The 279,013-nt window shown below is 38.1% G+C and overlaps 4 protein-coding genes and 1 long non-coding RNA gene across 10 annotated transcripts; 3 read left to right on the forward strand and 2 right to left on the reverse strand.

Moving 5' to 3' along the window:
• Positions 1-46,468: 46,468 nt before the first annotated feature.
• On the forward strand, positions 46,469-77,786 carry PLPPR4 (phospholipid phosphatase related 4). The gene is made up of 7 exons (XM_083867811.1): positions 46,469-46,574; positions 60,362-60,547; positions 64,814-64,943; positions 66,611-66,806; positions 70,072-70,129; positions 71,402-71,575; positions 73,546-77,786. The coding sequence occupies exons 1-7, from the start codon at positions 46,497-46,499 to the stop codon at positions 74,881-74,883; spliced, it is 2,160 nt and encodes a 719-aa protein (XP_083723937.1). The 5' UTR covers positions 46,469-46,496; the 3' UTR covers positions 74,884-77,786.
• LOC310912864 lies at positions 50,581-137,952 on the reverse strand. Its single transcript, XR_014590734.1, has 4 exons — positions 137,878-137,952; positions 70,455-70,633; positions 50,776-51,753; positions 50,581-50,691 (listed from the first exon to the last, which is right to left on the reverse strand). It is a non-coding gene; the product is annotated as an uncharacterized lncRNA (long non-coding RNA).
• On the forward strand, positions 128,029-176,755 carry PALMD (palmdelphin). Its single transcript, XM_083867817.1, has 9 exons — positions 128,029-128,310; positions 149,552-149,597; positions 154,664-154,744; positions 160,271-160,401; positions 165,566-165,680; positions 166,571-166,604; positions 166,700-166,810; positions 167,519-168,616; positions 172,753-176,755. Exons 1-9 carry the CDS (start codon positions 128,267-128,269, stop codon positions 172,794-172,796), a joined length of 1,704 nt encoding a protein of 567 aa, XP_083723943.1. The 5' UTR covers positions 128,029-128,266; the 3' UTR covers positions 172,797-176,755.
• Positions 176,756-177,920: 1,165 nt separating this feature from the next.
• Positions 177,921-200,961, reverse strand: FRRS1 (ferric chelate reductase 1). 5 transcript variants are annotated; one of them, XM_083867814.1, is made up of 19 exons: positions 200,862-200,960; positions 200,651-200,737; positions 199,787-199,941; positions 191,251-191,399; positions 188,506-188,695; positions 188,140-188,276; positions 187,437-187,531; positions 186,585-186,735; positions 185,587-185,766; positions 184,648-184,746; positions 183,965-184,112; positions 183,309-183,425; positions 182,410-182,525; positions 182,042-182,128; positions 181,027-181,124; positions 180,795-180,853; positions 179,895-180,038; positions 178,751-178,812; positions 177,921-178,645 (listed from the first exon to the last, which is right to left on the reverse strand). In XM_083867814.1, exons 5-19 carry the CDS (start codon positions 188,693-188,695, stop codon positions 178,553-178,555), a joined length of 1,776 nt encoding a protein of 591 aa, XP_083723940.1. In that variant the 5' UTR covers positions 191,251-191,399; positions 199,787-199,941; positions 200,651-200,737; positions 200,862-200,960; the 3' UTR covers positions 177,921-178,552. The 5 variants fall into 5 exon arrangements, with proteins under 5 accessions (XP_083723940.1, XP_083723938.1, XP_083723941.1 ...); XM_083867812.1 differs by lacking the exon at positions 191,251-191,399 and having other exon boundaries at positions 200,862-200,961; XM_083867815.1 differs by lacking the exon at positions 199,787-199,941.
• Positions 200,962-202,385: 1,424 nt separating this feature from the next.
• Positions 202,386-235,966, forward strand: AGL (amylo-alpha-1,6-glucosidase and 4-alpha-glucanotransferase). Of its 2 annotated transcripts, none has more exons than XM_083867420.1 (33): positions 202,386-202,487; positions 205,240-205,450; positions 206,325-206,491; positions 206,923-207,126; positions 210,483-210,664; positions 210,878-210,989; positions 211,293-211,413; positions 211,592-211,694; positions 211,799-211,896; positions 212,475-212,614; positions 214,331-214,518; positions 215,578-215,701; positions 216,765-216,928; positions 217,463-217,564; positions 217,799-217,951; positions 218,034-218,184; positions 218,591-218,715; positions 218,822-218,934; positions 219,048-219,182; positions 219,684-219,814; positions 220,386-220,522; positions 222,036-222,169; positions 223,312-223,487; positions 225,142-225,244; positions 226,468-226,693; positions 227,109-227,220; positions 227,599-227,734; positions 228,904-229,016; positions 229,779-229,990; positions 230,533-230,630; positions 231,196-231,283; positions 231,375-231,508; positions 232,899-235,966. In XM_083867420.1, exons 1-33 carry the CDS (start codon positions 202,406-202,408, stop codon positions 233,014-233,016), a joined length of 4,593 nt encoding a protein of 1,530 aa, XP_083723546.1. In that variant the 5' UTR covers positions 202,386-202,405; the 3' UTR covers positions 233,017-235,966. The 2 variants fall into 2 exon arrangements, with proteins under 2 accessions (XP_083723546.1, XP_083723545.1); XM_083867419.1 differs by lacking the exon at positions 215,578-215,701 and adding an exon at positions 216,062-216,185.
• Positions 235,967-279,013: the final 43,047 nt, after the last annotated feature.

Consider the following 279,013-nt stretch of genomic DNA (forward strand, 5'->3'; position numbering starts at 1 on the left):
GGACATTATCTGTTACTTCATAAAATTACAATGAAAACATAGAAAGAGCAAGTTCAGGATATATTTAGGCAGTGGTTCAATGGAGAAAAGGAAAAAACGCCCCAAGCCCACAGAATTACAAACAGTATCCATTGCTACAATGTAATTGTTGAAGAAAACTAGAAATAGAGCTGATTATTTTCTTAGATTACTTTGAAAAATTTAAATATTAAAAATACTTAAAGTCCAGTTCATGATATTCATCAGACCTGCTCTTTGGTACCCTCATGTATCCCTCTGCATTTGTGATCCATGGAGATACAAGAAATTTGTATCCCATATTTCATTTGACACCAAGCCATTCACAAGACATTCATGTTACATTCATGTTTGCACACATATGTCTCTGAAAAATGCCCTTTATTTTGTAGCTTGTTCGTAAGGATGCAGCAAAGACAGAAAACTCAAGAAAGTGAAAAACCCAAGTGATAAAAATCCAAATGACTGGATTCCTATAAAACTTTTCCTTGCTGCAGGAAACATTAATTTCCATCAATCATTATTCAGATAATTTCCTCCTATCAAGGAATTTCTGTCCTTGGAGATATATTCAAAACTTCATTTACAAGGCTCTGATGAACCTTAACAAAAAGTGAGGTCAGCCCTGCTCTGAACCTAAAATTTTCTCTGGTTCTGTGAATTACATATTTGATGTACTCCAACCCAGAGATTTGCTGCCTTTAATCTTAATGGCTACAATCTGTTCTAATGGTGGTTCACTGAAATTATTGTAATTCACTTGATTATTGTAATTCATATCTAAAAATAAAATCATATTTCCTCTTAATTGGTTAATTGATACAAATTAAAACTGCCCATCCACTTACCTAAAGTGGCAGCAAGAAAGATGTCTTCTAATTTTCCACTTTCTAAAGAGACAGGACTGTTTGTTTATATATCTATATATGTATGTATGTGCTCCAGTAAGGTGCTACATAAAACCTGATACAGGATATGTTCTTAAAAAAATAATCTAAGAGATTATGCCTTTGACTTAATCATAATTTCTCATCATAATTATCTTCTAGGCAAAAACTATACTGTCAAGCTGTCAAGCATTAGCAAAAAACTCATGAAGACAGGAAGGTAGTAACTAAAGCATGAAAAAGTCACTTCTGAGAGAAGGCAACAGCCTTCGCAGCTTTCAAAAGTGAAGCCTGAATTGAAAGTCACAATTCGAAAACTAAGGAGCCATAATATTAATAAAATAATAAATAAACCAGTTTTTGAAGATTCTTTGTGGTAACTTGGTACTGTGAATTATTAATAACCAAAGCTTTCAAGCTCTGCTGAATTAACTTACATAAGATTGCTCTCCTAATTTAAAAATATTCTGTTTAACAAATTGTTAGGCTAAAGGATAAGAAAATTATTAGATTGGAATATGTCTATCACTGATATAATAGGGAACACTGTCAAATTATTATGTAACAAAATATATGCTTGTTTGGTTAATACACAACTCTTTACTTTGATCACTGCTGCTGAAAATCCTTACTTAGTGCCTTGTTCATCCAGCTGGCCAGCTTAACTACAGACAACTGACTGTACTAAAAGAAAGAAGTGGCAAGTGATCATGTGGGAAAAATTATTAGAAAAGGAAAGGTGGGGAGCAAGGGATTTGTGCAAAGTTATATTTGCAAAGTTGGCAAGAATATCAGAAGTTGAAATGACAGGTTTCTTGCAGGAAAATGCAGTAAGTGGGGGATTCTGGAGGCTCCTGCCCGAGCAAAAGGATTAAAAGGTAGCAGCTCAACAACTCACACAGGCAGCTGGTGACCAAGGTGGCAGCAGGGCAACCTGAGGAGAGTTGAGTCTGCACAGGCTGCCTGGCTCTGCACAGGCCTGGCAGGTGGTAGAGGGGTAAGAAGGCTGAATCACTGGGACAGAACCAAGGAATATGAAATGTCTTCAGGATTCATTCTGGGAAAAGATTAATTAATATCTACCAGAACTAAAATTCATATATCATTTCTGTTATGACTGCCTGGTAGCTACTTTTATGCCCTTAAAGCGTCATGCAGTTTTTACACTCTTCATATAGCCAGAAACTATCATTTTTAGAAGCATATAAGGGTCATTTCCTTTGAAGTGACTGCTATGTGGTAAAGCTGTAAATGTGGTACAATTAGCTCTGAAATAGAAAGACATTAAAATATTATTAGTGTTTAGTCTTTCTCTCTCCTCCTATAGGAATTCTGCTGATTTAGAGAAATTAAAATCAGTAGGAGACCTGAGAACAAAACATAAGGGCTACAGAATTCTATTTTCCCTAAGCTGGCACAAAAATTAACCTTGGGAAATTGAGTGGACAGTTGCTAAGAAGATACAACTACCTTAGGAGACCTAATTTTTATAGCATTAAAATTTTCTTCATATAGCAATGCCAATATCTAACATGCTGAATACGGCTTCTACAGCCACTAGACAGCATCCAAATTGGATTTAAGCAAATTATTTAGCTTATTAGGTATCCTAATGTCCAGTATTTAATTCCATTAGGGGCAATTAAACTTTCAGCTAGCAAAACCAGAAAAAAGAACCTATAGAAATGAGAACAATATCAGATTTGTCCCAGCTGACCTTGACATTAATTACACAGCCAAAGTCAACGGTAAGCTTAGGGAAAGCCAGGTATGATGTATTATGTATGACTTTAAAAAGTGCATTTCATCCACACAGGTTTTAATCATGCACTCTCCAATTTATATTTCAATTTACAGTAACATTACAACTAGCAGCTCCACAAACAAGGATAATGTAAATGGGGATGCAGAGCAGATTTTGTCATATAATCTTTCCAAAGATAGAAAAAATCTTGGATGGAGAAATTTTCATTGCTGTTGATACACAACAATTTAATTCTGCACCAGTAACTGAATCTCACTGGCTTTATGCAATGACTAGATACTTCTTTTCATTTCAGTTTTCAAGAAAAGTATCACCAGTGTGGATGTTTTAAAGGACTAGAGAGTAATAAAGCTTATAAACTAATTGGGGTAGTTATGCTACACAAGTTCTTAGAAAAGACTTCCAGTGTCCAAAAATATCCCCAAGCATACTAAAATGAGGATATTTTAGTATGCTTGGGGAAAGAGAAAGGGAAGTTCAACTACATGTTTGCATCCTGTAGGTACACAACTCACCATGCCCTCCCTTTTAGGGGAGCCAGCGGGAAAGGTAAACCACAGTGCATTCACTGCCAGGAAAATCGCTACCAGGAATTTTCTTCTCCCTGCATTCCGTAGTCAGGGCTGGAAAAGTCATTGCATTACAGAGAAGAGAAAAAAGCCTGGGAACCTCTTCAGACTTAGAGACAATTCCAGAAAAAAATCATTCATTAATTAGTTTCCATCAGAGTATAGCTGATTTGGATCCTGATGTCCTTGAAACTTTCTCCTCTTGCCTTTTTGTGCTTTAATCTATTTCTCATAAGTAAAAGAGCCACTATGAAAAGCAGGGGAAATGGCATCTGCTTCTTGTTTTAGGTTACCACAATCAGTCAGTCCTAGCAGGGGAGGATGAGCAGAGGGGGAGGTGGCTCTTCCTGCATTGCCCGGGGTGACAAGCACAGCTCTTGCACACAGGACATTTCAGTGCAGCTGGTTTCCTATATTACAAGTCTTAAACAGCCTGCTAAGGTACAAATGCTTACTAGGGTGTTACTGCTACTTACAAGAGCTAAGCTCAGAAATTGATTGGGAAGACTACAAATAAATAACATTTATTGAAAAACTATGATTTATCCATTTCAAAGCAGCAGAAGCTTTCCAATGCCTGCCTTGTCAGTAGAAGACACTGAAAACTTTCATTAGCACAGTTAGTGGTTTTCATCAGCTTGTTCTCTCTCAGTTGCATTGCTCTCAGTGAATGATTAATGTTGAAATCCTCTTCTCTTTGAATGTTTATCATCCTGTTAGATATGGCTGGAAGTTTAATTTTTCAGGGCATTGTCAAATCAAATGTGTTGCAGTTCTTAAAAGTTAAATACTACACAGATAACCAGAGCCTCCCCTGTTTTTAACAGCAGGCTATTCCTTTCTAGAAGTGACAGAACAGATCTGTATTATGGCAGATGTATTTTTCATTGCAAGGCATTTCTAAAATGAATAATAGAAATTAGCAACTGAAAATACTAGTGAAAGAATTGTTTCCATGAAAGGTCATTTCAATCCAAAGGTTCTTTAAAGGAACAACATAGTAAATGTAGGCTAATCAATATATTGCCATCAGTTTCACAAAGATCAGAATCTGGGTTGGTAAACTTTGTTATGTTCACAAAGGGAAAGAAGAATCTACTGAATTGGGAAACTCTCACGCAGTTTCCCTCCATGCTCTTTGACAGACAATTAATTGATACATCAAATTCAGCAAGATTTTAAAAGGACCAGTGATTTTTTTGTTTGCTTGTTTTTTGTTGGAATGGGGTTAGAGGACAGTCAGTCACAAGAGCTGCCTTGTAAGATGATCTCATCATCATCTCTAGATGACAAAGACTGGCTAAGCAATTCACTTCCTAGTTCAAAACACATGTATTTTGCTAAGCAACTTCTTTGTGCCAGATGCCCTAAGAAATAAATAGGACAGTCCAAAGTGTATTTTCTCTGAGTCAAAATAAGCCAAAGGGCTACTTTCAATTAAAGGAGCAACTCTAAAACAAAGACAGTCAAAGTCTCTGAAAGCAATGGAGTAGGGGTATTTATTTATTTATTTTCTATTAAATCTCTGTATAACCTCAATTCCATCCAAGACTGTATATATTTGATCCTGTCCTGGTATTTTTTGTTTATCTATGATATTTTAAGCATTACATTGTTTTGAAATGGCTTTCTTTTTTTACAATTTATTTATTAAAACAGCTGAATATATTTTAAAATTATTGTTGACATTTTTATTACTATTATGGTAGAAGTGCTATTATAATTATATTTATTCTTTCTATAATTCCTTTCAGGACCTAAATTTTGCATTCAAATTGTTATGCAAAGCTTTAAAGGCTAAGTCATGGGACAAAATCAACAATATGTAATGGTATTATTAGAAATTATTAGAATTAAATCTGCATAACATTTCAAAATTGTACTGCCCTTTTCATGTGCTGTTTCATGTCACATTGAAGAAAAAGAAAAATCTTACTCCATGACTAAAGGGAATTACAAGCCTAGGAATGTAAATAAATACACAAATAAATGAACACCCAAAAAATACTTAGTAGAAGCAGAAACCATACTTTATTCATCTAAGAGCAGACTCCAGTACACTTATCCAGTGTTTCACTTCAGTGCAATACCTTTAAGATCCGTTTAAAAAAATGAACTTCCTACATTGAAAGAAGAAATATATTTTCAGAGTTATAATTTCAAATATAGATAAATTGAAAAATTGATATAGTGAAGGCTGGCTATTTTGATGGGTAATGTGAAACAGTGTTGGCTTTCCAGTATCACCACAAATTCACACAACTAGTTTCAGCATCTTATGCTACAGAGCCTACTGGCCAGTTTTTAAAGCTGTTGAAAAGCTACTTAGATATTGGAAACAGGGAAGGAAAAAAAAAAAGGAGGAGAAGAAAATGGCAGGATGAGAAAAGTTGCACAAGAGAGAGATTATAAATTATGTCCTTCTTAGGCAGAAAATACATCCTTAGAATCCAAAGGGTAAAGGAAAAACTAAGATTGACCTCCTGCTGTTGAATCAGTTCTAAATTGTCTGACTCATCTTGATTCTCGGCTATAAAAAAGCTCCCAGTTCAGTGGAGAGTAAATTGCATAAAGAACTCTGCAGAGGGTATATCCAAGGCAGAGAGAAATGTCACTCAGCATCTCCTGAGAAGCATGAAAATAAGATATTGCTGTATTGCTACAAAGCATATCCCTCCCCAAACACCCTAAAAAGGACATGCCTATCAGCATAGTTAAGCACAGTTCATAGCTCTCTGCTAAGAATTCAGAAGTCCCTTGCACATTAACAGAAAATTTTCACAAAATTAAGATATGTGGTTGATGACATATCTGAACTACACAAAGTCAATATTCTCATAGGTACATGTATTAAGGCATCTGCTCACTGCCAGAGTCGGCAATAGTCTAATTCCTTCATTCAGAAAAGGTAAGTTTAGAAATTTCTAAAAGTTAGTAACAGGTGAAAAAATTATACCTACTCTAGAGATTCCAGCAAGTATACTTATTGGTACAAGTGGAAAAAAAAATCAAAGCCAGGGGAAAAAAAACATAATATAGTTTAAGTTCATAAATTATAATGATCTATTTAATTATTCTAGTGTGAGAATTCCTAAGCCTAAAATTGCAGAAGTGTTAAAGATCAGCAAAAATTTGCAACTGGTGATACTAAGAAGGTCCAAGTTGAGACCATTAGGTTTTGAGCAGTTAAAGCTGAGTCCAGCAGGCAGTCAGACAGGAAACTGCCTTGTCCCAGCTATTTCTGTAAAAGACAGAGGGCTAAGCTTGCCTCACGGCTGCTACCTGGACATCTGTTTTCAGCATATATGTTAGAAAAAATACTTCACTTATCAACACATGAGTTAAAACATCTCAGAGAAAAGAGAAATAAATCATGCTTTGCAAAACAACATAAAAGGTAGAGAAAACTCAGGTTAAAGGAAAATTGAAAAATACCTGGACTTTGGAATCTAAATATATGGTCTGTCATAACAGCTGCATGAGTTGGTAGTGCTGTAGAACTAACTTGTGATATTGCATGCCTTTTAGGAGACAAATCTCAAAATCTAATGCTTACATTAACCTCCTTAATGTAAAAGGTACTAGCAAGAAAACAATAAATGAATGGAACAACATACCACTGGAATTCAATGATACATAGCACAAGTACAAAAGAAAGTACATGAAGGATGCCTTGAACCAGCACAAGCTCTTAACAGCAATAGAAGGTAACAGATGTTTGTATGGCTCAGGTTCTGTACAGCCCAAATGTGCAGATTCAGGTCTGAGCTTGCAAAGTCTTACAGAACTTACATTCTTTCCTCCAGTTTGTATAAGCAGATATAAACTTCTAGTTCTATCCACTATGATCAACAGATTAAATAAGGTTCATTTCTTTGAATTAGACTGATGAAAGAATCTGAAACAGAAGACAGAATACTCAAGTGCACCTTTTCTGTCATTTGTCAATGGAATAGGACAGATATTTTTAGGAAATGTTGTGAGTAGTAATTTACAAGGCTCTTTAGTGGAGAATAGCTGACATTCTGAGAGGTATAAAGGTTAGTATCACAAGAAGAATCAAACAGAGACCCTGGTTTTCTTGTCCCTGAAAGCTTCTGCACACCTGCTTAGATAATTTCTCTCACAAGGTTAGAAATTAATTAGGAAAAAAATTCACTTAATATTGTTAACAAAGGGCAGGGGCACAGAAAGTAGATTTACCTGTTATAATATCATTGCTTAGCAGATGAGCTATGCTTGTGAGAAGTGCAGAAAACCTAGTTCTGCCTTGCTGCAAGAGAGAAACTACTCTTAGTATTCCTCTAATGTAAATCACACCCATCTCCACATTTTCTTTTCCTCCCAACTTGCAGGCTACTCATGAAAAAGTAATATTTTTTGAGGAGAGTGAAGTAGAACTTGACTAACCTGTATGTAAGTATTCCCTACTTGTTCCAACAAGTACATTCACGTCTCCTTGCTGGGCTGAAGTGCTTACTGACCATCACACAGCTTCCACTGTGCTGCCCCACACTGTGCTGGCCCTGCTCAGCTCTAGCCACAAGTTCCAGGCCAAGCCCTGGCTGAGGGCTGAGCCCCTCTTTAGCCACTGCTGGAGAGCTGAGGAGAAAGTGCTGCCAGGACATCAGTGCCATGGAGGGCAACAGCATCTCAGACACACTTCCCTGAGTAGCAAGTTAGGACTTTTGTACAGTCCAGTGTCATACCCTTGCAGCTCATTTATACCTTCTCAAATACTCTGATAGTCAAGCCAACAAAGACTGGCAGACTTTCAGAAAAGCAGATTTATACTGGGTTCCATGCAAAACAGATACTTGAGTACAGGCTGGCAAAGCCACATGCTTAGGAGCCACTTAGTTACTACTGTGCCTGTGCTAAATAAACAGTTTCTCTGACAGATAGCCCAGTCCTGTAAACTGCAGACACATCGGGTCACTCCAAGCAATCATCACCAAATGAGCTCCCACTGCTACCTCTGGCACCTCATGGCTGCTATTCCCTTTTAATAGGGAGGACACATAATGAAGCTTCTAAAGGAAGGCTGAGAAAGCTTACAGGCCTTTTAACCACCCAAATACCTAAACACAGATGTGCAAATTCTGCACACTTGACTTACCCAGTTGCTTTAAAAAAAGAATTACAGGTGATACAATATTTGGATCACCTTTTGATCCTGGAGAACAATGATGATAACAAGTGTTTATAACATATAATCTGCTGCAACATATTTGTCATTTTCCACCTGTGTAACTTATCTAATGTGGGGATAAAATTCTTAATCTGATTTTCCAAATTATACCAGAAATGGAACAGGGCTAACTGATTCCCCCAACATTCAGGAAGAGAAATCACGTTTCCTAATCCCCATTTACTGGTCTATTTACTCTGTACCATCTCCCTACTTAATTTCATGACAAACTTATATAATAGCATCATGACATCATCAGGGTCTTGGATCCCCTAATACCATTAGATTTGATGGTATAGAGCCATGAGTCTTGCTGCTGTCTCAGTGTGACATAGCACAAGCAAGAAAAGCCAGTGGATCTGCAGTGATTTGTGTCACAACGGATCACAAACATCACTTGAAAACAGTGAACATAAATTGCCAAGTTACAAAACTTGCTGAAATTATGTGACAGAAATAATGCCAGACAATGAAGCAATTTTCTATCCACATGGAAATAACTTCCAGAATGTGCTGATAAAAAACCTTAACACCTTAATTCAAAAGGCAAAGAAGGCTCCATGACTCCATTGAGGACAAGAATTTCTTCAGGAAAGGTCACTTAAGTCATAATGTTTACACCATAAAAAACTTCTGCTTGACATGCTGCTATATTCTCCCTCAATTTATGACATCCCTCACTCTCCATTTATCAGATAACTCTAAGTGTATCACAGAAGGATCTGTGCATCCCACAGGAACCAAAAAACTGCTTTCTCAGTACCAGTATGAGGTAAGGAGATAGGTACCAAGATGCAGAATCTAGGAATTAGATTCACGGGGAAATCTTAAAACTTCTCAAGTTTTACTTCTGAAGTCCAATACTAATCACCACTGAACTGCCTAGAACAACTGATGCCCTGAAATCCAGTAATGCAGTAAGGCCCAGGTGGGTGTTCAGTACCATGTGTGAGTCTGTGCCTGAGCAGAAAACTGATTGCAAATGCCCCACTCTCACTTATCCTAAGAAATGTCTGTCTGAAGGAGTTCCACTTAGATCTGCAGTCCACAGAATCCAATGCTACCAGTGTGCACATGCAAGTCAGGGCAGACTGTGCTGAAAATACAACTTAATAATTTCCCTCAGGCTCCCTCATACTAATTCAGCTGAGAAGAACCATCAGGATTTTTCATTATAATTAGCATGCACTAAAAGATAAGAAAAATGTTGCTTGAATTTTTTGTGTGATCCAAATGTTTTGGACGTAGAAATGGCTTTAAAAAAGGGGGGAACAAAACCTCTGGCAATATAAATAAGCAGAACTATTCTGAACTAAGTTACCAGTGTAAAGCCTGCCCATAGAGAGTTACATTCTCCTTCAGAGCAATATTTTATTGAATTCCACAAGACATGCAACTCTCAAATGTAAAGTGATTCAAGAATGAAAAGAATTGTAGACTTGTAGAGCATTATTAAGATTTAATCGCCAAAATTACAGGTCCAGCTCAGAGGTACTTCACTTCCCTATATCCTGGCACTTCAGAACATCACAATCACTTAAAATTTAATTGCAGGCATAGGGACTCCATTCCCTCTTATGAAAGAATATTATAGGGACAGCAATTTTGTTCCCAGCTGCCACAAGTGATTGCTAGCAGAGAGCAGCCCACAGATAGTAACTGAGAGTATTTTATTAATAAATACACCCCAAAACTTAGCAATGTATCTACTATATTTTCCTACCTCAACTAATATGGAGCATGGCAACATCATGTGGCTTCTCTGAAACTGACGCCTGCTGCTCGAAATCATGTTCACCTGTGAGGAAAACACAGGATATTGTGTCCATCTGTCAGATGTTGGCCTTGTTTATAATAATGTGCTGACAGCAAACTACAAAAGGCCTGCTTAAAACACAGGTTTGTACCAAAGTAAGGAGTGGTGAGAATTGCATCAAAGAAGAGGACTGTTCATGTGTACTTGTTTATTCCAGTATGAAATACCTTCAAGTTAGTTTAGATTTTACTACTTTGTTACATAGATTACAGTCATTTTTGTTCTAAATAATGGTATCTATATGAAGATTTGTACTTAAAACTATACTAATTATATGCCTGCATACGTCAACAAAACAAATCCTTTATCTCTTTTTGGCAGAGCTTTTCTAATTCTATTGACTTCAAAGAAACTTAAGCATCTTCTTAAAGTATAAACAAGAGGACTTTGCTGAAGAGGCATTAATTGAAGGCTTAAAGTTTTTCAAAATTTAAATTTTAATCTATCAGGCTTCTACAGAAGCATAGGAACACAGGACTAAAAGGAAGTGCCAAGCTGTGAAGTTGTTTCTTGCAATCTCAGTACAGAGGATCTTTGGTTCCTATGGATCCACAGAATCCTTATTCTCAACACTGCACCTACAAAAACTTTCCTATTCCCTTGCAAAAAAATTAGGATCTGTCATTAAAATTAAAACAAAAAAAGCCAATAACTGCCTGAAAGAAAATCCTGCACTACTAATCTCTGCTATAGGAAAAAGTAGAGCAGAAAACAAAGTACTGTGGATGTAATGATACTAGGAAACAGCCCATGACTGATATAGTAAATTGACTAAAATCTCTAGAGAAGTTAGTATCTTCAAGAATTAGAAAACTTCTGAATGCTGGGTAGTCCCTCCAGATTGCTCTCTTCTTCCTTAAAAACACCCCATATAACCAGTATAACCACTATTTCTCTGATTACTTAATTTTTAAAACTCTACTTTAAAAGCTTCCCTCTAGGCTCTTCCTAAAAGATACTGAAATAGTCCATTAGCTGTCTTCTGCTTTTCCCAGCTGCTCCCTCACTGTTCTTCATTTATGTCTGACCATTCACCCATTTTTTTTATGCTCTCTCCTTCTGGTGTCCCTGTGTTCTTACTCCAGTTTCTCTTTAATTTTTCCACATACTCCCTTTCCCTCATTCCATTTCTCACATGTAGCACATTTTTCAGCTTCTTGCATCTCCTTCCATGGCCTCCCAAATTCATCTTTGATTCTCTTTCTTCCTCTGATGCTTTAGTAAACTGCATCTGACTCTTTCTCCCTCTCATGCCCTCGCCTGTGCATGTGCATATTTCACACAGGGCTTGGGGCTCAGCAGTCCAGGAGTCAGCACACTAAAGAGAAGAGAAAGCAGATGCTTCCAAGCAATATCAAAAACCCAAACTGTTCTGTGTGCACAGCCTGGCTCCCAGCAATGCACTGACCATCTCTGATGCTCTGCTCCCCTCGTGAAGGTGGCTGGAGGAGGCTGATATTGTGCCTCCCTCCCCTCATGAAGGAGTCAGTAGCAATGTGAAGCAGAATGACTGCTCAGTTCTGTGAGATTTAGGCATGCACCAGACAGGGCTCACTGGGAGCTGGGGGAATTTTAGCTGTGACCCTGTCACTCCAGGGATTTTTGGCCCTGTCTTTGGTGCTATAAAACATAGCAGCAATTATCTGCATTCAGCTTGTGTTTGTCCAAACCAATGAAAAAAAGTGCTTCATAAGCAAGCAAATACAGCATATGTTCTTGAAGTTTCTCAATTTCTCTTAGAGATTGAACTTATTTATCAAATAAATAGAAAATGGTGCTCTACTGTTGATCAATTCACTTTTATGAATCCAGGGCCAAACTCTGCTGTTCATATTCCTTTCAAATTCTCTCTCGGGCAAGAGTCCCAGAGACTCCTTGACACTCCATTACCCAGTTACATAATATAACCATTAATATTGCATATGGAGATGAGCATGCACAGCTACTGCATATTGGGACTACAGGCTCAGTTCATTAAAGAGACACCAACATAGCAGTTATTTATTATTTATTGAGTGCTAACAATACATTGAAGAAAAGGGAACAAGCTCTGAGAATTGAGGACCAATATGTGTCTGCTCTTCAGCCATTAGCTCAAAAATAAAAAGGGACTAAGATTCATCTTTTCCAGAATAGCACCAAAGGAGCAACATGTTCTTGTCAATGTTGTGTAAGTACTGTAAGTACTGTAAGATGTGTGTTGGCCAGTGTCAAAAGTTCTCTGTGCACTCAAATGGGGATGAGCTCTAGACCCTGAGATGGATCCATAGCATGGAGGTAGGCACTGGTCCTATTTACACAGGATAAATGCACACAATATGTGAAATTGCCTTTCCAGAGGTTGCTGCTATGAGTTTGGAGAAAGATGAGTGAGTCTGAATGAGACATCAAGAAGCCATCTGTGAGAGCATGGCTGAAATGTTACAAACATCCCTATAAATATCTCTCGATAAGGAACTAGTTCTGTTTTAGTGATATGAAGTCTTTTTATGTAAGTAGTTACTAGGCAGCCTATGAGACAGTCTCTGTGGCAGTACCCCACTGCATGCATTGGCAGCCTGTCTCCTCGAGCTGCTGTTCTGGGGGCATGCCTAACAACAACCTACAGGATCCCTCTCCAAGCAAGCCTACCCCTGCCACATATCACCGATCTGCCTGGCTGCCAGACTAGAGCGTCATCTTCACAGCTGTGCTGCTTTGGGAAGAGACAGCGAGCACACACCTCCAGGAGGAGCTCTGGACAAGAGCATTTGGCTGAGCAGCAGCAGCTCTGAACGACGGCAGCAGCATGGGAGCCAAGGGTGAATTTCACACTTGGCAGCTGTAGGCTGAACATCTTCCCTTTAGTACACTTGATGCAATCCTGCTCTTAGTGTTTCTGATCCCATTTGGATCAAAACTCACTCAATTTATACCTCTCCTTAACATGAGACAATTGCAGTCATGTTTCTAGGGCAGAATTTTCATAGAATCATAGAATTATTAAGTTTGGAAGAGATGTTAAAGACATCAAATCCAATCATCAACCTGGCACTATGACTGCAACCCCTAAAACACCAACTCTTAGCTCCTGGAAAGGAGGTGGGAATTGGGCAGCAAGACCAGGGCCACAACAGCAAAATGTACAAAAAGTAGTTACTGCTCTGCATAGGGCCTAGAAATCAATTCTGTGGGCAATTTCTAGGCATATCCACTGACTCAGGTACTTCAGATGCACAAGGAGATTATCCTCTTAGGATGTAACATCAGCAATGAACTCTGGGAAACTTTGAGCGACTTTCAGTGCAAAAAGATGCCTAGATTTTAATCACTTCCAATCTACTCAGAAACAGAAGAGGAAGTACTTGTGCTTGTGTATATTTATAGCTTGAATATGACTTCAAGGGATTTATTTAATACTCCATTTCACAGCCAGAAAAATTCACTCAAATATCCTTAGTTCTGAAATGGAGTCCCTTAATCTCACTATTTTGCTACTTCTAATATGCACGGTTGCCATTTGTATGTCCCTCTTCTGGAATTTTTAGTGCAAGACAGTGTGTCATACATGTTCCAAGCAAATCTAAGGCACTACCGTATCATTACTAGCTGTCTGTTTCACCACAGGTTTCCCTGTAACTTAGGATTTATCTAGAAATACAAATGGCATAGTCTATATCATTTGTCTCTTTCCATTTATGGGTGAAGTTCACCTATACCAATGAAATAGTGCTTACCAATAAATCAGGAGATGTAAGATATGCTCTAAACTTAAAAAAAATTGACTAAAATTCAAATAAAACACACTGGAACTATCAGTAGCACTTATGCTCCCCAGTGTGGTAAAAATGTAGTGGCTTGTGAGAAGATAAACAGAGAATAATATGTTTGGGGAACATTGAATTAGACAAGGAAAAAAGACATAAGGTTATTGTGCTGTGAAGAAAATCTTCATGGTAAGAGACCATTTTTATGTGCCCAATCTATGTTGTCTTCATAGCTATAATGGAGAATAGAGAAGATTATGTCATTTTAAAGAAGAGAAAGAAAAATAAAGAATGCTTATACTTTCATCTGAGTTACTGACATTTCTATCTCCCATTTGTATCATATATGTCTATTTATCACCAACATCTATTTGTCAGGAGGGTGAATGTGCTGCATGAATATAATGCAGGAGAGCTTAGAGTATGTAGGCTAAAGAGTATTTGGATACTCTCTCATCAATTTTTTAAGATGAACCAGCTGAGGAATTCCTGGAAGGTCCAGATTTCCAGCCCAGCTGAAAATCAACACATTGAAAGACATAAATTGTGCTGGGCATGGAAGGAACTGCCTGGGGAAGCCTTTGGGACAGTCCAAAATTCCTACCAAGATAGCTCCTGTACTAATTAGTCAAACACTTAGCTGTGAAGGTGGCTAAGAATTCAGTCCACCACTTTATCTCATGTTGGCCTGTTGTTTAGATTTCCCACAATTTTGGACAATTATATATATAATTTTTAAAGTATGTATGTGTGTATATGTATATATATATATATATATATGTGTGTGTGTGTGTGTGTGTGTGTATATATAAAAAATTATGTATATATCTACCACCCAGTGGTGGTAGATTGGCAAGCACAAAGGCACAGCCCTGACACCCAGCTACACAAGAATTAGAGTTGCTGTGCAAACCCGAGGAGTTTCTCACTTACTACTTACATTTCATGGCTCTTGTTCCTGCTGAATGTCATTGGGGTGAGAAAAAAAAAATTGAAGCTAATTTTTACAGTAATTGATATTCTACTTATGAAAACTGGAGTTAGTGAAGATCTTCCTTTTGATTTTTATCTCTGTTCCTGCTACCTCTCAGTTCCATGCATATGCACAGAGACAGAGGCTTTTTCAAACATTGCTTGGGATTTCACAGATAACAAAGTGTCCATTCTTGTACTAGAAAGAATTCTTACATGATCTAAAGCTGACAAAAAATTAGCCCTAGCTGATTTTTTGGCTTTGCTAAGGCTGAAAAAAATGATCAGAGAAAAATACTGTAATAATCTGAACCATATTCATGGTGGAAATACTGAAATGCATATTCAGAACAATCTTTGGAGGAACAGAGTTCATCAAGTTATTCCACATATTCACACTTTTATTCCTCTTTCTCCACGAGGATTTCTCTAACATTTTAAGCTTGGTGCTGCAGTAACTAAAATTCTCTTTTCTCTGTCATGCGTATTAGTTTTGATGCCAGGGTATAAGGACAGAGGACAGACAGAGCAGTGGGAAGCTAACTCTGTGAACGGCAAAGGCATTCTTTGAATAACTGACAGAACAGAGACGACTCTGGTATGTAATGTAACCTGAATATCAAACCAAACTACAGAATATCAAAGAACCCCTCTGCAGATAGGACTGATAAAACAGAGAATTTTGTACACTAATGTCTATACCTTTTCATGTAAAACGCTAGGGAGTTTGTTCACAGCCAAATATGTGACATTTCCAAATTGCTTTTCTCTTACAAAAAAACACTGTAAAATGAAAACTTAGGAATGATGATCCTTTCAGGCTTTAGATTTGCCAGAGAAATGCATGAGAGGCATTTCTCTCTAATAGGAGAGAGAGCTTATCTCTATATGCATAACAGGAAAAAGGAACAGAGGAAACACAGCACATACTGATGGTAGAGATGCTGGGGGAGAATTAATATTTAAGATAACTTGGATGCAGATCATACAGATAAAGTCAGAATTTAATGTATTTTCAAAAGTAAACTGTGAAACCAATGACATAAAATGTGCAAGAATAGGTTGCTATCAGCTGAGAGACACATGAGAGAGCAAAGTTGCAAATCACCCTGATTAGAGCAGGGAATGACACATTTGGCTGCTTTTGCTACCTGAAAATTCATGAGTGCCACTAGCTGGTGAACCTTAGTAATGAACTCAGATGCTCTTTCTCTCTGGAGCCCAGGGCATTTACTCTCTTTGCCCCTTCCTTGAAATAAGTTTCAAGCTCACAGGTGTATTATTCCACAGGCAACAAGGTCCCTGTAACATCTGCCAGGCTGTCAGTGATTGCCAACACACAGCAACATCTATGTCAAGAGTAAATGAAATATGGGGGGAAATGTCACAGCAAATTGAAAGCAATGCAATATATACCAACACTGTATTTTCCCCGGTGACTTCCACATATGTTGCACTATTGTTTTGTTTCTTCATTCTTTTCTGACCTTCTGATGGGTGTATCATTTGTGATGATATTGAGAGATAAACTGTGCTCTCCTGTCTTGAAATTAAATAAAATTAGTTTATAAAAAAATTAATATAAAACAGTTGGAACAGCATAGAGTGACAATCTTATTACCATGATAGATGAAAGCTAGGAACTAGAGAAACTATATGCCTCTCTTTCTTAGATTACTCATTATCTGAAGATTAACATTAGAAGGACCTGGAAGCCTGTCAAACACAAAATCAAAAGCTCCCAAGGAGTTCAGACAGTAAAAAGTGTTATCAGCAACAAGAGGATTCATGGGATTATGTTTGTAGCGACAGGATTAAGTTTTGCCCAACAAGCTGCAGTAGAAGAAATAACAAGGTCATTTTTCTGTTAAGAAGATGAAGGAAGAATGCACTTGTTTTGCAAGCAGGAAAATTAATGTGGGATTAACCAATAAAAGAGTTCCATAAAATTATTCCAGTTGTGAAATCAAGGCAAATCTTAATCCTATAGCTTTGTACATAAAAAAGTGCCCACTGGAGTGAAAGACCAAAATTCTGGTGCTGACATAAAATCCCATCCACCACGGATGTGACAGCAACTCTCTGTCATAATAACAGGAAGCCCTTGCCACTCAGAAGGCATCTACACAGACACCTTCCCACACAGGCAGCTGACTGTGGGAATCTCTGCAGAAATTCACTAGAATAGTTAGTGCAGTGTAACTGTCTGGAATAATATAGATCTCAGAATGGCTTTTTGTCTTCACTTTGCTCTCTGATTTAGAAACAAAATATTCAAATATGTGGAATGCTATGTCTTAGTCTGCAGCTTGCTCTCCAGTCAGGAGAGGATTTACAAGGCAAGGCCAAATCAGCTGCAGTTCACTGTGCATCACCAATGGCCAGGGAGGTATCAATGACACCAGCCATGCAATGGGATATTTATAGTGGGTTTTAAACCCAATAGAACCAAGTCTTCAATCCTAAAAGCCTCGAACAAATAATTCACAAATAAAATACACAATTTTAAAGAGATTTGTTTTAATTACGCACTGATGACACTAGAATTACTGCTGTCAAGAGCTCCTCACAGGCACCACTGGAGTGCTGTGGAGGCAGTGGGTGAGCCAAGCTTCATTGATATATCCTACATATGATAAGCATCTTTTGCCCACAATTCATTGCCCCAGTGAGTGCCCACCTGAGTGTTCAGAGCCACTGAGCCACTTCTGACCAGCCACACTTTCTCTGTTCTTCCCACTTTGGGCATTCCTTATCTCAATTTTGGAAGTGATCAGTCACAGCCACTGTCCACAGTGGATGTTGAGCTGGCCCACTGTGAGTAATGGACATTGACCAGCCTGTCATCATCTGGAATCAGATGACAGACAGCTGTTGATAAAACTTATCCAGTTGATTAATGCACTTTTTCTGTGTCTCATCAACAGTATTAATAGAACAAAACAATAGCAGAGTGAGGCCATACTGTGGTTTCCCTAAATTTATTCAATATTGACATTTCTGTCCCAATTTTTTAATTCTCTTAATTGCCAAATATTCAAATTTTGAGTAATGTTGATTAGTTATGAGTAGACATAAATATCACACATTATTGTTTTTGTTGCAAGGATCAATTCCACCTTATATTAATTAAAAGTTAGCTCACATGTCAGCCTGTAAAACTTACTATTTCCAAATATTTTTTGCAGAAAAAGTGCAAAGAAGCATAGAGTCACCACAATCACATGTGTATCAAAACTAATTTGTATTTAAGAATAGCTGCATCTCCAGTTGTCTTGAACTGCTGATGTGCAAAATTTCTGATGGTGGTTTTTGGGGAGCTGGGCTGAATATACTATAATTGTTTTCTTCCCAGCCTTTAGCTGCTATTTTTCTTTCAACTGTATCCTAAAATACATTAAGTACTTTCCTCATGTGACTATCTAAGCAAATTCTGTATTGCCAACAAGAAGTGATACAACTGCAGATGGGAGCAGCTATATTCTGCTTTTTCAAGATCGAGGTGGTGCACAATGTCAGCAGGATGAGAGTCTCTATGACACTGCTGTGTAATAATTTATCAATTATTTCCAATTTTAAAAAACTTGATGGAGGCTGGCATGTATAAATCTCTATATGCTTTTTCTTCAGATTCCACTTTTTTGTTCTATTTCCTTCAGGCCAAACAATACTCAGCTAATCTTAGACTAAAACTTGGCATTTTTTCTGCTGAAATAAATTCACTGACAGTTCTCAGCTTCTGCATAAAACCAAATTTGTGCATAACAATGTGTGCAAAAAGTCACAATTAAACTTCAAAGAACTTAACCATGATAATCATCTTTATACTTCATTAAAAAAGCAATAATTTATAATTTTACTGCATAATTGTTAACTTTCCAGTTAGCCTATGGTTTTTTCTTTATTTTCTCCTACTCTCTGTTCACTTAAAAAAAACCTCAAAAAACTCAAAAAAAAAAAAAAAAAAAAAAAACCCAAAACCAACCACAAAACCCCCACCAAATCACAGAAAATAAGTTACAGAAAAAATGGAAAGAATGCAGGTTTTTTTCCACCAGGGAGGTTTAAGTATACACCTGTAAGTGAAGGTATATGAGCTGATGACTATATTCTGGGCCTGCCTGAATACCAAAACACTGCCTACACTGGCCAACACATATGCTGAACCATTCAGACACCTCAAAAAATTTACAGATTTCAAAATAAAAGTGAAATAAGACCTCTATGTTGCCTTCACATTTTTTTGGTGATAAATTATGTACTTTTTATTTGAGCAACTTACATATAGCACTAAGGGTAGGTGTGAACAGCTGGATTTTCTATCTACTATCTAACAGCATGTTCACAGGAGTATATAGCCATACTATAACTTTAGGCCAAGTAAACAGAAAATATAACCTCAATATGTGTTTGTGCTTTGGATCTAACCATGAAAGATTCATTGTCTAAATATGTCATTGCAGCCAGTGATTCAGAAGTAGAACACTTCCATCTGGCAACAGATGGTCAAGATGGATCTTATTTGCAGGAGAGTCTTCTGCTAAAAGAACTAGTCTTCACAGTCTGGATAATCAGATAAGCAGGTTCTTTCTAGTATTATTACCATGAGAAACCACACCAGAACTTTATCTCACAAGTTCAATCAGCTCTGTATACACTTACAGCCCTGATTAATTAAGCATCCTTCTATGTTTCATAGCCATTTCTGCATTTCACTGCTAATTTTCTCATTGTTAGCGTGCACATTACATATGTAACAGCTGTACAGTTCTCCTAACACATTAAGTCAGTGCTCTCTATCATTCAGTGTGCTGTGATGAGCTTAGCAGCAGCTGTCCTTATTGACTGCTTCCTACTAGCATTTGCCAAGGATTTGCAAAGCCATCCCCTCAGACTGAACCTACTGCATTGTTTCACATGTTTTCAGTCACTCATTTACAGAAGAGTGTGTGTAGGAGTGACAGATGGCTGCTAACCAAGTTGGTCTATCCTATTTCCTCCCTTGCCATACCAGGTATGTGGTGCCCATCACATTCTTCTCCAAAGGTTTGTGGAAGAATATTTCAAAGCTCAGCACACCCTAAACAACCACTCAACATTTAGTCTTTGAAAAAATCCAACAGATTCTGTTTCATGGTAACTAGAAAAAAAAAGAAGAAAGGTTACTTTCACCAGATTACTTGTTCTTTGGGAGTCATTCACTCAGCTCCAAAGAAAAGGGCTTAGACATCAGTTCTACCGGAGAGTTATGAGTCATCAGATAAGAAAAATCAGCTCTCCCATTTTAATGTGATATGGTAAACAAGAAAAGCACTGCAGAATTCAGTGCTTGCTTTGGTCACAGAATCTGAAGTGGCTGTTGCCATGGGTACATAGAATCAAGTATTTAAAGGGGATTTAAGGACGTGAAGGAGGAGAAATGACAGCACATCATGGAAGATTCAAGAACTGTAGATGACTGAAGAAAATGATGACCTAAAACACAGAGACACAGAAAAGAAAAGTAGCCATTCATGCAATGAACACAAGATAAGAGAAAAGACAGCACACACTGTGCTATCAAGGTGGAAAAATAAAAAGCAGAAACTGGCAGGCATGCCAAGAGGCAAAGAAGAGCAGCTAGCTCCGTAAGAAGAGGAAGGGTCAATGAAAATAAGCAGGATTGGGAGGGCAATGAATTGTGCTATACAGAAAATCATAACAGGGACAAGAAGAGGACAAAAATAAGAGATAAGAAAACAGCATATAGAGGATAAGGGGAGAAGCAGATTTATAACACAAAAACCAGGTATGTATGAATGATCAAAGATTTTCATTGAAGAGTCTATGAGCAAGTCATCAAAGCTGACCTGGAGGAAAGCAAAATGGTGTGGCTGGAGCAAGAATACTTGTCCTGAGCTACACAAAGTTATCATGGAAGAAAAGAAGTATTCATTAATCCTACTTTATGCTGATAAATGTCACTGCAAAGTTTCATCAAGAATAGGATCAAAGCTAGCTGGGAAATACTGTCTTCTCTGGTCTTCAATGGAATTCTTCCAGACCCAGGAGAAGGAAAGAATAAACTGCAAGGTGACTCAATGTCTAATCTTAGAAGGCAGGATTTAGGTTGCTTGGCCTAGAGAACCTAGAGAACTTTTTTTCTGATGAGAGGCATTTTAAGGAAGGGAATGTAAGCACATGCAGAAGATAATATTAAGTAGTATCATCAAGTGAGTCAGTGACATAGCTGCTAAAATCTGACTTTTAAGATTAGGTAGTTTAAAAAACCCTGAACAGTAGGCGACACCTGAAAAGTATTTGCACAAAGGAAAAGAACCACTAGAGGGAAAGCTTGTTGAAACAGTTGTGATGAGGATACCAGCATCAAAAATAACTTGGTTACCAGAAAAGGGATATAAATGTAAATATAGTGAGATGACATTTCACAGTTAAAGATGTGACAGATTCTAAAGAAATAAGAAGGGCTCCTGTGGATGAAGCAGAATCTAGGTGGGCCAAATCAGTGTGTAAAAGCAGTTGTAGTGAGTAGTGTCAAAATCCTGTGATCACCACAGCTGCCTGTTGGACCTTTGTTGTGAGATCAGGAAATGTCCATGTAAGGGTTCTTACCTCAAGGTACTTACTAGAAAATACAAGCCTTGTAGGCAGCTAACAAAGACTACTGGGACAATGGCAGTACTTGAAAATGTGCACTGACATCTATTCATTTGAATGAGCCACTGAAGACTTTATCATATTCTGGGAGAACAACTGTGGCGGTAATGAGGGATGCAGCCTGAAACTACTTCTACACAATTAAGCATACACTCCTAATTTTATGCTGGATTGAAAATTGGCCTTCTTTATTTGATTATAGGTATAGCCACAATCCATCTTCAGTTTAGCTACAGCTATGAGTTATATTTCTACCTGGCTTCTAGCTTACTTCCCAGAATAAAATTAATAAATGCTAAATGCCACACAGTTTAGAGTGTAAATGCACCCCACTGCCACAGACAGTCACAATTTTTTTCTAGTTTTGTTTTAACTAGCATTAATATAGAGTCTGTTCCTGAGGTACAGATACTACTACAATAAAAACAGTACAAGAGATAGATGGAACAACAAATTAACATCTTGCCGCACATCTTTAAAAGGAGTGTATTATGAATAGACTTCTATCAAGGTAGACAGTAGTAGTAATAATAGAACAGGTGCTGACTACCTCACACTGAAATCTGACACTGACATTTGAAGGACAACTTGAATTGTGATACATGAAAGATTCTGGAAGAGAACTTAATGGCTAATAAGTGCCTCCTTTTTTTTTTTTTTTTTTTTTTTTTTTTTTTTTTTTTTTTTTCTGTTGAAATGAAATTTTTGGCCTTAACACACAGACAGATCTCAAGAGAGTACCATTTTCTGAACAAACTTGTGGCTTTACTTTGGGGATATCACTTTGCATACTTTTGTGCATAAGTTCAAATACTTGGTGATACAATTTCTTGAGATATAATTCATACATTTTAAAAATGGTCTTTGGAATTGTTTACATTGGTGTCCATCCAGACTTACTAGTTAGTGAAGTGCTAGCTTCAGGTGTCTTGAAAACCTGCTTGTTACTTACAGGGAATTTTAAAAGAGATTTCCAAGTTGTTCAAAATGAGATTTTAAGTGACAATGGATTGATCTCCTGGCACTTCAAATAGCTACATCAGAAACATTTTGCAGATTATACAGCAGTTATGAGTGGGCATGATGGATTAAAAGAGATGCTGACCCCACAGGTCCACCAGGTGAACCTGTCTCTGGCTGGTCTTACACTGGCTGGTTTCTCACAGCTTCCTCACCAGTCAATCTCTACCAAGATGCCTCTCCATTTCAGCTAGAGTAATTACTTTCTTCAAATTATCTGAAGATACACAAACATGTAATTAATGATTTCCAAGAATAATGAGTTTTTGTAAGTATTTCTAATGTACATAAAAGAAACCTCAGGGCAGATAGGTAGTAGAAAGCTGGCAGGAAGCTGAAGGTTATAATTCCTATGAGAAGACCCATTTGTGTTTGGATTTTATAAATGGTACATGACCAGTGACATGCATTAGGAAACATCTCTAGTAGAAAAAAAATGCATTGTCATTACTGGATAATAAAATATGTTTTCAAGGTTATTTCCTTTCCAACATGTTAGACTGAGGTATTGTAGAAGTATCCTGGAGGAGGTGCTGGGCAAGAGAGAGTTGAAAACAAATTCTGTAAAACTTTACAGCCATACTTACTCAATAGGCTTTATTACAAGGAATGACTCTTGTTTTAGAACCCCAGATTCCTGTATTTCACATATACTTATCATCCTTCAGCTTCATTATTGAAAGTCTTTTCCCAAGAAACCAAGGCTAAGGCATGTGGCTACAGAAAGACTTCACACAGAAGACCAAGTTCTTTCAGCTATAGCTACGTAAGTGTAAATTTGAAAAAGAAGCTAGAACTCATGTCCTTTGTACTTCCGTCTATTGCTGTTAGCTATACCTGCATCTCCTCATGTTCCAAATATCTTTTGTTTCCTTCTGTACCTGGACCATGACAAAGGTACAATTGTTTCTCAGAGGTCTCAGCTCTGGGCATACAAACTGATTTATTCTTCCATCAGAGGCCAATGACCACATGCTAATTTTCCATGAAGAACTCAGTCATCATTGGGACGATGTGCCACAGCCAATAGGCTGCCCAGAGACCCATGTCAGAACCAAGATGTTTCCCTAATTTGGACATATCCTATAAGAAAAACATGAGCATGATTATAGTGGATGAATCCAGTACAAAATCAATAAAGCTTGTTTGAGTAGGGCATGGGACAGGAATGGCACTGTATGCCTCTGCAAATTAGAGAAAAAGTGATATGTGATACAGCTATTTAGAGAAAGTCTAAAACCCATAAAACCACAATCTGGTTTCTAATGAAATTTTTAATAATAATTAGGAAAGTAGTTGTTTTAACATTCATCTGAGACATAAATAAAATTTTCACTTCACCTGCTGGAATCTGGAACACATTATATTCTAGAACTATGGAAATGATACATCTGGTTTGGTTATCCTACTCACCATATAAAAATAATATGCTGACCAGGAGTATGTCCATTTGGCCTATTTTTGGTCACTTTATTGACTTTTATTTTACTTAGGGAAAAAATATATTTCAGTAATCACTTTAAGCTCTTCCTTTTTAAACTCTTATTGGATCCCATTCTGGGTGTCTAGCTTGGAGTGAGGGACTGTGTTAGGCAGAAGGGCAATATAGCCATCTAGCACTGTATCAATATAAATCAGGGACTTCAGCAGAAATGCTTTGGCCACTGAGGCATTTATAGGATTTTGCTGTTTCCTTTTCTATTTTCAAGAGAAAAAGACTTTATGAAAGGGAATTTTTGGTGGCTGGAAAATGAAATACGCTTTACGATTTTTTACTGATAAATATTACTGAACACTTATTCAGTATTCTACATTTTTATGAAACTAATATTCTGAACCAAATCCTAATACTTCAGAGATTACCCAATTGCCTTCAGTGCAACATTTTGTGTAAAAGAAGCAACTATTTTTTGGATCACCATTTTCAACATTTCTTTCAATTTTAGCTGTCAACAGCAATCTAGAAATATTCGAAGCACTATATAAGAAAATACTAAAGACCTATCTATCTTTATATCTCTTCTGAACAACCTCTGTTGCTCCAGAAAACATTTAATTCCAATAATGTATTGTTTGGTAGAAGGATGATCTTCTTCCTATTCTGAGTAGCTGATCATTTTATGCCCCAAGGCTTAAACATTCTTGGTGCTACAGTGCATGCAAATGTATGTAAAGTTCAGTATGAAAAAGCATCATGTATAGAATTGAACAGCTCTACTGCAGAAAGTATCTTCTCTCAAAAGCCAAAAATCATTTGTGAGTTTGTAACTCTATATTAGTAGAAAAATCTACTTGAAAAAAATGCACAAATATAGATTTAAAAAAAAAAACCCTACCCCATATATTGCCTTCCAGTACGCTTTATTCCTTGCTCATGAAGCCCTTGAAATCAGCAAAAACATTCCTGTTTACATCCTGCAAGCTTTGCACAGTTCCATCCTGTTAGATAAACACCCTTAGAAATCAGACTCCATTTTTCCAGGGAAGTTGTATCCAGTTTTGCTACAGCTGTGATGCTTTGGCTCCCTATTTACATACCAATTGATCACTCACTGCACACAAAAAGCATTTTGTAATGCTTTTGTAATGTTTTTGTAAGCTGTACAAATACACACGTACCAGACTTCAAAAAAGGTGAAGTCTGTTGTATGTCCTGCACTCTAAAATTTCTGAAGACTCAGCAACGCTGCATATCAACCTCTGCTCTGCAGAGCAATCTTTGGCTATAATTAGTCTTCCTAAATACTAATCAGCATTTCATCTATGTGAGTTCTTATAATATATTCAATTCCCCAATGCATTGAAAAAACATTTCACTGCATATTTCAATCTCTGGTTCACTTCTTCTAGAGGATAGATAATTTTAGGTCATTAAAAATATTAAAAATTATTGCCATCCTTAGCAACATCAGTTACTTGTTATGCCTGTTATATCAACATCAACAGAACCAGGTACAAAGTAACAAGAGTCTTTAGGAAGTATCCATATGCATTAGGCATTTATGTAAACAAACTACCTCACATGCTTTTAATGAAATTAAATGCTTGTGTTGAAGGAAAATAAGGTGCCCAAAGTATTTTTAAAAGGCAGTGAGAAGAAGAGGCAGGGCATGGCAGAGCACTGGGCTGGGGAGAGTTGGGACGATGGGCAGCATGTCCATGGCAAGAGGCTGCCCTCAGTGGCTGTCTGCCTGCACACAGCTGCTGCCAGGAGTAAGGGGAATAATGAGACAAACATGAAAAGCTCTAATAGCATGTGACTGCTTCTACATTACATGAACTTACTGAGAAAATTAAAAATAATTTAAAAAAAGCCAAATATTTGAGGCTTTTTTTGACTGAGCAAGGTTGATGCACAGTCACTTCTGAATGCACTGTGTCAATGCAGTGGAAAATCCCAACAGGAATTGTTGGAGCCAGCTGAAACAGGATTATGCACACATGACTGACAGTCCCTCACAGCCAAGTAAGGAACAATGCAAATCACTGTTGATTGATTTTTATAAATCAATTATGCTTGAAAGACAGCAGACTTCTACCTCCCATAGCAGAATTCTGTTTGACTGCCAGGACTCCAGGGCTCGAGGTGGACGTGGGTTTTGGTGTCACTCTTGTTGTGCCCCAGGCAATGCCACCATCGCCCATCCTGGTCCCCACAGCCCAACCTGGGCCCTGTCTGGGCTCCCTTTGCTCGCCCTCAGTCCGCACTGCGCGCAGATCGCCCTGACCAACAGGGGACAGCTGGATAAAAACACTCCTGAGATGTTCTCTCACCATGAGAAGGCACTTGGAGGAAAGCAGCCAAGGCCACAGCCCGCACACGCTCCCGGGGGACACCGCTCGGGCGGGCCAGGCACAGCCCACACAAACCTGTCCGCACAGCAGGGTCCAGCTGTTTGTTTACTTGAAAGAATAAGTAAGCTACATGCTTTCTCTTAATACAATTGTATGGAGATCATCTTTTTCCTAGCAGAAAAAACGCTCTGTGGTGCTCCTGCACCGAGGAGCTGCAGAGACTGAAATAAAATGGCTCATGTCCTTTTTGTTTCTGTGCGAACTCCAGCACACAGATAAAAGCAGACAGCAGAGCAGGAGGGATGCTTGGGTTCATGTGCCCGTGCACTCTGTATTAGTGACATATCGTAACTGCTTCTGCTTGAGTGAACAGAATGAAATACTTGTTCTCTCTCTTATTAAAGATGCTCTTAAAATCATGCCTGGATGTCAGCTTCTGCTTCCATCTTTTCCTTTACTGAGTGCTTTCTAGGCTACAGAAAAAGAATGAAGGAGCCAAAAGCAGACAAAAATGAGCCTTAGCACTGAAGAGCCATACTATCTTTGCAGTTGTTGAAAATACCACCTCAAAACATTTGAAACAGCTACTTAATAGAGCCTAACATGAAATCCAGTAGCAATATGACTGGCCTGATTTTGAGTGTGTGCTGGGATTACTCCCTTCATTGCAGTATAGTTGCTTCTGAAGTGTGCTACTGCAAGTAGATCAGCTGAATTCTAAATTAAACCCTCTTCACAAGCATATTCAGCCTATACCCCACCCTTTATATTGTAGCTTGCAATATATATTCTCTAGAGGGTAATACAAACAACTATTATTTCCTTTTTATTACACTCATTGTTAGACATTAAAAAAAAAAAAAAAAAAAAAAAAAAAAAAAAGCACAGTTTCTTTGTGCTTAGTGCTGTCTGTTTATCCAGTTAGTGGTATAGTGGTACACCCATTGATTGTTTTTAGATCCTTAATTGTACAGTAGAGGCTAACTGTACAATAGAGGACAAATGTTCATCCTTTCCCTCACTTCCCCTTATACACTAACATTTTTATTCTCAGGGCTCCAACAAGCAGGCTAATTGCAAGTGCATGAATATGAATACGGACTGATACACAGGAAACTGGGCAAAGTTACAAGGGAGTGTGAGGTACATACGTGGGCAGTCTTCACATGCAGTGTGCACAACGGAGATGCAGCGGTTACAGAAGCTGACATCACTTTATCTGAACTGAAAGCTGTCTGTAGCTGTAACTGTAAAGAAGACCCCCAAGGATTCTGATGATATATTGATCCCCCATGAGAAAATGTCATTGAATTTAGTGTATACTAACACATTTTGTACAGTTTTGTAGTATTTACAATAGAACAGCAATGATATTCTTACTGAATTTCACATATTTTTGCATTTCTTTAAGATCTTAATGCTATTTCTCTATGAGATTGCCCACTTGAAAAATAAACATTTTCAGCTTTATCCAAATTTAGAGAATTTGCATATGGGATGGCTTATATTCAAAATACTTTTCTTCTTCAGTATTTATGGTAAAAAAGAAGCCTACAGCCTTCAATAGATGTTCCAACAAGACTGAAATCACACTGAGAAACTCTCAATTTATGACTCATACCATGAAGATAAAGGTTTTCTCTAGCAGAGATATTGTCCAAAATATGGAGATTTTACTCCTCACAGTGCTCAGCGATACATGTGGCAAATCATTTGTTCAGAAGGTAAAAAATCCAAAGAGAAAGAAAATTGCTCTAATGTCCCCTGTAATATGACAGACCACTAGTGCAGAGTGCTGTTGGTGCTGTGAAGAGCCAATCTGTAGGCAGAAGATGCCCCGATGTCACAACCGTAACTGCAGGCACACAGTTCTGAGCAGGCTACAAACAGCAAGCTTTCCCAAGGCAGCATTCATGGAATGTATCCATGCAATGCCTGGGACGGTGACCATCCCTTCTCTTTGGACCATGCACAGGAGAGATTTGTATATTTATTTTCCTGCTGAATTTGAAAGATTAGAAAGAAATAAATGCAGCGTTGGAGCAGAAGTGAATTTAAGGGAATGTTGGAAATTTTGCATATTTCTAACCCAGTATAAAAAGGGGTTCTTCGTTGTTTGGCCTGAAAGTTCAATTTATTTCAAGAAATCTATTTAAACTAAAGCAGGAAGATTTGAAACACACCATTCTTAAAATGTCTCCCTGTTCTTCTCTGACTGTTTTTTGTTAATAGAAATATCTGAAGTAGGCCATAAAAACAGTATATATATATATATATATTTATATATGCATACACAAATGCAAGTTTGAGTGAATATATCCATAGTAGCTTTTCACAAGGTAGTGCATTAGGTCTTAAAACTATCATATATTAAAATATCATAGCATTGTAAAAAGGAGGAGTATGTAATCTCAGTAAAAATGACTATTTTAATTACACCACCAGCAATTTGAAATCAAAAATTAGCATTTTAAAGCTAACGATGAAAGGTGCTAAAAACACACAGTGCCATATCATACAGATTTTCCTCTTTGGTTAGGTTTGTTTCTGTGGTAATGGGAGTCAAATTTTTCTTTGCCTTTTTAAATAGAAAACTATCAGAACCAAGCCAGTAATTTTTAAGGGGTTCATTATCCTATTACAGAGAAAGACATGTAACAGTTTATTAGATATTTCAGAGCAAATATAACTCTGCACTGGAACTGTATCATACAATGCAGTCTGTACCTCGGAGTTTATTGTTAGAGTGCAATTAAAATGACCAGCTCTTACCGAAAAAGGACAAGAAGCTTAACCCTCACAGATTTATCACATCTTTTACCCCTGAAAAATCTGTGCACAACAAAAGGGTCCATTTTGGAACAAGAAAGAAGAAGGTCTCTGCAGTGAGCTGAATGTGGCAGTTATCATGGTGGGGCAAAGAGCCATGAAGTTGGTGCTGCCTGGAGTGCTTCCACAATTGCAGGGCAGATAAACCTTTACACAAACACAAGCCGCTGTAACAAGGACTCTACTCAGTGAAATACGAGCCTGGAATTTCATATTTCCTGTGAAATGTCATACATGTGTGTTTCCACCACAAACATAATTTGATATGACATTAATTGAAGATACATTCTAAAGACTGCAACTCCCAGTGGATCTTAGTTCAGTGCTATATATGTGGGATGGTGTATTTTCAAATTCATTCTGACACTCTAAGAGACAGATTTTTCCTGGCATAACCTGGGGGATAAAATGCATACCAAGGCCTGGCTTTGTCCAAATTTAGTTATTTAACTGAAGTACCTCCACTGAGGGCTTCCAACTATAACTTGTTGACTTCAAAAGTCAACAGAACTCAGGAAACAACATTAGGTCCTCCCAAAACTTGAACTGATTTCTGGAGATGCCTCTGTCTCACAGAACACACCAACTCTTTCCACTGGCTATATGGAAAACTTAGGCACTTGTCGCTGCAGCCCTCTTGTTAGAGGGTAGAAATGAGTTGAGACACAGACTTCTTGTTTATCACAGCATTAAAAGGGTCCTGGTTTATTCCTCTTTACAGCTCACCCATCCTGACTTCAACTACTCACTGACTCCTCCTACAGTGAGCTCATGCTGTAGGTTTCCTTTGCAGCCCCTGACTGCTGGTTATTTCCTGCTAAACTCTGCAGGTATGAGTTTGCAGACTCTGAATGCAGGCTTTTACCCAGCTAGACTGTGACTGCAGACCCAGACTGACTTCACAGCAGTGATTCTCTCTCCCCAGGATTATTCTTCCTCTTCATAATCCTCCTCCATGATAACAACCTTCCCACCCCAGCTAACCCACTCCCTTTTGTCACACTTATCTTTATTGGATATAGCTCTGACTCATCAGGGGCAAGGCCATATTGGTTAATTAACATAGTTGTTGATAGTTGTTACTTATCAGCGAGGAGGTCACCTGTATTCCTTTCTCCTACAGGCACTGAGTATTTAACCTGGGCAGAATTAATCTGTGCCCAAATATCTGGTCCAGATATTTGTGGCCTTCCTGTGACATGGAAGAATACAGCACTAAGGGAAAGTAATGCTGGTCAAAGAATGGAGAACAGAACAGTGCTCATGAGACATCTAAGAACTTAGCAGTGCCCATCTCACTGGGGAAGTGGCAAAATTACCCCTCTCTTCTTCTGAGAAATATGTTTAGTACAGCTTTACCATGAGTCCTTTTTTCCTTACACAGCTACTTTCATTAAACACAGATCACTGCACTCCTGGACTGATAGCATTAAAAAAATATCAACTGACCACCAAACACTCCATAATGACCAGTTTTCTTTCCAGCATTATTCAGCTTTATGTAAGTAATAAAATGGATTATTCTCCAAGTGACCTGATGTAGTTTCATCACAGCACATATCCCTGAAAATTTTGCATTACAGGTGCTAAGGTGGTCTTGCCTTTTCAAGTAGGAGGGGGAAAACCCTGACAGAGGAAGATGAAGACAACTTTATATATTTCAAAGTAAATATTCCTTTTGATGCTGTCTCATCAGATCAACTGTCCCAGTTTTCCCAGATCTCATGTTTGGGGCAAGAACATTCAGAGAAATATGACCTTATAGGGTCCTTTGTCTATTTCAAATTTTAAAATTAATATGACCTAAAATATACAGTAAATAAATGTCTAAAACACACACTGTAAGGGAATGAGTATTTTGTTCTTATAAACTGTTACGAATGTTCTTCTGTATTATAACCATACTAAATCAGCTCCTTTACTCAGTGGAGCCCTACAAATTTGCTGAACTGGTAACCTTTTCTTTCTGTAATGTATAGTCTGAAGAGACATAAAAACAAAGCACTAGACTATGTTCCCAAATCCTACTGGAAATGAAAGGAGCTGCTCTGAAACACTGAAGGAATATTTCATTCTAGTGGATTTTGCTCACAAGGTAGCTCTGTTTTGTGTAGCTTGAAAGGTATTTTGAAAAATTCTATTTTCACTGGCTTAAAATAAAAATGAAGGCAGAACCAGGCTATTTTCTGGTTCAGAATGCAGCTGTTCTCCCCCTGATGACATAACTAATTCATTTAATAATAATCAAAGCATTCTAAACCAAGATAGTCTAGCAATTTCCAGTTGTCCATTATTTTGTTAGTTTCCCCTCATAATCAGAACTTGATTGCGAGAACATAGGAGGGAAAAAAATACATTTATGCATGTGTAGTTGATCTGTGATGACATTTCCCTTCATTCAAGAAGCGAGACAGAATCATTTTCTCCTGGCTATGCCTTCTTGAGTCTTTTCTTTCTTTCTTTTTTTCTTTCTTTCTTTCTTTTCTTTCTTTCTTTCTTTCTTTCTTTCTTTCTTTCTTTCTTTCTTTCTTTCTTTCTTTCTTTCTTTCTTTCTTTCTTTCTTTCTTTCTTTCTTTCTTTCTTTCTTTCTTTCTTTCTTTCCTTCCTTCCTTCCTTCCTTCCTTCCTTCCTTCCTTCCTTCCTTCCTTCCTTCCTTCCTTCCTTCCTTCCTTCCTCCCTCCCTCCCTCCCTCCCTCCCTCCCTCCCTCCCTTCCTCCCTTCCTCCCTTCCTCCCTTCCTCCCTTCCTCCCTTCCTCTCCTTTCTCTTTCTCTCCTTTCTCTCTTTCTTTCTCTCTTTCTTTCTCTCTTTCTCTCTTTCTTCTTAAAAAATATGTTTTATAGTAATGATCTAACATTATATGATACTGGAGCGATGTACCTCCAGCAGGGCAGGAAGTATCAATATCATTATAGCAAAGTTTAATGCTTTAAAAGCTGAATCCAAATTTCAGAAAGGAGCAGTCAAAAGATATCTTTAAAAAAATCTCAGGCAATTCTAGACAAAACTGCTCTATATGCATATCAAATAAATGTGAGCTTTATGGATGTATGATTTAACTTTTTTCCTCCCATTTACCCATTTTACAGCCTAGAAAGGGACCATGGATTCATTTCAGTAAGCTGTTTCTTTAGAAAGACAAAAGAGTGCAGTTCCTCATGCAATACTTTAAAATACAGTTTGACTGAAGACTTTACCTGCAATTGGGCCCAGATTTTTTCCTTTTAAGTGTAATACAGTACCAATCTAAAATGTGATCATGTTAAAATAGGCAGGTTTTACATGGTGGATTACCTGTATTGAAATAGTGGGTACTTTACATTAACCATAGTCACAAAATTATTTCCTTTATTTCTTTGCATCTCCTAAGAAAACCAAATGAAGGAACCAAACACACATTTTTGTTTATTTGTTCTTGCTCAGCACTATCCTTTAGTAAGCAACACATTTTGAAGGGATTGTAGCTGTTTTACTAAATGCCATTAGTGTCCCAGACACTAAATAGAGCATAATTGCCTGAAAATTTTGAGGGCAGAATTACTAACTGAAGATGTAAAGGTTTCCCTTGAGCATTCCAGTGAAACTTCAACCATCTGAACTGAGCAATAACCAACATTTCCACACACCCTGGCTGCACTTGTACAGAACATGTGGCTTAGACCCAATTCTCATCAACAGCTCTCACACACCAGCAGAAAGCAAACAGCACAACACAGGGGGCAGGTCAATATCCTTTGAAGGCATTGATGTTACCAAGTATAAGTGAGTAACTAATGCAATCTGCAGCATTTAATTGCAGGTGAGGGATTCATTGGAGCAAAGAACTCAGCAGGATTCTTCCATGCAAGGTGAAGCACTGTCCTGGGTTGCAGTGTAGGATGTACAGAAGTATTTATTCTATCATCATCTCCATGAACTGTTGGAACCAGGTGGGGCAGTGTTTTCCCAGGCCCCCTTCCTTTGGGCTGTCTTCTGTTAATGGCCCATCAATGCCTTGCCCATGGCTCACAGGTAACTCCCTCCAGGGGTTATCTCTGTTTAATGGGCCATCAAGGACCCACTTCACAACTCATCATCCCATTGTGAGATGCTCTGCCCAGGGGGAGGAGCCAAGCATTCTCACCTGGATATAATCTGGGATTTGGGACAGTACAAGCAGCCCTTACCTACTGGATTCCCAGAGGACCAGAGCTACCAGATCTTTCTATAGGATCATTGCTTCAGGAAGAGCACCTCACCTGGACTGCTTCCACCATCCTGCTCAGGTTGTATTCTGACTCTGTCAGTGATCCTTTGTGTTATTGCATTTATTTTATTTTATTTTTACCTTTTTACCTTTCTTCTTATTAAATTGTATTTCTGACTTGGAGCCTCTTATTCGTTTTTCTTTCAAACCATGACAAGCACTCGCGACTGGAAGTGAGGGCAAACAGCTGCTGGTGGTTTTCAGCAATTTTTACAGAGAAACTCTTGAGGGGAATGTTGTCGTCCTGACATACTGATTACTTTAAATCCATTCCAGATAAAAATAGCACTTAAAGTAGCAATTCACTCCCAGGACTGAGTAGGGTGAGGAGGTGGAAAAGGTCAAAGGTTAGAAACAGCTATGAAAACTTCCCTTTAATTTTTGCATTTAATGCCGTATTAATGCATGTCCCATTATATCAGGTGTAATCTGCACCTCTCTGCTCTGTATCTTATTGAAATTCTTCTTTCTTGAGGTGAACTAACTAGTAGCAAATAACTCAGAAAAATGCTCTCTCTTTTCTTTTTTATTATGAAGTAACCTATTCTCTACAGATCTTATGGTAGCAGGGGTGAGCTTTAAATCAATCCAACTTTCATCTACAGAGCAATGTGGGGATTGTCCTCCCTTCGATCCCTCGAGTCCACACAACTCCTGAAGTAAAAACCCACAGAGGAATACTGCATTTAACCTGGCAAATTTCTATTCTCACATGCCAGAGGTATGTTTTTAGGAATAGTTTTTATAAATCACAAGTGACTATAATATTTTTATACCACTATATCAGCTTCCATTTCTCCCATATTCAACAGTTTTCCAAAATAAAAAATATGATCTTACTCAGAACTGATATCCAAGACATTTGATCATTCCACTGCTAACATTGCTGGTTCACCATATTTTCGTAACAGGAAAAAATTGGAAAAATAGCTGATGCATATAAAAAAAAATCTCAGCATTGCTTTGCCAACCCTCATTTCTTGCCTTTCCCATTTCACATTTTAAGACTCCTTAGAGATTCAGAATATATTGAGGGAAAAAGTACTTCAGAATTTAAGTATAGTAAAAGATGATAAATTATTACATACATATAATAATCCTATGTGTTACATTTAAAGAGAAAATCTGTGAGATAATTCATAGAACAGTGCTAATAATAAAACCTCCTATTTCTTGTTTTGTGAAATTTTACATGAAAAATCATCCCATTGTGTCATTAAAAATGTGTCATTGCATTAAAAAAGACACCAGCCATGGAAAATACCCATTGGAAGTCACAACCTCAGGTTGACTGTTTCCTAAAAGAATTTTATATATTATTTGGACATTCTTCTGGAGACACAGAAAGAGCTAAGAATTGCTGTGTTGTCATTCAGTGACAGTGTGACTGGAAGAGATAAGACAGAGGAGGGGCTGAATCTCCTCTGTGTGACCACACCTGACCCTAAAATTTCTAGGGACAGCAGATGAGTCCCATTGCTCCTCTAGAAAACAGACTCAGTCAATGTTGTTAGAAATTGTACCCAACTGAGTATCTTCAAAGTTACAGTAAATCACAATAACAACAACAGACTTTCCTCTGATGGCCTCACAGTACTGAATTAATTATGGTTTACATAACACTCATACCATCTCCTAACACTGCAAAGGACATTATCTCCATTTTACAAAGGTGTAAACTTCAGCACAGAGAGCTTATAAGAGACAAAAAAAAAAAAAAAAAAAAAAAAAAAAAAAAAAAAAAGTGTGGATAAAAGTTAATCACAGAAACAACAACTTTCTTATATTCTGTGCCAATGCTACCCTTCTGCTTTTTAGAAGGTGAGTTTATAATCCTATTTTTCTAGGTTTTGGGAATATCAATCCTGGAAAAGAGTCACATAAACAAGTGGAAAGCGGAACCTCTTGAGGAACAAACTAAATATACACAAGGAATTCTCAAATGTACAAATTAAGCAAAGTGAAAAACAGACAAACTTTCCCTAATCCTCTGTGTAGAGATCTTACTTTGTCAAACGGATGATGAAAATATTCCAGGCAAGAATTGAGATTACCTAATTGAGAATGTCCCTGATAACAAATAATTGTTTTGAACAAGGAGAGGTGAAGGTTGATCCCCTGTACCTGTCAATATCTTTCACCACATCTTTGATACACCAGATATCCATTACATATATTCTAAATGAAAGGTTCAGTCAGCAGACTAGAAAAGTGTCCTTAGGTGACAGTTCACAATATTGATAGCAATGCACAGAAGCACATTTTAAATGCATTTTCCAGCACTTAAAAACGGTCAAATTGGATGGTATGAATTTGATGTAGAACAACATACCTGCATATTGGAGAAATCTAACTAGGCAAGGGATTAAGGAAGCAGGACACTGGTAATCTGGAATTCCATTTCCATGCATAAACTGCATGCTTCTTCTGCCAAACTTTGCAATGAGATACAGCTTTCCACTGTGTTCCTTATGTTACCCAGCTAAAGTGGTGTCTGAGCTGCCTGCACTGCAGCATCCTACTGACTCCAGCACCTTGAGATTGCTATCCTGATTCTATTAGCTGGTCACAGATAACAGATACCACCCCACAGACAGCAGTGCAGTTACTAGGATGAGAGAAAGAGAGTCTTCCTGGCTACAGCTTCAGTTACTTTTTTGGAAAGCTCCGTGCTAAAATGCTGAAGGACAAAGATATAGGAGGACAGGAAAAACCAGGATGGGACAAGACAGATGAGACTGCCAGCCATACCTTGGACAGCTCCTCAGCATCACTTCTGCTGGTGAACACGGGACTGTGCCACTGGACAGCAGGGACCTGGCTACAGGTAATATCTGGAGGGGTATGGTAAGCACAGGGCATGGGCCCAAGTAAAGAGAAGGGTGTCATATTGCTCTTCACTTCCAGGCTAACTCTCCTGGTTTCTGCTTTCTGTCTCAAATAACTACTGCCCTAAGTAGAGCTGGTTGTCTGGCAGTTCACAGGAGACAGCATGACAGGGAAAAACAAAGAATTGGAGCACTATGGAGAAAGGTGCAGGGAGTTTGGAAACAGATATGCCAAAGGTAAACGGGAGAGCAAAAACATTAACATGGAAGAGCTGGATGACAGAAAACTACAAGGAAGGGAGAATGTGGAGGAAGCAAGAAAAGTAAGAAACTGTAGAGGAGGGAACAAACAAGACATTGAGGTAGAAGAAAAGGAAAGGTTTATAGAAAATTGAGTGATAGAACTGGGATGGTGAAATGGCAAGGAAAATGGGGAATATATGTGGAAGAGATATGAACAAGAGATGCACAAGCATCTAGAGAGCATTAAAAAATGGGAACATACAAAAAATGTGTGGCCAGAACTTACTGAAATATGTAATCCATATTATGGGCAGTAATACCTCCTTCTAGAACTTCACATCAAATCTCCAAACCTCACATCTATATCCAAAGACAAATCAATACTTTTTATTCCAGCCACCAATCCACTAACAGATGGATGGATACACTTCAAGCGCTGGGAAAATGTCAATATTTTCCATCCTCTTAACAGTGATCACAATCAGAGAGATTTTAAATGCAGCATTTTAACCAGTTTAATGTAGATGTTAGGGGCATTTGTTTCTTTTAATTTTGCTTTTGTGCTATAAATAAACTAGGTGATGATATCCAGGAATCATAAACAATTTTCCTCTGGTACCAAAGATGGTGACAGGGTTCATCTGCATATTCATCAAGTTGCATGCACATAAACAAGAAAGTTTTGCTGATTACTTGCCCTATTTCTTCTATTATAGTGAAATTTATAACATGAGGATCTTTTACCAGCAGATCAGGTTCCCTGAACTAAATTCCAACATGAATGAAAAGAACCGTTCCCACACTCTTATTTAGTTATTATCAATTAAATGTAGAATTTTACATCAAAATGGTAAACTTTTATGTTACCGAAGCAGCAAAAATGTAGAAAAAAATAGTTGAAATAAATTATTGCCTTTAGAGAGACAGATGAGCCCATTCAAAGAACAGTAAAACCACGTATTAAGCAGTTATGAAAATAATACCACCTTCATTTATATTCCTTGGGTTTAGACATGTAATTTGTCATTGGTCACAGTTCCCTATTTATCACTAGGATTCGTATCCAGAAAGCATTCTACCAGAGCAGGAAGGCAAATAATAGTAATGAAAAACACATGAAAATTACATTCCATCAAATAAGTACTTACATTGATAATCTGTTATCAAAGACATTAAAACGCCAAACAGATAAATCCTCCAATCAACATAAATGAACTCCTGGGAAAGATGAATAAAACTACACTATTATGTGTTTGAATTAATTTGGAATTAATAATATTTTTGTAAGGTTTTGCTACCTTGAAAATTCAAGTTTTCTTTTTAATTTGAGTTAGATTAAAGCTATCAATAATTATATTTCAGTGCAATTCAGGAGTACCACTGAAAACTGGTGAGAGTGACATCCCTTTGTCCACAACAGGAAAACAGATTTTAATGAATTTCTGGTCTCTAATTAAGCTGCAATTTGAAATCCTAGTATGTAAAATGCTGTAGGCCTTTTAAAGTACTATCTCCAAGAAGGAATGCCTTATTTTTAATGAATTTGCAAGTATTTGGATGAAGTTACTGTTTTAGCTCAATACAATTTTTACCAAAGCAAATCACTAAGGGCTCCCTTAAACTACAAGGATCTGTTGCCTTGGGCAATGCACAGCTGCTTGCTCCTCAGTTAACTGACAGCTGTTTGTCATAAAAGCCATTTACTCCCACAGCATTCAAAAGGAGCTTCTCCCCTTTTGTAGATCTCACCATCTAATTCATAAAGTGTGTGTTCCCCCAGGGTGGAACTCCTTGGAAATGGCAGCTGAATTTTGCTGAATTTGGGCTACAGAGCTTCTCCCCTCTATACGTCCACAAAATCAACAATAAAAACTAATTCCTTATAAGTTACATGAACAAAGCTTTAATCCTTCATTTGGGGGTTTCTTACACTGATATTACAGAAGCCCTAAAGATGTCAGATCTCCCCTTGGAAGCATTTCACTATGCTGAGGGACACACTGCAAAATATAAGGCCAGCAGGAGAATTCTCCACCAGCTAGACTACAAGGCAGAGGCCGGAAAGAGTAATGCTTACCTTAATATTTGTTGTTCCTGAATGCTTCCACAGGCTGTTGTTCAGGCAACCAAGTCGAAGCACACTTGAGCTACTATGGTTTATCTTAGGTAACACTTTGAGCCCTAATTTCCCAAGATTTTAGACCATTTTTTTCTAGAGTATGTCAAATTCCTGAGCAACCACCCAGGGAAAGGCAGGTGCTGAATGGAAGAACTTGAGGCTAAAAGCACTCATTAAGCCATCAGATATGTCTAGTTCCCTGTTTTTCCCCATTCCTTTTTTATCCTACTGTTTGTGTTTACTGGGGCAGCTACAGAAAACAAGAACTTGCTGCCACACTATGCCATGACCGGCATGCAGCACAAGCATACACAGTCTCCACTTCTGCTTGCACTGTTGCAAAATCATCTTATATCTTCCACATAGCTTCATTTTTTTCTGCAAGATACACCTAAGAGTTACAAACCTTAAAACTCAGTGAGAACTCATCATGGCTTGAAGGTGTTTAAGATATTCCAGTCAGGAGAGATGAAGAACTGCACCAGGAGAATCACTCCCTTACTTGATAGATATCTTATTATTATTACAGTTGCCATTAGCACTCTGTTCAGGCTTTGCACTCTGAACTTCAGCAAGATACTTCTGTGTGAACACCTGTTGACTCTTCACATCTGCATTCTATTCTTAACAGACTGTTCCACATTTAATTCAGCAATGGTTGATTTTAACAGCTTTCTAAGCATGATCACAAAGGAGCTGAAAGCCACCTGACAGCTCTTCACTCTCACAGAACCAAAGTACAAGATTATTGTATAACCTCTTATATTTTTGCCCGAGTGCTAATTCTATAAAGAACTCTGTCTCTGGGAATATTCAACTATTTTTTATAATCCAGGTATTTCTATTCAACTTATTCATAGACCAGGTTTTTATTCACTTTTATTCTAACAAGATGATAGACTGATTCTAGCACCATGCTATTTCTGCATTTATTCAAAATTTACTGACAATGAGTTTTTCTGTTGCCTGATGATGTTGATATTTTTTCAAGGAAAATGCTATATAAATAATCGAATAAGTATTTCATGGTTTTCTCCTTTCTGTTAGCTGAGTCAGAGTTCTCTGGTGCTATACAGTATAAATATTAATACTGATATACATTGAGTGTTATTGTGGAATTGCAGTCATTTTTAGCTGATGTCACATTCAATTGTCACATTGTTTTAAGACCTCATAAATACAAACCCCCATATTTATGTGCATATGTACAAATACGGTAGGTTTTTATGCCTCAGTTTTACTAACAGTGAAAATTAATATTTAATAGTGTGGGACAGGAATTTTCTTCAGTTGTGAGTCTACCTCATTTGTGTCCTTGACAACAAGCAGCACTATGATTATACGCTTCCAAAATAATTGATGTGCTCATATGAAAGTTAATACTGGACTTCAATATTGTAAAAATAAAAGATTTTTGTCTCTTTTGAATTTGAAACATCTAAGAAAACTCTGAAAAATACAAGTTTTAGCACTTTAGATATTTTTCTGCTACCTCCTCTGAATGACTATCGTGTGTTGTTACAATTCACTTGCTAAATTTCCTTCTCAAAGTCATGCATGCAGTTTGCTTTTCCCAAGGAATTTGAAACATGCATTTTTCATAAAAATTCTCAGTTTTGAGAAGGTGTTTATTTGAGCTGAAAAAACATGACATCAGAGTCTTGGATATGGCAAAACTATGTTGAGAAGCAAATATGTGCAGAGGTTAGAAAGGGATGGACTAATAAATACCAACACGCTATCGTAGTCCAGAAAATGTCAGTTAAGTATACCAGTCCTTGTTGGACGTGGTATTTCATATAGACTGTAGGGTAAAGAGAATTTCTGCTGGGACTTCAGCATTTCCATTTAGACAAATGGGTTCTACTGTTAACTGCATGACTGTAGTTTATTACTCGACCTCTCTCTGCCTGAGCTCATGCACCAAATGGCTGATATCTAATTAGCTGGTGATAACACCCAGATTCAAGCAAAGCATTTGTGACAGGTCATTGCACAATAATCCAGATTTGTTTTTTATTGATATCTACACAAAGTTGCTTTAAAGAGGCACTGATATTCCAGAAACGGGCTGGGATTTTCACATTCTGACATTTTTATGCCTTCATGCCTGTAACTAAGATCTTAAATACAGATGTGTGCAGGTAACCAAGAATCTCCCATTATCAGCATAGAAACAAACACACACTGGGCACAGTCCATAGTGAACAGCCAACCACAAGGCAGCTTTTATAAAAAGACACATAACCACTCAGCCTGTTGCTAAATCTGACTTAAGGGGAAGCAGTTCATACAAACCACAGTCCAGTATTACGCTTCTGCAGCCACATGGCTTGTAACCCACAACTTGCCTAAGGCTGAAAAGCACAGTCATGTAAGTCTGTAAAATACTGTGTAGATGTGTTCATAAATAGTATTTAAAGCCACAGATTCAGAAAAATGATCCTAGCATGACTCATGCAAAATATGCAAAATTCATTTTTTAAACCAAACACTGCAGTGTAAATGGCAGCAGGAAAGCCAGGAATCATTCAGAGTCATCTGCTACTTTAAAGCTGTGACCTATATCCAGCAGCCAAGGAAAAGACATTAGAAGACAGAGCTTTATAACAACAGGAGATTATTAGGCATAGCAGAGAAACAATTGCTTGTTGCAATTACAACTTCAAAGCAGAATTTAACTCTCCCATTTGCACTGTGCATCTCTTTTGTATGTTTTGAACTTGTTCCACTATGAATCTCCCAGTGCTGTCACATGCTATCTATCCAAGAATGCTGCCAACATGGGATCTACAGATGGGTCAAAGAGGAAAATTTTGCCCTAACATGAAAAAGCAAGGAAAAAAAATCCTGCACTTGAAGAAAGCTAATGAAAATGTTGATAATTAAGGGGATGCCCTTGATACCATTCAGCTATCCCATTTTGCTATATCCTGTAAATTTTCCCTTTCATTTATCAGGTTCAAATGTAAGGTACCTTGTTTAGATGCTGGGAGAGATGCTGCCATGTTGTCTGACATGAGTTTTGTCCTGGGAGCCAGCAGGCTTTTTCCTCCAAATAACAGACTAAACTGAGGTAGTTGCACCAAATATTAGAAAGCCTGTTCATAAAATATTCATAAAAAATTATCTGTCTTATGACCAGAACAATCTTTTAAATGAATGACTGAAAGAAGCAACATCCCCTCACTTCTTCAGTGGAATAACATGTGAATTCAATATACACAGGAAATTCCCCCAAACAGATTTTCCTGAGGGACTGGGGGTGTGTGTGTGTGGGGGGGGGGGGGGGGGGGGGGGGAAGAGGAATATATATATATACAAATACACACTGCTGCATTTTTGAATTCTGATATGGCAAGCAAAGCAGAACAAAAAACATCTGTCAGTTCCATACAGCAAAGCCCAGCTCCCATATGCCACCATTTCTCAAGAGAGGATTACTGTTTTAATATGCTGAGTTCCCATCAACTATTCTGAATTCAATGGGCAAACCAAGCCAAAAAAAACCAAAACAACTATCTATACAATTTGATTTAACCCTGATCCATGCACACAGCCCCAGAAGTGGCCTTTCTGCAGGGAAATTGTGTGGTGACCAGAAGAAAGCAGGTTTCCTTAGGCTACTAAGCAATGGTAACTGCAACTGCAGCTGCTGCTGCAGCCTCTGGCCAAACTTCTGCTTGCCACAAACCCCCAGAGCCACTCTCTTAGCAGGTAATTTGCACAGCCATGGACTCATCAGCTCCTCCAAATCTTTGTTACATTATTTCATACTGCTTTTGCAAGTGGGTTTATTCAGTGATATAACACTGGTCCCTGCTTCTGCAGTATGCTTTCTGTTGCCATGGAAGCAGTGAAACCACAGCCATTGCCTGTGTCCAGCACTTATCAAAGCCTGAGAGCAAAGGCAGACTTTGCTGCAGAGGGAAGAGAGCACCTGGACAAAGACAATTGACCTGCAGTCACATTTAATGGAGTGCAACTTTGCCAACACACTAGATTGTACTGGAAAAGAATTTCAAGTCACGTTTCCAATAACGGTGGCATCTACTGCCTGCCTAACAAGCACATAGAAAGGTGCTTTCTTTACCTAAAGAAGTTTCACCAATAATGCTTCTTTAGGGGGCCAAGGTCTTGGGTGAAACTGAGCTCTAAAAAATCAGCTTGCAGTCACCAGGGGCACCCATTGATTGCTAAGTTTTCTTTTTGTTGACGGAATAATAAATCACTCCTAAAAACTCATTTTGGATGAGTCAGAAGAGGCCTATAGTCCACATCTATGAATTTAATCTTTTACTTGCCCAACTCCTTTAAATATTTTTTATGAACTTGATTGGTTTTGCTGAAGCAAAGCATAAACAAACAATTTTATGCTTTATGCTAAATGCTTGATGACACGTCTCTGAGTTTGCTTGAAGGCGGGTAGAAAAGCTGTCAGGAGCAGTGCAGATCCTGTACACATGACTATCCAACACACAGATGCATTTGTAAGTTACACATCACCACACTTTCTTGTAAGACTTTCATGATTGAAATGGACAGGAGGTGTTTCTGAATTAGTTACCACCAACATGTTTTCCTTTAGGAGACTGTATGGATGAGACACTCATTGTGGTGGATTGCCCCTAGACAAACACCAGGTGTCTACCAAAGCCTCTCTATCACTCCCCTCCTCAGCTTGAGAGGGGACAGAGAATATAACAAAAGGCTCACGGATCAAGACAAGAACAGGGAGCTATCACTAGTTACTGTCTTGTGCAAAACAGACTAGACTTGGGGAAATGAGTTTAATTTAGCATCAATTTATTGGTAAATTTATTGCCAACCCTATTTGCAGTTAGGAATCCATTGCTGGCAGCACACCAAGGCTGAAATGGTGAAGTGGCATTTATCTGTACCTTGGTTACTTATTCCTGAGAAAGTGGTTGTTCTAGCTGAGTCTGAAGTGAGGACCTAAGTGAAAGCCCAGGAGAAGGGTGGAAAATGCACCCTAGACATGTCCATACTTGCCCATCAATGTCACCTTTAGACTAGTGCCAGACAGACCTGTCCCATGCTGGGATGCAGCCATTGATGAGCTTTCTTCTCCTCTGTTTGACTGGAATCCCGTGTAGCCGCAAGAGCCACTGAGCCATGCCAGAGCATGCTGACAGTAGATGCAGCTGTCCAGGTCACACATTTCCAGGAGTGCCTGATGCCTCTTGCTGGGGCTGGGGATGATGAACGGTTCTTTTGCAGAAGGTGTGCTGAGGGTGAGGACCTGTGTCACCAGGTGAAGGAACTATAGGAAGAAGTGGACAGGCTACTCAGTATTCAAGTGAATGAGCAAGAGATAGACTGATTATTATCAGAGACACTACAGTCTCAAGATTTTGGGAGTCTTGAACCTCCAGTGTAGTGGAGAAGCAGGTGGACTCAGAACCCTACAGGGTAATTAGTCAAAGGACTAATCAAGGGGCTGTTAAAGATGAAGGGTGGAACTGGGTCACTGTGCATACCAGGAGGAAGGCTCATCTTCCTTCTCAGCATTTGGCTGGCCCATGGAAGTGATCACAGCCTGACAGAGTTCAAGAAGCATTTAGAAAATGCCGAGCACACGGTGTGACTCCTGGAGATGGTCCTTTGCAGGGTCAGGACTTGGTCTTGATGATACTTGTGGATCCCTTCCAACTCAACGTGTTCAGTGATTCTGTGGCACGATCTGTCACTGACAGAAAGTAACTAGTTCACTTCAGCTAACTCATATACAACCCCTCTCCTAGCTCTATCAGAAACAAACACAGAGAATTAGCACAACTCTTCCTGCCCTTACAGCAGTCACACAGCTTGTATGGTAACCTTCCCACCAGACACATCTTTATAGTGAGTTTATAGAATAGAGGCTGGCTACTACCTTTTGTTTCACTGTACCTATCATAAATACACTCTTAATGGGCCTTTAGGCAGTCCAATGATAAAATATAATTTATAGGAGAAATTTTTTCCAGTTTCTAAAGTTACATCACAATGTGAGGTTTTTGTTCATTTTACCAGAGAAGCACCTGATCCCTTTGATTCTCCCAAAACGAAGCAATTGTGTGTGAAACAGGCAGAAAAAGTATTCTTGAATAATTTTTATTAGAGTGCCCTAATTTTTTTCAAGCCAGATTCATGATTTCACAATAATCAAGGCTGATACAGTAAATGCAATTTAAGTGTTATCACTCATTACCCACTCTCTCCAATAATAGTTACATATTTGACAAGAACAAAATCTTACAACAGCTCCTCAATTCTTACTGTTTTACTTAAGATAACCCACCAGCAAAGTTAACAAAAAGAGACTTCTTTTATTTAAAGGCTAGACTTATGCTGATGAGTATGAACTACTGGATATCCCCACACCACTCAGAGTAATTTCCTAGAATTTATTGCTGATAGACAGGCACAAACCTCCTCTGCTCACAGCTCCTCTGTTCCAAGTGACCCTCCTGGCTACCTCCACTACCTGGCGCCCCCTGACGTGCCTTTTACAAGGCTGCCAACAATTGCCCTGATTCCTGAGCCAACAGAAACCCTGTAAATCTTTCCTAACAGGGTTAAGACAAGAATATGTGTTGGTATGGCAACGTGTGTTGCAGCTCTGAAAAGTCTTTTTCAATGATTTGGAGTGAGTGAGACTACAAATTTGCCTTCCACACCTGCCTGCAGGCATGAAGTACATTTTTGATTTTATCCTCTCATGAAGCTTGTACACTCAGTGCAGAACATGGAGTGGCATATCCACTCTGGATAAATGAAAAGAGAACAGCTAGAAAAGAAAAGGGGCTGACGAGAATCTTCACCTCCACTGCCATAGCAGCCAAAATACTAGCAACCATCTGAACAAGAACAGCAGGTAATTTCCCATTTTTCCCCAAAAGGAGAAAGACGGGAAATAAACAACTGCTTGAGTCACACTTCTCTCCTTCTTCATTAAAGCTGAACATCACAATGAGCTCGCAGGCACAAGACAACTTTTGCAGACCTTATTAATGTGCTACAAAGAATGAAAATGCTATCTTTCACAGAGAATTCCTGCAGGCCTTATCCAGGGTACCTCTCATTGACATCAACAGGAGCTTGACTGAGAAAAGGCTGCAAACTTTGATCCATAAATAGGATCTTAGCACATTTCACCATGGAAACAATTGCTCAGGTTAATTCTGTTCTCTTCAAGATTGTAGCAGGAATTGCACCAGATACTTCATAGATCAGAGAAATCACATTCCTCAGTATTGCACATGGGGTTGAAGAGCTCAGTTTGGCTCAGTCCCAGTCACACCACTCCCTCTGACTGGCACTAAGACTGAGGTGAGCTGTCATTAGCATCTTGATTTCAAAAAGAGTCCACCTGCAAGAAGAGAACATTGGTTGTATAGGAATGCTATTCCCTGGAACGTTCTACTACTCTATTTCAGAAAAAAAATACTTCCCAGAACCAAGATAAAGGCAGCAGACTCTTCAGGGAGCATCTCAAACACCCTGATGCCCGCGGGCACCCTGCCCTGTCCAGGTCTGTCAAACCTGTACCAACCTCGGGCCGCAGGCAGCGCATCCCGCGTGTGCGCGCAGCTCCCCCGCCCCCGGCCGTGCGTGTCCCGGCAGGAAGGGGTTAATGTGGCGGGACCCCCGCCCGCCGGGCCGCTCCTGACGTCAGCCCCGCGCTCGGCGCAGCGCTCGGCGGCGGCGGCGGCGGGCGGAGGGACCCGCGGCGGGCGGGCGGGCGGCCGGGACAGCGCTGGCCACGGGGCCGCCGCCCGCAGCCCCGCCAGCATGTCCGCCAAGGAGCGCCAAAAGGGCAAAGTGACCAAGGACAGCGTCACCCTCCTGCCCTGCTTCTACTTCGTGGAGGTGAGTGGGCGCCGCGCCGGGCGGGCCGGGGGCTGGAGCCGATCCCGGGGATCCGCGCAGGGCGAGCCCCCCTCGCTGCTCCTCCCGCAGCCTCTGATGCGGACCCCTACGTGATCCTTCGTCTCGCCGAAAGCAGCAGGGATGCTCCCGATAAGGAGCAAGCATAAATTAACCTCGTTTTCCGAGCCTTTTGAAATAGGAATTATTTCTAAGAATTGCTCAGAAGACGAAAGGGTCGCTCAGCTAAATCGGGCTGTGTGCACAGGAGCCTCTCTGGAGGAAGACATGTTTCGAGAAGGGCTGCTGGCTTCCAGGCAAACGCCGCTCGCATTGCTTTGATAGAATAAAAATCACGTTCTTAAGGGAATGCTTAGAAAAATAGAAATGTTTTCAAATAGGTAATCGCTGATATATTTTTGCTGACCCCTGAAGTATGTGTTTCCTCTATCAGAGCTAAAAATGTCTGTTTGGAAAAGAGAATGAGGTTCTCGGCACATCTTCTAGGGCAAAACCTGCTATGGCTGCTCAGCTGGTAGCAGGTGGAGTTGCAGAGACACTGGCTGTTGGTGTGTCACTTGGAGGCACTTAGCCTCTCTGGAAATGCAGTCACTTAGGTGCTTCTGGAAAATCATGAGTGGACACAGTTTAAGCTTAAAGAAACCGTTGTGATGTGGATTTGTTATTTGTTTAATGGCACAGCTGAAAGGGAAAGGTGAAATTGTTTTATGGGTTGGGTGAAGTGTTTCATGTGACACTAGTCACAGGGAAGAGAGCCTTGAGGCACTTTGGGGTACCTAACTTAGGTAGGAAACAGATTGTGAAAATAACGTAAAGAACTTAATGGTAAAATACAGTGTAAGTTAACTATAGCTGGCACTCAAAAGCATAATATATATGTAATACTTAATAGATAAAAATACAAAAGTATAAACATAGAGTGGAATCCAAAACAAAATATATTTTCTCTCAGATGCTCTTGAAGGGCTTTAGAGGTTCTCCAGAAGGTGGAAGGGGGTTGGGTTCAGAAGGAGTTTTAGGTAACAGTGGGGTGTTTCTATTCTGTAAGCACCTGGTATGGTCAGCAGCTAACACTAAGCTGCACCAACTGGAAAGCTTAACAGAGACTGGTTATATGGAAGCATCAAGCTCATCCTATCAATGTGATTAGGCCTGCTCAAGGAAAGCCCTTTGATGGAAGGCACTTGCTGTGCCATGTATCTTACACTAGCTTTGCATAGGAGGGAGAGGTCAAGCTTGGAGAAGCCCCTAAGAAAAGGTAAGGGGCTTCTTTACTCTCTGTGCCCTCTTTGCTGCTTTGGGAATGCAGACAGAAAGGGAGGATGCTGTACCTCAGCCTGAGCAGGACTCTAATGCTGGAAATGATGTAGAGGTCCTGCCAGACACAACAGCACTTGTGCTGTTAGGTGGGCTGTGCTTTGGCCTGCAGCAAGATGGGATGAAATGCAGAGCAACAGCACAAAGTGTGTGCCTGCTGCTCTTAAGAGCTGCCGAATATAAAACTGATTGCTTACTTACACTTTCCCTAGAAGCTCCCTGCAGCTGTTACAAGGAATAAGGTAAAGGATTCTGTGAGCAGTGAAGAACTTGCACTGAGCTCTGCTTACTGTTCCCACGTGAGACAGGCGATTTCTCTGCTCAGGTCTGGACTATTGGGTCCTCAGCAAGTCATTTCAAGCTTCATTTAAAAACAGGTGGAGATCTTTTCAACACCCAGTTCCTCTGAGGGAGTCAAAGTCCTCAAATAACAGAAAGGTCTTCTAATGAACTTTTAAGACTTCTATGTTATTCAGTCACAGGAGCAGTCAGGAGCCTGTGTGAGCCTCTCCCCACCAAGAATAATTTCTGATTATTGAACTGGAGACTTACAGTCCCTCTTGAACTGAAAAGTAAAAGCAACACCAAGAGAAAAAACTGACTGCAATGCACTTGAACCTAAACGTTGATTAGGAAACTTTTTGGTGAGTTATTAGCCCTATCCCATTAGATATCAGGAGGATTCGAAACCATTTCCCACTTTCCAGTTGACTTCTCGTATCACTTGGGTTAAAAGGGTAACAACAATTCATGTGATAGTTGAAAGGAGCATGTAGCTTGTGTTCCCTGAGAACGCCCACTCTGCGCTGGCACACATGCGCACGAATTCTAATCACACTAACGAGGATGCCTTTCTAAAGCTTTGGAGCACAGCAAATGCCAGCACTTCAGCAGCATCAGGGAAAGGACATGATGACTTAAAATCATCTGCTGTGATTGGCTCAAACAGAACCAGGTTAAGTTGTACTCCATAAAGAGGGATTTATTCAGAGATCATTTAATTGCAATGAGAAGTTTGCAAATGTAAACGATAGAGGGGTCACCCTCTATTGGGTGTGTGCTTGATGGGCATTACCACGTTAAAAGGATTTTCTTTGGAAGCAGGAGGTAAGGTCCTAATGTAATCCAACAACAGCCAACTACTTAAACCCAAAACTTACCTACTTTAAATAAGGCTTTCTGAATTTTAAAGCTTTTACTTTCATAAATGGATGGTAAGAAACAGGCTTTCAATCTCTTGCCTTTGAATGTTGTCAATTATTTTATCTTCTTTTTTTTTTTTTCTTTTGGCACTCATCCACTTTTATTTTCCCTCTCCTGTTCATAGCAGACAGTGCCTTCCCACTCTGAATTGCAACAAAAAAAACCCCATAGCCCATTAAGTTTCCACCTTCAAACAAGAAAAGTAGGGCTTGCTGACATCCACTTTCCAGCAAGACCTATTTAGGAGGTCTAGGCTCAAGGAAATGCACATTGTTTAGAAAATACATTTCTAAAAATGTGCTTGTTTTTTTCCTCTTGAATGCTAGACAAAAGCATAGACTTGGATAAAAAGATGTTGAGTTGAAAGTTAATTTTTTTTCAACATGGTAGAAAAGGTAGGAATTCATGTTATACAAATGAAATATATTTTAAAGAATGAAATGAATGAAACAGTACATGTAACAAACTATATAATGCAGACATGGAGAATCTTAGAAACAGCAACACACAAATACAGTTCTGACACTAAGGGGTTTCAACTGTTAAGTTGAAAGAATGTGTTATGAATGAGATTAACTCCAGTAAATAGATGTGTTTAGTGGCAGTGACTTCCAGGCTTAGCTAGAAGTATGATTACATTGAATGCAGGCAGGCCAACTGCCCTTGGGAAAAGGAGATTGAGGTTAGACCTCATAGCTGTCTACAGCTTCCTCACTAGGGAAAAGATGAGGGGCAGGTAGCAATCTCTCCTCTCTGGTGACAAGCGACAGGACTCAAGGGAATGGCAGGAAATGATGTCAGAGGAGGTTTAGGTTGGATGTTACACAGAGATTCTTCACCCAGAGAGCGGCTGAGCACTGGAACAGGCTCCCCAGGGAAGTGGTCACAGCACCAAGCCGGACGGAGTTCAAGAGGTGACTGGACAATGGTGTCAGGCACATGGTGTGACTCTTGGGGATGGTCCTGTGCAAGGCCAGGAGTTGGTCTTCAGTGGTCCTTGTGGGTCCCTTCCAACTCAGGACGTATTCTGTGAACTGATGGATAATTCAAACTGGCAGGTGTTTCCAACAAGAGTTAAAACATAAAACTAACATGTTCCTCTTAAGATCATTAGAGCTATTCTTAATTTACACAGGAAAAGCAAAAGGAGAATGAGGCTAGAGCTTTGAAAGACAGGGAGATGGAAAGAAAATAGACAGCTTCTGAAAAATGGGGATGGGTCATTCTCTAAAAGCATTAGAGGCAAATAAACATTATGAAGTAAATCTCAACACATTTTCAATTACATGTTTTCAAGTTTCATGATTCATAAAATAAAATAACTTGATGACTTCTCCTATGGCTCGTAAGAATGTTTTAGAGGTTATTTTGAAGGACTGGCAATAGTTCTGCTTAGCAGAACCTCTGATTAGCACATACTCCTGAGAGCTGAATAATTTTAGATTGCATTGTGCACACTTACCTGAAGGACATGGTAATCATCACCATCAGGCAGTTAGGCCTCTTTTATTCCTAATTATGCTTAAGGCATTTTAGGGTTCTGTAGACTCACTGGGTTATCTGAATTTCATTGGCATAGCTGAGAAAGACAAAGTTTTTAATGAAAATTCATAGTCCCTCTGGCCTAGTGGGAATTACTTTGCATGGTAAAAAGTCTACATACCTCTAGGAGATATTGAAAATGAGTATTCCTGGAATAAGTTTTGGGTTTTGTTAACTGACTTTGTTTTCAACATATTTAGAGTATATCATTATATTCACTTAGACAGGAAATATTGATGTCTTGAATTTTAATATCAATCTGGAAGACTTCCAGAGTTACGTAGTTTCCATTCCTGGCAGAGTTGTCACACTTTAGAGTCAGGACAGACAGATTTCTATCAGTGAAGGAAATAGACTGTCTTTACTCCTGCTCTCCCATTTCAAAAACTCCCGGTTTAAGTCCTATTCTCATGGAAGTTGCATAAATTTTGCCTTTGACTTCAGTGGTGTTACTGCTTCATCCAGTGCCTCATATGTGGGAATGCAAAAGGTCAAGGTGTTGTCAATCTGCATGAATTGATGCATTTATTTTCCAGCTAAATTGTGTTGCTGTAGCACAGCCTTCATCTGCTGGTTGTGTAACTTCCCGGGATTAAAACTGGAGATATTTTAGACACTGTCCCTTGTGCAGTTAAATTTTCTTCCTTATTATACCGTCTTCTAGACTCTGTGTTATGGATGCATATGGATACTGCTGCTTTTTCTACATTTTCCAGAGGTCAGCCAGGCCTTAATCAGTTGGGAAACACTTCTTCCAGTAGTAGAAGACCACTTATTTTCCTTGTTCCCCAAAGAAGTTGGAATTCTCACCAGCAGAAAGCACAAAGATCTGTTATCATTGTAGAACTCCAGGCTGCAGAACTCAAGAGGTCATGAGAGGCCACTGAAATAAGTTCATGCAGAGAATGGCCACTGTGTCTCAGTAACAGATGCTTTACTTCATTTTGTTTCTAACATACACTGAGAGAGCTGGGCTTGAAACATCATTTGATACTCAGTAGCACTTCTTAGTCACATCTGGAATGCTGTTCAGCTGTTCAGCCATGCATGACCCACAATATTTAAATTACAATGACCTGCAAGTCATGTATAGGTGTGCCTGCAAAAGACAAAAAAAAAAAAAAAAAAAAAAAAAAAAAAAAAAAAAAAAAAAAAATAATCAGAGGAGTGCAGTGATGAGAATAAGAGAGAGAATAGGTTGTAGGAATAAATTTTCTTCCTAAGAACAGGATGTTTGGATTTAATGTAAGAATTAAACTGTTATGCTGTGCCTTGGAGGCACAGTGTAGTCATATTCCTCTCTAGATTGACTTTCTGTTATACTTAAATTAACTGGGGGTTGCACCCAACAAAGATTCCCCAAAGGCAGAAGATGAAATTATCCCTTTGCTACTGTCAAAGTAGCATAATATTTTCCAAATATGTCTTTTTCTCTCAAAAGAGTCAACCAGGTGTGAGAGGAGGAAAAGGAGAAATACACTGAGCACTCTGCTCATTGAGCTGACCCAGTCTTGTGGCTGACTCTCAGATGATAGATGTCAGATGTGTTCATAAAGTTGCATTACAGACCAATATGCCCAAAATATTAGGGGGCTATCTGAGACCTGAGGAGGCTGCTATGCATTCAGAGCAGCTATGCAATTCATTGGCCAAGTCATCAATGTTGCATTCTCCCTGTCACTTCTGTGCTTATGGAAGAGCTGTACAGCCTAAACAATACCAGCTGTTAGCAGGAGATGACCGTAAAAGGGGAATGAAAAGGGAGGTGTCACACCTGTGCCAAGGCTGTCTTTGGAAAATAAATGCAAATGCCACAAGCTAAATGTCCCTTCTGGTTTTGGCGATGTGCTTGGCAAGTGAGGAGTTTGAGTAGTTCTCAGTGAATGAAGGCCCTGCTTCCTTTTCAGTCCAGCAACATCCTCTTGACCTAATAATTCCAGTAGTAAAAGAAGGCCTGAATATGTTAGAAATTAATGGAGATACATTTTTCCAAATTACTACCTCTTCCAAAAATTTATAATCCTACCATCTGTGATCTTCTTTTATAGTTGTTAAAAATATATTACTTTGGAGCTGAAGTTAATAAAAACCAGCATATTGTGGAACCTTAACATGCACAGGAGCTGAGCTATTACAAACATGGTATCTTGTCTGATGATCCTGTCACTTAAAAGTTCAGTTTGTAGGGAGTTCAGAAGTGGCTAAACAGCAGGGGAGAAAGACACTGGAGAAGGGTTGGCACCTACAGGATTAATTTTTTTTTGTATGTATGGAAATCAGCATGCTGTAGAGAGTACAACAAATTGTAGCATTGTGTAGGGACTGGCAGCTTTGTCCCTTAGAGATGGGGTTTTTGAAGAAACTATTAGCTGAAATTTGGTGACACTGACCTGAAAACAACTGCCTTTTGTTGAAGTGCTGCTGTTCTTGATTTACCATAACATTGCAGCAGAAGCATAAAATAAATTTTGAAATCAACAGTACATGTAATGTCATAAATCTCATTTTATGTAGTTATTAATTGATTATAACAATCAATCATTAATTGATTGTAATTATAATTGATGTAATCAAACAGTAATAATTAAGGAGTTGTCAATTATGTTTGAAGTCACACTGAAAAGAAATGCATTACTGGTTACTGATGTTTTTCTGTTTTAAATTTCTGCCTGAGAATTTACTTTAAACATATGTATTTAATATAATATATATAAAATATATATTATAGAAAATTTGTAAAGTATTTATAGATTACTCCCCCCCAAAAATATTTTTGTTAATTTTTTTTTTTTTTTGGTTGGTTTCTCCTTATGTAATTGCTGCTTCACAAATATTTATAGAAAAAGAATAAAGCACTTTCAGGGTTACTGTGCATTCAGCATGACTGAGATTTCTGAAAGAAATAGGAATTGTATCACTGATACATCAGCTCTGGTTTTGGTCTTACACATACTCAGACCTTTCTATTAAGATCTGGTAAAACATAAGGCATTTGAAGAGTTGAATAGATAGCTGTTTTATTTCCAAAGCTAGACTGTAATTGGCAGTCACAAAACAATTAAGTTAAATTCTAAAACCAGTCCTGGAAATATAGATAACTTAATTTTCCAAAATGGTAATTTTAATAGATTTCAAAGACATCTGGGATTTGAAATTTGGCTTTCAATTGAAAATAAATCAAATAGCATTAAGTCTAGGAGAAGACAGACTGTTATATTATGTATCTACATAATTTCCACAAAAGTTAGACAATGGTGAGGTGCAAGTACTTTAGAGAAAAGACTAACTCCTTATAGCTTCAGGCCAGTTGAAACCTGCCTCCAGAAAATCAAGTTCAGGCAGAAAAACAAAAAGCCTTTATAGAGATGGAAGCCTTAAATTTCTGAAAAAATTGAATGCCTTCTTTTATAAGCCTGAGACATTTAAGAATTAAGTATAGAACCTAAAAATAAATCCAAAAACCTCACTTTTCTGTCAAGCCAGTTCCCTGCTCTATAAGGCATCCCATGCTTAGTACTCTTTCTTCAGAGAGTCATGGGTTCTCAAAAATGAGAAAATGGCAGAATTTGGCTGATGCCATTTCTTAATACTGATGTGATCTGGAAGGTGTTCAATCACAGTAATGACCTCAGTATTCACCCCTGTCAGAATAAGAAAAACTTCTCCTCTTCCCATTCTCTCCTTCTGTCCATTGTGAATCTCACAGCAAAGAACAACAGGACAACAGCCAGGATGGTTGAAAGCTGTAGTTGCTGTTAGTAGTTGGCTAAGGAACACCTTGTCTCCTCCAACCCACTACAGCCCTCTTTCTTGTCTCATCCATCTGTTGTGCCTTGTCATTTAGACCATGAATTCCTTGGCACAAGGATCGACATTTATGATAAATTTAATAAAATCTTCCACAATGCCACAGCCTTGTCAAGGGAACTAAACAACATAGTTATTAATTAGACCATCCCTCTCTCAAGGACTTGGCTGGTATTTATTTTCATGCTGGGAAACCAATGGCATTCATTTGCTATATCTGTGAGGCAATCCTGTTTATTTACTTGATTGCTTTCAAAGATTCCCAGTTCCCAGAAAACAAGAGAAACATCAGGAGGCAGCTTCCATACTCAGGAACCCCTTGCTTGCTGTAGAGGTTGCCGAACAACCTAAGAATCTGAGAAGTTCCTGGCCATCCAAGTCTAAAAATTATTTACAAAATACAAAATATCCAAACCATGTATCAGGCATCCCATAACCCTTTCTTTCAGCACCTGGACTAGTCATACCATCTTTGGTCTGCATCTGGCAAATCATGTCTTGACTTTCTTTGAAAGCTACATCCATGCTGCTTCTCTCTTTTCTGCCCACCTTTTATACAGGCAGCATCACCATGGGATCTAGGTAGGAGTTCATGGTAAGAGAGAACACCCAGACAATGCAATGTCTGGGTGGCAATGACTTTAACAAAACAAAATTCACATAACTGCAACCTACAAAACAAGTTCAGACATCTGAGTATGTGACATTCCGTGGCTGAATTATCACAAAGCCCATTAATTTTAAGGTGTTATTTTCCTGAAGATAAATAGGGACTTTTTGCTTATTTAAGTGGTGATGAATATCAGAGTAAAATATAAAACTAGCAGTGTATGATTTTAGAGAATTTATAGAAGCCAGAGATTCCCAGGTTCTGTCCACTCTGAGAAGACTTCCCTGCTAAGCCTTGACCTTCCACTGACCCATTTGCAAGAGTGGTGCTGTCACACCAGACCTTCATTCCTGCATTACAGAGAATGCAGCGTGGTGGAGTTGTGGGTGTAGGGTAGGAGATGGGGCATGTACTGGTACTGGGGACTTCAAGGTTACAAACAACTGACCCAATGGTCGGATAAAGAAATGCAGAACTGCAGCTGGCAAAACTGAAGGGTAACAGATCAAACCCAAGAATCCAACATATGTGAACCATGCCACATATAGTATATTGGGATGTAATGTGAAAAGACAGACCAAGAGAGAGGAAGGTGTAAAGGTGCATTAGCAAACATAAAAATGAACCAAAGTAGTTTCTAAAAGTGAGGAAGAATCCCCTTCAACATTATACTGCTCCTGAGAAAGGATTTGGGATGTGCTACACTACAGCTCATTTTATACAAAATAACTATTTGTTATTGCTAGATATAAATACAGAAACCATGCAGAGATGTACCATAGAAAGTTATGAAAGTAAAACAAATTGGCCATAGCCTGATTTCTAACGTTTGAGGCTAAAGCCTGTTGAATGACCCTCAGTCCTGAGTCCTTTTAAACTCAGTACAAAACCTGTAGCTTGTTAATAGGGGTGATGATACTGTATTTAGTGGGCTACAGCTCTACAGGTTCCTTGTTTTCATACATTCAAAGTAATGGAAAACTAATCTTAGACAAGTTTTAACAGAAACATTTCCATGTACCTGGGGGTGCCCCAGCAATTTTGGGCCCAGAGGTTAAACAGTAACCAACTTTGAGTTTTGGGCAGGACCAGCATGGCTTCCATGCATAGGCTGTATCATATGCCCTGGAGCAAACTGTGCTTGCACTGTGCATCCTGGACAATCTTAATCCTCATAAGTAAACCACAAGCACCCCAAAATGATCCCCTGAGCATGTCCCACAGAACAGAGATGAAGAACCTGGAGAACTGTTATCCCCCACCTCTGAACTCCTCTCTCAGCCATCCCTTCTTTCAGTCCTGCGTGATCTATCAGTGTGGTAGCTGTCCTGTGGCTCTTGGCCAGAAGAAAGATTTTTTACATGCCCCATCAGTTTAGAGAAATGTTGTGCTGCTGAATGCTGTTTTGGTTTGTCCTATGCTGTGTAACACAGGAAGTTTTCTCCTCACAACATCTCCGGGTGTTTGCATCCTTGTTGAACTTTTGGGAACAAAGAACATCTTTTCTGATGCTTGGACTACTCTTCATTTAATACAGCAAAAGCTTTTAAAGTATTAATAATGTTAATTATTATTAAGAGCAAAGTTCTGTGGCTTAATTAAGGCTTTTAACAGTTTAAGAAAATAGCAAGGAGGGAAAACACAAAAAATCTCTTTTTAAAAAATAAATAGACTACAAATCAGACTTTTTCAGTATCTGTGCTGATTAACCTGACTTTAAGACTCTAAGCCAAATAGGGTTTGACCATTTGGATCAAACTTTAAATTTACAGGTCTAAATTAAAAGCTAAACAGGCATCTTTCTCTATTATCCATTCAAAGAATAAGAGTATAAAGACTTATTAGTCAGGATTAGTCAAGAATTGACGTTGGGGATTTTATTATTCTAATTAGGCACAGGAAAATTCCTATTCCATTTTGTAATTAAAACAATACACATTCTACCACCTAATTATATTTGACATTTTCAAGGTGTTGGGCACCGAAGTCTATAATTACAGAAATGCTGCTGCCTTAAGCAGAGCACTCCATAAATATTCATATATTAAATACCCAGTTATACTGTTTAGAAGACTTTAGAAACATTTGCCTTTTCCTTTTTAGAAATGTTAGACTTTTAGAAGACACATTTTATATTTGTATTTTTAAAAAGATGGGAAGAAAAATGTCCTTTGGGATCTGACATACTGTATATAGCAAATTGATTACAGACCTATTCATTAGTATTGTAAGCAGTTATGTCAGAGATTGATAATCCTTTAGAATTACATCTTTTCTTTAGCAGAATGGATAATTACAGTCAGAAATAACATTGGAGTCCTGTACTGAAGTCATAAGACAGTAAAATGCAACTCCTAAAATTCCTTGATTATTAATATATATTAACCATATATATATGGTTTATATATATCTATTAACCATTAATATATAATGTTAACCATTAATAATAGAATTACAGCTTACATACAGTAGTTTTTAAAAAAGTATTCACTGCCTTTTATTTTAGTGTTCCACAATAAAATACCACTTCAAATATTGCCTATTTTTTATAGTTGAATACTGCCATTTAAAACAGTTGCCTGCCTAAAAATTTTGTGATCCAAGTAGAGTTTGCCTTCTGGTTAATGCATAAGCTGTCGTTCAAGGAGAGACTTTCCCTTCCTGACATTGGAGAAATGGAAAAATCCTGAAGATGAAACTCTGAATGCAAGGTGTTCCATGGGTGGGCCTGCTCTATGTTTCCATTCCGAGAAATTAAGCTTTGGGGACATCTTGATAAAAGGGCATAATTTCTCAAAAGAAGGGAGAATAGGTATCTGCTTGTTTTGTCCATTTAGCCCACTGGAATAAGTTTGTGTCCTGTTGTAAGGTGCTTTGGCCGATGGGAAATGGACCCTGACTAAGTCATTAAGTATGACTTTCAAATAGTTCATAATAAAAGACATTGCAAATGTTTCAAGAGTTAAATGTAGTGCAGAAGGGAAGTTGAGAGCTCAAGTGCTGTGCAGAATTTCAGTGTCCTAGCAGGAGCAGCACAGAGTCAGTGCGAGCTCCCTGCACACCAGAACAGAGTACACTATGGCAGCCTTTGGGTCCAGAGGTGCCTTAACCCAATCAGCAGACCCCCTGTGCAGATAGGTGTTGACAGAATGGCACCCAGTTCCACAACAATCTGAATTATTCCCAGAGTATGAAGAGTTCAGGGAAGTCCTATTTCATCCTGCACATCTATGTAATGACTGGAAACTGTCTAGCCCATGTTGACTAATCATGCATGCTTGCATTATGGTCAATCAGGCTGCCTCCAGCATGAAGTGAAGATTATAGATATTATATTTTATATGTGTATATATATGTATTATGTATTATATTAATGTGTCATGCTAAAGAACTGGACTTCTTCCTGTGATGGACAAGAAGTAAGACTTCATTTAGTGATATTGTATATAATTATTCCACGCATATTTATGTCAAATTATGTAATAGTTATATATTATGTATTCACATAATACGTATTACATACGTGTATGTTGCATGCTGTACATAATATGTATGTATGGTATGGTATGTGAGTGCAAATATGGATGTGTTTGGGTTATACATATATATATACACATATCCACACTATTTACTGAAGCAAAGTTCCTAGATGCCTGGTCTTATTTCTGTAATGCTCCCAGCACTTAAGGATGCCAGTCCACATTTCCTCCCTTTATACACAATCACAGCCTCTATGCTATGTGACATTACAATGCAATCAGCTTGAACACAGATAGAACCAGACAAGCAACATTCTTCCATTCACCACCCTCTTCAGATTTTGCTTGGAACACTTTGAAGACAAAACTCACTGTTTTCAAATCAGCACATCAAAGATAAGATGTTATTTTTAAACAGTCATATTAAAAGATGTTTTGATTAAATTTAGCTAGAACCCTCCTTCTTTAATCATCCAGAATTACATTTTATGCACATAAAGCATGAATTTTATAGGCTCAATACTTACAAATCAGAAAAGTGCCTGTTAATGCAAGAAACCATTGTCCCTCTGCCATGCAGAGTAGATTTCATTCATTATTTTCCCAAATACATATGGATCCCATTTTACCTCTGCTTATATATTGCATTGTAGAATGAGATGAATGACATTGTTTTTAAGAAATCAGTTGTTTTTGTAAATGTGAACTGAGCATTGCAAGAATGATATAATGTAAGTATGCTCAAAATTCTTTTAGGACAGTCACTGTTTCTCATAATCTCAGGTTCTGTGAACCATAGGTACCCTCACTGCAGTACAGACAGCAGGAAGGACTCTGTGCCTCAGTGGCAGAGCAGGAAGTTGTTCTAATATTGCCTTGTTTGTGGAGGACTCTGGAAAACAACAAACAAAAAGTGTTTCTGAGTGTTTACTAGATGCAGAGAATAATCACATCCTGGTGGTCACCTCTGAATGCCCTAATGCCCATCTTGGGGGCAGGGCTGTTGCCTTTGTTCACTGCTAAACCAATAGCTTTAGAATGCCTTTTTGCTGTATCTTCTCTTGAATTACTCCCTTCCGCAGAGATTTAGTGGTTGATCCTGTGCTTTAAGGAGTTCCTGGTGAGCATTTGGGCTCCCAGAAAGGCCAGCTCTGCTTTTAATAAATTAGTGGAAGTAATTGCAAAGGGTTTGATAATTAAATAGCTAGAGGATAAAAGAATTGTGAACCATAGTCACCAAGGTTCTAAACAGATTGAGTCTTGCCAAAGTTAATTGCTTTTTTGATAGAATTGCAAAATGGATGTGCATTATCACATATTTAGATTCTAGGGAAGAACTGAATACTGGTTTTCATTAACAATTACTTTGAAACTTACTGCAAAATGGCTTTGATGTGAAGACTGTCATACATGACTGAGAGTTACTAAAGGACCAAAAAGGGTGATTGAAGAACAGCAAAGTGCTGAGGCCCCACATGGGAGACTGCAGTCCTGATACTTTCCTTAAAAAAAAAAAAAAAAAATCAAAGTTTTTCTATTAATGTTTCCTAGATGAAAAGGCTAAATTATATGTGCTAAAGATTGGGCTGGGTGTCTTGACTAGCTTGGTAGACAGCAGGGTTATTATATCAACTGAACAGTACCATATCTCTAGAGAATTCATTATTTAGAGATAGTAAAATAGGCATGACAAAGAGCAGTTAGATATAAACAGCAAACATCAAAGAGATTTATTAACAAACTATGTTGTCTTTGCAAAAGCATTGCTATTCCATTTCCAAACAGTAATTTGTTGCTTTCTTCTTTTCTAGTTGCCCATATTGGCATCTTCTGTTGTTAGCCTTTATTTTCTTGAACTGACTGATGTCTTCAAGCCAGTTCACTCTGGATTTAATTGCTATGACAAGAGTCTGAGTATGCCATACATTGAGCCTACACAGGAGTCTGTTCCCTTCTTGATGTTGCTTAGTCTGGTTTTTGCTGGACCATCAATTACGGTAAGTTTGAGTGCTACTGTCACTTACTAAAGATTTTTGAACAGAGTTTCAGTTGGCATAAAGAAAATAGCTCCTTTGGTTTCAGTTATGCAATAAAGTGTCATCCAGGCTAGTTTCCTTAGGATTTTAAATTCATATTTCATTCATCTTTAACAAAAGGAAATATACTCCTTAGAACATTCCCTGTAGCACTTCATCTACTTTTCCTGTCTTGATGGTGTCTTTCTTCAATGTTAAGAAACAGCATCTGCAGTTGGATGAGAATAGCTTGAATCATTCTGTTATGCTGTACAAATATTTGAACTGGTACAGACAGGGCATCTCCATACTCTCAGATACATCAAAAATGCAGGAATTTTTTTTAAAATGCAAGCCTTTCACAGCCCTGAACTTGCCACTTTTGTTAGAACTAGCATTATTCAGAGAGGAGGTATATCAGTCTTGTCAGTGAACTCAATTACATTTTCCCGAATAGCACCGAAACACCTCTAAATTGCAAGTTAGTCATTAAGAAGAGGCAAAAGTGGGCTGGTTTAATCATTCACCCAAAGGGAGTAGATGATTTCAACAGAACAGAAATATCCTGTCAGAATGAGCAGTTGGGTCACTATTTTACAGAAAAGTAGAAGTTGACATATATATATATATATATATAGGAGAGAATTAATTTTTTCTGATTTTAGCAGTTCAGATAGGAGCGTTATTCTTGCACCACTCTCTCTCCATTTGCCAGGAAAATTTGCCATTTGTCTGGCAAGTGGAGAGAGAAATTCACCTTGAGTGGATGATTTTATGCACTTAAAAAACGTAATCAACCTTTTGAAATTATCTTTTCTCCCCCCTGACAGCAATGACTGCACATCTGTTAGGCACTTCTCGAAGGCCAGCTGCAAAGATACCTCTGCTTCCAGCTGCTTTTAATTCCCTTAATTTCAACCAGTTAATTCATTTTATAAAACTATCCAATTTACAATTACAAAATCTATAAGATATGATGCATGTTTAAAAATTATCAAGTGCTGTTTTCTCTTTGCTTTCCAGAATATTTTTTCTTTATTTGTCTTTTTTTTTTTTTTTTTTTTTTAACTGAACAGTTCTTACTGCATTTGGTTTTCGTTGCTTTAGAAACCATTTTTGAAGGATTTTGCACAACTAGCAGTCTAAAAATTATACATTTAGGAACTGGGAGCTAAGACTCTCAATTATCCTGGTGCAAATGATTGTTGCAAACACCAAATGCTGTGATAAAAGCAAAATGTTAGTATTGGGGTTTGGCTGGGTTTCTTAAGTGTTTCTGCTGTCAAAATCTGGACTTTTCTGAAACAGCCATAGAAGGAATCTATTTAGGCTCACTTGGGCTGCAGTAGGTGGTAAAATCTGGCTTTTATGTCAGAGAGTTTATATTAAGCCTAGATAATATCAAACACTTTCAATCAGGATAAAAGATGCTTCTTTCATTAATAGTATTTGTTAAGGGCTTTGATTATAACTCAATTCTTTCAGCATTGCATGAAATTTTGAAATAGAAAATGTTATTCTTGCTGGAATCATTTTACCGTAGTACAGAAAATTAATCAGAAGCATGCCATGTAAGGAACTCAACCCCATATTTGAGCATGCCCATAAAAAAGAAAGTTTGATAAAGAAAGTAAATCCCAAAGCTTCAAAGTACAACTGGTAAAAGCTGCAAGCCTTAGGAAGGTGTAGTTCATTTGTATTTGTATGAGCATGAATGTGATGCCTGTGTTAGTTTGAGGCTGAGCAGTGACAGTGCAAAATACACAACCTCCTTCAGTGAAAGCACCAAAGGCATTGACTCCTTATTATTCAATACCACTGTGGAAGTAAGGAACTAGGAGACATTTTTTGTCCAATCCTTCCCTTTTTCTTTGGAAAAATAGGCCAGGGAAACTCAGTGTAAAAAGATTATAATCATGCCCATTGTAATTTTATAGAATTTAGCATTTTGCAAGTTAGTTTTCATAAACATTTCAACTGATTATCCAATTTATAAAACCTGTAAAAGATAGAAAAGAAAGCATGAGCTATGTGAGGAGTTGAGGATCTCCAGTAATGTTGCATATCCTGGCCTCTGTCCACACTTCAGGGACTTACTGCAGTATGAGGCAAAAGGTCATCAACATTCAATAAAATACAAGTGTGATTAAGCCACATTTTAAATACTACCAAAGAGTATATATAAGAAGGAAAAAAAAAAGAAAAAAGAAAAACTGTGCATGGGGAAGAAGACAAGCAAATTCCAGTGTCAATCCCTCCTTTAAACCTTTTATAAATACTAGAACAGGATCTTTTTCTATGTTATTTTTGTTGATATAATAATTTTCCCAAGACTGGAGAACATATACAAATCTATTCACTTCAGACTAATTTTTAATTTAAAAAAAAAAATCTAACATTTTATGACTTATTTTCCCAAGCAATCATTACAAAGGATCTGTTTGGCTTTGAGGCTTTGCTTTTTGGTTTTTCTCTTTGGGCTTTTTTTCCTCAATATTAGTTAAGTAGCAAATGCATTTAAACAGGTCTGTTCTGTAGCCCTGAAGGGTTACAGAAAATAATAGCCTGTATTATTGACATATGTCTTATAGCTTAGATGAAATTTTGTGTATGTATTCAAAAACTTCACGAGACTTGTGGAACACCTGGACTTCAAGAAATTATCAAGATAAATATTTTATGTCTGGAATATAGATAGACCTGAATTACAGTATGATTTCGATTTGCTTCAAAGAACTCTGAACCTGATCCTCTGATAGATTTTCGCTCTAGTTACTCATTCAGAAATGTTAGAACCAGTTACTCAATCATATCTGTGAAGGTTGAAATGCTTATCAGCCACTGACTAAAACCTGCTTAGAGGTACCAGTGTCCTTTCCAACAAAGATCATTAGGACATTAGATCACAGTGATCTGGGAAATCAATTCTCAAGGAAAGAAATTCACTGCTGGCAGTTTCACTCCTACTGCCTGCTCTACTCTGGGAGTTTTTTCTGTGGAAATGCCAGCCTCTGAATTTTCCTTGACATAGGCTTTGTTGTTTTTTGCTCTATCACACAAGCTAATCCATCTGTCTGGTGTTTTCCCTGTACCACACATTCCATAGAATTTGGCTAAAAACTGTTAGAGTTTTTCTGAGTTTTAAGTTTGGAGTACTACTGATTTCTCTGGGAAGCTTCAGCAATAAATTGATGAAATTTCAATTGGCCACAGTTCTCAGCCAATTAGAATTCCTTAAATAACCCTTACCAATGACTTTCCCATGTCATAAGAGAACCTTCACTATTTCAATCTTTCTGGTCAAGAAATTTAAATTTATTAAAACTTTAGCTAATAAAGAGACTAAGCTTTTCCACTTTACCTCCCTTTTCCTAGGGTGGAGGTGTTAGTATAGACAAACACCACTGGTAATTACAGATTCAGCGTAATTCAGATGCTTTGGCATCTCATTGCTTTGTGCGTTGCATGGATTAGTTTTCAATGCAGCTGTGGATAGGAAAAGTGAATCTTCTTTTGCTGGTGAGAACTGCCTCATTAATTGTAATATTTCAATCCAACACTTCCTCTGAACTCTGTACAAATCCTGTAAGAATTCCAAATAGTTGCACTATCGAAGAAGGAAAACAATAAAATCTGAGACTTGAAATGTATAAATGTGTCTGGATTTTCCAGCAAGTGACATCATTTTTTATTTATATTCTTCCTTTTATAAACCCTTGTCTAGGGTTTTTGGTCATAATCTGTTTTGCTTGGTGTGTTGTATGGGACCATAAGGACAGAACTTTTTCTGCTGCTGTGGATCTGGTTAAAACCCAAGCCAAATTAAACAAATACAGAAGAACAGGCTGTCATATAATTAGAAGCTGCTCAGGATTGCTAGGCCTGTGGCCAAGACTGAATGCTGAAATCACTTCAGGAGCACTAAGATATTGCAGTTACTCTGGATTATTTTAGAGGCAGTATTTTATAATTACTGAATTTTTTTATTGTAGATCAAGGCCTGGATACCACTGAGCACTGTATACTGTATGTCATTTGCATTTAATTCCAGGGCTATCTTCTTGCCTGCCCTCATTCAGGCTAAGTTGCATTACTTTATGTTTACATATTGATATAAATCTTTTTAAGTGGAGTACATGTCAGTGGATGACATTGGTTGTGTTACAGTTATATTACAGCCCTTTAAGTTCATTCAGGATCTTCTGAGTAAGTGCTACATTCAATTTAATGGCTCCTTTGTCATTGCAGATAATGGTAGGAGAAGGAATTCTCTACTGTTGCCTGTCCAAAAGAAGAAATGGGATTGGAACAGAGGCCAATATTAATGCAGGAGGATGCAACTTCAATTCTTTTCTTAGAAGAGCTGTCAGATTTGTTGGTGGGTTTTAATTCTTACTCAGAAAAAAGAGCTTTACACATACATTCAGTTTTCACCATGCAGCTTTGCTTCTCTGAAACAGCCTTTCAGAACAGTTAGAGCTGTCACTAGCATAGATCTGCTGCTAGAAAACGTGAGAAGAAACTCAGACTGCAACAGAGCAGCCCCATACTCAGTAATGCAGCATCTACTCTCTCCATTTTCCTTTTCCTTTCCTGTACTATTGTCAGTATTTCTAAAAGAGTAATTTGTTTTTCCTTCCCTGCCCACCTTGAGCTGGCTGCTTTTTAATGATTTCAGTGTATAGCTTCCTTTGCCTGTCTTCAGTGCATCATAAGGATTCAACCCACCTGTCACAGTATTCAAGTGAAAACTTGTCAGAAACTCTCAGTAGGTTTGACATTCTTTTTCTAGAATGTGTTTATCTGCCTCTCAAAAAGGGCTAGAATCTGGCAACTTAAATGATAGAGGAACACGTTGAATTCTTTATTTTTACTTTATTTGTCATTTATGAAAAACTCTACTTTGAAAGGCAGCTGGACCTTGATCCCATTCTTACAGTTAATTTCTTCTCCCAATGAGTGGCTAAAGAAAAGATTTCCTCTGTTTCAGAAATCTTTCATTAGACAAGGCAACCCGGGCAGAGACAACCAGCAGGACAGCAGACTGAAAACCTGTTAGCGCAACCATTCCCTGGGTTTTGGTAGTCTGGCCAACAGGAATGTAGTGACAAGCAAGGTTATGCAATCTCTGACCAGTAAAGCTTCATAAGAGCAGCAGTGAGGAAGAAAGCAGAGGGTTTGTAGATTACATCATGAGCAAGGAGGACTGTGAACATACCCCAAGTCCATCACCAAAAACATAGGCTCAAAGACAAATGAATTTCATCCCTCATTCCCATTCTGAATTTGAAGTTTTTTTCATATTTTAATGGCTTTAACAGTCTTTCAATTTTAGGATGAAAATAAATTTATGAATAAAAGTAGGGTATTATAGGTAAATCTTAAGGAGAAGAGCAGTTGAAAATGTTCAGTAAAGCAATTGCATTACTTCAATTTCCTTGAATTTGGCATTATTAATCAGTCTGAAGCATTGATCCCTTATGAAATAGATTTAAATATTTGGATTAGTGACAAGGACACAATACTCAAGAAACATGAGAGGTGTGAAGGTAGCCAAAGTTATCACCAGCTGGTGATTCTGTGGTGGCAAAAAGAGAACAGGTCTTCAGAGCAATGGTCTAATGGGCAGTTGTCCATACTACTAAAAGCCTGTCTTCAGTGGGCAACTCCAAGGTCTAGGTAAGCATATATGCTCTCCTCAAAGTTGGCTACTCATCACTCAGTTCAGAAGGCTTCTTTCCAAACTGAAGCAGCTCCAGTGTAGCTATCTTTTGTGAAAAGATGTTGGAGGACATCAAGCCATTAAAACAAAATTTTAAGCATCAACAGCAAGAAAATAAGCATAAACAGTCTTAATTTTATATTAAAGAATTCAGCTTTGCAATAAGCTTTTGTTCTGCATTTAAATTCTCTTATTCTGCATTTAAATTCTCTCAAGTCCAATAACAAAAGCCATCAGAGCTCTGTTGAATGTACTTTGCACAGTTAATCAACCTAATTAATGCATATAATAAAATTAACAAGCTCTGTTGATTTCTTTCCTAGGTGTTCATGTGTTTGGTCTTTGTGCAACTGCTCTTGTTACTGATATTATACAGCTATCAACAGGATATCAGGCACCATATTTCCTGACTGTTTGCAAGCCTAACTATACATCCTTAAATGTATCTTGCTCTGAGAATTCTTATGTTGTGGAAGATATTTGCTCAGGAGCTGATCTCAATATTATCAACGCTGGAAGGTTGGTTCTGTTCTTCACTGTTCTTTCGTTCTTAATTTTAAATATTCCTGTTATTTTTTATTTTCTGTTCCAATTTCAAGATTTTTTTCCCCTACTTAAAGTCTGAATGAGGTAAAGGTGAATGCATAAATGTCTTTTTAGTAATGTTCAATTTTCTCCATAAAGATAGTAGTCTAGCAGTGCGCTTTGGAAGACTTTGTCAGGTTCCAAAGCACAGTCATTAGCAGCTGTTCTGCCCCCTCAAAGGGGGCAATTTCCTACACAATTGTCACTATGTAGAACTTCTGCTGCTTTTCCAAGTGGTCTGTGGGCAAGTTCCCATAACAGGCAGGGGAAGAAGTCTCCTAAGTGCTTGGTCTGAGACCTCTGTATAACATACATTACAGTTCAGGTGTTTGGAAGTTGTTGGACAAGTTTATTTTCTGTTTCTCTAATTATTTTTTATATTAACAGCATTGAAAAAAAATCTCTTTTTCAGAGGAAAAACCACAGTAGTACAAAGCTGTGTGTTCCCAAACCTGTCTTTCCTTGCATGGTATTTCTAACTGGATTTTTATCTTTTTCCCCGTAACCATTTGTTATTACTGGATATTGCCAGTGGAGCCTGATGCTTCCAAACAGTGTCTTGCAACTGCATGGTGTCCCAGGGAAATCAAGACATGATTACACAGGAGCAGGCAGAAAACTTTTCACAAATACATCTCATTCATTTCATTATCTCAAGTATGATGTCTGCTGCTTTGAATTGACTGCCAGTAGCCATTCCAAAACCACAAATCACTTCTAAGTTTAAATACCATCACTTCTAAAAAACCAGTGAAATTAGTGGTAACATATTAAGACTAAGCAATCAAGTTTGGGATGTTTCTGTTTCCCTAGAAAAACAACCATATATTAATATCCCATCATAGAGGATACAACTGGCAATCTATAACATTCTGGCACCACCTACAATTTCTCCTTGAGTCAATTTTATTGCATTTTTTCCTTTATTATGTTGTTATTTCCTTATGCCAGTCTCAACTTTACCACAGCAAGCAGCACTTCAGTAGCACTAGCTACTTCCTTCAGTCAACTATCTAGAAACTATGGTATAACTTCTACAGTACAGGAGGTTAATTTGACTTCAATAATTTCAGTTTGGAACTTGTTCTGAGTTTGCTAATGGCCTTCATTTTTGATTTGTACTTCCCAGAAACTTTGGCTTCAGAAATTTGCCTCTAGATTCCTGTATGAAAAGTATAGAGAGGAGCACATAATTATCCAACTGATTACATCAAATCATTTTTCTGCATCATCCCCAAATATCCAGTGGTTCCTATTGTCCATCTTTTCCTCTATCATCTTCAAAGAGCCTTTTCAGTCACTTTTGTTCAGCTCTCCAGTGAGGTCTCTGTCCTCTGTCATCTCTGGTATTCTGACTCAGTATGATTCTCTCTCTCAGTAGGACACTCTCACTGTTGTTCCCCCCATACACATCCTCATTCATGAGCACTTAGAATACATGGTCATCAAAGTTCAGGATATGTTTTCTTTGTTCACCTTTTCAGTACAGAGCCATACAAAAAGACTTCATATTTTTAGCTGGAATTATTTTCATTTTAGATTAAAAGATAACGAATAGAGGAACAAAAGCAGTGACACCATTAGAGAGTACAGAGAGTGCATTTAGTCTGTGTTTGCCCTGAAATCATGTGAATAGAAAAGAGAATAAAGAGAAAATTGACTGTGCCATTGTGACACAACTTATATACTATAAAAATGCCATCAAATTAAGGTTAAGTGGTAGAAAAGTTCATAGACTTTATATACACATTAGCTCCACAGAGACTCTAAGTAGATTTATGCTTCATTAAAACCCGCACAGGGTAAAGGACTTGATTACCTATTATAAACATTTACCCTTTTTTTATTTTGTCTTTATTCCCCTGTCCTCAACCCTGAGGTGGTTCTGCAGGAATATTATTTGTGAAAGATTTTTTCAAGGAGGTTAAAAATAAAACAAGATTAAGAAGAATTTAGGTCTGTCTTTAGAAATGCAAGAGGAACCATGCAGATTTCATCTTGGTCAGAGCCATGAACTCGCTGGAGCCATAGGCTCAAATTCAGGTCAGCAGTGTGGCATTCACACTGAACTACATGCACATTTTTAACTGCCAATTAATTATGTAGAACAGACAAAGCAAAATGCGTAGGAAAGAAATTTAGAAAGCAGACTCTGCTGCTTTGCAGAACAAATGTCTGTCTAAAGTTAAAGGACTGTGTTTCAGGCTCTGCTATTTTAAACTAGCTCACTCAGGTGTTGCTAGGAAATTGACTGTGCGTGGAGCCCAGTTAGGGTGGCAAGACCCATCTGTGAAGTTGAAATATAATTTCAGTGTTTATCCCAAGCTGAGCTTTCTCAGCTGAAAGTTGCTGTTGTGACTGCGAGATAGACGTATACTTCTTCACCATGACATGCAGCATGTTACATTACATCTCTATACCACTGTAAACAGAGAAATCCTCAGTGTATCTGACTCGGAGCTCACAGGTGATAGACTTTTTTTAGGGCTTCTGTGATTCAGATGTCCACTATAGAACAGGTATTGCTAAATGCAAATTAGCCAGTTTTTTTCTCTCTACTATGTAAAAATTTCTTTTGCATTCACATCACTTCTCTTTAGTTGTTTTTAGAGAATTGAAATGGGTCTAGAAGAATAATAATACTAAAATGTTAGAGAGCCTCATGTGATGTTTCTATATTGCTTCTGCTTGGACAAAATCTCCTTTTCTTGTCAGAGAAGTAGAAGTTAAGCTGTCACTTAAATTTCATATCTGAAATTTGTAATTTAAGAGCCAGTCCATATCATTCAAGTCTCCAGGTTTTGAATGGGAGCAGAAGGCCCCCAGCAATTTCAAGAGCAGATCTGATATCACCCACTGTGTCTGAGATTGGACATGTTTTACTTTATTCTCTTTCTCTGGCCATCAAGAAGGGGCCCAGTAATTCTTAAAATATCCTCCCCATGTTGTTGTGCTCCATTAGCTTCTGTCATGATGTAAAGTGTTGATTTATTTTTTTTTAATAATCCTATAGACATATCAAATAAAGATGTAGTTTGCCTGTCTCTGAGAAAAATGTCACTCAATGACAAATGTTACTGATAGGTCACATATTGCTTAGGAAGTATAAGATGGCTGTACCACCCAGTGTTTTTTTCATTGAGCACTAGCACTGTGCATTTGAACTGAGAAGTATAATTTTAGTGTCCTTCCTTGGCAGAAAGTCATTCCCTTCTCAACATGCCACCCTGGCAGCCTTTGCAGCAGTGTACATTTCGGTGAGTAACCAACTCTGTTCAGTTTCATTTATACAAGACAAAAGTCAGAAATTAATTCGCTGTATATTGTAAAATTATGTGTTGCCTGGATATCATGGATGGATGGATGGATGGATTTTTATCCTACCAATTTGAAATAAAAATAAAACTACTAATAAAGCTGGGTTTATTGTAGCTGTTAAAGAATAAGGAAAAGATTCAACTGCTTGATATCCTTTGTTAAGAAGCAAACAAAAGTGTTGTGTTAAAGTATATTTGATGCCTCATATTATCCTCATATAAAATGCAGTGTTTATCTGTCTTACACAGTGATATTTCAACTTACCAGTCAAATTAACTCTTATGTATGCTGCCTTTTCTTTGTTGCTGTCTTCACTTGATTTGCTGCATTTAAACTTTAGGCATTAAGGGCCTACATTCATGTGATGTAGTTTAATTTCACCTCCAGAGATTTGCAGCATAGATGAAATGGTACAATCACTCCCAGAGGCCTTCAAGGTGTTACTGCAAAGCAAGTGAATAAAACCCATCAGTTGCTAGCAGAGAATTGTGGGATGTGCTGCAGCAATCACAACTCATTTTGCCCTTCTCAGTGGTAACATTTCTTCAGTAAGGCCCACAATGTTTATACTACAAACAACTTAATTGAAGTTTAAAAAGTAATTCCATCCCTCGTGCTGTAAAAATCAGAGGAAAACAACAGCAAGGACCAGTTAATGATATTAGATAATAGTATTGTTCTTGTTCTGGGAGCTTGCCAGTATTTATTCTGCCCAGAGAACAGCCAGAATTTGGAATAACATCGATGAACCACCTCCACTTAATTTTTGTGACCTCCCTGATAATATGTCCCTTGGCTGAGAAATGGCTCTCTAAAGCATCTGGTGGTAGCTGTTGTTGGAGCAGGTTATTGCATTCATCTGGCATGACATCTGGCTTCTGTGTTTCACAAGCGGTGGCTCCTTAGTCACATTTATAGAACATTTGGGTGCTGATTGGGAACAGTATTGAGGCATAAAATACTTTTCCTAATTGATGTCAATAAGCAACACTGCCTATGTTTTTTGAAATCCATTCCTTGTGATTTCAGATCTTTTTGCAGTAAGTGAGCAAATTTTAACAGAGCTGCAAAGTAAAATTAAATGGATTACTTGTAATATTACTGTGTATTAGTGATCTATATATAAAACAAACACTGAATGTGAGAAATAAAAATCTTCTTAGGTATATTTAAGTTTCTTCAACTGCTTCTTTATTTCTTTCTTTTTCAAGATGTACTTCAATTCTACATTAACAGACTCCTCAAAACTTCTTAAACCACTCTTGGTCTTTGCCTTTATCATCTGTGGAATTATATGTGGTCTGACTCGTATCACCCAGTATAAGAATCATCCAGTTGATGTTTACTGTGGCTTTCTCATAGGAGGAGGAATTGCTCTCTATTTGGTAAATATAATAGTCATGTTTAAGTTTTAGCAAATTAAACTTACAAGGCTGGAATAAGAGTACTGGTTATTTTTATGAAAACTTTTCATCATGCTTACATGCCATAACTATAAATGAAGTCAATATGTGTTGAGAATGATGAATTAGGGATAATAACTTTAAAAGCAAACAGGAAAAAGCAAGCAAGTATTTCAGTGTGAAGTTCCATAACAATGCATAAAGTGGAATATAATCATCTGGCATTGTATACAGAAACAGTTCTGACTTTATTAAATACTTAAAAATACTCCTCTTTTCTAATTCACACTTAAAAGCATAACACAAGAAAAATATTTGATTAGTTGGTATTTGTTGCCAACCTGAGTTGGTAGTGACAGTGTTCACTTTCTGATTTCAAAAAGTTATTGAATTAGTATGAGCAACTCAGCTGAGTGAATTGCTGAATCTGCAAGAAATTAAAGGCAATATTATACACTTGTGATTCTTTGGAGTTCTTAAGGAAACCATGCAGGGGGAAAAGGATGGTCAAATCAGGTTATTCCTATGTTTTTCCTTTGTACTGTGTCAAAAGCGATGGAACACCTTGGAAGGGTCCTGTAAGGAAGCATGTAGGTCAGGCCTGATTGTGTCTGTCAGCAGGAAGCTCATCAACCACTTGCTTTTGGTTGCTACTCTCAGCATGTTTCCAGCAGGAATTCGCTGCCCTGGCTGCTCAGAGAGCAACACAGGTGCCTGTGAACAATCAGAACTTCTGCCTGAGTGTGGGCAGGGGAAGAGAAGAGTCTTGAGAGCCAGTGGGATGGTTTTACCCTCAAGAAGTCAATGATGAATTCTAATAATACCAAAATAAGTTCATTTCCTGGCCCCCTTTTTTCTGGCATAACATAACCTGAGGTACCTGCAGATGGTCTGCAAAGGTGACCAGAGAAAAACGGGTTTCACAGTGGCAGAAGAAACAGCAGTCAGGGTAATAATAGAAACCCCATGAGCTACTTAAGTCAGCTTCTATGATTGCACTGTGAGCAGAACGGCACTCTGTTGAGAATATTACTTCAAATGATTCTCTGTTGTAGATTTACCTAAATGGAGCTGTTGTCCCCATGTTTAAAATATACAAACAAGTATGCTTTGTGGTGTCTTCATATACTGTTGTGTGACATCATACAGCAGAGACTATGTTGTCCTGGATACCCAGTGCTCAGTAAACTTGCCCTCAAAACTACACACCTATGGGAGGATGTGGAGGGGAAATAATGTGAGACTACAGATATTTCTGAAAGGAGTGTAAAGAATGAGTAACTCAAGTGATTGAGTCAGATATTTGAGCCTCTTGAAGAATACTCTCAGTGGAGTCTTTTTAAAACAACAGTATTTTTACAGTGAGTCTACTGATTAGGAAAATGTTTTATAACTAAATCTTATTAAAGTTCTGCAGAGCTTGGAAAGCAATTGATTTAAAGTTGATAAATTTTTCTGTGATGTAGATATTGTATTACATGGTATTGTGCAGTAGAAAGGGCAGAATCTGCTAATGGCAGGGAACAGCTCAAGCTGTAACAAGATCCAGTAAATCAAGGTAGACAGTAGTATAGTTGTAAAATAGCTTTGCCTAAGAAATGGCAAACATTTATTTTTCTAACAAAACAGTATTTCTGTAGCTGTATCTGTTGCTTGGTAAAAAGAAGAAAGCTCATGGAGGCTAAGTCCTCACCTCAGCTATTTACTGCCATGAATAATATGCCCTGGTTATCCTAGTGATAACTCATATACCTAGAAGTAACAGATTGAGGACAGAATTTGGACTAAGTCTATGCTAGTGAGGAAAGGCAAGTAACCATACCCATCAGTTTAGCTGGAGTAATTATGTCACTGAATTCTATTTAAAAGCAAAATAATGTAATTAAAATACCTTAAAAGGTGTCCTTTTAAACTTTCTTAACCAACTGTTGATGCTTCTGTCCAAATATCAGGGCCTGTATGCTGTGGGGAACTTCTTACCAAGTGACGAGAATGTGCTTCACCCAAATTTTCACAGAGAACCTCTAAGGTCATTGACAGACCTCAGTCAAGATGCCAACAGAATCCTGCCAGGTAAAAATGGTGGCAGCAGCGATGGCATTGTCTCTCACCGTACAGAAAGTATCCTGAATAGAAACCACAGAGATTCAGGCTCCCTGACCAATCTCAAGAGAGCAAATGCTGATGTAGAAATAATAACACCACGAAGCCCAATGGGAAAGGAAAACATGGTTACTTTCAGCAACACTTTGCCGAGAGTCAACACACCGTCCTTGGAAGATCCAGCAAGACGAAATGCAACAATACACGCATCAATGGATTCTGCCCGTTCCAAACAGCTGCTGTCCCAGTGGAAGAACAAGAATGAAAGTCGGAAGTTGTCACTGCAAGTAATAGAGACTGAATCTGGCCAGTCACCACCTAGGGCTATTGAAATGAGGTCGAGCTCAGAACCCTCCAGAGTGGGTGTAAATGGTGATCACCATGGCCCAACTAGCCAATACCTGAAAATCCAGCCTGGCAGTGTACCAGGCTGTAACAACTCGGGTCTTACTGGCGGGCCAAGGGTCTCTATTCAGTCCCGTCCTGGCTCATCCCAGCTAGTACACATTCCTGAAGAGACTCAGGAGAATGTGAACACATCACCCAAAACCAGTTCAGCTAGAGCTAAGTGGCTGAAAGCTGCTGAGAAGAGTGTTGCATGCAGGAGTAATAGCCAGCCAAGAATCATGCAAGTAATAGCCATGTCTAAGCAGCAGGGAGTGCTTCAGGGCAGTCCAAAGAGTTCAGAGGGAAGCACAGTGACCTGTACAGGAGCCATCAGATATAAAACCTTGACAGACCATGAGCCAAGTAGCATTGTTAGAGTTGAGGCCCATCCAGAAAATAACAGACCTGTAATTCAGATGCCATCAGAAGGTGAAGGAAGTGGGTCATGGAAATGGAAAGGTCCTGAAAAAGTCACTCTTCGTCAAACATATGAGCTAAATGATCTTAACAGAGACTCTGAGAGCTGTGACTCCTTAAAAGACAGTTATGGGTCAGGTGACAGGAAAAGAAGCAACATAGATAACACTGAGCATCACCATCATGGAATCACTACGATAAGAGTCACACCAGTGGAGGGAAGTGAGATTGGCTCAGAGACTCTGTCCATTTCTTCCAGCCGGGACTCAACGCTTCGGAGAAAGGGTAACATCATTTTAATCCCTGAGAGAGGGAGCAGTCCAGAGAACACCAGAAACATCTTCTATAAAGGCACATCCCCCACACGAGCGTACAAGGACTGAAAGGAGACATATCAGCTGGTCCATACCACCACAAAGTAAACACATCTTGACACAGGTTCTGCTCCCTTTGTTTTGAGATGATATTTACCTTTATGTGCCAAATTATTGACCAGCAGCCCTGCATTGCTGATGTGCAATGTGCATGAGCCTGTGAACAGCATGTGGTGGGGGGAAAAGCACAATGCCAGAACTAATGTGAAACATTTTCATGCAACTTGTTTCTTCAGATTCAAAACATTTATCTGAGGGTGATGATGTCAATTAAAAGAATGGTCTTGAACACAGACACTGTATTTCCTGAATGTGCCAACTTTTTATTTTATATTTGTGTCCAAAACCGACTGACTTCTTCACAGCAAAGGCTGTATCAGTGGTATATATTCATCTTTGCAAAATTTGCACCAAATCTTTAATACAGGATGGTGCTGATGATAACTTTACATGTTTTGAAAAATTGCATAATTATTAGACTCTGCAAACATGACATATTGATGTGCAGTTACTTTACAAGTAATATTGCTAATATTATGATGATGCTGGCTGCATTCATTTAGCATAGGAAATATTTACAGCTTTGTTATAGTGGATCTGTCACATTCAAAGATTGCAAAGGTTTTGTGTAGTTCTTTAAGATGTCTACTGCAACAAAAAATGTGTGGGTGACATTCCATTAGAATGGAATGACTATCTATTTTGAATAGTTTTGCTGCTACTGCTCAACTTTTGTTTAAGAACAGGTGCTACTAATGAAGAGGCTGCTTCTTAGTGGGCTAACTTGTAGAATTGTTTTAAATTACATTTTTTAAGGGGTCTTATCAAGTACTACAAGTAATTCAGATGTTACATTTTTAAACTTCTTATTCAGTCCTTCAACAACCCTTCCATTTTTCTATTAGTTTTTAAACAAATAATGCAGGACACCAATAACTGCAAGATGTGCAAATGTGAAAGGTGAGCCATGAGTAAATAAAAGTAGATGGCAACTTTCCTGAGCAGCTTCCATGGAGACAGGAATTAATATCATAGCTCACACGTAGAAGCAGTCATTCACCTCGCTTGCTTAGTATGCCACAGGAACAATCACAAGTTTCACCCCAATCACCATCATGTAGGGGATTTGTGCTTTGCATTAAGGAATGGAATGCCTTGGTATTGCAGAATCACTGAACAAGTGTTGCATTTTGCCACTACTACAGTTCACCTCCCTTGAGACACCCTCCAGAGCCTTCTTAAGCATGATATTTTTCCCACCACTGCCACTTAAGAATATAAAAGGTCTCTGCACCTGAGAGAATATGAATTATTTTACTAAACTGAGCTTTGGATATAATGAAAAAACTTGCCTGTTAAAAAATCTCCATTGCCAAAAATTATTAAAAGGATAAGTTATGAAAGGAATAAACGTGGCATGTCCTACAATGGGCCTGCTATGTCCTAGAATGGGCCTACTAGAAGAAATGCCTCATTTCATTTGGCTCTGACTTAAACCCTGAAGGAAGACGGGGCAGTGCTCACTCGCTGCAGCTGTTCCTTCTCTCCTATTTCTACCTGAAAGAGGACAGGTACTCTCAGACACCTGCCAGCTCCCCTGCTAGGAGAGGAAGGGAATGGCTTAGCAGTCCTCTCACTGAATAAGAAGTAGCAGATTAGGTCTGTTCTCTGGCTTTTTGAGAGAAGTGTTTTGGTCTAAGTCGTCTTCTCATTTGGGTGTCAGAGGACCAGATATATTCTCTATAGTCAGAACCTGTCTGCAGACCCTACCCCACAGAACTCTAAGCAAAAGCCCACCCTACCCCAGCCAAGTGGGAGGTAGAAGGAAGAATCATCCTTTTCAAGAATATAAACAGCACAACAAAAACATAGACCAAAAAAAACCCAACCAAACAAAAAACCAAACAACAAAACAAAAACCCAAAAAAAGACCTCCAAACCAAAACAAAATCCCAACCCCAAACCCAACCCCAAACCTAAGTAATTTCACAAGTATGAGGATGGTGTTTGTGAGTCAATGGAAAGCTTTATATGTACTTCCCAGTTTTACAGGTGCTCCAAGCTTAGCTGAATGCTTACTGTCACGCCAACTGTGCCAAGCAATGCTTCCTTCACCTGCCCATCACCCAGTGCTGTGGAAGAGAGTCAGTCCTTAAGGAAATGACCACACTCTTTCTGCTATTGATACAAGATTACCCCATCATACTTAGGATGATTGGGAGAAAACATTCTGCAGGTTGCATGTAAGAAGCTACCCAGTAGGGTTGCAGCATATTGTGTTTGTTAAAGGCACTGTATGTTGAAGACACACTTTAAGGCACATTAGCTGGGAAAAATAATCATAGATACCAGGAGAAAAAGAAAAAAAAAGTATTTTTTTTAGTAATAAGTTCTCAGATGCTAGTATTTACAAGTCAGGATTTGTTTTTTCTTTTCAAAAGGATGTACCTTTAGTCCTTGGTATTTAATATGAAATTTTGTACAAGATTCCTAGGAATTACAAACACATGGACTGTCATGAATAAAACCCTTTGGATTTAGTTTATTTTAGGTACAGGATAAAGCAGGTAGGATTAGCTTTAAAGGAATGGGTAAGACACAAACACTGTTGGCCTATCAATGCAGGGAAATAAGATGCAATCATTTGTTAGTTTGTAAGTGCGGGGGAAAAGAACATAAGTAGATGAACCTGGAAATAAAGGAAAATTGAAATGGAGAATAATGGCAATAAAGCAAAGATTAGAAAATGTTCCCTCTGGCAATTTAGCTGTTTTGGAAACAGCAGGATTCCTGGTGGGAGTGTTTGTTCTTTATTCCTTGGTTTTAGTCAGATATATATTGGCATATATGTTGCTTTTATTACTCTAAAACTTGCTGCACTATTTCAAGTGCAGTGTGATATTTTTCCTAAAGTTTCCTATTTCTTAAGAAAAGATTTTAAAGCTCTTGTGTAATCATTGAAATTATGTTCTATACATAAATATTGATATATTCTTTTTTACTCAAAGTGCCAAAGGCTACTGTTTTTAATAATGGCTTATCAAATTATATTACGTTAGAGAGCAGAAATGTAATAATATATACATTGGAACTCAGACCTCTGCATGTATATTTGATAAGGAGCCTTTTGTAAAATTACTCTTTGTTTACATTCCACTGGTACCTTAATTTAAAATTAATCAAATAAATGGACAGGTGACATCTTCTTAGTGTTCTGATTTTCTTACTTGCTAACAGGCACGAATTTCTTTGTTAGGCTGTGCTTTACTGAGAAAATACTTAAAAATAAAATATGTTTTTAAATGAGAATTCTCTATATAAAGTATCGTGTTTAATAAAATGTTATGCCATGTTTTCAAATGGAAAATAATTTGTAAATTGCTATAAATGTATTTTGTTAAATAAGTACAGATCAATGCTACTGTGTGAGTTTATTGTGCTAACATCATGAAATAAAGATGAAGTTCCTCATTGATGTTTATCTCTGTGGTGAAGCAGTATCAATTCCCCCCAAAATTATTTTCTAATATTAGGTATCTCATAATGTGTAAAACAAAGCAAAAATCTAACCAAAAAACATTTTAGAAAAAAACTCCAAGTGAATTGGGAACTTCAAGCCAAGTGACGATGTGCCTGCTCAATCATTCCACAGCACCCATTGCTAAGCCCCTAATGCCCCTAAACCACCTTGCTGTTGTTGGGTAGAGCTGCCAGACATGGTGAGCCAGCCTTGGATTTGTGAATGAGAACAGGGCAGATGTTGGAGACAAACCTTGAGAGGACAGGGTCTCCCCAGGGGCAGAAGTTAGGTTGCAGGAGTCAGCAGGTGTCACAGCCCTTTGCTGGCAACAGTGAAAAGCCTGATGTGTAACAGCATACTCTCAAAGCAGTCTTACCTAGAAGGCGCACAAGGTAGTGTGGTGAGCAAACAGCAAAGACTGTCACCAAGCCTGTCTTGAAACTCCCTGAAACGGCAAGCAGGGCCCAGGTGCCTGGGGTGGAAGACACAGCTGTAGCTGAGGCATGCACTGGCAGTGCTAATGGCCTAATAAGGACCACAGGGAGTAGCAGAGGCTTTCCCAAGTGTGTCTGGGCCTTTGTGCAGGCTGCCTCTTGGTGCTTGTGTGTCCTTGGGGCAGGTAACCTGCTGTGGCTGGGGGCAGTGGGCAGCTGCTGTCACTGCTGGCTCCATCAGCACGGTGCTGAGCAGTACAGCAGTGTCACACGTGCTGTGCTCCACGCCAAGGCACGTCGGATGCACTGACACCGCCTCAAGCTGTGGTGCAAATCTGGGTCACTTGGCAATCCCTGCCCCATGCCTTTCATGACAAGGTAAGATGGGAGCCCTCAGGCAAAAGGAAATCAAAAACCAGTATGTTGCCTCAAAGAAAGGGATGTGTGTGTACAGCTGTGATACTGTTTCCTCTGTGGTGACTGAAGGCACTTCTTGTGGCTGGGGCTGAAGAATGTCCTGCCCCTACGGCATGAGTGGCCAGTCTTAGGAGAGCCGCTCCTTTGGCCAGCAGCAGATGCTGCTGTGGCAGTGCATTATATGCCTTCAGTGAGGCTGTGTGAAGCATAAGGGCTGTGGACCAAGGTTATGGTGTCCCATCTTTTGGGACATATATTGGTAGCCTGGGAAAGCTACAGATAGCGATGGCTGGTGTGGCAGAGAGAGACTGCCAAGGATGCAAGAGAGAAAAACAAACCAGGATAGGACTGCTGAAAGCTGACATGTAATGCAAATCTGATGAGTTCTCCCCTGGGAATGGCCCCTTCCATGGATCACTGAGTGGCCTAGACAATTAGTTCAAACATTTTGAAGGGCACATTTTAAAAATATGAATTTAGACTAAAAACCAAGTCCCTCTCTGAAGGGTATCTTTGATGTAGAGATTATATTTTGAAACTTTCTCATCTAAGATGAGAAAGTACTTCTCCTGACAAACCTTGTCACATTCTCTTAGACCATTCTGGCGACAGCAAGAGTGTACTAATTTAAGAGAGCCCACTATGATCCAGATTGATGACTAAATGTGATCATGCAAAGGGGTTTACAAAGGTATGACTGATTAAACTGAAACTCAAGTCTATTTTGTGCTGGATTTTATAAGAGCTTCAGAGGCCTTGATGTAAGAAGTCACATAAGACAAGACTGTACCAGAATCAGTTTGGTGTAGATTTATGAAAACCTTTTGTGTGACAGATCAGTGCACACCAAATTTGGCAGGAACATTTTAAAGACATTAGAACCCTTTTTCATGAAGTCATGAATAAAATCTTTTCACAAACCTTAAAGCACAGAATGTATCAAACATGGGATAAAACTTCCAAATGTCTCCATACTCCACATTCAAAATGAAAGTAAAGAGACTCTAGCTGCATACATGTACATACAAACACACACAACACAAAGTTAACATGTTCAAGCCAGGGTTTAGAAGGAGAAAACTAAACCTACAATTTAAATCAAGGAATAAATTGAGGCAAGGCTGCAAATACTCTCTCTAAAATTTTTCTGCTTTGCCTGCAGTATTCTCTTCAGGCATTGCAAATATGCATATAGACATCATTTAATTATACCTGCCATATATGAAATCTGTGATTTTGCCATAAAGGATAACACAAATCCTCACATTCAATGGCTTTATTGGCACATTACTCTTAAAAAAAATAAAAATAAGGCAAAAAGCTAAGAACTTATCTATAACTAAAGCAAGTCTGCTCAAGTCTGCTAGAAAACATTTTTCATGTTCAAGGGGAAAAAAAAATATCTGCTCTCCAAACCTCGCCCTACATTCAATGGCCAAGTGTCATTCAGCTTTTTCTTACTCTATTACTTTTCCAGTGCTGCTCAGAAAGAAATACGAGTCATGGGGATTTGTGGATCTGTCAAATCTCTGCAGCTACTAAATGATGCATAAGGAAAAGCTCTGCTCTCTCACCAAATCATTCACAGGAGACTGGAACATATCTGAGTGCAATGTGATCCTGTTTCTGCTCCTGCTTCAGAGTTTGTGGATTATGATGTCTGTTCTTACCCCATGCTGAGGCCAGAAGACTATCTCTACTATGTGAATAACATTACACAACTGGAGAAATAGCTTTGCTCATTTTCACCTGTAAACTATATGACTATATTTTGTAAACAATAGCCAATATTTGAATTTTCTCTAAAATTAGCTATAATGTTTTCAGTTAGTACAGGCTAAGTTTATCAAAGTTCTAAGTACGTGGTTTTTTGGTGTTCATTCATGTACATATTGATGAGATATTCTTTGCCTGAGCTACATAACTGATCCTATGGGCAAATCACCCTGAAATTTGTTTAGTCAAGGAGATGTGTGGATACTTACCAGAGTCCAGGTGTACACTTTGTTCATAAAGAGTCAGCAGGAGCTGAAAACTTGTGCAGTCTCCTGTGATACTTCTTATCTTCCTGTAGCATTTGAGACAATTATCTTTGCTCTTTTAAGAGAGGAGAGTTTTCACAGAAGTGATTCCCAACACTGATTATGAACCAGCCTGGCAGGGAATAGTTGCAGGTTTTGGCCACTTCTAGGCTTTATTTTCCTGAGAACTCCTATGGGTATGATGACAAACTAATGCCTTGGTTTACTACCAAAGATGAGCAGGAAAGCTGAAGAGAAGCATGCAGTTTAAATGATCAGGACAGCTTCATATAGCACATTCTGGCTGGTAACACAAAACAAATGTGCTGTGAGCTGTGTATGCCTAACAGATTGCAGACTTGTCTAACCTGCTAAACCAAGGCAGACTGTGGCAAGAGGGTTCTTTAAACACTTTTATTTTTAATGAGATTTATGAAAGAGTTCTCCATTCACCAACTTCTTTTCTGAAGGAAGCAGAAGAATTCACATGTAAGTCCAAAAGCCCCAAAACTTATACATTACCCAAGGAAAGAAAATGAGTCAGGAGAAAGTTGAAGACACTATACAAAATGGAAGAGTAAGCAGCACTGAAAGAACAAAATCATAATTTAAAAATTTACATGTGATTTTTATCAAGCAGTGTAGGCACCTAATTACTACAATCAGTGCTTTCTTAATTCCTCTTCAGTTAATCATCAAATAAATGAAGACTGGGTCACTGCAACACAATTAATTTCCTCTATACTTAAGATACAAAATCTGCCTAGTTTACAAAGCCCTGAGCTCTTGTCATTGAGAAGGGTAAGGGGATGAACCAAAGGAACTGGTGAGAGTATATCTTAATCTGTGAAGTGATACTGAAATTACGTGAAACTTTATGATATTCAAGACCAAAATTTTTGAAAATTACAAGACTAGGTAATCTAGCACTGGACTCACAGCTAACACAACCAAAATACTTCAGAACCTCTGAAGGAACATATTACCAGTGAAGTTCACTGTGTGGATTTGTAGCAAGGCTGGTGAGTTGGACAGTATCAGTCGTATGCCACTAAGCCATGTCAGACTGTACAAACAGTCTGTTGTTACAAAGGAGAGCATGTAGAGAGACACAGCAGAAGATCTGCTTCCATAGAAACAGGTGTAGCTGCTAGATGTGCTGCATCCTTGCTACACTGAGGAAAAACCATGGATCAGCAGTGTACCACACACTGCATCTAACTTGTTTTGTTCAATCACAATTTAAAATCTGAAACAGATAAATGATGATCAGTTATTATTTATGATGTAACGTAGCTGCACAGGCTTAGCATACCTTCTACCAGGACTTAATAACTAGTGGAAAACTGGAGATTAAAAACTAAAACATTAAGGATGAAGTATCTTTCAGAAGCTTTAATCTGATTTTTGCATTCTCAGAAAAAATTTTTAAAAGCTATAGTGCCTGATCATTCATTTCCTAAACAGACTCCAATTGCTCCTATAGAAATTAGAGTGGTTTACTTCTGCACTTTTGCACGTTTGTTCCTATTTGTTAGAAAATGAAGTTGAAATTCCATCTTTCTAATCCATCTCTCCTATTCCAGTTGATGGTACTTTCCTGTACATAAGGAATCCAACTGGCAGAACCACAAGGGTGCCCATTCCATCTTCTATTACACCCAGTCTTGTTCCAGCCTTGTAGAGACTTAACCAATCTCTTTCACCTACAGTGCAACTGCTTTATGTGGAATTGATGAACATTTTTAACAAATAAAAACAAGCTGCTGTCTAAATCACTGAAGAAACAGGACTTTAGAATTTACTTTTAGAAAAAATTATAATGACAACAGTTCAAGGCTGAAATGTTATTTCTCTCTAGTCAGTATCACATTATCCATAATTCTCTAGAAAAGTGCAAATGTATTTCTGCTTTTAAGTTATGGCGACATGAAGCTTTGGATTATCCAGGGAGAGTTTAGCACTGATGTATAGCTGGTAAATTGAATTCTGAGTCCACCTGATTCTCACTTAACAGATTGGACTACATAAAACAAAGTAGTCGTATAATAAATTACAGGCAGAGATGTAATATCTGTTATGTGTATTATATTTAGGGCACAAGGATGACATTTGGTAGATGCCATAATCTGTTGCAACTGTATTAATCTTTACTGAGTGCTGCCAGTTCCTGGTAGAATTCTGATGTTATCATTTAAATAGGAAAAAAAAAATTGTATGTTGGAAAATTATTCCATTTTTCTCTCTTCTGTGACACAAAAATAAAGTGCTCCATTTAAATGCACTCCTACATGGTTTTCACTGCATAATGGTACTCTGTGGCAGCACAGTAATGCTGCTTTCTACTAAAAAATATGAATTGACCTTATGTAAACTGCAGTAATTGTTTCCTGCATTAATGAAAAGATCCTTCATTTTTCCAGAAGAGGAAATTCAATTGAATTGAGGTGCTATGAATCCAGAAGTTCAGATATTTCCTATATTTACATGTCTCTGGTGCCAATACCATAGAACAACCTGTGCAAGCAGAAGCTTCTGGATATGAACATCACAGATCTCTCACTTAAGCATAAAAGTGTTGAAAGTACTTTATGTGTTTTTAGCATATACTTTCCAAATACATATTTTTAGATGTTTTGCTGAGCATCTAGTTGATTATATTGTCTCTTCACTGAGCACAAAATTCAAATCTATGTCTTCTACTACCAAGTGCCTGAAAGGAATCTTAAGGAAAAAACCACTTTCATTCAGGTTGGCCTTGTTTTTATTGCTTGAGAGTGCTTGGTATACATCAGAGTAATGAGTGCTTATTAGGAAGATGAGACAAAAGGACAGAAGATTTGTATATTGTATGCTGTTTCATTTCAAATGGTGATCTACATCACCTTAAAAAAAATTAAAATCTAACAGTTCTTGGGACAGTGAAGAGTCAGTTACAATAAACAAGATCCTTTAGCTATCATAATGAACATTTAAAATTTCTGGAACTCTGTGTGTTAGCTAACATAATCACTCAGTCTTTTCAGCATCTGAAGTCCACTGGAACCAAATCAATCTTGAGGAAATGTATACTGTCAAGATTAAATAACCTTGTATGTTTGAAAACCAGCAGGAAATCTTCTAGCTGTTGCTGTAACTTACGGCTCTGCTGAGGTAAGCAATCATGTCAAAATATAGAGCACTCATGGACACATAAATGATTGATGGACGGATTAAATTCATTTCTAAACAATTTTATTTCTAAAAATAGAAAGAAATATTCCCTTGAAATTTCCTGAATTACATCCAGTAAGAAACCTGTTCCACTATCCTTAGCATGACTGTATGCATAGAATGCAGCCCTGGCTGCCTTTGGTCCAGCCCAAGTAGCCTGTGTGAGGTTTTGGACTTTGAAAATTATTAGCAGTAAGAGCCTGGGAAATTATAAACTTAGAGTAGTAGTAGTAGCAGCATGGACAAGAATATGGATAGAATATGAACAAGAGGGGAAGACAATGAGTTATGGAAATCTTTGCTGTCTCCAGTTCCTTCCATTCTCCTTTAACACTTTTAGGAAAGTGAAAATCCAGGTATTTTTAGATATTATAATACCTATTACTCCTCACTGTAGTATTAATGCCATGTCCTAGTACCCGTCCTTGTTTTCTCACAAAAACTACAACTCCATACAACAGGTTGTATTTACCCACTTCTTCCTTTTTACCACATTGTTGTTTTTCTTTCTCCTTAGATTGTGTGTCCTGGTAAGTACAATCTCTTCCTGTGTTTGCATTACACAACGAGAAAGATCTGACAGTAAGCTGTATAGATGGCCAAAAGATGCATGTTCAAAGGTGACCCCAGAGGCTAATCCTGGCAGCCAGGACTCCAGGGAGGGTACTGCATCACCAAACACAAACTGCTGCACCACAGCCCATGGAGACACTCCCGGGTCCTACAGTATTGGCAGCATGAATCACTGGCAGCATTGTGCCCCTTTGTCTACAAAAACAAAAGTTGACAGACACATACTTCTAGAAGGTTGATACTTCTTCAAGGTACTAATTTTTATTGTTCTTCATTCCTCCTCTCCCTTCTAAGAAAGAGCAAAAATATTCTACAGGAGCAAAGCGCAAATAAAGTGCAGTCATCACATCACATTTAGCTTTCAAAACAGGAGTGTCTTCCAAAACAGATCAAATAATCAGCACTAACAAAACCATCAAATCAATCAGTGGCTAATTATTAACCCACAGCAGCAAACAAAAGCAGCAGCATTTCAGCTCTCCCCTCAGTGTAAAAATTCCAAACTGTGAAATGAGAAATGTTCTAGCTGGAACCTGGCAAATGTCCTAACCCCATTTCTCACCAATCTGTCTTTCCTGCCTATCAAATCCAATTGACTGACAAGCAATTTGTATGAGCCTTTGTACTATGAAAGCTCCAGTAATTCCTTCTTTTAAAAGCCTTTCCACTCCTGCTCACTGCAAGAGGTGAAAAAATGTGTCTGTGTGAAGAAAACAAGCAAATTTGTCAGAAAGGAATGCATCAACTCCCATTAGCACTACTTTTAGGTATGGAAGCTGGGAGGGACCAAAGGCCATAACTAGCAGCTCTCTCATTGTTTTACTTCATCTCTCAAGAGATAGTGATGAGATCTTATTGGCCCAATTAACATCTAAGTCCTATAAGATGATTTTAGATCAGATTAAGTCAAGGTTGTTTGGACAGATGAAGAAACAGAGCTTAAAAATACTGAGAATGGCATACTTTATGATGTGAATTGGTCATTTCTTCAAGAAAGAGGAAGGATTATTTCTCTCTTCCCTTTTCCCTAGCAACTATGAAAAATTTGGGTTCTTTTTCACTTATAGAAGAGCCCTGATTTCAGGACTGCCAGAAAATAGAAGCATCTGCTTGTAACCAAGTCATCTTCTGAAGAGCACAACACCTTCAGTTAAAGCTTTTTAGACCTTATGTCTTACTATGGCAATTATTTCAGCTAAAAGGAAATTACAAAGCCTGAGGTATGGGAAGGCTTTTATCATACCTTGGAGTGCTCATATTATAATCCATCCCTAGGAGAGAACTTACTTGACAAATACTATGAATGGGAGCCTCTATAAGAGGATAAATAATTATTCATCTGCTGATAAATTCTGACAGATCATCTTCCCAGCTTGAGTGAAAGACATAATCAGAAAGTCCTTGATCTGTTAATGGGCTAATAACACTCTAGATCCAAACTACCTTGAAAAAACACTGACAGCTTTACAATCTTATTTTACAGTTTTTCCTTTTTCAGTAAAGTGGTATCACTGAACTCTATGCATATATTGATATTGTACTGGGGCTGTTGTAGTTTGGTTGTATGGTTTTTAACAATTTTTCACTCGATTAATGTTTAAGAGGTTATTTTCATTCCCACTAACTTCAGCCTAAGTTCTCAAGCAGTGTTTTTTGTCAGGGTGGTTGGCCAATGTCTCAGATAGGGTTAAAATGAATAAACATCAGTTACTTAAATAAATATACAAAATTTCTTACTAACTGCTACATTTGTTCTTTAAGTCAGAGTCATTTTGTGTCAAAAGGACAAACAGGTAATATTGAAGGAAAAAGGGAAAAAAAAACCCTGCTACCTCCAACTATAATCCCATTATTCTATCATTGCTGGAGATTCCAAACCAACAATGTCAGCCTGACATTCCTACAGAGACTGAAGAAATTTCTAGGCAAGACACTCAGGTGACTCTACATGTCCTTAAACAGAACCTAGAAGTGGAAAGAGATACTATCTCCACAGTTTCTTTACTTCTGTCTGGACGATTTGTAGAAAGAGGAGGTGACTAGTGCTGAAGAGGAGGGGAAGTATTCCTCCTTTTCTGCCAGACAATTATTTTATAATTGCTGTGCTGCTGAGAGTTTGGGGCCTGTTGTGGTAGTAGATCTGAAAAATCAGAACAACACATCTCTAGCACACAAAGGGGTAATGATTTTCAAAAGATTTAAAAATGCATGAATGTCTAACAGCCTGTTCCCTGAAAATCTTCCACTGAATCCATGAGGGGAGGTAGCGGCAAAGGAATAAAAATTTTAACTATGTAAGATGGTCACATTTTTTTAGATATTTATAGATATTTTGTGGAACAGACTAGGGGTTTGGGCTTTTACCATTTTACCATGAAATTAAACATATAAAATAAAATTAAAATTAACCCTCGATGACAGATCTCTAAAGCATAATGATGCTAAAAATAAAATGTTACCAGGGAAACCGAATGGAGCTGAAATTAGCAATAGGGCCTGATCTAAAGCCACTGAAATAAAATGAGAACAGGATCAAATTACACTGACGAAAGTAAATCAAAAGTAAAGCAGTCCTTCAACAGCAAAAGCTATATTCTGACAGTATCTCTGGTTATATAATCAAATATGTCTGGTTTATAACCAAAAGCAGTATAAGACTCCTGGTATGGCTTTTTCCAATGGTCTGGTTGTCCTCATACAGGGCTCTGTGTGTACAAGACTCTCAACCTCTACTGAGCACCAATAGACTACAAGGGGTCCCCAGCCTGCACTGCACTGATTTCTCCCTGAGCATAAGAGCTCATAACTTGAGTCAGCTTTACATAACCAAAATTTCATCTGTTCTATCACTTATGTTGGCAACTCTTCCATCTTATGTTTTTAAACTCCTTTGAGAGAAAGTTAAAAGGTGGAAAATTATTCAAGATACATTTCATTAAGAGTCTAGATACTCTAATTTAAGAATACAGACACATACATTCATAAGGAGCATAGAGTCACCTACCACAAAGTGAAAACCTCCAAACTTCTCTATTTCTGAAAATGTTAGTCTACTGCTATAAACTGGCCAAATAGCTATTTTCAGACAGAAGACATTACTTCAGGACTAAATTATTTACAGAGAAGTACAATGACTCCAGACTTGACATCTCCATCCTACATTTGTTAATTTTATCACCAAGCTTAAGCTCATTTCCTCACTTCACCCACAACTTCACTGTGGTATTGGTATCATATATTTCTGCCACAATATCCATTCTTACCCAGTTGATGGCAGGAAGGCTCCCCTGTTTGTATTATTATTGCTCCTCAGCTACAGAAATCTTAATGTTTATGTCTTCCTACAAAAGAGCAAAAGATTAATTCTCACCAAAGAAACTACCTGGCAGCTGAGCATTATTTTCTCTAAAATATTATTGTTTTTTTCTGAAATGGGACAGTCTCACAGTATAGATGATAATCAGTGATTTTTAATGGCTATTCCCAAACTTATTATTGCAAGTGGGATTACAGCAACTGAAACAAAATCCTTAATCAATTTATTTAGACTCGAAAGGACTTCTAAGTCCAACCATTAACCCTTCACTGCCAAAGCCACTAACCAAACCATATCCATAAGTGCCACATCTATACATATTTTTAATATTTCCAAGGGTGGTGACACAACCACTTCCTTAGGCAGTTAGTTCCAAAGCTTGACAAACCTTTTGGTGAAGAATTTTTCCAAATATCAACTCTAAACCTACTCTGGTAAAATTTGAGTCAATTTCTTGTCATCCTATTGCTTGTTACTTGGGACGAGTGACTGACACTACCCAGCTCTGTTCAGGTACTTGTAGGGAGCAATAAGGTCTCCCATGAACCTCCTTTTTCTCCAGCCTGACCAACTGCAATTCCTTCAGCTGCTTCTCATCAGACTTGTGCTCCAGACCCTTCCCCAGCTCTGTTATCCTTCTGTGGATGCTTTCCAGCACTCCGATGCCTTTCTTGAAGGGATGGGCTCAAAATTGGGCACAACAGTCGCGGTGTGGCCTCACCAGTGTCACCTACTGGGGGACAATCCCTGCCCTGGTCCTGCTGCCCACACCGTGCCCAATACAAACCAGGATGCCACTGGCCTTCTTGGCCATCTGGGCACACTGCCCAGGTGTTATTACAGAGACTTCTTGCCGCATGATGTTCCCAGATCTGGTGTCCAGAACAACATAGGTCCATCACACTACCTTTCTTTTAAGTGACTTCTGTCCTTTTAGTTATATGCTGAACCCAAGGAAAGAGCGGCCTTGATGGCAGACACCAAGGTCTGCCATTGGCACAAGGAAAGTTAATATGTCATCTTTGTGTCAAGGCATATTAAAAAAGAAAATGCACACCTTTGTTTTTGATGGTTTTTGACATGTAAATGAGTATAGCAGTGACACTTCTATGTTTTATTTATAAGACATAAACAGAATTAATCTTGAGAATTATTCCAAAGCATTTTGTTGAAGTAGGCGGTCTACTATCATGTTATAGAGCACAGAATAGCAACATTTACCTTAAAAAGTTCACTTGGAATGGCATCAGGATTTAAAATAGCAAACCCTTGGCTCAGATGATTCCATTAACAGCTCATTTGTTACTTCAGTATGAACTGAGTTAATTTCTCTTGTAAAAACTTCTTTTTAAAAAAACAAATGCTCAGAGAAGAAGAATTGATTCAAAATATATATATTCCCAGTTGTAGGTTAGAGTTTATATGTTTCCTACTTTTCTTGTTACTCATTTATTTTTATTTTTAGATATTATTTAATATATATAATCTCCATTATTTAAAACCTGAACTCAGTCTAGATTATGATCAAGCATCTTGCAGACTTTTACCACCCTGAATACAAGCACAGCTGCTGAATAAGTCAATGAAGCCAAATGGCAGCAGATGTCTAGATTCCACTCCTGGAAAAGGCTACTGGAAAGGTGGCTTATCAGAAAGAGAAAATCCCATGATACCAAATTTTTATTCTCCAAATGATTTTTTAAAATCCTACACTGCAGTATAGCAGAAAAAGAAGGCTTACTGAACCTGATAAAAGCGGATTTCTGGTTGAGATCAAAGCAAAAGTCAGAGCTGGAATAGCTTTGCCAACAACCTCACTTGATGATGGAAATACCACCTGTTTGTTCAAAAAATCTGAGGAAAAAGAGCTGAATTCTGAAACAAACTGGACAGTTTGAGAAAGGCATTGGTTGCTCATTGAAAAATGTCTTTCTAGGCAGCACTGTAGCAGCAGCCTGGCTGGGGCACGACAGACAGATGGCTGTACATCCACCTGCGGACTGAAATAATTGTATCACCAAGGATTTCTGAGTTACAAACAACAGTACAATACAAAACCAGCAAATAAAATGTACCCTCCTACAATTGTACCAACACATTTTTGTAGATGCTTTAACTGAAATGTAAGCCTGGCAATAAAGCACCCCCAGTGTTTGTGATTACCAGCTGGCTATTACCAGAGACATGCATGACTCAACATTTCTGTAAATTCAGGACTCACCACCACTCCTCAGCATTCTCAGTCTTGTAACTCAGCAACAAAGCCTACGAAACTCTGTCTTTGCCATCAGCTATGGCTGATACACTCCACACACATCTAGTGTACCATATTCAGATTTCCTGACATCCATCAAGTTCTCTGAGACTAAATAATCCTGTGTGCTTGTGTATCTTGTTATCAGGAGTGACTGGAGCTCCAAAGTGAAAATAAAAAGTGCTACAAGAATCAGTGCTAGAATGGTTTGATGGAATAAAATATCTCAGTATATGGAAGACCAAGCAGAAATATCAATACAATGATGTAAGAAAAATCTCAACTGCTCAACGGTTCATGGTTCAGAGGGTTCTCAAACAACACCGTGGTGGTGATACACAGGGCCTGTTGCAAACTAGGTCTAATGCAACCATGTTAAGGGTCTGTGATTTCCTAAACCAGAGCCATCTTTAACAAGTATCTGTTTTGAACCTTTGCAAAAACATCTACTCTACATTTTCTGACATTTTAAATGCAATTTATTATCATCTACAGCTTGGTCATGGATAAAACCTTTCTTCTTCAAAGCATACAGCTCTGCTGCTCTTCCATTCTTGCTATTCTTTTCTAAGAAAACTGCAGCTGCCATTATGAATACATTAAGGCTTCATAAAACAGCTGTCCTTAAATATCTCATCACACCTCTCCATAGACAAGTATGGCATAAAGCCACATTTCAGTTTTTGTTCTTTTCATCCATGTCAGTTACAGATTAGCAAATTCATATAGACATTTTGTGATAAACCTGATGAATCTTGTTACTCTTGCAATAAATTTCACTTCAAAGTGCAATTGCAAAGCACCCAAAAGAGAGAAACTAGAAATAAAAATTAGCAAAGCAGACGTTGTAGTTCTGTATGGTTTCTAATGGTTAAAAATGCAGACTCCTTTAGGATTGCATCAAAATATTAATGTTAACTTACCTTTTGTATTTTCAGGTAAATAAACGTAAGTGATTCAGGTAAATAAATGTAAGTGATTTTCCTACGCTTAGTACAGGTCCTTTTACTGTCACACAGAAGCCATCAACAGTAACTAACACAGATTTCATATAAAATTTTCACAAATGACTGCAAAAATTACATTAGAAAACCAGATGCAAGGTCCGTGGGACCATTAAGACTTTCAATACTTCAATATTTCTCTCCAAAAATTACCATTCAAAATCGTGTCTGGTACTTTATGCATGCAGTTATTTAGAACCCTGCCATGTGAAATCTCAGATTTGCTGAAAGAGATCTTTAATACCTTCTCTTCAGCCTTCTACAGTAAGAGCTCACCTACAACTGCAGTCTTTCCTGCAAACAACACTAAAAGCACAAGGCTGACAGCTCGGTAAGAGTAGGTGCCTGTCATGTGGAATGACAGATAGTCATCCATCCACCCATCTGTAATGACAGAGCCTAAAATTATTATTTTTAAGAGTAATTTGGTGTTGTTAAAATATCTTGCAGAGAAGGAAACATAATTTTAAGAAACCCTTCATGTTAAGAGCCAATTAAAACAGAATTCTTTGCAGTACACAACTTTTCTTAAATTAATTTGAAAAGCCAGAACTCCAAGAAAACAAACATTTTCTCTTCTGCTTTCATGAGCCTGAAATGTGTTTTTTTCTTCTCCATAACCATAGGAGTGGTCAGAGCTAAAGTAATATTATATTGGGTTGGCCTGTCTAAAGAATCTTGATTATTTCCATCAAAGTCACTGTGAAAAGGTACATGTAATTAACAGCCAAACTGTTCAACATCAGTATTAAGCTACAGTGGTTTTGTTCTGATTCTTTGCCCATAAAAGAACTAACACAAGGCACGGGTCAAAGGGCACAGGATCACCCTAATACAATAAGAAAAACTTTTAAACTAAGGAGTGTGCTGTCTTCAGTCTAAGTTGTCACAGACAAAGTATCTGACCCTAAAATATAATTGTGTTTGGGATGTATAGCACTCTCTTTAAGACAATGGAGGGAGCAACTCTAAAATTCTCTCTCTGAAGGGAATAAAAATTCTGATCATGATTTCAATAACATTTATTTTTAGAAGAAGCAGGAGCATTAACACAAAGAATAATATAAGCCAAATTATAGGAGCAAGGTTTAAGAGGAGAGTACTCAGGCACTTAAAAGCCAAGGTTTTGATCTCAATTCCCTTGGAAAAAAATACTGCCCTAAAAAGCAACCAATCCATCAATGACTTCACTTACCACTGCTATCTTTCAACACAACTTCAGCAGCAATATATGTAAAGAATGTTAAAAGTAATACAAGTCAAAAGTGGAGAGGGCAATTTAGATATATCAGAAAGATGAAAATCCACATTAGGAATATGATTTAGGCCAGCTAAAAGTCCTGAAGTCTTACTTTTCATTAACAGATGCATCTAATACATAGTAGGATACATAAGCAAATATGGAGATGCTGATTTTGACAAGTATAAAAGCAGAACCATTATTATATTTTAGTCTATAATTAAAACTAAAATTTGAGGCTTCTACAAATACTAGCAACTGCTGTATGTGTGTGTATACTACCCTTGGTGTCTTAAGTCAGAAATAAATGCACATTTAAACTAACCATTAATGGGATAGTAGCAGTGACACTCCTTTTTCAGTGTACTATCTTGCCATATGATGGCCATGACTATACTACACCTTGCTGTATGGTAGAAAGATAATATTCTTTAACATTTCAGTATCATTAATGCTGTTTTAATACTTCGTACCAAAGTTCTGATATCTTAACATTGAAGCCTACTTCCAGATATTGAACTAAGCTGAGTCTAGTTTCCCAACTGAGAATACTCTCCACATTTTCAGACCTGGGTTTTTGGCTGTGACGCCAAAATTGTAAAGCACAAATGACTGATGTTCAGCCCCTATTTAAATATCCAGCTTGGATTCATGGTGCAACTAAAGGTATTACATTTTAGCTACCAATTCTCATGAAGCATAATTTAATTTTCAAGAGCACTGGTTGCTTACACCTTCTACTGAATTATATGAAAGCTCTGAATAATACTTAGTTATTTTTTAGATACCTGAATTTGCATTAACTTCAAAAATAAAGAACTTCAACTGAAGAACAACAAAAAAGGATTATCTGAGTTGGGAAAGATTAAACAAAGAAAGATTAGAATTATTTTACAAGATTTAATTGTTACAGCACCTTCCTAGCACTTAGCAAATGCACAAGGATTCTAATTCTCTGCTCAAGGAACCATCATGCCTAAAGTCATGGCGGATTTGCTTTTCACAGTCACTGTCCCAACAGGTTCTGAGGAATTAATAAAAGCTCTCTGTGCTCTTTCTTAAAAGAAAGTATTTGTGCACAGCTGTGAGGGTCCAGGGAACTGGGACTGAGAGATTTATGCTAATAAAAACTCCCTTTAATCTTTAACACCCTTAAGTGAGGATTTACATGAAATTCTCTCCTTAATGTTTTAATTCTAAGCCAGCAGAAACAAATTCTGATCCATGGTGTCCATGACAAAAATTTAATCCATTTGGAGATCAGGATTCATCACACCTACATAACATTAACCATGTTACGGTGTGAAACAGCAAAATTTTCATTAAACAGCATTCTTTGGGAGAAAATTTGACATCAGTCTGTCTGAGATCCTTTAAGGCCTTATACTAGTTAAGTCTATTTTGAAGAGACCCTAATGAAAATATAGGCAATGGAGCCTGACAAATTGCTGATCTACAATAACTTCTGTTATTCCACAAAGATAATAAAGCTCTTCTTGAAGAAATCATCTCCTTGTCACAACCAACATGGCATTAGGATGGCGTAGTGCCCAAGCGAGCTGTGAGAAACGAGTCTGGAAGAGACTGACAGAACTCAGCATTGCCACACAAACTGAGCACTGTACCTCAGAAACAGAAAAAAATTCTGAAGCAGAACACATTTGGTATGTTTGACACTTTCTTGTCCTACTTCACACAACCAATCCCCTATAAAATGTTTAAGTGCTCAAGTGAATGCTTAAGCAAGAATCCTAAGATTTACTTTTCTTAGAAGTACCATAATTTGAAAAGTGATAAAAAAATTATGACAGCTGATGGACTGTATGAATTAACTAGCAGAGACTTTAGAGGAGATTTGTGGGTGGCCTTTCCTAAGCAGGTGTGTTGCAGGCCACAGCATCTAGTATGCAATACACAAAAGAATACATCTATAGGGATCTAAAAACTAAACTAGCAATTCCAGTAGTTACCTGGAAGAACACACTGCAGGCAGTAATAATGAGAAAAAGGGTTGCCTCATGGTCCATGTCAAAGGTGTCCAGGACCCAGCCTGTGTCTCAGATAGGAGATACAGCAGTAGCTCATGGAGAAAACGGCTGCAGTGAAAGCCCAGAGACACTGCTCCTGTACTGCCTGAGTTGGCTGCTTAGTGCAGCCAGGCTCTGTTTCATGTGCACGGGGCTGCCACAAGGCCCTGTTCTCCTGTGACCTACTGACAAGGCCCCAAGGCTCTCAGGGTCTCCTGTCAGGGTCTCCAGCTGCAGGATGATAACCCATATAGGTACATTTATTCCCTCATCTTTGGGGTCCTATATCTACCAGATCACTCTACACTTTCTACAGGTGACAGAAAAATGTGAGTTTTTACAGTGGAGAATTCTCAGTCCCTGAACCCATGCTTCAAACATGAGAGACCATCCCTCTCCCCATGAACAACACCAGGAGCCTGTGGAGATGCCACAGCCCAGCCAGCAATTATACTTAGTGACATCCCCTTGTTGCTCAGCCCTGTTTGCTGGTGTGTCTGATGAGGTGCACTGATCACAGATGTTGTTGACCTGGAGACACATCTGTCATTACAATTTAAGTGCCTCATTAGTTATTTTAGAGAACATTTTCTCATATGAGTGAAATCGCAGCATGGAGGGAGATCCCTGCTCTCTGCTACAGAGAATATTACCTTCTCATCCCTATATTACTTTCCATATGTAAAGGTTTTTTTGTATTCAGCATAAGGCTACCTTCAGCATAGGCATAATCTGTCCAAGATAATTCAGTACTGTGCCAATGTGAAAGCTTTACGGAAGTTTTCATTATCATATTTTGGTGATTAAACTACTGCAAATATCAATAAAATAGTGGGTCTGCTCCGTTTATTGAAATAATTCAAAATATGGTAAATGTCCAATATTGTCTCCTTTTATAAATTAAATGGAAGTAAACAAATGTAGTATTGGTTGGCTCAGAAATAGATAATAACAGTGAAGTCTGTAGTGCAGGTAGATAAGAAGTCTTTGACTAAATACTTTCAATTAAAACATGTCATTTTCGGAGCTAAAACATTTTGTGAAAAAGTAACACTAACTGATTTCTTAGTTAAGAGAAGTGGAAAAATATCTGTGGGTGTCCAAACAGTTTATGCTACTTTTTCAAAACACAGAAAATACTATTTTTGGTTAGAATTTCTTTTTATGTCTGTACATGTAAACTTAGCATACAAAATGAGGATAAAAAATAAATTTAATATTTCAAAGTCATTCTAATTAGATGGTTCAGGTTTCCTGACTGCATTTTCCCACAATATAAGTCCATTAATGTTTTAAAGGGTCCAAATTTCATTATGAGAAAGAAGGTATTTAAATAATGAGTATTTATAGGGATAGAAAAAACAATTTCCTGCCCTGCTGTAAAGAAATTATTTTTATTAAAAATTGCTAGGCTTGGTTTAAATCATGCACAAAGTCATGCTTTTATTCACTCTAATTAATGCATCAGTAAATAAGAACTCTAACTCCACAATCATGACTTTTGTGACATAAATGTTATATGCAGGGAAGAAAATTGTCCCACAAAATCACTTCATTTCAAGCAGGTAAGTTCCCTGTAGAGCATCTTATACACAAAAAGCCTTTTAAATTGCTTGTCTTTTGTACTTCTGTAAAATGCACAATCACTCGGGAAAAAAAAAGCTGAGAGAGATGATGACAGGCAGGCTAAGTATACAGCAACTGGCAGGAAAATTTCTTTTCCAAATCCAACATATTTGGCAGGCAGGTCTATGGAACGCACATATTAGCTGGCATTTATATTGCAAATCAGAAGAATGTTCTGGTAACAAGTGCAATCTTTTACATTCTGTCAGAGCCTAATATTTATTTTTTTCAGCCTAATCATTCATTTCTTACTTTCTATTATTATTTTCTGAGCCCTAGCTAGAGACCCAGCTGGTAGATACAGCAACATTAAAGCCAGGTAGAAGCACTAATGAAAGAGCTGAAAACAATGACAAAAGCATCAGAAAATTCATGGATTCACCAGAGAACAAAAAGCATTGCTGAATTTTCAAATCCTTCCTGGTTCGTTGATTGGCAGGAGGAATTTAGGTTTTAGAAATAAAAGGCCAGCTCCCTGCTATCCATAGGTTAATACTTAATCAGCCCAAAGTTCTCAGCAGGAATTCTCCCACATGACAGTAATGAGCTCTATTAAAGACTTGGTGGATTAACTACATGGATTTTTAATCATGTCATATCTATCCAAATCCATACAGTAATTTAATTTGTGTCCAACATGCTATTTTCTCCCTCCAAATCAAGCCTTTTTCCTCCAAATAATTTTTCTTTGATCTTTTCACTACCATTAAAAAAAGATTTCCATACTGGAATCTCCCACCACTGTCTGCACTTGACAGTGTGCCACCTACACAGTTTTGTGCAAGTGTTAAGCCTACAGTATTCATAAGCTCTCTAAACTGCAATTCAGAATATTTTCTACAGCAGATGTTTTTCCTTGCCTCTGCTTTCATATTTAGTAAGATTTTAAAAAAATTAAAAATCAGCACATATTAAAAATAAAGATGATAGAAATATAATTGCAGCCAGCTGAAGACTGGAAAGAAAAATTGTATTCAAGGACATCTAAACAATCAGCATCCAGGTCTAAGCTCAGCTGCCCAGATCCTAAGTGAGAGCATCTCCTAACCCCCCCTTTTTACTTCCACTGAAATGATTAAGAAGGTGGGAGCTGTTTAATACACATCTTCTCTGTTTGCATTGCTTCAGTCTTTTGGTGTGTGTGTATAAAATGAGGGAACTTCCACGTACAAATCAAATAATCAGAGATGGGCCAGCATGTTCTATGTGTGCAGTAACATGCATGAACATTTGAATTAGTAGGTGGGCAGCTCCTGCTGTGCCCCTGTGTGAAAACAATTTGTTCATTTTTATATGATGAATCTTTGGGGTTTTTCCATTGAACTCACAAATGTTCAAAGACTACAGTACTTATTGCACATGCTTCAGCATTCTCGAGTAAACACGGTCTTAGTGCTTGTATCACTTTTTTTTTTTTTTTTTTTTTTTTTTTGGGGGGGGGCGGGGGGTGGGGGGAAGGCTGTCAGCAAATCAGCCAGCGTCTGTTACAGGGTAAAGTTAAGGTCTAAGACTCAAATCCACATTAAAATATGCAGAGTAGGGCTTGTATATGTCACTATTTTACTTCCACAGTTTCATAACTTCATTTAGTTAATGTTTTGCTATATATCAAATTCATCCAACAGATTTAATTTACTAAATAAACACAAAAACTCATTATGCCACAATCAGTACTGATATAAACAGTTGCAATTCATTAATAACAGATGTGGGAAGTGAGCCACTGCTGTGTGACAAAATAATTTGTCCCGCTCTGCTTTCGGTACCACTCTTTATAATCAAAGATATAAAAACTTCAACCCTGGGATTAGTGTTATTCCTTATTTGACTGTACATTTTTTACTGAGGAAAAAACAGATGTAAAGAGTCAAAATGTAAACAACTACAAAACAGTCATTATTTTGCTATACTTGAGATCCTAATTTTAAAGTCACCCTTATATTGAGGTACACCAGATGTGAAAGGCGAGCATTAAGACTTCATTGCTTGTGAACACATTAATACCTCTGTTATGAGAGGCATTTCACCAACATCCTCTCATGCACATTTCACATCCTGACTGAATGTTAGTGTGAATGGAATTAAAAATGCAAGAAAAATAAAAACTTACCTTTTAACTTCTGTTTTGGTTTGATTTTGTTTGTTGTGGTTTGGGGTTTTTTCTCTATTTCTTTTTCATTTCTTTTACACACACTCAAGAGCTCAGAGAAAAGAAAAAAATACTGCATGCTTATTCCTCCAATAAAATCTGAATTTATGAAAGCTTGAGATTTAAAAATAAAAAATACTCAGGGATGCTTCAATGCATCTTGTTCGATGCAAATGCTGTTTCAAATACTATTATGTAACATTCAGGAGGGACACAGGTGAAATAAACAAACTGCTTCAAACATCTTCCAATTCACTGGCAAACTTCCAGGGCCTGCAAGCAGATTCTGGGGGATGCAGAGCCAGGACCTTTACACTGGTGCATCACAGGAGAGTGTGAGGGGTGGAGATAAACTGAAAAAAAAGAGAGGTTCAGGCTGGTTGTAAGGAGAACTTTCCCTCTGGGGAGACATCAGGTAATGAAGCAGGTACCCCAAGGATACTGTGGCATCTCGTTCCATGGAAGTTTTCAGGACTAAACAAAGTCCTGGGCAATGTGGTCTGAGTTGATATCTAACCATGCTTTGAGGTTTGACTGGGTATGTCTGTAATTTAATCATTGCAGTAAGATGACAAGGTTCTTCCTTTGCAGCTGCAAAGCTGTGATCAAAGTTTTCTTCTCTATACAGAATTCAGTCTGTTCAGAGAGGCAATTCTCCTACTGCATTTATCTTTGGTATAACCTGACCTGGAGTGCTGTGTGCAGCTCTGGGCTCCAGCATTTCAGAAGGATGTGAAGGTACTCAAATGCATCCAGAGCAGGGCAACAAAGATGGGGAAAGGGCAGGAGCATCCTGTGAGAGCAGCAAAGGACTTTGGGCTGGTCTAGTTTGGAGAAAAGGAGGCTGAGGAGTAACCCATTGGTCTATACAGCCTCTTGAGGAGAAGTGGAGAGGAAGGTGCTGATCCCTTCTCCCTGGTATTCAGTGATAGATCACATGGGAATGGTTGAAAGCTGTGCCAGGGAAGGTTTAGCCTGGACATTAAGGGAGCATTTTTTACTGAGAGGGTGGTTTTGCACTGGCTCAGGCTTCCTAGAGAGGTGGTTGCTGCCCCAAGCCTGTCAGCCTCTAAGAATTTTGACAATGCCCTTAATGACAAGCTTTGACCCTTGATCAGCCCTCAGTTGCCCAGGCATTTAGATAAGATCATAATTATAGGTCCTCTCCAATTAAAATATTCTATTGTAATTCAAAAGGCAAAAAATCCTCCTGGTCTTAGCTCAGTGACTAGATCAGTACAACTAAGACTCACCAGCTTGTACAGCCAACTTCACCCACAGGAATGGTTCCATTTAGCATCACATCTGGTCACTTTTTCCATCCCAGCCCAAATAAGTGTTTACCATAAAACAGACACCCATTTGCAGATAGCTCATGCAACACAGTCCTTAGCACATGTCCAGAGTGAGGCTTGAGTCATAAAAAGAAAAATTAATCATTCTGCTTCATGTACTTCCATGTGTAATTACTATTACAGGACTGAGCTGAAGGCAGTTAGACAATTTACCTACAATTTCTCTCCCATGCCTTCCGTGACAGCCTTAATTAGCAGAATCCAAGAGCACCTGACTGCATTCAATTTCATCAGCAAACACACTCTGTTTTGGGAATGACCAAGTCCATTCCTGTCAGGGAACTGCATAATTATCCTGGAACTGTAATAGAAAATTTAAGCTTTGTGTGCCAGTTGGAGAACAGGCAACTGACATCCATGTACCTATATTTTAGTACTGTGGTCACTTTGGATTACACTAGGAGCTCTTCCTCACAAACACACCTTTCCGCAAAGACATCTGAATATTTATTTGCCTAGAATTATTCAGAGTGCACACTAGCATCTTGCTCATGTGTACAAGATGTTGGACTAATATTTTAAAATCCTATAAAGACAAAGAAATAAAATAATTACTGTAGAAACAAGTACTCCTCACATGTGCAGTAACTAGCAGAAAAATTATAAATTCTTCTCATTCATGCTCATATGAATTGGCTATGCAAACGCAGGAGTAGATATTTATTCATAATGGTTCTGCACAAGCTGCTGTGGAAATAAGCTCTAGAGAAAGAGTAGTGAAGCTGAAGTTCTACAGAAAAATCTCATACATCATATATTTTATGTCTCAGTAGAGCTACCACACAGTAATGACTAGTAGAGAACTTCACAGAGCAACAAATCTCTCCTGAATATTTCATCAGGGATGTCCATCTTACAGTCCTTAACAAATTTGGGACAACTGTGTTAAATTATTTTATAAAGTCATTTCTGTTAGGTATATTTCAGAAGACTCACTCTGCCTGCTTGCCTAAATAAAAACAATGATAAAAGAAGGACAGTAGTGTGCAAAACTAAGTCTGGAAGCATTATTCACATTAATGGGTAATATTTTGCTTGGCTGATAAGCATGGCTAGTCACTGGCTGAAAAGAAACTGTTTTACCCTACATTTTTTGTACATATTTCAGTTTGGTTAAAAAGAGTAAAGATATTAGTCTGATGAAATGGAAAACAAAAGCCAAGAAAGTTGTTTAGACTAGTAAAATTTTCTGAAGTGGATATAGGTGTCTGTGAGAGTTTGCACTAATCACTGTCAATCTGGTCTTTTTTACTGCTAAGCTTCAATTAGCACCTCAGAGAGAAAAAACAAAACAAAACCAATTCATTGCAAATTTTTCATCATAGGAGACTTGCCCTTCCCAGTCACTGTGCAGCTGTGCAGTGTACTGATCTCTAGCAGGCAATTTCTGTCAGCCCCAATGAAGAGCAGACAATGGCAACTAAACTAAGACACCTGTTTGTTAACCATTTATCAATTAAAAAGTACTCCCTAGCAAAGTGTTGGATAAGTAAGATGATGTACTATGGTAAAACATTATTCTGACACTGGAGTTGAAACCACTCAGCTTTACTATAGTATTATTACACTTAAACACTAATACAGTTGCTATACAATTGAAAGAATAGGGATCCCATCGAAATAGCAGTATCTCATAGGGTTAAAATATTGCTTCATTCCTATGAAATGATATTTTAGAGCTCCTCTTGTGAGATATACTCTGGTTTCTGACTGCACATACTCAGGATTTTTGTAGATCAAAAAAATAAGCAAGTAATCAAGAAACTACTACTGCAATTATATGCATGGGAATTTGAGGGCAAAATACAGACAGAAAGAATATCTCTATTACCATTTACAAAAGAAAATAAAGTGTTTTTTTACAGTGCTGGAAAAGGCTATATAAAAGATCTGCAGCAAAACCAATACTGCTGATTAATGCTCTTTTAAAATATTTTTCAGAAAGCTGTCATTGTCTTAAGCCTTCTTTTACCAAAAAGGAACTTCAAAGCACAATGAGAAAAAGTAAAAAATGAACATGTCTCTCAAAGAATAAAGGAGTCCATATTGCTCATTGTGATGAAGAATAAAGATGAATTGAATAGCTATGCAGAAGGATCAGCATGGATCTAAGTAGGCTACTGCATGTCAAGGAGCATTGTATGCCTAAGTGTGCCCTGTTCAGGCAGCCATGATGGTGTATCAGTGCTGTGCTCACAGCAGTTATTCCCATCAATGCAAGAGTCTTTGAGAGCTAAGTATTCTACATTTCCATAACACCACCATAGGTAACAACAGATGAAATTGTCAGCTGCTGAATTTCTTACCACAGTTAGAGAGATAAAGGCTGGCATCCAGGTCTGTAACAACATGATATCCTGGAAACACAGATTTACTCTCCTCAGTACTACAGAATGTGCTTCAGTACTCAATCTTCCTTTCACCACTCATGATAGGAAAGGTTCACAACTCCTACTGCTCTCTGCATCCCATCCATGCCTATAGGAACAGACCACACCTTGCATGGGCATGTTCCTGCACATATTTAAGGTATTTCCCTCCATACCCACTTCATGCCATTGTGGGAATATGAACACATTTTGCACAGGAAGGGACCATAGGGGCTGGGTTTGTTTTGCTCTTTTTTTTCTCCCCAGACCATCTCCTAGGGACAACAGCTTTGTGCCTGCTGCTGTCAGAACAGTCCGTCCCAACAAGAAAAATTACACCAAGGAAGAATTGTTTACTGCCATATAGAAGAGATTTCAAAATGAAATTAATGAAAGCAGTTTTAATATATATCAGCAAAAATTTCTAAACTGACAAAAGCATGGCTACAAAATTACTGAATTTAACAACACATTTCATTTTCCTGAGATTAAAAGCAATTGGCAGATGCCCAAGGGGGAAAAGGTGGTGTCACATATTGCAACTTTTTATGACAGATGGTTTCAAATGGATTAATGAGGTGAGTGCTGAATTTCTAGGTTGTGGTTAATATTTAACCTCCAGTCAGCAGACACCTCTAAGATTTTTACACCTGAGTGGTCAAGTGGCCTACCTAACTGACCTGTTAAAAACACTGAAACACTGTTCTAATTTTAAGAGTATCTACCAAACTAAAAAGAGAGTTAACAAATATTGCAAAATGGCGGGGGGGGGGGGGGGGGGCGGGGGGGGGGAATTAGAGAGACCTTGTCACAGCTGGTATAGAAATGGAAATTCAATACTTTCTTTTCCTTCTGGGAAGCTGAGGAGAGGCATACAAACTACATGAGCTCATATTATGCTGTATCAGCCAGGAGGGGAATTGCCTCATGTTGAGGGAGGTGATCCTGCCCCTCTACTCAGTCCCAGTGAGGCACATCTGGAGAGCTGTGACCAGTTCTGAGCTCCTCAGTACAAGGCAGACAGGGAACTCCTGGAGTGGGTCTGGCAGAAGTTGACAAATACAAAAAAAGGACTGGAGCATTTCACCAGGAAAGGCTGAGGAAGCTGGGGCTGTTCAGCCAAGAAGAGATGACTGAGAGGGGACCCCATCAATGTCTGTATCTACAGGGAGGTGTCAGGAGGGACCAGGCTCTGCTCAGGGGTGCTGAGCAGCAGGACAAGAGGCAATGGACAGGAACTGATGCACAGGGAGTTCCACCTGAACATGAGGAAGAACTTTACTGTGCAGCTGACCATGACCTGGAACAGGCTGACCAGAGAGGGTGCGGAGTCTCCCTGACTGCAGATCTCCCAGAATCATCTGACACAATCCTGGGCCAGCTGCTCCATGGTCACTTTGGGCAGGGAGGTTTGACCAGATGACCCATTGTGCTCCTTCCAACCTTGCCCATTCTGTGATTCATCTGCAATAATGAGTCCTTTTGCTGCATTTAGGATATCACAGAAGTTACTTGCTTGATATACCCAGCACACATGGCCTGCTTCAATACCTTCATTATCTCCTGACTTTCCCGCTTCATTTGGCTAAGAAACTACAATACTGTATCACATTACAATAGATAGAACCTTTCACACACTAAAATAAAGCTGAAAAACAGTTTCAAGCAAGACCTAAAATCAGGGTTTGCAGCTAAACCATTTTGAATTCAATTCATATCTGTAGAGCTACTTAAATACTTCTCTGTGATCATTAATATCCAGTCATTTGTATTTTGAAGGAACTACTGGAAACACAGTGTACCACAGTAAATACAGGAGCTCAAAGGTGAATGAGAGCAAAGTCAAATGAGAAGTAGTAATATTCTTAGCGCAAATATTTACCATCCTAAAAAAAATAATTATCAGGACATTTCATTGCACTACCTTCTTCCTGAATTTATTATTTTCCTGGAATATAGATGACATCATTCTGAAGTGACTTACTACTATATTGAACATCCTGCATTTCTCCAGCAAATTGGAAAAAACAGTGCCTGGTCACACACTCTTGTGCTGTAGCTATTTACAGAGAGTCTGTCTAGGCATATCCTAATCTTTAAGAGTATAGGAAGTATTCTTGTTCTCTAATAAATTAGGAAGAAAGAGATGAAGAAACAAATTACTAGCTTAATAAAAGGAAAAAAATAGTTAATTCAGAGGATAACAAATTTCTTTTGGTTTCAAAATTCTTAAAGAGAATACTGTCAAATAATCTGTGATAAAACAAGTGGTACTCTTAATTCTAGCTGCAGTCCATATATCTGTACACCCTTCTTTACAATATCGTTGTAGAAAGCATTAATTTCTATGAAAAGCCATCACATAAATTGTTATATAACATATTTTGTAAGTCTTTGAGAAGAAAAAATAACCATAAGTGCAATATACATAAATGTAATATATAAATACATTCCATATATGTTTAATATTTTATATAAAAATGTATTTTTTGTAAGTAAAATGCAGAATATGCTCCTTAATGACTTGCAATGTGCTCAGCACTTGCCAGATTTGTCTATTGGGCTCTGTTCGAGTATATCCCAGGTAGATAGTCAAGGAAAATAATTAGCCAAACTGGAACACACAGTGATTATATGAAATGGTTCTTAGAATTCTGCTCTAATAAATGTGATGAAGCCCTTAATGACTTCGAGCAGTGGGGGGAGGGGAAATTGAAGAAGAGAGTTTGAAGCTGTTTTCATTATGAAAACCGACAGCTCTTGGTTCCAATTTCACCCCAAACTGCCATAGAGATTAATATTTTTCTTTCAAAGCCACATTTTTATAAGAGATTACATTTTCTTCTGAAAGCAAAAGAGCTCCATTGAAAGACGTGCCCATTTGTTGTTGTCAGCTTCTGCCTAACTGGGCTGAAAGCCTACTGTAGCTCTGCAGATCTGTGACCTGCACTTCACTCCCTCCAGGCACTATAAATAATTTCCATGGAAACAGCGCTGAAGAAGATATCTGCAAGCCAAGAAGATATCTATAGCCTTTCTGTTGGATTTATGTCTTTTATTTTATCCTCTGCATTTTCTCAGTTAAACCAATATTAAATACATTTATTCTATAAAATATGTTACACACAACACTAAAGTAATAAAAGAAATGAAAGATAAAGGAGGGGAAAAAAATAAAGGAGATTCCTACTCCACAATATGTATGCATCTATAGATTATTTTTTTATCCTGTATTCCCCTTTGTCCCAAGGAAACAGTACATTGCATCCACATTGCACTTTTTTCATAAAGAGAAGCATTCTACCTAAGTCATAAGGCATGAAGAGATATATGATAATAGCATTAAGTATTTAATGAAGAGTGTTGTAATTCACACTTTGATGAGGCTGAGAAGTAGATATATGTGAAATCACAGCTGATGGGCTCTGACACAGCCACATCAGACCACAAAGGGAGGAACTGAACAAAGTGGAATGCATTGGAGTTTTGCCACATGCAAATCTGCTATTCAGGCCTCGATGCCAATTCCTAAACAGTGAGAATCAGTAACTTCCAAACCATGGAAAGTAATGCTCAACATGGGGACTTAGTAGAGGATAATCTGGAAACGTTCTGGATTCTGTTCTCTCATGATCCTCCAGCTCATGAGAGTCCATGTATGCTGGAGGTGTGCAGTACTCCCTCTTTCTCCTCCTGGCCATAGAGATACCAAGGCTTTAGGCCCTCCCTGCAAACTGTGCAGCCTGTACTGTTTTCTTTGTTCACTGAAGCTGCAGATGAGTAGTCCCAAATTATAAGAGCCTTCTGACCCCAAGGTGAGTCTACAGCTATGGGAAGAAACAGAATTTCTCTCCTTTGACTGAGCACCTGCAACCTGCCTGTAGCTTAGAGGATGAAGGAAGTGAGTCAAAGCATCAAATCAAAACTCAGACACAAGCACCTAAGCAGAAAGAGTAATCCCTGCTCTGTTTTTTTCTTCTCAGTATAAAAATAACAGTAATTGACTGCAACAATAAATTTAAACAGTTATTCTTAGCCGTGTTACAGGTATTTTTGGAGCTGCTTTCCCCCTCCATATTTCTCCTGTAGGATCTGGTTTATCCTCACACAAGTTTTGAGCGCTGACTATGAGGTTTTTCTTCATTAAAACACATCAGATTACATATAATCTCTGATAGTCTTTCCCATATGTTTGTCCTCATACGAAGAATGCATACAGTTCTAGTAATATCAACACTAGGATTAAAAATAACAACTTAGGCGTCCTCAAGTCACTGCTCTAAAGCAAAGATTTCTTTGACAAAAAGAAAGGCCTACTATTACATAAGCCCTTAGCTGTAATCATCCTTTAAGGCTTCTCTCTATATTAAAAATTATAGAAAAATACTTGAGAAGCCAAGACTCTCTTAAAATGTTTTGATCCAATGAAGTTTAGAAAAATATCAGACAGAAGTTAATTCATCATAATTCATCATAAGAAATATGATTAATTGTATTTATATCTTCCAACAGCTACTGAAATCCAGATTCCTTTTAAACTCATGTTTAACAGTTTTTAGGTCCAGTAGTTAGAAGAAAAAGACTATCAAGATTAGAAAAGTTATTTCTTGTTCTCAATCTAAAATATTCTGAAGGGGGCTATTTTTTCAGATTGTTCTCATATCCCAGCTCTAATTCTCACTTTAACTACTTAAGATGCTACCTAAGTATTTAACATTATATACAATGCTTAACTTCTCTGTGCCTTTTCTTACCGTGAACAAAAATGGAAGGTCCTGACTTGATTAGGAAAATAGTTTTTGACAGTCACAGAACAGGAAGCAGTAGAATGGGTTGTCCAGGGAGTCCAAGGAGTCTTCAGGCTTAGAGGCCTCAAAAACCTGATGAACCTCTTTTGAACTCAGTATAGATTATGCTCTGAGAAGTGGGTTGGGCTGGATGCTGGGTCCTACTCAGCCTGGATGACTTCATGAATCTGTATATACTTAAAAGTACAGATTATGAAGTGTTCCAGACTCTGGAGTTGGAATTTTTTTCCTACAGTCCTGAGTTATGAAATGAGGAAAACATCCTGAGGATATACAGAAGAAACATACTCAGAGTCTCTGGCAGCTTTGGAAGAGAACTTGTCATTGTGACAGAGGAGCTACTTGACTCCTGCACTGTGGTCACTTCCTGTAAATATTTCATCAATACAACCCACCACCCAAAGCAGTTGTTTAGGTTTTGACAAGTCAGAGCACAGTGCTGAGATTCACAGTTTCAATTCAGAAGTGACAGGTAAGAAATAGTATAAATCAGCTTCCATGCAGTTATTTACCCCCCTGAGCATTCAGACCTTCCACATCTGTTTGCATTTATTCTAACTACCTGTTTGACACAGCTGACCTACCTTATCTCTCAAGCCAAATGCAACACTGAAGCATAAAGTCTAAATGAAAAACAAAATCTCCAGAGACACTCAAGTTATTGGAGTCTTTAACTACAGGTCATAAAGAGAATCTCTTCCTCTTAAGCAAGGGGGACACTGCTTTGCTGGTAACTGCTAAAACACATCCCTTAAGCCTTTCCTTCAGCAAGGCTCACTATATTGTTAACTTTAACTTGCTTTTTCACTGCCAATGGCATGAGGGATGAAAATCCACTTTGTCTCAGCACAGTTGCTAGTGTATCACAATTTGTACCTCTGGTAATATACATGTAAAATCATGACTGTTAGTAACCCACAGGTACCTGCTACAGGCTTCACACCTCAGCTGTGGGTTTGGAATGGCCTGGTAACTAGATGACACACTTCTAGTCTCAGATGATTCTCACCTTTTACAGATATTCAATTTTGTGCTGTAATTACTAAAAAGTCTCTCACAATCTTCTTGCTCCGAGATGAGTATTCAAATCATCTGAGATTAGGCTATAATTAATTATGAACAGCGTTCATTGCAAGCACTTCCACTTTCACGAACAAACCTAGTTTTTGCATTGGGTTTTGCTTCTCATAGCTAAGCATGACTTATGATTGGGCTAAACAGCCTTCAGTCAGTGATCTCCTCCCATCAGAGTACAAGTGGGTCACTGCAATATCTTAGAAAGTAGGCTGCCTTCTGCATTATTCCTAGACACAAGAAAAACTTAAGACGTCAGAGTTCTGTAATTGGGCATATGATAAGCCTCAGGCTCCTACTATGTTGTTTTTACAAAGAACAATAAAATGCTACAGTCTTGAATTGCTGTGTCTATCTTCCAATTTTGTGTAAGAAAAATGATAGCTAAAACACTGCAAAGGGGATTTAAAGAATTACTTTTTTACAAGATTTGAAAGAAACAGATTTATTATATAGCTTTACATAGTTAAAAAGTGCTTCTGTACATAGAGCATAGGAGTTCTGTTTCTGAGGACACAGAGCATCTCAGAGGCAGTGATATGTATATATTCAGTGAAGCAGAAGCCAAGCATTGTTTACATAACTCCCCTTAAAAAAAAAAGCAAACCAAAAACCAGACTACTTGCTTTCACTTAGATAGTCGTACAGCTGCAGAGCTTGAGGCTTTGCAAAAAATTGAGGTTGAGGGGGATGAAGAGCCGGGCTGTTGGGTTTGTCCCCTTGGCGCTCTTTAATTTTTGTCTCGTCCTGCCCCCTGGTGGGAGCACAGGCCGCGGGTCTCTCGGTTTCACAGCGACACATTTTTACAATGCAACCCCAAACTACACTGCATTTCCTACACTGCTTTTTTGTGATAAAGAATGCGTGTCAATTAACATAATAATTATTTAATTGAATACTAAATGAAATAAAACAGTATTATTGCTTAATTAAATAATTGCCTTCTCTAAGACTTTAAAACTCACCTGCAGAATATTCACATATTCATTCACATAAATATCCTTTCTATTTCAGATAGATATTTTAATACTTATGAATAAATGAGAATGGATAGTAAATTTTATATACATATATATCTATATAAACATAAAGTGCTTATTATTCAGTGGTGTCTTAGTAGGAGCTCAAGATATAGCAACATCTATAGCACAGGAGTTTCTTTACTTAAAGATTACATAAATTCCTTTATTTTATTTCTAGAAGGATCAACAAAATGATAGTACAGACCTGCATTAAATTACAGCTCAGTAGTAAAAAATACTTTAGGTCTAACAGGTGGGAAGAAAAAAGCAGAATTGAAGGCCTTAAAAGTGTTAACACTTGTCATCCATTTAACTGCTGCAGTTCTACTCTCACTGAATGATATCCTCTAAGAGAAGCAAAATAAGATACTACCAGTGCAAGTAAATGCTTGTTTTAACCTTGTCAGCCATGTTTAGATTATTTTTGACTCCTTTATATTGCACCCTCAATTCCTTCACCTCATTTAAGCTCAAAACCCTTCCATATAAACTCCTTCAGGGAACCAGGTCACTCACTGGCCTTTCCAGTGTCTCTTGACCCAAACTACAGGTTCTACAGACACGAATGGTTGTAGGCAGCACATTCTGCCCTTGTCTACATCAGAGCTGGAGTGGAGGTTGGAAAAATCCTTCAGCCCCACTCAGTTCATTGAACTGACAGTGAAAACAGCAGCACTGCATTCTCTGCACACCTGAGCCACTGAGGTAACAATGTTTGGCTGGGGTGTGACACTGGAGAACACTCACCCCTCAGTGCTCCAGGAGCCACCACTGGCATCTTGATAAACCAGATCAGTCTCAGCAGCAGCCAGAGTCCTGTCCACTCCACTTTCTTTAGGTTCATCTGCCAAAAAACAAAGGGGTTTTTAAACCTTTCTTTGGTTTCCTACTGCAGAGAGCAAGTTACTTTTGAACAAGTATCTATACATGCAAGGTGATAGAAAAGTTCAATTCTGTTTGCACTCAGACAACACAAATCAGAAGTTACTGTAAAGGCATATAGAAGGACAAAACATCCAAGTAGCTGAAATCATAGCAGAAGTTTTATGATTTCTACATGTATTTTGGCCTGTGTTCTCAGCTGGTAGAGCAACACAATTTCCACTGCTGTCAATCACTGTTTTGCAGTCACCAAGAATCCAGCCATGTGTGACAGCTTAGGGCAAAGGGAGATCAGACATCTTCCTGCAGTTACATAAAAGTTTGCCTAAGTGGTGAATTTACAAGTTGCAATCAAATTGGTCTACCCTGCAGAGGCGTGTGAAAATGCCTCAGGTTATGTGACACAGAACTACAAAATGCCCCTGACTGATCAAAAACTCAGTAAGAAATGGTAGGTTGCAGATGAAGATGAACTGCCAACTGCAGTCTAAAACCGAAATATTCAAAGAACAATTTCTTATGACTGCATATTACCACAGCACAACCTTTTCTCTACTTAAGCATCCAATCCAGACTAATTTGTGGTGAAACATTTAGGAACTACATGTCTTTATGAACTCCAAGTACTGGGGTGCAAAGGATTGTGGTTTTAGGGCTGTTTGATGGCTTATCTTAATTATGCTCTAACCACAAAATTAAAATCTAATGAGATCTCAGTTTGGATAAGTTCTGTTAAATTGTTAAGGGTACAAGTAAGAGCTGCAAAGGCTAATTAAAATTAACAAAAACAAACAAAAAAAAACAAACACAAAATCCAACAAAAAAACCCCTTTATACATTGAAAAACAGAAAGGATTTTTGTTTGCCTCCAGTGACTGTAACTGATTTAGTCCTTGATTTATACAATTTATATTCTCAATAATTCAGATGAGAACCTGATTCTGCAATCCCTACTTATTTCAAACAGTATACACTCAAGTGAATAATAACATTGACTTTATATTGCAACTGCACACAGGAAATAAGTAGGAAGGTGAGAAAGTAGCTTATTTTTTGGTGCTACTTTGAACATACTACCATGCTCAAAAGTTGTTTGGTTGGGCCATCCACTCCATAAGCAGTTTACTTGACATGATCAGGGAAGAGGCAGATAGTCAAGCCCTGCCTACTGACAGACAGCCTGGGAAGTTGGAGCAATCTGAAGTGAACCAGAGACAGCACAGGTCTCTCCCAGCTCTGAGCTGCAGAAAGGACCCCTCAGGTCCCAGCCCATGTTAAATTCTGCAGGAGCTGCATGTGGAAATTTATAAAAACTATTTGCATTGACATTATTTTAGGCTGTATCAGACCTAACATGTTGTACTACATGACATAAATTGCAAATATTTGTTTTCACTATGAAATAGACGAACTGTAGCTAATTAAATATCACACTGCCTTTGGAAAAGCAAACAGGATAAGAGGAGGCTGAGAACTGTCTGTACTCAGGCCAGTGTCCAGAAACTGCAATTAAGGAAAATTCTTCACCTCTAGCACTGGGCCCTGCCTTGTGATTTCAGGGCAGGCTGAGGTCTGTGGGCTCTCACTCCCTGTAGCCCGACTGGCAGCGAACTCACCTCATGGGAAAACTCCCTGCAGAGATTTTATGGCAATGCCTAGTGTGGATGATGACTATCTCATCAGGCTCCAAGTGCTTTAAGAATTATGACCAAAAAGTGAATGACCCAGTTCAATAATGAAATATCATTAATACGTGTATATTTTCTGTCTCCTAGGCAACCACACCTTTTTTGTTTGTTTCGGAAGATTTAAAATACAAACACACATATGAAAAGATTCAGGCAAGAACGCTATTTCCTTCAGAAGGAAATAAGAACATTATTTCCTTCAGAAGGACGTGCTCTCCCATGCCTGAGATGTTTTTTTGCCACAGCTTGTACCAAGCGAGCACTAGAACGACATTTGCACCACCTCATCGGAGACACTTGAGGGAACCAGCTGGCTGCCTTATGGAGCTCTTGTCCACTTCATGGATCTCAGCTCTGGTGCTTGAATTGCTTCCTCCCACTTGGGGAAGAGAGCTCGGGGACTGTTTCCCACCCTTTTCTCCTCATTGCTCAGCCCCCGGCAGCCTTTCCCCCTCTCTCGAGGCCCAGGGCCCGGCTCCCCTCAGGCGGCCGCAGCCCCAACAGCGCCGGGAACACCCAGGGCACTCCCGGGGACCGCTGACGTGACCCTGTGTAGTGGTGTGGAATTAAGTTTTTTAATTTTGGTATAATTTTGTTAATAAGTTTCTGTAAGATTTTTTCCTACCCCCCACGTCCCCGCTCCTCTTGGTTACAGTCGTTAAGTCACATAATAGGCCCAGGCCAGCCCATTGTATGTCTCTGATAGCCTTGGCTTCAGTCATTAAGAATCTATTATATCTTATCTGGGTGTACACCCAAGCATCTTGATGGCTCTGGCCAGGCCAGATGGCCAGACAGGCCTCGGGTATCATCCACACCCCTTTTTCCCCTGTTTGGTAAAGTCCAGCCCCCCCTGTACCTAAATCACTCCCCCTTCATTTCAATCTGTAACACCCCTGTTGATAAGGGCAAGACAGACCCAAAAATCGCCCTCTGGTCTCTCACTCTCGGACACACTCAAGCCTGGAAAACCTGGGCATCTGCCCTGAATAAACACCTTCTTTACCACCAATTGTGAGTAGCACCATCTCTGATATAAGCATGCTTCTGCCCGGGTCTGGACCTGCCAAAAACTTTACGATATCACGACAGAGCCCAGCAAGCCTGAAGGCTCTCTGGGAACGGTGATAACCCTGCCCCGCTCAACAACGACAAAACTGTCCCGGTTTGCCTCGATAATAAGTGCCGGGTTTCCTCACTCACAGAAGACCCCTTTTTAAAGGAATTTTCTGGAATTTTTGTGACCCCTTGCAGTTGGAGCAAGTTGAAATTGAATTTTTCATAGTGAAATGAGTCATTGCAATTTTTCACTTGCATTCCTAACCGCATCCCACCCTGGCTAACTATTTGAGCTGGTCAAAATTACAACGAAAGAAACATACCATTAGCTAAAAAGGACTTGCATGAAAGAAACGTCTGGAATTTGAGGAATAAAACCAGTCCCAGGTGGCAGCCAGTATTGCCTGTTAGCAGCTAAAGAGGCACCAAAATTTCCAATCTGGCTCTCTTAAAACAGAGTTTTTACCCCAAGAGAGAGACTGTGAACTCTTGCTTTTTATCTTAATTCAAGATGAAAAAAAAACTTAAAACACAAAAATCACTTGAATGTTTTCCTGGAAGAAATGTCCATTTTCCAATTTCCTATCTCCTTTGAGTAGTCTCTCTTTGCAAAAAGCACTTTTATCCCAGGAGGGAATATTTTAATGGGATATGTTTGAAATGCGTGTTCGTCACCCAAAAGACACAAACACACATCTCAGTTTCCCTGATGAGCAATGTAGTTCTCCTCTCAGATCAGCCAAATACAAACACACTTCAATGGAGCAGCAAACAAGCTGGATGTTCCTTGCCTCTGCTTTTCCAGCACACACTTCTGGAAAAATGCTCACCACTCACTTGAGAAAGTGCAGGCTAGCAAGACAATAAAGGATAAGTGAATATGCAAAAAGGAGTCTAATTATTTCATATCTGTCCATAAACTAAAAAGTAACAACTTGGACTAATTGTTGAGGGTACGCAGTATACTAAGAGGGGTAAAATTGGATCAAATTTTCTTCTAGAAGTTGCTATATAGAGACAAAGCCTCCTTTTGCGCAACTACTTTTTAATCTTTGCTAGATTTTTAATATGGTTAACACATATGGTCTATAAAAGGCCATTAAATCCTCTGATTTTTTACTAACCCACAGAATTTCTTCAAGCATCCATTTTTTACTTGAAGCCATTTAAAGTTCATCACCCTTTTCCTGGTTCCTTTTAGTCATTAATACCTCTAACTTACAAAAAATTCACCTGAAGCACTGTAAACCCACAGGAATATAATCATGAGGGTTGCCTTCTTTACTGCAGCAGGATTACAAATAGGAATGCTCTTCCTAACATGGCTGTAGGATTGCAATCCAGCTTCTTAGTACTCAGGGTTAAAGAACTGGTTAAGGAGTTTTTGCCTGGGTTTTACAGGAGAAATTATGTTTTATAAATCATGTGTGGCATATCCCCTCAGAGCCAAGAGCTGTCAGGAAGCCCTGTTTCCTTTTCCTACCTTCACCATATATACCATTATTATCAGTTTTGTCTTCCCACCAGTACTGAAAGTCTCTTCTGCTGCTCTTGTACATTTTTCAGTAGATTTATACAAGTTATGTTGCATGAAAATCTGGACCTTCATTAAATCAAAGTAAAGAGGTAACTTTTACACTTGCATTCAGTTACAAAAAACACCAATTTTTAGGAAGTAGTTTATTCAGAATCACAGAATATGCTAAATTGGAAAGGTCCATCAAGTCCAACTCTTCCACCTTGGGGTAGTATCATTCCTTCATTCCTGTGAGTTCTTCAAGAGAAAAAAAATATTTGTACTACAGTAGCGACTATATCCCCCAAAGAGTGTCTGACTGTGCTAGGCACAAGTAAATGCATGAAACAATGAAGTCACATCCTGCCTCAAAGAAGTACACTTCAAGCATACATGAAAACAGATGGAGAAAACCCTGGAGTATTAATATTGTATGCACCAGAAGGGATTATTCTCATTGTGTGTGAATTAGACTGTATGCTGTTGCTACTTGTACTGAAAGTCCTTGGTCCAATACCACGTCTTGCAGGACTGGAGGTGGAATAAAATTTTCTTTCAAAGTCTGCAGATTGAGTGTTCCCTCCCACACAATTCATTATACTGCTGTCAAGGTTAATTCTCACTGGCATTGTCATTTTTATCTTGAGAATGTTTTCAGAATGCAAGAGGCTGGAATGGAAAGAATCACTGACACAAGTTTGGCATGCTTTTCTGTAAGCACTAGAAGAAAACTCTGCCTGCATTGCAGGCATGATCATCAGCATATCCCATGGGGAAGTACTTGTTTCCCTCACCTGAAAGCATCACAGAATATAACTGTACCAACAGTCATCACTTACTTTGTACCAGTGCACGAGTGGTCAGCATCAGGGGAAAAGGAGAACTTAGTAAAATATATCATGTTGTTTTTTAATGTGCACTGTCTGGAGCATTTCTGCAGCAAACTACTGACCTGAAAGTCCGGGTGGTTTGTTAGCTGTGACCTTACAAGTGATTTTACCTCTCACCAAGTTCCTTTAAAATCTGTAATACTAGTCTCTGCTGAGAACAGTGTTTGGCATATCTCAAACACATCATAGAGTGGGTTTTATTTCTGAAAAGCTTTGTTTTTTCTTCTTATGTCTAATATATTTGAACTTGCATAGAAAGACGAATCAAACCAAAAGAATACTCTGTCATAGACTGTGTTTGGACCAGATGTGCTTCCGTTGATGTTGCTGAGAGATTTTTCTCAGTGGATTTGAATTGGGAACATGAAGAGGCCATATGGTAGTAAAGATAATTTACATAACACCTTTTATCAACAAATATTTCAAAGGACCCTGCAAATCACCTACTGTACAAGAAGAATTTCACTCACAACTGAAACACAAATACCTCTGGGGTGAAACTTGGAAATACATAATAGCACACAGTAATGCTATGAAACAATTTCTAATTAGTTGTGACAAATAAAGTCACAGCAAACTGAAACCATGAGAGGAGCACAGGTGGACAAGTTCTATTTACAAATCAGTTGCAATCTGTACAGTTTCACCCTATATGTGAAGTAATAATTTATGAAAAGTAGTTTATTCCTTTTGATAAGTGCAACTCTGATAAAATGATCTTTAAATATAGACATTGAAAACAAAACAGAGTACTAAGTGGATAACTTGATTTCAGTTTTGCAGACATTCACTGTACATATACACAGTAAATGTGTATACCTCATCTTAATCTCAGGGTCCCAGTAGATAATATGGCCAAGAAAAGTTATGCTATTTTTTGTATTTGTTATAGGTAGGAGTGTGAGAGGCTCTGGACATTTTCTAATACTGTCATAAGTGTCACTACTGAAGTAAGAATAATCAGGAAAAAAAATTGTTTCAAATACAATAAAATTTTCTTTCTATCCATCTTGGGGAAGATGAACAGTGGGAGATAGAAAATGGGATAGATTGCAGTATGCAGCAGAGTCTGCAAAGAAAACAATCATAATTTTCAAATGATACTATGTAAAGTTCCTTAGTGAGGTATATTATTGAAAATGTTACCTTCTTCCAACCTTACTTCCAGGTTGAGCCTGGTTTCAGTCCCAAATCTGTCTAATGTGCTGTAGATATAGTCATATTATGTTTATCTGCTGTAAGAAGGCAAATAGAAATGCTGCTCAAGAAATCGAATTAATATTAAGTAGATATACAACATATTTATGTTGTATATTTATAAAGTTCCCAGGAGAACTTACTACAAAATCATCCACAGCACTTAAAATGAAATGGGAAACATAGTTTTATGTAAAGACACTTTTAAAAAAAGAATTTTCAAAGAATCTAGGAAGTTCAGCTTCTAGGTCCTATCTTATGATTTTTTAAGGACTTCTGCCCATCCACAGTAACCCAGGCCTGGTCACACAAAGTCACAGTAGTCTTAATATCACATTTATCCTCATAACCCAGCCCCAGCGGTGCTTTCTGTCCCAGGAAACAAAAAGACAATGCTACTGATTCTATATTAAATGGCCAGCAGGTCTTTTCCTGATTCCAGCATTGCCATGTTTTGTAACAGGAGTGCAATGATTTTCAGCATAGCCATGTGAAAGCTGCAAAATTTTTGTGTATTAAACTAACTGCTAATTAGGAGTAAAGAGTTTTCTTGAAGCTGTTCAAACTCTTAAAATTGACTGTGCCAAGATCCATTGTCCAGATCTTCCTGTTCACTTCAAAGGATTAACAGCAGAGAGAAAATGTACTGCAGACACACCAGTACTTGAAAATTATAGGTTAGGAAAGACACCAAAGCTTTCATTAATAGAATTGTAGATCTCTGAGGGGGAACAGCACAGCCATGTGTGGAGGTTCTGTGTGCTTACCCCTGACATGCAACCACTTAACATTCCTGAAAAATGGGCATTAGCAGTATCATTGCACAATTATGATGCCCATTTTCATGGTCATGCTTTGTTCACCCTCCTGATGGCAGTACTTAGAGTCAGAGGTGTGGAATAACATGAACACAGTGGGCTCCTACCCCCCGGAGCAATTTTCCCCTTTTTATTTGTATAGTCATATCCACTAAAAGGATGTGAAGAGGCTATTATTAAACTACCCTTAAATATGTTTGATGACACCACATGCTGACTCAGAAATTCCTTTCCTCCAAGGCCATTTAAAGCTGAGGGTCTAATTGCAAATGCTTTATTACTGTGTTGATAAATGTACCGTATCATTCATTCCTTTTCAGAAAAATTTCATGCAGGCCTTTTTTAATACAATGTATTAAAGATCAAACTCAGTATATCCATTTAGAAGAGCAATCTCAGCTCTTAGCTGCAGTAGTAATAATAATAATAATAACACTTACTGTACTTTAGATCTTCAAAGCACTGTATGGACATTAAGCAGTTTGTCTCTCTTGGCAAGGATTTTAGTTTATGTTGGACAGTAAGTAGCAGCAGGTACCTTTTTTCTTCTCTTTTTTTCCTTCATTATTTCCTCCTTCTTTTTTTATTCCCTACAGGCTAGAAGTGTGTCTCTTCTCTGCTTATGGGTATTCTAGTAATTCCTTACTGGTGCGCCTTCACCAGCCAGAGCAATTGATCTGACTTCTATTATTTGTAAGGTATCTCAGGAACAGAAATGAGAGTCAACTTTCTTTTGGAGCGTGCTCTCTTGCCATAACATGGAGCTGTCCTGGGTAGGTTTCACAAGGAAATATTCTCCTTTTTTTGTTATTTTTTTTCTACCTCAAATGTCCTTATTTACTACCACAATCACTAGAACCAGAATGAGCAAGAATCTTGACTTTTGCAAGTGCTGGGGTAGAAACTCCCAATGAGTACAGTCCCATAGATGCTGTTTCCACAAATACAAGGATAAACATCATTTTTTCTTAGTGCTTTATAAAGTAGCCCAGTGAAACAGGCTTGACAATCCTTGCTTTCCATAGGAGACTACCTCCTTTCTAGGTGGCAGAGGAAAGTGCAAGCAGAAGAGCCAGTTCTGCTTAGAACCAAGGGTCAAAGGTGAAGTAACTGAGATCTGTAGAGCCAGAGCTTGTCACAGCAGCAATGAGAGTTTGCCATTCCAGAAATCAGTTGAACTTAAAACATATTGCACTCCCATTCCACCCAGAAACTGCTACAGTCTCCATTCCTCTTTGCAGCAACTCTTCTTTCTGCAGATGTTCAGCATTGTAAAGTACTCGTGTCCTCGAAATTTCTAATTAAATCCCAAGGAGACTGATGAGTCTGCAGACGTAACAAGCATTAATTCAGTGGTCCCTGTTGTCAAAAAAGCAGTCAATGTTTAAGTGCATTACAGCCATTTATCTTTTGCTTATCCAGGAAACTATTTCTACAAGCTTGTGATGGGAACATTTTCAATAAACATTAAAATAAAATCACTGGAGTAGTTTGGCTTGTGGAAATTCTCCCAAAATTGAGAATTACCAACAAAAAGAGGTGCAATCTCACTTCTTAATTATATCAACATAGGTGTGAGTCATATTCAAGAAGCTGTGAATGCTCTGTGACTTCGTGTTGCTTCACTTCCTATCTCCTAACAGTGTGTGTCCTGAAAGTGCTCTGCCCCATGCTTGCTTCTCCAGGGCTGCATGGATATTTCTGCAGAAGCAATTCTCAAGAGCTAAAACCCCAACTCTCTTCTTCCATGACCAGTAGATCTGAAGAAACCAGACCCCATCCAGTGATCAACTTGACTTTTGCCAATACCACCAAACAGTGCTCCAGGAAGAAGCAGGCTGATATTTTGCCATAGAGACAGCATTTTTCTGTCACACAACAACAACAAAAAGACATTAGCTTCTTCGATGCCCAAGTCAATCATCTTTGATTTTGATTCAGACATGTGTTGTTAAGCTTTTTTCTTGAAAAAATAACATGCACATTGTTTATGTTTCCTATTATATCTAGAGATATATTCTGAAATCTCCTTTGGAGGCTGCAGTAGCTATAGATTTAGTCTTGATAACAAGAAATTAAGAAAGTGAAGGGTAGGACTTGCTAGAAGAATTTATGCAGCTGAGGACAGAATACAAGACTTCAGGATTTGAAAGGGTGAAGCAGAACTGTTTATCTCTCATGCCACATAGGAAAGATTTCTGAGCTGATTTATAGCTTAGCTTTTGAAAGATGAACACAGTCACACAGAAAAAAATTACTGTTTTCTTTTCTTCTTTCCAGAACTATAAACCTATATTTCAAAAGCCATTGTTGAAGTGGAGGATTAGATGAAAAGGTTGATCCCTGACTCAGTTTTCAAGGGCAGGTCACATGCTACTTAACCCAGGAATTTCCCCAGTTTTCTGTTGCATTCTATGCTGCCATCATCTGGCTCTTTTCATAAAACCTGACATTTTCTAAATCTCAGTTATCTCCAGGCCTGAATTTTTCTTTAGGTAAGAATCTTCAGTGCTTTTCATGATGATCTCTCACAGTAAGAATTTACCTTTTCTCAAGCAACAAGCATCTCTCTGCAGCTACCACTGCCAGAACATTTACCCAGACTCTAGGCTGGGCATGCAGCTCCCTTTGCCTAACTGAGCACTCAGGATGGAGGGAGGATATTAATTTATGAGTCTGTTCATACTCCAATGTACTATTCTGATTCGAAACCTCTTTAATCACCTTGCAGAGATTTCTTGATAGCAAGTCAGTTACTTCTAGCATGCCAGCCACCAGCATCTTGACTATGCCCTAACTCAGGGAATGCAGACATTTGGTCAGGGAAAACACCTCTCCTCCTACAGTAAGAGGGTGTTACTGACTTTCCCAGTGATTTACTTAAATATAAACAGGTTGTTTCCTTACTCCAAGGCAAATCTTATCTTCTGCCTGATGGGGCAATTATAAAAGGTGACAGAAGTTTTCCAATTGGCTTACACAGACCCAAGGCCACCCTGCTTCCAAGACATCACAACCTTCACCTCCTTCTCATAGGTCTGGCAACCAGAGTACTGTGAAAGACCCAGAAACATTCATCTGGCTAAATTCTGATGGCAGGTAAAACTCTGAGGGCACTGTGAAAGCATTGGCATTAATATGGACATGGGGAAGAACAATCCATACAATGAACTTTGCTCCATCTTTAGATTGCAGCATACCAGTCTGGGTTCTGAGGAAAGGCTTTTCCTGGAGCATTTCCAAGGCTCGACTTTTTGTCTACTCTGATCTTCACAGAAGCCCTCTGTCTCTGCACATGCCAGGCAAAATCTGCCTAGCCAAACATGCTCAGCTGCTTTGTCTTCCTGTTACAGGATTCACCCAACCTGTTCTGTGGGTAACAAGGCCAGGAGAGCAAGGTTGCCTCTCTGCTGCCCAGCCACACCCCAGCTCCAAGTGCAAAACAGAAAGATGCTACAAAGAACAATTCTGTTGTGCATGGAACTGCAAACAAGCAAGCACAGCACATCCTCTATCACAGCACACATCAATCAAGGCATGCAGCTCTTGACAGGACACTGATCAATCACCATAGGGAGACAGCAGCGTGTGGAGACATTCCAATATGTTTTCCTTCATTCTTTTTCCTGAAACAGGAGAAGCAGGTTAAATAAGCCTCTGCTAGAGCTTGTGATGCACATTTTTCAGGGTATGGGAATTACTGCATGCAAAGGAGACTTTGAGGCCTATAAATTAGAATGAATAAGTCTTGGGGCAAACCAGGAAAAAAAGGGCATATTTACATAGAGACTGTAAGGAGAGATGAATCTAAAGAGAAAACAAGATGGGAAACTTGGTCTTAGAAACAATAAAAATGTCTGCTTGGTTTTAACTTCCACATCCAAGTCCTGAGAAAATCTATGGAATCAAAACCGAAATTAAATAGACACTTCTTTAACGAACAAGTTAAAAACATGCCTAATAGTTGGATATGCAGAAGTGACCACTTATTTTACCTGAGTACTAACTTCAAATGACAGTGTGCTGAAACTTACAGATTCTGTATTTGCTATTTATTTTTGTAGTGACGACAGAACAGAATTGGGACAAAGTGGCTGGACAGCTGCATGAAACCTCCATTCTGAACTCAAATCTGAATTGGACCTGAACCAGTACACACAGGTCTTGAGCACCACTTAAAAAGCCTCCCTTAAAAATCTTCACTGCACTGAATACTGAATGAATGTCTCCTTATGCATCCTGGGCTGAGGCTTTCAACCCACTTGGGAACTGGCAGAAGTAGAACTGGGCTCCCAAGGTTTAAAAGAAACATCAATGCTAATGAGGCAACACAAAAAGTAAATATATACTTCTAAAAGCACTCGTGTTCGCACAATTAAATATTGGAGGCTTGAGGAAACACCTTTCATACAGCTGCTGGTGAAAGAAATGCAGATAAGTCCTATATTGGCCCTATATAACTTTGTATTTATTTCTTACACCACCAGTTTTTTATAGCCTTGGCCTACGTAAGGGTAGAGTAAGAAGACAATAAAGAAGCAAACCACGTAGGAATATGTGCCCCATGTTCCTCACTCGGGGAACAAAACAAAACAAAGAATGTTTCATTTCAATTTTCAAGCAGGCTCTCTATGTTTCTGAAGAGTGCTGGTTTCCTGTGATATCTGAGGAAGACAGCATTAGGACTGTACACACTGTATTCCTCCTTGCTTTATTAATAAAACAATAATGAACTCAGTGGTGCAGAAACAACAGAACATGCTGCTATGAAGGAGACCTCAAAGCCTACTCAGCTGCTTCACTGGTGTATATTAAAATTAATGAGTTTCTGCTGCAGAAAGAAAGAGGTGTCCTTACAGGGGAATGAGATCTATGATCTTTATATTGTAGCACAAGCATTGAGAAGCACAGAAATCTGCACAGCTCAGTCTCAAATAACAAATTTCGTTTTACAGGGAGAAGGCAAGGACAGGCTGAATACACTTGCTATACATATTGAAAGAGGGGATAGGAGAGTTTTTCATTGGCACCTTCCCACTAGTAAAAACTGGATCAAGGCTCTCTCCCTCCCCTCACTCCCATTTTTATAGCTAAGAGAAAAAAAACATTGGCAATATTGAATGCCAGCCAGCAGCTGAGGCTGCTAACTCAGCCATTATAACCACAATATTTAATAGCTGTCAATTAAAGAGCCCTGATATTTATACATGGGAACATATATCTGGAGATGAGCACATTTCACTAATATTTTTATTACATCCTTCACAATGGCTTTGAGCTTTTAATGCTTTCCAGTAAACAAAGCAAAAATTTAAAGCAACTATTAGATTGGTAAATAATATAATTTTTAAAATGTTGTTTCATTAGGATATCTCAATTTTATTCCAATTTCTTCAAGGCTTCATTGAACTGCCAAGAGGAGTTAATAACACGCTGCTACAATAGCATCTCTGTGAAGCTTATTTTCTGCTTAGGAGCTCCAATGAGAAACAAAAGTTACTAGCACATCAAGTATTTTGTGTGCTCAGTTCAAACCACTTGCTTGGACTAAAGTTGTAACTGGAGAGTACTTTTACCACAGATTATCCTAATTCTATAGAATAATTACCTAAAATCTTAAGGAGGATAATTTTCTTATCACTTCCTTATCCTAAGTGTTAGAGATACATCAACCTCAGATGTATTAACGAATGCTATCTTCAAACATAGTTTAAAACTACAAGTGCTAAATCATTATTAAATTTAGAAAACCAGGATCAACTCAAACTTCTCTGAACTGCCCTATAGGCACTAGGTATTCCCATTTAATGAGGATATTTGATCTCAATCAATTCAGATTTGAATTTTTCTATTCCAGAGTTCATTGCAGTCTACAGAGAACTGCTACAGAGCAGGGAAAAAAGAGGGGGAGAGAAGGTGGGAGGGGGACACAGGCAGGATATACAGACAGGACCAAACAAAAACACCAATCAATAAACAAAGAAACACAGAATACCCGCACCAAACCAGACTTGAGGGAAGCATTAACAATTCAATTTCCTAATGTGTGGCTATGATTTATACCCAAAATCTTTACTATGTCACTTGTGTAGAGCTTAGTGTTTTCTACAGTGTACCTACATCTCAGTCTGCAAACTGCTTCTGTTTTAATTTAACCAAGTTCAGCCTATTGATAGTATCACATAAAGGGCAGCATTTTGTTTATCACATTAAAGTCCTGAAATTTGCTACACTGCCCTGCCATTAAGGCCCTGTCCAGAGGCATTCCATTGGGACTGCATTCATTATTGAAATATACTTTTCTTTTAGACTCACTAGAATCAAGCTTTATCCAAAGCATACTACATGAAGAAACATGGTATCTGAAGTTCAGCCTCTATCACTTCTATTTTTGAGAAGGTTTTTGGAAAGGCAAGAGAGAATATGGAAGTGAAAATCTATCCCAGAAGACTCCAGAACCGGTTATTTATATGACATAAAGAGAGGATGATCTATTTTGTCACTTGCAAATCTCCCTTTGTGTCTCTTTTCCTTCCCCTACTTTTGTAGATGGGACAAACCTGAAGTTAAGCTCCAGAAGGTATCTATGGAATGTTCTGATTCTGGGGATAATTTGAACCCAAACACAGCTGATTCCAGCTTGTCCAGTTTAAGCAATTCAGAACCTCAGCACTGAACAATCTGACATGTATACAGTAAAACCACAGACTGGGCTCTGGAAAAGAATTAATTTCCTTCCTTCTTCCCTCCTAATATAGAGAAGTGCAATTGGGGGTGTAGCCCCATAGGATAATTGTTGAGACATTTCCACAAGTTCTTTCAAGGCCAAAGAATCAGAGACCACCTCTGCTGAAAAAAAACATGACAACAGGCCATGTACACATCAGCAAGGACTGGGGTTCACTGGAAACAGAGCTGTGCAGTGAGACAGGTGGTGCTGATGACCTGACATGCTACCATGAATATTTCATTAGGGTTTATCTCAAAAAAGAACAAATCTGGTCCCACTAGGGACTGAATGCAGTCAGTGAGCATTGAAAACACTCTTCGAAAACATTGTCCTTCCAGTTTAATCTGAGAGAGATCCAATAAAGCACCCCAAGACTGCCCCATGGTATGAATCAAAACACATTTACCAGGGACAACCAGATTAGCTTCAGAAGCACATTCCTGATCTGAACTAAACTACTAATCTAGATGCACTATAAATTCTTCTGCATGAGATCCTAACAGCACAATATACAGAGGGAAAAAAATATTTTGTACTATGTTCAGAGGTGCTCCCCTGAAAAGTAGAATGAGGATGCATCTTCTAAAGTAAAGTGATTCTATGTAAAAGCCAAACAGAAAGGCAGGCAATTTTTTTAAAAATCAAAGATAATGGAAGGAGGCAATTTAAGGTAATCTTACTCCCTTTGAGAGTAAAAATTGCTTTTACATTCCAATCAAATGAGAGCATCTATGCAACATAAGGCACAGAGCTGAGCACCAAGCAACGTCTACTCTAGTGCCTTGGATGTTTCTCTAGTGACATTGAGGTGACAGAAGAAAAATCAGGATTTTTTTACAGGCTGAAGACCTTTGACACTCTCAGTTTGGTTTTTTTTTTTTTTTTTTAATCTAATCACACAGAATGAATTAAAGGTATTTTGACATGCCTCAATGGAAATAAAATTCCTTTTATTCCAACAGAAATTAAATATAGTAATGAAACTCCAAAACAATCTATTCTCAGCACTCTGTGAGGGGCTGGAAGACAATAGCAATTGTGTATATTTATCTTGAAATGTTTACAACACACTTAAGAATTTATTTCTTTATTAAGGAATTTCAAAGATACTAATGTCAACAGTGATCTGGCGCCAAATGAAACACAATTTTTATCCACTGCAGTTGCTCAGTTCTTGGTGATCATGGGTAATATTTGCAAATCTGCAGAGACTTCAAGTCAAGCTGTGACCTTGCATTTCAATACCTTAGTATTTTTATCCGATTTTAAGAAAGTCTAAATGTGTACACTCTAGTGATTTAGGTGGCACTACATGAGAACTGCACAGAAAAGCTGAGACTTCACACACTTTGCTTCTACCTATCAGACCTGGCCAGTAGAACAAAAAATAAGGAAGCATAAATCCATTAGCAGCTCTGAACTGTTCAGTTGTTTTCTGTTCTGGTTAAACTGAGCAACAGTGAAAAAGATGATACTGTGACAGAGGAGGAAAAGGTGTTCTTTCGCTTTGAAGTGCTTTTTAAAATTTAATAGTATCAAGAGTCAAAAGAAAGTAATCAAGAAAGTATCATGACATCTATAATACTGTGTAGCAGTTCTGGGAACAAAAATCATCTCTTGAGACAAACAAAATTCCTGTAGTCCAGCAAATAATACTAATTTCAAGCTACAGACACTGTTATATCGAGACAAAAGACTCAGTATTATGTAAAGCCAAAGTGGTCAGTGGTCCTAAATGTACTTGTGTGCATAGTTTTGATTATAGAGCACTGACTGCATGATCCTGCCTTATGCACCACATAGACACAGATAATGCTTTCATGAATAAATAAACAAACAAACAAAAATGTTATGGAGGTAAATTTTCTTACCAAAGTCTGGCAGGTCCATCTCTGCTCCAGTCTTTTCTCAATATTTGTGTAACTTCATTACATTCCCATCCTGGTTTTAATAGCATCATTCAAGCTTTATTTTTTTTTTACTCAAAATTGACCAAACCATTCCCAGTGGACCAGAATGTAACACTTGAACATGAACACAGTACGCCTTTAATAAATATATATATATATATATATATATATATATATATATATATATATATATATAAGGGATGCATAAAAGTTATATAATTCTATAATTCTTTAACTTCTGAATCTCTTTTAAAAATGCTGACAGGGATGTAGCAAAAAAAAAAAAAAAAAAAAATCCACGTGTGTATTTTTAGAGATCATTTAAAAAAACTATTGCAGAGAGAAATATTCCCAAATAAGATGTAAGGCCGGGAGCGGGAGCGGCCACCAGAGGGAGAGCCGGGCGCGCCGGAGCGCGGGGAGCCCGCACCGCACACACAGACAGACAGACAGACACACACACACCGCTGGCAGCCCGGCGGGGCCACAGCGCACAGAACCCCTTCTAAAGGAAATATATGCAAAATACGCAGCGTTTGGGTTCCTCTGCAATCTAAAGATGCAAATCTCGACCAAAGGAGTGGATATTCAGCACCGTTAAAGATTAGTCTTTCAATCTCCTTTAAAATTATTTCCTTACTAGCATTTAACATTTTTCTTATCTTTTCCTGAAGAAAAAGTATCTAGAGCAACACAGAGAGGAGAATAAAACGACCTGTAGGAGTTCCACCTGGCCAAGTGAAGAAAGGACACCTACAAAATCATATTTTCCACCTCTTTTGTGTTTACCTACCCAAAAGAAGGGAAGAAGTCAAGAAGGAAAACTAGGAGGTGGTACCATGACAGAGTCCACCAGCCTTGAGTCTCTGCTGGAAGGAGGCCAAGCTCTGTGACTAGTGACTCTCAAAAGTCAGTAGATCTCCCCATCAGCAAGGAGCAGACCTTATTTCTAGCTGGTAACCTCAGCCAGGAGAAGCCACCTCTGGGAACTGGGGCACTCTGCTGGCAGAACACAGCTGGAATCAGCCAAGCTGTGTGGACTTTGTCACAGATTGCCACACAGCTGGTGCTCCGTGCTAACCAAACCTGTGCCAAGCTACTTTTACTCATATTAAAATCATATAACAATAGCCCAGCTGGCCTTTAAATATTTCCACAAAGGTAAGAGATCCTACATTGTCAAAATGGATAGAATTAGAAAGACCATGCCTTTCTGGTAGAGGTCAGAGATTTACCAGTCCCTGAAACCTCCCCTGCAAAAGGGCTACAGCCCTCACATTTCTGACCTATCTCCCTGCTGTCTCACCTCTTTGTTCCTGAATATCTGTTTAGGGAAGCAGCTTTTCAATTTGTCTCATATACAGCTTGAATAGTTCAAAATGTCTATTCCTTTGGCTAAACCCCCTGCAGATTTGATGGAGATATTCTCTATTATGGAAGAGTATGTTGAATCCTGCAGGGTCTGAGTTATGGCTCAGAGGACATCCTGTCACAAACAGAGGCATGTTCCCTCTCATTCTTCCCACACAACTAAATGGGTAAATCAAGGTATCATGAAACTTGACACATGAAAATCCAACAGGTGCCATTAAATGATTGCTTTCAAAGCAATTTTACATTAAACAAAACAGGTATTGATTACATATCCAGCATAGCATGCTCATTGTATCACTAAGAAAATTCAGCATTTCTGATCACTGAAGTTCCATTTTAGAATGCATTTGCTGTGTTTTTTCCTGAGTACTGTCAAGACACAATTTCATTTAAAGCAGTTCATCATATGAAAGTTTATAATTTTTTTAAAAAACAACCTTTAGCACCTGCCCAGCATTTTTATCTGTTCAGAAATTACAGTAAATCACAGTCGTTACCTCACCCGCTAATTTAGCTGGGATATGTCCAGAACAAAGGGCTACAATAAATGCCAAAGTGAGGGCTACACCCACTTATAAATCATACAGCCCCAGGTCTCTTAGTTAGCAGGTTAAAAATTTACTAGATTTTAACTGACATACAACACAAGTAGGTCCCTTCAATGATAACTGATTTATCAAAGGAAAAGTCTTTAGCAAGTATTCCTTAGCCCACCATGGACATTTCTAAAATATCTGTTTCCATCTGTTTATCTTAGCCCCAAAAAATACTTCACCTGGATAGATGTGTGCATGAAGAAAGCACAATAACATAGCATCAAAAGGATTTATAATCCCAGACTGATCTGCTTCCAGTCCTCTACCTTGTTGTCAATTGCAAAGTGCTGGTGATAAATGTGACATCAAAATGCAGTCTCACACTTCAGTTTCTGAACATCAACAACAAAAAAGGTAAGGTCACTATTTCTTAAAATCTATTTTCTTAACAAATTTGTTGATCAAAATCTGTCTTTATATAGTATTTTCATCCAGTTCTTCCTTCCTTCCTTCCTTCTAAAAAAACCCTCTGAGTTCATACATCTACAATTATGATGTGGATCTGGAGTATGAGTTCTTGTGCTTTCAGATGTGGGAGGAAAGGACAGAGAACTATTTGTATGAATGCACTATAACTTCAGTGCATTTGTCCCAGCTCACAATGGATAAGTATTGATTTCAAAGATGGAGCTACATAAATCTTAAAATATATGTGTGCCTGTGACTGCAGCTATTCTTGAGAGACAAGGGGGAAATGGTGAAAGAGGATAGAAAAACAGATGAAGAAAGAAGGTGGTGTTATTGAAATGTAGGTGGATTTAATCTAATTGTTATAAACCTGCTTCTGTGACATGAAATAGTATTAGAGAGTGACTTTGAATACAGAAAAATACAGCAGTCACTGTGCTGATTTGGCCATCAGCAAAGCAGCAATGCATAGCAATAATTCCAATTTGCACAGATACACAGATGCTGTGGTTTGGCCTTAATTTAAACAAGACATTTTCACTGTGAGAACTAGAATAATTTATTTTAATATGTGGGTCTAGTTAGCCAGTTCTAGTTGTTTAAACATTCTGTACAATCAGGAAAAGCATCAAAAAGCACTGTGAGGAGAGCCATCACCAAGTAACAAATATATATAACAAATGTATAAACAGATACTGCTTCTGCTTTGCTCTGTTCATATTCTTCAGACCTCAGAGCTATATCCAGCAATGGATCACTTTAAATACCCCCCACAATGAGTTTCCTGCTATCTCATGTGATGATTCCATTATCAGAAGTCACATTCTCATGATGATTTTGTCTGACCTAACTTCTCAGTCCCTAACCTCCATAAATTACAATTCCTGCTCAGCTTTTCTCACTCTCAAAATTGGTTATTTCACCTTTCAAACACTCTAGCACCTTAACCTTCTATTTAAGTTGCTAAAAAAAGGTATTTAAATCTTCTTCTTGCCTCTCTAAATTATATCCTCAGATTGTAATAAGAGGACAATCTCAATTTTCTGTGTTGTATTTTGCCCCTTCCCTCCCTAGACCTAAAACTGTCTGTAGATGCCTGCACAGACACAGAGCACAAGAAAAGCGCAGAGCTTTTCTTTTGCAGGAAGAAGACATTTCCCCTGACCACTTACCTTTCTGTCACATCCTGCTTTAATAGTGATAAGCAGAATATTCACTTCAGATTTAAGTCTCAGAGAAGAAAATTAACCACAGTGATTTTTTCCTGCTTGTGGTAAATTATAGCCTTGGACATTCATTGTTTTGTATCTGTTTTGGTAGAGATATTTGGCTGTTTTAGGAAAACAAGCTGATGAATTAGGAACTGGTTGAGAAATTACCAAGTTTATCCCATGCTTCCTCTATAGCTGTTGGTGTTCATTATTTCATTTAGATCATACATGTAACATAAAATATGGGGGTTTTTTTCCTTTAATGTGTTAGGTTACAAATCAAAGTGTTCCCATGCAGATTACCTGGGAATGTCAAATCTCAGTTCCACTGTCAATCCACTCACCATGCACATCACAATAAAAATATCAATGCTTACACAAGGCACCCACATGCACTGTGTGTAAGGACACAAAGATGAGAAGGGAAAATCAAAGCTGATCAAATGTGGTGTGAATTCTTGGGCACTTCACTGAACACTGATTTTAGAGTAAAGCTTGAACATGGAATTGGTGGAACAATATTTTCCACAAACTTCTAAAAAATATTGGCATGAAATTAGTTTAATCTCAGGATACCTATCTCTATAAAGAACTCCTCCACTAAGTTCCTGTGAGAGGTATTAAGCAGATGTAGGTTGATATAGTGAAGATTTTTATTGACTATGGTTTTAAAAATTTCACTTATTTTAAAAATTACAATACATCCAGTCTCAGGCACAGAGAAATTTGATGCTGAAATCTAATGCTGAGGCAACTTTAGTCCAATGAATGGCCATTGATTTCTATAGTTTGTTTTTTTTTTCCTGAGGAAAGGACATATAAATGTGCCTCAGTATTTATGTGCTTCTGTTGGCTAAATATGGTAAATTCCTCTCAAACATAGATGTTTTCCAGATTTTCAGCAGTGCTATAGTACCTTTCTTTTTCTAGTTTGCATCAGAAATTTTATATATATATATATATATATATATATATATATATATATATATTTTTTTTTTTTTTTTTTTTTTTTTTTTTTAATTCCTGTGGGGCTGTGCCAGAAGTGACAAAACATGGCTCGGTAGAGCAAAAGGCAGAGGGCAAACAGCAGCCCTGTGACTGTCTGGCACTGTCTGTGTCACCTTCAGCCTGGGACTTGCACCAGTCAGTCACAACCAGCCCTGCAGCTGATAGCAAGGTTTATGTGAACACAGAGCAGCAGGAGCCTGTTTGAGCTCACTAATTTAAGTACTTGGAAGCAGGAAAGAAAAGGTGTAATAGTCTTGCCCTGAAAGTCTGAAGGTAAAAGGGATCAGGGGAGGGTAGGAAGGCTGGGTGTTGAGGGGAAGTCTGGGCTGACTCAGAGCGACAGCAGCAACAGCCTGTTCCACTGCAGTGCACACAATTTCCAGCAGTGCTACAGAGCTGGAATCAGCAGTGGTAATCACAGCTCAACACTTTTCCAGCTGTTACCAGGTGGTATTTTTTGTAAAACAGAGTAACTTCATGAAAGCGTTTGAATCAGAGTAAACTGGTACTCGCTGAACATGATCACAACTTGAGAGATGCTTCTATTTGTTTAAAGACACTTCAAGTTTTGAAATTCCAGTGTGATTTCACAATCAGCAGAGGAAATACAGTGTCAGACTCTCCAGTATTATGCATTTCCATACATGCCAATGTGACTCCTAGCAAACACTACAAAGGTGTGGCTATAGGATTTTTCCTACCTATAGTTTTCTACGTGTAGCACCAAACCGTCACTTACAATTATAGAAAGTATTCCTCTACTTATGCTAAAGCCAACACACTTCTCCTATTCCTTTTAATTCCTGCACACCTTGAAGTACCTTTGCCCATGCTGATTACTAAGGAGGTTCCAAGAGCCAGGTTTCCTGGAGGCTGATGGCAGGCAGTGAGTGTGAAAGGGAAGCCATCAGTGAGCAGCACTTACCTGTCAGCCATGAGTTAGGGAGACTCCCACTCCATCTGTTGCCTGAGAGAGATTTCAATGGAAAGATTATCCAGATTTGATAAGGAATATTCCCAGCTTGGGAAGGACTCATGTTTAGTAGATGGTAATAATATTAGTCCAATATTTAAAGTGTGTCAAGCAGTGCAAACAGGTTAAAATATCTCATTATGGATTCATTGAGGTATAAATTAACTCAGTGGTGCATGCTGATAGATTAATTCTCAAATTCATATGCAATTTTCTATTTTGGATGAGCCAGGCATTGATTGAATTAGTCAACATAGACCTGAACTAATTAGGGAAGAGGAGTTGAATTTTTTCCAGGTTTACTTTATAACACTGTATTTACTTTCAGTCTACAATATAATCCCTGAAATGAGCATACCAAAGCAATTTTTGGGCAATTAACACAATAAGAAAGACGTTGGAGAGATCATTGACACAGCACATATTTGACAGGCCTGCCAATGAATGTTCTTACAAAAACAAACACATAGAAGTTCTACTACTGGATGTTCTTTCTCAAAGTGTCTGCTGGGGTCCAGACACCAAGTGATGGATGACACACTATTCCTACAAGGCAATTTATATGGACTATATAATTTCTAGTAATTACATAGTCTATATAAATATGCAAATAAACTTATACAAAACAGGGCTTTTTGCTGGTATTTTTACTTGTACTTTTCTGGCAAATGCCACACGAAAGCTACAGAAAAGCATGGCTCCCTCTGTAATATACAGACATAAACAGAATTAACATTCAGTCAACAATCCATTTCCATTTTCTAATCTGATTTTGAGGCAGGGAAATCACAATATCTTAATAGTTAACAATGAAATCTGATTATTTAAAGCTTGTTACAGAAAGTTGTAATATTTTTACATCCATTTACTTATAGTTTCATTTGTGCAGTTCTACTTTTAAATGTGCAAAACTGACTTAACTGTGCAGTTATTCCCTACAGTAGGTTAATCTGAGAAATAACTCAAGATAGCAGCATTTTCTACCCTGAACAAAATACTGTGCAACCTCAGCTGCAAATTGCAGAAAAGGAATAAACACTAGTTGTGCTTTTTTTGGGAGGCCTGAAAATGCTGCCTTGAGAACAAAAAAGGTCAGATTTTTAGGATCCTGAGTCCCTGTCAGAAAAATTACACAAGATTTCTCTTAAGTAGGTTACAGACCTCTCTGTCACTGTGGATGCACCCATAATACCTGACCCACTCCCAGGTTTAGAAAAGGATCGACCAACTAAAAGTACATCAGGACAAAGGCTCAGAGATCCTCACACTTTAATGTGGTCCTTGAGCTCAGTTCTAAAGTTACTGGTGATGACTACAATGGAATTTGGGTGTGAATCCATTCACCTTCAATTCCTCTATCTAGAATGTGATAAGACCAAGCCAACAATTCAGGCTACAGTTGTGCTTATACTTTAGTGCCTTCATTTCTTGTTTGCCACATTTCCTTTTTCAAAAGGCCATCATTTGGGAATAAAGAGATCAAAAGCAAAATAAAATAATAACCTTTTGCATTTCATAATGATATGTTTATAGGACTCATCTTCCTTCACATTGCCAAACATTTTTCCAGCTCACAGATATTTTAAAGATATATTTGAGATTTGGGCACAAACAGTGCTTTGTTTCTATATTTATGGTAAGATCTTTGCACGTAAAGATTACAGATGTTTTCCATTTTCAAATAGATGGCATTTCAACTTGCTTCACTCAGAAGAAAGTTTCCATTAGTCTGGAAACAGCCAATGTTGGCAGTGCTAGCTGAGCAAACAGTGAAGTGGAAAATACAGCAGATGTTGCATGAGAGAGAATAAAGTAGGAAAATTAACAAACATTTGTCTCCAAGCCTGGGCTTGTCCATCAGTTTCACTGTGATAGCCTCCCAGAAGCAAGTACTTGAAGGCAAGTATTTGTCTGCTACATCAACTGGAATGTCAAGTATTTGCAACTTGCTCAAGGTTGCAAGAGATGTGAGTCAGTCCTGTTGAAATCATTATAACATGATATTCAAGATGGGGCATTGGGGAAAATTACCATGGGGATTATCAGGTACAGAAAAAGCAATTCCCCAAGAAAAAAGCCATCACAAGGAATACAAGGAAGAGAGTGGAAAAAAATCTGAACATGGATTATGCTCTTCCTAGTGGGATCACACAAATGGTTATGCAGACAACTTCTACTACTTTTTGTATCAGTTTATAATAAAGATAAAATAAGTCCCTGCATTAAGAGTTAGGGGAAAAGAGAACAAATATTCCCTGCTAGTAACCTTCACTACAACCTAGGTGAAAGATTGTAAAGACTCCAGGCCTACCGTGACTTTTTACAGACATCAGAGAAGATAGCTAAAGACAAAGCAATCAAATAGCAAAAGTAACCCTATTAAGTCTTTTGGGCATCAAGAGACCTTTAAATGCAATGTTAGAAACAAAACATTTCACAGAAAAGCATTTTACCCTAGCCGACCCATCTTCTAATTTTCCCACAGCATACTGATGGGCCTAGGGATGATCCTTAATTGTTTAATGAGATTTTTTTCATGTTTCACTGAAAAGTGAGAAAAGGCAAAACCACATCTTTGCAAATGCATCTTTTGAACAGGCAGCAGCATGACTCATCATGAATAATGAAAAGTCACGCTAAACACTGCAACCATTAGAGAAGAGCTCTGAAAAGGGGATTCTCCTGTGAGATTCAGCACAGTCTTTATACTAAGAAGCTTGAGAGTCAGTACACTTATAACTCCTCTGACTTCAGAGATACCCAAAGAATGAATTTGGCTCTGCTTGTTTTGGTAATGGCTGACTAGCCAAAAACAAAACCCAAAATGAAAGGAAATGCCAGGGTAATCTTATTTCCTTTCCCCCTTCATACAGTGAGTATAGAGCTCCCAGCTGACTACATAATACCTAGGATGATGTGTGTCTTGACTGTCACTTGTCAATGCTGCTGCTGCTACTAGAAATAAAAGATTTATGTTCTCAAAAGAGCTTCTTGGCAGAAACTTCCAATTGCACTGCAGGGTATTTCAAAATACTGAAGCACATCAATGCAGTTTGCTTTGTGTGTTTGCCCCCTGCCCAAATAGTCTTCTATGATTTAATACTTAGCTGTCATTTCCCATATTCTCTGTCTCCAGGCAACAAGCATGAACTTGAATTTGCCCAGACAGATTTTGTAATTATATGTTTTGAACAACAAATGCTTAATTTATAGGTGCTCTTTACCTCCTCAGCTCCTGCATCGAAGAGATTACCATGCCCTGGGATTACTCAGTTGAATCCAAAAAGAGTCAGCAAATTCCTTACAACAAGATGAGACTTTTTTCTAATTAATCCTTGTATTTCAAGACATTGTTTTGCATAGTGAAACATAACTAAACTCTATCAACATATTACTCAAGGATTAGAATTCAGAGATGCTTAAGCTAGCAATGGATGTTTTGGTATTTGCATTGTGATCCATGCAAAACTGAGCATAAAGATGGAGAGAATCCATCCACAAAGTGGCAGTTTTGCTTGAAGTTCAAGAACTTTTTATTTTTTCAAAATAAACACTTTCTTTTCAAGACTTTTTGTGAAAGTACACAGAAATTACCTTCTTGAAGTAAGAATTGCAGAAAGGAGATTAATTCCCATCTACCCAGAGCTTTTCAAGAGCTTCCAAGTAGAGGCTGAATCCAGGTTATTACTCCCAGCATAACTCTAGAACATCTCTCAAAATAGAAGACAATGATAATATTCCTTATGAACTCAATGCTAGGGGAGTGAAGATTGTATTTGTATGTGTCTTTACAAAGACATCCACAAGAAACACTGTTTTAGAAAACTACTCCCTGAAGTCTATGAATGAGCCAAAAACTACCTGAAGCATGCCACTGAATATTACTTCTAGCTTTCCAGGCAAGTTTGAGCACTGCAAGAGTAATGTTCCTTTGGCTAACTACTTCAGTGCAGATGAGGTGCTAAACCTTTTGGCTGACCCCTCCATCAGCCCAAGCTTGCAATATGCCAATGGATGCTATAAAGAAATTACACCACACAGCCAGAACCTTCTTTAATAAATTTGATCTCTACAAATAATTAAACTACTCCCTTGCTGCTCCAAACCCCAGGAGCAAACTTTATGCTGTACCTCAGAGGACTAAAGCCCTTTGGAACTTCATGTTGCTTGACAGTCCCCAAAGCTGCTCACAAACAGACCTGCTTCTGTGCATTGTTGGCAGAAAATTGAAGGTTTCACATCAGTTTTAGGAACTTAGACTGGGAACTGGTGGGAACTGGTGAACAGACACAGAGGGTCAGAGTCTGTAAATTGGGGTTTTATAAGTTTTAAGTTCCATATATTTAAGTCCTAGACACATGGAGTTGTTAATAACAATTCCGCAGGTGGGAAGGATCACAAACAGCCACTGTGAAGTGTGTGCTAGTATCCACATGGCTGACGGAGTCATGGTGTAAAGCACCTACAGACTCTTCCTTAGCAATATTAGTTTAATCCAGTATAGAAAGCAAAGGGGACTGCTGGTACCCTCAGAAAGAAGCATTATCACATCAGGACTTCAAAAGAGGAAGAGCTCCCTGCCACCTCAAGCAGTGTCTTTCTGCTCTCAATGAGTTTCATGTGGTCTGATGATTGTGTCACTGTGTTGTTTCCACACAGCTACTGTGTCATCCCATATTTACCTGCCAGAACACAACACAGCCCTTTTTCATAGGCAGCGAAGATGCCAGGGTTTGACAGAACATGTCTAGAATCTCTCCACCCACCACCAACAGCCAAGCTCTACAAGCCCTAGCAGGTCCATCCCAGGAGGAATGCCAGTTTCTGTTTCCTTTTTGGAAAGTGCTTCCTTTGCTGCAGCTGAACAAGTAATACTAGATGTGCTGTTGGTTAACCTGTCCATGCTCTTACTTCTGCAAACAGTGGTTGATAGAAGTTTACTACTGTTTTCACTGACACCACACCAGCTCCTGCTCTATGTCCCTCCTGTAACTCATTTTCTTTGTCAGAATGAGGTATCAGCTGAGCAAGCCCTGCCTCATTTCTAGTGTGGGAGCTGAACTGCTGATCAAACAGCTTTCAAGCTTTGTTATTATATACCTGATGAAGGCCAGACAAAAGGCCAAACTATAGATCATGAAACTGCTTCTTCAGCAACTTACTTTCTCATGTATCAGTTAACTTTTTCCTAATATTCATCATGATCTCTGAACCTCATGATATCCTGGTTTATGTGTTCCTGAGGTTCCAATTACTATTAGACGTCTCCCAGCAGTTCAAGCATGATCTATTTGAATGTTTCCAGAGGTGTTAAGGTACATTTGTAAGTTAGTCATTGACATGAAATAGTACCACAAATAAAATTAACCCAAATCGAAATCGATTAGTGGGCTTCCTGTATGCTTTCCTAATTTTTTCTTCTTGTTGTCTTAAATAAGTTTTCTGGGGTTTAATTCTCCCCTCATCTTGCTCATTGTTAGTACTACAGCCCAGAGAAATGTCCTGCTACCAATGACCATTCATCAGAAAAATCAGTTTACTCTCATATTTTGTGTGTTTGGGATTACACAAAATATCTGGGACCACACACTATGCTCTACCCTTCCCATTAAATTTTATAACCTTTCGGGTAGTGAAATGTTCTGCATCTATCCCAAACTGGAAGTTATTGTTAGGAAAAAACACTCTAAACACCCTAAGCTAGGCTATTGACTAGAATAAATACAGACAGCTGAGTTAGGAGTTGTCTAGTTACAGCTTAAGTTAAGAGAGTAGAAGGCTAAGTAATTCCAGCTTGTTTTATGTGAGCTTTGGTCACAGTAAACATTGAATCATGTTATGCTATTTAAAGTATATCAAACATGTTTTCTAACAGCACACTTCACCTGGTATTGATAAGGTCTCTAACATTATGAGAAAGGGTAACGCATACAAGGCATCACAGTTTCAAAGCCAAGACTTTTATGAAGGCCCCTTTCACTTTCTTAGTTTCTAAGCTCATCACTGGCACCACTCTGTGCCCAAATGTTTGTAGAACACCCAGTATGACTGGACCACAATATGCAACACTGGTGGTAAAAGAATGCACAGACTGCACTCTCTCAGTGGTCAGATGTCTGAGTGAAGGAGCATTAATTTATAGAGATACACACGTAAGAAGAATATTTATGGATTTTACATTCCTAGCTACAGATTTTATTAATATGCAGCCCTCATCACCAAACCCAGCACTGTCATCTCTTAACACATGACATCAGTCTGGTTGCTCATTTAGAAAGGGCAGCAGATGAGATCATGGAGTCATTCAGGGTTGGAAAATACCTCTCAGATCAGCTGAGCTGTAGTCCTCTGTGAAGACAGTCAGCCTGCTACACTCAGTGTCAGCATGCAATGAACTGAGAAGTCAGCCAAGCCACACAGAGACTTTTTGAGAGGGACTAAATCACATGACAGGACCTCCCCCTGGCAGCTCGACAGGGCCAGGCTGCTTTTAGCAAGGGCAGCTACTCCTGGAGAAGGATGGCAATGGCATAAAATGATTAGCATAGGAGATGTTCAAGGGCAAAGCACATTTGCTAATGATGACTATAGTACATTAGCCTGCTGCTGGGTCCATGCCATCCGAAATAATTTGTTAAAAGGTAAAGTTCTGGAGACCAATAAGGCACAGAGGCCTATTGCAACAGAAATTACAACATCCTTTGAAACATAGGTAGCTTATACTTCATGGTGAACACTTGCGTATGAGTTCCAGGGTTTTCAACAAAAATCAGCAGATGTTTCCATTCTCTTCTGGGCTGTCCCATCCTGAATTTTGGTAGCACAGTTTTGGCAGTATTCCATTATTACTATGGCTAGTGGCAATTGTTATCTTGTATGAACATCTATAAATCAAAAGGCTGTTCAAAGTAATTTTTTTTCCCAATATTTATTTTTACCAAATGACCAACCATCGTTTAAGGTACATTCCAAATTCAAACATCATCTTGATGGCTGTGAAAGGAACAGTCCATATTCAACCACAGCACACTTCTCTGAGCTAGGAAAGTACCATTCTGCCCATCTGTCAGATGGGAAGCAGGAAATACACAGAGAAGCAGGGCTGATTTTCCTGACTTAAACAGATTCATTCACAATTTGCCTTGGCTAATGGAAAGACAGTGAAAAGATGTGGGCCTGATATTTCTGAGTCAAAGATTTTTAGCCTGCTAGCAGCTGCTAACTTTTTCCTAATGAAAAATTTCTCAAGGAAGTTTCTTCTCAAAACAATCTTGGCAAACAACTATCCTTTCGCAAAACAATCCCTCTCCAGGTGGTGTTTTGCTGTTTCTCTAGTTAACTAATGGGATTAGAGAGATGTTGTTCCTATTCACCAATCATGTTAAGTCTGTATGGGAGCACCTTATAAAAGGCAGTAAGAATTAGAAAATAAAGCCTTCTTTTTCTATGCTCTTTGCCTTCTGGAATGCTTCAAGACTCCCTGTAAACTTCTGAAGTGCTGAAATTAACCCAGGCATATTACTAATTTAACCTATAGTTCCAGAACGCATGACAAATCCAAAACTTTATTAATCATCCCACATACACATGGAAAGAGAGAGCATCTTGTTCATAAATTATTGTAAACCTTTTTATTGCCCAGGAGGATCCAATTATTTTGAATGAATAAGGGACAAAATAATTAAATAATCAAAGTTGTACAAACCAAAGCAATAAACTAATTCCTATCCCACTTTTGTTTATGAAACTCAGAGTATCTACATAATAGAGGTAAACTGAAAATTAGAGGGATTAGTAATTGTTCTCAGTAGCTAGGATTGTTCCTGCAAATCAGGCAAAAGTTTGTTGACAACTCAAATGTTCAGGAAAAATAAGGAAATAAAAGTCAAAACTAGATTTAGAAAACACAACTAAAATGATAGTGTAGGAAAATAGATTGTAGGAGCTAACTATTTTAAGATTCATTGACAGGGTGCAAATAGCATTAAAAAGGGGGGGGGGAATGGAACAGAAAAAGAATTTCAAGATATTGTTTTAGCAGAGGAAGGTTTGTGTCAGCTTCTAGCCTTTTATGTCAAATGTTTTTGACGAGCTCTACTGCAGATAGCTTTAATGTCCAAGAATTAGAAAATCACAATAAGCACACTCAAGGAAAAGTTAATTAGAGAATTTAAAGTCATTTTCTGCAAGAGAAGCAAGAAGAATCAGGAGTCATGATGTTTTTCCTGATGGAAATCTCCATGTAACCAGGATAGGATCCCACTTGCTTGAGTCATGCTCATAATCTTTCAAAGTATGACCTATACACCCCTTCTTGTTATTCATATTTTTTTCACATGAATTTAGATTTTTCACTAACTCAAAGACAGTCCTATACTACAAGCATTATACACAACAAAACTAAAAGGACCAGTATATAAAAAATATTTTCAGAATGTCTTATGAGCACTTAGAGCTGCTCTGTGGATTTCCTAACTGCTTGTTGGGGACAATTAAACGGGGAGATTCAAGCTGTGGTCAGTTTCTTGGAGCCTGTCAGCGCAGACGGTGCACACGGGGCTGTCGCCGTGGACCTTCTTCATCAAATACTGACAGAGGTAGGCAGATTTGCTCAGGGTTTATGGGATTAATACAGGACAGGAGAAAGACTGAAGATTAGGATAATGTCTAGCTGAAGTAGGAGGTGGTGGAAGGGGTTGAGGCTCTTACAAGGTGGTTTTTTTTGGAAAGCAGGTGTCATCAGTTTGGAGAAAGTACAAGCCATGACCTGAGGTATTGCAGTCAGCTCTGCTGAAGATACCATAACAGTAAGGAAATTAAGAAAAAAGTGTGCAGTCAATGGAATAAGGATTTGGAGGAAGAGTTACTTTGAAGCCCCTAGTGGGAGCCACGAAAGAGACCCATTCTACTACCACCATTGCTAATTCTAATTGTTAATTTGCATACGGTAGCACACAGCTGCAGTGTTGGATCAGCTCTGGAAAACCCCATTAGTGCCAGTACAGGACACACACAGCTCTGAAAACCCCCAACAGAGCTATTTGTCAGGTCAAGTCTCTGAGTCATTATCTGAACACGGAGAAACGAATCTAATTAGAGATAAGTCATAACACGTAGAAATGTCTCCTTTTCTAATCTGTATTTCACTTCTTGAGAACTCAAGCACATATTTTATGGAATTGTTTCAGTTAGCTGCAGAAAGCCAATGATCAGATCTCCCAGTAACAGGAGCTTTTTTCCAAAGTTCCCTGAAGTCAAAAGGTTACTGAAAATCACTTACTGCCTTTGCCAAGAACTGCCATCTCCCAAGAAATCTCTTATTTACAGAGGTTGTTCAATTTGTTGTGGGAGAGGGATACTCTTAAAAGATGCAAATTCATTGTATTTTTTTAACCAACCATGATACAACAAGTATTCAAAATTGAAATCTGAAACCATAGTCTGTCAGTATTTTACTGAAATATTTACAGAATTATTAAATTAATGAGAGGCTAGAAGAGTATATAAGAAATATGCCTATTTGTTTAAAAGGCTTTAAATTCTCTAAATATGATACACATGAAGAGAAATTGTCAATCATGAGATACATTCTATGCACTTAAACTCATAAAAAGAATCACTTCAGAATAATACAACATTGATGTAGGACTAGAACTTAGAACTAGAGAGAGCTAAGATCACTCAGCTGTGTTTAAGGTCCCATTTCCTTCAGACAGATCATTAAGTTCCCCAATATGCCTCCCTCATCTAGCTGGAGGTCTACATTGGTGTTATTAAAGTTTTGGATCCATCTAGCTTTAGCTTTCCCATTTCTGAGCTATGGCATTAAAGAAATCAACAGCAAACCACTGCAACAATTACTGAGATTTATGGTATAAATTCCAAGCAATACTAATCTAAGTGGTGCCTCCTAAGAGAATCAAGTATTAAGATGAACATACCAATTACTTCATACAATTGGAGAAAGAATATTTCCATAAAGAATGTTCTTGAATGTCAGCAGAAAAGAATCTACATATTAATAAATCCATTATTAACTTCTATTGATTTTTGAAATGTAAACTATGCAAAAAGATATTGATACTACTTACAGTGATATGTGGTGTTCCTTCACTGAAAGGACAGATTGCTGTGCCTGCTACTCACGTTTTGGTTCTTCTCCCATTAATGACAGCCCACTGAAAACTGAGAATATAAAACTTGTCATACGAACACTGAGCAGTATGATATAATGACAACTTTTGATTACAGTCCTGAGTTGCATTAGCCAAAATGAGAGAACAGACCATCAAAATTAGAGGATGATAGGTGTTAACTAGAGTGGTTGGAGGGTTCCTGATTTCTCTTTCAAACACCAACATTGTGTCCAACTCAGTGTGATTATAAGCAAGAAATGTGAATTAAATTTCTTATTCAAACCCTAAGAATAGAGTTCTTAATGTCTTGTAACTGCATCAGCTGTATGTCTGACAATACAGCTAGATCCATTTGGCAGCAGGCTATTACAACACTTGGTGAAATGAAAAATTACCTGACAAGCCCCTTTTCCAGATTAACACAATGCATCAAACCTTTTTCAAATAGTCATTTCACCTATAAGCTATACACAGTGGAATTTCCAAGTTTTCAAAGATTTTGTTAAAATAGGTTATTAAAATAGTATTTAACTCCAGCCTTTACAGGCCAACAGTCTCCAAGTGCATTTGGACAGTGAGAAATCTATAAAGACCATAATGGATCTCCAAATCAACTACAGGTCCTACTTGCCAGGCTGCAGAGAAATTTGCAAAGACACTCTTCAGAAATTATATATAATGAAGCAGTGTCATCACATGTAGATTTGCTTGGCTCTCCTTAAGTAACTGGGTAATTCACATCTTAAGAAGATATGACTAGAAAAGAAATTTTATAGCCCCCAAAATATTCTTTCATACAACCAGGTTATTGTTTGCATTCATGAATGGTAAAAAGATATATTAACCTTTGATCTGACAAAAGTGTTTCAAAGGCCTATTCAGCCTCCAGTGAAAAGAAAAGGAAAAAAAGAGTTTCCACACATTGTGTTACATAGTCTGTAAAGGGAAATTTACATTTAACAGCTTACTTTACCTAACAGTTTATATCACTTTCCCTTTCTTCCTACTTGTTCCTCCTCTTCCACTGCTCTTTCCTCCTCCTTTGCATTTTCCAGTTGCCACAGTTTCACCTTCTATCTTCTCTCCTTACCACATTTTGGCACTCTTCAGGCTTCCCTTGGCAATGATCTGACTCATCAGCATAGCAATTGCCACCTTTTAGCTTGGTTAGTTCTCAGCCAGTGTAGTGAGCAGACTGAATGAGCAGACAGCCACGTTAACTGTGGGAATGTGGGATGTAGAGATGGAAGCAGGATGTCTCCTTTCAGCCTCACAGAGCCAGTACATCAGTTCAAACTTCTTACAAAATTTCACCATGAGCAAATACCGAGCAAATACCAATCAAATAGCAGAATATCACTAACAGGATCCACTTCAGATTCAGGTGGAAATAAGGACAATAAGACCTTTCTGATTAGAAAATGTAGCTATGAAACAGGTCTGAAATCCTGACAATTAAAACAAGACACAGAAAATAAGGTAACTCTATTATATCAATTTTTTTGTTCCTAGTTAATAATCACCACTCTAAGGTAAAGGGTCAAGTAAATGTACCATGCTGTGCAAAGCAGCAGTGAAATATTTGAATCTGTGGAAGATCTGAGTTGGTGACACACTGTCACAGGCATCCGAGGACTCCTGGGTTCAGCTGCTGGCGCTGCACGGTTTGGCACTCGGCACAGCCGGCGTCAGGCGGCCAGAGCCCCGTGTCATTGAGGTGACCTCCCGGCACTGGGAGCAAACAGGGGACAGCTGATATTGACACACTCACTGACTGACAGGCTCCGAGTTTTTCCTCAGCTGCTGCTTCCAAATAACAAACTCCTCAGCAAAAAAAACCCCAGCAGGTCTTCGCTGAAGAAACTAGGCCTGTATTTGCAACATGCATCATCTGACATAAACAATCTTATCACCTCTGCTAACAATAAAGTTTTGCATAATCTTATCAAGGAGTATTTTTTTCCATTAATACTTGGAAAGGCTTACGCAAAACAAATTGTATGTGGGATATTTTTTGCCCACCCACAGCAGAGGATACTGAATATCTGGAAGCAGAGGAAGGATTGCCAGAGTCTGAAGTCATCATGTTTTCACAGCAGTTTCAAGCTTCAGATAAATAGCTAAGCATACACACTTATCATACATGTCAGCATGAGGTCTCTCTCAGTCCCTGGACCACTCAGTAAGGTAAGCCTGAAGCCTGCAAGGTGGCTAAATTCATCTCTCTGCAGCCAGAAGTCACATTTCCTACATCTTTCTCCTCTTCCTGCTTGTCTCCTGATCAGAATTAGAGTTCTTCTTACTCTCTAATACTACTGTTCCTGTCATCTTCTATTGAGCCTATTCAGCTCACTGACATAGTGGATACTCATGGATTTGGGGGTTTAGGTTTGTCTTCAAATTTTCTTTTTAACTACTTTCCTGACAGATTAGCAAATATAATTGCTTCACAGATTAATCAGATGAAGGGAAGTGACAGGAAAATGTGGCTGAAAGTGTAGGAGGAGAAAGCAGTAATTCCACTTAGCTCTGCTGGGAGCTATCAGATAAGGTTCATCTCATCTTGCAGAAGGTCTGAGCTCCAGGGCTACAGGCACAGACTAGTTGGGCAGCTTCTCAGGGGAGCATCGTGAGAGCTCTGCCCATGCCTGAGGAGAAGGGAGCCAGCTGATGTAACCCACACAGGCTGCTGAATGGCTTCACCACCTCCAGTCTTGTCCCTGCCTCTTCTACACCACACCCTCCCCAGCTCCAGCTGCAGAAAGAGCTTTTCTCATAAGGAATTCCTACTTCAGCTCATCTCTAGAATAAACTATCTGTACTTTTAAGTACAGATACTGCTTTCACCTGCAGCCCTTGGTACTGTGGCACTGGTACACCTGGCACTAAGTGTTTACAAAAATACCTCTGCAAGGGCCTAATTTTGCTCTACCATCTTACTGAAGTCCCTTAGATCCGAACAACACAACTGTTCTCATTTTGTTCTCCAAAAGCATCATAAAATAGGAATTGGAAGAATACGAGATGTAGTTTCCTTCCTATGGACATCACAGTGCTTCTTTGGGTTTTGTTACTTTTTTCAGGATTTGGCCCTGGTTATGGGGTGGTTTGTTTTCACTTAATAAAATATAACCAAACTACGCAATAGCTAAAGCTTGTTCTCAGAGCCCTGCTAAAAATTCCCCACACAGTTGGCTGGGTAGGGTTTAAAACTCTGCCCCATTCTTAGAAGTTCATATCTGCAGCAGCTGGAAAATGCTAGGTTGGAAGCAATGCATTCCACATGTTTAAGGCACCCATTGTGAGTATTTCAGATTCTTTGTGGGTTTTCTTGTTTCAGTTTACATTAAAAAAAAAAAAAATGAAAAAATCCCAAACCACCACAGAACAAACACAGTCCTATCACTTATCTGGGGACCTGAACACATTCTGTTAAGAGTCTCACATTTGATATCACCACAATAATTATGCTTAAACTATTCACTGAAGTAGGATTTTTAGATGAGACACGACTGTGTTAAAGGTGCTGTGGAAAGCCATCCAGAGGTTCATAAAATACACAAGGCTAAGAACTTACAAGTCTGGGAACATGAAAAAGGCTACGCAAAACATGGTTAACTGTTTAAAAAATAATTGGTATACTTCAACAAATTTCACTGTGTAACTTTAGAAAATAGTGGCAGGATGGTCCATATTTAGCACAATAGCACTTTTATCTGGGTTCAACAGTATCTTATCAACCTAAGAGAGACCCCTACCACAGAAGGGACACCTAAGCCTGTGCTGCATTCTAAAACGTCTCCATAGCACTGAAAGATGTCTGAGCAGCAGATGCACCATAAAATATTATTTTAAAAATCAATGTGTTAAAAATATGTGATGATAATGACAAATAATGAGTTTTTTTAGTTTGAGTTTAAAGAATTAATATATTTATAGTTATAAATAGCAACAGGAAGGGAGTTGTACTGAAACATAATAGTCCAAGGCTTTTCCTCACAGAGATTTAGGGTGTGTACCTACTCAAAAAGTAAATGAGGTAGAATTTAGCTTTATAAAACTGTATAAATCTGAGATATTTGGATATTGTTTTGCTTCAGTGAGAGGACAGAAGAAATTAATTTTGTTAAAAGACCTGCCTAATAGGGCATTACTTCTCAAAAATTTGCCTTCAAAGCAAAATTTAATCCCTCTGGAGAGCTGGCAGATATTTTGTTATAAACTTCCTCTAAGATCCTAAAATCTTACATTTTTTAATAATTTCAAATGCATACTTTGATGGAGGGAGACAAGCCTTATTTAGATTTTCAAATTTCTATTTCTTGTTGGTTTATTTTCTACCTATAAAATGCAAAATCATGGTTCTAGCTGGAGAAGAAACTGTCTCAATCAACTGAGGCACCCTCAATAGCAGACTTTTGAGACAGCTGACAGGAGGGCTGCAGTAAACATTTGTATTGAGACACCTTCAATGAAATTTATCTCCTCCCTATTCCTGATGTCAGAGTCTACATGTAGACAAATGTGTAAAGGCAGCACATTTGCTCATTTTAAGAATATAGAATTCCTTTTTGCACTGAGTCCAAAACACCCTTTTGTGTTTCAAACATATTTACCAAAGGCAGCTCATCACAAAGCAAAGTTATCAAACTAGTTAAGACGAAAAAAATGTGAATTCATGAACTCAGTAACCACTCTTTCCAGAAAGTACAGGCTGTTTTTAGCTGATAACAATCTAATCAACTCCATTCACTTCAAACTCGCTTTTTGAAAAAGTGAAAGCTTCTTTCTCCTTACCTTTAATGCAATGTGCCTTCTCAGAGGCAATTGTTTGTTACTACAATAATTTATATCTCCCTGTACCTTAGGCTAATTATGCACTTCAAAAGAAATCCCAGTACAATGAGCAAGAGTAGAACTGAGGCTGGTATTGTATGTAGAGTGTGGACAGGGAAAGCCACCACAGTTCCAAAGACAATTTCAGGACTCAGACATTGCTCCAGACATGAACAACAGAACTTGCATTTTCAGCTGTGAAAGTGCTTCTGTGGTCCTTCTAAATTCTGGTTCATGGTATTGCATTCTTCTAAATTACCACCTGCTTTTCTGTAAGACTTCATAATGGAACTCTCTCTTAGCTTGTGCTGTAGATTTTCATTATTATTCCTAAATTAGGTACACAGTACAAAAGGGAAACAACAAAGAAATAAATGAAGCCAAAAAATCCAATGTGTATGACTCATTATATGATACACAAACATTTTCTGCATCACTCAGAGAATCTATTCTACTAAAAGAAAAGCATTTTCCTAAAGTTGTAGATTAGGTAGATAGTTTCCTCTGGATATGTTCCTGGCAGGCAGGTTCTGAGAAACTTTGTTCCAAGAATCCTGTGGACTGAAAACACAGCTGCTCAGATTCACTGCCCTAACCTTTACTCCACGGATACTCCTACTGGTAAGGCAGGCTTACCGGGCAGACAAAATGACAGCTGGTCCATTTCTTCTCTGGAACATAAATCCCATTTAGAATAGGATTAAGACAACTGGAAAACAACCTATTGACTGAACAACAAATCCTGCCTAGCAAGGGGTATATACGATTCAAACAATTTAAAATATTTGAAGTGGGTTTTAAATACTTTGTTAATAATTGTCACCTAAAAACAGAAACAACATTTTAGAAACCTTCTTCAGATTACCTCATTTTACTGGTTTAGATTGGGGAAAGACATGTTAAATACTTTTCCAGTCTGTAACTATGTAACATCCACAAGAAGGATTTCTAAAAACACTTAAATAATTTTTAAGCATAAATTAAGGAGAATATTTTAGATTATAAAAATTCTAAGCAATGCAAACCCATTGATTTTAATTTGATCTTGAAATACAGATCTAATTCCCCCACTCATTGAGTGTAGATCCCATTTATTTCAGAGTACAGATTCCAGGCCAAAACATCCTTACTTCTGATGTAATCCCTTGCTGCATTAAATATTTTTTTAAACATTCTGAAGTTCACATACACACTTAAAATTTAAGATAAACTTCACAGAGAACAAAGGTAAAGTAAGTTGGTTTTGGTTTTTTTCAATGTTTGGGAAGGCAGGCTATACTAACTTATGAAAGCTTAAACACAAAGTCTGTCTCTCTATTGACTTCTGCAAAAACAAGATATTTATTTTCACGGGGTGGTTGAATTTATTCTCTTATCCATAAACAAAATTATTTAAACTCCCACGTAATCTGTCTCCTGATGCACCTCAATATACTTGCCTTTGAACTTCTCGTTTGCTTTAATATTGTAATTTTTAAAATCTCAGGTGCTGACCAAACAAAGCATATATTAATATTTTAAAAAATAGAAATCAATTCTTCACTGGAGAATAAAAACTGAGTCTCTGCAAGTTTGAACAAAACCTCAGGGTGGATCAGAGTATAAAGAAAACGTCATTAATGAATCCTTAATCCCCAGTGCAGAGGGGGAAAATCTGCTCACGTATAAAGAGGAGTGATGACATACTATAAAGGAGGAAATCAAAATTAAATATTTTTTTCTATTGAATTATAAGGCTGTAATTTCACCATGAAGTGTTCAATTCTGTAGCATTTTAGAATTTGCTAATAATGAGTTTTAAATGCCATTAAGCTTCAGGCCACTGTACCAACAGGTAAAATAAACTCCAACACCAAACCTTGCTGAGTTGAGTCATGTCAGTGAATTAGCAGGAAAAACCCAAACATGCTGACTGACTCTTCTGCTGGTGTCCTTACAAAGACTTAAGTTACATGGTACTGAAGGTAACAAAGGGATTCCAGATTCACATTACATCTTTATGCTGTTTGATTTGCTTAGAATTTTTTCCACAACTAGATTTTACCAAGGCAGTTCCACTTGTTCTGCAGGTTTCCTAGATTGATCTTGGATGGGTGACTTTCACTCAGGTAAATGGAAAGGTCAAAATGTGCTCCATCCCTTAAGGCACAGAATGCTGTTTTCAGCAGAAGACTGCAGCAAGTCAGCTGAATAAAAATCCAGCCTGAGAGCCACCAGCATTTTAGATTCATCTCGGTAACACTGCAATGATGATCCTGAAATCCTTACTTAGACAAAGCTTCCCCTGAGTCCCAGATAGCTGACCAGTAATTGCACAGATTAACACTTGTGTTTAATGAAAGACCTGACTGTTTAAAATTTATCTTACTTCAGGTTAGCAGTTCTAAAACTCTTCCAGCTATGAATATAGCTTTTTTAAAATTTTCATCTACAAAACTAAATTGAAACAGCCATCTCAAAAAAACTCCATGCCATCTACAATGCTAATACTACAACAGATTAAAACATACTGGTGAAATAAGATAAATAATCTAAATAATAAACTTCATCAGTTTAAATAAATTTAATAAGTTTCAAATATCCATTTATCACCAGAAGCATAGAAAAAGAGAGGAAAAAGAAATAGAAACATAATAAAAGTTTACTTCAACGATGGTCCTGTAAGAGTCTGTTTTGGGCATTTAACAGTTAAAGGTGCAGTGGCATGCAAACCGAGCACATTAAAACAAAGAGTTGGCAGCTCCTGAAGGAAAAGAGCTTGTGCTTCACTGTTCCAACTTGTCAGTCAACTCATGCCAGCACTCTCCTTGTCTGCCTCTTCTCCACACCCTCATTACATGTGTCTGTCTGGACTGATCTGCTCATCTGTTCAGGGACTTTTCTGACAAGTCAAAAATTCTGCCTCTTTCTGCTCTGGAATTGGATCAAATCACCGCAGCTTTTTTTTGTCGCCCCACCAGGAGGTTTTTTTGCTTATGGTCTCATCCTGTTTGCCTTCACTACTTGTCTGTTTTTGATTTTAGAATGGAGGAAGCCGAATTGCTGAAAGAAAGATTCCAGGCAATAACAGTAAGTGCTCATGGTATAATTCACTATTTAAAAAAAAAAAACAAACAAACTGCTTAGAAGTAATATTATTAATGAGCTGCTGTGTTTTTGCTGAATAATGATTTATCTCAGGGCAGAAAAAGAAAAGACTTTATGTGTGCTTGAAATTGTTACTTAATAATTCTAGTTTGTTAGATATTGCTTTAAAACAGCTAAGTTGACTGTACTGACTTTATTATGGGTTGTTTTGCACTTTAAAATTAAATGCAAACAGTGAAAGTATGTGTGCAAATCACTGCTGGACAGTCTAAAACACACATTACTGTCATCATACTGAAGGTTTGCCTGAAGGTTAAAAGGCAGCTAGAGAATTCCAGAACAAATCAATTTTTACGTTTCACAATGTGAGATTAGAGATTTTTCATTTGCACTGTGGAATTAAATACAACTTCTGAATTATTAATGATCTGTCATAAGTATCTCTGTCTGAAAAGCAAAAAAGGACAAGTTTGGATTAAGCAAATTCTTACCTGTTAGCTTTCAGAGGAAGAATGCTGGGGACACTAGAAAACTAGGAAATCTGAGTGGTAATTTCTAGTGTATAAAAGGAACAACTAAACTACTTTTAAAGTAATACAACCTGATGTTATAAAAATTGGCTGAAGCCAAATTCTCCTTGATTTGATCTCCAACTGAACTTACTCAGTTACAATAGACTTAAACTGAAATAAAACTTGACCCTCTGAGATGAAAGGAAACCCGCAGAAGGATCATTCACTCTCTTAGTTAAAAACCAGTAACAGAAACAAAGGTATTTGTCCCACTCCTAACATGATAGATTAGTTGTGAAACACTGCTAGCAGCATAAATGGTAGGCAGAAATAAAAAATACCTTATTGGAATCAAAATAAATGTAAGGCATAACTGGGAATCTATGGGAATCTAACAGGTTGTGTTTTAATTCAGTTGAGTTTTAATTATGGCACTTGATAAAAGCCAACAGGACCATTCATCATATTTACTTGAGACCTGACACAAGCCCACAATAAGGTAATTTGAAATGTTTCAGAGGGTTTAGAGTACATTTGTTTGTTTAACTGCAACGTTGCCTGAACCAGGGTCATAACTTGGACTTTGCCTCTAGTGTATGGACTCAAAAGATAAAAGTGCTGCTTTGGCACTCTAGAGAAGTCCAGGCCTCACAATGTTTCATGTTCCTGGGATCCAGGAGCAGGAATAGGGCAGCATCCTTGGCTGGTGAGGACTCCTATGAACATACTGAAGTTGGCATCCTCCAGCTGCAGCTTTGCTTCCAAATTAATACCGGAGCAGTATTGTTTTAAGAAACTGGGGCAGCTTCCAGTGACTTGCACTAGAAGAAACAGGAAATATGTGGGTTCTCCCTATGGCTTCGCTTCATTTATTACACTTGATGTGTAAAGCAGCTGTTTGCTCTCTACTTCCATCAATCCAGAGCATGCTGTTGAAACACTCGAGTGTTCTGACTGCAGAAATAAAGTAGCCTAAATAGTTAGGAGTTAGAAATTATCAGCCTTAACAACTTGCAGAAGGAGTTGTCCAGGGAAACAACACACTGCAGTTACCATAGCAAGCTCCTCCATGCTCTGGGGAGGTTTGACTCAAATAAAATACCTGGGAATTTCAAGTGCCACCTACTAGGTGTTTGCTGTAAAGGATCTCACAGGATAGCAAAGGGCACTCAAAGCAGTCAATGACTGCACCTGCACTAAACTTTATTGGTTTCTGCTGTTAAATACCTGTCTCCTTGATAGCAACAGAGCCAGTAGGAGTTTTCAAAACCTTCTCCAAATCTTTTCTCCATATAGCAAACAAAAAGGAAAACACGATTATTGTTTTTGTTCATGATGTTGTTGTTATTAAATATTTCAATGCTTCCACGGCTCTGAAAAGGAAACTTTTTCCTTTGTTATGTAGCTACCACCTGCTGCTGGTGTGTCTAGAATATAGAAGTCAAAAATCAAATACTTTCATTTTGTTAGCAAAACTTTCATGTCTTAAAATATGAAAGCTTTAATACTTTTGATGATTAATGGTTGTAATACCTGGAAAATTACATGAAAATAAAAATACATTAGCTAAGCAACAGTTGCTCCGTGGAATTTGACAGTATGTGGCATTTGCCAGGGGACCAAGACCACAGTCTTTGGCACCACTGTAGAACACTGACACAAACGAATGGACTTAGCAGAGAAGACAGCTCACAAGACACTGCTCTGTGAACGTGATTCCCTTTTTTTCAGACAGATCCAGTTTAGAACGCAATTCGTTTCTGTGCACAAAAGTCAGGAAAGAGTCCCACATGTTTCAGTAGGAGTGAAAATTAACACCAAGTCTTACCTTGCCTCGTTGCTCAACAAAAAGGAATGGCTGAAGATGCTCCATCATAAAAAGCAAATCCTGCTCATATTAACAAGAGCACAGTAAGAGAGGATTCAAGGACTACTGCCAGTAACATGATTATCTGCAGGGGCAGAGCACGAGGTTTAATAGAATCATGCTCCCTTAGCTATCCAGGAATAAACATTTATTCCATTAGATATACAATCAAAGCTTCATAGAGCAAGACATGATGTGCAGACAAAGCATAGCAGAATGTGCTGTAGAAAGGGTTCTAACAGGTTTTTAAAGTTATTTTGGCACACAAAGTTCAAAAAAAGTCCTCATACTTCTTAGCTTCTAGAATTAGACAAAACTATATAGCTATATAGACTAGACATATAAAAGAATCTATTTCAGCCAATTTAATCTGGATAACTGCATAATAGATATTTAATATCAACAACAAAATTAAGATATGCTAGAATAGCAAAGGATACAAGAAGAAAACTTTCAGAGGAAAAACACTGGACATAGAAGAAACATGGACCTCTGAAAAAAAACAGGTGGAAGTTTCTTTACTGAACAGGTTCCTTATTATACATTTAGTTTAAAATGCCTAATTTCTGCTTTTATACTCAGATTTATTTCTGCACAATAGTTTATGTACAAGTACTCATTTTAGATTACCCAAACCCTTATTGCATCTTCACTGCAGATGCAATTTTATCCAGAACTTTAGTAAAGAAAAAAAACCCAATTTTCCTTAATAATTGCAATAATTTGTAAACACAAGCTCTTGTCACACTACTCATCTAATGATGGCTTATTTAAAGGGCATTTATGCCATGTGATCAGGAATATTTCCTAAGTAAGGAAAAGTGTGAAGATCAGAGACCAGATACTTTGTCTTCAAAATCAGGGCTGGCTAAGAAAAATCCAGCACAGCAGCTTTTGGATAGTCTCACACAAGGGTCATTGCAGAAGAATTACATATTGTAGTGATCCTAAATCAGTAACTGTTAATTGTATTAAAGAGCATTGGAAAAATACAAAACCACTGCAGAGATAAAAATAGCATGTATTTTGAGGAAAGAGCCCCACCTGTTCTGTTTGAGTATTAAAGAGGCAGACTAACACCATTTAAAAAAAAAAATTGTAAAGGGTTTATAAATAACTAATACACTTTGCAAACTATGAGAGATCAATGACACTCTGATGTTCACCTGCTAAATCCCAGCAGAGTATCAGTAGTGCCTAGCCAGCCTGCATTCTGCCCTTGGTCCTCAAAGCTTGGTGTCTTCTTCTACTTCCTATTCTACCCTTCAGAAAAGTGTCCTTAGAGCCTGTGGCCAGCTGCTAACTTCTAATTTCCAGTAACAGTAAAATGATTCAGCCAAGTACACCACATCTCTTCCTGTTTCCAAATCCCAGCCTTACATCCAGCACTTCCTTACTGACTTTCTCCAGCTCTTACTAACAGCTGGTTCCTCAGGTGGGCTGACAGGGCAAGGCTCTTCCTCTGTTTGTGAAGAAGTTAACTCCTACCTAAACCATACTTGTCTGAAAACAGACTCTATAAAAAAGCTACCACTTTTTAAAAAGAGCCAAGATGTTCTAATTGAAAGGAAAGAAGGATTAACCTCCAGTCAACAAACATTTCTGCACAGGACAACAGATTCCATTTACTTCCCTAAAATGTATCAAGAAACAAGTACAAGTGTTTCTTGATTGGCACATGGCAAGGTGCCACACCCAGTAACAGAATTTGATTGCATTAAGGCCAACCAAGACAATAGCCTACTAATAAACCTTATTAAAATTACTTTCCTTTGGCATGATCTCTTTCCCCCTGGCTGCTGAGGACACAAGGTACTAAATCAGTGTTTGGCCTTGCACAGAGGAGCCACAAGGTTACTCCATGTGACAGTTCTATCCCAAACAGGAGAGGCTCGAGTGTTGCCAGCATTCAGACATTGTTCACTGTTCCTTTTTTCTCTATTCTGTAATAAAAAGGATTAAGGTGGCACTAGGATAGACTGGCACTACATTAGGATTTTCCTTCTAAAGATCAGCAGCCATGAACACAACCTGTGCACAAGCAAAAATATTGGTTTTTTAAATTGAGAGGTAGCAACAACATATATGAAGTATATTACATTTCTCTTTTCTCATCTTTACCATTATTTGACTAACAAAATAAATTTCTAAGTCTTGTTTATTCCTGTTTTTTTCAGCTGTTAGCCACAGGATACATAAGCTTAGTGCTGGATTCACTGACAGCACATTTCATTTCGTGATGTATCACAGCTGCTCAGTGTAGACCATGCAGACTCTTGCCTCCCCTAAATGATGTGTGGGCTGCCTTAGGATTTTTGGTCAGGACCCATTTTTAGTCTCATTCTGCATGCACAATTCTGCCCAACTGTACTTTCTTCCTGTTTTTGACCCCTACCCTTCCCAAGACTAAATAATTTTTATTTTGCATCATCCCTCCTTTGTGGTCATTAACAAAATTAAATGTACTTTAGAGAAAGAGCAGTGGAAATCATACCTGTGTAGGATTAAGTTATTGCTGCAAAGAATTATGCACTGCCTAAGCACCACATAAGCTTTAAAATAAAGCTTTATTTGCGTGGATTGATTTCACCCTACTGAACAACACTTACATAATGATTTTATTAACAAGTAATTTCTCTAAACAAAGCTTTATTGTTCTTAATTTGTAGGACAAAAGAAAACTGCAAGAAGAAATTACACAGAAACGTTTAAAAGTAGAAGAGGAAAAAATGAAACATCAACATTTAAAAGTAAGTAAAGTGTTAGATTTATGTAACTAAAGATAGCCTCAAGTCATACAGCATGAATAAAAGTTGGGGATTTTGGAATGCAAATCATGCATTTAAGTCGTGCTTTTACTGTCAAATTTTCACAGCTTTGTGGAGTTTTGCCAGGACTCCACTTGACTTTAATAAGCATCACTCTTTGAAAAAAATTACACTGGAGAGCTAATGTTACTTGATCACTTTCATGGCATAAAATGAGATCATAACCAGGAAAAACTCACAGATGAAAATTAAGCCTCACATTTCAGACTGGGTGTGTTTATTCCCTAATCCCACAACAGCAACCTCACTTGGTACAGGGTGCAGCACAATGATGAGGTCTAATTACATTTTTTTCTTAGAAAAAAAACCAGCCTATTTATTTGGCTGTAGGCTTTTGTCAGCTTGTTTAATTATTCTTTAGTAAAATAATGCTGTTCCCTTGTATATTAAAAAAGTATAAATGTTGCAAATATTGTTCTCAAATATGGCCTGGTAAACTCAGGATTACAAAGTCCAAAGTATAAGAAACCTAAAGATCCACCTCTGTAGAGAACTGAAATTGCAGTGATTCCACCCAAGACCACTATTCTTATAATATTTATAGCAGTTCGGCAGTACGTGTCATTTAGGGAAATGAGACAAGATCTATGCTTCTAGAAATATGCAAGACTTGGTATTTTACATATTTTTTATGTGAGCAGATAAACAGTCTCAACAAAGATATATTGAATCTAACACCAGGAGTGTGGTGTGTTTCCTCCGGCAAATGCGAGAGGAGCATATTTAAAACAGACTCCTCTTCAAAACAGACACCAGATCCTGAGTTTCATCCACCCTTTTCTTTTGTGCCAAGCCAAGAAAATGAAAAGCCATGATAAACTAGTTCACTGGGCCAGGCAAGCCAACACACAGCCATGCCCAGGTTTTGTTGGAAGGTAGTTACTCCAAGGACAGGCTTGACCATTGGTGTAACATCTCATCTAAAAGGGAGGGGAATATCTTTTCCAAGTCCTGTAATCTTTGAGTAGCAAACACGTGACTCCTCTACCATGGTACATGGCTACATTCAGTGCTGAAAGTTATATTTCAAGTTTCCATGTCTATAAATCCAAATGACTCTTCTGCCCTTCTTTATAGAGGGATAAACTGATCTGCTGTAGAAAGCAGCTAATCCTCACTACTGCTGTGTGCAGACAGAGCCCTAGGGCAGTTTCCTTACAGACTTAGTACATGTTCATAGCTAAAATTAATAGGTTCAGTGGAGTTTTAAAAGCTCAGAAAGCAAAAACCAACCTTGAACCTATTCTGAAGAAATTTTATGGAGTTTTTAGAGAGGCTAAAAGACTCCTGGAAAAATACTCCTGAAATGGTTTTACATTGGAAGAGAACAGAGGATGTGATTTCTCTGCCTGTTGTATGAGAAATCATACAGATATCACACAGAAAAACTTTGAAATTAAGTCAGTCCTATTGCACGTATATGAGGCAAAGCAAGGATCTGTTGAGGAAATTATTCACTTGGAAAAGAAGAATCAAGCACGCATTTAAATATATAGTTTAAATAAATACTTACATACACACATATGCTGTATAAATACATACAGATCATTAGTTATTTGGAGCACCCAAAATGCAGACTACTTTTTCCAGCTCGGGAAGAAGACAGGCACCTAATGTCAAACACAACATTAGTACATGAACACCTTTTGCTTTATGCCCCAAAATCTTTGTCCCTTAACAAACATTCTTGCTTCAAACTAATTCAAGTATTTCGATGGAGTAAAAAACCAAAAGGATCCAGTGCATAAATTGCTTTAAAACAGATTTAGACTTCTAAAATATTTAAACACCGCAGTAAATTTTATTGGGGGGTCATTTCCCTAGCAATTCAGGCTGATTCCACTCATTTATACACATACCAATTGTGTGCATGGTGAAATCTAGAGCTCCATGATCTATCAACATAACTCACACCTGTCCTCTAGGAAACTATAGCAGGTTAGTAAATCTCACTGCCACAGAGATATTCTTGTTATATGGGTATCACTGTCCTGTTCCTCATTTTGTCCTTCCTATTTATGACCCTTAGCAACAGGTTTAATAAGAGGTTTTTGGTTTGTGAGTTTGTTTGGGTTTTTTTTGATTGGAGCATTTTTTTTAATATGTTTTTTATTTGTTGCATAAAAAAAAGGTAGCTTTAACTTCCTTTTTGCAAAGAGGAATCCCTGCTCTGGCTTCCCAATGACTTTGTTTGCTGTCCCCAAGCAAATTTCTTACTAGAAAGACACGGATGAGGCATCATGACAGATCTTAGTTATTTGGTAGAAGTGGGGAAGGAACATTTATTCCCTACATGTGCATTTCTCTCAGATGAAATGGAGGGTGTGCCAGCAAACACACCAGCGTTGACAGGGCTTCACAGAACTGCAAGGGGTATTGGGGGCTGCTAGTGTGGGTACAGGGGAAATTCTATCCAGTATTTCTAGATGCACCAACAACTAATCCTTCCTTCTACCTGGGGTCCTTTTCACTGAAGCAACAAGGCAAAGAACCAGACAGAATTGTTTGAAAAGTGCAGTAAGCACTGATTTGCATGTACTTTCTAAGAGCTTTTACAGTTTAGCTTATTATTTTTCAGGCTTCTGACGTGGCTGAAGTCCATTAGTGCTATCTTGCAGGTGCTCATCACACCCCTCCTCCTACCAGTAGTTAGTGTTGAACCCCAATTTTTTGTGAAAGAACATGAAAATTATTTATGCCTTCCCCAAAATGTTGTAAAGTTAAATGCCACACCCCTGGGAGAGCAAGGCCCACAAACTCAAAACAGCTTTGCTTTCCAGTGAAGGATGAATCTTTCAGTGCTAGTCCAGCCTTGTTAAGAATGCTAGTGGAGTTACAAATGGAATACACACTAAATCTTTCACAGAATCTGCAGGATATTGTCATTGTACTTTTGATGTGACCATGAACCACAAAACAAAGTGATTACTCTCCAGCACTCTGGCCTTCCCAGGGTATTATCACATTACAGTGTACAAGTACCCCTTTCCCTTAACAAAATGAAAGTGCTTTCAGGTCAGTGCTATAACACATGCACAACCTGGTTCTGAGTTAGAGACACTTTGTGGTGGAAGGAAATTTTAGACAGCAGAAAAAACGCTGCCAGGCCCAAAGCAAGTGCTCCTGCATTGGCTTGTGTTGCTGCCTGGATGGAACAGACCTGAAACCATCTTTTATTCAGAGGTTGTTTCCAAACTACACAATGTGTCATTCTTTCAGAAATGGCTAATTATGAAAAAAGATTACATGGCATTTAGTTGGGAGTAGCAGCAATCTGTTCTAGAAATATGCAAAAATAACACTATTGTGTTATGCTGGTATTTAGGGAGTTTGTTTTCTTGGGCCTAACCCTATACATACAGAAGCTTTTGTTGATTTCAATAGATGGTATCGGTTTCTGAGGTCTACAGTGCCAGCCCCACTCTAAATCTCACAAGCAATTATATATTTATTTTTGGAGACATGAGTAGACTAACACTGTCCCAGCCAAGATGAAAACCTCTCTTTTCTAGAAGCCAAACATTAAAATCTGAACAGTTGGATAGAAAGGGAATGAATAATTATGTGCCCTCCAGCTTGAGAGCACAGTATTTTGTGCTTAATAAGAGTTGTGCCACACCGGACTATCTGCATCTACCAGATCACGTAAAAATATCCTATTAAAATCTGCATTTATTCCATTAGAGCCTAAAACAAAACCACCAGGAAGTGCTGCCAAGTGATTCTACAGACAGAGTCAAGGCTCAGGACATCAGTTTTGAGCAACCTGTGTTTGCCAAGATTTCCTAGGATCCAGTGTAGGGAGAGATAGAATACTGTCCTGCAGGCTAAGGCAACTGTAAACATTGCTCTTACATCCCACAAGTAAAAGAAAGCCTAAAAGCACCATGGAGTGCACAGACTTTTCAGCAAGCCTGTTTTAGACACACTTTCTGAGACATGGTGTGTCAAGTGGAAAATTGCTTTTACTGCAATAAAGTCCTACATATATATTCATCTGCCAGTTGGGCCTCAGTAATAACCTCATGGAAAGTACACAATAAATAGAAAAGTGTAGGAAGCAACAGCTTAAGTGACTCAACACAGGATGCAGGCAGGGATTCCAACAGCCCCTGCAAGCAGCACTGAGGTTAGTGCAGCTTTCTCAGCAGTGCTGGGCACACTGCCTCAAGCAGCAGTACTCAAAATTCAACGTAATCTACATCCATATCCTACAATTAACAAAACTGTATAGGGGGGAAAAACCCAAAAACTTGACATTAGACAGCTCAAGGAATTTAAATTATAACTGAGACATTCATGGTTAATTAAAGTCTTGATATACGTGCTCCTTTTTTGCCTGTTGAAAGAGTATTTCTAAAGAGTCCCAACTCCTTCCCCAAGGCAGCAACTGCATTTGTACCCCTGAGTTAGACTGAAAGGAGTAAAAAGAGTGCAAGAAAGTTGGCATGGTTTACAAGATTTATCCTACAAATAGGAACTTATCTCCAAGAATATTTTTTTAATACCAGGAGTATTTTTGAGAACTCTAATGACTTTCAGGTACCACCTTTCCCAGTGTAAAGCAGCTTTAGGAAGCAATCTGTGCATACAACTGTATTTTTCAGAATTTGAAAACACAGCTGAGAGAGATACACTTACCTGTGCAGATGCAATACACCCATTTGTAAGCTATCACTGCACAGAAAGAACTCCACAGGTACTAAACATAAGGTCAGGACATAAATACCTAAGCTCTGGATTGCCCCTGCAACAGCAGCTCTAAATACACACCGAAACACTGCTGAAACAGGTCTGCTGAAACACCAACCAGGCACCAGATGCCCATACTCCATATTTCCACTGCCCCTCTTGCCCCATACATCTTCACCAGCTGAAATGTGAGTTCACTATCATAAGTACACAAGATCATTTTAAGTTCTAGGGGTAGCATTGCATCACTAACACCCTAGAGATCTTACTCCTACACAATCTTATTTACAGAAACTTCTCATTTTAATACCTTCTTCCAGAAGCTATGCAATGCCAGGACCTCAGAAATTAGGGCTATTGAAATAAAACTGCTGTGCTTCTGACTGGAGCCTTTCCCATGAGTCTGTTACATCTATGGCTGTACAACTGGTTTGCTTTATTGAAGACACACACACCACTAGATCTACTTACCAATATTAATCTGTTACAGATAGCAGCTAACATGCTTGACATTTCTGTTGGATGAACTAATAAAATGGAACATTGTTCCTAAAGATTTTGCTTTGACGTCAATCTCAAAACACAGAAGTTGTTTATTATTTCTCTTCCAGTGGCACTCACTGTCAGTCAGGTTGCCTTACGCTGACTAGATCACAATGGTGTGGATCACATCTGTGGCATCAAGACAAATACAGGAAAAGGGTAAATACCCTAACTTTTAGCATTCACTTACTTGTCTATTTTTCCCCCCATCAGAAAAAGGCCTTGCGAGAAAAATGGCTCTTGGATGGCTTTAGTTCTATGACTCCAAAAGAAGAAGAAGAAATGCAAAAGCAGAATCAGGAAGACCAACAACGGACTCATGAGCTGGAACAAGACATTCTCAGGTAGGGAAGTATCCCTGTCCTTGGGTCTGGGTTAAAAAAGTCCCATTTTAAAATTCCTTACCTTAGTTTGGAAAAGATGAAAATGTCGACAAGCGCTAAACACACGCAGAGTAAAGCAACTCTAGTCATGTCAGAATTAAAGAATAAAGAATGTAATTTTCCATAGTAGAAATTGTAACAAATTGCACAACAACTATACTGCAGAGTATTAGTTTCTCTAATTCCAGATATCCTTTCCATGCTGTATTCAGTAAGTGTAAGCCACAACATATGTGGCTTGCTCTGAGATAGCAATTTTTGAATCAGAGCTTCAAAATAACAATAAATTTTGAAAGTTCTTCAGTTTTAGAGGTCCTAGCACAGCCTTTAACACGTGAGTCTAACAGCATAGGCTCCCTAGCCCCATCAGTAACACTTACCTTCAGTTTTCTATGTGTTTTTTATCCAATTTAGTCCCAGAAATCTGCTATAGCAAAGGTCTTTTTTAGTCTTTTATTAGAGATATTTCTACAAATCTCATTGCCTAGTGCTTCCCTATCACACAGGACTGACATTTAACTGCAGAGACAGTCCCATGAAAGACTCTTATTTACCATGGACATGGTTACAGGTGCTTATTAGTTCCAGTTAGCCCTTCTCAAATACCACAGGAGCTGTGCACACAGATCCTTCCCTAGGTCCTGGCATACTGACTGGTACTACCCCTTAGCACCCACAGAAAAGATGAAATGTTTCTGTTCCTTTAGATTCTGGAAAGTTTCATCATCCTTTTTCAAGGCTTCTTCCTCTATTTCAATTCAATAGCATTTTCCTCTCTACTTTTCTTCCACTGTCCTCCTACACACACTCTTCTGGCAGAGCTGTCACCAAGATTACCTTCTCTGGTGATCTCCCATCCTCTTCCCTCCTTCCCCCATCTCTGACACAGATAATAATTCTCCTGGCTGACAGGTAGCAGCCTAGTGCTAGTTTGTTCTATAATTATGCTGACTTCAATAGCACTTTTCTCTACAGAACATCTTTTTACAGACCTCTGTAGGATTCATTGTTGCAGAGGTAGGAGGTAGACAGCATGCCCTGAAAATATCCCAGGAGACTCTCATTTTGAAGGCATGCACGAGGGGTCCATATGACAATGTGAGTGACAGAAAAGAACAGCATCTAGGGCCAGAATGGGCTGAGAAGCAACAAGGAAATGGTGCTGAGCAAGCATTTCCCCATCAGACCGCTGGAAGTTCAGCCCTTCTCTAAGTAGTGAGAGGAAAGATTAGATTCAAAAGTCCTATTGACCATGAGCAAAGCCTGAGGTAAGATTTTAGGCAGGTTTATTCACATGTCTTTTGCTATAAATTAAATTTCCTACCATTCCCTAATAGCTGTTTAGCAAGGGCATCTAGAAAAACATCCACGTTGCTTTCCAAATAGCATTACATCTTGTTTATACACACCCTGGCCAGTTTCAAACCAGCCAGCTGTGATACAGAAACCTAGGAATAAAGTCCACTAATAAATATAAAATATGCATCATGCACCTCTTGCATGGTGCTTTTGCTATGCCATCAATATCACCAAAGCTCAGCCTGTCTGACCTCTGACCTGCCCTGTAAATCAAACGTGGCCAAACTGATCATGTGGACACGTCATGCAGTAGAAATAACAAACTGAGAGGCTCAGTAGAATTCTGTCTTCTAAGCACCTGACTATTAAAACTCACTTGATTCAGAGATATTCAGTTGACACTGTTTATTATTCTGTATGTGCTTTATTGTCAGTTAATTATGAACCACTTTAAAGACTTTTTGATTACCTCTGGATAAGTTTTTTTCTTTCTGCTGAGAGGACAATTGCAATTCTTGGCAGATTATTTACAGCAGTGGCATGGGCTTTGCCATCACCTTCCTAAATGGGATCTCTGTTTTGAAACATTCTTTACTTGAGTGTCAAATTGAGCTGGTGTATATCTGCTAATAAGTTCAGATTTGAGCATTTTTTTATAAAAGGGAGAAGTTCCATTCTTTGTATCAATGACAAAACAGTGAATAGCAAGCAGCCTGAGACACCTTGGAGACAAATGGCTGAATGCTTTGGTTGCAGACAAAAAATTGCATTTACTTTAATTCCTATTTGCCCTCTTTACACATTAGAAGCTTCAGTGAACCAAGTGAGCACATCCTTGGTCAGGGTACAAGTTGAATGAAGAATTAAGAGTCCTGTTTTCTCACTTAATCTTCAGCTAATAACATTCATTCTTGATGGAATTAGTTGCTAAACAACATATTTAAAAATGCAAAATAACTAAGTTCTATTCCATTGCAATGTGATGTAATGAAATCATGTGTGTATTTAGATGTGTATTTAATGAATACGTAATGTGATGCATGAAAGCAGACTCAGGCTATACTACAGAGCTGCTAAAGCATTTGACTCACCTCAAAACATGTGAGGACTTGCTAAACTGCCTTTTCTCCTCAGTCTGGAATTCCTCAAGGTGGTATCTTCCTATCTGCTTTTCATTCTCAAGCCATTTACGTTTTTTTCCTGGGGTAGCAGTGATGTCAATTCCAGTAGATCAGCTGGCGGCCAGCAGCACCCAGGCAATCTCCATAGATTTTCTTAATTCAGCTGCTACTTGGGCAGAGAAACCTTTCATTTAGTGTCTTAACTTCAAAGATTTCTTCTCTCATCCACACCTATATGCTAATCATTTTCCCCTCTCAAATAATCAGTGCTACTTGAAAAAAAGGACAAATATTCAAAGGGTTGATTTAAAACAGTAGTTATGTCATACTTCCATTTTGGTACAAAAAAAATGCAGTGCTGTACAAAAGGTCACATAATTGCTAGCAATAGTACCCTTTCAAGACAAACTGTGACAAAATTTCATTAAAATGTCATTGACTTAAAAGTTTCTAAACATAACACACCAGAAAGATCCTCGCCTAACTTTTCAACTGCATGATGTCATAAGGGCTTCAATTTCTTTGAACTATACAAATTGCATCTCTTAGAAGTTTTCTTTCCACAAGTTCCAGTATGCACACTCACAATATGCTCTGAAATTGGACCATAAAATCTGTTTTGGCAAGTATAAATGCAAAAGAGATACTTAAGAGTCTAGATGGAATTCCCATTACATGGGTATGAGAATTGCTCTCTAAACCTACTGAGCATTGAATTAGATCACTTAATTACCATATAAAGTGGGTGTTGGTATGGATGTAAGAACATACATAAACTGCAATTTGTTTCTTGATCACCCAGGTAAATACATGTTGTTTATAATCTTTGATTTATTTGGGGTTTTGTTTTCTCTTTTTCCCATCTCCCTTTTTTCAAGTATCTCTACAATTTTTCCTTCTTTTTTTACACTGGTGTATCTAGGAGTGTTTAGAGCCAAGACTGAAATAAATCCACAGTATAAGTTAATGATTTTTCAGCTCATTATGCTTTTGTGAGTTTTTAATGATTTTCAAATTATAATAATATTGTGATCAAGTCTCATCTAAAAACAAAACATCTCAATATATTACACAAAGACTGTTCCATAAGAAGTGCAAAAAAATGGCACATGGTCATATATTTCTTTTATATCACCAAAAATATCCATCCCCTTGTAAAAGTTTTCAAATTTTAGCACTCTAATCAGTACTTTGATCAGGGTTCTAAGGCCATTTTGCAGAGCTCAGGCCCAAAGTGTGCGGACCTTTTAATTTATTTTTTTTTTTTTTTGCTTTTACTTTCATCTTGATGGGGTGTTTTTTTTTTCACATATCCATTTTGAGGTCTGTGATACATTTGTATATCAAAAAAGAGGACGTTGTCACCAACAGATAAAAGTCCACATAGCACCCTGTTAGTGTAGCTCTATGTAGCTGAGTTTTACTAGGGCAAGAGCCATAATGGTAATTCAGATGCCTCAGCCACACAGAATGAAATCAATAATGCTTACCTGTCAACCTGCATTCAGCTTTTCTAGTCTGATTACTTTAAAAGGATGGCAGACTTTAATCATTCATGATGACTTTGCATAATATTGTGAATCCTAGCACACAGTAAAAAAGGCAAAATACAAAAATAAAACATTTCTTTCCCTCCGGGTTATAGGTCAACACTTCTATAACCCTGTCTCTAACTTTGTCTCGGATCATCTACTTGCCACTATTCTGACTGCTCATAGAAAAACGTGGTATCGGTTGCAGCTGCCTTAGGTCACTGATTTCCAGCACGTATTAAAAACAAAAAATAGAAGGCATCTCTCACTCAAATATGGAAGCTTTTGAAATTTCCTGTTTTTTTCTTAAAGTTATAAGAAGTTTTTAAAAAGAACCAGGAGACTAAAGTTATACAGCTTTAATCTACTAAGTAAGACATTCAGTTCAAGTCCCACTTCAGAGTTAAATCTGGAGTTGGATTCTAGAGCTTCATGGAAAGTTGACTTCCCAACTACTCAGCTAATAAGGCAAATTCCATCTAAAACCCAACAAATATGCACTTATGCAGAAAAGAGTAGTTTTGACTAGAAAAAATAAAAAAAAGGAAGGACACCTGCTTAAGTCACTGCCTGACTCAGTTGAGAAAAATTTGACCAACATACTTTACTTTAGTGGTGTGCTTTATACCCAGACAACCAGGAATAGCTTTCTCCCTCTCCAACAGAGATTCAATTTTTTATCTTGGGCCTTTCTGTCTAGAAGTGTTTGTCATGCACTGAGAAAATAAAACCTCTGATCAGGAAAAAGGACACCCTAATCATTGTACTCAGCCTTAACATGAAAGATAGACATAAGAAGGACAGGGAAGGGAGCTGTAACATATAAACCTACAGCAAGTGTCGATAGCTCAAAGGAAATTTTGACTCCTAAGCCTCAATATTCCTTTCACATAACAACAAAGGTTTGTAAAAGAAAACAACCCATCAGCCAAGTCCTAACTGGCAAAATAGTTCATGTTTACACGTGGAAGGCTTTGTTTTTGGGTTTGAGGATTTTTTCTTTTGAAATGGAAATACTATTTCACACTTGTGAAATTATAAGTTGATCGCATATAAGAGCAATGTTTGTCAAGGTAAGTAGAACCAGCCCTACTAATGTCCATATTCCCAGTGCATCAACTCTACAGTGTTGTTCTCTGCCTGGTATTAAATCAAATGCAACTGTGATTGCAGACTGGAGAAGGAAATTGAGGCTCTGGAAAGACAAGAAATGGAAGTCTCAGCTAAGGAAGAAGCAATTTTAAAGAAACTGAAGTCTATTGAGAAAACAACAGAAGACATAATAAAGGTTAGTGCTATATTATTCCAGAAACAGAATTTATTACTCAATCATCATATCCAGAGAAAGGGGAAGTAGCTGGATCCCATGAGTGGTCATGAGCTTTTGTCTGAAGTGACAGCAGTTCAAACATGCAAAAGGTCAAGATGTTACATTGTTTAAGCGCCCATATACCTCCATTTGCTTATTTATGGGGGTGGGGGAGCAATTCCTGTCTTAACTCATCTACAGCACATCTCTAAAAACAGCACTGCCACTGACACCCAGCAAGTTTGCATCTCAGCCAAAGACAGACACATCAGGTACAGACCAGGTTCAGAGGGTGGTCTATTCATACTCCTTCAAGTGATGTGCCCAGCTAAACTGCATCGTGCTCTCCAAGTCCCTGACAGAGATTATGATGCATCTCAATGTTATCAGCTGTTAGTCTTTGTCAAAAGGTAATTTTAATGTTTTTGAATCATCTTAAACAGGCTCAAAAAATACAGTGATGAAACTAAACTTCAGTTCTCCAGCTGTTTTTACGTACACACACATTCTCTGAAGATACACGGGGAGATAAATAAAACTGGAAAGCCAAAGTAGGAACTTTAATAAAAATCTTTGACGCCAACCACGTTGGGCCACAGCGGGAGGCTAGGTCACTGTTTTAACACTTCATAATATTTTTGTCCTTCCCTGTGTGACTTGGAATCATATTGGCAAAGGACCACAGAAGTGTCACTTTCTCACTCCCCATGCTCCAACTGAGCACATTTCACTTTTATCTCCTTCTTTGTATGAAACTGTGCACACAAAAGCTTAAAACTATGAGGGAAACTAAAGCACTGTCTAGTTAACAGTCTGTTACTTACAAGTAACTATCACATTTATTGTTAATGGTTCTCTTTCCCACCTAGTCTGTGAAGACTGAAAAACCTGGATTTGAAAAAGGTACGTTTAGTCAAAAGAATATTTTTTTAAAGGTTCTTGTAGAAGTAACTTAATACATACTAATGCTTTGTGGATCTGTGGATCTTTTTACTCAGAGGCAGCAGACTACATATATGCCAGCGTCCCTGACCTTCCCAAGTATTTCAGACCTTCTGCACTGAGAAGTAATGCTCACGCTGACATGGATGACGAAGAAAAGAGGAAAGGTACAGCTTATTAGTAATTCCAGGAGATGTCAATATGTACAAAAGCTTCCTCTATATTGAATCTAATACACTTTAAGCAAAGAACAGACATTAGAGATATGAGACGTTTGAGACATTTGTTCTCATTTAAGCTGTGTTACCAGCCAGGTCATCAAAACTGAGAGGTGAGACAATGGTGTGAGGTATGTGCCACTGAGAGTAACTCCTTTCACCACTGACACTTCTTTCCAGCACTTCATTCCTCTGCCTGTCATAACTTAGTACAGACTCCCTTCATATCATTCATTTCACATTTTCTATCTGCACTCACAGCTGTTGGGCAGCTAGCAGTATTCTGGTTATTTCCCAACTCCTACAAAGCCTCCTAACCCTTCAGAGTGTCCAAGACTCTCTGGCATCACAGTACAGTGAGCCCTTCAGCTGCTATTGCCCAGCATAATGCCTGAGGCCAAGGTTAAATCTGGATTTCTCAGTCTATCCTGTAATGAAAACTGTCTCCTCAACAGCTGATTTTTCCTCACAGAATGAAAATATATTTTTCCACAGGATAAAAGGGGACATTCAAAATAAGAATCTAATGCATTGTTTGTGTATGTGATAATTTCACATATTTAATAATTCACGATGACAGTTGTTCTCTATCACTATCAGAACTGTGATTCTTGCAGCTACTGAATTACCAGTTTAAGCACTTGTTTCTTTCAACAGCATTATTTGCCATGGAAATTAAGGTTGAAAAAGACATGAAGACAGGTGAAAACACTGTGTTATCAACAATACCTCTTCCCTCAAAGGAGTTTAAAGAGACAGGAATTAAAGTCTATGATGATGGCAGAAAGTCAGTCTATGCAGTGTCCTCAAATGGGAGCACAACACAAAATGGGATGGATGAACTTGCTCCTGTTGAAGTGGAAGACCTTCTACGGCAGGCAACTGAAAAAAATTCTCAGTCTCCCACAGAGTACCATGAACCTGTCTTTGCAAACAAATTCTGCAGGCCAGTTACTCCTCAGAAAGACAAATTAGTCCCTGGACCAAATCCGGAAGGCACTGAAAAAAGAGAGATGAATGGATTTAGCAATCATCGGTCAGAGTTCTCCTCCAAAACAGAGCCCTTAATGCAGCAAAATAAAGAGAATGGCCTTGATCTTCCAAAGGTAATACAACCAAAGTCCCCCTCTCCAGTAATTTCCCATACAGAGAAGAAAGTGCACACTAATCCTGAGAACAGGTTGATTCATAATGAAGAGAGAAATTCTGCACAGGAGGAATTAAAACCATACCAGAATACAAGGGAAAGACATAGTGAGACAAGGTTTTTAAATCCCTGCCATCCTAATGAAGCATCCCCTGCACCTGAAGATGAGGAAGATGTTCGATACAACATTGTCCAGGCTGTGCCTTGTTACGTGGATGAATCTGAACCTGTCACAATGGTTTTCATGGGCTATCAGCGTGTTGATGATGACGATGCAGAAGCAAACCAGGAGCTGTCCCGATACGATGGGGTTATCCGTGCAGAACTAGTTATCATTGATGACGACGATGAAGATGACAGCAAATCTGAGCAACCAGCATATCATCCCATAGGCCATTATAGTCAAGTTTATCAGCCACCAAACAGGAAATCCACAGAAGCTCAACAGACAAACCCTGTGAGCAGTCTGGATGCAAGGCTGAACAAGGTACCCCACAAAAATTCCATCTCCCTGCAAGAACAAGAGGAATGCTTAGGCTCACCAACACACCATGCTCATCTTCACAGCCAGATGTCTGGAGATGGTACAGAAGATCCCTCGCTAACAGGTAACAGAAAAGGAAAATCCTGTCACTGCTGTTTGCTCATGTAGCAAATTGATATTGCTCTTGCCTGCTGGCAACTGTGTCGCTTCTTATACTGTTTGGATTGTTTCAGACTAATATGCTATTAATAATAATTTTTGTTCTTGTTTGTTAACAAATACCAATCTTCATTTTGGATCTGTTGAATTATTTTGTCTTTAGCAATGCAACAGTTACCATATCAAAATTTAAAATAAATTAATCGCAGAAATACCATTCCTGTAAACTTCAAATATTAAAAGCAGCTGTCTTTCAAGTTCCATTAATGCTACCAAAATTAGCAAGATTAGTTCTCATTTCTTGCAGGTGACTAACAGCATTGCTACTTAATTCCTCCTCCCTCACTGGCATGTTTTTCTGCCTGTCTGCATTCCATCTACTTCCTAGATCATCCAAGTTACCCCTTAAATAAGAAAGACTGCTTAATTAGCAGCTTTACTTTGTATTTTTATGGAATCAACATTGCCAACATTGTCTTGATAGTGTTTATGCAAGTCTTAACATGTTTTCATTAACCAGAGTTAAACATTTTTATAGCTTCTGGAAGTAATGAAACAGTTTTCATCACTACACATAGTTAATCCAGTAGTCCACAGAGTTATTTTTGAATACTTTTTATACTCTATTAACACATACAGTATCTATTTCTTACTATAAAGTTTTATTATAAAAGTTTGAAAGCAATAACAAAATCTTCCAGAAACATAGAAAACTCTTATTTATGATTATGTTGCACTTTAAAGCATACAATTAAACTCCATTTAAGTATAGTTACAGAGCAGCAGATTTCAGACAGTAGCCACATTCCACTAGAAGGAAAGAACACTGTGGTTGTATTACAGGAAGATCAGGGGTCCTGATCTCACATTCTCTCCCCACCAGACAATTTGCAGCAAAAATGCAAATTTGGGCCCTGCCTAAAGCTTTATTGACAGCCCAGGAATTCTTTACACATGTAAAGCCAGGAGTGGGGATGATCTTTGGATCGTGTAAGAACTTTCAAGTATTTTTGCATCAGTAGGGGCTTATTGGGAAAAGCTTTTCAGCAAGCAAGGCTCTCAGCTTTTTGGAGTATCAACATCATGGAGTCACGCACACAACATTCAAAAATATTCCAGCAGTGCTGCCCAGCCTTTCTGATGAATAAGGTCACTACACTTTTCCATTACTTAAGAGGACTTTTGCTCCTCAAGCACCCATCCTGCCATCTGCGCCCTTCCCTGTGTCCTCCAGTACCAAGAGCCAGCAGCTCTTATGCCAGCAACTGGAAGCAGAAGTAGTTAGGACAGACAAGACAAACCACTCCAGAAGCTGCTCCAGCCCATTATATGTTGGAGATGGTCCCTTAATTCCCCCATCACATAAGTATAGGACAATGGAGAAGGGATACTCACCCATCCACCAGCAGGTTTCTACCGAAAAAGGTCATTCACCCTACAGCCTGCTGAGTAGGTGCTTCTAAACGTGCCCTGGGAAGGAGTTGTCCAAGCAGTAACTACAAGCTGGCAGCACCATTCCGGGGGGCCATATAGAGGCCATGGCATGTTAGCTGAGCACCTCTATCCATACCAACCCCCGCTTATTTTTGTATCTCAGGAGAAGCATCTGAAATTTATACATTTTTCCTTTTCTCTCACACACTTCCCAAACAATCTGGGTTCTCTCTCATTTGAGGTTAGTGGAAAACAAATACTGACTTTCAGGAAAGGGGACTAAGTGCAAATACAGCAAAAATATTTGAGAATCTGTCCTGTAAATCTGTATTTGTTCTCAGCCATTTACTTATAACTATTCCATCAATAAGCAAATGGCCTATTGGGAAAAATGGATCCCAGCTAAATCACAAGCAGTTTGGCAATTGCCTCAAAAATTCCCCCAGTCAGCACTGTCTCCAAGTGAGTGTCTTCATGCCTAGTAGAATTTGGAACTGAGCCATATTCTTCTTTAGCCCTCCACTTATTTATTGCCACTCCCTGAGACATTTTTGATCAGTGGAAAAAGCCAGGAAGTGACTCAATCTTTCCCAAGCAGCCCTATAATCCTACCGAGACTTCTAAAAGGGAAACAAAACCAGGAAAGCCTCTCGATCTAGAACAATGAATTATACAGGACTGTTTCTTAGAGAAATATATTGCTTTCAAAGCAGTCAGTGATGCCCACCCTAGCAGGTTCACCCTAAACACCACTAGAGCAAAGAGTGGAGTCAGTTATTTTTGGTAGCTCATCATTCATTACTCAAACAACAAACAGTAAACAGAAAACTAATCCTCTCAGAAACTAAAGCTTTGGGAAGTACTTGCAGCATTTAAACATTAAACAAGCACTGAGGACTCAAAGACAATGAAAAGCAAAGAAGCACAGGACAGACCAGAATGATGGCCTCTTACGTAACAATTTTTCTTTAGGAAAGAACTGAACCTTCAGAACAAGTTACTGACTTAGTTAGCAATGGTCAAGGACAAGGAGGAGAAGCATTGTTCCGTGTGCCAATCTATATAAGAGACATATCAGATTAAGTTAAGAGCTTTTCATGCCCACAATCTTACAAAGATGTTGGACATACTTCTCTACATATAGAAGCAGCTTTCCTTCCTCCACCAATATTTCAAAGTATGTGCCCTCAGAAAAACCACGCAGAGAAAAGGATGACAATGCTATAATTGGTATACCCAGATTTGCATTATTAGCGCTTATTTTCTTTTTTAAATTTCAGGTAGAATTAATTCAAGTACAAATGTTTTGAAGATGCAATACTCATTAGGGAAATGAAAAGTATTTGGGTGGGAACAAAGGCTAGACATAGTGAAATGAATAAGGAAATGCAAAACTAAAGCTGAATAAGCAGCAAAACCTACTGACAGTGTGAAACAGACTCTCATGGGACACAAAGGTCCAAGGCTTTTGGCAGCTAGCTAGTCTAGATGAGCTATTTTTTTTCCTACCACTGGAAGCTTTGCAACCTTCAAAAAACACAATGGAGACAAATCCATTTGTGTTAAAGAAAGCAAAATATAAAGATCTTTTTTAATGAAGATCCATGCACACCATGTGTTTCTGTATGTATAGAGCAAGACAAAAACAGACTATGAGCTATTAGTGAGGAATCAAACTGACTGTTCTCAAACCACGACCAGGGCTTGAATCCTTCAGAATTCCTTTCCCTGTAAAAGTACACAGTGTCTTTGTAAGAGCTAAGGTTAATATCAGTGGCTCTATGATATAAAGTTACACTCAGATGCTTCTATGATTTGCATCAACTTCAGCATTCAAAACATAACTTGAGTTAGGCACTTGCTGACACGTGTAAATCAAGTAAACAGCTGCTTTGACCCCTCATGCCTCAGCAGAGAGACATATGCAGGGTGCAGGAATGAGACATGCTATTTTTGGTGACTCTTCAAACTAACAGGGCAGAGTAATGGAGATTATTCCCATTGCATTCTCAGATCAACAATGTGCTGGGGGGAGGCTTTTACATATCAAACAACAGCATTATATTGCCATTCTAAAAATAACTTTAACATGAAATCATTGGCCTTGCACTGTCCCTTTCAAATGGCCAGTAACAGACAATAGCCACAGTAATGTTTATACAGGTACTGTTACTGCCTCAGATCAAATCAGGAACATGACTAACTCCCACTCTGACTCACAACACTGGGAAGAGAGGAAAGTTTTCTCTGAGCATCACAGAAAAGGAAAAGGTTTCCAAACAGTTACAGCTCCCACTGAGGAGTTCAGTTTAAACAAAGAGTTTGTTTAATTATTCATACATCCTTTTAATCTGTCAGCATCCTGTCAAGGGCAAAACCAACTCTGTGTAATGTGTTAGTGAAGGTAACAGAGACAAAACAGAAGGTAGCTGTGGTAATTTTTAAATAGCAAATATGGAGTAATTTCTTAATATACTCACTTTATTGCAAAATTACCAGAACTAACACCTTCTACTGATTTCTTTCTATAACACTAAAACAATGCTTATTCTGCTGGATTAACCACTGGAGGTACGTGTATTTTCATTTTTCTAAATAAGAAGATTTTGCTTAAGAAATAGAAAGAAAGACTTAAAATGCAATGGCTTTGTTTGTTTATTTTTGCAGCTCTGAGGATGAGAATGGCAAAGCTGGGGAAAAAGGTGCTTTAACAGCTGTAATGGCATGGAAGTAAAATTTACCACTCAAAGCAGATAAAGCTAAGAAGACCTTCTTCCACATACTTTTTATGGATCATAATGCTTGTTTTGCTACTCTGTCTCATGGGCCATTTTTCCCTCTGCATAATGCAATGGACTTTAACAGACTTTCAGATTTGACCAACTGCCACATACATACAAATCAAATCACAACCTGGACTTTGTTAAAAGTAGTAGTGGAAAGTTACCTAAGGCCATAAATGCAGTGTATATGCAAGTATGAAGACATGTGCAAACCTGTTCTCACAATCAGAAATATGCTGTTGCTATATACACAGAGCAGATAAACACCTATCTCCATGGAACTTCATGGGACATTGTTTCACATTCAAGTGTGCCAATCTATCTGATTTTGACTGAAAATGCTGTTCCAGCATTCTTTTTGTAAAAGCGCTGGTTAATAAAAAGCAAAATGTGAGAGAGGAGCAGGAAGAACTGTAAATATAAAGTGTTTTCCAGTTATACTACCTTGGATGACATGTAAAGCATTCCTTTTTAAGCGATAGCAGAATAAACCAAAAATAATTAAGCCAGCATACTTAAATATTTAGCCACCTTCTAGAGCTCCACAGTCCATTCACCTTTCTATGTTACATATGACAGTATAGCCATCCTCACACCCTTCTCTCTTCACCATCCCACAAACATCCTGCCCACCCACAACCCCACAGATCAATCCTTGCATAATAACATCAACAGCCTGACCTCGTGGTTTCACCTCCCAGCTTGCTGAGAAAGCCCTGCTTTTCCAAGAAACTGGTTGCCAGACATGCAGTGCCTGTTCATCAAAAAAAAAACAAAACCCAACCAAAACAAACAAAAAAACCTCAACAACAGAAAAAAACCCCAACAGCCATACTTGTTTAGGTTTCAGTTTGCTGGGGAGCTAAAATCAGGCAAGTCTCTCACCAGAAATACTGAGTTGCCAGTGGCTTGTCCTGCAGCTGAAAACAGGTGCAGCCACTGCTGGGCACGGTTCTCCAGCAAGTTTCAAGGCTCCCACCAAAAAACAGGTTAATTCTTTCCACATGGTAAAGGCCCTAAAAGCAGGTTAAATCACACCTAGAAAAAACACATCCAATTCAGATTTTTCCAGTACATAGTTCTTGGGGAGAAAAAGTGCCTCAGAGCACACTCCACCATTATATTCAAATCAGTACAGCAGCTTTAATGCACTAGGTCTTAGCCTCCTTTGTAACACTAAACAGATAAAGCTCAGGTTGCGTTATTCTGGTATAGCTGACGCAAATTATGCGCCAGCAAAAAAAAAAAAAAAAAAAAAAAAAAGCAAGCTTTAATTTTTCTCCGGTATTCTTTTCAAAGCAGGAAACTGAAGTTACTACCTCATACTGAGGCACGATGGTAGTAATTGACTGATTTGTAGCCTCTAAACATTTGGTGGCTCCCAGTCTGATGTGGGTAATAATTTCAAATTTTAATACTTGTCAGAAATGGTTACCTGGAGAGTGGAATGGTAAATAAAAAAAAATAAATTTTATTATAGTACACTTCCTCTACATCTATCCTGTTATTTGTTGTTTTTTTATAGTGGGTTTTTTCCTTATGCTTCTTCTGTTATTTGCTGGCTGTGAGAGCACAAGGCTTCAGCTTCAATTCTTAAGGATACACCAGAAAATGAGAGTAGGTGAGGAATATGAAGTAAATCAGTTTTTTGTAACAGCAGCAGATGGCTATGGACACTCATCCTCTGTTCCCTCAACAACCTGTACTATTAAACCTAAATAACATGGAAAAGGGAGCAACTACCATCACAATACTCTTCAAAGTAGTTTAAAGGAAAGACTGAAAAGTTTTGTGCTTCTAGAAAGTAGGAATGTCCATCAGCTGAGTACTACAGCCCCAGAGCTTTCCTGCATTCTGTATCAATAAGAACAGAAATATGAAGTGGCAAATCATCTTTTCAAATGTCAGAAGAGATGCCATGCAAGCCCCAAATTCATTACTAAAGCAAAGTGATTTCTAAGGCCCCATGAGACAAAAGTCTCTCTGAAGCAAAGCTGAAGCTGCACACCTTAAGTGCAGTATCATTTGTGTGGGATGATTGTCATCAGTAGCTGGTTCAGAGTGATGCAGTTTTGTGGTTTACATTATGTAAAGTAACTTTTGTACAGCACAAGAAGACCAACAGAAGCGAGACAGTGGTTGAAGTAGGTCAGGTATGAACTAAAACAAGTGGTTCCAAGCACGTTCTGAAAAACTTGTCCTGGGTCACTTCCTCAGGTATATGCAAGAGTCTCCCCCTTCATACAAACCCCTTAGAGAAGTCAGAATCAGATTTATGTGATCAAAGAATTTTTCAGACCTACTAGCAGATCATCCCTACTGACCATCCTTCCATTCCCTTGGACTCTTACTTCAGCCTGCACCAAAGGTCTAAAACCAGCGAGGTGTTAATTTCTGCACATAAATGCAGAATACTGCAGTTTTTCCTTAGTGATTGCTGTTCATCTACAGTTGTCTGGGAAAGGATATACGCACATGACAAAAGAAAATCATCCATATCTGCTCAAAGAAAAGCTTGAGAATAGATATCAAGCAAACATCCACTCCAGAATGTCGTTCTGTATGAGCTGGCTTGAATTTAAAGATTGAGTTTCTTAATAAACCTTGAGAATTTTTCCAATTAGTTCATTTGGGAACACTTCCTATTTTGGAAAACCTTTACATGTCAATCCCCCAATGACAGTTTACAGAAAGCAAGCAAAACAGAAGTGCTGTTATTTGAACAAGGGCGCCACGCAGTGTTGCAAACTGATGGAACACAAAGCAGGCAACTTCAGCCTTCTCCGGGTGAAGGAAAAACCCAGGCATTATTACACGGAACTGGACCTCTCCCCACCTCGTGATTTTTGACAAAACAAAGCAACGTAGCACTCGGTGTAAGAAGGATAAATTAAATACGCCTTCCCCTGGTTCTGGCTGCAGTCTGAAATGTCAACTAGCTAAAAATTACCTAAAGTAAAACAAAGTAGCTGTGGACTCCATTACATTTGCACCAAGTAATTTGTGTTCAAAGCACAGCCAAAGAATATAACTTGTAGCTAAAGCCAAGAGCAGATGACCAGTTCTTGGAGGCTGCACCTAAGAATCAGAACAGTAAACAACTTGTGAGACCAATCACAAATTTCTACCTGTCAGCTATATCCTGCCAACATCAAACCCATCCATAGACTTTTTTCAAAAGAGTACACAAAAAAACTTTGGAAGACACTGGAATACAATGACAAATTACTTCCCCTTACTAGTTATGTAGGAAAAGGCTAAGAGTAGTGGTGTGAACAGAAGTTATGTAAAATTAGCAAGTCTTTCAATCAATTAAGTTACAATACTGCACATAAGGGCTCCCATAAAAAAACTAGACAATATTGCAAATAGTAGGAAGAAAAAAGTTATCCAGAGCAACTGAGGATTTTTCCAATTTTGAAGCTGTATTAGATGTGGAACAAGGAATTTTTTTTTCTTCTTGAGGAAAAGAAAATGCTTTAAAAAGTGAAAATATTTTAACATTCAATTTCAAAATTAGTTTCTCCAGGAAGGATTTACATAGCTTTAATTTATAAAACAACATCTACAAAAACAAACAATTCATTTTCTCCTAAGCAAGACTTTTCTACTTTCCTTTTGACAGCATTTTCACATTACTAAAAGGGACAAGGATTTTTATTGAGATATTTACATTCATGTTTTAAAACCCATGTTCATTCTCACATGTAAATGAAACAACCCTCAGTACAGCTATTGTATTATAGAAAGAATCCGGCATTAACCTTAATTTAAAAAGCCATCAATCATGCCTAGGTTGAGTGATTTTTCTTCTATTAACTGACAGTAGATGAAACAGTCCCACAAAACTTTAACAGTAGATGAGCCTGAGAGTCCCAGGCTTTTGAGACCAGAGTTCTCTAAAAAAACCCCACACCCACACAGTTGGCCCCATGCTTCTTGTCCTTCAGCCTGGGTTTTAATTCATTTCTTTGTAGTCCCCTTTCCCAATTTGCACATGACTTTTCTAAGGGAGATGATTCAACTTGGACTCACAGTCAGCTGCTGTTGACAAAGGGATTAATCCCAGCTCCATAAACACCCTTATGGCTAAATCAGATATCTGAGCAGCCAAAAAGATCACTGACTACAAACATATAGCTTCCTGCATATTACCTGTCCATGCAACAGGCTGCACTATGGGCTTGGGAAGGTGGAAGAAGAGCCAGAACCAGACAGCTTTGGTAACTGCAGAGAACTTGTACAGCTGACCCACACCTACAAGTGTTTTAGAGCTGGCCACACTTGTAGAGATGCTCCTGTAAAAGCCTATACCAAGTCATGCCTCACTACTCATTATTCTGTCCAATACTCCCAATACCTTCATCCCCTGCTGCCTTAGTAGCCCTAGCTTAAAAATAGTTTTTGAATTGTTACAACTTAAAATCAATACCTTCCAGTAAGAAAAATGAAAATGTGTGGGAGCAGACTGTTTAGAGCAACATAACACGACTGCAAAACACTAACTGCACAGCATATTAGGGTTTCATTTCCAAAATGCCCTTTCAAGAGTATCCTTCCATACTAAGGCAAACGAACCAAAAAAGTTAAACAACGGAGTCTCTTTCTAGTCTTGGTACCTAGTTCATACATGAGAAACTTTTGTTGACTAAAAAATTGCCTTCCAATATTCTTGCAGAATAGAATTGTTATAGAATTCTTATAGTTTTGTCTTCTAGATATGCCAGTTCAAAGGGCTCTCACTTAACACTAACAGAAGCTGCTTTCCTTGAAGTCTACCTAGCTCCCAATCTACATTTTGCTCAATAGCACAAATACAACTGCAGCATTCCAGAGCAAGTATTTTCACTCCAACTAAAGCATCAATTGGCATGAATCTATCTTATTCTCACAATCAAGTAATTCAAAGCAACCAAAGACAAATCCTTAAACACAGCTAGGTTCTTCTCGGTTTGAGTTTTGCGCAAGTTCGAATAAGTTTTAATGCATTTATATTGCAAACATGTTTTATCTTTATGATTTAGAGGCACCAAGAGGGATGAGACAAGAGTATTTTGAATGAGGCAAATGCTGGTTTTACTAAAGGACCAAAATTCCCAAACTTCTTTACTTGTTGTGTAAGTACACTGCTCTTAGAGCAGACAGTGCTTTTTCCATTATTTTTATCTATTTAGCACATGCATCAACCTGTATTTGTGACAGTTTTTCATCAAGTTCCGTGGTTTGTTTGGTTGTTGGTTGACAAGACTGTCAAGAGCAGGAAGCTGGCACATCACATATCATTAGAACACAGTAAGGGGGACAGACTGATCCAGATCAGTCATGTCTTACCAGTTCCCCCAATAATATTCACAAGAGGTTTAGGGAACTGACTATCAAAATAACATTTTCAGCACACCTTCTCAGTCTTAACCTATAAACCTAATCAAGTTAACTAGTGTGCTTAAAAAAATACAGATTTCATTCCTTACTCAGGCAAAGGTTCCCATTAAAAGCCCCATCAAAAGACAGCAGTATTTCTCTCTAGATTTGAATTCCCAATCTCCCTAACACTGAGCATGACATGCTGTTACTCTTCAATTACATTTTCAGGGACATGTTGAGAAAGAAGTTGTAATGAAAAGTATTCCTTGCAGATTTTTCAACAGCACAGTATTTTGTCAGTAAATCCTCAAATACTTTTTTCATACTTGGTTGATTGCTATCAGGAAGGCAACAAGGAATACTATGTTTCCACAGACATAGACGGTTAACACAATCTGTTTAAACAGACGACCCTGCAAGAAAAGGGGAAGAAAAGTCATTGAACAGTCAGTCTTTTTATTGGTTTAAACAAAGAATCACCCCATTTCAGAGTAGTTAGTTACCAAATTGTGACTCACCTCTGCTTCTGCAGATGTAAGTGACTGCAGTATCTGTACTCTGTCATCCTCTATCACTTCAGCTGTTCATGGGAAGAAAAGCAGAAGTCAAGTCTGCCCTTAAGAGGAAGGGGGGTTTAATTTTTATATTGCAGAAATCTTGATCCTGTGACTAAGTCTTACACAGCATCAAATCTGAAAAGGACTTGGAAGTCTCATTTGACATTTCATGACTTGCTACTATCACACTCACAGCACAAATGAAAAATTATTCTGGATCTGACCTACAAAAAGTAAATTCTGAATATTGAAGCAAAAACACTTTGCTAGACTGAATAATCAAAACACTGGGTTTTAAGCTATCACCTTTTCCTTCTATATTTTGAGATAACTGGATTTCATTAAGAAGTATTTTCATTAGCCAACATAAGAACACTCATTGTCCAAACATTTCAGGTTAATTTCTCTATTTCTAGGAAGTAATTACTGCAGTTAAATTTAAATTCACATCTTTTATAATCACTCCTTCTCCACATGCTACTTTACACAGACTCTTAATTAATCACGCTTCAATTCTGCAGCTGTCTCATCACAGCCTTAGACCCAGGTCATTCACATGTGCAGTCACCTCCTCTCTGCGACACCAGCCAGTGAAGATAATTTCTAATGAAGTTACTACCCAACTCTTCCCTAGACATATTGGAGTCAGGATTTCACGTTGCTTCCCCAATCAGTCAAAATGGCAAGCATTCAAGCTTGCTCCTGCAACAACAGCAATTTGTCAAGAGCTAAATGCAGATTAAATTTGCATGAATTAATCTGGATTCAACATACCCGCCTGAGATCAAAATTATGACAAAAAATAATAGTCTCAGAAAATATTTACACATTTCAGTCTGCACATTTCAGTCCCCTATGAATGTGGCTTAAGAAATGAGAAGCTACTATTTTAAATGGCACAAACCACACTCTTCTAGAACATTTTTGTCTTAAAAACTGTTTTCTTCCATATTTATCTGTCTACAGAAGATAGGACACTATTACTTAAGAGTTACTCCCTTTCAGCTTCCAAGTTAGAGGCCAAAGAATACCTCCTGAAATTCAATCCATACTGGTTTTATGCTCAGCAAGGAAGGGGACAAGAGGAGTTTTGCTGGGTTTGTACCTTTACGAACAAGACAGTAGCTGTGTATTTCCAGAAGAACATCAGTACCAACATGCCAAGCTACAAAGCCAATCATTGCATAGGTGTCCCACGGGTCTGGCAGGTCAAGTGCTGGCAGATCCATTCCCAAGAACATAGTCACAACTATTCAGTAAACACAAGATAAAAAATAGTAAGAATGATGAGTCAATGTGCTTTAAAAATGCTCTCAATGCTTTTGTAAATACATTTCCTATGAGTTACATAAAACTGCTTGAGGAACAAGGTTGAAGAAGTTCAAACAGCTGAAAGTTGTTGAGGGTTTTTTGGGGCGAGATAGAGGGTTGTTTGGATGGGATTGTTTTCAGGTTTTATGGTAGTCTGAAGGCCTACCACCAAGACAGGAAGAAAACAAAAAGGCTGAGATGGTTTTCAACCTGCTTAGTGCCCTATCACATTCCAGCCACACAAACACCAGCATTTGTGTGTATCAACAAGACCAGTCACCACAATATCAGTGCTTAAGGTTCCTGTGGAAGCTTGCTTCTATCACTAGAGCTAAACCCAGCTTCTGGATCTATAAGCGAAATTTCTGTCTCCCATTCAACAACACTGAACTATGCTACAGCAGAACATTATTCTCATATCTTCCAAGGCAAAAAGAAATTATGAAGATAACGATAGGTCCGCATTACAGAGGAATTTCAGATTTGTCACTGATTTCCTTTGGTTTTAAAGTCACTTTTTCTAAGTTGTATCCAATGGCCCCTTGAAACTCACAGAAAAATGGCCAAGAAAAAGAATCTTCAGACATGCCTGGACTGCATGTCCATAGAAGTTTTAGAAGAGCAACAGCCCAGATGAAGGACAAAGCTCCTTTAAATCAGTTAAACGGGAGTTACAACTATCACTTCTACTCACCAGCCAATATTCTAGCTGTTGTACCAGTACTCCAGTGAAACCAGTTAAACAATTGCCTCCTACAAAACAATGAAACACGTTTTATTGATTACATAGTTGAGAGAACAGGGCAGAAATCAAAGAACATTTGTTGCCTACTTTCAAGCTGTAAAAAGCTTCCATTGTCAAAAGAATGTTTAAGGAAACAGTCACATTGAATTCCTGTGGCTGTAATTTAATGAGTCAGTTGTACCTCGGTGCGTGACGAGATGGTCTGAAACCTGCCATAAGTGGTTGAAAGATTGTCAAAGCCATCACAGCACAGCCAAGATAAGGATGAAAACCTGCTTGCTAAACAGAGGACATTTTTCTTAAATAAAATATCTATATAAGCAGACAGAAAAGACAACAAAAATTTGCAAGCTTTATTTATTCTTGTATTAGTAAGTTACAGTGGAGCAGCACTGGCAGAGGCAACAGGACACAATAAGCTGCCCTGCACCCAGATGGAGATTGTTTGCCTCGGGAGCAGACACACTGGTATGTCTGCTCAGGGTTTGTCCCACCTTTTGGCTTTATTGAGAAAGTCTGACAGCTGAAGAGCAGACTAATATGAATATAGAAGCCATAGTCCAAGCTCTCCAGACTCAATCCTGTGTCTTCAGCACAAGCCTATTTTATAACTCATCCCAGCACAGGTCTTCTCTCTCACCCTTAAACATTTTATTCAATTTCCCTAGTTCACACTTGTGACCATATTCTCCCACCTTGAATTCAGACACTCCCTAGACTTTCCAACTTTTGATGTCTCCCTACATCAAATAGAATACAGGTGATAGCAACAGGTATACAATCTCTATCTGGTTACTGCTCCAGACTAAGCTGATCACTGGATGCAGTTATGTCTAAGTTAACAAAAACACTTATCCTCAGCAGGTTTACCATGCTAATGTCAGCCATCACACCCTTACTCCCCTCCCAAATGCATATTCTCTAAGGAAACAGTAAGACCAAAATAGGACAAAGATACTATGAGCAAGGAATTTATTTAGGAGAAAGAGGAAGGAAGGAAAACATGGAAAGTTTTCAGCTATAATTTAAAGGAGACAACATTCCTCTAGAGTGTTGCTAGGATTTGAAATCAGCCTACTTAAGAACAGCTTCCACAGAAATTTGCTTAGAAATCATCATAACATGTTAGTTGTCAGTGGACTTCCTCATTCACTTAGTCCCACCTTTACCTTTGAGTTAACAAGCAAGACACTTACCTGGCTCCAACCTCCTCGGTATACAAAAGGCAACACAAAAGAAATGCTTGTCAGCATGACTGTGGTCAACATAAGCATACGATGCACCTAGAAAAGTTAAATTTGCTTTTAGAAACTCTACAGCTCTCTTAATACATCATTAAAAGACATTAAATAGATCTACAGTTAAAAGATGTTCTTAATCCCCACTTTAGACTTTACTGGTAAAGTAGGTGAACTTCTGATTTTTCAATTGTTCCACTTCATAAGATTAAAGAAAGATCTAAATCATACCATGTTTAGTCTATTTCTTGGATCTAGCAGGTTTATAAGTCTGCTTGCAATAATGATTCAAAATACAGCTGAAGATATGTGGAGATTTTGCCCACCTGAAACCACAACTCCTTTCCAAGTAGGAATGAATGAGACCAGACAGGTTTGAAGAATCGTGCGACAATAACACCAATACTAACTGTGGTAATCCAAGCAACAAACATTAGTGCTCCTGAAAATAGAAAAAACAAACAACCAACTCAACAAGGTAAATGATAGGTAATTTAGGTGCACATGAATAAACTTCCAAGACCATGTAATAGTTTCGTTCACATGCACATGGTCAGAATTTACCAATGATAAAAAACATATCACCTGGTTTAGGCTACAGCTTCATAGCCTTTATCTTGCTAGAGGACAGAAACATCCATGCAAAAGGTATTTGTACTTAGCCCACATAACACAACAGAGCAGCTCTCTCTACTGCATGTTTCGCACATGCTAATACACTCTGTACATACTGATGAGAGAAACCATTCTATCACCAACTCAGACATCAGAGGATGAAAGATGATATTGCTACAATCTGTGTAACAAAGAATGAGTAGCAGTTCTATCACAGACCTGCATTAAAGTCCAGTAGTGTGGGAGAAAAAATTCCCATTAACTTCAGTGGCTCCAGACTGCCAGTTGAGTAGTTTATTTCAAATAGAACTAAACCAAAAATGCAACTACAACAGCTTGAAATAGAGAAAGAAAGAAAGAAAGAAAGAAAGAAAGAGAGAAGCAAGTCCCAATTAGAAATTTAAGGGAAAAGGCAAGAGTGGGTTCATTTTCCTGGGCAAAAAATCTTTCAACACTGTTCTTGAAATGAAAAATTAATAACTTCATCTTGCTAGCCAATAGAATATACAACGTAAGTGTCAGAAAGACAAGAGGGAATACCAACTCTGCAATAACCCTCCAGTCTCAGCAAGTCTAGAACTGGAAGACAGAAGTAGAAACGGTAGCTTACCATGAGCCTTGATAAGCCGTGGGGCCCGGGAGCCCCCGATATCCTGAGGAAGACCAGTGACGTTGTACGGTCCATCGGTGACCAGGGGCTGACGACGATGTTTGTATAGGAGTCCACCTGGGCAGTGACAAAGCCTTTCACTTCTTGCTAATGAAAGCCCCTGTGCTTGTAAGTGTGTCCACCCCTCATTCACAAATTCAAGCCTTTTTGTGACCACTGTGCATAATCACACAAGCTAACACACAATATGGTAAGAATCTAACATCATCTAAGCTATCCTGCACACTTCATGGACAAAATGCAACTCACCTAGCTACAGGAAGTACCTTTTTTTCTCCACTACATACACAAGACATGAAGAATAATTCCCTTTGAGGCTAGTCTCCATTTAGAATAAAAAAGATGCAGGCAGTTCTCAGGAAGCTATCAGTTCCTATCATCAAGTGAGCATACAACACATATATGAGTAAATTTGCAGTAACTTCCACAAGCAAACCCATGATCCAGAGAAGCAGTATAGGTGACTGAATTAAAGCCCTCAGACTTGGAAACCTTTGCTCAGACACCAATTCTCATCTAAGCCATATCTTACATAAGGATTACTAACTCATTTGGAGCCGTTAAAAGAAAAGCAACCATATGTAAGTCAAGTTTACCTTCACTAGCTTCCCCATCTGCCAGAAAGATGTAGTAACTGTTATCCAGATTAAATCTCCCTTTATAAGCAGGGAGATGAATACTCCTTCTGAAAGAGCATTGAAGAATACCATCTGCAAGCCTCCATGAAATGTCTTCAAGGGGATTCTGTAAAACAGGAGATATTTAATACCCAGTGCTTTCAGACTGACAGAGTAATTAGCTTAAAAGTAACCCTGCAAAAGACAGGAGTGCCACTGATGTATTAAAAAAAAAAAAGTGAAAAAGTGAATGATCCAGGGAAGAGGGATCCCTTCTAAATTGGCATGCAAGAGGTATGTCAGTAAGTCAACATAGCAACTTATGGTTTGAACTTGTTATCACTAGTTTTTGCAGCCCGTAAACAATGTTTAACCCAGGACAAACCAGTTACAGCTGCAATTCTAGCAAAGGGACAGACTAATAATAAGCACAAAGTTTCTAAACAGACTAAGTTCCCATCATTTGACTACCATTGCAAATTAAATTTAGACTCCCAAAGTTAACATTTACTAGGAAATAAGAGCCCAGCCAATACTACCTTAGAGAATTACTATACCACCTCAGTATTTACATCTGCTGTGCAAAACAAAAGCACAAAGCAGCAGCATGCCTTACTTCAAAGGTACATCTGTGAAAGTGTCTGAGTTGTTTTTAAACATACCTCTGAATCCAAGAGAGGATGACTTCGCTTCTTCAGACAGGCAGTGCTCACATGAACGAGGTGATCCTCATTAACACAGAGATAAGCATCATCACCACCCTGCAGAGTTGAAAAGAGAAATATCTATAGCCCAATAAAAAACACTACTGGCAGTCTCCAAAAGGTCTTTGATTTAATAAAGGCAGCAAGACCTGAGAGATTTCTGTAGTTATCAAGCTGTTATTTCCCATTTTTCAAAGACACATTCAGTCAAAGAGATGACACACAGAAACACACATTAGGATTCAAACTCCCCTCCCAGAGTAGCAACCACATTATCAGAAGTTTCTTGAATTATTTAGAATTTACTAAATTAACTAGACAAGACAGATGGATGCTAAAACTATTTAAAAATCCACTTCAGTTACAATTTTTTTTCATCCACAGCTGTAAAAAAATTGTTAAGAACAAAGTGTTCCTGCACTAGGGATATGAATATAAACAGCATTTCCTTTTGCAACAAGTAGCTTATAAATTATGCATTTGTAAACAGCATCATCCCTTCACTTTAATGTAAGTTAGAAAGAAGTATCTCCAAACATTTTTAAGACTGTATAGGACTAACATTCAAGGATCAAACACAAATGGTTTTCAGAATGAAAATTCAGCTTCTGAGAGGTAAGATTTTTTGGATGGGTAAATAAAAATTGATTTAACCAGGAATTTCAGTCCAAGAGGCTGAATTCTGCCATAAGAGATCCATAGGGAAATTCTACTGCAGTTATTCAGTCCTGAGCTAAAAGTGAACATCCACTTACAAGAGACAACCTGTATTTTTGCACTTTGGGAAAGTTACATGTTGTGTGACATCTGACAGTATTTCCATTTTCCATATGTATTTCCATTCCAACTTTACTAACATCACAAAAGCAACTATGGAAAACAAAATAGAACACTCACCATCCACTGGTCATGGGAAAATGCAAATGCTAAATATCCTTCACTTGGACCACTCATTTCAATAAAAACTGAACTCTCCTCTTGTTGAAAGGATAGAAAAAAACAGGAAGCACTTCCAGGATCACAGTTTGTAGGGTTCCTAATGCAGAACTTCGTAATTCCACAACTTGATGCACTAAACTAAACAATTAAGCAAACAAATTGTGAGCTATGAGAGTTTCCATCCTCTTCCTACTTTCTATCCATGGTATAAAAAAAGCATACAAAGAACAACATCATCTATGTCTACACACCAATCTCTTAAACCACGTCGACAATTACTCTAGGACTACTAAGTAAAACAATGGTAAATTCCAAGCTAAATTTGAGTTGAATTTTCACTTTAAAAGTATTACAATAGAATAAGTTTGAAAAGTCAGTAAGAACTTCAGAAAAAAAACCTCCTCTAGTTTAATATTTGGACAGGTAATATCAGCTGTAATATGAGAATGAAAAGAAAGGTACTACAGCTTTATGCTTGCTTTTTAAAGCAGAAACTCACTGATATAATCAGTGTATTTTCTCAATGTGTAAGTCAGTTATCCTGGATCAAATAGCAATGCTTGTTCGATCCATTCAAAACTCAGTAAGAGAAGTCAGTAACACAGATGAACTCAGAAAAGAAAGCTTCTGAGCCTGCAGTTTCTAAATAGGAAGTGATGAGTCAAGACCAGATTAAGTCTTTTCCCATCTCTTGCGACAAGTATGCACAATATTTTCTGATCATTAATTTTTAAATGTTCTGTTAATCTTCTGACCTGTGTGCAGCATGAGAACATTTGACCCTTCAAAGTTCAGGCAACTCAGCTAAGGGTACCTGTCATGTTGTTAGCCCCAGATATCAGTTATTCATCCATCATCTCTCCTTTTCTGTTAATGGGCTGTATCAATGTCATCTCATTAAATTCCATTCATCACAAGCATTAAAGATAGCCTGATTAAGCTTTATCATCACTTACTGGCTTTGATATGTAGGAAACTGGGTGTGAAGTTGACATAGCCTCTGATGTTGGATCCAAAGGTGGTGTTGGGGACAGCACATCAGGCTGAGAAACAACGGGACCCGGAATTTTTACCCAGAAAATCCTGTATTTCTTCACAACTGTGGCTCTTTAAAAACACAATACACACAGAGTCATTACTGTATACATTTATAGTTGGCTGTTACTTTAAAAAGGGGAAAAATAGAAAAATAATCTATAGCTCACACGAATTATTTGTAAAACCCTCATCTTTATGGAGACCGCTACCATTTTAGGGATTGAAGTAGGAAAATACCTTAAACCTCGGGAGAAAAAGAATTTTAAAACATAATACCACATGCTGCAGTGGGTATAAGAAACATTCATGCCTATGGCATAGATTAGAACTTCAGAGAAAAGTCGCATTGCTTTTATCCTGTAGTTCACAAAAAGCTAGGTAGGTACAACAAAGAGAAAGGTTCTCAATGGTGTATATTGCACGTGTGAAAAGGTAGCTAGAAGGACTAAAGAAATTAGTCTCCAAATCCCTTTATACTCCCCCTGGGAGGAAAAAAACAAAAAAAAAAAACAACAAAACAAAACAAAACAAAAAAAAAAAAAAAAAAAAAAAAAAAAAAAAAAAAAAAAAAAAAAGCCACCAAACTTTCAACTCATCCTAAAAAGCAAATGTTTGCATTAACACAGACTGCAGCAAGTAAGGAGTGTTGACTTTTGAGGCCATTGGGCCCAATGGCTTTTCAGTTGCTGATCAATATTTGACACAGACAATGGTACAGGTCTATCTTGTCTGCGTTTTAATAAATCAGAATTGATATTAGGTTTACTTACAGAAACTGTACACGTTTCGGAGCATCTCCAGGAGCAACCCAATAAACTTTTATGTCTTTCTTTTTCACTTTACTTGTGTGACTGACAGCTGAATTCTGAGAACACACATATTTCAAGAGTTACACAGTGGACACACATTTTGTTATGTAAATAGAGCCAGCAGAGGCTGCAGCTAAATCCTACAGAGACACTGCACAACCTCAGTGCAACTGGCTTTTTCCCAGTCAGTCATGATCAGCTCAGGTGAGCACTGCAACTCACTCATACTAACAATCTTCAAGACTAAAAGGAATGACTTTCAATCCAGAAGAAGCAATGAGGCAGAGGTTCCTACAGCATTTATGTAGAAATAGTGAGTTTTTCTTAGTAAGGAAATGCTCTACTTCTTGACAATAAGAGGATGAAGAGATACTGCAATGGCTTCTCCTTTTAATATTAAAAATACATTATGTTCATTGTGTAAAAGTAAAACCTAGGTTACAAATGCTGCATCTTCCTGCCAACAGTCACCAGGATAGTTTAAACAGCTCATAAGAATAGTGCAAAGCTGCAGTGAGTCATGCCTCTATACTCCAAGCTGGACCAGTTTCCCCAGAGACTCACTGAACTTGAATAAGATTACATGGATTAGCTCTGTCCTATTCCAGACATTCAGTACAAGCCCCTCAGGGCCCAACAAAACCCTTTAAGGCACTGGATGTACCTTGGTACGCCCACAGGTCAGCAGCTGGGAACGCCTCCGGTCAGTTAACACAAAAGAACCAACTGCAGGGCGATCCAGGTGCTCTGCATCCCGGGCTTGGATGAAAAACCCTTCAAAATCTGGTCCAGACAGATGGACTAAATAAGAAGAAAAATAAAAGGAAGTTTAACTCTATTCCAGAGGAAGAAGGAAGTATTTCAGCAATGACTACCAGATGCTAGTTTTACAAGTACTGAATGATGGTTAATGGATTACCCAAACACAATTCAACTGCCTAGATAATTCCAGCATAGAAAACTGAGGAAAGACATAATATAATACAAAGAAACAATAAATTAAACTCTTCAGCTGTAACTGGCACAATACCTTCTATGATGTCCCCTGGTTTAAATTCAGTCCCATTCACTGTAATGGTGTGCTCAGGTGACAGCTGAGGAGAGCTACCATGACAGGGTACCATGCTACTACAGGCTTCTCTTACTTTTCCATTTGGATAGCCAACCACAGATGCATAGAGGCAAACAAACATCCAAACAGCAAGACCAGGCAGCCCCATCTGTATAAAATAAAATTTACAGGCAATTAAACACAATAAATATTTACATTACAGGTCACCACTCCTTTTTAGAAATCAGTTGAATGGTGGAATACAAAACCATGCTTAAAAAAAGCATTCATGAGCAGACACCACTTCCAGCTGCTGAGTAGCTTCTGCTTCTGATAACTGCCAAGCATTTTTAGAACGTTCAGATACCATATTGCAGGCCATCTAAGGTTGTCAATGGATCCCTCTGGGTGGGATTATTTCCCACTGGGTGGATTATTTCCCTCTATGCATTTTGACAGCACTTTTAAAACATCTTTTGCCAATCCCTCTCCTGTTCTCTCTCTCTCTCTCTCTCAAAAAAACCCAAACAAACAAACAAAAGTTAAGTTCTTCGAACATCTGCACAGGACATGGATCTTAAAACATGCTTCACAGATATATAAAGGTTGACGTATTGAGGAACTACACAGCTAGTATCAAATCAACTTTTATTAATCATAGCTTTGAATTTTGCATCATTACAGACTGCCTTTTGTTTCCACAACTCGTGTCTATTTCTTCACATATGACAAATAATTCCCCAGTAACAAGTTCTTCTTTCCACAGGGAAGACAAAGTTGCCAAATGTCAGAAATACATTTTATACCTGCAAGAGTGAGAAATTGGTGTGAAAAATTAGACAAAGAAATATGCATGCTTGTTGCAGATAAGCACAAGTCTTCTTCTTTGAACTCTCTCTTTTGGATATTGGACCTCTAGACAATTAGTCAAATGGATTGCTTGTCACACTCTTGTGAAGGGAACAGCATGCATGAAAGAGATGGGATAGTAGAACCCCAGACCCTAAAACAGTTACAAGAACCCCTAACCTCAGCTTTCATCATACAGTGTTTTGCCCTGCCACAATACTGTTTTGATAAAAGTTGTGGCAATTGTTTGGCTGTTCAGTAGCATGCAGGGCTTACAGCTATACTGTGGTTTACAGAACACCTTAGCCAACAAAAGAAAGTGTTTCCACATCCAAAAGGCCAGGAGAACAGAGATAAACTTCCTTTCAATCCTTAGGCACAAGAAGTGAGTTATCAGCTCTAGTGGAACATAGACCAGCCAAGGTGGTCTGCCTTCTGGAAGGGCCATGCCTGTTTTGCAGCGATAAGAAGTATCAGGTTTTGAAGTTCCCTGACAGCATGGATGGACATGAAGATAAACACACAGAGCCATTTCAGACTGAACTCTTGATACCAAAAAAGCAGTTAAAGGAAGACAAGGCACATCATTAGTCTTATACAATAGGAGTCATCAACGTGAACTCTTCCAAAGTTCTCGTATGTGCAAATCCACATTTTCCAAGGCAAATATATATTTTTACTTCAACATATGGGCTCCTCAGCAACTTACACCACTAAACATAAGAAAATCAGAGGTAAGATGTGTTGAACAGTTAGGTTTTAAGAACTAGAAAAATAAAAACCCAACACTCAATTCCTCTCAAATATTCAAGAAAACATTATGATCATTATCTTTAAATTTAATTGAAGTATTTCCCTCTAGTTCCAACACTTCTCCAAAGTGTCAAAAGTTTACATCTAATTGATTTTACACATAAGTTAAAGATGACTATAGAAAGCTAAAGATTAAGATTCAGTGCAATCATATGTACCAGGGAAATCTTCAAGACAAGAAAAGATAAGGCTGCATATCAGAGCCAAGAAAAAGAGTAGGGTAGTATTCTGCTTTAAGTAGCAGAGGATGTGGTAGGGATGTAAAATGAAACAAGAAATATTCTTATCAGATTCAACTGACTCAAAAGCTGGCAGAAGAAAAAGACTAAATAGAGATAAACAGAATTTTTAAAAGACCAAAATCTGAAAGAGATTTGGATAAATGGAGAGCAGTAAGTTACTTCTTTCTGTTTTGAAAGCAACTCTTACAGTCCCTGCAGGTACCAACAGCTAAGAAAGCCCTGATAGCCTAACAGCTCATGAGCACAATGTTCATACTCCAACTCAGGATCTCTTCACAGAACTTATCTTTTTTGAGCTGTTTCATTAGCTGCATAGTGTGAAATCTAAAAATAACTTCAGAGAGGAAGAGGAGATGAGACAACAGGCAAGGGAAAGATACTGTCAGCTCAAAGGTACAAAAACTACCATTGACAGAAGTTTCTCCTGAGCACCATCAGACAAGAGGGCATACAGAAAAAGAAAGAGCCATCTGAAGGGGAGTAACTTATACTAATATAAGGGGTTCATGACACATTCCTTTAGAAATAAACCCCTACAAAGTGAAAGCAGACAGTCTTGCTGTCCAAGAGACACGCTCCCTCTGAATTTATAAAAAGAGCCTGGGTTGGCCTCTTCTGCTCTGTTAAAGGTGGTCCTATCATGACAGCTGGATTAAGCAAGAACAGAAAACATATTCATAAAAACTCATTACTTTTAAAATACACACACAAAACAACAAAAACATACATACCTCAGCATCTTGTTCTCTCCAGGCAAGAGAATTTCAAGGGCATATGTATTTCAAAATTATATTTTGTAACAGTGAATGTAGGTACTCACCTTACAGCCAGTCCTGTTACAGTGACACAGTCTGAGTAAAACTGCCTGTGGCTCTCTACTTGTAGTAAAACAACTTTTATTACTTTGTAATCTCTTCTATTTGGTTTGCATCTAACTGTATTAATCTTTACGGTATCCAGGAAGCTTGTCTGAAAAAAAAAAACCAGTATACATACAAAAAGTAAGGTTTAGAAGAGCATCTTTACCTCAGGCATGTATTTTATAAGAGCTTCCCCACACTTCAGCTGAAATGCATGATGCTGTAATGAAGTACTGACCCTACAGCTTCCTTTGCTTCATCAGACACTTCCCCAGACCTCAAAGAGCTTCACGCTAAGTAATTACTTAATTATCTTCTGGTGCAGTTATCTTCTGGTTGCAGGAACCTACAACCAACTTTTGATACTTTCTTTCTCCAAGTACGAGTTAACACAAATTTGCAGTATGATTTTAAAGCTCATCGTGTATTCACTCCCTATCAATGAGAAGTTTTACTTCAGAAGAAGAAACATTTTTTAATATATGGTGACTTTGTCTTTTTTCCATATATCTCACCAAGAATGAACAGAAGGCAAGGATTTTACCCTGTTCACTTGTTTGCTTTAATGATTTTACTTGGCCAGCTGCTCTGCATAGTCTTCAAAGTCCCAACCTTGCAAACTTTTATCTGCATGAAAAACCCAAAAAAGATGTAGTTTGTTACCCCAACAGGTAACTTCAACTATAGCATGAGCCCATTTACAGTCACAGTGATCATAGAGCCATCTCCTATGCACTCTAACAAAAACAAAATAATAAATTAATATTCACGTAACAAGAAGAAAAAAAAAAAATCAGAGGAACATAGCATGGCTTCCAGATAAAATAAGCCATAGCTTACCTTTATTCATTAAGGCACACAGGTTTAGGAGTTTTCTCTAAAGCAATTCAGAAATCTTGCATGAAAGGCAGCAGCTACAAGGTGCTTTAAAAACACCACCAGATTTTACTTTGCTTCATACCTGCTGCAGATATTCTATTAAGCAAATACACTTTCCAAAAAGCTTACAGTATCCACTCTGAGCCCTCACTGGCATCAGCTGAACTACCACAAAGGCTACAGCAGCTCCTCAGCGCCGCACGCCCTTGCTCCAGGCAGCCCCACTCCTCTCCGGCACGGCTGCGGCAGAAAAGGGTGAGGGGAAGGCGGGCTGAGCTAAGCAGCCCCTCGGTCCGCCCCAGCCTCTCTCCCCTGTCGCCGCGGCGCTTTTCAGGCTGCGGGGGCGGCACAGGCGGGGCGGGGCAGGGCGGGAGCGGAGCCGCGGACCGGGCGCTGCCCCCGCCCCAGAGCCCGCCCCAGGGCTGCCCGCCGGGAGCCCCAAACCGGGGCGCTGGGAGGTGTTAGCGCACTCATTTCCCCGAAGCCTCCCAACGCCGGGCGTCTGCATGGATGGCCGTCCTGGGTTAACAACTAGAGTTTTGCTGAGAGATTGGCCTTGTCAAAGCTTACAGAGCCCATTAGCGGTGCTATTCGTGGGCCAAAAGGTGGTCACATATACAGCTTGCAAAATCAGGCCTTTCTTATCAAGAAAGCAAATACTGGCTGTAACTGGGGCTTTGCTGGCAGAAACTGCATTTGCTTACAGAGGCTTCTCTGACTTCTGTATTGTTTAAATCCAAGTTCTCCACTGCTCACAAAGTGTCACAAAAAGACAATTACTTAAAAATCCAACGTGAATTTTGCCCTCCCACAGCATAGAAGTATTGTGTTGTGTTAAAAAAAAAAAAACACCTTTACTGGAGAGCTCTAGTGATTCAGTTGCTTACTAGTAGTTCTGAGCAGTTCTAGAGATCTTAATACTAGTAACTGGGTAACATTTTCTAAAAAAAATTAACTATCTACAAAAATATAACAGACTAGGAAATGCTCTGTTAGTTTTCACTCTTTTCTCAGTTTCTATAAAAGCAGAATTGACCTTTAGAGGTACCCTGTGATAACATATTAAAAAATACATTTAATGTGAAAAAAATAAGGGATTAATTTGCCTAATCAGAAAAATTATTTGGCTTATCTTTGTATTATCTTGCTCATAGGAGTCACTGGGAAGCTGAGGTCTCACTCTATGTTCAGTAACTGAAGAAACATAATGCATAAGCAATAGCTTGAAGTGAAATATGGCTATTTTCCCCTAGCCATTCTTGACAATATTTAGGTTCATAACTTTCACAGAGTATAGTGGAATTAATATACAAATATTTTAAGATACTATTTTAGGGTCTTGGCTCATTGACAGGATGGGGTATATATGTCTGAAACATTATATATAGGTATATATGGAAGTAATTTCCTCATTAAGACCCACGAGAAGGGATGAAAACGCAAGCTACAATTCTGTTGGAATTGGTAATGAGAGTTTAAGAAGAAAAAAATATTTTTTTCTGTGAAAAGTAAAGAGAGTAAGGGAGGGAATACTGTTTTGCTTATCACTGTATAGCTTCTCTTATTTCAAAAGATCTTAGCTATTGCTAAAGAGCTGTAAAGCAAGAAAACCAAGAAAACACCAAGAGAACCAAGAACCAGAGGGAGGAAAAAAAAAAAAAAAAAAAAAAAAAAAAAAAAACACAACTCTGTAACTACTGAGTACAAGTCCCCATACCACTGCATGGGCAATCATCAATCCGTCTGGAAGGGCTCTTTTCAAACATACCAGTCCCCTTAAAAAAATGATAACATCAATAGTTCTGCAGCCTTAATGAAAATGTTTCTATGAAAGGGCTCTCCATGCTAATTTGTTAAGTATCATATCCAGTATAAAGTAAATAGAATGCATTAGGGTACATGAACTATAAAAAGCCCACAGCTGCATCTTCTTTGTAAAGTGTACTGCAACTGTTGTTAGCATGTTCACAGCAATTCTGTATTTATTACAAAGCAGAGGTTCTAGCTTAACCAAATGAGATAGAGAGGGCTGGGGGGTGAGCTTGAATCTTCCTGCAAGCCTGAAGAGAGATAAAGATGTGTAACCTACTATTGACCTGTGTCAGAGGATGAGGACGTCAAGTGGCAAATGAATGACACAACATCTAACATGAAAAGAAGCTGATGAGGTTTTTTTCATGGTTTATTATAGGCAGTTAAGGAAGTAAGTGAAAGCTATAATTTTGAAAGCAACAGGAATTTTGTAGAGGAGACTTCATTCCAAGTACATAAAGGGGAATTTCTCCTGCTTAAGACCCAAGAAAGCAATTAAGTAAATATATATAATTTTGAAAATTAATTATTGTGCAGTCCAAGGTTTATACTAATAGCTATTCTATTTTTTAAGCCCAAAGCTATATGGAGAACAATAGGCCATTGAAGAGAACCCATGTTACTATGTGATTCCTTCTAATCAACTTTCCTCTTAGGGTATTAAGCTAACTATTCAGCAAAACTCTGGCATTTTAGGTCAGACTTTGCTCAAGTTTCATACATGGACATTGAGCTCTATGCTACTGGCAAGGTTATCACCATAAAACATCATTGAAGTTCAAATCAAGTGATGTGCAAAAAGCCTGCAACCCAGATTGTTTTGATGAGGATAACTGGATAAAAGAATTTTTTGTAACTAATGTTACCTGTTCTGAAATAGTGAAATCTGTTTGAAAAAGTGCATTTGGATTTGGCTAAATACATGCTGGATACCAGGCTTTCTCTGAAGATACCAGTCCTGGCACCAATACTTACCTCTCTCTTGCGTGAACTACACATATGAGACTATGCATTTCAAGATTTTTCAAGCTTTCAGCGTTTTTCAAGCTTTTCAGCATTATTGTCTTATTTAAAGATGTATTAGGGAATTAACAACAATATTTCTATCTTAGATATGAAGAATTCTTCCTACCAAACCAATTTGTATATGGTGGGGGCGGTTATCACCAACAGAGGGGAATGCTGAGTCATTGAAACAATCCTTACCATCTAAAAGAAAACAAATGATTATAAAGTCACGATGTAGGATTAGATATTTTTCTCCATAATTAATAATTTCTTTTCCCTTGAGCTTTGTCACTGTTTCATACTTACCTCTTTTACCAACTTACTGTAAATTTACAAACTAGATTAAAGCATTCCCCTTATGTTCAGGAATTTCCTTCTACTGTATGCATTTTCTTTACTAATCACATTAATTTTTGAATTTTTTTTATGTCACACATAAAGTTCAGACTTGGAACACTATTTATACAAAAATACTCGTTTACCTAGAGGCAAGACGCATTTTACAGTTTTCAGTCAATGATTGTAACAAGCCACCTGGTGGCAGTAGCTAATCAGTCAAGTAAGGTTTGCAAGTCGACTACACAGAAACCTGCTTTGGTTTTGCATCTCTATTCTGACACAATAGCTGAAGTCCTTGCCTCATAGCTTTCTACCAAAATATGTACCCACTTTAAATAGATTAAAAAAAAAAAAAAAAAAAAAAAAAAAAAAAAAAAAAAAAACAAAAAAACAAACCACCACCACCACCACCAAAAAAACCACTAACTTCCTTGCTTATCTGAAACAAAATATTTAAGATTGGTTCCCTGATAACAATTTCAGACAGTATTGTGAGAAAATGACACACAACCTGTTATTTTGCTGAGAGTCTCCACTTATGCAGTGCACAACACACATAAATTGATAAAGGACTTCAGTAAAATCATTTCACCCCATCCAAGTGACATGGGTCAGTGCTTTATCTGATGCACACTAGCAAGTTTTATCTGATAAAAGTATTACATTATTAACTTTATTGAGTTTTCCATGTTTTGTGACCATTGCTGTGATGCTTTTCTAAATTATTAATTTAATTATATCAGCAAGATATGATAAGTTTTTATTGTTCTGCTTTACAGGGAGCAAAGAGCTTGCAGGCAAAGCCATTGACCTGTAAGTGCTTCAGTGTAAGGCACTTTAGACCTGATTACAGAATTCATAATGTGAAGCTAAGATTAATTGGAATCTTGTACAACGTTCTCTCACACACTTATCAGTTTCTTTTCCAGCCAATCTCAATTCCATCTTTGCCCCTGGCTTTTTTTCTTTGCCCTTTCACTTGGATTGTGAACTAATTTTCCTGCTTTTTTTCATCTCATCTCAGAAATCCTTTCACAGACAACCCGTTTCCATTTCTTCACCTTTTCTCAGCAGCTCCTAATTTGACTCCTTCATGGCTTCTAAATGCATTCTTTGTTTAGACCCAGCACGTCTGTGGGTTTTGCAGCTGCTCTGGGTTCTGGGACCAGCAGTCCTGCTGGAGGGATGATGCACAGCACTGTTCCTTGTGGCAACATTCTAGTTAGTACATGCCCAGTGCCCTGTGGGGGAGCCATGCAGTGATGTGTGAGCACCCTCCATGGGAAAGGCTGCAGGGATTTTAGCTCTTACTTTACTGAGTCTCACCTAAATGTTTGCAGAGACTTTCAAAAGTTAACAAACCGGTAAGACCATAACAGAGCTGGTAAAAGGCATATCCAACATTGTCAACTGTGAGACCAACAAGGGAGAGAAGATTGTTTTGTACCAGCTTTCAAGTCCTGTAAGCAGCAATGCTTGAGTGATATCAGCACAGGGGAATATCAAGCAAGGTGAAAAGGGGCCCAGTCCAGACATGCTATGGGAAGCTGCCTCCTGCACGGTCAGGTTAGTACATGGTCAGTTTGGAAGCCAGTACCTCAGAGGAAGTCCCAAATTTCCTCAGAAGCAAAATATCAAAGCTGTTCCATTGTATGAGACACTAATTCCTCCAGCTGAAACGGACAGCCAGTGCTTTGTGCAGAGGTAGAATACTCAAAAAATCTGGACAGCAGCAGCAGTTTGTCCCAAAATGCAGCAGTAATTCTTAGGTCCTGGATATTCACATAGGAACCACTGCCCAGTTATGGGCAAGCTACTTCTCATCAGTAATCCTAAACTTAAATTCATGGATAATCAAAATGACCTGATGATATCAATGAGATAAACACTAAGGACTTTTATTTTCTGGTAGCAGCATTTGGAGATGGTTCAGCTGTAAATGTTGTTGCGCTCTGTTTGCTGTATAGCAAAAGATTTGCCAGTCTGAATTCCAGCTTTGTAGCACTCTAGTGCAAACCCCTCTTCTTTCATCTTCTTTGTTCTTCCTGCTCATGTTTAATATCTTTTAAAACAAATGCTTGTGGTAGTCATACATTTGGATAAATATTTTCCTTCTGCAATATATTACACCATGTTAGCCTATTCAAATCACCCTGCACCCTGCCTGCACTGAAAGATTACAGAGTAGGACTACAGTCCCCAGTATTAGCTTTCAGATAACATCATGTAATTATTTCTTTGCTTAAAATCAGATGTCAAATATATAGAACAGAAAAGCAAAATCAGTTGGTTACCATTTGAAATCAAAGGCCTATTTAGGTAAGATTTAAGAATTATTATTTTAATGGACTGGGAAAATATTCATGGTATTCTCAGTATAGTTTGATATTTTAGGAAGGAACAGCAAAGGAGATGGAGTGTGCAGGAGACACTCTGAATATTTATTTTTGAGGAGGAAATAGATCTGCTTGATACGACATTGCTACAGTTCATTCAGAAATAGGTCCACTGAAGTCTTAAATCTCAGCATATCTCACTAGTGTTACATGGAACAATTCACGGGAAGATAGAAGTGCTGGTAGTGGTTCAGCACACTGGTATGATATGTTCTCTTTCTACAATAAAAATTGGCCCAAGATATGTGAATCAATTTTACACTTAAATAAATTAAATGGTATAAGAATATAATTCAAATACTTATTTTTGTTTGCCAAGTCCCCATGTTTGCAGATTATTAATATCAAAATAATGCTGTTAGCTAAAGCACAGTCAAAGGTATCTTAAGCACTTATGTGAAAAGCTACCTTAAATGACATTTTATCTGGTCCTCTTTAAAGATATTTGCATTGAATTTTACAATTTTCTATTAAAATTTAAACTCTATTAAAAATTAACTTTCCATGCATGTCGGACCATTGATTGTTTGAGGCCACACAGTAAAAGAATGGCCAAACCGGAATTGAAAACAAACCCAAAATGTTAATCTTTGAAAGGTCAAACCAACAGTGCCTTACATGAAAGACTAGTAAGGACAAACTAAATATGTTTGTGTCCTAGCCCCTCCATCTCATATGATTTCTGGCTTAAATAGGCATTTTTATTCCAGCCTATAATTTATTCACTTTCCAGTGTGGAAACTTAGAGTACTTTTTACCCTTTAGAACAGGCGTAAGCAATCTGACATTAGTGAGATGTGACACCTAGTGAAAAGCTCCCCAAAGTGTATTGACACCATTACCAGGATAAGTGTTCTGTAACACTGTGTTGCAAAACAGGAGGCAAGAAAAGAGGACCACTAGGAAGGTGTATGTAAAAGGACTGAAGAATTCTGGTATGAGAACATTTGAAAATGCTGCAAAATTATTTCCTGATGACTGTATGTACTCTTATCTTGAAGCAATTATTGATCATTTCCTGCTGTGGTATATCAAAATCACGCACAGAGAAACTGCAAACTGAAGATAAAACTTAATTGTAATGCAAGCTGCATTGTGAAAACCACCCCTTAGGTGCCAGTGTAGCAAATGCTCAGTTGGTGTTGGCTGTGTTCTAGACACAAGTGCAAGGCTCAAAGGTAGCACTTGTGCATTCATTTTTTGCAGGTGTGGTTTCCATACAGAGGAAAACTGCTCAATTTACATGTGGTAAATGAACACAGATCCAAAGTCTGTAAGGGATGGGCCAGCAATAAGAGATGATGCCAATGGAGAAAGGATTAGAGAAGTCTGCTCTGTTCCTGATCACACTTCATCAAGAGACCTGCAACATTCATTATCTTTGAAACAGTTATATCTATATATATATATATATGTTGCATTGAAGGCCAATGAAATTATACTGTTTCAATTATTAAGTGATTTCACAGTACCTAGAACACTTTTTTGTGTGTAGTGAATCAAGTCCTTTTTTTACACTGTTGACATCTGGTCTAGCTACAGTCACAAATGATGTCAAAATAACTGGCTCAGGCTTGTTTCCTAATGGTTTTTGTCCAAGACACTAAAAAAAATTATTTTTCATGAACCTGGGTACATTCCAAAGTCTGTCTTAATGCATAGTGTAGAGGACATGTGCCAGTGCAACCTAGTAAGGGTAGTGTGAGTTTCTGTAGAGAAATCAAACATTTTAAAACTTAGTAACAGGAGAGAAATTGCCTCCAATAATACCCTTTTAGTTCCTATTTTGCTTTTCTCAAAGGATTCAACGTGCACTTTAGAATAACTATTTATGCAAAGGACTTGGCGACATAGGCATTATTTGCTCTCCTGAGAGCACTGTGCAAGCAGCTCATGGAATTTCCAAATGCCAGCTCATTTGCAGTATATGACAGGACAACAGCAAGCCTGGAGGAAAAGACACTTGTGCAAGGCTCTATGGCAGACCAACTGCAGTCACTCCAAGCTACTGAAGCTTGCAGAGGGCCCTAGAAAAAAGATTGTCCACATCTCTTGCAATTACCTCTGTTGGTTTTGTTCCTATGACTTCCATAACTGTTGAAGCTTCTTGTGTTTCCCATTCCTAAGTTGTATCATCTTCTTTTCTGGGACACATCAATTCAGAGGAAACAGCCAGCATGCCAGGAGAGCCGGGGTTCTGCTAGGTGCAAGTCTGTTCTGTATATAAATGCAGGGCAGCAAGCTGAGTGAAGAATAAGGGGGCAGGAAAAGACACAGGACAGTGGGAGAATTCTACTGGGCACTCAGGAAATAGCCATGTGAAGTAACTCAGATTGTAAGTATCACATCTGAATCTTATCTGAATGAGCCTTGATGAGGTGAATCTTGAGGGAACTGCACTCACAGGGGTGCTTTTCCTTCTTCCCCCATTCTGTCTAGGAACCCTAATATATGCCAAGGGCACACAAGTTAACATATTCACCTGCACCAACATGAAAACCTTTCTCAACAATACCAAAAAACATTAACTGTAATGAAGAACAAACAGATTTCTTGAAATTTTCAGAGAAAGGAGCAAGTGAAAGAGAAAATAAAGGAGAAAAGCTACCAAATGATAAAAAAGCTTCAGTTTGAAATGAGTAGAAGTGTTTCCATGACTATCAAGACCTTTGGACTTCCCCTAAATGCACTGTAATTGGACGAACACCCTGCAGGAAAATACACTTATAAGGGTATGCATGGGATGGCCAAAATGGTTAAGCCTAAATTGTTTTGCAGCTCCTTCCAATTCCACAAAATATACCACCTTTGAGAAGAAGAAAAAAAGAAAAAACAAACTCAGTACAACACACTGTAAATTGAGTGACTGTAAATTGAGAAGCTTTTTTTTTTTTAATGTATTTTTAGGCAATAAAAATAGACTGACCTTCCAAAGCTGCAAAGCTGACCTTTACACTGGGGTGCAGTTAGTGACTTCGGTCGTGAGAGGCCTGGAGCAAGTGTCCCAGGTGTTCTGCAATACAAAGCAGTGGAAAGGGCTCTGGTGTCAGCAGTTCGGGTGACAGTATGCTGCAAAACAAGGCGGCGGGGGGGCGGATTTATTCTGGTGTTTGGGGTTTTTTTTAAAACCATGCTACCTCTTGGTCAAAGACAGATCCAGGGAGTCCGTAGTCTTGTCCACACACTATATATAGCACTTAAACTCTGGCTGACATCATGTTTTTGCAGCAGCGCAGCCTATCAGGACGGAGCCGCCCGGCCCTGAGGCGGCGGGGGGAGCGCTGAGGGAACTCGGCGGAGGGAACTCCAGTCACGGCACGGAGCGGCCGGGCCCAGCGGCACCAGCCGGGAAACTCCAGACAACCTCTAGAGCCCTCAGCGGAGTGCCCGGCAAACAGCACGGAGCTCCGGACTGAGGTGCCCGAGCCCTGCGGGACCGCCTCTGGTGCCTGAGCGCTCCAGGGGAGTGAAAAGGCGCTGGTGGGGTTGTGGCTGCAGAGGCTGAGACAGGAGACAGGTACCACCGGCCGGGGTGTCCGCCAGCCCTGCCGGGCTGCAGGGCCCAGGCTAGCGGAGATCGGCCCGCTCGCTGCCGCGACGGCGCGGGCCTCGAGGGGAGCCCTGGAGCCCCTGCGGTATCTCTGGGAGAACCCTGGGGCACCCTGAGGTATCCCGGGATATCCCTGAGGTACCCTGTCCCTTCAGGGAGAGCTCCGCGGGGCTGCCGGCGGAGGGGCGGGGCCGGGAGCTGAGGGGCGGGGCCGGGAGCGGAAGAACGGGGAGGGCAGGGCCGGGCCGGGCACGGAGGGGCGGGCCCAAGGCCGGAGGGGCTCCGGGCCCTCCGGGTGGGGCCCAGAGCGGAGGGGCGGGCCCTGGCGGGAACAGAACGGGAGCGGAGGGGCGGGATAGTCCCGGCCCGGCCGCCCCCAGCGCCGCCGGGGTGGGTCCTGGGCTCTCGCGGGAGCTGCGCCGGCGCCGCCCGTCTCCAAGCGCGGCCGCCGCGGAGCCAATAAACTTTGTTTAAAAAAAGAAAAGGCGAGGAAAGGGCAGGAAAGGAGCCGTGCCTCCGCGGATGCGGCCAAGTGCGTCACTGACCGCCGAACCAGCTCGGGGCGGCTGCCGCGGGCAGCTCCAGCCCCCGCTCCGTCCGGCCTCCGCAGCCGTCGCCCTCCGCGGGGAGCGGCGCCCCCGCCGCCTGCGGGCCGGCCCGTGAGTATGGTGGGACGGGCAGCGCTCCCCGCGAGGGCGGCGGGGCGGCCCTGAGGGGCCTGGCGGTGCGTCCGGCGCTGCCGGGGCCAAGAGTGACAGGTGTCAGGCTCCCCCTCCCCGGGCACTCCCGTAGCGCTGGCTGCGGGCCGGGCCGCGCCGGGGGACGGGAGCTGCTCCGGGTGCTGCCGGCGGCGGTCCCCGGCCGGGGCAGGGCTGGGCGCTGCCTGACAGCTCGTCCCGTGTCCGCCTTCCCTCCGCCCTGCCCTGCCCTGCGGTGCCCGTCTCCGCGCTCCCCCGGGACCGGGGAACATGTAAGCGCCGGCGGCGTGAGGCGCTCCCGAGCGGCCGCGTCCTGCCGGGGCTCTCCGCTGACCCCGGGGTTTGTCTGTGTTCCTTCACGGCAGGGTTCGCCTCTCCCTCCCCGCACTGAGAGCCCCGGCGCGGCGGGAGCGCCGGACGGGCGGCCGCAGCCATGCCGGGCGGTAAGGAGACGCGGCTCCTGCACCTCGGCGAGATGGAGAAGCTGGACAAGACCCTCTTCAGGCTAGAGCAGGGTAGGGCGGAGTGCTGGGGCCGGGTGAGAGGGAAATCACCGGGACCTCATCGTCTTCTTTGGATGGCAGTGGAAAGAGAGCTCAGCCTGAAGTGATGGGGTTTTGGGGGGTGTGGGGGGCTCTTGTTTGGGTTTGGGTTTGGTTGTGGGTTGGGTTCGTTCGTTTGGTTTTGGTTTGTTCCCACTGCAGAGCTCTAAGGGCTCCGCACACAGTTTAACCTGACTCGTTGAACTCTTGAGAACTGAAGAGCAGATTGGCCAAGAGCCGTCGGTCTTCCTGGGACTGAAGCTCAAAGCATTTTTTAGACAGGCCTTGTCCTTCTCCTTTTATAGCCTGTACTTCAGTGACCTGAAAAAGTCCTCATAAGTCAAGGTCTCCAGTGTTTATCTTCTTATGCAGCACCCCATGTTTTAATCTTATAATTTGGAAATCTATCAGTAATACTAGCATTTTGCAAAGTCTGCAGGTTTGAGGTAGTGTTTCAGAATATAAGCCCTTTAGCAGCTCCTAAATCTTGTTAGCAGATTTCTTGTATTATCAGAGGTGTGTATCCTGTTGCATACTTCTAAGAACTTCATGTTATTTCTCCTTGAGAGTGTTTTTAGTCTGTTTGTACAAAAAACTCCAAAAACAAAAACCATCCCCTAATTGGTCCACTATTATGCTGATCAGCAGTTTTAGACTATAAAACTAAAGCCCTTGTCTTTAAAACACATTTTTAACGGTGCAAAAATTTTTATTAAGTGTTTTTGTGGATTTTATTATGGTGTTTTAGTAATCTAGGAATGTAGAGAAGTGAGATTTTGGTTCTTGAGAATAAAAATTCTCTTCAACTGTATTGATTCCAAAATCTTCTAACCAGCCTAATGTAAGGAAATGTCAGTAGTGAAGAAGTGCAGAGTTGATCCTAACTTCCATTTTTATCTTATCCATCCAGTTGAGTAAATTTTCTTGGAAGGAGAGAAGCAAAAGTGCATGGCTGTCAAACATTCAAAGGGCTTCTGCTGGTAGCAGTCTCTGAGAGGGCATAGCTTATTTTGAGCACAGCATTCCTGATGTCAGTATAACTCTTAGAGGAAATAAGATATCAATGGCATATATCCCTGTGCTCTAATTTTAGTAATCCCTGAAACAAAATGTCAGGCCAGTACTGAAGACAGTGTACTTTACCTTCCAAAAGTGGTTTTATACATATATATATTGCATTCAAAAATGAGCTTCATTTTAGCTGAGAGACATTCAGATCTGAAAACAACTGCTTTGCCTTGTTGGTTTTGGTGCAGTGGTGATTTTGTTAACCAGAGAAATACAAAGTTAGCTAATACTTATATTTAAATGTATTCAGACATTGAATTCTGGTATTAGAATCCCCATGATTTTACTTAATAAGCAAGTGGTTTTTTTAAACTTAAGGTATTGGAATTTGGTGTCCAAATTTTTTTTTCACTTTCTGGTTCATTATCTGTGTACTAAATGTTTTCTCCGTTTTTTGCAAGTACTCAGGTTTCTTTTACTCCCATTTTTGTAGACTGCTAGGGCTGGTAGGTGATTTGCTACATTTAACTACGTGACTGGCATGTACTGTGTAAGAACTTAGATCTGTTTCATTAACTTGAAAGAACCCTGCAATTAGTCACTTGTGAGGGTGACCCTCATACCTGCAATTGGAAACCGTTTCTAAAACCTCCCGACTAAACAGAATTTTTTATGTCTAACTCAGTAGAGTACATATGCTTTTAGGTTCTAATTTTTTCACATTTTCTCTCATTATCACAGGTATCTTAAGCTTAACCTTAAGCCTCTTTCTATGTGTGCGTGACCTGCAGCAGATATACAAGACTCTCTTTGGGTTGCTGAGATCTCTGAAAGTTTAACAATTCGTATATTGTAGATCACACACAAATATATATAATTTTTCAATTAAAAGCATAAGGAGTTTAATTGTTTAGTGAACTCTCAGATGATCGTGGTGTTTTGCTGTATTTTGTTTTTAAAACTTTCTATACAGCAAAAAGAAACAAATTGAAAAGAAGATGAATAGTGCCATGTCAGTAAAGGAAAAAGCATATATGTAAGGTATGCAAAGAACAATGTTAGGAAGGAAGGGAGAGATGAGGCAGTTCTGAGTGCACTAATATAAGAAAGGTTTAAACCTATTAGAGAATGCCCAAAGATGAGCAGTGAAGATGGTGAAAGCCCTCGAGGAGAAGCCCTCTGAGGAGTGTCTGAGGTCACTGTTCAGCCTGGAGGAGAGGAGACTGAGGGGAGACCTCATTGCAGTCTGCAGTTTCCTTGTGAGGGGCTGACACTGATCTCTTCTCTGCGGTGACCAGTGACAGGACTCAAGGGAATGGAGCTGTGCCAGGGGAGGTTTAGGTTGGATATCAGGAAAAGGTTCTACACCCAGAGGGTGTTTGGGCACTGGAACAGGCTCCCCAGGGCAGTGGTCACAGCACCAGCCTGACAGAGTTCAAGAAGGATTTGGACAATGCCCTCCAGCACATGGTGTGACTCTTGTGGAGTTCTGTGCAGGGCCAGGAGCTGAACTTGAGTGTTCCTTGTGAGTGCCTTCCAGCTCAGGATATTCTGTTATTCTATGCTGTAGAAATATAGAAATTTCTGCTGAAATTCTTGGCAGATATGACTGTATTATTAACATAGTAGCAAATTAGGAATTGTGGTAAGAGACTAGAAATACCTAGTCCTCCTGATCAAATGATTTTACCTTTTCTCTTTTTCTTTTTTTCTTGAGGTTTTGAGCTACAATTCCGATTGGGCCCAACTCTTCAGGGCAAGGCCGTTACTGTGTACACAAATTATCCAGCTCCTGGAGAAGTGTTTGATCGCCACAAGTTTCGGACGCTATCGTGGCACAATCCCACAGGAAAAGAAGATGATTCTGACAAATACTGCAAGTTGGATCTCCAAATTTCTGGTTCATACCAGTACTATTTTAGTCTTGGGTAAGTGAAATTTATATACCTGCTGCCAAATGCAGTTTGCTCTCTTGGTCTATGTCTTAACCTGAAAAAATACCCTTTTTTTCATGCATTTTTCAAATTACAACCATGGGACCAATTCAGATCCACCAGTGGAAGACAGTGACTGGGGGTTATATGGTATTTTCTCATGCAGAGATATTCTGGAGAACATACAGAAGCAAGTTGATCAACTTTCTGTGGATGTTGGAGAAGCAATCTATTTTTACAAGTTTTCGAACTCTTCAGCATTCTGAGTACTTCAATGATTATTTTGTACTTTATTCATTGACTTTGAGGGTTATTTTCTATCTAGCACAGAGGTTCTGACATTCTTTACTTGGATCCTTTACTTTGTCTTTTCTTTTAGTGGGACAACTGCAGAAGAGAATGCCTCTGTGATAATTGTAGTGTGGTATTTTGTGTTTCTGAAAGATGGGTGGTTAAATCCTTACAGGCTTAGGACATTTAGCTCAGGTACCTTCCTGAGGATGGGGCTCAAAATGTAGATCTACATGTAATAGATGGGCAGTCATGCTTTCTGTGTTTCCATATACCAAAAGGAGGAACCAATACTCCATCTCAGAAAACAGCAAAGGTATCTCAGTTTTCCTGAGTTTTAAGCTCTCTATCCCATTTGTATTCTTTAAATCCAGTAGAGAGATGATGCCTAAGGGATGAACATTTCAGTGTTTACTCTTTCCTGCGTGTGTCATGCAGTCCTGTTCCCCCTCTCCCTCCAGCCCCTGTACTGGGCTACTGTATTTTTGGAAACCTATGCCTTTTGAATTCTCTCTCTGAAACTGACCAAATGGTACAATGGACGTTAATTATACCAATGAAAATTATTTTTCCCCAGAAATGAAAAAAGTGGTGGAGGTTACATAGTTGTGGATCCCATTTTGCACGTTGGAGCTGATAATCATGTCCTGCCTTTGGATTGTGTTACGCTCCAGACGTACCTCGCCAAGTGTCTGGGACCATTTCATGAATGGGAAGATAGGCTTAAAGTGGCAAAAGAAACAGGTAATGCTAATACACATATTCAAGGATAGAAGTTTTTGTTTTATGATCGACACAGAAAGTTATGTGGAAGAGTTTCAGTGTAAACAATTCATAGATTCTTTGTTTTCTACTACTTTCAATTTTGTTTACTGATTAAGTCAGTGAATTGATTAAAGTATTGGCAAAAGTGCAAAGATTCAGGGATTTCCTAATATGGGAAACCACTTATTTTATTGTTTTCATGTCAGATAGACTGGGAAGTTTGTAGAACTGACAGGGTGATTTTTAAAGGATTGTGTTACATAGAATTTCAAGGCGAAGATTCAGATTAATTTATATTGGTTACTCCAAACACTAGCTCTAAGTACATAAGTGCAGCTTATTGTGCTTCTTTCAATTAACTTTGACTGGGGTTTTTTTTCTCATTAAATAAATGGGTTTTTATTACATAGGTTACAACATGATTCATTTTACACCACTACAGAAGCTTGGACTATCTAGATCATGTTATTCATTGGCTGACCAGTTAGAAGTAAATCCTGAATTTTCAGACCATAAGAAAAAGTGCACCTGGAGCGATATTGGAGCGCTTGTGGAGAAAATGAAAAATGAATGGAATATGCTTTGCATCACAGATGTAGTCTACAATCATACTGGTATGATTTTCGTGTGTTAATAACTGGATTGGTCCTATAAATATATTTCATTATTTCCCTGAACTTCTCCCTCTTGAACCTATTTTTAGCATTGTTTTAAACGATGTAGTTGTCTCTGTCTTTGAGTCTCTCAAATCCAGGACAACTCCTTGCAATTATAACTGGTATGTCTGTAACAGGAATAAAAGGACTTAGCATTGCTACTGAAAGAGTGAGGAGAGCCCTTCTTAAAAAGAACTAATAAGCAGTGTATCTGTACTTATATAGTATGCCTATCTTTATGGTCTGTGGTGTGCAGTTCCCATATATTTGAACAGAGTCTGTGTCATGAATTGTTTGATGACCATAAACTGAGGACTTTCTTGTTAAACAGGGTATTATGCTTCTAGCTGCTTAAAATTAACTGCTCTAATTGGGATCTAACATGCAGACTAAAAACAGTTGGAACAAGAAGATAGGATTAAGTAATGGGGAAAATGTTACAGCTCAGTCTGTGGAGAAAGTAAGAAGAGAGCTTTGTGTTTGAGGCAGGCTTTTTTTGAGCAAAGATACGTTAATACATCAAAGGTGTTACATTTCTTAATTGCCTGAGGGACAATGGATTTTTTTCTGTGATCTGATGACATTTAAATTGTAGTACTTAATACTTCGTAATTTTGCTGATTATTTGGGTAGTGAATTTTCTTTGTCTATATTACAGTTGTTACTGCATATTGTAATCCTAAAGATCATAATTACTGTTCTCATAGCAGAGACTACAACAAGGGGTTATGTAGATTGATGTCTTTGAGGCTCAAAAATGCCTAAACAGAAATAATTTGTGAATTTCAAGCTTTACTTGCTTTAGTTCTTTGGTGTTTGCTGTGTCACCAAACATTCTTGTCCAATCAGTCTGCAACACGGTGCTTTCCCTGTCTTTTTTTGAGAAGTTACTAATTATAGTTGTTGGCTTTGTGGCTTTGTGTGAGGGAATCAGGCTTTTAAACATCCTCCCAGTTCTGGATAAAAAATTTCCTACACTTCAACTAGAAGTCCAGTTTCTCTTACAGATGCTTGAGATCCTCTAATTTTTTAAGTGTAAATTTTCATGCTACTAAGGAGAATGTTTTTTGATGGACAGAAACATCTAACTGTAATGATTACACAGCAGAATATATTTGAGAAGAAAAATGTCATGTTATTTGGCTATATTTGTAGAAGGTCTTTTTCAGATTACATTCAGAGTTAAAGTAATTTTCATTGGGATGGATGGAGTGACTCAACATTTATACTATGGTAAAAAGACATTCCAAGTGTCTTCTAAGAGGATAGAAATATTCAGATCATTGTGGTTCTTAGATCATTAAGCAAAATATCCTTGATGGTTTTGTTGCCTGTCATGACCCCTCAGCTTACTGCGGTTCTATCTGTTGGTAGTTTCTGCTTTCTAGTGGAGACCATTGTGTAAAAATGGCATTGCTGCCCCTGTGGGAGCCAGGCAACACCACCTGCAGGATCAGACATTAAGCTGAGGGGTTTGGCATTCACTCTGGAGTGAAGCCCACACTGTAGGCACAGCAGGGAACAGAGGGAGTCAGCCCTGGATGTCTCTTTGAGGCTCTAATGAAAGGCAGCATCTGTGGCCCAACTTTAAAAGTCATGCACTGATGTGAAATGTCCCTGATGCCTTTGGCATCTTTGCAGGAGTATCACAGGTCAACTTGCAAACCCTCTCTGGCGACTGGGTATATTCAAAGAAGAAATATATACACATTTACTTTTCACCAGGAGACAGAAAAAAGACAGTTGGGAGTTTTTTTTTTCTTCTCTGAGTTTTCCATGGCTATAATAAATTGTATAAGGTAGTAAAAATAAAGTGAAATAAATTATGTGTTGCTTTTCTTTCACAAGAGGCTACTATTGTATGATTACAGTATTGAGTAAATTCTGTTTTCAAGGGCTTGGTCATATCAAACACCACCTTTTCCCTGCTTTAAAAGGATTTAAAAAAAAAACCAAACAAACAAAAAAACCTTGGACCATGGGCATCACAGTTAATATCAGGCTTCTGTTTAATTTATGTAAAAAATGAGTTCGTCACTTAAGAAAATAATTTCAGATTTTTCTAAGAATGTAATAAATTTTTGAAAGTTGTCTGTAATTCCTCATCTTGGTATTTCCATATTCTTATACTTAATTTATTCTATATGCATACTCTTCACTGTACTTACTTTCTCCTTAGATGTAGCAAATGTAATCACCAGTGATGTTTTGGATTATTTTTCTACTGCAGAGTTAGATTTCTCTTGGTGTTACAGTGTGAATCACTGGAGCTTACGTTCTGATCAAGAAACATCCTTCTGTTCTGTAGCAGAATTAATGGAAGGCCTGTTGACTTTTTTATTAATGCTAACCCTTTAGGTTTAAATTATGCCTTGTCTTTTTGAAATTAATTGTATTCACTGATGAAATTCCTTTATAGTAAGTTATAGTTCTTGTTAGAAGAACAGAACAAGCTGGTTTTGCTTTCTGGAGAAGAAAGTTTTTTTCAGATGTAGTAAATGATAAAGAAGAAAAGAGCAGGAGGGAATAATCTGTTTGATCTGGAACAGCCTTTAACAGCTACTTACCTTCTCTGAGTTAATTTTTAATGTTCAGCGTATCTTCTGATGCTTGTTGATGCTGCAGGGAAAGCTTGGCAAATAGACACAGAGTGTAGTGTTTGGCCTGAATGAGTGTTCCATTTGCATGCCCCAGACAGTGCACTCATCTTGCTGGGTAAGACTCAGCGACATTGCTTCCTACAACCCAGCTTTTTTCTATGGACACAAGTGTCATAGCTAATCCCTTCTTAAATGCCCATTTGTTGTATTTTGCATTGATTGCTTTTTGGGTGCATGCACTCTTCCTTTTTGGCTGTGTGTGGTATCTTGACAGGATGAAGAATATTAGGAAAATAAACAGCTTTATAATATAAGTTTGGGATGTATGTTTGGCTTTCAACACTCAAGAATATCAGTATCTTATGTTCAGTAATTGATGTATTTCTTGGAACAAAAAAATTTTTTTTTTGGTGTTTCAGAATTGGGTATTTTTGGTGTTTCAGAATTGTGATACTATTGCATATTTTTATGTAACTAACAAAAAGTCTCTGCAGCTGTATTTTTGATCAAAAAAAGACAATCAGTAAGAACATTTTTGCACAAGATAAGATTTTCTGTTGACTTGGGAAACTTTAGTTGAAATGTGAATGAACTGTATGTGCTATAGTACCTCAGCTTCTTGGTGTTAAGATGTTTACAAAATGCAATGAAGGCTTCAGCTGGTATATTTACATTTTTGTTTGGGTTTTTTTCTCCCTCCTTTTCTTCACTAAGCTACTAACAGTGAATGGCTCAGGATGCATCCAGAATGTGGCTATAACCTTGTAAATTCTCCTCACCTGAAGCCAGCTTGGATCCTGGACAGAGCTCTGTGGCATTTGACTGGTATGGTGGCTGATGGAAAATGTATTGCCAAAGGGGTCCCTCCCTTGATTGAAAATGATCAGCACTTGAATGTAAGTGAATGAGAACTTAGTATAATCTAATGAACTGCATAAGTAGCTGAATAAACCTTTAATATTTTGAGGGTTGTGGAAATGCACGAAAAATGGTGTATACCTTGCAGATGTATTTAGTGAGATAAGCCCTTACTCCCCCTTTTTAAAAAAAATTTTCTTAATTATATTAACAAACAACCTTAGTAACTAATGCAACTTTTATTTTTACAGTGTTTACGTAAAATAATTTATGAAGATATATATCCAAAAATTAAACTGTGGGAATTTTTCCAAGTGGATGTTAACAAAGCTGTGCAGCAATTTAAAACCCTTCTAACTCAAGGTAAAGGAAGATTTTTTTTGCTGAAGCATGTGAGTTATATACTTATAGTTCAAGAGACATATGTAGATTTAACAGTTAGAGAGAAAACAGGAAAATGCTGGGTTTTACTCTCGGAGACATGCACTGTGCTGATTTAAGCATACAAAGACTGCTTTGAGGACTAGGGAAATCTTTAAAGACTTCATACCCCTTCAATGCTTTCTACCACCTACATCTTGGTTATGCTAGAATTATAAAAGTTGTATGTCTATTAAATATAATTCCTGATTTTACTTGGAGTACTTATTTCTGTTTTGTTCTCAGGCAAGATGGGCACTAAATCTGATCCAAATCAACATCTTCAAATACTTCAGGACCCTGATTATAGACGACTTGGCTGCACTGTAGATATGAACATAGCTCTGGCAACGTTCATACCACACAGGTACCATGTTACTGATTACAAGTTAAAATCTAAGTGAAGCTAAATATAAAGCCAAAAAAAGACATTATTTTGAGGCATGAGGAAAAAATTAACTTTTGATTCCTTTTAGTAATTTATCCTGCATGTTTTAAACATATTTTTTCTAATTGTTCTCTTCTTTTTATGTCCTTCTGATAAGCAATGGACCAGCTGCAATAGAAGAATGTTGTAACTGGTTTCGCAAGAGGATTGAGGAATTAAATGCTGAGCAGTACAGACAAACTGGTCACCATCAAGATCAGGTGTTGAAATTACTGGTTTAATGCTGAATTGTTTAAAATTGCAAGTACTGCATTTATTTGTAATAATTCAGTATTTTAATAATGCATAATTCATTTACTTCCAGGCTGTCAATTGCCTTGTGGGGACTGTGGTTTATGAACGAATTGCTTGTAATGGTCCTAAGTTGGGACCTATCACTAGAACCCATCCCTTGGTTACCAGGTATATACATGTTTTCTTGTTTGTTTGAAAACTATTAGAATCTATCCAGGGAAAGCAAGTTCAAAGTTCAATAAAAGTATATATTTATATGTAGAAATATATGGTTTCTTTCATATGGACAAATGCCACTTAGCAAATTTGCAGGGTATTTTTAAGCAACAGCAGTAACTATTTCATAAACAAATGTGATCAGAAAGCGTGAGACAATACTCAGAGCACGTCAAAACCTTACATAGTGCAAATTGCTATTGTAGGTGGGAGAGGAGTGGAACTAGGAAAGTTTACACCTTTCACATTTTATGTTCTTGATGCCTCTCATATCTAAAGAAATGTGGCTTTAATCTTATATTACCAGCCACCAAGATAGTGGCAGCATCTGTTCTTGCTTCAAAGCTTCCTTCAAAATAGAAAACCCTCCATCATTTATGCAAGATGCTCTCTTTTTTATCTGTATTATGTGCAAGCCAGTTCATAGCAGATACTTTAATTTCAAAGACAATGAATTGCAGCTTAGGTTACCATATATGTTTGGTGCTTGTCTCTTTGTTTTCTGTTTCAATTGCCTGTCTATTCCATAGGTATTTTACATACCCATTCAAAGAGCTGACTGTGGAGGAAGAAGAAACTATGATACATCAGCCAGATAAAGCTTGTTATTTCATGGCTCATAATGGCTGGGTTATGGGAGATGATCCTCTTAGAAACTTTGCAGAGCCAGGTTTGTAAAAGAAATTTGACATTCATATAGACCATTTGACATTCTAGCCAAAGCAAAAAGGATTTTATTTAATCTTTCTTTTTACCAGATGTGTTTCTATGAAGCTGCAGAATAGCAGATAGCAGGCTTATAACACTTTAATTTCGCATTCAGCATACAGATGAACTGTAAGAACTGGAATTTGAGGTACAGTTTTACAAGATTTGAGAGGGAAAATACCAGCTTTCTGCCACTGAAATGGGGATGTCCTGCCTCCCCACTTTTTTCATTGTTTTTGTTGCTTACTTTGTACTTTGTTCCAACACCAGTGCTTGTTGGCATTTCCATGAGACAATGACAGTGTGGCAGAAAAACTAATGCAATGAAAAGGTGCATAGTATTTTACTGCATTAGTGAGCAAAAACTGGATCCTTGAAAAGTCCACTGAGTGGCAGTCAGGCAGTCAAGAGATGACCCAGTTAATCCAAATTAAGTATGCAGATTACTTGTGAAGGTAAAATAGGGGATGAAATCACCATTCACTAAAATACTGCATTCTAATTCTTTTGGGGACAGTATTGATATCCAATAAAAGCAAAAAAAGCTTGTGTTCAGAGTAGCCATTCACCTGGTAAATTAAATGAAACAACAGCCAATTTAATTGTAACTAAAAACCATCTGTAAGTTTGAGTCTGCCTTATAAGCTAATCTGATGGTACTTCAGAGTGATCTGCAGTTAGAAAACATTTAATTTCTGGAAAATAATCTACACCTCTTTCACTAAGTTTTATTTACTTTTATTCTTTTTCTCAAGGATTGATGTGTGTTTCAAGAGTGTTTTTGTTCAGTTGCCTTCTGCCCTTTCTTCTAGGCAGACTTTTGTGGTTTTCTTTCCTCTCAATCACTGGCTTTAGTTACCATTCTTGTTTTCATTACTGAGTTTTCTCTCGTAACCCTGCTACAGGTTTATGAGTGCTTTATGTTTGTGTTATGCCTTTGTTTTATGCCACACATTATTTCAACTGAGAACACAATGGGAAAATGTGGTAGAGAAAGGCACAATAAAGGAACTGCAAAACAAATGCAGCCAGTTCTCTAAATGATCCTTTGAAAAAAATCACAGCATACATCCAAAGAAACACAGTTTTTCTGTCTATCTGGCTGTGCTGCTATTAGTAAAGAAAAGGGTTGGCTGTGCTTACGTGAATGTTTTGGGAATTTGTGATAATTTATAGTTCCTGTTTTTTTTAATTACTGCCTTTGGAAATCCATCACAGTCTGCTGTTACTAGAAGATAAAATTGTAAGTTGTGGCTGGGACAGATTATAACACAGTGAGATTATTTTTTTAAATTTAGCCAGTGTGAAAAACAAAACTACTGATTTTGTTCATTTGTTTGATGCTTTCTCTTTTTCTGCTTTTTTGGGTTTTGTTTGTTTGTTTGTTTGTTTTGGTTTATTATGCTACTTTGAAGAATTAAAAGGAATTTTATTTCAATCTGAAGAATTGTTTCAGTATCACTGTAAAAGCTAAATATTCCCATTGAAGAGCATAAAGTTGTACATCAGTGTAGTGTATATAGATTTTTGAGTTGATACGGGGTTTTTTAGAACTTCTACTGTTCATTACAGTGTTTTTCTGCTCTCCAGTAGTAGAAAATAAAATGCTGCATTTTGGTGCACATTCTATTTTATATATATATTTATATACACTAAAGTGAATTTATTTCCTTTACAGGTTCAAATGTGTACTTGAGAAGAGAGCTCATTTGTTGGGGAGACAGTGTGAAACTGCGTTATGGTAATAAACCTGAAGACTGCCCATACCTCTGGGCACATATGAAAAAATACACTGAGATCACTGCCAAGTATTTCCATGGTGTTCGTCTGGACAACTGTCACTCAACACCCATTCATGTAGCTGAGGTACGCAAAATTAAGGTTGTTTATTATAAAGCAGCTTCCTGTCTGTGAAATAGATCCTGCAGATTTCACAGCAACAGTGCAAGACTTAGGTGGCAGAGTTTAGGTTGGAATGGATCTTCCTCATGTCGTAACAGCAAGGTTTCCTGTCTGATGTTCAGAGATGGTTTCAGCTATGTTAAACAGTAGAGTGGTGTAGCTATTGTATCTTTTACTTCTCTACTTTAGCTGAAATGCTGTGGATGTGGATGGGCCTGGCTAACTTTTCCCTCACTGGGGTGTGGATGTAGTGCAATGACTGCCAGTGTCCAGTATGTCAGTTTGAGCTGAAGTCATTGCCAAGATTTGATTGGAAGTCTTACTGGTTTATTTTTATGTCATATATGTTTTGCAATTGCTAAATTAAACAGGAAATGGTTCACTTCACAGAATTTAAAAGCTGGTAATCAACTCCTGCAAAAAGTTTAGTCTGGCAAGTGTATTGCTAAGACTAGTGCTTCTTGTTTCCCAGGGAGCTGGCTATGGCCTAGTAAATTAGCTTTAAATAGGTTTGGAGTAGTGCAGCTTGTTAGTGCTTGCTCTTAACTTTGTAACTGAGCTTACCAGAGTCTATAAAGAGCTCTCTAAAACAAGTTGGTTTGCCCACACCAGTTGTAAGGAGCTCCGAAATGCAGCCCTTCCAAAACTTCTGCCATTCTTTTGTTTAGTGTTACTATTTTTGGAATAGTAACTACGAAGGCTTAAACTGAAGTGCTGCTCATATTTCCTAGTTCAATAGGTATTTCTTTTTTCTAATCTTTGCTAGTGTATGTTTAAAGATACTGTTTTAAAGCAAAGTAGTAGTTAGCCTAAAGTCTACAGAAAATTTCCTAGAATTAATTAATCCATAAGTAATATCCGTAAAATATAATCATGATTTTCTGAAACTTCCGTGTTATCAATATTTTTAATGTGCTGTATATATGAATGAATCATTTCTGTTCTGTTAGCATTCATGTTAATGTTTATGTATACATAGCTCACAGTGGATGTCTTGCATTAAAAATGTATTATGATCTATAGGAGATGCTAGCAACAGCCAGATCAGTCAGACCTAATCTTTATGTGATAGCTGAACTCTTCACGGGCAGTGAGTACATTGACAATGTTTTTGTCAACCGCCTGGGAATTACCAGCCTGATTAGAGGTACAATAAGCAGTTGAAAATTTTGTAGGATTGTTGTGTATGGTTTGGAGTTTTAAATGTGAAACTAACATTGGTATGCTTTTTTATTTTTCTTACATATTCATGTTCTGTGCTTATGCAATTACCTTTTCTTCATGTTCTGTTTAACTTCTCTTGCGTTATATGCCAATTCTTGGTTTTGCTTATGTCCATGTGTCCTCTTCTATGTAACAACTTGTTTTGTTCCTTAATTTTGGCTTTCTGTTTATCTTTGCTGCATGGCGTTTTCCTATTGTCCAATCCCTGCCTAGCTTTGAAACTTGTCCTTTTTTGTATCTACCTTTCCCCTTTCTGTGGCTTTTTTGGCTGTGCTTTTTGCAGTACATGCTGGACACAGCTAGAAAATTGCGAGCCGATTTGTATGTAGTGGCTGAACTGTTCACAGGAAATGAGGAGCTGGACAATATCTTTGTGAATAGGCTGGGCATTACCTCCTTAATAAGAGGTAGGCTTGCTGCGTGTGTGGTCTCTTTCCAACGAGAGATTATAGATGACATGCTTTTTCCAAGGAAAAGTTTTCTACTGGATTATTCATTTGAAATTTCATACTCCATATAATCAGAAGTACAGGTTCTGTATTGTGGCTTTTTTGATATTTGGCAAAAAATACAGTACTAGCCATAAAATCAGGGAAGACCTCCTTTGTTAGTTTACAGAAGTCAAATATTTCACTCTTGGTCTAGTGAAGGAAAAAGGAGTTGTAGCACAGTTTTGCTATGTAAGTCCTGCATCATGTCTGATTTTTGTTGCATGAGTTTTTTAAAGCTTGTGAGAAATAGCTTGATCTCTGCTTTTTTTAGTAATTTTTTTTCCATTAGCTTCTCTTCTAGAATACATTTTAGTAAATTAAATATTCCAAGGCTGTGTTTCCCCACTGGAGAATATAGCTATATGTGTTTGATTTTTTTTTTCATGATTGAACACACCAAAATAACAACTTCTGAATTCCACATTAACACCTTTGTGCGTGCTGTCCTGTGTGGTAGTTATTGTTATGCAAACACTTAGTTATTCTGTTCTTTAGAGGCCATGACTGCCTACAATAGCCACGAGGAGGGGAGGCTGGTCTATCGCTTTGGAGGCGAGCCTGTCGGATCTTTCGTTCAGCCACGGTTGAGGCCTTTGATGCCAGCTATTGCTCATGCACTCTTTATGGATATTACACATGATAACGAATGTCCAATTCAGGTGAGCACCTAAACAAAACAAAAAAAAAATTACCTTTAATGTTTTCTGAAGTGATATTTCTGAACTGTGAGAGGGCTTGGTGCAATTGGGATATCCTAAACAATATTTACAACAAATGCAATTCAGTTCAAGCTTTCATGCACAGAAAAAAAATTTATAACAATACCTTCTGATGTTCAAGATTTTGTCTTTCAAGGGGAGAAGTATGTAAAGTAACTAAATAAGCGGGTTTGAGTCTTTCATCTGGCTGATGTAACTGGTTCGGTTTCTGCTTGTAGACCTTCTGAGTTTTTTTACAGGCAGGAATGAGAGAGAGTGGTGGGCAGGGAGTGCTTATTTTGATGATTTTTCTGAAGTTGCTTTTCTTACTTCATTTGTAGAAATTTTCTCCAATAATTGTATTGTAATTGAGGAAATGTTGACCATGGTATTATCCCTTCTTTTGTTAAACTGAGTGTATCTTCTGTATGCTGAATTGGGAGGATTGAATTTTCCTGGTTTCGCTATTTATTACCTGTATATTTTTTGATGCAGCACCGATCTGCATATGATGCTCTTCCTAGTGCAATGATTGTTTCCATGGCATGCTGTGCTACAGGAAGTACCAAAGGCTATGATGAACTTGTACCACACCAGGTAAGTGTCTCCAATTCAACTCCTAAGGTACCTTTAAAAATACCTTCTATTCTCATCCTAGAACGCTTATTTTAATATTGTTTCTTTGAAATTCTAAGCAGTTTGCTTTCTGGAATTACTTCAGATTGTGCAACTTCATATGAAATTTGAATTTATTCTACAGCTCAGACCTCAAGGTGTGGTAGTTTTTATTTCGCACAGTGGTTCATATTTGCTTAAATTTGTTTTTTACAGATCTCTGTAGTATCTGAAGAGAGGTTTTATGCAAAATGGAATCCAGCAGCATATCTGTCCTCTGGTGAAGTTAATTTCCAAACAGGAATTCTGGCAGGAAGGTTGGCCATCAACAGGCTGCATCAGGAGCTTGGGGCTAAAGGCTTTAATCAGGCAAGAAGTGAGGGTAACACTGGGATTCCTTCATATGTGTGCTCTGAGTGAGCATATTTGCAATGTTATATGTCTTCTCTAGGTGTATGTAGATCAAGTTGATGAAGATATAGTTGCAGTGACAAGACACTGTCCTAACACGCACCAGTCTGTTGTGGCTGTGTGCCGAACTGCCTTCAGGGATCCCAAAACTTGTTTCTACAGTAAAGAAGTACCTGAAATGTGTATCCCAGGTAAACAGACGTTTTTTTCAAGAGCTGTTGTCATGTACAAAAATTTCAAGTTATTAATGCTTTTTAACTTCAAGCACATGCACATGAAGTCCATATAAGAACTCTCAGTATATAATGCTCCTTTTATATGTACTAATATGTATGTCCCAGAAGTGGTTAAAGAACCAATAACAGACTTGCAATGCTTAGGGTTTTCAGAAACATTCATATTGAGTATATTCCAGCATATGAGTGTGCAATGAATATTTACAGATATTTAAAATACTTGCCCTATGTTTCTGTTCTTCTGCTAACATACTTGGGTATTGAATATTCAGCTTTTTCATTTTAAAAGCATAATTTCAAAAGAATCACTTTTTTCATTTCAAATATCCTAAAAGCTGCAACATGGTTTAACGTTTTCTAGGAAAAATAGATGAAGTAGTACTTGAGGCAAGGACTATTGAGAGAAGTTCTAGTCCTTACAAAAAAGATCTACATTTTATAAATGGATTGCCTAATTTCACAATGGAACTCAGAGAGCACATCCAGGTAATTAACCTCCTTCACCCATATTTTGATGTAATATTTTTTAATTTGTTATATTTTATATTAGAAAAAAAGTGAATTTCAGTTGCAAATTTGTTTTCTTTTTTAGATAAAAGACAGTAAAATCATAAAGCAAGCTGGAACTGCTATAAAAGGGCCAAATGAATTTGTTCAAGAAATAGAATTTGAAAGGTTAACACCAGGAAGTGTAATAGTATTCAGGTATGTTATCATAATTGCCAGATAGCTGTGTGAGTTTGAAAAGAGTGATAGGAGATTGGAGAATAGTTCTTTTAAGTGCTGTATTTCTACAAGACATGCATTTTTATTTACAGAGTTAGTCTGGACCCAAAGGCACAAGAGGCTGTGGGGATACTCCGCAGTCATTTGATCCAGTTCAGCTCTCATTTTAAATCTGGAAGTCTTCCTGATGATCACTCAGCACCGATATTAAAAACACCATTTTCTTCGTAAGTATTCTTTAAGTTTGACATAGAACCAAGAGAACTACTAGGGGAGCAGAGAATATTATGTAGTAGCACACCTACTGAGGGATTGTTGAGTTTTGGTGGTGGTGATACAGATGGATTTGAATTGTCAGAGTGCAATGAAGACTCTTAGAGATCTTTTTATATATGTAATACTAAGTAGGGCTAATACTGAAAAACTTCCCAGTTTGTGTAATTGCTGCCTAAAGTAGACTTCCTAACATGATCTGCTTTTCAGTGTTGGGGTGTGATTGTTTGGGTGTGATTTTGTATTTAATACTGTGTTTCTAAGTGGACATCTTGGAACACCTGAAAAATCAGGCTTCTAATTTCCAAGATGAATTACTGAAAGAACTGTATGTATTTTAGTATTTTAATTTAAGTCTGAAATGAAAATTGCTTGTGAAATCCTTTCCCAATTTCCCTACTGATTTTTTTTGGGGGAGGGGTTTATGCTTTTATTTTCTCCCCTGTATTTTTCAGAATTGCATCTAAACTAACTTTGGCTGAACTAAATCAAGTGCTGTACAGATGTGAGGCAGAAGAACAGGAAGATGGTGGAGGCTGTTACAATATACCAAACTGGTCACCCCTAAAGTATGCAGGCCTCCAAGGTAATAGACTCGGCATTATTTTTCTGTCAAGTAAAAAAGTAAATGAGAGCTGCTCCATCTAGATCACATTATAATGCTGTTGTATTGCTGCTGCCATTGTTTGGTAAAAAAGGTAGTTTTTTTCTGCTTGACCATGCTACTAATTGGTGTTGTATCCAGGAAATCTCATACTAGAACAAAACCCTTCTCTCTCAATGCTTTGAAACTTAACATTGCAGCCCAGAATGTCTTTTAACACCAGTGCCTTGACTTTTAAAGTAAAAGGAAAACAATTACGCTTCCAGTGAAAAGGTGCAATAATCTAACCTGAGGCATTACTAGATTACTGAGGAATGTCTGTCATTTATCAAACATACAGATTCCATCATGCTGGTTATTTGCAATGATTTTTTTTAAGTTTCTGGGATTTATGCTGAGGAAACTAGAGTTGGATTATAGTTTTTTTGTTATGCAGATGGAGCGAAACAGTCCAGTTAAAGCATCTCTTGCTATGTTTCTTTTTCTTCTAATTGTAATTGCTCTTTGTGATAATGATGTGTCTTTTAATAGAGAGTTGGGTTTGTATCTTCAGGGTTAATGTCAGTGATGGCAGACATTAGACCAAAGAATGATTTGGGTCATCCATTTTGTGATAATTTAAGATCTGGAGACTGGATGATTGATTATGTCAGTAATCGTCTGATTTCGCGTGCTGGAACCTGTGCAGAAGTGAGTAAAAATACTTCTTTAGTAAGTTTGGGGTTTTAATTTGCTAGTTTAATTTTCAATTACTGCTAAATGTTTTTAATTAAGACTGTCTATAACATATTTCCTGTCTAGGCAATTTCTTCTAGTACATTAAACCACTATTATGTTATTATGTTTTCTCCCCCCCCGCCCCCCCAATCCTATTTAAGAATAGACTTCAAAAGGGAAAGTAAAAATATATAGGGCGTAAAGGTATTTTTAGCTCTTGCATGAAGTCTTGCAGGGGTCCCTCCCTGTTTTACTGCTCCTCAAATGAAAAATGAAGTTACAGATACTTTTTTCCTTAGGTTTTGGGGTGGCTTTTGGGGGTTTTTTTGTTTGGCTGTTTTTTTTATGAAAGTACTTTGAAGGGAGTGCTTAAATACTACTGCATACGTGAGTATGATACAGTTACAGTCAGCCAAGCACTGGGAAGACAAGAGTTTCTGAGATTCAGATTTCCTTTATAGCTGTGTTACAGTGCAGTCCTTTTCATAGTTTCTTTTCCTATATAAAAACTTCTTTATTTATTTCACAAGAGCTGATTTTTGTTACCTAACAAATACAATAATAAAGGCTTTAATATTCTTACTTCATTTTATTCCTGAAGTCAAGTCTAGTAATACAAAGCAGAGGAATGGATAAAACAGTTTAATGTACTGAAATGAATGCTAAATCTGCCCTGAGAAACAGAGCTTTTCTAAAAAATATCTTAGTCTCATACTTGCCACATTTACTCATCTGCAAAGACTATTGTTTTTTTCTGTGTATTTTTGAGTTCTTAATTTGTAATGTCTCATTCTGTTTCAAAGACTTAAGCCATGTGAAACTAAACTTTACACTTCTGCTGTTAGTATAGGCTCATCTTGCTATTTTGACAGGTGCATTCTTTATCTGCAAGACTTAAATCTTTAGTGACTTATTAGAAAATTGTCATAATGGTATTTAGCAGGACTAGAAGGAAAGAAAATACTTTCCAGGTGTCAAATGTTTTGCAGTGATACAAGGATGTGAAGCTCTAGAATCCTGAGTCCAAGACAGAGACCTGCAGTCATATTTACTAGTGGCTCTACATAATTTAGCTTTGATAACTTTTTATTCCTGGTCTTAAGCTTCATCTCTTCAGTCTTGTCTTTTTAGCAATGCAAAACTTCCTTCCCATGCTTGGATAGTAATGATGCCTTTTGAGTTGTGACTTTTCTTTGCTACTTAATTTTAATAACAACTTCATGATAGTTCATTATTGGACTATAAGACTAGAAAAATATAGCCTCCTTCTATACTTCGCATTTTGGCTCATTTAGTATAGATGAAATACACATTTTTCTCTACTACTCTAAGAAGAGTTCGTGTCTTTTATCTGAAAGTTTGGAGCAGAAGGGTACAGCATAACTGGGGTGTAATACATGTACAAAAACTGTAATGGCATGGATACTGAAAGCACTGGCTTTTGAACTCCAGTAGATCAAGTTCTAATTCTGTTGTATTTTAATAGGTTGGTAAATGGTTGAAGGCCATGTTTGTGTACCTAAAGAGAATTCCACGTTACCTCATCCCGTGTTACTTTGATGCCATATTAGTGGGAGCATACACAACACTTCTGGATGTGGCATGGCAGCAGATGTCGAGGTATGCTTGGCCTTTTTTATCAGAGTGATAAAGGCATCTATTGGAACCTTTTAGCTTTTATCTGCTGGAGAATGTAATTTGAATCTTTATACTCCTCTAATGTGAAATTGGTAAAGAATTAAGAAATCCATCTTCTAACAGTGGTTTGGAAGACTGAGAGTTCAGACACCTATCCAGGGTTTCAGTTTATAACTACCATTGCCATTGGGCAGTAGGAGGAGGAAACCCTAACCCAGCATCTTTTTTGCCAGACTTTGGAAGCTTTTTTTTTTTTTTTTTTCCCTATAATTTTAATACCAATGCAGTGATTCCTTAAAGTTCAGGTAACTAAGAAAGTACTAGATTGTATTTGGGGCTGATGCTTTGTTCAACACTTCTCTACAGAGATGCTTTGTTCAACACTTCTCCCTTATTACTCCCTATTATCTGAGCACTCTGCTTACTTTTTGAAATAACTGTTTTATCTTCAGTCTTCTTTTTTTCTTGCAAAGGAAAAGGAGATTAATTTTGTGGAGGCTTTATTCTAGCTATGAATATACTGAACAAGTCAATATTGTTTTGTAAAACTAGGGATGTTAAAATGGAAATAGAATTTGGTATGGCTGTGAAATCATGGAATGTAATATATTTTATGAAAAAATGTTTGGAGATCAACTAGTCAGGAATAGAGATCAACTATTTCAAGCAATGCCTTAACAGATTTTTTGATTTGCGTTTTTTGTATTATATGTAAAAATATGATTTTTAAAAATACTGTCTACTTTTGACAAATTTTTGTTCATAGTAAAATATTTTATCATATATTTGAAGTCTTAGGTCTGTATAGGCATTAACTAAACCAAAACAACTTTATTTGTTTAAACTGTTTCTTAGAAGTACATGTTATAAACACTTCCATTGGCATTAATCAATTAAAATTTGACTTAACATTGGGGACCCATTTTAGGAGAATGAGTGATTTACAAATTAAATCTTAGATAAAAAATCAGTTAATGTGGAATGTTAGTATTAATTCATTGCTAGTTTTTTGTATTTCTTACATATAATGTTTGTCATAGCCTTCTGTAAATGAGAAGGGTACATTTTATAGACTGCTATTGTTTAATGCAAAGTTACTTTAATTTAATTATGTTGAATTACAGCTTTGTGCAGAATGGATCAACGTTTGTTAAACACCTTTCCTTGGGTTCAATCCAGTTATGTGGGATAGGAAAATACTCTTGTCTGCCAGCTCTGTCTCCTTCCTTGCATGATGTTCCCTATAGGCTGAATGAGATTACAAATGAGAAAGAACAATGTTGTGTTTCTTTAGCAGCTGGTAAGTGAGAACAACCTTTAAAATATAAGTCTTCCAAAGCAGCTAAACTGGTTTTAGTAACTATATTAAATTTTTCTGCGTCATGTTTGAGAGCCATCTGTCAGAAGCTGTGTATAAAATGTAGTGATTTCACTCACTTTTGCCTTGTGCTTAAGGTAAAGATTTGTTCATGTTAAAAGTATGGGAGTTTTCTCTAGTAGTACTCATGGGAGTTGGGAGGGAGAGCTTTATATATAAATGCTTTATTTAGAGACTTTTTTTTTTGCTATATTTGTTACTATATATAGAGATCTACAAAAATATTTTCCTTTCTAGGTGACTTGCCTGAGATGAGTATACTTGTCATAAAGGGTTTTAGTTTATGTTTTATGAATGAGAATTTAAAAAGTGAATTGTAATGGAGTAACAGGAATGAATTTATGGTTTACAAGTACCAGGAGAACTCCTGATCTGTCTCCAAAAGGAAAGAGCATAAAAGCAGTCAGCAAGAAGTATTTATACCTCCAAATGTTCTGCCAGCATCTGGCAATCTTCCTATGGGCATTTGTCTATGTCCAAAGTATTATCTTCTGTGGCTTAGAATGAATTTATTTTGATTCTGAGTTGGCTCATTCCTTTTCTGAAGCCATGGAAACTTTTAAATGTCCACAGATGCAGTGGCATCTCTCTCAGTGGAGTGCTTTTCTTTTTGCCACCACTCTTGTGTAGCTTTATTGCTTTTAGTTTCTGGATTTTAATAACATTCCATTTGCCTGCTTTAGTGTTACCTAGAAGCACAGAGGCACAGTGTTCCCTTAAACTGGTCATAAAGATTAACTGTACTGAAGGGTTTGGTTTTAAATATTCCTTTCACATATTCACAGGTTGTTCTGCCTGAGGTTTTTAAATTGTACACAGGTTGTCATTCTCAAGTGCTGCTGCCATGTACTATAAATTTGCAGAGATATGGAGGCCATATTTGAGAATTAGCAAATACTTTGTTAAAGTAAGTGATAGAAGTGAAATGTTGTTCTACCAAGTATGCACAAGACACTACTGGTTTGAAACTTTACCATGTGGAATTTCTGTTTAATAGATCATAAAAAGAAACAAATGGAAGAAAAGACAAGTATGGATGTTACTGTTGTAATTATTATGCCTTATTAGTTAGAATCATGCTACATGTTATGTCTCCTGTAAAGTGTAGTTCTATAAGCTGCTGGAAAAGAGAAGCAGGATATCCTTCATGGTGTCTGAGAACAGTCTCATCCCCTTTATGCTGCTGAGATGCCACAACTCTGATACCTAAACTCTTGCCAGCAAAGTGTTACAATCTTGTCATAGTTCTGATTTTTTTGGTTAGTTTTCTTTCTGTTTCTTTTAATTAACTTTTGGTTAAGTTGCCAGGGGATTTCATAAAAGTTGAAACGTCACTGTTACTGGGATGAGAAATACTTTTGTGTGATCTTGAAATTCTAGAAGACATTGTTCTAAAATAAAGTGTATTTAATTCTATCAAGAACTCTAGGTCTTGGAGATTGTCTATTTGAAGTACCTTATCTAGGAAAAAGTTATAAAATAGGATATAGTTTTTACTTCTGGCTATTTTATACATGTGTGCTTGGAAATTTCTGCTATGTCAATTAATTAGATGAATAATGACATTGCTTTTCAGGTTTACCTCACTTTTCCTCTGGAATTTTTCGTTCGTGGGGAAGGGATACTTTTATTGCACTAAGAGGTCTAATGTTAGTTACTGGGCGCTATCTAGAAGCAAGGTAAGACTTGCCTAGCCTCGGTTCTTGTTGGCTTTGTAGGCAGTTAGGAAAAAGCAATGCTCTCAAAACCTGAGCTGATGCACAAGCTGCTAGAAACAATTCATGTGCAGTATGAAACTTCAATGGCTCTAGACACATTTGGGAGCTCCCTCTAAGTGGGATTAAAAATACTATTCAAACACTTTTTTGCCTTCTTAGCACTTATACAAAGCTGATGTTCTGTAGAGATAAGGTAGTTTTAACCCCAGCAATACTACTGCTTGTCCTTGAACAAAGTGATTGTTTCAATAGTGCTTGCATCATTGATGCCGAGCAATAATTTCAGAATTATTCACATAAAAATTTGAAGTACCAAAATACTGTTTCATTCAGAAAGGCATGAATGCAGGTCTGTCATAATTTTTTGTAATTTCTAGTATTTGTCTGCTGATACTAGAAATCAGCTAATTGTGCATTGTTGCAATCTGGTAGCTATAAATATTTAACTTTACAGATGAGCTGTATATAAGCCAGACAAATTTGATATTTTGATTAATATTAATTTAAATGGAACTTGGCACATAAGAGAAACATAAAAATTAGTTCATATAAATCAGCATGTATTTTTGCTGTTGTACATTTGGCCAGCTGTTAGCTTTCTCATGCAGAGAGATGTGCAGTCAACTAGGATGTTTATTTTGCCTTTTAAAGCTAGTTGGAATCCATGTTTTCAGGAAGGTATGTGCAATGGTTCCCAAATGAAACCTCTCATATCCTCAGTTGCGGTCACCTCTCTGTATTTTAATAGGAATTTCCCATCTACTCTGCCCTCCCATCAGAATGGATACCAGGGTAATCATACACAAGGTCAATAAAAACCTTCCCTGTGACCTCAGTGGGATTTGGATTTAGGATCGATATCACTACCTAATAAAAAGCAAATTATCTTTTCCATATGAATAGATGAAGTATTTTTGTACGAACTGATTTAATTGTATTAATATTGAGGAATGCGTTAGGGAATGGGTGGTTTTTTATTGTAAAGGAACTTCATGCTAAACTGAATAATTTGAAACTTTCAACAGCAAACTTTTCATATCTTTTTTGTTGTTGTTTTTGGGTTATTTTGGTACCTGTTTGTCTTCTTGCTATTAACATAACCCTGTATGCTTTGTATTTGATACTTAGTTTAATAATGGCCCTGAAGGCAACTTAGTGAAGGCTGTGGTTTTCTTTTGTTCTAGAAACATCATTTTAGCTTATGCTGGGACTTTAAGACATGGTCTCATTCCCAATCTGCTCGGCGGGGGGACACATGCCAGATACAACTGTCGTGATGCTGTGTGGTGGTGGCTTCATTGTATCCAGGAGTACTGTAAAATTGTTCCCAATGGATTAGACATTCTCAGGTGTCCTGTTTCTAGAATGTACCCAAGAGATGACTCTTCTCCTCAGCCTGCAGGCGCTGTGGTAAAAATTCTTCTAATTTAACCATGTAACAAAACTGTAATGTTTTAGTGAAAAGATATAATTTTTTCTAGCTACAAGAACCTGTTGCTATCTGTTGTTTATGGTGAAATTTGATTATAGCACAAGAATTCCTTATTTTAAGCACTTCTTGCATCACCTGATTAGACCAAGTACAAGGTGGAAAAAAAATTCCATCAGCTTCTAAATATTTTTGTTGCTCTTTGTCTTGAAAAAATGTTTATATAAAAATTTGTATACAATGTATTGCCATTGCCAAGGATGCTGCATGAAAAATTTTGATGGTTTGGGAGGTTTTTTAGAATATCATATAAACTACAGGTTTAAGAAATGCTTTCTCCTCTCTTTTCATCTTGCCTTTCACATGTCATCCAAACATGAATCCAAATGAATCTAGGATCAGCCACTTTATGAAGTAATACAGGAAGCAATGCAACGACATATGGAAGGCATAAATTTCCGAGAAAGGAATGCTGGTCCTCAGATTGATGAAAAAATGAGAGATGAAGGTAACATAGACAGAACCCTTGCTGTGTGAAACAGAAGTTAATGAATAATTTTTTATCTCCTTTTCCTCTTATTTCTGCTTTCTATTGAGCATATTTTTTAAAATAAAATTATATTTATTGTATCTAAAACTATATTACTTTATTGTAATATTTTTGAAGTGCCTAAATAATAGTTTATTATTAGCAACTGGTCATATGTTATTGTGCAAGTTAACTTTAAAATTTCACTTAAAGTACAGTTGCCTTCAGAAACCTACTTCAGGTTTCTTGTTGAAAGGTCTTTTTCTTTATTAGGATGTTTGGGTTGCGGGTGTAGGTAGTTGGGGTTTTGTTTTGTCTAAAAAAATGAACGTAACACCTGATATCCTTTCTTGCCAGGTTTTAATGTAACTGCAGGTGTTGACCCTGAAACTGGCTTTGTCTTTGGAGGGAACCGCTTCAATTGTGGCACTTGGATGGATAAAATGGGAGAGAGCGACAAAGCTCGCAACAAAGGAATTCCAGCTACTCCGAGGTAGGAAAGAAAGGTGGGCTTTAGCCAGGAGGGTTTTTAATTTCTTTTTTAACTTAAATTCTTCAGCAGAACCACTATGAGTCCTATTGACACATCTGAGAGGTTATCTCTCAAATGTTCTAAATGTTTCTACCTATTAAAATGTTAATGAAATTTTTTCTTTGTGCTGATTTGAAGTCAAAAGCTGTGTTCTTGGGCAGGTGAAGCCCATGGCTTCTGTCACAGTCTCAGCTCCATGCCAAGAGTTGACTTCTGAATACAAGTAGTAAAATGTAATTTAGGTAATACTGTATACTTGCTGTACTAGCAGTACTTTGCTATTCAGACTTCCCACATGACTTACATATTGATAATTGTGATGTTTGAATATGTTTTAGTTTTGAATTCAAAAATATCTACATTTTTAGAGTTGAGATTAAGCATTTTGAAATAGGCTTTCTATTATGTGCTAGCAAACTGCTGCAGGCATCCTTGCTTGAATTTAGTACAGTATCTCTTTCAAATCAATTGCCATCCTTGGGTGAGAATTGAGGAAAATGTTATCTTGCTTGAGAAGTCGAGCATTTTAATTGAGAGCCTAGAGAGGTTGAGGTGCTTTCTGAAAGAGGCTGAGTTGGTGATATGAGAGAGAAAATTCCTTTAAGTAAAGCTGAGTATGGTACAATATGAAATATTTGCATATATTAATTACATGAATATTACCTGAAAAAAGAAGCAAGTCCAAGAAGTGCATTTAGTGCTTATTTTAATCCGTCACTTTTTGACTTAAGTAATCTTTTATGGTAGAACTATTAACCCAAGTTACAGAAGTGTATCTGCAGTTGAGAAGCTTTGTATTGAACACAGCCTTAGCATCTGAGGACTAAATTTGGGGTTGATCCTTTTTTCATGTTCTTAATCACTGGTATAAAATTATCTTCTGTTTGTGCTAATTAGCTGGGTATGATAATACTACTTGAAATAAGGCTGTTGGACAGAAAAAGGTATTTGCTACATAGTTTACAAGCAAGTTCTTTCCCTGACTGAGAAATCAGGGAATAATAGGAAAATAAGCAAAAAAAGAAATTGTCTAAATAAGATACTTATGAATCTAAATTTTTCAGTTACTCATTGAACTTTTAAAGCCTTCTTAAAGTAAATAATGCGTCTTCTTATCATTGTTATTTTAGAGATGGCTCTGCTGTGGAAATTGTTGGCCTGTGCAAGTCGACTGTTCACTGGTTAATGGATTTATCTGGGAAAAACATATTTCCATTCCGTGGAGTCACTGTAAAAAGACATGGTAAGAACAGGCACATCTCATAATTGTATTACTGAGCTATAAAATAACTAAAACAATGAAATAGTGACCATGTCACCTCAGAAGAAGGTTTAGAGGTAAAAAAAGGGCAAAAACTTGAGAAAGTATCTTGTGTGATCAAAATCCTTTTTTTACTATAAAAATTTATTAGAGGTTTATATTGTCTTCTCAATATTTCAAGTAGTTTATTCAGTGGATTACAAAGGAATTTCAGAGCCTGAATACCTTTTCTCAAAATGGATATAACTGATAAGGTTATATTATGATGATTGGTGATTATGATGATTATATTATGATAAGGTATATTATGATGATTGCATCATTTGTTACAAGAATGCAAAGTAAAATGATGCAGGACAGTTGTCTTTGTTTTCTCTTTCTGTCCCTCCCACAATATTCATAACACAGACAACCCCTTGCTGGGAATATTTACATAAATATAATTGGAAGTCCTTTATGTTTTAGAGGGACTAATCTTCCAGTCATAGTTACTTTAAGTTTAGCCAGCCCAAGTGAAAATAAGCCCTATGGAAACTCCAATGTTGGGTTAGTCTCACTAGAAATTTCAGTGAGCTATTCCTCCTGTAATCTGTACAATTGGCCTAAATGTAGGGAATCACAAACTGAGAGAGGTGATCCTAGGTCTGCTCCTGTTATGTGAAGTGTCAGAAATTCAAGAAGCATATTTCTGCTGTTGTCACTGTGGCTGATTGCAGGAAATTAAACGTGTGTAACATTTTGCAGGAAAGGAGGAGATTATCACATATGATGAGTGGGACAGGAAAATCCAAGGACACTTTGAAAGGCTGTTCTTTGTCTCTGAGAATCCGGCGGATCCTAATGAAAAACACCCAGATCTTGTACACAAACGTGGCATTTATAAGGACAGCTATGGAGCTTCAAGTCCATGGTGTGATTACCAGCTCAGGCCAAATTTTCCAATAGCAATGGTTGTGGTAAGTGTGGGGGGAGTGGGAGGAGGGCTTTGCACATGAATGCAGGCTTAGTTCAGTTATAAGAAAAATTTAAGGTCCATCTGCATGGCATTCTATCAGGAACATACATTGCTTGGAATAATGTTTTGAAAGCAGCTTTGTTGCCATGCTTTTAATATTCATCCATCTTGGACTATCTCCTAAAAATGTATCAAGATGGGACTTGCCAATTTGCTGTGTTCACTGTATTCAGAATATCTTTTATGGCTAGGTTTGGGAGGCTGCTTTTCCCATCAAATTGGCTTAAAAGGATGGATTCTTTGTCTTCATTGGCTTTGTAAAGAGCTTCAGTAATAATACTTGGCAAGGGTATATAAAATAAAATCAAAATTGAAAAGAGCACTGGATACCTTCTGTTTTCTTGCTTACTCTGACTTTCAGGTTCCAGAAGTTGATTCAGTAATGCAAAACTCGGGCTTTTTGTTATCTTCAGCATTTGTATACGCAGCCTTATGTATGTATATGCACAGAGATCATTCATTAAATCTTTATTATTTTATCAGGCCCCTGAGTTGTTTACACCTGAGAGAGCTTGGAAAGCTCTGCAGATAGCAGAGGAAAAGCTTCTTGGTCCATTAGGCATGAAAACGTTAGACCCAGAGTAAGTACAGTAGAGATAAGGTCAAGTGGTAATTCCTGAAGGTGATAAACATAACAGTAAGAATTACTTGATATAGGGCAGGGGTGGTGATGGTGGTGTGAAATCTTCATTTATACTATGAATGAAATACAGATGCAGAAAGTACTTCCAGAAAAATTGTTTTGCTGTTGTGGAAGTCCATGCAATTGATTTCTTTATATAGGCAATGGCTGGGTGGTTTTGGATGCCTCACAAGTAAGCAAGTCAAATTTGGTATCGTACCAAAGGTGTTGAATTTGCATCTTGGGATGTACAGTGTTTGATAGAGTGTACAGCACTACAGTTTGAGTAAAAGGGTAAAATTATGACTCTTACTTCCTTTCAAGAAGTTGACCATTTTCCTACACATTTAAACTTTATTTGGAATTCCATTGTCATGTAAAGTACAGAACATGGTGTAGACCTCCCTAACTTAACCATCAATAAATTAAAACAATAAGTTGTTTTGTTAATTTCTGTTTTCCTTTTCTGTGTATTATTTTTATTTAAGACTTTGTTTGCATAATACGTTTTTTGTTTCTTGCAGTGATATGGTGTACTGTGGAGTCTATGATAATGCTCTTGACAATGACAACTACAATATATCCAGAGGGTTTAATTATCATCAAGGACCCGTAAGAGCTACTTCCTTCAATTTTAGAAAAAGTGTAGTCATCTTTTCAAATCAACTGCTTTGCTAATCTTCTCTTTTCATTCTTTGTTTAGGAATGGCTGTGGCCAATTGGGTATTTTCTTCGTGCCAAACTGCATTTCTCTAGGTTGATTGGTCCAGAGATATATGCAAAAACTGTAGTTATGATTAAGAATCTTCTTTCTCGCCACTATGTTCATCTTGAAAGGTAAGGTAACAACAAACACAGATTCAAAATACCAAGTTAGTGGTATCCACCATCCAATTGCATGTAAGAGCACAGATCTACTGTGTAAACAGGATCTCTTTTCTAGACAGGAAGTTGACTTCTATGTGTGCAATTGCAGATCTCAAATCAGGTTTCAAATATGAGTGAGATCTAGTGTCTTGTACAGACTGCAGAATTCCTAATACTTATACATGCAAAGGCTGGGTGAAATAAACTTTACGTAAAAATTAGGATCTTATTTCATACAAGAAATCAATTTCAGAAAAAAAAATCAGTGAGTTGCTTTGTTAAAAAAATTAAAGTATTTAAAATCAAACTTTGTAAAACATAATAGTTAAAGGGCAAGTAGTGACATTAAAATTGCAGCAGATAAAATTATGCAAAATAATGTTAGATTTATTGTGTTCTGAGTGAGGAAATTAAGATTCTGAAGCTGTCACACTAATAACCTTGATTTTCTAAGGAGACAGAGGAACTTACATTTTGAGTTTTCCTTCAGACCAAACCACCAAACTCACGCATCGTTTTTCCTGTTTTGCCATCTATTTTGCTTAATAAGGATTTGAGACAAATTAAAATAAACAAAACACCTTGCCCTTGATACCTCTTCCATATAATCTGTTCTGAAACACATGAAACATATTTATTTGAACCCAAAAGAGTAATTCAGGACTCATGACAAAAAAGTTTGTCTGACTGCACAAGGAAGAAAAATGGATTTGCAAAGCAACATTTTGCCTTATGTAGTGTCTTGACCAGGTCACTTGTTTGGTAGTATCAGAAACAAGTTGCAGTTTGGTAACATTCTTTGCATTTTTTTGTCTTATTAAAGTAGTATATGTTTTTTAAAAAACTCTGCTTTAATACATTTTCTGTACAGAACAATTACTGTAGCAACAGGCTTTATTTGTATTTTTGTAAGTGTGCTAGTTTTTTTTTTTGGGGGGGGGGGGGGGGGGGGGGGGGTCGTTCCTAAGGAGGAAAAGGTTTGTGTAATCATGCTGTCTTCCAGTCCTGATCACTTTTCAGCACCATAATCTATCTCAAATGTAGTTTGAATACCATTCTTATCTCACTTTCCAAATGCAAAACTACCAGAATGCGAAACAGGAGCAGCACACCAGCTGTGTAAGTTTAGTTATTATTAGTAATAGAGAGTCTGCTTTGAAGAAGAGACTTCCACTACAGGTGAAAAAAATATTAGATCTCAGTTATCAAAGGATATACTGTGCTTGTAGGAGAGCAGACCTTTAGTCAAGCTTTTCAGTTTCCTACTGAGTTTATCTTCCAAAAGGCTTTAAAATGACATGTTCTTTTTATTTCAATCTATGATTTAACAACCATACTCACTTGTGTTTTCTTTTATCAGATCATCCTGGAAAGGGCTTCCAGAGCTCACCAATGAGAATGGGCAGTATTGTCCTTTTAGCTGTGAAACTCAGGCCTGGTCAATTGGTGTTATCCTTGAAATTCTTTATGACTTGTAAAAGTTTATTTTGATTGATTTGATGAAACTTCTGTGGTCTTACTATTGGGCATAAATGAACACTTGGCTTACACTGCAAGGGAAATTAACTGTTCTGCACAATCACTTAAGCTGTGTCCTGACTTTCAGACATGCTGAATGCCAGCAGCTTCTGTGCCCTATAACTGTATGGGGCTTAGGTGTTTTGAAAATCAGGGCATGACAATAAAATAAAACTGCAGTGCACACTTGATGCAGACACTTTTAGTAAGGAGGAATTTAAAGAACATGCACAAACTTAATTTTAAGTAGCTTTGGTTTTTTTAGCTTTTTCAAAACAAAATCTTGATGTAATGAAGTACGTTTGCTCCTTCCTGAGCTAAAATGAGTAGCACAGCTCTTATGTTTTTTTTTCTTTGTCTCTTAAAGAGTAAATGGATGTTTTTGCAAATGCATGCTTAAGGGGGAGTAGACTAACCTCTAGCTTTCTGAGTTTGGTATGCTTTGTGCTCTAGCACCATGCATTAATGAAGGCATAATATGTTATCTCTCCATTGAACTGTATAATGGGGATGTTTTTGTATGTGTTCAGTTGAACACTCCACTAAGCAACCAGAGAAATAAAGTGTCTGAATACTGTAATAAATCGAAGTTGGAAGTTATATATAAACTTTTGAAAACTTTACTTTGAGAGTTAGCTCAAGCAATAATGAGGTAACATCTGATGTTAATCTGTCTTTAGGTTTATTTAAACACCATGAGCCATATAGCAAACCTATTTTTTTCATTTCTATCTGGTTTTCGCCATGGGTAATTCATAGGAAGTGTGCATACAATGCACAGCCTATATGTTAGGGAAGGCCAATCTGCTTAACTGCTTATTAAATTAATTTATTGAAGAGAGGGTCACCTGAGCCCTTCTATTAAGTTCTATTAATCAGGTGGAAATGCTTAACACAGTGGAAAGACGTAGTAGCCTACTATCAGAGAGGAGAATATGAGGCTTTTGGGCCTTTTGAAATTGCACCAATAACAATAAGCATGCTACCTCTGTGTGGTGTCCTTTGGGAACAATCCAGTGAACATGATGCAAAATGTGTTTCTTCATATTTGGATGCCCGCATGTCCTTATTAAGTTCAGGGTTCAGGGAGAGTGGTTGGTAATTCTCAACTCTTCATACGATTTTTCCATCTTAGTGCAATAAACAGGCAGAGAGTGGGGCTAAGAACACTTCTCACATCACAAGGCAGAAAAGCAAAAGCACTATTTCTTAATGTTAGACAACATATGCTGAATAAATAAATACAGGATGTAATTATAATGCACTAAAACACATAGATCAAGATTGTATTGTGTCCGTATTTTAAAGTTTCTGTATTCTGTCTAAAGTACAGTGCACACATGCTGTCTTGTTCAGGGAGATGTATTTCAGGTAAATACTGTAAGGGCAAGTTAACAGGTTCAAGAGATGACTTGTAAACAGTGGCTATACTCATATACTGTTTGTTTGAAAGGTTAATAAGGATTTTAACTCCCTTGCTGAAGTGTTCAGTCCTTAGAAGTTAGGGATAGGTGATGTCTATATTATACCTGAACTTTTGAACTGCAGTACATGGGTTGGGAATTTTTTATTTTCTCAACACAATGCATAAGAAATGTCATTTGATCAAAAAATGTTACTGAAATGTCAGCTACAGATTATTTTTTTAATGTGCAAGAGGCATAGAAAGTATTTTTCATACTGCACTGAACGTTCCAAAATTCTTGATAATTATATTGAGGTTTATGTCCTACTGTTTCACTAGCTTTACTGTTTTCCTGGATACTTATTTCTTGTTCATTATTTCAAGGTATTTTTTAATGGCTTCTGTGCCTTAGAAAACAGGAACAAAATGGCAGAAAAAAAATTGTTCTTACTTCATGAAAACGTTTTAAAATTGGAAGTGAAGCTTAAGAGCTATGACTGTTGAAGATTTCCACCAGGTATCAAAATTATATTCATTGGCAGTAACACTCTTTAAGTGTTGGGGAAAAAAAACATGAGAAATTTTTCATCAAAACCTTCCTATGCTATCTACAGTTTGCTTTCCCGTTTTGCAACCTGCACTGCTGATAGGGACTGCATATTTGTCACTGCTAGAGTTTTTTCCTAATTTAATGGTAAAAATTTAAAGATAAATCACCACTGTGTACACAAAAATACATATGTTATGGAACTTCTAAACATGCCCATTTATAATGTTGCTTCTGCACTGATTAGTTGAGCATAGTTTTAGTGATAATATTTTAAATAGGGAAAAAATATGTATTGGTTGACTTTGCTGTTAAGTAGCAACAAAAGTAAGATTTAAGGTTATTAACTTTCTTGGGGGGTGGTGGTTTATTGGTTTTGGGGTGTTTCTTTTTTATTTTTTTCTCAAAAAGCTACTCAACACTTTGTCAAGCCAGACAGTTTAAAAATTAAGAAGGAAGAAAAAAAATGTTAAATCTAACATAAAATGAACTGATACCCATATAGATCAAGTCATTATCCCCTAAAAATAGCTGACTTATATTGACTGATGCTGAGCTGTAGCATTATCCTTTATATTTTACAATCAAAAACTTCTAATAATGCAAACTTATAATTGGTAAAATAGAAATAAACTAAATAACTCAGTAAGAACTGTGTATCCATTGTGTTCCAGTTGGTGCTTCTTGATCTATATTGTATTACTAATTATTTTTCCTCCCAACTGAAATATTTTTTAACTGTTACGAATGTTCACAGAGTTAATAGCTCTTGATTTATTCAAAGATGATTAACTTGAGAATTCAAGTAAACTAATGTATCATTCTCACACTGCATGTTGTAATGTAAAATGGAAACATGAGCTTTACATGTCTGTCTATCACAGCAACAACTGATTCTAGAAAATGTCATTATTCCTTTCTGAAATGCACAAAATAAAATTATTTAATTCAGCGTTAACCTTTTCTTGTGATTTTTTTTTTTTTTTAAATCAAACTTTGCAGCCACAGTTTATGTCTTGCGATTTTACATGCAGGGGAGAGATTGTTAAGTATTAAAGTGCCAACAACACTTACTACAAAAACAACAGCTCGTTAGAAAAAAAGCATAAACTTGAGATTTTTATGTTGGAGTCAATGTAAGCTGTCCTAGCTGAGTTTGAGTGGGTTTGGGCTAGCAGACCTTCTGCTACAAATGTTTATATAATTTAGGTAATAGTATTGCAAATTCACCAAAACAAGTCTTGATTAACTGATTTACAGATACCCAAGTGATCCAGTGATTAACTTTTGAAGTAAAATTCCTATCACTATGGAGAAGGCATTTTCACTCTTCAGGCCTGTTTTGTAAAATCAAACTCTCACAGCACAGGTGCCTGGTGTACTGAACATGTTTTGCAATGTCCCTATTTCATTCCATGCTTTATAAAAACAGGAACTTCTTTTCTAATTCTCTATTCAGGCATTTTCTTTAAGAAGTAGTTTATTATTCTATTGTATATACTTTTAATAAACATTCTATTGAAAAATGGTTAAGGAAGTGTAGAAGTGACACGTCACTGATTTGTTGGGGGGAGTTGATAAGGTCAGAGCTGCCGCCTCAACACTCAGGGCACCTCAGGCAGCTCACTCGAGGAATAATGGATGAAATGTCAGTGGTGACTGGCTCTTGAAAGCTCTTCTGGAGCTCTCTGATGGCGTTTGGGGCGGCGCCTGCAGTCAGGACACTTGAGCTGTGCCCGCGTCGCTGTGTGAGGTGAGGCAGGACCTCTGAAGAGCCCGCGAACACCGGCAGAGAGCGCTGGGGCCGGGGCCAGGCGCGACCCCTCAAGAGCCCGCAAACACCAGCAGAGAGAGCTCGGCCAGGGCCAGGCGGGACCGCGGCCTCAGCCCGGCCGGGGCTGCCGGAGCCCTCAGCCCCCAGCGCGGGGCCGGGGGCGGGGCGCGGCCTGTGCTCGCCCCCGGCCCCTCGGGAGGGCTCCGTGCCCGCCGCCGGCCCCTCGGAAGGGCTCTGTGCTCGCCCCCGGCCCCTCGGGAGGGCTCTGTGCTCGCCCCCGGCCCCTCGGGAGGGCTCCGTGTCCCCCCGCCGGCCCCTCGGGAGGGCTCTGTGCTCGCCCCCGGCCCCTCGGGAGGGCTCCGTGCTCGCCCCCGGCCCCTCGGGAGGGCTCCGTGCCCCCCGCCGGCCCCTCGGGAGGGCTCCGTGCCCGCCGCCGGCCCCTCGGGAGGGCTCTGTGACCCCGCCGGCCCCTCGGGAGGGCTCCGTGTCCCCCCGCCGGCCCCTCGGGAGGGCTCCGTGCCCGCCGCCGGCCCCTCGGGAGGGCTCCGTGCCCCCCGCCGGCCCCTCGGGAGGGCTCCGTGCCCGCCGCCGGCCCCTCGGGAGGGCTCTGTGACCCCGCCGGCCCCTCGGGAGGGCTCCGTGCCCGCCGCCGGCCCCTCGGGAGGGCTCCGTGCTCGCCCCCGGCCCCTCTCTGTGCTCACCGCCGGTGCAGGCACCTCAGCCGCGCACTCCTCGGGAAAACTGCCGCAACTGACGGATTCCTTTCCTTTTTGAATGTGCCTAGACACAGTAACAAGGAAAATGTCTTTGCCCGTGAGCATCTGGAGTTTTGTGCGGGCTTGGGAGCTGGTACACCTGTTGTTTTAATGTAGCGCTACAACGGAGAGGTCAGCTCTATTCGCATGCTGCAAGATTTGCCTGTGCATTTGGTATTTCTCAAAAATTACTGGCTAAATTAAAACAGGCTTCCCAGTTCTGAATTTTGCATCAAAGTGCAGTTGACCAAGTGGACCAATGGCCATTTTTAATGGGGAGTGTTGATTTCAGAGCACGAGCAGCTGGACAAGGCACAAAGTTAATGCTAATTGTTTTAGCGATAGCTGGTTTGTACAGAGTCAGCTTCTGAAGTAGAATTAACATGTGGTGGTACAAAAGTGAACCTGAGAATAATACAGAAAGACCGTGGCTAGTCAGAGGGCACTCTGGGCCATCTGTGCTGTCCTGGCCTCTTGTGTTTCTGGAAGCACTTCTCCAGTCCCAGCCTGTGGCACGTTTGTCTCATTGTGTACAACCTCCTCGAATCTCTTCCTCTCAGAAATCTTAGTCTCTGCCATGTGTCTGTTCTGTCTGCAACCTTTCAGCCTCAGGTGGCTGTTCACACTGTGTATTAATCTCAGCATATTACACAAAGTTCAGTACAACTGACTGTGATAAACTTGACAAATAATAAACTTGTTCACCTCAATTCATATAAACTTATGTAATCCGTGAGATCCGTGAGGCCTTCCCTTCCCTTTGTGTGCCACAGCAATATCTCAGTACAACTTCAGGCAGAGACTATTCTTCATATAGTGCCTTTTTGCAATGGGAATGAAAGTTGACCATGAAAGAAGAGAATTATGCTGCAGCCTGGCAAGGGTCTTAAGTTGGATGATGTGGACTCCAACTACTAATGGAGGTAAGTTTCTGGTGGAGTTCTGTATTTCTGAGTTCAGACTGGCAAATAAACTGGAACCTAATTTTGTATGGTGGTAAGAAACATAAGATGGCATCTTCTAATCATTTCTGAAGGAAGATATTTACAGTCACATGATTTACAGACTTACAGGTACAATTATTTTAAAACATGATGCTCTAGAGTAGAATTAAATTATAATAGTGGAAGTCTTTTTAAGGTGATTTTTCGAGTCACAAACACATAATTTGAGAAAGCTGAAAGATCAATTCTTGCAAGTGACATCTCAAGGAAAAGGTTTCTGCAAAATGAACAATCTGTTCTTTTGTGGGATACATTCAGGAGCTGTTTTTAAAATTTCTTTGTAATTAGTCTTGTCGCCATTGTCTCGATACAGCCCAGATCTGGAGAGGGGTACCTGTTTTAACAGTATGCAAAGAGAAATTGGTTCCCAGCGCAGGAATAAGGCTCGCAGCTGCTTGTGTAATACCCCGGAGAGCCGCCAAATGATGAGGTAAGAGTGTCTTAGCCAGCGCAGTCGTTGGAGGGCGATAGTAGGTTAAGTGTTGCCAAGATGTGTTGTAGTGTTATACCAAAGGAGAACTTGGGGTAGGAATAGTGCAGCTCTTTATTAGAGATAAAAGTTAACGTTTCCAGCCTGGCAGCAGAGGAGGCACAGCCGGCCCCGGAGCGCTGCTGTCCCTGCCCGGGCCGGGCCGTGCAGCTCCCCCGCGCTCCTTCGGGCTCCGCGCTTCTCACAGCTGCACTCGCTGGGCCCGCTCTGAACGGCTCCACCCCCGCACGTCAAAATCATAATAGGTTTCTTAATATTTAGGAAATTTTTCAGTAATATATACTCATGTAGGAGAAGTGGGAAAAGAAAACATCTTTGATGGTTTAATGACAGTTTGATTTTTTTTTTTCAAGGGATAATTGGAACTAATGAGTATTTCAGGATTTAAAAAAATCCAGTAATCTAGTTCTCTGTTTTATTGCAAAGTTCAAGAATCTGTTTGTCTCCTAAAAAATGGGAAATGCTAGGATATGAAACTAGGTGTATGTTGAGAATTTATTTATTATTTGCATCATAGTTCATCAAATGCTTCTGTAATTTATCAGATTTTTTTTCTGTTTTCTTAAATGCTTTGGTTTTGCACAAAAAGAAAAAAACTAATGTCAAAACTGAAAATAATTCTGCCTGAGCAATCTTTCACTATAACTGTGGGTATTTTAACTCAAGTATGTTGTTACATGGATATTTTTTAGTGGTTGTTACACCTGGATATTTTTTAGTGGCATTCATGGTATGTTTAAAAGACTGCATTTTCTAGCAGTTATTCTGCTTGCTGAAGCTGCATGGGAACACCCACATTTTCAAGGTAATTTTGTAATTTGCAAAGCCTGTAATCAGGCCTACTGGAACAGCTGTTCAAGAGCTGGTTTTGTTTTCTTGTAATGTCTGGCTGGCAGTACTGCTGGAGGTCTCCCTGCAGGCCTCTGGAGGGCCAGATTCATGTGTTTGGAACAGTTAGGTTACTGCAGAGGTTTCCCAAGGCCTCCAGGCACCATTTACTTACATTTAAGAACCAGATGCTGCTATCACCTCGATCAGAATAAGTATAGAGTAATTTAATTTCCATGCCTTGGATAATTGCAGGTTTATTTTTGCATAATTTTGTCTTTTGACAGTTTATGCACCTTTGCAAACAGCAGTTAAAAGCATAAATCAGATGTAGCAATGCAATACAGTTGTTTGTTCCAGGGAAGGGAGCTTGTACTGTGCTGGGGTTCATTGTCACAGTAGTTTCCTTAAAGCACTCATGCAGAGGGTTTTTTTGCCTTCCTTGTCAGTACCTTTGCTGGAGTCTAACAGAACATACTCTAAATTCTGCTGTAGTCCTAAAAATCTGGTAGAATTTTGTACTTTGGATTTATCAAATTGGTGAAAATATTCTCTTCAGGAATGTTAAAAGCAAATAAAACCTAGTTGAGGATGAGGGAGGGGGTGGTAGTAATAGTAGTAGACAAGTGTTCCTCTGGTTATTTCCATCATGTTTTCAACAATAGCCTTAAAAAAATACCTTAAAAGCATTAGGATTTGGAAATTTGTACATGTGTTATTAGAAAGTCTTGTTTTTTTCTGTGCTGGAAGATTGAGCAGAGAAGCCCAAAATTTATAATATTTTTAAAGTGCATGTTTATTAGTTTAATAGATGAGATAAGAAGCCTTCAGTTAAGTAATTAAGCATTTCTTCCAAATTTTAGCAGATACTTTTTATTAGTTATGAATTGTTCTAAACTGAATATTGATGTTAAATGTAATCCTTCTCCCTGATTTCATTTTACATAAAAAGGCTCCATTTAGTTGTGGGGAGTGGGTGTTTCTGTGTCTACTGCCATTCAAATTATAAAGCACTTCAATATTTGTTTAGGGAGGGAGCTGCAGTATTGCTCTTTCAAAAAGAATCTCTTGGAGGGCAGAATCCCAGTGTTTGAATTTTAACTTAATGTTTGGCTGTCTGAAGAGCAACCCTGCTGCTTGGTGGCCAGAGATGGGGTGATGGTTGAGGATGGGTTATGACAGAAAGGGAGAAGGACTTCTAAGTGAACACGCAAGAGAGACAAGGAGGATGTTTCTTCACCTGTGGAGTGTTTCAAAAGGAGGAAGCAGGAAGGAGAGGAAGTTCTGATGTCTGGTGTGTCTGCATGCTGTAGTACAGCAAAAGTGATGGAGAGTGGGAGCTGGAGTTTGCCTCAGTCTGGGCCTCCTGGCTGGCCTGTATGGCCCTGTGTTTCAGTGGAGCAGACACCACACCCACAGGGCTCTGCTGCTGTTACACCAGGATGCAACACTGCCCTGACCAAGAGTTCTGGACCACTGGAGGGAAGAGCAGCTTGAGGAACTAGTTGTAACCGCAGATGAAATTCCAAAGTTATTTCAATTATCACCTGGTTTTCACTTCCGAAAACTAGAAACTTTTAAAATATTGAAATCTTAGGGGAGAAGAAGTCCTGTAGCAACTGAAAAAACATTTCTACTTGGCTGAAGTGAAAATTTGGCATTATTTTGTCTGTCCTATTTCCACCTCTTCAGCCAGTTCTCTCTGGTGTCTTAAAGTGGACCCAATTTCTCCATCTTTCACTTTTCTTAAGCATAGCTAAAATGCCACTGTGAATTTCACCCAGAAGTCATCAAAATCCCTGGAAACGTAAATACTACATCAGACTCAAAGGTTTTATGTGCTTGAATGTAACATTTTAAAGTCTTTTGATGTCATATACAAAAGGTAACTCGGAATAATAATTGCTGTAATAGTATCTTTTGTCTCATAAATGTAATTCTCAGCGTACTCTATTTAATTTGCTATAATTATATACTCAATGTACTGCTAATAAATATACTCATTCAACATGTATCTGTTTGATGTATATATTTTGTCAAACATGAGGATAGCAGTAGAAGTCAAGAAAACGATAGCATTTTTTAGTACTAATGATTTGTTTAATATCATGTTACATTGAATTTCTTTTCAGGAAACTGACATGAGGATGCTTTGAAATGCTAAATCGTTGTGACTGATTAGTACACGCCACTCACATTTGTATGTTTCCAGTGCTAAGAATTTAAGGATTGCTCTGAATTAACTGAAGGGACACTGGCATGGCATGTAAGTGTCTCTGTGCCCTTATCTTACTTTCTTGGAAAATTGTGATTGCTGTACTCTGAGAACTTCTGGTAGCTTCAGAACACGTGGAAAGTGGATGGTAGGTAGTACTAGCTGGTGGACACACTTCTTTTTGGAAAGTTTTGATCTTTGTTTCTTGCCTGGTCATTTCCACTGCCCCTCACAGTTAATAAGTAACTATTTTCTGCTGAAAATAAGAATGCTGCTAACCCAAATCCTACTTAGCTGAATCTGTCTTCTAAGCTAAGAACCACTGATTTTGCTGCCACTGTTGCATGTGATTTCTAAATGCTGCTTCCATTGCTGGGGGTACTATTAAAAGAAAAACCCTCCTGTTGTTATATGGATGAGGAGTGACTGGTAATGGGTCATAATTTTAGACAGTGGCAAATTCAGCAGAACACAGACATTTAAACACAGGAAGTCCAGAGTTAGTTTCCCATCTGCACAGTGTTAATTCTGCCTGCTTAGGTCACTCCCACAGGGCCCCAGTAACACTGATGTGTGTCTGAGCACTGCCCTCCTCAGAAGCTGCTTCTGCCTGCCCAGTCATCAGGATCTGAATGTGCTTGATCTGTAATCCCACTGTACATGTGTTGGGGATTGTAGAGCACTTCACATCATGCCAAATCTCACCATGCTCTGCAGCAGGCCTGCGGGTCTGCCAATGCATGTGCCTTTAGATTGCACTACCTCTAGTTAAATATTTAGTTTATAAAATCTAAATACTAATCTACTACAATTTACAGTTCTTTTGTTCTCACACCTGTCACATCACATGTTTAGCCTTCAGGAAACCTCACAGGCTATGCTCAGGTCTGACCTAGCTGCACACAACATTCTCGGCTCTGTTGCAAGCATGGTCTGTAGGCTGAGTTCTGAATTGTATCACAAAAGTTTCCAGAGCAATTCTTTCTTTGGATCATAATATGGCTTTATACAATGGAACAGTAAATATTCATTGAATATTTGAGATGTTATTCACCGTGCCACATTCTGCAGAAAATTACATGGCATATACACTTAAGGAAATAGTTCATGAAAGTTGTGTCTATATATTACTTCTATACATATTGATTTTTAAAAATTATTCGATAATTTAGACCTTTGGATGTGTAGACCGTAGGTTTACCTACTACGCTTAAAAAAAACATGTTTCTATTACAGTTTCTATTACACACTCCTACCTTTGTTTTGCTTTCACACAGATAGAGAAACATTGGAAATGCAAAAAATTATCGAAAGATGAAACTCTTGTTTCTGTGAAACTTATATTTGAAGTTGAAAGTATCACAACTAAAAGCTAAAAGCTGTGGACTAACTGTCTATGTGATGTGTGTTCTTCCTCAGATACTTCTGACTTGAGATGGGTTTCCATTTTCCTTTTTATCCTTTTCTGTTTTGCAGCCCTCTCTTCATCCTCAATTGTATTACTGTGTTTGAAATAATGTCGGGAACTATTTCAAGTACCTTCATGGATGTGAATGTTTAACCCTTTTACAGCAGAGCTGCAAAGGCACATTTGTGCCTCAGCTGTGCACACAGCACTGTCACTGTAGCACCAGGGATAATGTCTTTTCTTGAGTGGCTGTGGAAATTCTCACTCAGGGCTTCATGAATCACAGCAGAGTGGTGAATCACTGCAAAGTGGTCCTTAGACAACTGACCTTGAGTTGACTCTCCCAAATATTTTCACTTACTAAACCTAATTAAAAGATGCATTAAGGATATTTATATTGCTGTATCTCTATAATGACAGTTGCTATAAGGATGCTGCTCTTCTGTGAACAGGTGATGTTAATAAACAGCCTGTCTTTCATACTATGGATAACACCATACTAAGCTTGAAAGTCTTTATAATACGGGATTGTAGTAAATTAATACTTCTCCTTTAAGAAGGTTATATATCATAATTGTGTTCAAATGTATCACAAAAAATAATGCATTCTGTGACAAATTTATTTAGTAGATAGAACAACAGATTGGAGGAACCCAAGAAAACCAATTTGTCGGTCCTCATGAGCAGAAGTCCCCTGATTGTAGTGATTTGATGGCCCTAAGAAGTCAGGGCAGTAGATTCTTCGTGCAGAGCAAAAATTAGAAGACTTAAAACTTAATTTGCCAGACATGCTACACAGTAACTGATTGCCCTGGCTCTCTGTATGCCCAGTCACTGCAGGTCTAGAATGGCAATGAGGGACTCTCTACACACAACAGCCTTGATGGTCAGCAGCTTCTCTGTGGAACCATCCTAACAAACAAGTCCCACTGAAGACCAGGAGTGGCCTAGATCTGCACTCCATAGAAACATAAAACATTAGATGAGAAGTGTCATGGAGCTCAAATTCTGGTTTTGTCAATTATTTTGTATCTCATGGGTATAACAGAGCTTTCATGTTCCATGTGGAGAGGCTTTTATATTGTGAGGTTAACACCTAATGCATCTTTGCCCTTCTGGTAGAAAGCTCTGTGGCTCTGACTGTTCCTCTGTGAGAGTCACCTGCTTCTCCTCCCTGACCTCTGGCTAAATGGAGGAGTGGATTACTAGGAGAGGAATGTAACACTTCCAATTTGCCAGGTAGGTGGTAATTGCTGCGTTCCAAAGAGGTTACCACAGCAACCCCCACAGAGATACACCTACTTCATGCACTCTGCTTCCAGAGTTTGTTAAAGTTGTAAATCATGTTTGATGTATACTTGGTATACTTTAACTCAACTATTTCAACTCCAAGGAAAAGCCAAATAAATAGGTATCTGTTTTCTCAGGTGACCAGCTTCTCTCACTAGTTTTGCCTGTGAGTTCTAATAGAAAGTAATTATTATGATCTCAGCCATTTCCTTTTCCTCACCTTCCTATTTTCCATTACACAACTATAATTATTATTGATTATACCTAATAAGGATTCATTGTGCTTCAAAGCTTTAATACTTGGGTTTTGCCTCTAAAAGGTGATAATCTTGCATTTAAGCTTAACATCTTGAGTAATATAAGAGACAAGGGGACAATCAAATGCAAGGACAAGAGCAAACACTTCAAAAAAACATGATCATTTCCTTATTTAACGAGCTAGTTATCTGTAATTTAGTAAAGTCTAAGTTCAAGGCATTTTCATTACTAGTGTTGATTTATTAAAAAAAACTATGGATATTGATCTAATACCAATATCCAACTATGACGGACAAAGACTCTCTAACAGTTTAAAGTTAGAAAGTGTATGTTTATTACGACGCCGGGCAGCGTGCGGGATCGCTCCCAGAAACACACACGCAATTTACAGATCATCGCAGGGTCTTTTATCTACAGGAGTATTGAATACACAAACTACAAATGCATATTCATAGCTCTGATACCTCCCATTCCCCGCTTCGTATGGTAATTAGCCCAAAAAGCCATCAAGCATGCGTAGTTTGTTCTTTGAAATGTGTCAGTGGTCTTTTTTATAGGGTGGGGTCCCAAAATGATGAAGTCATGGGGTCTATTGATTATTCAGGATGCAGAAACTTAGTTTGACAGCTTCTCTGATTTATCAGTTCCTTCCAAGGATTATCAGTTCCTTTAGTCTGGCTTCTGTTAGCAAAAGGGAAGTCCTAGCTACATTATCTCAGCACTATCTATTTTGACTACAGTCTTTAATTCTTCTAAATCAATGCCTCAGTGTATGGAAGGGAATAGTACTAGTATGAAGCTTATTAATTTATTTCAGAAAAATCTGTTGTCTCGAGGGCAGCCGTATTTATCTGTATAGAGCACATGACTTCACTGGTCTTGTAAATTGCTTGGCTTGCTTATGCACCAGGGACTCCCTTTTTCCATTGCACAAAAAGGTACCCAATGAGTCATGATTGCCTGTAAACAGGCGTTTTCAGATGCCCATCCCTCATCTGTTTGCAGCTCTTTGTTTTTATGTTCTCTTCAATTAATTTCTGCATTTTCTTCTATGTTCAGATCTTTGTGTGCACTTTATATCCAGGGTTAGGTGATACTGAAGCAATGACAGGACTTCGTATATTCCATTCCCATTGTTCTCCAGAACAGATTCTCCTCTCCAAAACACTAGAGTTATGTGTAGTCTCATGTTACTGCTTCAGCCAGGAAGTCACATGACAATGTTAACATTGTTAACAGTTGCCTTATCTTGAAAAAGGGACACCAAAGAACCTGATTCTCTAGTACCTAAAGGAAAAAACACGATTTTGTAGCCTAGTTAAAGTGGTGTCATCTCTGGCTTGGTCTATAGGATGGAAAATTTTGGCCTGGTAAATCAAGCCTGAGGATTGAAAGTCTTGCCAGAAGAGTATGAAGGTTTACAAATTGACTTTGCCAATGGAAAGTTGGCACAAGCCACAGCTCACACCGGAAGACCATGTTCTGTCTGATGGAAGAGTCAGTGATGTTGTAGGAAATGGATTAGGAATGGATAAAAAAATATATCGGTCAAAAGGCTTGTGTAGACGTTTTGTTTTCAGTCCCTAGATCCATTGTTTCTTTTTCCGCAACTGTAGTGAGCCGTGTTATAAACGCAACGGCAAAAATCGGATTAACAAAGAAATAATTTATTAATAAAATGATCCCAATCACCGATAAAAAGAGAAAACCACAAAAGGATTCACAGCGCAGCGCCGGGTGGAAGAGAAGACTGCACTCAAAAGCACGGTTTTCCCAAATCCACATTGAGCAGATCGCAGCTCGGGGTTTTATAGGGGTTTTCATGTCCCGAGGCAGAACAGGTGCCCAGGATGGTCCAAATAGTCCAAATAATTTTCGGATGGGCTTCCCGGATTTGTCAGACTCTGCAGACCGTATTCCGGGAAAATCCTTTTCACATGTGGATGGAGCTCGCCCGGTCCATGTTTATTTCAATGTGTATTCCTCAGCGGAGAATTCTCTTTTTCGTTCGGAGAGGAATTTCTCTGTCTGGGTGCAATGCCGATTCTTATCTGGGTTGGCTAGTGTCTTTGTTTCTTGTAATGGTCCTTGTCCTGTTCTCTTTGTCTCAGGACTGAGGACGGTGGAAACCTGGCGGGGGAATAGTTTCTACGGACCATACCTTTTTCATATTTTATATTAACACCAATCTAACATATCTTGCTATATTCTTTAATCACGAATTTTTACCCCAATGTCACATTTATCACAGCAGTCTTTGCAAACTAGAGCTACTTGCACTACTAAAGCACATATTTATTAGTTGATCTGATGCAAATTCTATTACTGTACTTCTATTAATACTATCTATTACCATGCAATGGGAATCCCAAACAGAAGCCAGATGCTTTTGTTTTGATAATGAATTTGTGGGCATTGTGGGGATTGTGTTGGAAGGCATTATTAAACTCTATCCCAGTCAAACAATTGCAGACTGGTGAGTAGAGAATTGCTGGAAAATGTAGATATTCTAAATATACTCCACTTCTAATTAAGTATTTCAGATATGATTCCAGGAATGTTTACTATTTTGAAATAAAAGGGAGACATTGCTCCAGCTGGTAGGAACTGACTATTTATAGAAAGTGAGTAGGTTTTTTTCTTGTAGTAGATTTCAAATTCACCATGAAAAAAATGTTATAAATACTGAACAAAAATTGTTACCAGACTATTCCTTACAGTGTTAATTGCTGAAGGAATGGGAATTCATCTGCCCCTGCATTTGAAAGGGAAAACTCGGTGCAACCCAGGTGACGTGAGAACACATCCTGCGGTGACTTCTCACTGCTATGCAGAGTGAAAGGAAGGGCTTGGGAAACAGTCAGAGAATACCTCTGGAACTATCTAGACTCTGATTGACTGACAAGTCTTCAGTGCCAAGACACACAGGAGACCTGTAAATACTTAACAATAAGCATCAGCTCCTTCTACTGAGAAAGGCCACAATTAAACAATTTCTTTGTGGGCTTCTCTTGGGCCTTCCAAGTGCCTATCAGAAAATTAATTTATTTGTACTAAGGTTTTCTCTGGAAGCCACAAGAAGGTGTTCTTATGTTGATTATGATGCCACAAGCAATCATAACCCTTGTTCTAGTAAGCTTACTAAATCTCGCAAACATATTTTTTTTATTTATCTAATAAGCGTCTTTTTTTTTTACAAATTTAAAGAGTTTAAGTGATGGAAATGATAATTCATTATCAAGTGAAATAAATTAGTCAGTGTAATAGGAATTTAATCCAACAGATACATGCAGCATCTCCATGTTACTCACTCACTGTAGCTCATCAGCAGCTACTGTAAAGATATACAAAAGAAATCTTTCACTGTCTTTCTCTAAATCTTTGTGTTCAGGTCACCAAAGTCAAGGTATTCTAGATGAATGAGTGAAACAACTTCCAGACTCTAAAAGATTTAAAAAGTCATTTACATTTACACAAAAGGTAAAAATAGATTGCCACCAGGACTTCATTTAACTGACACTTAGAAGAGTCCCACTTGATACCATATGACACCTACCTCTCAATAGAAGAGCATGAACATGTAGTGAGAGATGCTGACTTGGCTGAAATAAGGACCTGGTGGTGGATCAGGCAGAGCTGGGCACAGTATAGTTATTGCCAAGGTTAGATCCACTAGGATGACATCTGCAAAGTACCTCAAAAAACCTGAGGAATAAGATAGATTTTGTGAAATTCATGAATACAAGTGCTTCAGAAGTGATGTGGATGTACTCCTGGTCTGAACTATAGTATTAGACAGGTGCAGACAGACCTTGCTTAAAATCAAGAGGGCTGCCTGAGATGGAGCTGCCCTAATCATCTCTGCCTGTCATCATCTCTGGATTACAGTTTACATTCTCAGATTCTATCTTGGATCATTAAAATCTCCTCACTGAATTTTGTTAGAAGTATTAGTTGACAGTGACACATTTGTTTGGTTCACTGGACAAGGTTTTCAAAATGTTTTTGCTTAGTCTTTGGTGAGACTTTTAATCTACAGTCAGATTTACAAAACATATTTTCTATGTACAGTCGAAGGCAGGGACACTAGGCCATAAGGGAGACCTTTTCAATTTTAAGTAATTATTTCACCTTTAGGGAGTTTTCAGGTTGGAGGAAAAAGAAGTGTCCTTTTATGTGATCACATTTATGTTTCTCTACTTCAATTATCTGTATCTTTTTACTAAATTCTTATTTAATTAAACTTAAGCTAAGATACTGATGCTTTTAGGAATAAAGTAGGGACACCTTTACCAATTTCCTTGATTTATAAGGCTAAATATTCTACTGGTTGATTTTTTTATTTTTTTTTAACCAACAATGAAGCTAGCATAACTAGTTTATCAGAAGTAACCAGGTAACAATGATAATATTTTTTCCAGAATCTGTAATGTGGGAGTAGAGCTTTTCTGGATACTGTCTTTCAAGAACTAATCTGTTGTAATTTTTATTTTGTTTCTATATTTTTTCTAAATAATCATTGTTATTGTGGTGAAAATAAAATGGTACTCTGAGAAAGGAGGCCATAATAAAAGCATTTTCTTCAGTTATTCTTTTCTCTGTGTTTCCAATTGCTGCATCTGTATGATAAGATTTGCATTTTGAGAAGAGATCACTTAAGTGGTTGTCTTTTAAAAATGTTAAGTCAGAGTTTTTAGTCTTATACATAATTTCAAGCATCAAAAGTTCCAGAAGTAATCCAATAGTAATTAATGTAAATTTTTTTTTTAAGTTTGTATATTCGAGTTATATTTGACTTATGAAAGCTTGCCAAAGATGTAGGTAGAAATTTCAGTTTCTGAATAACCATTTTATACATCAGTTTTGAAAACATGACATGTTAGTGTGAGTATATGATTTCTTGCGTAATAATGTTCTGTTGAATAGTCTAGAAGTAGCTCACAAGATGCAGATATAAGGAAATTATTGACCATCACCAGTAGTAAATTTAGCTGTGCCACAGAGCGCTCATGCCTAATACATGCAAGTAGCTCACATCCAAGAATGGCTCTTGTTCCAAGTCATTGAGAAATCTTTGTTTATATAAATTAGCTAGTTGAGCCACCCAAGCAAGTGTTTTCTTCTGATGCTTGAAAAAAAGACGAATGCATGGAAACAAAACAGTTATTGTTATTTTCAGTTACCAACCTAAATGTGTTGGTATGCTTCAGACTCCTTATATGTTATCACTAAAGAATAAACCTACCATGAGCAGTGTTACTGTTTGGTGCCACCTGAGCCATTCGTGTTTTTCCTTATCATTTTCTGAAAGTACATTTGCTCTCACCCTACTACTATCAAGTGCTTTGGGATGAATCTTCTTTTGGAACTGCGAAAATGGTTTGGATATAAAGTGGAAGATGGAGTTCTGATGCAATGCCACCTAATCAAGTCCTGAAATAATTATCACAGGACTGATTTCAGTGCAGTAAGCTATCTGCAGAAACGATAATAGGTGTTGCTCAAGCCTGGCACACCTAACTTCATGTTTCCCAAGCCATATAAATAAATAGTCTTCTTTGTGTATCCACACCTCTCCTGTCACACCATTTCTGAGCAAAGAAGGGTCCTTCATCTAGATTAGCAAATAGATTGAAGCAGACACCCTCCTATTTTCATAACACTAAGTATAATTTTGCTATGCTTGCAAGTGGAGAGTATAATTACCATTATCCTCTGGTACTATAAGTGACATTGCTCTTACTGGTTCCCAAGCTTCATTTTTAGGAACCTGTTTTTATCCAATACCACCAAAAAATGCTACTTTAAACTTCAGCTCAGAAAATGATACATTTTCTCTAACATTAAATTCAGCCTTTTATTATTAAATATTTTTTATTAATAAACACTTTTGTTAGGAAAAATAGTCTAATAAATAGCTGATTCTATACTTATTAATTTGCCTTTAGTTTTCCAATACACTGAACATGATGCACAGATAGTTTTAGCCTTGTAAGTGAAAATTATATTAGGCCCTCATATAACATATGCTATGCTTTTAATTTTAGTTCTTCATTAGCACTTCAGTTTTGTATGATCCACTGGATTTCTGCATGTCAAGTAAACGATTTTTAAAAATTCTTTTTTTTTTGTCATTCTACACTACAAAGTGATATCAGTAAGTCAGAGCTGATCAAGTAGGAAGTAGACCAGATTACTAAGGTGTGTTACAAACTCCCCAACATTCCAAGTCAAGACTAATGTGTCATCTAGAACTTTGGAATGCTGCAAATCATTTGCTTTACAGACTGTTGATGAACTTGAAAATAGTTTATGGCTTAGAATTATCATCAGTTCAGTGAGAGATTCTGCAGCACAAAGCCAGGAAAGAGCAGATATCCTTAGGGTGCTGCAAGATCTGCTCCAAAAAAATAATTGTAGGGTAAGTCTAATGAAACTGTTGAAAACAGGATATGATGAAACATGAAGCACTCCTTTGGCTCTTTCACAAAACCCTCCCTCCTTATTCTATAGTCTCTCTCAAAATAAATAGCTGTGGCTGAGTTGAAATCAGAGTACCACTAATGCTACACTTACCATTTTGTTTTCTGGGTTTCTCTGGTTGTTAAATACTGGAGACTGAGCCATAAATAGAGCCAATTTTCAGCAATCTCCCATATTTTTTTCCTTTCATCCTGATTTTGGAGATTATCTCAGTTATCCACAATGTGTGTTTGTTGAGACAGAAATCCAGGTCCGTACTGATTCCCTGTTTCTGTAGGACAGTGTGGATTAAACCTGCTCCCATGTTGCAGTAATAAACTCATGGTTGCACTGTTCCAAACTTCACCATACTGAAAAGTGTCTGGTTTAATAATGCTGCAGCCTGTGTTTCTCAGTCTCGTATTGCAAAAATTAAAGAAACAATTTCACAAGGTTTCTGATATACAAGAGGATGGTCAAAAGGGTCTGCCTAAAATGAACACACCTAGAAGCTTGTGGCTTGAAGGCATTTGAACAGACTTTTCCTGTTCTAGCAATCAGTGGAAAACACTGGTCTAATTTATCATTATTCACATTTTTAGAGTACATGAGAAGTTCTAATAAATTGTTGTTTAATAGTTTGAAATGTCTCTCTCAACTGCTTGAAGGAATTTCGGTTTCATTTCCACAAGTGGCGTTGCAGATCAATAGCAGCAACTTGGCCAACAACCTAAGCCAAAGCCATGGGAATCATTAGATTTTTGTCCAACCCCAGTGCTGATGTGAGAGAATTCTACAGCAGCAGAGTCTCCCCTTTAGCTAAAAAGCAAAAGCACTGAGAATCCAGGACTGCAAATTAAACCATACAAACCTAGGGGAGTGAAAGAAGAATAATCTCAGTTCTCAGTACTTAAATTCTGACAATATTTTCCTTTTTTGGGAGGGGAGCAAAAGACTATGAGTTGGATGTTTCAAAATTAATTTGCCCAGAATTTCTGTTATTTTTTTCTCATCTCCACATGATCTGCAGTCAGCTGCCACAGCACACTGAGACATGTGTATCCAACTAGCTTGTGTTTCCACAATGAGGGAATTGGAATCAAGGTTACCATTAACCAAGAAGCCAGAAAAATTTGTGATGTGTCTCCACAAGCAGCAATATTAATTCATAATAAACACTTCCCTAGGGCTCCAGGTCAGTGTCAACCTTTGAACTTTGTGTTGAACCCTTCCAACAAAGTGGCACTCTACAATTAAACATCACTTAAACTTTTCTGGAATACAAATTATAAATGTATAAAACTACAGGTACCTTGCAGCTAAACACCTAGACATTACAATTTGAGGTTTATTATAGATATGAATAATAAAGAGTGAATTTCTCTACTGTGTACTTACTAACACCATATATTACAACATGAATTATAATGGAAGTTAATTTTTATGCTCTGAAATTATAAACTACCTGTTGTTGCCCATTAAACATTTAATATTGAGATAGGAAAAAAGGACAAATTTAATTCAGAGGCTAGCAAGACCACTGATCATTTTGTTGGTCAGCTCTGCCTTGCTCTTGTAACTCTCTGCACAGGGATTTATGTGGGGGGAAAATAGAAAGCTTATGACTTTCAAAGACCTCTAATTGCTTTTACAGAGAGCTGACCAGGAAAGAGCTGCATATAAAGGTAATGTCCAGTAGTATTCACAGTCCTTTAGAGCTATTTCAGGGTCACTCAAACCTGAAACTTTGACAAGGTGGAAACTGTGTATTGTTTGCAACTCTTACTTTGGGAAGTCAGTCCAGTCCAGTCTGACAGACTTTGCTGGCTCCCTTTCCCTGCTTTCACTTTTCTCATTTCAATGTTTTTATACTTCTCCCTTCTTAGCAAAGCACAAGAGTTTGTCCAATTTGAGAGCTCTGCAATCTTGGTTTGGTAGTTTCTGTAGCTGCACAGAATGGTATGTCCTTTATAATTTCACACAGCTGGAATTAGATGGAAAGATAATCACCTGGAGAGTTTGAGAATGAGCAGCTGGGCTCCATACACAGTGTTATATCTTTCTTCACTTATCTAACCAAACAGATTTCAAGGGCGAGATTCAGGGAGAAAATAAGTAAACTGAAACTTCTTCCTTCAATGTTTTAAATGCTTCTCCCCATTTTCTTTTATTTTTAATTCCTAATTTGCATGAAATTTAAATACACCTTCTTCCTAACACTTTGTTTAAGGAGTGGTTTACTTCTGCTATTTTTTACATATCAACTGCATGGTAGCTTGTCCCTATACAATCCTTCTGTGAGCATTTCATTAGAAGAAATAGGCCAAATTTTAATGCTCTCGACCTTGCCCATTCCAGTTCATCCACTCCCAGCTGTACATCTTTTAATGCCTACCTTAGTCATGCCAAGCTCACATTTTTCTCTACTGAGTGTTAGGTCCTGCTGGCAGACACTGCCTTCTCAGTTAAAAGTAGGGCTCATTCTCAGCTATAAATCTCTGTGGCATTGTAAGCAAGTGTAGACCTGTCCAGACCTGTCAGCGAGATCAGTTTAGACAGAGTAGTTACTGCATACCTTTTGCTGAAAGCAAATATTTGGAACTTAGATGCCCTGGTGTAATTTTAACACTAGAGATTCTAGAGTATAAACACATGCTAGAAAAGTCTCAGCTTAAGTGGATGATCAGTTTTAGGATAGGTCTTGCCCCAGCTCATCCATTTTTCGGCTATCTGCAAAACATTCTTATTATAAAATTAAGAGTAAATTAACCTGAAAGTTTTCAGAGGTTTAATGCTGTCTCCTGTAGCATATCTTCTCTCATTTGTCTTGTAAGAGTCTGAATTGAGCACCTTAGTAGGAATATATATTGAGAGTATTCTTGTTGCAAAAGATTTACCAGGTACAGAACCACGTGGGAAATAGTAAGAGAAGTGGAGCAGTCTGTTCCGGTATTCCTTCATCTAATTTCTAATCTTAACATAATAGTTCATAATTTGCCATTGATTCAAAGTACTAATACTAATAGAGTTAGCATTATTCAGACACTACCAAGCAGAAACATTCACTTTCAATATGTTAGCATTATTCAGACACTACCAAGCAGAAACATTCACTTTCGATATTTCAATTGGGTATGATTAGGTTTTTGAAATTTGCTATAGTAGATGGTCATTTTTTTTTCTTCCTTTAGGGATTTTGACTAATTAGATCGTGTGTTTCCTAATATGCTAGTTGCAGAATGAATATTTTAACCTGCTTACTCACTGTAGGAGCTCTGGACACATATATATCATAACTGGCCTCCTTTTTTGCTTGTATTGATATGAATCAACTCATTTGGCAATAGAACTGAAAAGTGCAACTAGCTAAAAATCTATTTAAATTACACCTTTTGGCCCTACTCAGAATTATTCACTTTCCAATGATACAGTAGTTGAATAGGCATCAGTCTGATGTTGTGGAATGTCCTGGTCTTTAAGATATGACACCATGAAATGTGAAAGGTATGAGAGGATCCTTATTTGGCTGTGTTGCTGTGTTGTTTTGCCATTGCAAAATGGCATGCTGAAATCCTTAATGCTGTTTATCTAGCTAGTTGCTGTGTTTGACCAAATATGTGAACATCACAATTGTTCCAAGATCTCATATTTTTCCTGAACTGTGGCTCTCCTGCACACAGATAATATTTCCTAGAGAAAATTCAGTTAGATTTCTAAAGCATTCTGAATTGAATGGACCAGTGCTACAGTTTCTAGTGCCACTATGATTGGAAGACTTTATTTTTGCTGTGATTGTAATACATACCAATAATCTCATGAAAACCATACTTTACCTTTTGGAATGTCTTCTGTAGACAATGACAGAAGAATAACTTTCTCTGTCTCTCACATACTGTGTTCTCAATTGTATAATGCTCTTGTTCTTCCTTGGTATTTAGTGACATGTATTTGGTGAAAGGGAATGCTTTGATTAAGTTTCTTTTTCAAGTAAAAAGGTGGCTTGTTATTTCCTGCACTCAAGGCACTTGCTGTGGATATCAGGATTTTCCTTTTGTGGGGTATTGGCTATTTACAAACACTGTTTATAAACACATGTATTTCCTTCAGGCAGCATTTTAATTTGAAGAGGGAAACAACACATGGTCATTGATGTTTTACCAACATTAAAACATCACAGAGAATTTAGGTGACCTGTATAATCCCTTATCACAACTGAAATGAGGATTGCTATGGTGGAAGCAGAAGCATTAATTTCAAGTTGTTGCCCAAAAATATGTTACCAATCATTTTGTCAGCATGAATTGTTTGAGGTTGGAGGAGATATTCATAACATTTTTCATGGCCAAAAGCAATTTAGAAGCATATTTGATATCCCATCATCTTCTCAGTTAAAGGAATATAAACCTAAAAAATCCAAATCCCAGCAAACTGAGATGAGAAGAAGAGAGATGATGGCACACTGGGGAGAGGTGAAGCTTTGGAAAACTAGAACTGCTGAGTGTGTGTATCGAACACTAGATACCTACATCCACAGGGGTGTTCCAAGAAGGTTATCCGGGGTTTTTTAGCTGCTAAGCTGCTGTGGTTTCCACTGACTGTATGAATTAGATATTTTTTCACTAATGTGTTCAGACTCCATGGGCGCATTCCCATCTATGAGTATGTGAATGCCAGATACACTAGTTCAAGCCCCTTTGCTTTCTAGATATTAGAGGGAAAATCAATAAAGAATCAATATATGTGCTACCATCTATGACTGGTCTGTCACATGGTGGGTTGTACTAATCCATAGCAGATTTCAAAACCCAAAGGCATTTTTCTAAATCTTTTGTAGGCTGGTGTTTGCAGTTAGATTCTAACTGTAGAGAAAGGATATTTCATTTTCTAAAGACAGCATATCTTTCCACAGATTTACAGAGCATTAAACATTCATCTTGATTTTGGGGTCCAGACAGTATGCACAGATACCACAAACAAAGGAAAACACAAATTTCTCACTTAGTGATTCACTTGTTGGTCAATCTTGTCTGTGTAATGCAGAATTGTGTTATTGTTACAAAGTGACTCTCCTATAACCTTCCCACCAAACATAATCATGCTATTACTGTTTACTCTTGACAGCAGCTTCTTTCCTTCCAAGAAGCTCAGCAAATTTCACAACCATTAAGCCTCCCAATGAAATAGTTAAATGTCATAAACTCATTTTCTAGATGAGGCATATAGAAATTAATGACTCGTTAAGAGTCATACAGGAAATTTGTGACAGAGGAAGGAAGAGATGGGAGCTCCTCCACCACTCATGTCTATTTTTTCATTTTCAAAATTATTCCTTTTTTTCCTCAAATAAAAGGCACTCCTGGTTTTGGAATTGCACTATAAGAGAATGAGCTGAAAAGCTCAATTATTGAATAAGTAGAAGAAAAGTACCAAGAGCAGCTCTGCTACTTTTCTAGCAATATAATGTGAGAACTGTGCCAGTATTGGCATAGGATTTCTTTTAAGTAGAAACACACTAGAATGCAAGAATCCTAGATCTCAGTTTGAAGAAGGTGAGAGAGGGCAAGGAAGACCTCAGAAGTCTGATATAGCACCAGAAACCTGGTGAGCAGCGTAGAAGAAATGGTTCTGGTTGATTTGCTATTGTGCCTTAAATGTGCTGATTCATTCCTGGGCTTTTCGATTTGGCTTGTGGCTGAACCTCAGTATTTCTGTTTCAACTGAGCAAAAAGGAGTGTTTACTGTATTGGTCACACATGAGGTTCTTTTAAATTTCTCACACCTAAAGAAATCCCCATTAAACCCACTAACTGTTCTGATACACAAATACAAGGAAATAAGATATTTACCACATTAGTGCTTACACATAAAATACATCAGAGATTTTGTTTGGAAAGTTACTGTAGAAGCAAAACACTTTAGGGTGTGTGTTATATTTTTTTTAGATTATTCTTGCTAGTTTTTACTATATGCACATATATTCCAATCTATAGCGTAACATTTTCTATACAGGAGGTATTACACTATCTGTATGTGTGTGTATTTGTGTATATATGTATATTGATATATTCACATTGTATGGCATGAATTTTTGAAACTTTGAGCCAATTTATATTGTATAAGAAAGGATGGTGAAGGGTTTTAAATGTAGGAGTAGAAATGGGAAAGTTTGTGTCCTGATGGAAATACGTATGAGTCTTTGAAAATAATTACTACATGTATTTATTGTATGGATATTATTCTGCCCACCTGCTTAGGTTGAAATTAGAGAAGTCCCTTAGGAGGAATGTCTGGCAGAGGTGAAAATAAAGTAGAATCCTGTAGCTAAACAAGAGTCCTAATCAAAAAGTAAGAAAGCTGGGGATCTTGCTCAGCCTGACTCTGACCTGGACTGATGAAGTTTCTTCTTCAGGTTAGGGTGGAAGATGATACTTACGACACCTTAAAGATGCTGGCCTATGCAGAGAAAGGAGTTGAGTGAACTTTTCAGGGAGTGTCACTGAGTGCTGACAAGGACTGACGCATACCATGAGTGGCAGCAGACTTTCCATATGACCTTGGCCAAGTCACTTAATCCCTCCATGACTTGGTTTCCTCATCTGCAGAATTGGGTATGAGGAGTAATACTTGTAATACTTTCCTGCCTCACAGGGAGCTGTGGGGATTACTTTGTTACGGTTTGCAAGGTGTGTTCAGAGACAAACAGGAAAAATGCAGTGGAAGTGTTACTATATGTTGCTGGAAACCTGTACAATATCAAGTGCCTTGTTGATCATGACCTGGAAAATATATCTCGGGCTATGTCTTGGGAATTGGATATTATTGGAAGCCACTTGAGCCCATCATACCTTCCCTCTTTGCTCTGCTTCCTTTCTGCTCTCCAGTAGTTGTGCACATCTAGTTAGGCAAAATTGGACAACATTTCTTCCCATAAAAATTATTCCTCTTTCTATGATGACAGCTTTTTGACTTCTGTAAATGATGAACCTGGGACTCCCCAAATCTACAGCCACATTCTCTTACCTAGGAACAACCTGTATAGATTGACATAAAGATAGGTAATCTTCTTTCTTTAGTCACACTTTTGAAAGAGTGAATAGCAAGTGTTTAAAGTTGATTCTGAATTCCAAAGGAATGTCCACTAGTAAGGACATCTCCCTCTTGGCCTGAAAGATTGAAAGAAACTCTTAGAAGCTGCAGCTCTATGTTTATTAATAACAGATCTATGCCATTTTTGATCAGAGGTGCAGGTCTTGTGGGTATCTGTTACAGACATGCAATAATGTGTCCCCCAAATATGCCAAAATTCAGTTAGCCTAACCAGCCAAGATTTTTCAATGACTGGGCATACATCAGCAAAGTAAGTTTATGCAATCCAGTTTTGTATCCTATACCTATGCTGGTTTTGACTCAGTACTGTTGGATTGGCAGAAGCTCAAAACCTGAACTTGTCTGAATCCCAGCTGCTCACTCACGAGTGGACCGTAAACGCATAGATGTGCTCTGCCTTAATCCCACTATGCAGGAGAATTCTATAGGCCACATGGATTTAGAAATAGCCTGTAAATATATTTCAATGGTGCTTTAAAGTATTCTGGATTTATAAATACAAATTACAGTCAAAGAGAGTTTTTCAGTAATACCAGTAGGTGATGTATGTAAGAGAGATCATTTATCTTCTCCATGACTGGGAAAGCAGTGAATTTTCATTGTTAATATTAAGGCTCCAGTTTTCTTGTGCACTGCATATCTTGGTAGCAGGATCCCTCTAGTATCATTTCTTCCATTCACTTAACAGATGTTTAGGTTTACTTAAATGTGAATATAGTGTCTGGTAAATCACTAACATATGGTAGTCACTGTGTGGCTTATATGCAGTATTGCATATGTTTCTAGACACACCCAGGCACTCACCTTAAAAGCACATAGGGACAATACCACTTGTTAGCTTGCACAATGCCTGAGATAAGGTGATGCAATGTTCATATGTCATTGCTCTTGTATGTGCTGTTCATGTCAGATGTTTCTCCTGAGCAGCACGTAAGTGAGTGGCACCCACCTGCTCTGCACAGTCTTGTTCACCCTCATCTCTACTGGGACACAAAAGGTTCGGTAGAAGTAATCCATTTGTTCACTTTCTTTCTACTCTTATGTCAAGTCAAGTCAAACCATTTTTTTGCTCACTAATTCTTGTGTTAGTCTCCCAGTGACATCATGTATCTAGGACTTTCAGGGGTGTGAACCATTCTGTGATTTATATAGTTATTTATTTATTTCACTGATGTTGGCAGGGTTTAAATCAGACCTAAAAAGTGCTAACATGAGCAAAGACAGGACATTAAAGACAAAAAGAAGTTGATTTTTTTAATATGCAGGAAAGGATAATTTTCATATCTTTTCCTAGAAAAATGTGGTTTTCTGAACTATCAGAGTTACATGTTTATCAGGAAGACATTTAACGTATTTCCTTAGGGGTGCAAAATACACTGTGTAAATTTTAGTTGGCTTTTTCAATGTATTTTTTAAAGGTAATAGTATTTTTCTGAAGAATAACCCTATATTTATAGCTAGAGCAATATGTAATATTACTGTACAATATGTTGGTGTATTTTAAAGAAGGGAATGTATTTATTGAGCATAGGAAACAAAATATGCCTTTATAAATGAAAAAATGTGGCAATACTTTAAGACCTTGGAAATAGGATGTAAATATTGACACACTAGTATAAGGCAGAAACATGCTGGTTCTGAAGGAAGACTAAATAAATCTGTCTTTTCATTTAATCATTATGATACAATTCAAATAGCCGTTAAGAATACTTACCAATAAATTTACACTAGAATGTTTTTGAAAGTAACTTCAGTTGAGTACTCTGAAGTTATACACAAAAAGTATGCAATGATAACATCCTCTTATCACACTAATACTGTACACTGAGAAAGCCACTTTCATTTGGAGATGAAATGTAGGATATTACAGAAATTTCTCAAATAGTCAAAATACATGCCAGGAGAACAAATTTTATTTCTGTCATTTGTAGGGATTATTCTTGACCTTCCCTGTTCAAGCAAGGAAGAAACAAAGAAAAGGACTGGGAGAGCTTGGGAAGGCAACTGGCACTTAGGAGGAGTCAAGGATGTCTTTTATTGTTCCATGGAGTCAGTTTGGACTACTTAACAAAAGACATAGATTGTTATAAGCTCAGCTCTTCATATCTGTAAGAGCATTGTTATGTACATTTCCTCTGGAATCATTTTGGTGTGGCTACTGTTGCAGCATTCATTGTGTCCAGCACATGTGAGGTGTCTGAGCAGAGTTTGCCAATTCTCCTGCACAGGCCAAGACTCAGGGATATATCACCTGTGGGAAACATCAAACAGTTTGATGAGGACACCAGACCCTGATGAAAATAACACCACCTATTTTACCATGTTATCTATATATGTATGTTGGCATTAGCTGAAGGTTTTTTAGGCTTTCTAACATTTCCAGTTCCAACATAAACCACCAGATTAAAAATAATCTTTGCCTCAGATGTTGCAGTGAACAAGCAGAAAGCTGTTGAGGGTCATGAAGGTGGTTGGAGGTCCTGATGTCAGTGAGGAAGAAGAAAGTAGGCTGCTTACTCTGATTTGTTTTAAACTGCATTTAGTAGAAAGAAAGTAGTTCTGGAAACTCTGCCAGGGTTCACAGTCCTTTTTTCAAGAAGACAGTCTTTTTCTTATGTGAGTCACTGGCTTCCCCTGTGTCCATCAAGTGCCTTTGAAATTTTCCCCCACTGCCCAGTAGGTATTCCCTTCCTTCCAGTGTTCTGAACTCTGACCTCTCTGTCATATTCCCTGGCTTCTTCCTAAAATGAATTGGCCCACTGTTAGTGTCACAAATCTAATGTGATTATTTCTAAGAAAGACCAGCTAACTCCATATGGGCTACATACAATCAGAGATCTAAAAAAAAAAAAAAAAAAAAAAAAAAAAAAAAAAAAAAGGCTAATATTCCCACGGAAATTTGCATTGAAGGCATTCCAAGCACCAGAGAATTCCATGTGCACACAGTGTACAGTGTAGTGTTGTTCTGCACAGGAGTTTCAGTACATAGCAGACTTCGTAATCATGGTTTCACTAGAGTCGGGAGTTTACCAGTTATTCAATTGGTCCTTAAATTATGATCTCAAAACTGTCCTTTCAAGTGTGTAGACCTGAAAAATACTTTTTATTTAAAACTGGCATTTTGGAGTACAGGTAAACTAATACTGAATCAGTCTCCTATGTTTGATTCAGTGGGAATACTGTTCCTTTGAAATAAACCGCAAGCAGAATGTTGTGTAAGAGGGACGCAGGTTTACAACTCTCACATTGTAAACTAATGGTCTGAGTCTTTACCAGCTTATTCACTGTAGTATTTTATTAGTGCTACAGCCAACAAAAGCATATTGCTTGTGTTATCTATGCTTCTTTATAACCATATTACCGAGATTACAGCAATTCATTGCCTGACATTTATCTACCTGACTGTCAAATCAAATACTCATGGAGTGCTCATTGCTGCTCAAAGTAGCCTGGAGAAATAGTTCTGATCCCTCTGGTTACCTCTCAGAATCCCAGCTGGTTGTGAGGGAGGTCTTGCATTGTGTATTTGCAAGATCACATCTCTTTGGTTATGTGTTTCTGGTGTAAGCACTTGTCATCCCTTTACTGTGTAATTTATTTGATGGTGTTACTGGTATGCTATTGCATTTGTGGTGTGCAGCATGATTTTGCATTGCTCTTTAGAACGTTGGTATTAATGGTAAGCTTGGTGGTATAGTAAGAGAATAAAGATTATGATCTCTTCCCCAATGGATAGCAGCAGACAGGAAATAATGTATTTCATAATGGAACAATGTAAATAAAATTCTACTCATTAATTAAAGGTAATTAACTGAAATAGAATACAGTTAGTTAAATGCACTGAATCTTAAAAATAGCTAATGTTCTTAAAATACTGTGAGCATTTTGAATTTAAATATATTTTAAATACATGAACATTAAGGAATTAAAGAAGGTTCTTGTGAACAGTCTTTGGTTAAAGGATTTCCATTAACCAGAGACTCATAGATTAACCATTAACCATGGACTCATAGATTCACAGAATACCCTGTTTTAATAGGAATGTCTGGCATATTGTTAAGCTCCTTGAAAGTGTCCAGAGGAGGGAAACAAAGTTGATGAAAGAGCTGAAAGGAATGTCCTCTGAGGAGCACCAGAGGATTTGGGGCTTGTCTAGTTTGGAGAAAAGGAAGCTGAAGGGTGACCTTGTTGACCTCCACAACTTCCTGAGAAGGGCAAGTGGAGAGGATGGTGCTGATGTCTTCTCCCTGGTGTCCAGTCTAGGAGGTGTGGGAATTGTCCAAAGCTGTTCTGGGGGAGGTTCAGAGTGGACATTAGGAAGCATTTCTTTATTGAGGGGTTGGTCTTGCACTGTAACAGGTTTTCTAGGGAGGTGGTCAAAGCCCCAGGACAGCCAGTGTTTCAGAGCCATTTAGACAGGTATGAACTAGACAAGTAATTGTAGATACCATCCAACTGAAAATATTCTATCCTATTTTATAAGTCATTCAGCTTTTGGACTTCTCCCAGTCTCCAGCAGAGACCTTGTGAAAATGCTTCTGAAGAGTCAAAAATAAAAGGTTAGTTTTCAGTGCAGGTCAGTTGCAATAACTTCAGATTATTCCCATCAGGTGCATGAGAAGAAACAGCCTAATTTTTGCTCGTTTTGCTCTGAGAAAATGTTTGGAAGTATGACAATCATTAGAATTTTCCAAGTCTTTTCCAACTTTAAAAAAAGAGTAGAAAAGTGAAAAAGAAGCAGCGGAACAGATTTGCTTTGCTGCTATCTCTGTGGTAACAGATTAATAAGACTAATATAGAATATTTTACTGGAATTATTTATGAAATATAAGGAGTTTATGAAAGTAATGGTTTTTGTATAGCATAATTCTTTTGATTTTAGTCGACATACTGGTTTAGGCTACCAGCCTGCAGAAGCCCTGCCTGTGCCAGATGCCTCAATAAAGGTCAGAGGGGTGTGACTCACCTGTGAGGAGGGTGTTGTCACCGCCAGCGCTGGGCAGGACAGTCCCACCTGTGGTGTCCCAATTTCCAGGCCAGAGGCACAGCTGGCTCGGATTGGCCACGCCAGCTCCTGCCTTGGCACGGATTGGCTGAGCCTTCCTCCTCCTCTGTCTCATCTTCCTGGGCACTGGCAGTGCCCGGCTGCAGCTCCTCCACACTGACCACAGAGGGACCGGAGGATGCCCACGCATCAGCACTTGGCCGATAAGGTGTGTTGGTGGGGATGTGGTGGACAGGGTGCACACTAACGGGCGATGCTTATTCTCAAAGGCTAAAGAATAAGTCTGTGGCTCATCAGGAGCATCTAGGAGAAGGAGAAAAATATTCATAAAGAATGGGAATAGAAAGGGGTATACAGGAGTTAGTCTTAAACTGTTGGCAGGATGGACTTGCAAGGACTGTGTTTTTTGAATTATGGAATGCTCTATATTTAAAAGCTTTTAAAACAATTTTTGTCTCTATTCAGAAGTTTGCCCAAGGCTTTGAAGGAGCAAACCACCGAAGTGTCTCTTTCCCAGTCCAATAGACTTTGAATGCAGTAGATAACTAGCACTCAGGGATTTAATTGTTGGCCTGAAGTCGTATTAGACTAAACAGGGAAGAGAATTCTTAAGGTAGCAGCTCAGGTGTTAGAAAGGTGAGGGCCATATAGACTCGCAGGGAGAAAGGTTTGAATCTGTGATAAAATAAATAATTAAAATTTTTCCATCAGATGAAAGAACTGAGGATGTAGTTAATTTTTCATAATTATATCCAATTATAAGTTTGCAAAGGGCACTTATTTGCCAGAATTCCCTATGCTTCTATTTTATAAATATTTTATTTTTATTTCTTTACATTTTTCATGGAGAAAATGTAAAATATGTGATGCAAGATAACATGATAGGATTGAGTAAGTATTGGAACTTGGAGCCAATGGAAGTTTTCTGCCTCAAGTCTGGACTTGGAACTTTTTTAGATGCTGATATCTCTCTTTCTCATCTAAAAGCTAGTTCCGAAAGATTACATGATGAGACTCTTAGAATACCTCTTGAACTGTTAAATCAGAGAGCTGATGCAAAGAGAAGGCATCTCAGCTGTGTTTTAACATGTTGTACTTGTATTTCTGGCTCTTTTCTAGCAAAAAAAAAAAAAAGAGGAAAGATTTCAGACTGGCTTTCTTCCCACTGGCAGAGTGCAGTTCCAGACAATTATCCAATCCTACCTAAACTAGGACTTTTGGCTGTAAAATGGAACATCTAATTAGAAACAGACTTTTTTTTCCACCTCTCCATGAGTCAGGCAGAGATTTCAACAACACACCGACTGTTTCATATTAAATCACTGTTTACCACATCTATCGATATAATAGCACCCACATGCTGTATTTAAAATGTAATTAGAGGTGGACCACGTCAAAATCGTCACAAGAGATTGGATAACCGCACCCAGCGTGCTGATACCAAAACATGGTGCTTACCAGGATCCCATTAAAGTGGCACTTTGGTGAGGCTTTAGAGAGGTACAGTTTTCATCTGCTTTAAAGACACAATAACTTGTGTCTATCACTTTCCTGGTTGCTGCTCTGAGTAGTTGTGACACCATGCAAACTTTCATCCTCCTACTTGGAAATCTTTCGACATGTCACAGTCACCTGTTTCATTATTTGTTGACTCAGGGGTTTTTTAAAAAGTTATTGAAGTTCAGAGTTACATGAATTTCCAGAGTTGTGTATTTTTCCCCTGCTTCCAGATGCTTCTGTTACTTATTTCATTAGCACATACAAAACCAAATGATCTTACACAGACATGAATGAATGAAGATAAAAGGTAGATGGTATGAAGTGAACATATCTCTCACATTGTGTATGAAATGCTTTAAAAAATCTCAAGTAAATATCTCCATTCTTTTTGTTACTCTCTGTTGTGTCACATGAGGCAATCCTGTAGCAGACAGCATGTAAAATAGCATTATTAAAAACTTTTGGAGATTTAGCAGTTGTATCAGCAATTTTGTAGCTGGAAGAGTGAGTTGTTCATAAGATGTAATGGCCTTTTAAATTATGTAGTGCCATAGTTGAATGTTTAAACTTTGAACATAGACTGGAAAATCTGGTATTAAACACCTGAGAATACTATTGGGAAATGTTTCCTTTCTTTCTTGGAAACAGTTTACCATCATTGCCAATACTGCAAGTGAACTATAAAGAAAATACATTTTTTATTCATGGGCAGTCTTGGAAGATTGGACTTCAGTCTTGTCTCTTAGTTATTTTTTGTGTATTTCTGTACTGGTTATATTTTATTCTTTACTAATAGGAAGCATGCATTAATAATTTAGTATTTTTAAACTGTTTAGAAGTGCCAGAGGACTTTGCAGAAATCTTTTGTTCAGTCCTTCAGGAAACAAATACTTTGAAAATCCTTAAGAGTATCCCAGGGCATTTAACTAGACTTCTCAACTGTGCATTGGAAGTGAGAGTAGGGAAAGCGGTCAAAGGAGACCATGCTAATCATGGTTATAGCTACTATTTGAGAGAGCAAGGATTCCCTCTGAAAAATATTCTATTTTGCATAGCTCCTTGGCTATGCAAGCTCCTTCTTCCATAGCCAAGGAGCTGAGCTGAATCTGCTGGTGCAACAATGAGGAACTATGTTTTAATTTCAAAGGTGTAATGCAGCAGGCGTGGCTGTTAGTGGATTGCTGATATGTAACCTGAAAATTTAAACTTCCTTTAATAATTAAATATTTCTAAATTATAATATTTGTGTCTCTTATTGCAGTTTTCTGCCAGTGTATATAAATATTTTAAATTTTTTCTTCAAAATACGTGAATGCAAAGAGAGAGCAATTTTCTAGGCTTGCTTTGTTTCCTGTCCTGGAGAAAAGCAGATATTTGTCAAACAAGACAACTACTTGAAAGTAGTTATTATGAACTGTATTGTCTTTTTGTTCCACAGATGAGGAGACACTCCTGCTTTGTTTTTTTGTTCTGTGGGATATTTTTGCCTGGAATCCTTGGTTTTCCACAGGCAAATAACTCAATTGATTGTGATTCTCTGTTACCAAACTATGAAGCTGAACCACAGACATCTGCACCACCATATATTATTGCTGTATCTTTTGATAACTTCGAACCCGAAAATGAAGTCCAAGGTAAACAATCTGAATGACATAAAATCTTTTTCTGTGTCTTCCAGAATTACCAGTACTCATGAAAATCCCCCATTTCCCTCTCAGTCTAGATAATTTATTTTTTAACTTTAATCTTTTTCATGCATACCTGAGATATTATTTTTTTATGTTTTATATCTGTATGTACATACTTGTATAATTGAAAATGCATTCTTTCTTTTTTCTTTATCTAATAAATATGTCTTAACTTTATGATGTCATTTTTGTGACAAAATTAAAATTAAGTGGGACAGCTGGCCAAACTGGACTAATAATTAGCTGCTCTTTGAATTTGACTATTTGCTGTTGAATCAGGCCTCTGCAATACAAAGGGATTGTACTCATCAGTTCTTCAGATGCTGTCATCTTACAGGAAAATAAAAATTCAGGACGCACTATGAGACAACATAAGAGTGACACATTTTGAGTCACCTTTCTAAGAGCTGCATCCCAGATTTTATCACATTGCAGGAGGTGGAGCTATCGTGGCTTAAACCAGCTTGTTATCTTCCTAATCCCAAATTGCTCTCTGGATGGAGCACCTTAACAGCCTTGTTTCTCCACACCATTATGCCATCTCATGGTGCTGTCACCCTTCAAGTAACTTTTGAATGCTTCAATTTCTAGCCATTCGTGCTAGAAGCATGGAAGTGGAAGAGAATCATGACCTCTCATGTGTTTGATGGATCTCAGTAGCTGAAAATAAGAGTTATTCACAAGTAGTTACTCTCTAGCTGGGATTCTGTTTTACTTTAACCTAGTAGCCTGGATCTGGATCTGCTTCCATGGAAAATGATGTATAGGGAGAAGAATGGAGAAGCCTTACTGCTTGCCCTACTTGGGAAAACATGTGAAGAGCTCCTTCAAGGATGCGAGGGCTCTGTAAATACTCTTTAGATATTTAAAATACTATTGACAGAAAAAATGGTGGATGGATTTAAGTATATGCAGACTGTTCAGCAAGTTAAATGAGATTTTTCATGACAAAAATATTGAATCCCAGATGCTACTAACCTTGGCTTTCTGTCCCTTTTTTTCTCCAGTCATGCCTTTCTAGCAGTACTTTATTTGTGCTCCCAACTGTAAACACCCATTTTGTGGTCTCAGGGAGCCACTCTAGGTCCCCTTCCATTGAGTCTGTTGCAGTTTCACTGTGACATGCCATGTGCCACTGCTACAGGTCATCCTTGCTGCATTTAGCTCTGCATTCAAGGGCTTCATGTCATTGTTTCTGGGAGCCCTGGGGAAAAGTGGTGAATTAGGACTGAAGGTTGATGACAAATTGGAAGGCTAATTATGCAGATATTTGGAAATACTAAATTATTAATGTATGATTGGTCTTTGCCTTGATTTTTGTGTCATTCCCAGTTCATCTGCCCTTGTTTTTAATGATGACAGGTATCTCTGTTCACAAACTATTATTCTAATTTTGTTTGTCAAAGTCCCTAATAATGGAATTAGAAGAGAAAAGTTATAAGAGATCGCAGCAAACTTGGTTATGCCTTTTGAAATCTAATTTCAGTTTTGATACACACAAAGCAGGAAATTGCTCTCTACCATATTTTTCTGAGCTCCTTCAGTAACTAAATTGATTAGGTCATATAATTATTAACTTTTCATATTTAATGTAGAACCTGGAAGCCAAACTGTAGTTTCTGTCTTTCCAGTGGTAATTAAAAAAAAAAAAGTTTCTGTATTTCAGTCTTATGCAAAAGCTAATATTTTCTTTTAAAACAGAGAAAGAAAGTAATGCAATTATCTTTCTCCTGTAGCAGTTTTGACTTTGTAGGCCTAATTTGGTAGAGCAGAATTCCTTTTGAAATTGTCTGTAAATCACAAATTTCATGTTGCTTTACAGAAAAGCACCTTTCCAGATTTTTTCCTTTGCCTTTGTTGTCATTGTCCTTATAATTAAGAAAAGTGTTTTAAATGTTTTTTTAGAATTGTACAGGGCTTAAAGTAATTTCTGCACTGTGCAGAATTCTGCACAAGGCAATCTTGTGCCTTGGAGTGAAGCAAATTACATGGTAAACATTTAGGCAGTTTTAGTGGTATATGAAATTTACATTTCTCAAAATGCCTCTTTTCACAGTTACTCTAGAAGCACTTGGAGATGCTGGGTTTAAAGGATTTAATCTACAAGCTCGAGAAATAGATGGAGATGTTCCTGTTGGTACTTTTAAAATTACAGATCCCAACACTAAAGGCTTGGAATGTCATAACATGACGGTATGTGTGCAGTCTCTGGAATACTTACTGAAGCTTGGGTTTCTTTTAAATAGTAGAAATAGGGATTATTCTTTATATAGCAAAGCTATTTCATCCATAGAGTTTAAAAGGTCAGGTTTTCTCAAGAACTCTGTTTACCCTTTATATGTGGTATGAACCTAATGTAGAAATTCCCTGGCTTTTTGTAGGAGGACATCAGTGTTACCTGTTGTAGTAGAGACAGTTTCTGTAATAATATGGGTAAAATCACTCTTGCGTCTTATATAATTATATATATTTCTTTTTACTTGCAGAATTCAGCAGTAAGTCATGCCAATTCAGATGTGAAACAGAAGATTACAACAACATGGATTGCCCCAAAGGGTGTTAGAGATCTTCAATTTATGTAAATAGTTGTTTTTCTTTTTATTTTGCCTTGAAATTTTATTTCTGTGTTCAGACAGACCTGTGTTGCTGTTTCAGATATTCTTGTCCATCATAGTTTTTTCATAGTTTGCCATAACTTCACACTGTGTTAATTAAATAATGTGATTTCCATTTCAAGATATAATTGTAAAAGTTAATGTCCTAAGATCTTAATATATGTAAATAAATCCATTAAGCATAATGTTATTAGTGGATTTCGAGTAGCCATTTTTTACACTTTGAGTTCTTGAATTACAACAGCAACAAAATATGAATGTAACTACTTCCCTGAAAAAATGAAATTCAGACTCTATTCAGTTATACCTTTTTTTTTATTTTGAACAGTGGCAGAATAGTATTTGATGTAAATTCTTCTAATATAAATTTTAAAATAAGTGTAGGACCAATGAACTAACTTCTGAAAACAGGAAAAGACGTACTTAGCCTACTTTTAATGACACATTTTTTGCAGATGTTAAGCTTGTAAAAACACCACCTACTCTAACAAATGCATGCTTGAAGTATATTGGAAAATACCTAAATATTTGATAGCTTGTATTGTTTGAAGTGCAGATTTACAATAGGGCCATCTTGCTTCATTAAATCTTGAAAAATACCAAGAACAGGCAAAAGAATCCAAATCCACAACTGCTCCTACTCATTACTGCTGTGAGAATCAGCTCACCATACACAGATACAGATTGTCAGAGCTCACCATACACAGACACAGATGTGGGACACTTCTTATGGACATTGGAGCCAATTCTCCTCAATGGAGTCAGTGCTTCTTCAGACAGTGTCTATTTCTCTTCTGCTTGTTCTCAGCGTCTGCTTTAGTTATCATCACAATTATGCTGGATGATAATACTTTGATAGAAAATAAATTATTTTGTTTTCTTTGTAGTGCAACTGTTGTTCAAGATCTAGAGAAGTTTTGGGTTGGAATTCAAAGCAAAACTCTCACACCTACACATTCTGAGTCAGTTAATGTGACTGGAAAAAATAAAAGAAAGGTATGTTTTAGTGTATTTGAATGATAGAAATTAATACAGTAACTAAAGTATCTTTGGCTTGATACAAGATAAACACTTTTTGTCACTCATTCATTCATTAACTACGATGGCCAAAATCATTAGATGTTTTCAATAATTTTAATTTAACTGCCTAATCCTCTTGTTAAAATGATGAAAAATTAAATATTATCTTTCTCCCATAGAAATGAGGAAAGTAATAATCTAGTTATCAAAAAAATCCCTGTCTTAAAGCAAAACAAAGAAAATAAAATTGGTTATAAGGAGAACTGTGCTGTACTCCTGATGTACAGTGCTGTTCCTAACTGCTGCCCCAGCCCCTGGGAACTGTAACTGTAGCATATTCTTGAAAAGAGTTGGTAATTTTTTTTTACCAAGAATTATGCTTATATGAAACATATTAAACAGAGGCAGCTCAAGTAAAGAGAGTCGCCTCAAATGCACTGTATTGGACTTCAGCAGCACTGATTTATGTGGATTTGTGATGTAACCAAGAGTGAACACCTGTCTTAAGTCTCTCCCTTCACCAAGTGTATTTTCTGTGTCTCATAATAGGCTGCCTTTTTTTTTTTAAGTAACTAATTTGTAAATGCTTCCTCTTTTTTTTCCTCTCCCCACAGATTATGATAGAATTAGAGTGTAACAAGGTAAGAGCAATTTTTCTTCAATTTCCCAATTTTCAGTTACCCCAGTTTTAGAATTCTTCTCCTACTGGTCCAGTTATTTCACGCTTGTAGCATGAAGGTCCTATTGTACTATTCGAATTACTTTCCTAGCAAGATGTCATTTATGTTTTCAGTTTTGTATTCAGTTTTGAATGTATTTTTATTTTGAATTAGTTAACATCAGTTTGCAGATGAGATTGTTAAAATGTGTAATATATTGTCAGCAATGAAACACTCGATTTCTTCATTCAGACCATCAGTGTGAATTCATTTGATATTCTGTTTAAAGTAATGTGATATTTTTATACCAGTCAATAAACAGTAACTGGAAGCTGTATTCTCTTGCAGCGTGGAGGGACTTACTCAACAGGCCGATGCATCATGGTAAATATTCTTTCTCCAAAGACATTGACATGCTGCTAACTGCCCAAGATCTCAAGGCCTAGCCAAAAGTTGCTTCTAGAAATGTCTTTAACCCTCTTATCACTCAATTTATTTTTCTTTTTGTTAGTTTATCTTTGTTGATTAAAAATCCAAAACTGTCTAAAGGGTTGTCAGCCTTGTTACCATTTTCTTCTGCAGATTCTCTCTTCTTATCTGAAGTAGCTCTGTAATAGAAGTTTTCTTTTTTCTCTTTTCACTCTTAATTCTTAGTGTTTTCTTGCTGTTCAAGATCACTTATTTCAACAGCTCTGAAACCTTGCCTTTCGAAAATCGTGATCTAGATATAAAGTGTAGCTATTTGATTTTTTTCCTTTGAAAATTATGTGAAGCTCAGTGAAGAAGCCTCTTTTCTTTCTTAGCTTTTCTACAGCAAATATGTTAATGACTACACAGTCATATTAGTAAAGAGCTTTCATCTACTTTTTAATGGTTGTGATGGTGTAGATCTCTTCCTCAATGATGGATCTCAGATGTATGAGGTCAGATAAAAAAGGATGCAAGCAGCAGAATTATGATATTTATAACAGCTGCATTGGCACAGTTTTGATTATTTGTCTTAAAAGATCTCTGAAATAATTTTAATGGTATCAGCTGCTGGAATGAAGTAATAGAAAACTACTTAGTGGGTTCTTCCTTTTCCCACTATGTAGAACTTTCTTTCCTGAAAATCACTTACATAAAAATAATTTTTCAGCAAAATAATAAATACCAGTCTGGTTTCTTTACAGGTTCCTTCCAGTTCCTCTCAGAGCAGCTATTCAGGCAGTCAGGTATGAGTCCTAAATTCCAGCATTTGTATGTTTTCCTTCAGTAACCTTGAATGACTATAATTCTGTAACTACAGAGTAGTGAGGTAATTTAATACTGTACTGAAATATCTTCTCTGTTAGTTAACCCAGAATGGCAGAGGTATTCATCCAGCAAACAATATGCTTGTACTGGGCTAAGTTCAACTACCTCCACTCTGTTGAACTCAGTATCTTGCTCCAGGTTAATGTCTGTATTGCTTTTAACACCAGACCATATCAGCAGTTGAAAATTTGGGGATATCACTGTCTAGTTAGCATTTTAAAGCTGATGGGGTATGCATATCTGCATTGTCACTTCTGCTTCATTAATCACAGCAATGTATACTTGGTTTTTAGTTGAGTATCTCCACTGCCATTAATACACCTATTTTCTCTTTAACTTTTAGAAACTTTCTGGTATGTCTCCAGTTTCTTGAACTGAGCTTATCAAGAACATATTTCTTACTACTTACTAGTGGTTATATTTATTAGTGAATTATCTGGTAATATTCCATTTCTTCAATATAAACCACTTGTAATGAATTACCAGATACAGGGAAACACAAATTATTTTTATATTCTGGTTTTCTTCCTTGTATTTTTTAAATATATAATACATATTCTTTTCTAAGAGTTGAGTTTATCATCTTGTCATATAACTACTTGAAGTTACTAATTTTTTTATAAAATATGAGCCATTCAGTAAAATTTTGAAAGATTTCATTACCAATGACAGAGCTTATGGAAGTTATATGAAGTACAGATGATGACTAATGTCTCCCACTAAATTAGAATTACTATAGGCAGTGCCAGTGAACAGATAACACATTGTCAGCTGCACAGCATTTCATGCCATAAACAGCATGGTATTGGGGTTTTTTTCTGTCTTACCCATTTGAGTTTTTTGTATGAAAATAATTGACTTCTGGTTTTATTTCAGGGTGGAGTAGTCTACACAATAAGCAAGAGTGGATGTGGCCCTGTAAGCACTATTTTCACATTTCCTTTTTTGTCTCCAGCATAACTATAATCATAGTAACTCTTGTCTTTCAGTAGCATTATTTAATGAATGTTCATGTGGGAGTCTCTTTTAGAAACAGAAAATATTGATGAGAAATAACTGGTTTATTTTTTGTCTTAGGGAGGTGCTGCTGGTGCATATGGCCAACATGCCTGCGTAGATGTAAGCTGGTTTAGATTTTTTACTGATTGTCTCTTACTATGCTGCTTAACTCATCTTCTTATTGAAAATTGCATTTGATTCTCTTCCGTAGAGCTATTGAAGTCTTCCTAAATATAGAAAGGAAAATAGTGTTAGCTTGAGGTATTATTCTGAGAGTAAACCCCAAATTAAAAGGTTTTACACTGTCAGTTCCTCAAAGCCTAATCATTTATGTTTTAAGGTGTATATGTACACATAGGTGATACATAATATCTTCTCTTAGAAATTCTTAATTTATTTCCCTACTAAAATGTCAGAATTCTTACTGTGTAATACTTTTTATAGGGCAAAATTATTGTCTTTGGATACTGCATATTGTGGAATATTATTAGGGTTTTTTTTATAATCTGTGCATATTAATTCTTTAATTAGTAGAGAAATTTCTATTGTCCATTTCATTTATTTAATTTTCACATGAAAACAAATTAATAATTAGCAAAATATTGCATAAATAAATACCTGATTTATATTTTTATTTCAGACTGCATCCTCATCTGGCAGTGGTCTTACTTATGGCCAGGTAACTGTGTTTTCCAACATTTTTCTAGCTTCCTAAGGTATTCAAAAGCTAAGCAGTTATGCCCAGATTTGCCAAACAATAATTAAATTTTTGGAAGGGGATAAAGGCAAACTCTCTTAAATGATTTACTAATGACCATATCTGGAAATAACTTCATCAGTTGAATTACATATTTGCTGTATCCCTGCTTCTATTTTCCACCAAAAATCAATTATATTTATTCTATAAATGGACACCAGTTACTTTTATTATGCTTTTCCAAAAGTCAGTGCTTTCTTTGATGGCTACTAAGAATTAAAGTTTTGTTTCGGCTTTTGCTTATGCAATTCTACTTACTGGTTGATGAAATGTACATTATTTTATGCTTCATTTCAATAATTTATTTTGTTTTGGCATATATATCCCAGTTTTTCCAGATTCTATTGCAAGAGTAGGTTTTTTTAATTGAGCAGACGAGTTCTGGAATTTGGGTTGGTTTTTCTGAATGAAGGTAGAAGAGCTTAATTTTTTTCCTACCAATAGATTAGTTTTCTTACAAACTTCCAATTTCATGAAATTCGAGCTTTTATGCAATATGCTGTAAAACTAGCAAAATAATTGGGCTTTTAAAAAAATCAAAGCAGTTGATTTATTGCACTTGTTAATTCATTAACTGCCAATACATTCATATTTTTCTTCAGACTCTTAATGTGTTTGGTACTTCAGGGGTATCATGATAGCTGTAATATTCTTGTGGAGAATAGAGCTGTAGTTAATTTATTAACTACACACATTTACCTAAGCGACAAATTAATTTTGTATTCTTTACAGTCTGTCCCTTCAAGCAGTTCAGATTCCAGTAAGAAGGTAAGCACAACTTTTCAAAGGGAAAAGAATTCTTACAGTTATAACTTAGCATGACTCCTGTTATTTCAGTCAGACTCTTCAAGGTTTTAACCTGGGTTGGTTCATATTATTTGATTGGGTTTGCTTCTTAGAGGTGGGGAGTGCTTCTAATGAGAAAACATTAACACAACAGAAGATACAAATACTGCATTTGGCTTAAGTTTTTTTGAATGAACTCAGTATCAAGTCTCTTTTGTTAGCATAATACTGAGTAAAGACAAAATAAATGGATGTTCTAGTTTGGGGTAGAAAGTTGAGGAGCTAAAAGGACACACAGTACAGGCCAGTATGGTACAAGACATGAAATCTTGCTTCTGTCTCCACAGCTGAATCATTATGTGGTTTGAGGCAAATCTTTTATCTGGTTATATTGTTGTGTAAATTATGTGTAAATATATATATTTCTTTGCTTGGTAATGTACATTATTTTTTAAGTAAAAATGTTATTTTGTAAAAGAGATCTTCCATAACATTATTATCCGAGCTTGTAAAATTAAAATTTTAACATTCTTCATGTTTTTTTGACATATTTAACAATTCAAATAATCTCTGGTGAGTAAACAGCTCCCTCTGGTTTCTCCATAGATAGTGGTCGTTGCCAACAGCAACCCTTTCCCACCTGTGGTAAGCTGTTTTTCTCTACAATAGTCACTTTTTCTACAAATAATTTTGACCAAAAAAACTTTCAAATACTTAATTTTTCAGAAGTATTCCTGGAGACAATATTTTGGCAGGCAGGATTTACCCTGTGTGTATAGTTGTCTTCAGGGAAGGCATGTTATAAGATAGGTACAAACCTTGTGGTTATGTGATTTCTGTTAATACCTGCAGAAACAATGGGTTAGCTGCAGACACCAGGTCTCTCCATGTATGCAGTCTCTGTGCTCCTGAATAGTTCTGATTTTCTGTTTCTATTGCAATTTTCTTCTGTAAGTTCACTTCTATTCTCATTTTTAAATTACTACATTTTTACTCAGTTTACTTGGAACTAAAACTAATTTTAGCCTTCAGGTGCCTAACATGAACTTTTGTAATGTAATATTTTATAGATGTTTAATTTCTAACTGATCATGTTGCTCTAACCTGAATAAAGGTTAAGATGCATTTATTCTATGCCATCTTTTTATATCATTCTTTCACATTCCACTATGTACTGCATTTGAAATATAAGGGCTGTTTTTCCCTTTCTCTGCTGCAATATTCTGTTTGGGCAAGCCCTTGTGCAAAATAATGAAAGATTTTTCTATTTCTTTGCAGCGTCAGACCTTCCCTCAGGTAAGCATAGTTCCTCTTGTGACTCCTATTGTATCATTATAGTTCTAATGGGATCAAACCAGTAGTCTCAGGGTGGTGTGTGCTACTCTTCTACATTTGTCCCCTCATGCCCCAGAACTCAGCAAAAATTGCCTAGATGAGGAAGTGGGTTTGTATGTGTTGATTTCTGCGCAGTGCAGGTGACAGTGAGACAGGTTGGAGGGTGGTGATGTCTCAGCTTCCCTCTCCACCTTTGGAACAGCCAAGCTGACTGGTAGTGCAGAAAGGTGGTGCACACAACCTGTGCTCTGCAGCTCTCCACAAAAGATGTAAGAATAGAAAATTACTTACGAGGGCCAGTCTGCCTCCCCAAACCTTCAGAACTGAGAATAAACTAACTTAATGCTGGTTGTTAAGAGCTGATACGCACTACCTCACACATAGGACCTTTCTTTTTCTTCTCACAAACTAAATATTTCAATTTAGTATTTTTGGTTTAACTTCATTGCATTAAACAACTCAGTTAAAGGTGCTACATTATGTTTCTTTGTTTCTGGATTTTTTTTTTTCAGAGTTTGGGAAGCTCTGCCACAAGGATCATAGTACAGGTAGACATTTTTTCCTCCACTATATGTGAGGTTTAAATGAAGATATGTCTTAGTAAACTAAGTAATAATTCCTGACTCTTAAGGAAAAAATAATTGTGGATAACTTAGAGATATCTTAGATGTCAACAAACTACAGTGGTGGAATAGGACATTTCTGTGACTACTGCAAATGGGATATCTTAGCTGATGGCTGAATAAAGACTATTGCAGCTGTTTTCTACACTTAAAAAATTTGAAAACCTCTGTGTGCAAATTCCATTGGGCTCTCAAATTGGCAAAATTTGACCATCTTGGTCTGATCAGGAAGGAGGATGGAATTCTAGAACTAAAGCTTGAATATTAGTCAGTATCAAATCAAATATTAATTTTAACCTGCACAGTTCCATTTGCATTTAAACAGTCCAGTTTTTAATGGAAACACCCAGTTTAGAATTACATTTTTTAAATCCTGCTGTTAATGATTAGGTGAACTGTTGTATTTGTAATACTGCTTCTTGATAACCAGGCACTTGGAAAGTGCAATCTAATCTCAATAAGAGCATGCTTATAAAGTATTATGAATATCATTCATATTTTTCTGGGTTCTTTGCCATTTTAGCATCCATCCCACTTTGTCAAAAGTTTGTTGTGCTTTCTATTAAAAAACCCGCAGTCATAATGTGAATACAAATAGATAGGAGTTTAAGGTAATTCGTGAGGTACATTTGAAAGGCAGAATTATTTTACCTCACTTCAAATATCCCAGTATGACACAAAGATATATTATACCATTAATTTTCTTTAAGAAAATTATATAAAGATATGTAAATACTTTTAACACTTTATTTGTGTAGGTTTTTAGATATATTTTATAGCACATGGAGATGGTATAAAGTAAGAAACTGTGTAGTGAACTCTTCATGGCTTTCAAGCTGTCTAGTAGATAGAAGTACTGTGGTTTCTAGAAATGGCTTATTGCATAAGCAATTCCTCTTAAAAAGAAATAACATTTTATTGTTGCTGTCTAGAGTGGACAAAAACAGCAAACCAGCAGCAGTACTTATATTCAGGTAAGTAAACTTAAAAAGTGTAATAAGTAGTCCTGTAGACTTCACTTCAACAGGGCTAGCACAACTTAGGAATAAATTATTTTCTGCATTTAAAAATGGATTTCACAGGAGCAGGTATTTCAACACCCCTGGCTTCTGTTCATGAAAATACCATCTGATGCTGAAGTTCAAATGATTTTGTTTGTGATGCTCACAAATGCATTTCCATGTGTGATGGATTGACATGAAGTGAGTGCATTCCACTCCAAGCATAAAGGTCACAGCCCTGAGAGGAAGCGAGTCCAGGCTCATTACCACACCATCAGCCCCATACTGATAGAGTCAGAGCCCATCCCATGATATTAGACCTCAAATTGCAAAAGTTGTAAAGGGTAGCTGCTAAGCCAGATCAAGAATGAAAAATCATAATCGTGGAACTTGAAGCTGTGAACATAAAGCTACTTGTGTGGAAAAAGTGAGGGAATTTTAGAAAATACTCACACAGTGTCATCATAAATTATTGCAAACTAAAACTTGAGAATATTCATAGTATGAATGCAAGTATGAAGGCTCTTTAGGTCTTCCTCCTCTTGGGGGCTGGGGGTAGCAGGGATGCAAAAATCTGTCAATATCCTCTATAGCACTACATGCAACCAGAAAACTGTCTCAAAAAGGTAAGTATGATTTTAGGGATCAGGGCCACAGGGAGGTCACTCTTCAGGAGCAAAAATATTCAATATGCACAAGATTAGCAGTCATGGTTTCTGACAAGAATAGGACAATCTATTGCAGGGCTGTTACCAGACTGCTCTATCTCCTTTGTACTTTTTATGAAATCTACATAGAGCTGTATTTCCATAAATATCCTGTTCTTTAAAGAAGCTTCTTTGTAAAGGTGTTAATTATCTTCTCTTTGTTTAAAGGGTTCCCAAGGCAGCCAGTCCTATGGCCAGGTAAGACTTTGTTGCTGAAATGTAGTGAGTTTTCTGTAAGAGCCTGTCTTGTAAAAGGGCTTCAGGGTGTGGGCAGTTTTTTTTACCTTCTTGATGCTTCTGAGTGGTCCTTGATTCTGATTTGTACCACTGAAATATGATGAAGGAAAAAATAACATAGTACAGAGGAATTCTAAGAGGAAAAGGACTTTTCTGTTGCTGCTCTACTAAGACAATACAGCTTTG

This window comes from Zosterops lateralis (assembly GCF_965231275.1).
Source record: "Zosterops lateralis genome assembly, chromosome: 9".
Lineage (NCBI taxonomy): Eukaryota > Metazoa > Chordata > Aves > Passeriformes > Zosteropidae > Zosterops > Zosterops lateralis.

Bases quoted from the DNA above. Each gene is read 5' to 3' on its own strand.
- PLPPR4 (XM_083867811.1), top strand. From the start codon at position 46,497: ATGTCCGCCAAGGAGCGCCAAAAGGGCAAAGTGACCAAGGACAGCGTC. The intron at 46,575-60,361 runs GTGAGTGGGCGC...CTTCTTTTCTAG, and splicing joins CCTGCTTCTACTTCGTGGAG to TTGCCCATATTGGCATCTTC. The intron at 60,548-64,813 runs GTAAGTTTGAGT...TTGTCATTGCAG, and splicing joins TTGCTGGACCATCAATTACG to ATAATGGTAGGAGAAGGAAT.
- PALMD (XM_083867817.1), top strand. From the start codon at position 128,267: ATGCAGTCTCACACTTCAGTTTCTGAACATCAACAACAAAAAAG. The intron at 165,681-166,570 runs GTTAGTGCTATA...TTTCCCACCTAG, and splicing joins CAACAGAAGACATAATAAAG to TCTGTGAAGACTGAAAAACC. The intron at 168,617-172,752 runs GTAACAGAAAAG...TTATTTTTGCAG, and splicing joins AGAAGATCCCTCGCTAACAG to CTCTGAGGATGAGAATGGCA.
- FRRS1 (XM_083867812.1), bottom strand. From the start codon at position 199,816: ATGGAAGTCATAGGAACAAAACCAACAGAG. The intron at 187,532-188,139 runs GTACATCCAGTG...GTGTGTTCTCAG, and splicing joins TGACCTGTGGGCGTACCAAG to AATTCAGCTGTCAGTCACAC. The intron at 181,125-182,041 runs GTAAGTGTCTTG...TCCTCTGTTTAG, and splicing joins ACCGAGGAGGTTGGAGCCAG to CAAGCAGGTTTTCATCCTTA.
- AGL (XM_083867420.1), top strand. From the start codon at position 202,406: ATGCCGGGCGGTAAGGAGACGCGGCTCCTGCACCTCGGCGAGATGGAG. The intron at 218,716-218,821 runs GTAATTAACCTC...TTTCTTTTTTAG, and splicing joins AACTCAGAGAGCACATCCAG to ATAAAAGACAGTAAAATCAT. The intron at 220,523-222,035 runs GTGAGTAAAAAT...GTATTTTAATAG, and splicing joins GTGCTGGAACCTGTGCAGAA to GTTGGTAAATGGTTGAAGGC.